The 288,358-nt window shown below is 40.6% G+C and overlaps 9 protein-coding genes across 16 annotated transcripts; 2 read left to right on the forward strand and 7 right to left on the reverse strand.

Annotated features, from left to right (window-relative positions):
- Nucleotides 1-825: 825 nt before the first annotated feature.
- lrit3a (info leucine-rich repeat, immunoglobulin-like and transmembrane domains 3a) lies at nucleotides 826-8,193 on the reverse strand. The gene is made up of 4 exons (XM_071922773.2): nucleotides 8,078-8,193; nucleotides 6,038-6,504; nucleotides 2,122-2,427; nucleotides 826-1,856 (listed from the first exon to the last, which is right to left on the reverse strand). Exons 1-4 carry the CDS (start codon nucleotides 8,191-8,193, stop codon nucleotides 826-828), a joined length of 1,920 nt encoding a protein of 639 aa, XP_071778874.1.
- A 3,760-nt stretch (nucleotides 8,194-11,953) lies between these two features.
- Nucleotides 11,954-31,444, reverse strand: gpm6aa (glycoprotein M6Aa). The gene is made up of 7 exons (XM_071922765.2): nucleotides 31,319-31,444; nucleotides 19,550-19,742; nucleotides 19,015-19,171; nucleotides 17,321-17,474; nucleotides 16,291-16,367; nucleotides 14,304-14,369; nucleotides 11,954-12,316 (listed from the first exon to the last, which is right to left on the reverse strand). The coding sequence occupies exons 1-7, from the start codon at nucleotides 31,353-31,355 to the stop codon at nucleotides 12,164-12,166; spliced, it is 837 nt and encodes a 278-aa protein (XP_071778866.1). The 5' UTR covers nucleotides 31,356-31,444; the 3' UTR covers nucleotides 11,954-12,163.
- Nucleotides 31,445-41,644: 10,200 nt separating this feature from the next.
- spata4 (spermatogenesis associated 4) lies at nucleotides 41,645-45,622 on the reverse strand. Its single transcript, XM_071922774.2, has 6 exons — nucleotides 45,522-45,622; nucleotides 45,109-45,238; nucleotides 44,604-44,722; nucleotides 43,289-43,509; nucleotides 42,610-42,708; nucleotides 41,645-41,868 (listed from the first exon to the last, which is right to left on the reverse strand). The coding sequence occupies exons 1-6, from the start codon at nucleotides 45,620-45,622 to the stop codon at nucleotides 41,774-41,776; spliced, it is 765 nt and encodes a 254-aa protein (XP_071778875.2). The 3' UTR covers nucleotides 41,645-41,773.
- A 684-nt stretch (nucleotides 45,623-46,306) lies between these two features.
- Nucleotides 46,307-52,742, reverse strand: asb5a (ankyrin repeat and SOCS box containing 5a). Its single transcript, XM_071922768.2, has 7 exons — nucleotides 52,538-52,742; nucleotides 50,540-50,619; nucleotides 50,093-50,200; nucleotides 49,600-49,750; nucleotides 48,467-48,601; nucleotides 47,370-47,561; nucleotides 46,307-46,904 (listed from the first exon to the last, which is right to left on the reverse strand). The coding sequence occupies exons 1-7, from the start codon at nucleotides 52,740-52,742 to the stop codon at nucleotides 46,777-46,779; spliced, it is 999 nt and encodes a 332-aa protein (XP_071778869.1). The 3' UTR covers nucleotides 46,307-46,776.
- An 835-nt stretch (nucleotides 52,743-53,577) lies between these two features.
- ctso (cathepsin O) lies at nucleotides 53,578-59,745 on the forward strand. Of its 2 annotated transcripts, XM_071922770.2 has the most exons (8): nucleotides 53,578-53,865; nucleotides 54,599-54,704; nucleotides 54,821-54,945; nucleotides 56,602-56,769; nucleotides 57,125-57,246; nucleotides 58,188-58,351; nucleotides 59,323-59,415; nucleotides 59,548-59,741. In XM_071922770.2, the coding sequence occupies exons 1-8, from the start codon at nucleotides 53,659-53,661 to the stop codon at nucleotides 59,580-59,582; spliced, it is 1,020 nt and encodes a 339-aa protein (XP_071778871.2). In that variant the 5' UTR covers nucleotides 53,578-53,658; the 3' UTR covers nucleotides 59,583-59,741. The 2 variants fall into 2 exon arrangements, with proteins under 2 accessions (XP_071778871.2, XP_071778872.2); XM_071922771.2 differs by lacking the exon at nucleotides 59,323-59,415 and having other exon boundaries at nucleotides 59,548-59,745.
- Nucleotides 59,746-60,851: 1,106 nt separating this feature from the next.
- On the reverse strand, nucleotides 60,852-66,251 carry tdo2a (tryptophan 2,3-dioxygenase a). 2 transcript variants are annotated; one of them, XM_071909245.2, is made up of 12 exons: nucleotides 66,217-66,251; nucleotides 65,888-65,993; nucleotides 65,663-65,753; nucleotides 65,229-65,299; nucleotides 64,362-64,489; nucleotides 63,982-64,168; nucleotides 63,595-63,702; nucleotides 63,360-63,471; nucleotides 63,080-63,137; nucleotides 62,593-62,672; nucleotides 62,273-62,363; nucleotides 60,852-61,005 (listed from the first exon to the last, which is right to left on the reverse strand). In XM_071909245.2, exons 1-12 carry the CDS (start codon nucleotides 66,249-66,251, stop codon nucleotides 60,852-60,854), a joined length of 1,221 nt encoding a protein of 406 aa, XP_071765346.1. The 2 variants fall into 2 exon arrangements, with proteins under 2 accessions (XP_071765346.1, XP_071765345.1); XM_071909244.2 differs by having other exon boundaries at nucleotides 65,888-65,961; nucleotides 66,182-66,251.
- Nucleotides 66,252-77,052: 10,801 nt separating this feature from the next.
- LOC139919471 (teneurin-3) lies at nucleotides 77,053-198,348 on the reverse strand. Of its 5 annotated transcripts, none has more exons than XM_071909241.2 (29): nucleotides 198,275-198,348; nucleotides 172,397-172,413; nucleotides 158,485-158,489; nucleotides 152,720-152,925; nucleotides 143,374-143,612; nucleotides 136,127-136,255; nucleotides 133,895-134,109; nucleotides 129,922-130,132; nucleotides 128,379-128,480; nucleotides 127,549-127,743; nucleotides 126,268-126,468; nucleotides 121,457-121,642; nucleotides 117,133-117,279; nucleotides 116,315-116,534; nucleotides 111,743-111,862; nucleotides 109,900-110,161; nucleotides 108,590-108,857; nucleotides 107,367-107,510; nucleotides 98,986-99,235; nucleotides 96,921-96,941; nucleotides 93,611-93,843; nucleotides 91,591-91,745; nucleotides 86,488-87,371; nucleotides 84,942-85,117; nucleotides 84,264-84,499; nucleotides 83,117-83,413; nucleotides 78,953-80,564; nucleotides 78,402-78,532; nucleotides 77,053-77,805 (listed from the first exon to the last, which is right to left on the reverse strand). In XM_071909241.2, the coding sequence occupies exons 1-29, from the start codon at nucleotides 198,331-198,333 to the stop codon at nucleotides 77,053-77,055; spliced, it is 7,674 nt and encodes a 2,557-aa protein (XP_071765342.1). In that variant the 5' UTR covers nucleotides 198,334-198,348. The 5 variants fall into 5 exon arrangements, with proteins under 5 accessions (XP_071765342.1, XP_071765337.2, XP_071765344.1 ...); XM_071909236.2 differs by lacking the exons at nucleotides 158,485-158,489; nucleotides 172,397-172,413 and adding exons at nucleotides 158,170-158,186; nucleotides 195,278-195,553 and having other exon boundaries at nucleotides 198,270-198,348; XM_071909243.2 differs by lacking the exon at nucleotides 96,921-96,941.
- Nucleotides 198,349-247,494: 49,146 nt separating this feature from the next.
- On the forward strand, nucleotides 247,495-260,797 carry aga (aspartylglucosaminidase). 2 transcript variants are annotated; one of them, XM_078289046.1, is made up of 9 exons: nucleotides 247,495-247,796; nucleotides 250,561-250,714; nucleotides 251,797-251,927; nucleotides 253,668-253,780; nucleotides 255,786-255,894; nucleotides 256,273-256,348; nucleotides 256,788-256,895; nucleotides 259,141-259,274; nucleotides 260,265-260,797. In XM_078289046.1, the coding sequence occupies exons 1-9, from the start codon at nucleotides 247,694-247,696 to the stop codon at nucleotides 260,363-260,365; spliced, it is 1,029 nt and encodes a 342-aa protein (XP_078145172.1). In that variant the 5' UTR covers nucleotides 247,495-247,693; the 3' UTR covers nucleotides 260,366-260,797. The 2 variants fall into 2 exon arrangements, with proteins under 2 accessions (XP_078145172.1, XP_071765329.2); XM_071909228.2 differs by having other exon boundaries at nucleotides 251,815-251,927.
- A 174-nt stretch (nucleotides 260,798-260,971) lies between these two features.
- neil3 (nei-like DNA glycosylase 3) lies at nucleotides 260,972-269,082 on the reverse strand. The gene is made up of 10 exons (XM_071909231.2): nucleotides 268,945-269,082; nucleotides 268,577-268,686; nucleotides 267,941-268,075; nucleotides 267,344-267,557; nucleotides 266,196-266,270; nucleotides 265,646-265,812; nucleotides 264,134-264,297; nucleotides 262,244-262,655; nucleotides 261,745-261,925; nucleotides 260,972-261,544 (listed from the first exon to the last, which is right to left on the reverse strand). The coding sequence occupies exons 1-10, from the start codon at nucleotides 269,050-269,052 to the stop codon at nucleotides 261,362-261,364; spliced, it is 1,749 nt and encodes a 582-aa protein (XP_071765332.1). The 5' UTR covers nucleotides 269,053-269,082; the 3' UTR covers nucleotides 260,972-261,361.
- Nucleotides 269,083-288,358: the final 19,276 nt, after the last annotated feature.

Below are 288,358 nucleotides of genomic sequence, written 5' to 3' on the forward strand. Positions count from 1 at the left end.
ATTTGTAGACAAATATATACATATAGAAACTGGCAATGTTTATTGGATGAGTCAAACATTCTATCAAACACGTTGACAGTACTTTTTTGTAGAGTAAGGCAACAATCAGCTTGAAGCTTGATGGTGTAAATGAGCAGTGAATGATGTAGTGATGTTATAGCATCATTCATAGACATTTCTTTTTTCCATTGGTTATTCTCTGACACCACCATATGGTATTTAAAGGTGAAATTTAAATCTGACATTTTGGCATTGAAGGTAATCTTGAACACCACACACAGTTACTGACAGGTTCCTTGGACGGTACTATTGAAAGGTTATGCAAAGTCCAACAAAAGTGCTGTGCTGCAATGACAACCATCTCAAAATTTCCATCAAATGTAAGGCTCCAGAATGGTTAAGTAAATACATAAAAGTATTAGTCAGTCATTATATCGACTGGGTTTTAACAAAACATCTTTTGGACAACCAAACAACAAGTGTTTTGAACATTTTATGTTCAAGATTTATATAATGATTTATACAAGGATACCTTTTATAAATCATTATAAAAATCTTTAGAAATGAATAGCTGATGGATAACTTATAATAAATGTATTAAACCATCAAATAATTATGATTAGATTATTACTAAACAGCTCCACAAATGTGCATAACCTTGCTACAGACTGGTTTTTAATGCATCATACCAAGTCATTGAGCCACTTTTAAAGATTTAAAAATGATTTGTTAATAGTTTACCGTTGTCATAGAAGGCATATAAAGTATATTTAATATGAATTGTTACTAGCATAGAGTCTGTCATACAGCTGTGGATTCCTGCTGTCAGCAGAGATACTCAGACCTACAACTGTCGCTCTTATAGGTCATCTGGGAGTCAATACTTGACCTGGAGCATAGGAGCATCCGCTCTGATTCATGAGTCTGTCTCCTGGCCCAAAGCTCAGTTGGGTGGGTCAAGGTCCTTTGTTTCATTGAAATTGTCTCAAACTTGACATAGCTGTCTTTTTCAAGCTCCTCTTCATCCAAAGGTGTACTGCTTCCCTTGCAGTACAGAGCGAGAATCTTATAGAGCAGAAGGGCAATGAGAGGCAAAGCCACAGCACAGGCTATGCCACTTATGATCATGAAAAGCTGGTTCTGCCCATCATCGTCTACAACGTCCAAGGTGTAGAAGTCAATGCAAGGGTCTTTTCCAGCAGGACTACCTTTTGCCACTAAGCAAACTGAGTATCTCAACCCAGATGCCAATCCCTCCAGCAGCACTTTCCCACTGCCAGCATTGGTCTCCACTGTCCTTTTGATGTCATCCTCACCATAACGTGAGTACACAACTGTGAGCGGGGCGTCGCTCAGTATCCCATCTGCGGTCCAGAGCAACACTGCGCTATCAGACGTTTCCTCCACAATCTTTAGGTCTTTGACAGATTTTGAAGCGTCATTCTTCTTGCTCTTTTCATCTGCCGCAAGCTTCCTTCCATTACTTCCTTGCTGGATCTTTGCAGGTTTGACTGAGGCTCTCTGTAGACCATCACTGGGGGTGGTTTTCCTCTTCACAGAGATGGTAGACTGTGTGGTCGATGCTCTCGGGAGGACAGTGGACACGACAGAGGGTGTATTTGGGGTGCTAGTCGAGGGACTAAGTGTTGTGGCTGGGGTGGCTGCTCCAGTCTCAACGTTGGGCCTCAGAGGAGGGATGGTGGTACTGATGGTGCTGGCAACTGAGAGAGAAATGGTGGCTTCTGCATTGCCTGCAACATTCTTAGCTTTGCAGCTGTAGTCCCCAGCATCTTTGTTCAATATCCCGTGCAAGCTCATGATGGACCACCGGATACCGTCCCCAGGAGACTCTTGGACTGTAGAGTGGAACAAGAACACAAAAGTCAGCATAAACCAAGTCTTACCAAGCCTTGCACGTCTTCATGTTTATGATAATGAGGAGGAACTTTTGAGACGAGGACACCTCAGACACCTTAATGTATGATGATCTACACATCAAATGCTGAAAAACTACACACTTGTAAATGGATACGAAAGATTCCAGGGAACGGTACATTTGACGTCATAGCATTGTTCATGCATTTCAAAATGCTAGAACATTCAAAACCTTTGGTATTGTACCTGTGTTGTTGACAGGTGAGCCATCTGATTTGGCCCAGACGAGGGTCGGTGTCGGGTGACCCGTGGCATCACAACGCAGTAGTACATTACTCCCCAAAGGAGATGTGATTTTGGTTGCAGAAGTCATGACTGATGGTTTTACACATTGGTCTAGTTCAGCTCGCTGGAAAAGGACGCTAGCCAGATTCTCAGGTGCGCTGCAGGACAGGAACAGGTCCATCAAAACCACTGGTGTTTCAGCCATTTTGGAAAGCTCAATAAGTTTGGAGATTCTGCAGTCACAGAACCAGGGATTATCTTGAAGGCCTGAAGATGAAAAGGTGAGAGATGTATTGTGAATATTGAGTGTTTCTGTTGTCACACCCGTCAAGCGTCAAAATCCATTCCTTTAAACGCTACAGCATTTTAAAGCATTTGTGTTAAACATATGGAACTGACAACCTGAAGCAGGACATTTACAACCTTTGTAGTGCTCAAATTTGTCAGTCTTTTGGTTGACATGCTGGTTTGTTACTGGCTGGTGTTGGTGGCCCGTGAGATCTTACAAATCTCCACATCTCTTACAAACACCAACAATTTACATTGTAACAACAATAATCCAAAATAAGGTATTAAACATTTGAAAAAAGCAAGTTGAGTCTATAGTTTACAACAAAATGACAACACTCTAACAGGCTGAATCCTCTACATTTTAGAGAAATAGTTAATGAACTTCAAGTGCTTTGGAAATAAACTTCTCACATATACTCCCTTACAAATGACGGTAAACGCATCTACTGTACACTGTGGGTAGATGTGTATTAGTGCCTACGAAAACCCCCCTAACTAGATTAGTTTGTCTTAACAGTGGCAAAGCGCTAAAGCTGGCTCTGGCCTTCCTCCAGTTTGTGGCAATCCTCCACTTCTTTCCATTAGCCTTGCTGTTAGCATAAACCTCAATAGATCACTAAAGTGTTACATTGTAAGCCATGTTTATAACACATGCTTAATATTTCAATTTGAAATTGCTGGAAGTGTTTATATGGTTTATTGTAGATTACTCAGCAGATTGGAAATGCATTTACTTGAGTGATTTTTTTTCAAGTTTGGTAAATCCAAGCCTTTAAATAGCTCTTTTTGTATATGAAAATTCATTTATTCTTAATTTAGTTTATGTTTACACTTGAAGTAATACAAGACAACTAGGGTGACCTAATAATCACAAAATATTAACAGAAAATGCCTTTATGGTACACTAAAGGAGCTGTAGTCTATTCTGTGCATGGGCTATGTTTTTTCCCTACAGTGTAATCCGCTTTCTCCTTCAAGTACACCAGTGCACACAGCCAGCTCTTTCTGCAGGGATTAGCTCACTTGGCCTTATACAGCCTATTAATACTATCCCTCCCTCCCCCCATGCAACGCAGATAAAGCGACCAGACATCCCCAGCCTCATCGGCCATTTGTGTATCTTCCATACATCATAAAATAAATAATCCTCAGAATGTCAAAACACAATAATTCAGTTATTGTTAACTTTTCTTTGATATAATCTATAAGCATTATTATTATTTATGGTGAAGTCAAAAATACTTCATACAAAAAAGACTAGTATGATTTAAAAAATAAATAAATACCACTGTGACAACTGATAAAAACGATTAAAAAAAACATAGATTCCAAAAATCTGAGTTTCACTCCACAATAACTTTCTATCTACATGTAAGGAGTATGAAAAATATGTTGACTTATAGAATGGGACACAAGTAAGGTTGTTACTGCTCCATACCACAAAATGACTGTAATATATCTATTTAGGCTTGACAGTGTTATTGATCAATACTACTGATTCAGCAGTTACTTACTGTAATTACAGTAACTCACTTTACGGCCCGTACTCTGTTTTGGAACTAAAACTCCCCACCCCTTGGCATTTCAAGACACTCCCAATCTCCTCCCCCCCACCTACTCGCATTTACAACTGCTTGATGATGGAGGACGGTGCAAGACATTTCATCTGCGAAAGCTAATAAGCCTCATTCTCAAGCCCAAAAAAACATATGACAAAGCAGTATTATTATTATTACTGTGTTCGCGATATGTCACCTCTTAACCAGAAAGTTCTGTTCGATCTCTGTGCTAATTAGCTAACTTACTCGTCTCTCTTGTGTGACTGATTGACTGACTGACTGTAAAACCTAGTGTCAATTACAGGCCACCATAGCTCAAAAGTACGGGAAGCAGTGTTGCCAACTCTTTTAGCTATTGACTACTTAAAAAGTTGTCAGATGATGTCATACCAAATTTGTATATCAATATATCTGCTTCATTCTCACTCCCAGTGGAGGGAGGGGGCTACACTCCATATGAGGAGCACTGTGATTGCTGTCAGACATCTTGACTGTGACAGACATCTTTGGATGCAAGTGTCGCAAATTGGCAACAGACAGATTTGTCGGCAAATGCTTTGGGAGTCAACACATTAACGTTCCCCATAGTCAGAAAAGTTGCTAGATTTGTCACTGGTCACTTGAGAAGTAAAGTTGTCAGAGGGGTCTGAAAAGTTGCTAAATCTAGCGACAAAGTCGCCAAGTTGGCAGCAGTGACGGAAGTGACGGGAGTGTGTGCCAGAGACCTGTATGGGAGGAGATAAGTTCTGACGATGTTATTGCAGTTCCTACTGTTTGCTTAGTACCCGTTTAATTACACATGTATGTTGACATGTATAATGACAATGACATGCCCGCTAATGATCATTGAAGCGTCAGGATATTTAGTAGTTCTTGTCACCTATGAACTCTCTCAGTACTACCTCAGTACTGTAACAAGCCCTACACATTATATGACAAAACATTTTTTTTTTTTTTAAAGCGTGTAACTAGTGTGGTACAACCACAAGCAAGTGGATATGTTGCTCAGTGGCCCATACTTTATGCCGTCTGATTGATGTGTTTATCCAAAGTGCCAAATGAGTGAACCTCTAACCCTGGCACTGTTTGTGCCTTGAGCTAGAGAGGACCACAACACCGGCTTTGAGAGTTTTGGGAGTTTCAAAATGTAAATGAAATAACCAAAAGTGGGCCCATAAAACCCAGTAATCATTTGATCACTGATCAGAGGAAAATATTGTATTTTAATAGTTACAAGTATCCTGTATCAAGATGGTTTCAAGAATGCACACCCATATTTCTTTTTTCATTGTGTAAGTGTACTGTGCTGTATGGGTACATGCAGGGCTATAGTCAAGACTACCGAGTCCAAATCAGGTCCAAGACAAGGTCTAATTGAGTTTGAGTCAAGACCAAATCTAAAAGGGGTTGAGACCAAGTCAAGACTGAGTCCTGAACAAATCGAGTCCTATTCAAGTCCATAACAAATAAGCAATGAACAGGGTATAGAATTGCAAAAATGAATTTCATTATTTTCTCTGGATGAACAGAGATGTAGTCTTGCCTGCAAAGGAGCTCTGTATTGTAACCTTAAAAATCAATTGTCAGGACAAAAAGTCTGCCCCCCCCCAAAAAAAGAAGAAATTGTCAACATCCAATAGTGGGCGAGACCAATTAAGACAAGTCCAAGTCACATTAGGCACGAGACTAAGATAAGTCTAAGTTCACAGAAAAGTGGACACAAGTCCGGACTCAAGCACTACAGCCATGGGTACATGGTATGTTTTTCTGTTCTATTCCACTGAATTTGAGCGCAGGCATGGGCAACCAAGAGCCTATGTGTTAAATATGCAACAATTAGATGTCACTCCTGCCACTACTTAGAATAGGCCAATCTGACTCTGTCCTGACAGTCACTGCCAGGGTAAGTTTATTAGTCAGTTCAAATTAACAGATGATGGAATGAAGTTTCTGATGTATTTATAAATAACCCCAAAGGTGTCCAGCCTTGGCCCTAACCTAAAGACACAACCCCTATTTATCCTTACCTAGCACAACTTTCTGGGAGGCATTAGAAGAGATGGGCATTCCATTGAAGGGGGGCCAGATGTCCATGAGATCAGAGGGCAGGGTGGTTAATTTGTTACTGGATAGATCCAGGTACGTAATATTGAGGAGGTAGGGAATTGCCTCTATGGGAACGTTAGTGAGCCTGTTGTTGTGTAGATCCAGGGTCCTCAGCCTGGGCATCTCCTTTAACGACTCCCAAGGGAACATGGAGATCAGGTTTCCGTCCAGCCTCAGCTCGTGGAGCACTTTGAGGTTGTAGAAACTTCCAGTATCCACGGAGCTGATGGAATTGTAAGTAATCCACAGGTACCGTAGGTCCACCAGGTAGTAGAAGGCTTCTGTTGGGATTCGGCGCACAGCGGTTTTCTCGACACGAAGTTTGACCGTGTCCACAGGGACGTTGACAGGGATATCAGACATGTCCGGGTCATTGCAGAGCACAGATCTGAGAGGAAAATATAAACTGGTTAATTGGTTTCCCCTACCTTACTATCCCCTCTTTTTGGCCAGGTCACAATACTATTCTACAGATGATAACTGTTATAATATTTTCACTCCTTTTACAATGAAGTGACAGCAGATTTTTTCTTGAACATTTGTAGTGAGTTAATGGCCAGTCTACAAGGTATGGTCAAAATAAAAATGAATGAAATAGACATTACTCTCAAATGACCTGACTGCATCTTTGTTTAGCAGTCACAATGAACATGCTTTGGCTAAACAGCCTTTAATTAATTCATTTGAGAATGTTGGATGTTTTAGTAGTTTTTCTTATTATTTAGAGTTGAGCATCTCCAGTTTCTACTTGTATGGTGAAAACAACAAAAATCCATACAGTACCACAGTGGAAGTGCTCAGGTGATACTGACCTGTACTGACATAATGTATGTTTCCTGGCATGGAATCAATCCAATAATCCCCAAGAATAAACACCTAATTACTACAAGCATGAGTCTGAGTAGCCACCTCTATCCCATGATGCATCTCTTTCTAGGTGGTTACGTTTAGGTGACATACTGGTTTAAAGGGGGGAAATGCTAAATTGCAGGATATACACATATACTGTTCCAGCACCCTTGCATGTTTTTTTTTGTTTGTATTAGTGAACATTCACTCCTGTCCAATAGCTAGACATGAGAGAAGAGTTTGATCTGTGATCTTATACACCAATTGTAAACCAGGGAAGAGGAGACTTTGACATAAGCCAGGATGAATAGATCTTCTGGTTCAGGACCATTAACACTATTATGGAACAATATAGTAATTAACTAATAACTAATTTAACCATCATAACATTTTATGAGTTGACAAAGTGAGTCTCCCATTTATAGTCAATGGAGCACCTTGATGACATCACAGCTTAGAGTCGTGATGCTGGTTTTCAGCTTTAGGAGAAAGTTGTTAATGTTTACAAAAACTGATTGGAGTGTCTTAAGCCGTGGCAATATCATAGTTAAATTCTTTGGTGCTTTGATGATTGCCATATAAGGCCTCATCAATGACTAGAATTGATCCCAAATATTCCACCACCTGCAAAGATGGTAGATCCAAATGATTGCTCATTATCTATGTGGTGGTAGTGATTAGCCATGACCTTGCCCTCTAGGAGGTGGGTGGGCTACAATCATGCTAAAAAAAGCATCCCATGAAATAGGAGCGCCACGATTGCTTGCTGTTTCCTTTGTTTTGAATCCCTTTTCACATTGCTGACCATCCAAATGGTCCAACATTACTAAATAAGCCTCTGGAAGAATCTATAATTTGTAAAACATTGTTTCATAAATCTAGTTTAAGTCTGTTTTGGGGTGAATGAGATTTGTTTAATGAATTCCATGGATGGATTGCATGGATTTGTTTTTCATGTTTTTTTTTTTTCTTTTTGTTTTGTGAAGCTAAACTCAGGCTGACCTCGTTACTAAACCTCTACCCAAGACATTAGAATTTTAATGAAATAACCATATCTGTAATATTACCAGAGATGCTAAGCGTGTGTGTTAGGAGAATTAAACTATAAATACCTGGATCCTGTTCCATCGCTGCGACCATGGAAGACACAAGTGCATTGGGACGGACAGAAGGAATGGGCCACGCTGAGGCAGCATAGGAATACATGGGCATAGAGAAGACACCGCATGATTTCACCCAGTGAACCCAAAATGTTCACATCGAGGAGAGGTCAGGAGATAAGACATCCAAATTCATTTAGAGAGCGTCCGAGTGGTAAAACCTCACCAAAAACAGGCAGAGAAGACTGAAAAGAGATAAAAAAAAAACAAAAGTCCCTAAGATGCAACAGTACACGGGCTCAGGATCTACTTACAGTACAGGTGACCTGTCGGCTTGCTGGGGAGGGGGGAGGGGAGAGCAAGGTGAGGCAAGGTTGGAGTGAGATTAGCAGAGGATTTCTTGGGACTGACTGGGCCATGCAAGCTGGAGGAGGGGCTGAATCTGCCTCTTGGACATGGCGCTAATCGGCCAGCACAGGAGAGGTTTCCCCTCACGTGATCTAGCCACGCCTCTTCAAATCTCTTCACAGTTGACAACCTCACTTGTTTTTTTGTTTTTTTTATTTCAACTTTATATATCTGAGTTTTGCCGAGCCCGTATGCTCTTTTTGAGCACCGCCCTGCCTCACATTCATACAGCTACACACATTAACATCCTCTTTAATATCACTGTCAGGATACCCAGGCCAGTTCAGCCCTACCCAGTCACGTTTCCTACACAGCACAGGGCGCTGTAGCTTTGACCCTTGTAGTCTTTAATGCCAGTTGCTTGAAATATCAGCAAATTAGGAATTTAAGCTTATTCTGCTGTTGCACTCTGACATTGTAAGTCTAAATGTATTGGTGAGCTGGAGGCCGCATGTCAGATGTGTTAGGGAATTCTGTCTGACACAAGGGTGCAAGCTGTAATCTTGGGTGTGATTTATTACCTGACTGGGTGGACTATGGGGGTGGAGTAGGGGCCCAAACTGTACACGTCTGGGACTGACAGGTCCACAATATGCTGTACCCATACTGCAATAGTATGGTATGTGTTTCAATCATTTTTGTGCACACTTAGATTCATATTTGGTGCTTGCTTATTTTCAAAGAGTGCTGGCAAGGTTACATCTGCACATTCCTCTTCTACACAAACTAAAGCGTGCTGATATTGTACGGTAACCATAGCAGGCACGCAGATACAGCACAGTACTTGTGCAAAGGAAAAATCTACATGCAAATTTGGATACATGAATGCAGAATGGGGTCCATGGTGTACATTGAAGGAATATTTCTTTACCTATCATTTCTCTCATGATCGTTAGAGGGACATACAAATATTTGTTACATCTGTTTTGATTCTGATTGCTGAACAATTCTGCAACTTGCTGTTACACCCAAAAACATAATTCCTATCACTTAAATTTTAAGTTAAATGGATTTCTTGACCCTGCAAACATACCCTTAGAATTTGGAATCAAGTCTTTATCTCCATTAATTTCATAGTTATGTCTAAAAAAAAGGCTAATGATATAATGGCGTAAATCACAAATCTGGATCGCCACCAAAATCTAATCAGTTGGCCCAAGGCATATCTGTCTACCAAATTTCATGGAAATCCTTTCATACGTTTTTGAGATATCCTGACAGACACAGAAACTAACAGAGGGGAAAACATAACCTCCTCGGCAGAGGTAAAAATGTAAAATGGTAGAACTTGTATGATCAAAATAAATATCTTTTAGATAATACAGTAATAATAATAATATGATAATGATGATATAATGATAATACAATCCTGTTTTAATCTCAATTGGTGTTGTGTTTATATTGACTTGTATTGACAATCATCACAAAGAAAGAATTTGACTCAATTGGGAACCTATCGTCTAAAACGTATGAAATGGATTCTCCACATAACCAAGCATGAACAAGAACAAAGGGAGACATCTACTGGTATGTACAAGTTGGTACATCACAGACCTGTGTACTTTTTCCTACAGAACATCTGTAACTGATTTGTGATATCTCTTGGCTCATATAGTAGCTACTACTACTAACACGACTACAACTCTCACCACTACATCTACTTATAAAAGTAATAATAATCTCAGCAACATCACAAAAAAGACACAAGAGACATCAAGTATTTATTAACAAGTACACAAGTGAATTTTATTTATGCAAGCAAATTTGATCATACAGGTCAAATAAGCCACTTCAAGCTGTTGGCACATGAATGTACAAAACAGATTCAATTTAAAGCCTGCTACTAAGCATTCTTAGTGAAAGTACAAAAGACTAATACGAGGAGGAAGCTGAAAGCATTTTTTCAGATCATTACTGAGTAAGCAACGTTGGTACAAGTATTAGTTTTAAGACATGGTTGAGAGCTCATCACAAACTAAATAGACACAACTCAAAGACTACAGTCTCTAATATCAGTAGCATAATGCGTTAAGCGTGGGAAGTTTAGTACTGCACATATAAACAAAGGGTTGATCCAGCAAGACAGTCAAAAGTGTAAAAATAAAGAAGTGAAATAAAATGACTTTTTGAGTCAATAATACTATACTTATTAATGCATGTCCATGCCACGAAAAACATCTAAATTCACAGTCTTTACCTAACAGTACAGTTATCCAACTCGGAGTTGAACACCAATGCGCTTACATCTAGAGAGAGCACAGAAATGGTCAAATAAGTGCATGAAACTAGCTTTTAGAAATACTGACAAAACAAATATTGCCAGGCAATGAAATGACAGGCCACCTTTGTAGTCTTATGGCATCAGGATGTGTAAGCAAGACAATCAGACTTTTACTGTCATGAACAAAATTACTGTGACACACACTTTTCTCACATCTGATAATTCCACCAAGAAGTGCCATTACACCAACAACTTTTTATTGTCAAGGTTTTTTTTTCATTGAGACTGATAGATGGAAAGTGGACTGACCCACAGTGATCTCTTCTTATTCTCACATGAATTGTCCTGAAATTGAAGTGCTTAACATATAGGTATGCTTTGATATATCAATATATACAGTGCAGAGTTCTGCAAAAACTGGATTCATACTACTATTTATAAAGTTCCACTTTTAAGAAATTAAAAAAGGGGTTATGAAAGTATGTTTGCATGTGCTTTTGTGGCTTGTGATTCAAAGACAATGGAATCATTCACAGTCCTAAAATACATTTAAACTGGCGAGATTCCCCGTTTATCATAAAATAACCCATAGTTTATCATTTAATTGACTATTCCCATCTTTGATACTGACCTAGGTCATTGTTTCCTGTTTAACAGGCTTGGCACAGCTAGCAAATAATATTTGTTTTTCTCTAATAATTTGGTATTTATTATTGTGTTGTCTTGCTGTTGTATAACATCAGATAGAAAAACAGATTGTAGCTAAGATTTGAATTACTTCCATTTGAAAGTGATTTTGATCCCTGGGAATAATTGTATTTCGAAGGCTTACAATGCTTCATAGTTGCCTTGTGAGATTTGAAATATTTTAGTTTTCAAAACGGACCATCCATTCACATACAGTACATAGTTCTTCAACATGAGATCTTCAGACACACGAACATGAGAAATGTGCTTGAAACCCTTTAAGCCCCAATTGACCCCCTCGGAAATCAGCAAAAAATAAATAATACATGAGAAAAAAATGACACTTTGAATCAAATAAAAATATCAGAAAAAAAACATATATGTAAATTATTCAACGTAAAATAAAAAAGCATTAAGCAGAAACACTACTGCTACTTCTGATTCTACAATCTATACTAAAACTACTATCAGCACTAAACAACTGGTATTCAATAATAATATAACTGCCATAATGATAATCATAACACCGTCCATGAGAGAGGTAAAGGGGCTTTTTCATCTGAAATGCTGTTTGTGGCTGGGGAGGGTTATGTGACGTTCCCCCCCCAGACCACTTTGTCATATGACGCACCAGTGACATCAGCAGTGGCGAGGGGCCCTAGGCGCCATCCGCCCCCCCTCTGGAGGGGATGGTAGAGAGAGACAGAAAGAAAGAAAGACAGAAAGAAAGGAAGAGAGAGGGAGGGGGGCCGGAGTGGCAGGGCCAGGCCTCACGCTGGTCTTTATGTGTAGGCGTTGAGACGCTCCTTGGAGCGAGTGGAGTGGATGTCGTGGAGCTCCTGCTCCTCCTTCGACTTGATGTCCTCATACTTCTGCATCCGGCAGGCGTCCTTCACGTAGGCCCAGTTGGCCGACAGCACCATCAGGTAGTGGATCTGTGAGATATGGAAAAAGATGAGGTGTTACCCATGCAAAAATGTTGCAGAAAAATCATATAAGGTCTACCTTCTATGATTTATATATGTTTTGTTTATACTGTATATTTGATAGCTATAAGTTTAATAGTATTAAAGTGGCCACTCTCATAGTATGAAAGTCCTAAATAACTTTCAAGATTCATAGTAGATTTTTCAAGTCTCACTTATTTGGGTGGTTTATAAGTTACTTCCTGAGTAATGTAAAAGGTAATTCATATACATGCATGCCTGCAACTGGGATTCACCCAGCTGAACTCTTGAAAGAATATCATTTTTTGCAGTACTCTATTGACCCAGAAGGGGAATTCCGTCTTCAGTTCAGGTTTTGTGATCCGGGTTTGAATTGCGGTTTGGGTGTCGATGGAATCATAGGAAATCTGGCCTGTACAAATCTGTCTAAGCCCTCCTACTTCAATCGTTTCCTGAAGTTTGCCAACCCACAGGCCTTTTCTCTGTTTTTGTGAATGTATTATTGAATCACATGTGGGATGAGCTATTTACACTGCATCACATCAGAATAAAGACTTAATAACCTTCATTCACTGATGCAAATTAATAACCTCCAAATGACTGACTATTCATTTAAAATGCACAGAGTAGACTTGTTAAGTTTGTTTGAGTGGGCTGGCCGTTTTAATTTTGAGCGACACCTCACCAGTAGACCAGCAGGTGGCAGTATAATGTAAAATGTGGGCTTGGACCTGCGTTACCATGGCAGCAAAGGCCATAGTGAATGCATTGTGTTTTAATGACTGTGGTTGTAACACAGCCACTCCTTTCACAAGGAATCACAGCCCTCCATAACTGTGCTGTTCATTGTTTCTGATATGTATTAAGACCATTTAGGTCACTGGGATTTGAGCAGAAGCTTCAGTCTAGCAGCCAACTTGTTTGGTGAATAAAAAAAGGACATGTCTTTGCTAATTATCAATCTTTCACATTAATCAAACGTTTGTTTTTATTGTCTAGTTTTTTGCTAGGTCAGCTGGTATTGATGCATCTTTGATGAATTTCTGAGCATGAATATGCACTGATTGTGTTCCTGGCTTTGAAGCTTTTTGAGGCCAACACTTTCTTGGCGAGCGTCTGTGTATCTGTTCCTCTGTTCTGCTGTTTAATTTTCCCAGCCATTAGCCGGACAAAAAAAAAGGGGCTTGGGGAGGGGTTTAGTATCTTACCACAATTTGCACCATCATCCCTGACTAACGCACACATTCTGTTTCTCAGAAAATGGCTCCTCACAAATTACTGAGTGATGTTTGCAACAAGCTCTGAGCCTTTCTTCTCCCTGTTTCCATGACAACGCTGTGACATGCCCGGCGCCTCCGAAAGAGGGAGGGAGAAAAACCCTGTCTTTTCACTGCGCCAAAATGCCTTCTCTCCCATCTACAGCTATTCTCACAGGCAAACACATCACACACTAAAACAGTCACACCAGAACACAACAATCCCTATTTCCCCAGCTATTTCCCCCCAGTTTTACCTTCATTTTCAAAAACAATCAAATCCCACAACTGTAGAAATCATTTGCTGTGGCCTTGGAGACCAAAGCGAAATCACATTTGTATTTACTCTTATGAAGAACATGGGATACTGCAGTAGTTCTTTAAAGAAGCTGTCTATTCAAACAGGTATACATGCAATCTGTGACCAACAGCATAACACTACTGCTGCGGGAAAAAACCCCCAACATATCATAGGATAATGATGGTGTTGTTTTTTGTACTTGATTTGAAAGATTTGCATGGTCATGGATTTGAGTGATTTTGATGACCCTTGAGCCTTTGAAAACACTGTATAATATCAGAATTACATGGACATCAATGAGAAAATAAGCATTCTTTTCCTCATTATTGCAAGACTTTTTGAAGATGCATGTTTCTTGGTGTGTTTTTTTGCTTTGCTTTGTCCGGTGAGAGTGATGATAGCTTTATTGGTGTCTCACCATAGCGATAACAGCGGCTCCTGCTCCGGCCAGGGCACAGATGAACAGGTGGAATGTCATGTCCAGCTGTAGTGAAAACAAATCACAGCACAAATTAGTCTTCAAGGTTTACAGGACCTTTGAAATCTCTTAAACAAAAGAACTGGCGTGCTCAACTCACAGTCTTTAGAGCGTAATGGGTGCCGACCCAAAAATCACAAAAATAACAAATGAAGTCGTCAGCACTCACAGATAAGTTTATATCACTTCTTTAATGATGCACAGCAGCAAAAAAAAAAAAAACGGACGTGTTTCAGCCCTAGGCTTTCCTCAACGCTGAGGAAAGCCTAGGGCTGAAACACGTCCGTTTTTTTTGCTGCTGTGCATCATTAAAGAAGTGTAATACACTTATCTGTGAGCGCTGACGACTTCATTTGTTACCTTTGAAATCTCTAACTTGTCTAATTCCCATTTGTAAACATCTTCTTGTTCTTTTGAATTTTTTCAGCAGGCGTAAACCTATATGACTATGAACAGTTGGCCACCAATAATAGGTATGTCAGTGTGTGTCAGTGTCTACTGTGATGTTACACATTTTTATTTTTGAAAAAAATATTAAGGACAATGTGTAATTGTAACATTTATATTCGTTCATTTTCAATACACTATGTCCATTTTGTGAAAAAACATTAATTGCCCTAATCATTCACTATCGGTAAAATATAGAGGATCCCGTCTCTAACATTGGCATCGTTTTGTCAACCAAGAACTTCATTTACCTTCTATGCCTCAAAAAGTACCATCATTTGTTTCAGTTTTGTGCCATCAATCATTTTCAAGACTAGGTGTCACTTTCATCAAATGATGGATATCTCAATTTGGAATAATCCTCCTGTGTTCAGTGTTATACTTTACAAGAGTCAGGAGGAAGGGTCTGAATGGAAGTCACGGCTATGGATTGCTGCGCTGCAAAGATTGTCTATTTTAACAAGTCGTGAGTCTTGCAATCTTATTTTTCTTTCCTCAAGTGACAAAAACAATCCAGTGGGGTGAGATGATTTCACTTGTTACTAACATAGCTTCACTTGTTTCAAGAATTTTCTGATGTTAGGTGGAATACCCTTTTTGAAGTACTCTTGCTTTTTAAGTGGCCGTATGTAAACACCATATCCAGTCTACAATACGATAAGATGAGCTCATGTCCTGGCTATGAGAAACGTTTCCTTTTGGTTTTTGCGGCTCGAGTACATTCTGTTTGCACAGTAATCTGAATGTTGATTTTATTCACACAGAGAGAGAATACATTCATATGTTAAGATAAGTAACCACACGATGTGTCAACACACTGTGAATTAAGAGGCAAACAGCCCTCCCAGATTAGCTTGTATCCTTTTTTTTTTTTTTTTTAGCCTTTATTCATCCAGGGAAAGTTGACTGAGCAGTAACACCTTGCTCCACATTCACACAGTTACACATATTCACACCTGGGAGCTGCCCACTGTTGGCCACTGAGCAGCTCCACTGCCTTGCTCAAGGGCTCCTTGGCAGCGGTTGTTGAGGAAGAGGAGAGTGTTACTCGTTCACTTTCCCCACTCATATTTTCCCAGCTGGTCCAGGGATTCAAACTGTCAATCTTCCAGTCATAATCCCGCTTCTTTTCTAAAAGGTCTTTGTGTTTTTCCCATTACATAAGTGTACAATGCTGCACCCATACTGGCACAGTGCAGTATGTTTATCCATTATGCCTTGTGCACAGAAGTACACTAAAAGGATATGTGCACTATTTTACAAATACACAACAGGTACAAGTGTGCTGTGCTGGTATTGTACCATACCACTAGCTGGCCCAGTATACACATAAAAATACTATGCATGTTGTTCATCCTGTATGTAAGTCAGCTCAACATTTCTTAATGGAGGGGGCAAAGGGATAATGTCAGAATTAGACAATAATTAGATGTTGCAAACCCATGGAACATGAATTTATAGTAATACTAATTTCACCTACCTCATTAGATTCACACATCTTGTAAAACTTCTCTGTACCAGAGCACACCTTTTTCACCTCAGCAATCGGTACGATACCTGAAATGAGAGTACAACGTAGATGATAGGGTGCTCAGTTTTTCACGTTGATCATCAGTTGAGGATCTCGGGGATATTCTTTGTTGTATGATCTTGTGTGATCCACACAAGAATGTTTTTCTCAACTTAAGAAATCAGTGTCTTCTCAAATCCAAAACCACCCATAAAAAAGTCCAGTAATGTAATGATAAACACTATATCAAACGATCTTATAGCTTGGCACATCGGCTCATGTTCAGTCTACTGTACTTAACCATGTGGACAACACCGTGCTAAAGAGAAAGAGAGGGGAAGGGAGAAAAAGCTGATCAGGATGTACAGCCTGTTTTAGATATACATTTTTATATACATCATTATTACTCACTGTATTGTTAAATATTTTGCCTTATCAATTGAATGTTGAATTATTTTGTTAGACTGACTAAATAACTTGATTAAATTGAATTGAATAAGATGATTCAGCTTTGTTTTTCATAATTATTATTATTATTATTATTATATTATATTCTTTTATGCTCTTTGTGCAAAGCAAATTCCCCGAGGGGCAATAAAGGTTTCATTCATATAATAATATACCTACTTCTGAAACAGGCTGTATTATTTTCAACCTTGGCACAGGTCCAATGGGTGGGGAAATTATCAGCCAGCAGCCAAATTATATTTTATTTATTTATTTTTGTGGATGTTAAGATGGTCGGCTCTACCAGCCACTTTGGCAGATAATAAGCCTTCATTCAGAGGTCTTTTTTTTTATTTTAAAGAAGCATAAAAGTGTTTGGTGGATTTGGGATTTACCAGCCACTGGGGCCTGCAGACATGCAAAGTTACGTTTCCCGTCCTGCAAGTCGATAGCTGTACAGTTGAATGAGCCCCCCAGTGCCCTGTAGATGCTATAAAAAATTGAGACCTGTGACTCGGAGAGACAGAGACAGAGAGACAGTAGCCTTCCTTACCATACTGGCGTGGGTCCAGGCAGAACGAGGCCCCCTCCAGCACGGTAGCATTTTGGCAAAGAGTCCAGATGTTGAAGTACATGAAGACGGGGAGGGAGGTGAAAGCGGTCACCCCGAGCCAAGCCAGCATGAAGATGTACGTCAGCATGATGAACTGAAAGAGCAACAGAGGACAACAGATCACATTTACGATTGGTGTTGGGCAAGGTAATTGAAGTTTATGGGATGGTTGTCCGTTTATGGACTAAGCCGACAGTGTAAAACATCCATCTTAACAAGTCATTTAATCTAGTTTTGAGTCTTAGAATCTTAATTTTTTCAAATCAAATGCTGCTGTTTTCTTTACCCAGCCTTACACTTGGTTATTAAGTCGACCAGATGCCTTCGGCAGTGCATTTCCTGCTCATCTTCCAGCCAACCAATCAGTCTCAATGAAGCTGAGTGTGTCATTTCCACTGAAATGCCTTTAGTAGTGAGGTGATTGCAGAGAATTCCACATGATAAAAATCCCGGAAAGGGGAAGATGGCAACTCTAAAAAAAATTAGACTCTAATGATGTTTTTTTCTTGTGAATAAATACTTCTCCTTTTATTGATTCAAAGTATTACGCTTTGATGCATTTTGACAGACAGCATGCCGAAACATGTCAAGTTTGTTTCTGAGTAGCTGTCTTTCGTTTTTCATTTGCGGCATTTAGCTGATGTCTTTATTCAGAGTGACTTCAATAAGACAGGAGGTACATGCAGTATGGGTTCAGTGTTTTGTTCCAGGTCATTTTGACAGGACACATTGTTGTTGATGGAAACAAATTGACTGCTGTGAAGAATGAACCTGTGATTTTTGGGTTATGAGTGTCTATCCAGTTGACCGCACTGCCACCCATTTGTGCATTTCTACCAGTCACATTGTGGTTTGGACGTTTCCATGGGCAAAGGATTAGCACCCACTAACTCAATGAACTCAATGACCACAAATACCACAGCACAACTCATTTCCTTTGCCTCCCTGTGGAGCTGCAGATTTGCTGAGCAATTATGTTGTAGAGATGATCTTGTTAGGATCGCTGCAGGCTCTGTGATATGGTCTGTATCAGAATGCTCCTAGTTGTTTATTGTTATTATGGAAATATAATAAATGTCTTTTGACTCTAATGTTTTTTATGAATTTTAGAGCACTTCAGTTGTCACATGCAGTGGAATTAGTAATTTGTCTCTTCAGATAACCCTCTGAAACACATATACACATATATACATGTAAAGACTGAATTTAAATAAATGTCCACTTTGTGGATAGTGATTCAACTTATACCCAGTAAATGAAAGCTTTTACATTTGCCGTTCTAAACACCTGGTGTCTAGTCGGTCTGTCCCGGGAAAAATCCCCTGCCGTACAGGAAGTGATGTATTCTACATTAGTGGCAGCAGCAACAACGGTTTATTTGGGAAGGAAAAGAAAAGCGTGGCACCTGCAGAAACTCAAACTTCATCAACAGAAAATCCAAGAAAAAAGACGTCGCAGACAGGTGATCTGTGACTGGAAGTGCAGTGCAGAAACACCACAGCAATAAGTGCTTGGCACCAAAGATGTCACCGAAAAACAAACACAAATCTTTGACTATCCCTTGACACTGGATCAACCAAACCAAAACCAAGTTACATTTAACAGAGTTTAATATGCACTCATATGTCTCCTACCCAAGCGCTGACGCAGCGTCCGCAGGTGGTGATCTTGAAGTCTCCATACAGGTCCTTAATGGCTCCACTGGTGAAGAAGCCCTCCACCATCAGCAGGATGCCGTAGACGAAGAAGGCCGAGGCGATGCCGTAGATCACATACTTGATAATGTCAATCCTGGGGAATGTATAGAGAACTGCTGAAAACTACTACAACATGACAGTGAATAATTTGCTTTGTTGCAGCTCAAAGAGTTTGCATATGAAGAATTAATTGCCAAAATGCTATGTATTATTGTTTTGGAAATACAAAAAATAACATGAAGTTAAACATTTTGAATTTTAGCTTGTAATTTATTTCACATTGGGGAAAAATAATTTTCTTTTGTCCTTAGAATTCCTCAAAAACCTCTTCAAGTTGATTTTGGTGTAATATTCCCTTTAATCAGCTCGCCAATGACCCTACTGGATGCCCATCTTTTTTAGGATTCTGCTTTCTTCAGTTACTATTCTTCCAAGCAACTTATAAGATCCAGTCTGATCCTCCTTTACTCACATGGTGAAGACGTCCAGCGAGTCCACGGGGCTCCGGACCACCTCAAAGTAGTTCTGGAGGATGGTGACGGTGCCAGACAGCGCCTCGTGCCCGCAGCCGCAGAACAGAGCCACGCCCGCGTACAGCAAGATGGTGGCAATAAGGGATGGGTATGGGATCCCACCCAGGCATTTGATGCAGCACTCAAGGCATCCTAGACACACACATACACACACACACACAGACAAAGAGATGAAAAGGTCAACCGTCAGTCAGAAAAGACTAAAAATGAAAGTTAATTGCGAAAGGAAATCTGGGGAGGGGCGGAAATTTCTTTGTGTCTTCGAATCACTGGCAGGCTGTGACAGAGACCAAGACAAGATTCTGACTTTTGCTGAATTTTGAATAATTCAGTATACATTGCCAATGGGCGAATGCATTTGCATGTCTTACATTGTAGTGCCATTTGCTTGTTGGGAATCTTCTAGATTCAAACCACGGCTGGGAGGCCTCCGTCCATTTACAGGGAGGAACTAAATACAAAAACTTGGCAAAGTAACAGGACTACTGTTGCATGAAACACAACTACAACATCCTCTCCCTGTGGTAATGGACAACTAATGTCTTTCTCCATCTAGTGAGACATCAGTTGTGTAGAGGTATTCAAAGCCACAAAATGGAGTAGGAAAATCATTTTCTCCTCTACAGCTTATTTACATTTTAGCCTATGCAATCTTCTGGCGTCACATTTTCCTTGTATTCTGGGTTTGTGCGTCATGTCTTTTCTTTTAGCTGTTTAGCCCTACAGAGCTTCCTGCTGACATTTTATTCAGTACTAAAAACTACACTCTGCCCCTGACCTTTAACCCCACTCTGCTTCGCCTGGCTTCCTGTCTCAGGGGACCCTTAAGGTGACTAATCGCTGCTCAGCTCCAACTTCAATCTCCTGTCACGCAGATTACTCCGAGAGGTGGTGAGTGTGTGTATATACTCATGCGTGTGTGTGTGATGTCTGTATGAATTGCCTAGATTGATGAGTCTTTCTCTCTCTGTCTCCCTCTCTTATGTTTGTATATTGTGTGTGTCTGTTTGTGGCTTCTGTGTGTGTGTGTGTATGGGCTCCTATTTTGGGGTGTGTGTGGGAGGGGGGGGTACTGAGTCAGTCATTCCCCTGAGTAACAGCAACATTAGTGTAGTTTATTTCCCGTTAGCAAGCATGGAACTAAAACCAGATCGTATCAAGTCTTGCAGTGCATTGCAGAATATTAACCACTCGGTTTACATGAAGCCGATTCCATTTTGAATCAATTGATAACCCCTCCCCATCTAGAGATGTACTAAAATGGAGAGCTGTTTCTGTAAGCATGCATTGCTTTCTGAAATATGGTCGCCCAAATCAATACGCTCAGCTAATGAAATGCACAAATGTAATTTCACGCTCACAGAATGAGAGAATTCCTCCAGAGCATTTACATCACCATTATAGCCCTTGATTAAATTCATCTGCATTCACACTGCTGTCCTCGTTTAGCAGAAGAATCTATGACTACGCAGCCAGTTTTCATTGTCAGTCGTAGAGATGCTGATAAATTGCAGGATCGCTCATCAAGGTTTTTTTCAGCACCATCTCCTTTATGGTTATCTTGCCGTCTTCACCTGTGATACAAGGCAAGAGCCAGAGCAATATCCCTCCCTCCTCATCCTCCTCCTCCTCAACTCTCTGCTTCTGTCTCTGATCCGAACCTGAGTGGAATACCAAGTAGCTGGTCCGCCTGCTGGGCTGTGGGAGCGCTCAGACTCTTGGTGCAGCTCCGATCGTCACCCAGGCTCGCCCAGATTATCTGCATCCTCGCAGATGTAATCCAATGCTAGACATCTCACCGACTGTGCTGTCGGTGAGATGTCTATTTGGCCTCCCTACTTTATTTTTAACCTTTTTTTTTTTTTATCCAGGAAAGGTTTGCTGAGCATGCATGCGCTTTTCCATCAATGACCTGCTTCGCTTTTCACACAGTTACACACGTTCACATCTGGGATCTGCCCAGTTCAACTGCAGTTTAAGAAAATAATATGAACAGCTCCACTGAAGTGATTGTGAGTTAAAGGAAAAATCCACCTTTGGATGCTGTCACGCTGTTAAAAATCACCAACTTGTCATGTTCAGTGCATTCCAGGAGTTATTTTGTGATGAAATGTAATTTACTTTTTTGGTGTTGCCACTTTCCCTCAACCTGCCTCGTCCACTTCTACTTCAATTAGTGATTTCCTACATTTCCCAGAATGACATCAAACAATGCCAATGGGCTTGAACTTGCTGCTTTCAATCAAAGCTGGGTGTATGGGCATATAAATGGCTTGGAAGTGTGATCATTCAGCTGTGGGTTTTACTTGTCTATGATCACCTCTTACTCAAAATACACACTGTCTTGTGGCTGCATTGCATTCTGGTCTACTGAGGCTGCTGCCAGTGAAGAAATTGGTCTCTCTGCCTCTTCTACCATGGATTTCTCCCTGCATGATTGTTAAATGTTGGTGCAAATTGGTGAGTCTAGCAAGAAGCCCTCGCTCTTTGATTCTGAGGGACTGACACCAAACCTGGCATTTACCTTAAATGTTTCAGATAGCTGAAACATTTTCTGCTATCACACTCCATTGTATCCGTGCTGAAAATGTCTCCACGAGACGCTGAGTTATCTATATTTGGTCAGTTATCTACAGGAATAAAAAAAAAAATGTGGATACACCACCAAAAAACTTTTTTTTTTTTAAAAGTATTTTAGGATGGATTTTTCATTCAGAGCCTTGCTGAAAGGCACCATCACATTAGTTGTTGAGGGAAGGGAGAAGGTAGCCTAATTCTTTCACTATCCCTGCCCAGATTGTTCCCTCAGACTCAATATCTCTAGTTACCTTATCGCATCGGGAAGCAGGCAGTGACAGGGCTTGTTGATGCCATGGTGTGTACAGACGGGCTGAGAGAGAGCAGCCACACCTACCCTTCGTGCTCAGGGTGTCAACATGTTTCAGCTAGCGTAAACGAGCCAAACGGCTGTCCAGTCATCTGAAGTAAACAGAGGTGATTGGCATATCCTAGTTATTTTTTGCCTGCAGGTCACACCTGAGGAATGCTGTTGGGGTTTCTTCCACACTTATGTGGCACCCTGAAGGGACATTTTCATACTTCACTATAGCACTATTTTTTTGTAATTTGCTCACTTCATTTCATAGACTCATTTGGGTATGAATGATTTTAATTTTTTTTTTTTTTTTTTTTTGCCAAATTCAAGCTCAAGTTTTCAAAGTAATGGGGGGAAATCAGAATCCCTCTCACAAATCACCAGAAATTGAAGCAGTTATTAAAACCGCTTACATTTTTAGAGACAGGCCTTGTTCTCTTTCTTTTCTCTGAGAGACTTTCAGTGTGAATCTGGTTTAATGTGCGTACAGTAGATGTGAGGAGTGGGTACTTTACATGAAGGGAGATGTGCGCTGATGTAAATGATTTATGTCATGTCCTCAATCAAGGTTTATTGCCTCTGCATTATTTACATTTTTTCACGAACCAGTGAAACCAGGTCTAGAGCAGACCTCTCATTGCACTGCATTTTGCAATTATTTTACTTTTCCAAAGATGATAATAAAGAAAAAAACAACAACAAACTCTCCTTCACTGTAACACTAATGCACATAGGCCCCATACTGTCACAGTGAATTGCATTTGATGAAATTCTGATTCTTGCAATAGAACAAAACCATACAAATAAATAAATAATACAAATAATATAACTGACTATTAGACACTAGTTTGCATTATGGCTCGCTAGCTACAATGAAATAATATGACATCCGTTTGGACTTGACTGAAAGGAAATGGAGTGTTGTTTCCATGGAAACAGTCGAGAATAAAGTTGCAGGGTAAGAAGGAAGCAACAGTGAGTGGATGTAAGGAGAGTGATGTTTTATTGATTGTCTGCTTCTAATTTTGCAGAGGGAAACTCCTGCGCCAGTCGCCCCCCCTGCTCCCTCCAGTATGCAGAGGTGTCTTAGCAAATGGCAAAATTAACTGGCCATGTTAAGTGCCGCTTAAAGTTAGAGTCTGACATATCTCTTACATCAAGATATAAGAAAGAAATGGATGCATGAGTCAGGGTGGATGTTAGGATGAGAGTGTAACATTCAGCCAAGGCTACAGTATGAGCTTCTGTTCAATCAACTGTTGTAAGTCTTATGTACTGTTTTCTAATGTGTCTTCTGCAAATTTTGGAAGGAAACATAAATGGACCATGCTGTAATTGCTTTATGGCAGGCATGATATAGTGGGGATGTTTGATTAGCAGTCATTTATTTCTACAACTCCGATATCAAGTGTCACATGTGCCATTGCATTAGGAAAAAAAAGTGCCTCCCATGCTAGCAGATTCATTCCCTTCCTCTCTGTCGCTCTGCATTGATCCTAACTCACTTTGCGAGATCGAGCTGGTGAAAAATGACAAGTGGTGGTGCGAACTGACTCAGAGAGCTACTGGATGCTTGATCCATAATTTAGCAGCAGCACAGCGCAGCAGAGCACAAGCCTCTTGCATTCATTATTTACGCTTTCTGCATTAGTCTAACATTACCTGCGATGAAGATAAAAGATGCCTGGTTGATGAGGAGTCGCAAGTATTTGAATTGATCTCGTTTGCAGTTGGAATATCACTGTAGTACCGAATGTATTTAAAAGTAGTGACTGACAGGTCAGTCAGGTTGGGAATTTGGCCTGATTGCCTTTGGGTAAGCTGATTTAAATGGACTAATAGAAGCAGTGATGCAGAGCGTCTGTGTGCCCTTACTCGTCAATGGTCAAACGGGAGACAAAATGTTAGTGTCTTGGGTTGAAAAATTGGATCTACTTGTTGTTTCAGCAAAGTCAGTGTAATGAAATTTTTGCCTTGTTGTTATTTTCATAGCAATACAGACAATATTTGATAGTTAACCCATTATTGACTTAAGATGCTTTAATTTGTTAAGGCTAGCCTCCAGACATTGTAGGTCCATCAGCTAAAAAGACTTAAAATGGACTCTTCTTTCAAAGCAAAACTCAGATTTAGAGGCTTTATGTTCCCTGTTTGTGTCTAAGCTGTGTATTATTTTCCTTGACTCTTAATCAAATAAATTTCACCTGCCAAAATTGAAAATCTGGCAACATGAGGATTAGATTTAATGAATTTTGAACAAAGAGACAGGATTTCAGGAGACAGTGGGGTTTTAAATATTTTATCCTCTACACAAAAAAGCTTCTGTTTAAAAAAAGTGAAGCCTGTAATTTGGCCATGACCCCAAACATACACTCTGGTCCAATCAACAGAAGGCGTCTCCCTAATACAAAGAGAAAGGACGACCCCCCTCCCAAGGCCCCTCCCACCTCCCACTTCTCCTCCATCTGTCAGTGTCATGTCCGACAGGCAAAAGGGACACACATGCACACACAAACACACACACACACACACTCAGACTCTCACTGACCCAGTCAACATTCACACAAAGGATGAGGTTATCGTTATATAATGCTCAGAGCTAAATGACGTCCTTCAAAGAAAACATGGCTATAACATCCTGGACACAGCAGGTCTACTCGGTACAAAACAATCAGTATGAGATGCACAAATTAGCACAATCACCTTAATCCTATTTAAAGAGCTAAAGTTCATTAGGGTCAACTCACCAGGCTAAAGGAGCGAGACAAACAGTATTTACACCAGTGAGATATGGCCTTTTACACCTGACTTCCAGGGGTGTGCTTGCTGAGAAAATATATTTTTACTGTTATGAACTGCCAGAATGTAGTTTTTCACCAATTCCTCCAAGTATAACTGGCAGACTGAAGTCAAAGCCAATTCAAAGCCAGACTTGTTTATACGCCAAACATTTATGTTCAGGTCCACCTTTTCTTTTTGAAGCCATGTAGGAAAGAGCAGCTTTGCTTTTGGTGCAGCTAGGGCCAGAGAGAGAGAGACAATAAGATGCAGTGCAAGAGATGGAAACGAATGAGAGACAATAAAGGAGATGAGAGAGAGAAGAAAACGATGATCTAATTTTACGTCTTAAGGCACATCAGCGGTGCATGTTGACTTACTTGCACATTAAAACCTCTAATCAGACCCAAATTTTGCACATATAATCCAAATTGCATTTATTAGGTCCTTGTTAACTGAGGACTTCCGTATGGGGGTTGGGTGGCAGCGCGCCTGGCCCTAGAGAGCGGGAGATGGCAGTGGGGGGATGGTGTGTCTGTGTGAGTCTGACAGCACTGGGCGTATACATGTCTCGTTGCTTCCCTATATTTAATACGCAGCCCCCCTTACCCTGAAGCGAGCAGGTTTTTTCAGCTCCCGCACGCCCCCGTCTCCTCTGCGCATGTTTAATCAACCAGTATGGTTGCCATGTCAACCGCAGCGCAAAATCTGAGAATAGACCGGGTACTTCAGAGCCGTGACCCACTTACTGTATGTCAACAAATTCAGTGGGACAATAGTGAATGAGACACATTACACAGATTACCCCTCTGGGCAAAAGGACGCTACAGGCCAGGTCTAAAAGCCCTGCCACTGATTTCCTCTTTTTTCTTTTTTTTAACTGAGAGATGGAAGACTCTGAACATGCCTGCGTGACTGCTGAGCAGGGACGTGTCTTTTGTCTGCGCCGAGTTCACTCAAGAGACCGAATGAGCAAATGTCAAAAACTCGAGAGAAGAAAGCGAGGGCTGTTCTTTCACACTTTACATTTTAAGCATGTAGCTGATGCTCTTCTCCAGGATGATATACTACAGTGAAATAATCTTAAATTCCTCGAACGCCAACATTTTAAGCAGCGAACAAGGAGTGCAAGGATCAAAGTCACAGCGCCTAGACAATAGATAGCCTGTTCTCAGTATATGATTGTATGTGACAGTGATCCGTACCATTGTATTCAATTTTTACATCATTACATCATTCCAAATACAGCTTACTCAAGATCAGCTACAATTTCTAACATATATTGTTGTTGGACAAAAGCACATATTTGCCAAAAATATGTCTTTCAGGAATGGAGAAAGCTTATTTTCTCATTGACAGCGTGGTATTTTTGAAATTGGTCAGTGAGGTACTTACAGTTTCAAGGGCTGAAGGGTCATAAAACTCACTCAGCATACAAATTAGCATGTAAATTTCAATCTAAGTAAGAACTCACTGTGTAGGAGAATCTAGTTTGGTTCTAGGTTAACCTATATAGGTTGAAGGCAGATACTGATATTTTGTATTGAAGCTGGATATTCAATATAAGTTTTCGGTCTAACCCTAGTGTCTACAGTCAAAGTGGCTTTTTTATGTATGTGATGATCTACTGTGCCCTAACCTCAATGCAAATTTGACATTTATTATGGGAGCTGTAAATTCAAAGTGCATGGGACTCAGTGAACCGTTGGTAAAATACAGCAAAACTCAAACAGCCTCTTCTTCAACCTTGTGCTTGCCTACTGTGTTCATGTCATGTTCCTTGGCAAATATTCTACAGTGTTTTGACATTATATATCATTACTTAACGTGCACTGACAGAAAATGTCAATGAAATTTTCATCACATTACAGCATGCCAAGTTAATACCCTGATCAAACTGATCAAACAGAAGGGCAAGCGATGCCTTGCAGAGTAGCTTCTTGGCTCAGGAAATGCTAACAGGTGTGCCTTTCTCAATTTTTCCATTCAGCGGTGATTAACAGAAACAGTGTTAACTATCTCCAGAATGCTTTATTTGCTTCCTTCTTAAATAGTGCTACGCAACCCATGATAATTTGCAGAAGGTCTCTGCAAAACTTCATTGCAATCCCATGTGTTCAGAGTTGTAGCTGAAATTCGCTTGTTCAACCATAGGGCGTTGGTTTGCTCCCTGCTGCTGATGGCCCCTTTGGTACATAGCGTGCAGTGCTACATTTGGCTAGCAGCTGAAGTGAGCAGTGCCCACCTGGTGCATCTGACTCATAATCTGAGATTTGCAGCCTCAGAGGAGGAAGACAGAAGGGCGTTAGCATGCTGAGTGCACTCATTGACACCTACACCTCTTTTGTGGCGGAAGCACCTATTTATTTATAATTTGCTATTTGCTTGAATGATGTAAACACTATTCTTCATCAAAAAAAATTATTAAATTGTCCTTTAACAATGGAAGTTTTTATAGTAGATAGTAGAAAGAGTACCTAGAGTCAATGATGCACAATTTGTCTGTTGGCAATAAAAGCCCCCTTTTCAGAGGTTCACAACATTGCATGACATTCATAAGCTTTTAAAATTGTAATGGCCAGACAGAAATGTTTTTATAGTGCTGGTGCTTTTTGAGTGCTTGTGCAGTGAGCAATGCTTAGTTGAATGTCCAGAATCACAGGATAATATTCCTCCCGATCCTCTGGCTAGTTCTTTCATGTACAGTAGCTTGCTGGGGACTGAAGTAACAAGAACCACAACAGAAACAAGGCTAGGGCTTTTTCACACGATCCTTGACAGTTCTTACTATGTTTCATGATTTTAGTTTTTTAAAGAAAGAAAGAAAGAAAAGTAAACTACCTCTTGGCATCCAGAGCAGCCCTCAGACAAATCAAAGCTTTGATCACCACATAAAGGCTGATCGGACCGTGGAAGAGGAAGTTGTTGGAGGGCTTTCCCAGCAAAAGGGCACCACACTTAAAGTAGCTCATTTATTTATTATCCCACGTTCTAAGGCTAGGGAACAGCGTGTCGGTTGCAGCAGAAAGCCAGCAATGATTTTGTACAAGTTTTGCAAAATGACAGGCACGAAATCAAAGGAACATGGAACCAAACCTGACAGGGCACACTAAAGTGTTCATCATGCTTCATCTGAGCAGTCAATGCAACCATCAATTGAATTCAAAACCCAGGAGGGGGATTGTCACCATTTTTCAAGTCATTAATTTACCAAAAGACCCTCTGTGCAAGGAGATCAATGAGCCCTGCCTCCATCCTAATTTGTTCTAAACTATTTATCTTCTGTTGCCTCATGCTCTATGAGATTAACCAATAAAACGCCTGAAATATTGTCTTGTATGAGCTTACAGCCAGTAAAGAAGATGGATGTGTCTTTAAATCTACTGATCGCATTGGTTTTTCAACCATAGGGAACCTGTCAAATCATGCAAGATTGATTTATAAAATGCTTTTAACAAACTGATTATCACAAAGCATTTTATGTGAGTATCTGTGTGTTTGTGTGTTTCTGTCTGTCTGTGAGTGCACACATGTATGTGAGTGGACTAGATATGAGAGCAGTGGGCAACACCCAGTGCAGCCAATAAGACATAACATATATTCTCACCATGCCAACCAGAGTGGCCTTAGCTTTTAGTCAGCCTTGATTAAACTTTGAACCGACCCCACCCTCATCCTCCATTAGGGTTTTTGGGATATTTTAGGTTCTTCAGTTTTCAATCAGGAAAAATGTCAGAATCTCGTCATCACTGGAGACATGCATTGTATTAAATCTCATTTCCCATGTTTCCTTGTTTGTGATAGGCAGAGGTAACAGAAGAAACATCATTTCTGTTGTGATTACATTGAAGAGAACTTTACTACTACTAAGCTACAGGTACAAAAGTTGCTAGTAGAGCGTTTAGGACGTTGCTAGAAGTAACAATCATTTTTTCTTACGTTTTGCAGCAACACCTGGGCTAAGACTATGTAGTGATTCACAAAGATGTGTCTCCCTGGTGGCTGCAGGGCCCTAAGTGGCTGCATAAATTGTTCAAAGGGCTGCTCCAGCTTGGGTGTCGCCTTCTGGGGTGACGGGTTAGTGGTGGGTCTTCACTTTTTCACAAACTTTTTTTGAATGGTGAGCATTTTCAACGTAAAATCGCACAGCACATCACACAGCATTTTAACATATTGTTGTGGGCAACATTCACAACACATTCACTATACTGTACTGCCTGGCATTTTTTTTCATGAACCTCTTCTCCCTGCCTGAGTTTTTGGGCTCCTTGGTCATCAACCCTTTTCAAACCATCAAAGTTTCACAAGTGACATAGAAAAACAATAACATCATCTGCAAAAAAAACATCATTATTTCATTGTCATGTTACTCTCTGGCATCACTAAAGAGGCTTGCATTTCAAGAATCCTTGTTTCTCGCGTGCCGACTCACTGTGAGTGCAATAAAGAGCAAAATGAATCTACTGCCCTCTGTTTGCATGTTTTATGATCATCCAGATATGCTGGAGTAAAGATTTGTCAGTGAGCCATATTTGGGCCAGCAGGAGCGAGAGCTTGCAGCGTTACGAGTGTTCAACTAAGTAATTATAGATAGTCTTTACAAGCCCACCCTTCACCCAAATGAATGGACATGGCATAGAGAAATGCATGCACAGCTTGCATGGTAGCCTCTTTCAGTTGGGTGAGCATTTGTGTTAGTGGCCAAGGCTGACAGATTTGCTTCCTGAACAGGGATGCCTGAGTACACACCTAGTAATGGCGGCCAAGAAGTATTCAATCAGAATCTGTTAGGATTTCTGTGGTTGACACTCCAAACGTTGTGAACTGTCATGTGGACTGTCATCCTCATAAATAATCCTCATTTTGTCAATATCTTCATCATTTAGTCAGAGAAAAAATAATCTTCTAATCTCTCCATATCCATAGGTGATACTAACCTATAGGGCAAGGATTATTCTCTCTCTCTCTCTCTCTCTCTCTCTGTCGCTGTCTCTTTCTCTATGCTAGATGGTTTTGCTTGTCATATTCGCCCAAGTCTCTCTCTCCTCTCTCTTTATCTCTCTCATTCCCTTTCTTTCGCTCTCCCTCATACACACACAGACAGAGTGAACTATTCCTGCGCTACTGAAATGTCATCAGCAGGAGTGGGTTGAGAGAGAGAATAGATAATGACTACACTTGGCCAGTGCCATGGCAACAGTTTCAGCTCATGCCTGTCTGTGAGAAGCATTGGTTTCCAGGGAGGAGGGAGAGAGAGGAGGGAAGAAGAGACACACAAACAAACATATGAAGCCATGCCTGTCGCATAAAATAAACCTGGGAGGGAGGGAGGGAGACAAGGAAGACAGAGACAAAGGTGTTTCTGCTCTGGTCTTTTCAGCATGGCTTTAGAAAGAATGCCTTTATTCAAAATGTTGCCATCCCCTAGTAAACAAAAATATATTCTCACACTACTTTTGTGACTCTCAACCATACACTCAATCATTCATGCGAAGGGAGTCGGTGAATTATAAATAGCAATCCCACTTTGCACAAAGCAAACAGTGCCCCTGCGTAAATGAACGAAAGAAACCCCTGCCCTGCGTCAAATCCTCACCGAGCGCCACAGACAATACAAAAGCATTGATGCAAGATACAACGTCTGGGAATTTGGATACAAAGGCTAGAACTGGAGAGCTGATGGATTAATGAGTGTAGCGGCTTGGTTTGGTTCTCCTCTGTCCATGTTTTCCTCTCAGCCATCGCGACAAGCATGAAAGCCTTATCAAGTGAACAAAGGCAGTCCAGCCCTTGCAGAAGCAGTTCACACCCCTCCGACTGCCTAAACAGCATATAGAGACTTGCACTCTTCAGTGGAGTGCTGACACTCAATGGACAAAGGAATTACCACAAACAGCTGCTCTTCTATTCAGAAAGGAAAAGGCTAACATTTGTGCGATGGTCTCTGCAAGCGCACCACTGACAGACAGACAAAGCACCCATGTCAGATTTGCTTAAGGGAATCCACCCAAATGTAAAAAAAATAAAAAAATAAAAAAAACTTTGTCTTTCTTACCTTTCTGGGTCTGCCCCTCATCCATGTCCTCTTCCATTGTGCCGATTCTAGGTTTAGAGCAACTAGAGATGGGGAAAAAAAAGCCTTTTTGGGTTGCCGGTTTAAAATCGTATTTCTCTTCGGGGTATCGGCTGATGGGTAGTCCACAAAGCACTCCCGCTGTCTTTCTTTCTTTCTGTCTTTCTTTTCCACTCTCTCTAGATCTCTCTACTGAACCCTGAGAGTGCTTGTCAGCTGTGATTTCTGTCAAGTGGCGGGGCTATGAGAAGGATCACTGAGTCTTCGCGCTGCTGCCCATTGCGAGCCGCTGTGGCAAGTGCTGAAAAACCTCCTTGGTCCCTGGTGGAGAAGCCAGAGAGGGAGGAGGAGGAGTGGGGGGGGGGGGGGGGGGGGGGGGGAGTCAGTGGGGGGTGGGGGATGGAGGGGGCAGAGGGTGGTCTCGATGGTAGTCAGGAAGGAGTGTGTGGGTGTATGAAAGGATGGGAGATGGGGGGGGGGGGATTCTAGACAAGGCAGGTGTGTGAAAAATGAAGGGAAAAAAAACATTTGAAGTGGTGCTTGGATACAGACTGAGCAGTGGATATAGACCTTCTGGCTGTGTCATGTTGGGAGAGAGGGGTGTTCAGAGGTGTCGGTCACCCTTCCCCACCCAGCCCACCCTGATCACCCCTGGCTCTCTGAGAGAATGGTTAAGCCCGTTGGCCCCCTTGGCGGTGGTTCTACTGCATTAACTCAACCTCTCCTTAAATAAGGGAGGGGGAACATCTGATTTCAAAATGGGATTCTCCTAATCTTATTAGTCATACAGATTCAATTATACAATCACCAAGGAGGTGTCATTGGATCCTTATCATGTAAATGCATGCTTTATGTGGGTAAGAAAGTAAGAATGGTAGACATATACACAATGCAGTGCATGTATAGACTTACACTGCACAAGTATTTGTCATTGTCATGTGAAAACCTCATAACTCCCAATTTTGGTGATTTTCATATTTTAACTTGAATTGAAGGATTAGATGCTCCTCTATGGGTTGAGAAAGTTCTACGAGCCTTGGGTTCATGGAACCTACTCAAAACATTGGATAAACTGAGGCTGTTTACCTTTCTGAAAAGTTGACATTTTGGAGATACAACGTTTTCACCCGACAACAGCGAGTATGGTGAATAAGTCTGTATTATATATGTATTTCTACACTGTGCAAGAAGGCTTTCTCACTGACTTGCAAATAATGCAAATAATGATACTGTCATAAATCTAAGATTGTTGTACAACAAACACATCTGTTCAGTAGCAATCCAGCACAGACAGCGTGACAGCTACTGTGTGCATAATTTGAAATGCAAAAATTGTCAACGTTTCACTGTCTGAAACCCATCAGTCTTAATATAGGTATGTAGACACAGCACTAATAACTCATGAGGTGATTCACGCCTCACACTGATATAGACACAGCCAAATCACAGAGAGAATGGATGGATGGACGGATAGAGGGATGGAGGCATAGAGGGATGGAGGATTGAGGGCTTCAAGTATGGGCAGATGGGTGGATGGATGGATGAACAGACAGGTGGATTAGATGAAACTTTAATGATCGCCGTGGGGAAATTGAGTTGCTGCAGCAGCAGAGAATTAGATATAGATGAGAATGAGACAAGAAGAGCGTTCTGAGGATAATACAAGAAGTAAACACACCAGCTGAAACATATTGAAAATAACACAGGGATGGATGGATGAATAGATGCATGGGCACGTGGATTTGTGGTCAGAAAGATGATCATTTGGCAGTAGAGTGAGGGAGATTAACCTATCTCAGAAGCAGTAAAATAGTGAAATCTGATAACGTACAGTGTAAGTTTAACTCTTACATAATGTGTTAAGGTTTAACAATGTAGGTGTTAAGACGTAATCTGCTGCTATAAAAAGAACTGTGGGCGATGAGTGATTTCAGAGAAGTCATACTTGAAGCATCAATGCTTAAGTAATTAAGATTACATAAAAGAAAGTGTGAAAGTAAGGTGGGAAATAAGTATGATTATTCATAGCTGTGATAACTGAAAATCAGTTATAATTTGTAATACTCTAGGTGATCCATGTTGTGGCTTTGTGATGATATATATTTTAAAAAATTATAATAATAATGAGGAGAAGATGAATGAATGTGCATCCAATACAATAAAAGTAAGCAATGGGAAGACACCTGGTGTGAAACAGAGCAGGGGGAAGAATCTAGTAATAACCAAACAACAGAAATGTTTCATCCATGTAAAGTTTCCATTTTCATTTCAGTGTACAATTAAACTACAAGGCATATTATCAATCTTTTGGAAGACACATATAAAATGTAACACTTTCTGGTGCAGACTCTGGTGCAAAACCATACTATCCTGTACAATTAGGTCATTATCGGAAATGCATTGCACTGTAGATACATTTTTCTGAGCTGTATTTTCTATTATTTGCATTATAATTGTAATATTCAAGTGGAAACACATAATGGCACATAAATGGAAAGACCTTCAGATACTCCTCATCATGACAACAAATAAACTTTTTTTCTCTCTAGGCCTCTGGTTTAAGGGGTAAATACTAAAATTGACCAGTCCCTTGCACTTTTATAAGTTGTAAAAAAAACAACTCTGAATCATTGTTGGTTACAGTGATATACTTAACAGTCACATTCAAAAATATAGCCGCAAGCGGCGATTGCGGGGTCCAAGCACAATTTGAAAAGACAGACAGACAAAACATTACAGAAAGTAAAAAAACACAAAAACTGACATGTGAAAATCGGACATGCAGTCTATTAGTTATGGCTTTACACCGGCTTTTGTGTTAGCCTGTGACTTCTGTCAAGTTAATTTTTTCATTGCAACCACATTGTTGGAGTTGTTCACAATGGCCAAACTTTCTATTACTTGTCCTTGATGACTAATGACTTCAGAAAGGACAAGCCTGGATTTGATCCCAAAACCTTCCTCATGAAAGACTGATGCTTTACCTACTGAGCCAAATGCCTGTTATAGGTTTAGTGAGGAAAAACTACCTAAAAGGAGAAGTAGTGTGATACTACAGCCTATGATTGAGAGACTGACAGTGCTAATCACTTTATAGAACATTGTAGTGCTCTCCATTAACGAATAAAACAATACTAAGTCACATGGGCCAGAAAACTGCTGCTGCACTGCTCTCTATGGGTTGAAAGGTCTGGCCACACCCCAGTCAGTGATGCCATTCAGGTATTTTGCCATTGACAGATGATGTCAAACACCTGCTTTGAGTTTTCTGCACTGTGTGATTTAGTGTTGATTTACTTTTTATGAAACTTCAAAATGGTCAAAGTTCAGCAGGGGCTTGAACTCACAACCTTGTGGGCCAAAGCCCTGAGCGTAACCACTCTGCCACCTTCCACTTCGTTGTACCACTGTGGGGAAACAAAACAAAGCATAGGGACAAGTGATACGTCACAGGCGCTAGTCCAAACCATATTGAAAGCCTCCGAAAGAATATTATAACTGTGCTAGCGCGCCACATTAATCAAGTTACACATGGCTTTACAGACATCATCTTGAGAGTCCAGACATCACTTGTATTTAGTTTGATGAAGATTGATCAAACTATCTTGAACATATCACATCGTCAATTTATCAAACTATTTGCAGCTGCACATTTCCATCTACCGTACGCTCAGTTTTCAAGATATCATTATAGTTTTCGGGCTGTTTACTAATTAAGGTATGGCGATTTCAAAAATCATGTTGTTTTTTTCCTGTAACGTACGGTTTAGGAGGACAACACTGTGGGATCACAGTCAGTTTTTGCTATAAACAGAGGGGGGCGACGTCAGAATCGGGGGTAGGTACCAGTGTACGAAAGATTTATCTCACTTCAGCTGACATGTTCTGAAAATGTCAGCTCTCTAGGACATATGGCTGATTTTTAATGAATTTTTGAAGTTGTGACTTTAATACCAATGAAGATTTGGTTATTATGCAATAAGCCACGCCCGCTTTCATCAATAATGACCAAATTTCATGGATCGACTTGGACATCATCCTAGAACATGTGTAAAAAATTTCCTAAAAATCTATGCAGTCAATTATGAGATATGAGCTTTTTGCATTTGTAGCGCCCACTAGTGGTAGAGCTGAAAATGCTTTTGTGGGTGTGTTCACGCAACACTTTATACAACTTTGAAAGAGGACAGTCCCAAGATTCTCCACACCAAGTTTCATGTGAATTGGATGAATGGCCTAGGAGGAGTTGCGAAAAAAGTGTTTCTTAAATAATTCAAAATGGCAGATAATGTAATATGGTTGACATTGAAAGTGGTATATGGGTTGGACTCGGCACATTCCAAAGAATCTAGGAACACAAGAATTTTCAGTCTACGACACACGGTTCAGAAGTTATTGGCCAAAACGTAAAGTTGCTTGTTATAGCGCCACCATCTGGCCAATGTGCATGGGCTGCCTTGCCTGAGTAGTGGTGGGCCATAGAAGCCCACCTGCTAAATATGTTTGCTGTAGGACTTACGGTTTCTGTGCTGCAGATACTTTTAGCGGAGAAAAAGAAAGAAAGAAAGAAAGAAAGAAAGAAAGAAGCAGAATAATTCCAGCAAATACAATAGGGTTCCAGCACTACATGCTTGCTAATTATCAACATTTGGCTGATAACACATCATGCATTCACACATACAAGATGGTGTTGTAGATAATGATGCTGATGTGATACAGACAGACTGGTCATTATTAAAGGTGCTACATCTAGCATTTTTAAACATCTATATATCATTGTCAAATTAATTGTGATGCCTTGTCATGATGAGACTGTAGTCGAGGCGGCTGGACTATCTCACACCAGTGGTATTGTTAGTGCCAGTAAATTAAGACCACAGGTCCCATAAACCCCATTAGTTTGTGACGCAAAGGGGATGTTGTTCCTTGACCCCCCACGCCCGCCCTGGCATCACTCCATATGTGTTTGTAGCTTTACTGAAGAGGATAAACATGTTGGAAGTGACTCTTCCATCGGCCTTTCACTTGTTCCACCATCTGCCATTGCCAGAAAGTCTGAAGGCTTTAGCTTCGTTTGTGCTTGAAGAACAGCGCCCTCTTCCTGTGTTGTGCCGTAAAGCATTATCACTTTGTGTCATAAAGCAATACAGAAGATTTTCCGACTCGGTGGTGCACGATGTAAAATGCAGTGTAGATGCTGGTAGAGGCTGCCAATCATCTTGATGATGATCTCTTTGTTTACAGTAATTATACTAATGTCTCCAAATTAATGTGGTAATGATTTATTGATGTTAAAATGCTACATGTAGCACCTTTGATTAATTATTCAGTCTAATATTCCATATTGTCCACATGGACTAATCCCCTGTGTCCACTGAGTACCTCTTTTTTACAGCAGTTGTGCTAAACAGATGCTTGGGGGAACTCCGTGTTGTAGTGCTTTTGCTATGAGATGAGATAAACCTGTTTAAATTGTAGAACTCTTTTGCCAAAAGCTTAAACATTTTTAACTTCTAGTGCTTGTTGTTCTACACGCTACAAAACACTCTCAGCACTGTTGGGAACATGTAAGATCACGTCCTTCCCATTGAAAATAACAAGAAGAAGAGTCCAGCAGTGTATAAGGAGGTTCTTGTGTGGGCATGCAGTGAAAAAGATTGGCTGTAAGTGTGCGATCACACCTACAGTTCACTGTCTTTGGTCTGAGCCATGTTGGGAAAGTTTACTTGAATTTTGTTCGTTTAGGTTCACACTGCGGAACTGCAAGCAAACCAGGGCTTGTACACAAAAGTCACATGGACTAACAAGTAGCTTGTTTATTGTACAGAGTCTTGGTAACCTGTAATCCCACAAGGTTAGAGATTTTAGCGGCGGTGGTGGTGGGGGGTCAAAACAAATCCCATTCCAATTGCTGTAAATTTAGCCAAGCATGGTGGACTCTGCTCTGTGCTCTAGGCAGTAATTTAGCTTCTAAGAAATAGCTGAATTTGAGCACCAGGATCAGCATCATTTCCCTCAGTTCATTTTGTCATGCTAGGCTTTCCAGACATGAGGAACCACTGCCTATCAGATGTCAACATGCGTCTCCTTATACCCATAAAACCTTGCGTCTTGGGGTCATTTCCTGTAGTTGGTCCGCATTGCGTTCTCAGTCCTAACGCTCTTGGGAGACAGAGACCCACATATTCAGGTGTCTCCAAACGCTCCAGAATTTCAATAAACTGCTCCAAACATGCTTGGTATGAACGTACCCTTAGAAGTACACAGAAACACATTTCTTTTCCCAGTGTTATGCTATATTTAACACCTTAGCTGTAGTGAAAATAAAAGGGGCCTCAAACACACTCTGCCTTGCTGTAACGTCTTTAACATGAGTTATGGGATTAACCATTGTAGCAATACTGATAAGGACATTTCTGACATGTTAACAGGCAATTTAATTTCCAGTTATCATTAATTACCAATTAGCAATTTAATTACCAGCCCACTGTGTTTTCTCAGTGCTGTCTATAAAATTTGGTTGAACATTTCAGTGCTAAATTCTTGATTTATACATAACAGTGAAGTCTTTAATTTTGAGCTTTATTTCCCTATTTGCCCTTTAAAATCATACATGCCTTACAAACGTTTTATGAAACACAGCATGGAGTCCAATCTAATTAATAACTTTTTCATATTTGTTTAAGTGGTATTGTTTGCATGTGGCACAGGAAAAAAAAAGATAAATTTGCAATTAATTTGCTTCAGTCTCCTGGGATTTAAAGAGTTTACATCAACAGAGGCTAGTGGCTTGTTACTAATGCATGTTCAACTAAATTGAAAATATGCAAATAAATAAAAGCAGTTCATTAGTGGTTACTGAATAAATAGACATCAGTATTAGAATCTGTTATGCACATGACTTTTCACACATTTGTGCGCGTGCACAAACACACATGCACATACACAAAGCGCCCCACCCTTGGCCTGGATAACATGGCCACACACTAGCTTACCATGGCTTTGTTAATGGGGGTGGGAGATTTGCTGTTAGCGATTGGGGGAGGGCTTTTTTTCTAGGGGAATCCTTAGCTTACAAAGCCTCACAATACCCCCCTGGCTAGTCGTGTTCCTGTCTGTGCTTCCAACAAGGCGTTGAAACCCCCCGCCCGCCTCCCCTCCCCACCAGAGCTCCCTTCACACTCTGGGTACCCATGATAGAGGGGAAAAAGCGGCAGATGGTGGAACACTCTCATAGGGCATCTAGGCATCGTGGGTTTCTAACATCAGTTGTCTGGCACCTCCCATCTTCATCAGAAATGATGCGTAAGAGTGTCTGTGTGTTTGGGGTGATTTTGGAGCGTGAATGTATATGCATAAACTAATATGTTCTGTGTATTTGTGTGTGTGGCTATGTCAGCTGCTGTCTGTGTTTTGTGCATGGATGTACGTGCGTGTGTGTGTGTGTGTGTGTCTGCACGTGAATGTGTGTGTGTGCGTCTGTGCGTGTGCATGCATGTGCAGCATGAAATCCTACAGCCAGCGCCTGTGCTCATGACCAACAGAAGGAGCCAAAGAAGCTCACAGTAAGCTTATTAATGTCTCCTGGTCGCTCTCCAGTATGGGCTCGCTAGTTGCCATAGCAACCAGCCCCCAGATACTGTTCGATAGGAGCGGCGAGTAGATATGGAATAAATAAAAACATCACCCCTGTAACCCTAGCCGGTTCTTTTTGTATTCCTAATGCACATAGGCATCGCACTTCATTGAAATCCACACACCCTTTTCATGTAAAATAGCCCAATTCGCTAATCATGATTATCATGTATAACACAGTGGGGAACATTCTTTAAAAAAGACTGAGAAGCCCTCCATGTTATTCCATATGACACATTTCCATGCATTTGCATGAACAACTTCCTGTTGACCGAAAAATCCCAAATTCCAATACTTATCACCCAGCGACTGCAAAAATCAGCAGGCGACAGTGCGCTTCGTCTTAAGTGCCGATGTGTGTCACGCCCAGTCAAGCTGAGGGAAATCAAGAGACACTGAAAGATTAAGGAGGTCACATTTTACAGCACCACTGAGGGAAGCAGGGACAGAGGCTTCACTAGCCGCTCACTACCATGGCAACAACATGGGTGGCTTTGAGAGAAACAAAGAAATATCTTTGTTTCTCTCTTCTTTTTAAGGGGGAGCTGTTTAGAAATCTGCTGGTCGGTTAAATAGTTTGGTTCAAATATTAAATATCCACTGACATCTACTCTAACAGAATGATTGGTTGCAAAAAAAATTAAACAATACTTTTAATAGAAATGTAAGCAACTCACATCTTTAGTTGACACTTTTGCAAAACTAGAACTGAGTACAGAGTAGAACTGGTACTTTTGTTTTTAATGAAGTTCCATGTTTTGAATATCATTACATCAACTTCTGAGAATAAATGAATAAAAAGTAAATAAATCTGCTCTATTAACATTCTCCTTGTGAGCTATTTTGAGGCTATACTGTTGCATGAATGCAATATGACATAAAAGCCATACCCTTCAAAATTCAACCTTTGCTTGCATACTTTTTAGGAATAGCTATTGCATTACATTTGATTCATTAACCATTTCATTCATTACATGGTTGACCCATATGCTGCTGTTCTGTAGGCCTATTGGACACACTCCAGAACACTTTAAGAGTCAAATTCCAGTGAAGCACTACAGTAGCAGTAATCTGAAGATCATCTTTGGCTAATACTCTATTGAGGCTTTGGAGATCATATCATTACAGCATTGTCCTATCTCTCTGTTGAAATCGCAGCCTCTTGGACCACATGAGAAGCTGGGCAGGCAGCCAGAAACACTTATCATCCTGTCATCCGTTTTTCACTAGGTTCACAGCTCAATTGTACATTGAGCGACCAGGGGTGCTGAAAGATTTAGGGCCGACAGAGCAGCCCTGATCTAAGTGAATGTGAATGGCCTTGTCACTGGAAAAATCTAACTAATGTATTCCAACTAGGTATGTAAAAATGAGGACATTATCATTTACTTTGCAAATTGCATAGATCTTCATCATCTACATTTGGTTAATTGGTAGTACAGAGAAAATGTTTAATATAGCACCTGCAGCATCCTGTCTTGATGACATAATGTAAATCATTTGCAGTATTTCCTTTTACATCGTCATCAGACAAGTGTATAAATGCTAAATGATGACAGTATCAGCTGAGTCAGTACCACAAAACGAGTAATATGTTTCTGCAGCTGTTAGACTGTAAGTTGGAGTGGTGAAGTTAATACAGCTGGTGTGTGTGTGTGTGTGTGTGTGTGTGTGTGTTTGTGCACACATGGCCCCTGTGCATCATCTTTTAGGAGAAAAGGCAACCAAGAAAATGGAATATCAGCACATTTGATTCATGTTCCCACAGGCAAAGTTTTATTGAGAACTTCACAGAAAAACAGAAAAAATATTTGTTCCTTTCTGTCATCAACAGCTATGAAAGACAAGACCAAGATGGAATTCAGATTGGAGGCTAGTGTGGGTAAATTAAAAGAGTGCATTCCCAAAACTGTACATTCATTTTGGAGATTCATCATTCAATATCTCTAAAATATAGAGGATCCAGGATCTACCAAGGACTACTAACTACTGTTAAGTTTGGTTTGGCTTTTATCATATAGTGGCTGTCTCATGTTGGAACGTAACAAGACATTTACCAAGAAATGGGACAGGAAATAACTTTAATGTTTGCACATCACAGTGACTGGTAATTCACAAAATCCAGCGGCCTAATTTACTACTTTACAAGCCAAATCTCAGAATCATAAATCAAATGATGGCTGGTTACCTGCCAAACTGGCTAATGGAGCAGGCAGCCTTATGAGCCACAGCATAGCTGGTGGTAATTTTTCACAATGCCAAGACCCTGTATGCAGATGGAGATAACAGTCTGACTATAGCCCCAGTGAGGCAAAGGAAGGTAGCCATGGATTCAGAAATGGGTGTAGTCATTCTGAATAGCAGCTGAAGCACTCAGCACAATGAACAATGCAAACATGATGAGAAAAGTCAGTCAATATTTGTATGCTGGGTATACAGGTCTAATTTCCCTTCCATTTGTCAAAGGTATAGCTACAATTTGGTGGATCTTTATCTCAGAAAACACTGAGCAGATCATCTTGATTCTCAGCCTGCTGTCCCTGTAATTGCAAATCAGATTCAATGCTGCCACCTCCTGGTGTAAACAGATACAACCCAAACATGAGTGCAAATGGTTGAGGCACTGAAACATGACCTAAGCCATAATAACAAATAGTAATGTCATCCCTTCTTTCAAAGCAAGTCATACTTCAAAGCATTTTATTTTTAAAAAAATGCTTTAATGCATGAAAGGCATTAAAGATTATAGACATAAAGTGACACACACCATACAACAGCAGAGGACAGGTCCCTTCAGTCTCTTTAATAGTTAACCAGGGAGCGTCTGGCAGGCTGGCGCACCTTGATCTCCTTAAAGGAAACAGTAGCTCCACTCTGTAAAGATGGCAGGCACGGCTCTAGAGTGGCAGACAATGGCAAATACAGCGGTAAGTGCAACTGCATTTACAAGTAAAGTGTAACACAGAAGAGACACCAAGGGTGGACACATTAACACATTACAATTACTCTTGTTACTAGAATTTAATAGCTTCTTTGTATTCTTGTCCTTTGAGTGTTTTTCGACATCAGAAATTTTTCTTAAAAGAAGTAAGACCCCCCCCCCCAAACACACACACACACACACACACTGCCTCACATAGGGCAGTACATCTAAGGACATGAGAAACTTTTTCTCACTTTATCTAACCTTTTCCCCTCCCACTAAACTAGATGTTTCTGTGGAAAATTTAAACAAGAGCATCAAGTTATTATTGAGTCATTACTTGTCAAAGGGAATTTCTCTGAAAGCCAGTATCTCCTGTTGAGCTCATTAGAAATATGACATATGGAGCTTACTTGATGTGCTGGCTACAGATGCACTGTGTTCACTAATGTTATTTGTCAGAACAGTTTCAAAGCAAGCAATGATGATTATCCACCATCAGACTATGTTCTCTAAAATTGATTCTTCAAAGAGAATATGACACACAGCACTTGCGCTACGTTTGCGCTACGTTTATTATTGCTATTTGGCAAAGCCATTTAAATTTCCATGGAAGTCTGCAGCACTCAAATGACGCATTTGAGCACACAGCAGCAACAGAATCAGTATTCCTTGTTGATCCTTGTTGAGAAAGAATCCGAGATACAGAACTTACTTGATGCGGTGCCTGCAGATGCAGGGCTCTCGGAGCACCAGGACACCAGGGGCCTTCTGGCTGCCAGCTGACCCAGGGGGGGCTTCACTTTGAAACGTCCTGTCACCCAACCAAAGAAACTGTCATTGGAAAGCTCCAAAAAATCAGCCAGATTCTGTCACATTCAAAGAAATGTGACTTATTGTGAATTGTTGAACAGGGTTCCCACGCTCTCTTGGACATCAAATTCAAGGGCTTTTCAATGACTTTCAAGGTCTTGTTTGGTGAAATTCAAGGGCTCAAAATGGGGAAGTTTTGGGGTAAGACAGATCACTGGTCAGAATTATACATCATACAGACTCATTTTTTACTTCCTGATCGTGTCAAGTTAAGAAATCCTGATGAAATCCTACATTTTAAAACTGCAAATCTCCATCACAGGGTTTTCTTCAGAATGGGAAGCATTGATCCAGAGAGCTGAGGCATACTCATGAATTTGGGTGTTACACTTTAATAAAAAAATCAAGTACTTTCAACCCCATCCATTCATTTTCGAATATGTTCCTCAAAGTCCACAAACTCTAATCAAAATATTAGCCCTGTGTTTATCAATGGGTAGAGCAGGGGTTCAACTGGATAGGTGCTTTAAATCTTCACCCCACAACAGGCTCTGCGTCTCTATCTCCCCTGGGTGACTCACCGGGGTTGTGAACCCTCTCTGCAGCCTTCTGCTCCAGGTGCCTGTGGATGATGGCTTCTGCCTTCCTCTGGTTGGTGCTGATGTTGGGCTCGGCCATGATCTCAGTTATCTTCAGGTTGTTCTTGATGGCCTTGGAGGCTGTGGAGCGCGCCACCGTGGGCAGCTGCTCCTGGTACTCCTGGTCAGTGAAGTCTAACTCTGGGCCCCGGACACCTTTCATGCTAAAAATGGAGACTCATAAGAGATCAGACCTATCTATTCTGATATGGTTTTTGCACTGTGAACCGTGTACCAATTAGGGCTGGGCAATAATTCAATATTATCATTGATCGTCTTTCAGTGGAATCATATCGTGGTGATTTTGTAATATTGTGACACACAATTCTGCTGTCTAAATTCATGATAACTAGCAAATTTGATTGAAAAACACCTGCAAATTTCAGTTTTGCTCCATTTGGTTCAATGGGATGAACATTAATTTGATTTAGGCTATTTAACATATGATTTTGCATACATGAGCCATATTGTGATATTAATATTGAAAAAAATCCTCATGATTATTGTGGTATTGATTTCAACCATATCACTCAACCATAGTACCAATACTGGCATGTTTTTCCATTGTGTTTGCACAGTCTAGTTTGGGTCAGGTGCACTAGAAGCATGTTGGCAGAGCACCGACAGGGTTTTTCCATCGTACAGGTCTTTACATGTCCTGTCTCTGCTATGGTTATGGCACAGTGTCAGCACCCTTGTATTTTCCATGGGAATACTGGGTGGTTATGTACATTGCGTGCAAGTCATCAATGTAATGACAACACCCCCCACAAGGACCCTTCAAAACAAACTCATCTGTCTTAATTCAACTCTGAGTGTAAAAATCAACACTATGCCAGTGTTTATATAAGCCCACACCCATCAGAGTTAATTTGAGACTATTGGGTAGTTTTGAACACTCGCCCCCACAGCCATATCAGCTCTATGACTAACAAGCAACTCTCCAAGCAACACCTGTCATCTCCAAATAATTGTAAGTGAAAGATTAACACTTAACACTGAAAAATTTGCTGTGTTTGAAAGTGAGGTAGTATCACACCTGCTTGTGCACCTTACTAGCACATTTCTACTGTGCCCATACCAAACTGAACTTTAAAAATAAACATAATGTAAAAACCCCAAAATACTGTGCAGGTAAGGAGGTCATATTCTATTCTAAACGTCAGATTTGTTTGGTAAAAGAGTGAAAGCAGCTGGTAGATTTTGTAATCTCCCTGCAACTGTGTTAGTTTCCTGCCCTGCTCCCAATCAACCTCACCTCTGCTTGGTTAAAATGGTATAAACCTCCTGCACCAGTAGCTCAGCTGCTCCTGGTTTACAGTGGATGGTTCCATCGATGGCCTCCTTCATCAGGTGAAGCTTCTGCTTCTGCAAAAACTGGGGAATTAACATTTTCAATAAATAGCTGACTCAAAAAAGGAAACAACCTCCTGCCTCGGATCCCAAAAGTAGGTCATAAAAATATTAAAATGGTTCCTGGATACCTAAATTATTGTGGAGAAACTGATATTTAAGCATTTATGCTGTTAAAGCTTTACCGTGTCCCTGCAGCATGCTGTAGGCTGAATGAACTAATCACAACATTTTGGTTCCAAAAACAGGCTCATTTTTGTGAGATGAGCAAACACGATAGTCTGCAACAGGCGATGAGACACTATTACCATGGAAATGTGGTGCCTTGAAAAAGCATTTAAACCACAGGCCAAATGAATAAAGTGGCATTTCTTACAGGCTCATTATATGTTTAGACCTTGGCCTCTTACCCGCTCTATCTGGCTCCAGTTCCCCTGCTTGGCAGACAGTGATGTCCCTCTGTCATATGAATGCATTGGAAAGTCTTCAGGATAACGCCGAGAAAACATCTCTGCCACGAGGTATCCGTTGGAAAAATCTCTGGAAATAAACAGTTGGGATAACTGATAGACTAAAACAGATTTTAGCGCTGTGAAATTCACTTTGAACAACTCCCTCTGTCTTGGCAGCATTGGAGAACTACCTCAGGATGATGGCTTAACTTAATACACTATTAGTTACCCTAGCAAGCAATATAATAACATGATGTCGAGAGTTTCTGTTCTAGGCCAATTATTTGTATTTTAGTGATCTAAGACCAAGTTTAAGTGTAAATGCCTAACGACTGAGGTCTGGGTGTTTTGACAGCACAACTGTTTTCTACCTGCGCGCATTCTTTGGAGGAAAAGACAAGTCGAGGCTCTGCAGCCACTTCACAACTTCTCTTGGCAGTCCTGTCTTTTTGGGAGGCTGTGCGTAAGCCATGCTGCTGCGAGCCTAGCGTCCCTACAAACCTGTGACGTTTCTACCGTCACATAACATTAGGTTGATTCGGTTGATTCCCAAAGCTACATAGGCCGAGTGAACCGTACCACTTTCGATTTCCAAAATATTTAAATCACTGGAAATGGAAGTTTTTGCAAATCTAATAATTTCAATAATAGTTTCCGAGCTGCGTTACCTAACTAACAACCACTATTTGACAGCTTTTTGTTTACAGTTCCATGGCAACCAACAGGTCGTCTTCTTCTTCTTCTTCCTGGTTTTGCGGTAGCATAAACACATCGATGGCCCGCTACTGCCCTCAACAGGTTGTAACAGTAATAGCGAGTTTTGTATAGGAAATTCAAGAAATTCATTTTAGTCGTACAATCACTTATTTCTAGTAGGTTTTTTGGGGGGAAATAAATTCTTGCTGCTCCCCACACTCACATTTCCCGTCTGGTTTTTCAACCCACTCTTCAATACTAGTAATCCAGGTTTAAATTTGTCACCTTACACCCTTTCCCAAAGCTTTGCTACTATATTCTATAAGAAAATCTCCCCTACACCAGCAGTTTAAGTCAGTAATTACCAATATAGCCCACAAGTATAAGTAATTTACAAAGGCAACATATTTTGAAATGCAATAGGTTTCAAAACTTTTATTAATCATCTATTAGTGTACAATTTAGAGTACATTAGGTATAAAATGCGAAACTATGAATAATTGTTAACATATATTGTGCAATTATGTCACATGTTTTATTTTGTGTAAGGTTTTCAAAGTGCATCACCCTCTGGTAGCTATTGCAACTGTGCAGGCATCATAAGTATTGCAAAACTAAATCACAAATATTTTTTTTTTTATTATTTATCCAGGGAAAGCTTACTAAGCATGCATGCTCTTTTTCAGCAGCACCCTGCTTCACATTCATCCAGGTACACACATTCACAGCCACAGTTTGGTGCGGTTGGCCACTGAGCCGCTCCTCTGTGACTAACTTCAATTAACCGCTTTTGCTGCTGTACTGACGGGTAGCTAAAAATAAATGGGAAATGGGAAGTTCACCGAGTTCAGGTGCCATTTGCGTTAAAGGCTTTTTTTTTTTTTTTTTCTGAAAGTCCCAGCTAGGCAGACGGTTCAGTTGTTCTGCTTGTCATCTGTACTGCAGGTAGTTCCTGAGCGCGTTGGGCAGAGGGAGGTGGGAGAGGAGGTGGAGCCTGTCACGGCCGACACAGCTCCTGATGCACTGCCGACACAGCTGGCTCAGCAGCCGGGGTGTCGCTGTGAAAACGAGGAGAGAGGGAAAAATTTGTATTATGTGGTCCCAGAGTCAATTAATTGACTGCTCCCAAAACAAAAGCCTTGACTTAGGGTGCAATCACACCTGCAGGTGGTTTTCTTTGGTGTGAATCACAGTGGAAAAGTTTACTTTGTTTACCGCTACATCATTACATACAAGATATTGCCTAAAAGAAGAAAAAAAAAAGCCTGAAAAAGTCTACCTTTACAGTAATGTAAGATACAATCATGTAGTAGGTTATAAAGGCACTCCTATACTATTTTTATTTGTTATAAGATAATTATTTAATATCTGTTGTGCAGAAATTTGCTTTGCATCTCAAAATCTAGCAATCATCCACACAAGACAGTAAAAACAGACGCAATAAAAAAAAATAAGTTAGTTAAAAAGAAGTGCAAACAAAGGTCCATTTGCATACAAAACACAAGTTACAGGTCAGCTTGTACCTTCATAGAGCAGTAGGAAGCCCTCTGTTAGACTGCTGGCTGGAGCCACCTCTACTGGCCTCTGAAACTCCAGGTTCCTGGCGTTAATGTCTGCACCAAAGTCCAGCAGCAGCTTCACTACAGCTGTGCAGTCTTTCTGCGCAGCTGCATGTAAGGGAGACTCCAGGGATTTGCCTTTCTGTACATTTGCCCCTGTATGCAGCACAGCTTGGTATTATTCATTATGGACGCGGTTCAGTCAGTCCTGGTTAGTAGGGTGTGGCTAGATGTGTTATTTTTCTCCATCTAGGGATCATTATGCATACCAGAGTTTCCACTACAATTGAGTAGGATTGGTGAATCCCTGTCGTATAGGGAAAAATACACTGTCTCTTCAATTTGTGATGTTCAGTGCATTCCAGGAGTTATTTTGTGATGAAGTGCCGTCATTTACTTTTTTGGTGTACCCAATTTTCCTTAACCTGCCTCATCTACTTCAGTTAGTGATTTCCTACATTTCCCAGAATGACTTTCAACAACGCCCAAAGAACAGACAAGAACAGACATGAATGCCTTCAATCAAAGGTGGCTGTTGTTACTGTTGATGTTTCAGATTGCTGAAACGTTTTCTGCTATCAAACTCCATTGTAGCTGCGCTCAAAATGTCTCAACATGATGTCACATCATCTACATTTTCATCTATGGGAATAAGAAAAATACACCACCAAATGGGCCCAGAAATGCAAGGTATATCGACAATAGCTGTTTTGTAACAGTGTTAAAGTGTTAGGGTGGATTCTGCCTTTAAATAACTGCTAACCCACCTAAAAGAATTGCATTAGTCTGGGTTTCAGTTTAGTGTCCCATGATGCTCTAAATGGTGCGTCAGAGGCATGACCACCCTGCCAAGAATACAATTCATGTGCTTGTGTGCATGCATATGTGGATTTGTTTGTGTGTGTGTGTGTGTGTGTGTGTGTGCTCATGTGGGTATATGTATACCTGTGTCTGTATATGCATGCTTGTGTGTGTGTGTGTGTGTGTGTGTGTGTGCATGTGTTCATTCGTGTTTGTGTCTGAATGGAGATGTAAAGATCCACACTGTGTTGTGAGCTCACCTTCCCTCAGGAGTTTCCTGGCACACTCCAGCTCTTGGCAGACGCAGGCCGTATAGAGCGCTGTGCCCAGGTGAGGAATGTCCATGTCCACATCGGCCCCCCACGTCACCAGAGCCTCCACACACCCGCTATGACCTGGGAGTAATGGAGGATGAAGACAGTTATCATTGTATGGCAGTGTTAATTAACTCAATAAGCTGCCGTCTAGTCAGGTCATGTCAGATTTATATTTAAAGCAGTTTTCACAATGCAGGTTTATCACAAAGTGCTTTACAGAGCAGCAACGGACACAAATACAGATAAAAAACAAGATAAAGTGTAAGCTGTAGGTAATTAACAGGGTTAGAGCGATATATTGGTTTGCTGATAAATTTGCCTTTTATTAAATATCAGATAGCGGTCAGTCACGTCGTCCACTGCCGATATAATGGAAGTTCCTCCCTGACCACAGTTACATAAAAACAGTCTGTTAAACCAGCAATGAAAATGTAACTCTTTAATAATGTTTTTTGTAAATTAATTCTTTATTTAAAGGCCTATTGTATCCCAGAATTAGTTTGGGTTTCAATGGAGAGTTTTAGCGTCCCATGATGGTCTAAATGCTGTTTCTATTTCTGTTTTTAGGCAGGAAAATGTTCAAATTTGAAGATATTGAATATGGGCACAGAATGCCAGCTATTGGCAACTTCAGTCTAAAAATATCAGTATTGCTTGAGCTCTAGTAATTAATTGTCTCGAGCCTGGACTTAAATACTCCGACAATGTCTGATTCTCTAACATTGTCAAGAAGCTTGTTCCAAAGTGAGGATGCATGCAGGATTGTTAGCTTCCGGCTGTTTGACTGTCTAGTCTCATTCAGCTGGAACAGATTAACAAGAGAACATTATTAAGTTTTAAGATTTTCTGTTGTGTTGCTTATTATTGTGCTTTGACAATTGCCTTCGAGTACTACCAGAACTCGCTGTCACATAACACTGTTTGGATGTAGAAATGTTATCAAATGTATTTCCCTCATTGTTTATCATACAGCTGGCCCATTGTTTTATGGTATACAAAATTCCAATTAAAAACTATTGGAGGTATCAGTGGATGCATTTTGCTATATATACACACAATATTTTGTGGAAATATACCTTTGCTGGTAGCTTCATGGATGGGTGAGGGGTGGTACATCAGGGTCTGGGGTTTGGCTCCATTTTCCAAAAGGACCTCTGTGCATGCCACACTGCCCACTGTGCAGGCGTTGAACAGGGGAGTGACCCCATCAATAGTAAAGGCATTGACCTGAACACAGACACATTTTTATTGTATTTTTTTAGCCCTTGTTTAACCAGGCAAGTTGACTAAGAATGCATTCTTATTTACAGCATCAGCCTGGGAGAATGGTTGCAGGGGCATAGTGTCTTGCTCATGGATATTTCGGCAGTAATTGCTGAAGGAGAGGAGAGTGTTACTTATTCACTAACTCTTCCCAGATTTTCCCAGCCTGTCTGAGGATTTAAATTTCAGTCACAAGCCTGTTTTTCTATCCTTCAGTGTAAACCCACATGCAAATCAGCTTTCCCCTCTACAATAGGGCAACAATATGAGTCAAAGATGAAAATAGGTGGCCAATATGTGACTTACATTTGCTCCTGCATCAATGAGAGCTCTGGCGCAGGTGACGTGGTTTCCCAGGCAGGCCTCATGGAGCGGGGTCACATGGTCTATGGTCAGAACATTCACATTGTGGCCCTAGAGACAGAAACAAACCAGACACGGGTAGTTTGATGTTTAGAGGAGCATGAAGTAATCAATACACTACTGTTTAGAGGGAGTTGGTTCTGGGATGCCAGAATTTAGTGTTGAGAACTTCTGGAGATGCAGTGTCTAATTCAGTGAAACATCTGTGATTGCCCATATGATACAAACCTGCTTTCACACAAACTCCCTTATCTCTAACATCCGAACCAGGATTCTACACAGGCACTCAACTTAGTTTTCTTGCACGAGGGACAGTTACATCAGACCCTGTGTTTTGGTAAATGTCACGGATAAGGTGATGGACATGACCCTCACAAAGGGAGTGTTCACCTGTAAAATGAGGTTCTTCAGGGCCAGGAGGCGGCCTTGACACGCTGCGTCATGGAGGGGTGAACGGTCCGCCCAGGAGCCTGCAGTGGAAATAACAATTCAGCACTTACTTCTTTTTACATTTACATTATTTTAGCCATTTAGCTGATGATCTTATCCACAGCAGCTTGCAATGAGTGCAACAGCAGAATGAGCTTTAATTCCTAGATTGCCAATATTACAAGCAGATAATGCTAAGGATTAGAGCTGCAGTGCACAGGCAATAGATACAACAAATACTTCTGTATCACTAGAATGACCATGGATGATAGAGAAGTTCTGGGTAAATAAATCTGAGCAGAAAAGGTTAATTGTTTTTTTTAACCTTACAGTGTAACAACAAACGTTTTTAACTGAGAATGGGTGCAGAATGTCAATCGCAGAATGAGTGTAAAGTAGTTATAACAGATAGTTAAAGTTACTTTTTTTAACTGTTAACCTTGCCAAACTGAGCATAATAGAACATAGCAGTTCAGCATGGTGTACCAGTGAAAACTTTTTGTGCTTTATCAAATCCTTTCACTTGCACTTTACTACTCCCAATTTATTGTTTATCCCTTATAATGTTTGACTCACATCAAGTACTTGTTTTGCCATTATAACTTTTGTCTTATCAAATCCCTACTTTACTGTTATAATTCTGTCAATTCTGAAAACAGCTCTCCCTCATGATTCTTGCGTGTTTTACCTTGTTTAGGGTTCCAGATGGGTGAAGTTTACCACATAGGTCAAGATTTTCACTTTTTCACGAGTCACTTTTTTTAATTGTCCTGCTTGAATTGTCCTGAGGCAGTACACTCCACCCATTTGACACTCCAAACAGGTTAAAACAAACTTGACAAATTTGTTACTGCCAACTGAGAGATAAGGTCTAATTAAATGTTATTAAATTTGTCATAAATCTCACAAAGCACACCTGAGTCAATGTCCAGAATGACGGCAGATGCGTTCCACACAGCATCATCATCATTTTCCACCATCTTAGTCATATAATTTATGAATAATCATCGACCTCATACTTTCTATTAAATTCATGCCATTTCATTCACGCAGCCCATTTTCCTTAATAATGACTGACATTAATTTGAGGTACGGGTATAAAAGACTCAGCTACAGACATCAAACAGATTTCTCAGAACAAGGAAGACCATATCTACAGGAGCGTGACTAATACCCTGAGCTTGGCTAATTAGTATTCCATGGAGTGAGTCCACTGTGAATTAAACATTCCCGTGAATGATAGCTACAGATTATGTTGTCGTCGTCGTATCTCTCTTTCTCCCCGTCTTCAAACTGCCTGGCCCTGAGAATGTGAAGAGTTGTTTTGGTTGTATGCTGTCTGTCTGTGTGTGAGGGGGGGCGGGGGGGGGGGGGGGGTGGACTGCATAGCTGAGAATGGAAACTAGGGCAGGATGGGGGTGGGGTTGGTGGGGGGGTAGATACCATGACCCTGTTCTATTAATACATAAGAGAAATAAAGCCGTCAGCCTACTGTGTCTTGCTTAATATTGCATTTACAGCCAGGATTTATATGCAGCTATTAGGCTAATTAAAGAAAACTAAGGAGTACAATTATTATCATTCAAATCTCTGTTCATCTGGAGCCAATGTGAATGCCATTAACGGCCTATACTCACTGGATAATAATACAGTATTTATAGCTAATTTGTTTACACTGGGCATGGGAGGGGGTGGGTACTTTAATTCAGTCTGATTTCACACTTGTTTTATATCAATATTTTCTATCTATGACCTTATGTGGCTTCTTGACAGACCTACATGAGGTCAGACACACTGAATTGCATTATTTGTAGTGACACTGTACACTGAATTAACTTTCACATACCAATGCGAATGCCCCAAATGATGCAATGTATAGCAACGGAGAAGCAACTGGGAGAGGAGTAATAATAACACAGCAGCTCACCAAGGCATTTCATGGTCTGTCAAAGTACTCACCGTGTTGTTGACCGTAATCATAGAACTCTGCTGATATCCTGGCAGCCTCTTTTCGGTTCCCACGGATAATGTAGAAGTATGTCAGCAAGTTGAGGGATATCTTGATAAAGAGCTTGAAGCAGAACAGTGCCAAGATGCTGAGGTAAACTTTGGACAACTGGGCCGCGAAGGGCTTGTTGGTGAGTTCCTCTGTTGGGTCTGACATTTCCCCCCAGCACGTTACAGAAGAAGGGCTTTGGTTGTGATGAAGACAGGATCAGATGCCACTGCAAAAGCAAAAGCAAAAGCACTGGTAGCCCACTTTTTCTCCCAGTGACTGACTGGTTGGCTGCTCCCGACAATGAACAGGCTGGAAAAAAAAATACACTGCAGCTGCTACTGTGCCTGTGAGAAACTACTGCACATTATTGGACAATGTGGAGAGTGTGTGTGTGTGTGTGCGTGTGTGTGTGTGTGTGTGTGTGTGTGTGTGTGTGTGTGTGTATACAGGTTATGCAATTTACATTTTATGAAAAAGCTGTATTACAAATGTGAAGGAAAATTATGCACTTTGGCATAATTTTTTAACTCATTTAATTCTGAATAAGTCTGAGGCACAAGAGCAACCAAACGTAAGGTATGCATTTGTCAAATCATTGGGTTCATGCCTATGATAATAAAATGTTTATGAAAACTTGAGGAAAAGATGTGTGGGGAAATAGGGAAAAAAATATATAGGCCTATGGTACTAATTAGAGACTAATGAGTAGGCCTTGATGGTATTTCAGGAGGATTTTGTTCAGGAAATCTACAATATAATAGTCCAACATATTTTGTGAGCTAATTTCAAAATGCTGTGTAGCAGGTTCACCGTTGCCAAATATAACTTAAAAAAGAATCACATTTATTTATTTTTTAAGTTCTACAGACAATACTCCTAAAGCCCTAGATCCTCCTCCGGTAAATTGTGATTATCTCACTTTCTCTTTCCAAGGAAGCGCCGCTCTTGATCGTCGCGCATGCGTACAAGACAATAATATTTCCTCATTTGTCCGCGAGCATGATCTGAACCATCCGAACCGAACCTTTGTACTATTTTCCTTTTCATCTGTACATATTTTTAACAGACCTCCGTTCGTCAAATGAGGGGCGGCGAACTGTTTGTAATAGCAACCGTTACCTTCGTCTTCCCTCCTCTGCGGTGTCAGAATGTGAGCCTGGAGGAGACTTTAACAAACTTTAATGGCTCTGCACTAACTGAAGTTGATTTCGACTCCTTCAGAGAGCAGTTTCGCCGCATCTATGAAGTCAGCAGCGAGGAATTTTATCGTCGTCATTTCTATTTTCAGGTAGGGAAGGAGAGAGAGAGAGAGAGGGGGGAGAGGGAGAGGGAGAGAGAGAGAGAAGTGTAAATTCCCTTCACACTCCAAAACACGCCATTAAAAGAAACGTCTGTCATTACAAACCACACCCCTAAAATAGCTGGAAAAAAAAAAAATATGATTATGATTATTATTCTTTTTTTGTGTGACCAAATTTGTATTTATTTCTTGGAAAGGGAAGTCCAGACAAGGTCAAGAATACAACCACACAACACAGCACACAAGGATAACAACACAAACGACACAAATGATAATAATACAAAAAACAACAAAATAGCAACAAAAATAAATAGTTTAAACAACACTAATATTATTTGGTATAAATGGTAGATTCATATGATAGCTTAATTAAATCTGTAATTTTTCACTTTTTAACTAGCCTACCTCTAGACACATAGTTTAGATTGTGAACAAACATATATTTGTACTTCAAACCCCCTGTTATTATTATGATAATTATGATTATTATTATTATTGTTAATATTAATGGTAGTAGTAGTATTATAGTTTTTCACCTTTTGCCATTTTAAAAAAAAACCCACATTTTTCTGCTTCAGACCCCCCTGTCTATTGTTTTTTTGTTATTGTTCTTGTATTATTATTATTATATGTAGTAGCTCTCTATGAGTGGAGTTGGCTGCATTTGGCTGCTCCAACAGTCAACATTAACACTAACATGCTGTCTACTGTGTTATTGCAGAATGCTATAAAAAGGCACGCATACCTGAACTCATTTTCGGCAGCCCCGCCGTCTGCCAAGTATGGCATCAACCAGTTCTCTGACCTATCGCTGGATGAATTCAGAGGTAGGACGGCCTGAAATATTTTCAACACGTATTGTTGTTGTTCTGCAGAATTGGATTAGGTATCTTTATATGTATGATTCTCATAACTGCATTTGAACTGTGTCCTCGTTCCACAGATTTCTACCTGCGAGCCAGCGCTGACAATGCTCCTCTTTACTCTGGACCGAAAAGAGAGGGGCTACCAGATAAATTTGACTGGAGGGACAAGACTGTGGTGGCCCCCGTCCAGAACCAACTAGCAGTAAGGATGGATGGATAGATAGATAGATATATAGATAGATGGGCACAAAGGACACAAAATATCTGACTACTCACGGCTCATAAATCCTTCTTGATCCCCCGTTCCCTTGTCTTGATTCTCCCTTTATGATTGAAGTGGATTTAATAAGTGAAATCATTAAGGGAAGAGTGGGTGGTCCTAATATTTTATACGCTTAATGCATACTTATCTCCAGTCTTGTGGCAATAGAGACCACTTTTAATATCAGTATTGATTTCTAAGGCCTTGAACCGAGAGACTGAGCTTGGTCTGATTCTGTTTAGAGAATGAGATGACTTGTGCAAATGTGACACTGAAAACAATTTAGTATTCTTTTACATAATGTAATGTGCTTTCATTCAAGAAAGAAAGGTATCGAAAAAGCAACATAGCCAGTATCAGATTTGAAATATCAGAACCAGTTTTGTTATTGAAAAATTCAAAACGATACCCAGCCCCAAAGACAGAGACAGTGTATTAAACACTGGAGCAGAGGTGAAGATCTTGCTCCAGGTGAACATGGTTCACCTTAAGTGTTTCTGTCAGTAGATGGCAGCAGAAAACAATTAGTCACAGTCCACTCACACTGGCTAAATCATCTCAACCCAATCACTATATTCAGTATCCGGCCTCAGTGTAGATACCTTGCTAAAAGGCCTTTAAAAATCCTAGATTTGGTTTTAAAATAAATTTATATAATCCATCAAAGTGTGTTGTATTTTGGGTTAGGGTTCAGACCTAAAATTCTAATAGAAGTCCTATATGTTTTTCCTACCATCCATAGCCATGTTGGACTTGTATCTAAATTGTAAAGTACTAGTTTTTTTTAAGATACATTAAATTATTGATTTGAGCAGCAGGGTGGAATGATCAGGGAGACTGTCCTTCAACTGAAAGGCCCAGGTTCAACCCCTGGGACAGTTTCCGCCCTGCTTAAAGGTCCAATGAGAATTGCATTTCTCACTTTCATGGTATAATTTAAGAAAGGGCCTGTGTTAATGTAATTCTACCCAAGTTATTATAACTGTCAGCACTGTGGAAATTTGAAAAACTCTCCCTCTGGTTGTCAACAGAATCAAACAGATTTAGAATTCCAATCGACTTCCTGGTGCATAATGATGTCACCTACACCCAGGTTTTAATGAATGCTCTGATTGGTCGACAGTATGCATAATTAATGAAGTGTCCCATAATAGCCAGCCAGCTACTGGCCAAACTAGCCAGAATCTCCATGCCTCAACTGTTGGTGGGTGCCGAAATTCCAACACTGGATATTTGTTCCGCAAAGATAGACATATTGGCTGCAGTGGAAGGTTTGGCTCTCACTCAGTCATACAAGCTTTGTATCATCTAACCTTCAAAAACTAAAAAATATTATGCTTGGTGTGTTAGAAAGCAACATCCAACTCTTCCTGACTGAGGTGAATCTGGATCTTAAAGTTTCCCAGAGTAAGACACTGACCTCTCTCCTCTCTGTGAAGGGCAGAAAGCCAAAATATTATTTCTCCCTCAGGGGATCAAAAGAGTATCACAAGATACCACTGGATTCTGTTGGATTTTGGATGTAGTCCTAAAGGATTTCTCCTACATCTTTACTTCCTTGCTTTTTTTCTAATAACTATCATTTCAACTTTGCAGTGTGGGAGTTGCTGGGCGTTCAGTGTGGTTGGGGCCATGCAGACTGTCCAGGCGATAGCCGGCCGGCGGCTGGAGCAGCTCAGTGTGCAGCAGGTTCTGGACTGCTCCTTCCAAAACCGGGGCTGCAATGGAGGCTCCACAACCCGGGCCTTGAGCTGGTTAAAGCAGGTCTTTTATTGACATTTTTACATTTACATTTTTGGGCATTTAGCAGGTGCTCCTATCCAGTATGACTTACAATGAGTGCAATGGTAGAATAAGTCTTACCTACTGAAGATAGATGTTACAAATATTTTTGTGTCCCTAAAATGGTCATGTATGATAGAAGAAGCCTGTTTTCAATGATAATGTCATGTATTTAAATTTGAGAGACGTTCAGTTGTAGTAAGCAAGAGAAAAAAATTGTTCACTGCGGTAAAACAAAATCAGGAAACTGCCCACGTCAGGGTCTTCCATAAATAAGATGAGTGGGTGTACTGTATTCAAATAAGACACTCGCTGAGATAAAGTCTTTTCCTTGCAGACCAGAGTGAAATTGGTGCCTCAGTCAGAATACTCCTACAAAGCCACGACAGGAATCTGCCATTTTTTCTCCCAGTCACATGCTGGTGTTGCTTTGAAGGACTTTGCTGCGCATGACTTCAGGTAACATACAAATTTCTGCAACTTCACTTTGAGTGATAATGGCTAAAAATTAACATTGAATAAATTCCGGGGGGGGGGGGGGGGGGGGGGGGGGGGAGTCATGTGGGATTTAATGTGTTTTTCATAGAGTATCAAGGACAAAGGAAGAGGGTGGAGGGGGCGTCTGTCCTGTGCTCCTGACAAACCCCTCTGTTTACTGTGTCAACAGAGACATGGATGGTTCAGTAGCACAGAGGTTCCTGACTCTGGGCCAGTCATTTAGGCCCAAAGGTTACCTTGAGTTGAAGTTAATCAGATCCTCTTGATTTAATATTCAACAGAACGGTGACTCACACATTTACTTTTTAAATTTATTATTTATTTATTATTATTATTTATTTTCTCATGTCTAGTCTCTGGACTGTCCTCTGACTGTTTGCAGTAATGCATCAGTACAAGGTGATATGGTTTTGGGGGTTGATGCTGAAAAAAATTGCTGAAATTACCAACCTGATGCTGAACTCTCTTGCTGCTCTGGTTTTTGGTACAGTTTTGTCTTTCCCTATGCATGACTTGTATGGGATGTACCCTTTATTTATTGAATATAACAATATAGTAGCACTCTTTAAATGGTCCTTGAATGGAACTTAGAAGTAATGGAAAATATCAAGATGCATCTGTATATGCAACATTACTACAACATATATTATTTTCAACATTAATCATAGCAAATATCGATGGCATGCTACCTTTTTAATACTCCATTGGTCTAGAAGGGAAATTTGTCTCTTGACCTGACCCTCTCAACAACAAGGTTAGTATTTTGCCCAAAGGTAATGGAGAAATGTAACCTGGGACCTTCTGGTTAAAGGGGACATAAGTGAGATTTGTACTGCCCCATAGCACAAAATGACCATAACATAGCTGGTGGGGGAATATCTCTACTGGTTGTTGTTCTCTAGTGGTCAGGAGGAGGTGATGATGGGCCAGCTGGTTAAGTGGGGACCTCTGGTTGTTACTGTGGATGCTGTCAGCTGGCAGGACTACCTGGGTGGGATCATCCAGCACCACTGCTCCAGTCAACAGGCTAACCATGCTGTCCTGGTCATTGGATATGACACCACTGGTACATATCACTGCTACACTGGCATGAAAAAGGCTCATAACTCCAGATTCAGTGATTTTTACTTGTGGCTTACATATGTGAAACTTGCTTTCACAAGTGGAGCAAGTTTCACAACCCTAGGACCTGTGAAACCAATTTAAAGCTGTACTAGGCAAGATTTTTAAATTTTTAAACCAGAGAAGAGAAGAACATCCCCACTAATTGAGACCCCTTAGATTTGCCCTATTTGCCCAAATGAAATTCTGGTGTTGGACATGTACACTTCTCCACCCACAGAAATTGATGAATCAAAACATTAACAGTGAAATACAAGCTTTCTCCTAAACAGCAGAGAGCAGCGCTCTGTTCAGAGAAAGCTGGACTTTGGTTTCCTTTGGTATAAAGCATCACAGGCCGGCTGGCTTGGTAAACATGAGCATGCTGTGTGCAGTTTACTGACATCACATTACAGGATTTTAGGGGATTGAAGTAAATATTTTTTCAAACAATTACCTCTCGCTGCCATTTGGAGCCACCAACGTAATTGCGTAGTACAGCTTTAAAACACGCTAAAATTTCAAAAATGCATAATTGTTAGTGTGAAAAGAAGGTTGTTCTAAGTACTTGAAAAGTTGCCTTTGTGAAGATACAAGGTTTTTATCCGACATCGGAGAGGTGTACTTACTGAACATAGCCAAGGCTTGGTTATTATTACATAAAATGAAAGATAATTAGGTAATTAGAATGGTTATCTCACTTGCCTCAGTGCTGATTTCTTCTTCTTATTATTATTATTTTGTATTTGTTAATTTACCTATTTTGTGTACACTTGCGTCTTGTGGGCATTATGCAACAGTGTGAGGGATTATGCAACAACAAAGTGAAGTAGTATACACATACACACACAGAGACACACACACACACACACACAAACCTAGTGCTCCTTTACCCTGTAAATAATTAAAACTTAGTGTGCGTGTGGTCTGTCTTAGGGGATATTCCATACTGGATAGTGCAGAACTCCTGGGGAACCACATGGGGGAACGAGGGTTATGCTTATGTAAAGATAGGTGGCAATGTTTGTGGTAAGTATGATTTTGCTCCTTTATATTTTTTTGTTATATTATTTTCCTGTAACATTGCTGTATCTGTATGTAGCTGTACCCAGAATCCCCCCGGAGATTAATACAATGTCGTCTCTTTTTGTCTCTTCCTAGGTATTGCAGATTCTGTGGCAGTTGTTTCTCTTTGACTACACTGTGTGTGTGTGTGTATGTCTCTGTGTGTGTATGTGCTTGTGCGTGTGTGTGTCTGCCTGTGTTTACTGCTGCCAAAAAAAAACAGTCATTTATTTGCCTTCAGTGTCACTTTAAATAATATTTTTATTGAAACATTACTATGTTACATTGGTATGATAAAATAAATCACTTTTTATGCTGATAAATGTTGATCATAAATGAATCATTAACAGCAATTTTCCCACACACACACGCACACACACACACACACGCACACACACACACACACACACACATAAACATACACATACACACACTGTCCAAAAACTCCAATAGCACCAATAGATGCACTGTACAAAAAAAAAAAAACGTCTCAGTAAATATATTGTATAAGGTAGAGACATGCTATAAGTGATTTTTTTACATACATTTACCTATACAGAGATCACATCAATCACTGCATAAATACATAACAAAATTAATTTAACACCATATAGTATACTTTACAAACAACAGCCTATAGTATATTATTATTATTATATTAACATTATTTACATATTTTATGGTTTTAGTTTTATGCTGTGCAAATTGTCTCATTTTAGATGTCGACATTGCGGAGACTATTGTTTATACAGAGGTTAATTGACAGTCTATCCACTGATACTCGCGCCTAAGACACATCTCAATAGTCTGAAGTGGCTTCCTCTCTTTGACACCTTCCCCATGCTGAAAAACAAACAACAAAAACATGAAAAACGATTGGATTGGTGAAAACAGGTAACTGGTGTTTCACTGCATGAATACTTTGATCAGCCACACTGCTTTCGCCAATCCATTTGCTTTCAGGTCCGTCACGGTGCACTTACATCATTTTAATGAGAAAATATCTAAAATAAATCTATCAAGGAGCCATCTGCTATACTTTCTCACTGGCAAAGCTTAGAGTAAAATAGTCTAAATTGGTCATTGATTTCTTGAGGGTCAGACACTACGTCACCAGTTTCTGTTTGAATCTGACTCTGAATGACTTTTTCACCTTGTTAACTAAAAATAAAAATGTTAAAATATATATTGTTGAATCAAAATCCTATTAGTTTTACTTCCTGGAAACAATGTATTTTTAGTACGAATTTTATTGAGAAAACATACAATGTTTTAATCTTCTGACCTTCCTCATGAATGTCACAAGACCCAAACACTGCATGTCTTCTCAATGTTATCTACTGTTCTGAGGTCAGTTACAGTGAACGAGAGGAAGCCACCTCAGGCGATTGAGACGCCCCCTAGTCTGAGTCCTCACTGCTGCAGTAGGAGCTGTCGCAGCACTCGGCCGTGTAGAGGAACGTGTGGACGTTGGGGTTCAGCTTGGGCACCCAGTGGCGAGGCACCAGGAACGTGGCCAGGTTGAACAGATCCACAAACACCTTGTAGCGGTCACTGGAGGGGAAAACAAATCGAATGAAAACTTTTGCTCCAAAATGAGATGCTCACAATTTGAAAAAAGTGACACGTACTCTTACAAAATCTAATACAAATTGTACTCTTTAAAAGATAAGGTAACTTAAGTCCTGGGTTGACAAACTGCAAACACTTTTGCAGACTGGATCCTCTATTTTTTACAGATACTGAATGAAGAGCTTCTTTCTAAAATGTGACCTGCTCTATCATTTTCAGTCACATTGACCCCTCAAAGCATTTTGAGTTTAATACACTGTTGGAAAGAGGTGAATTTAAGCTTTCTGGTGATATAAAAATTATCTTTGTACTCCAAAGATTGAGTGAGATGCACCCCTTGATGTCTTGACTGTTTCCAAACTATGTTTTTGATTTTATAAAGAAATCATTCAAACATAACATAACATACTAACATTACATTTGCAGTCTTGAGATGCCTGACAACTACGTTTTCCCGCGGATGAAACAATAATTTTGATTAGACAATAAAGTGAACGATGGTTCAACCTGTTACTATGCAGATATTCATTCATAATTTTAAGGGACACATAGTAAGGGAGAGAGGGACGGGGAGAAGTGTTGCCAGGTTCTTAGCGACAAAACCCTCCCAGTGCCAATTAAACCCAACCCATAAACAGCCCAATGATCAACGAAACTAGTCCAAAATAACAAACCAATAACAAAACTCCACAATACAACCCTGACAAACTTTATAAACAGCGTTTTAAGTCCTACAGCATTTATAACATTTCCAAGTAACGTTACATTGAAAACCGCGAACCTGGCAACATGAGGAATGCGAGCTTTGTTGACAAATTAAGCTAGTAGTTCTGCTTGTCACCCTACCTTTATAAGCTTCAAAACTATATTTAGCGTTTGAATTTCACAATAATCTTTATACAGAATGAAAGCCAAGGCTTTATTTTATTAAAATCCGATGAAACCCCAAAACAGCCAAAAATCGATCTTTTCTCATAAAATCACGTTTATCCACAAATGCGCCGTTGCGACTTCCGACTGAAAATGATAGAGCGGGTCACAAATGTATATGTATCATTGAAATGAACTCTTCAAATATACTCTCCATGTAAACATCAGTATGAAGTGACAATATGACAGGTTAATTTAGATAAGAGCAGAGCAGTTCTGTTCTGCCCTTATCTATATTAACTCTAAAGTGTTTAAGATACTTGCAGTATAGCATTGCAAAGTGTGTAATCAGTATGCTAAGGTGTGTAACATAGACTACCTGACAGTCGATCTCAGGTAGTGGTAGCCAGACGATCCCCCTGTGCCGGCTTTGCTGCCAATCATACGATGCACCATGCATACATGATTGTCTAAAACAAAAGACAGACAGAAACACCCAGTGTGTCATGACCAGTGTTTTGGCCCTGCATATTTTCATTTCAGCTATCAGTTGTTGCTTCAGCTTAAAAAGTGAGTGAGATATAGGTAAAAAAAAAAAAAAAAAACATCTGTTGACTTCATGGGAGTTTTTCTCGTCTTGTTCAGGGATGAGCAGAAGCAGCCGCTGACAAGGATATTCCTGTGACGGCAGTAACTTACATCTCCATTTTGTCATGAGGGTGTCAATATCCATGAGGGAGGTGAGCAGCTGGAAAGGAACCTGGAACCGTGGCTCCTCCCTAAAGGTAAGAGAAGGTTTTAGGATTTGAGGATATACTTTGAATGGCTGGTAAAGCAGTGTATGAAAAGCATCGTAGGTGGTGGTGGCAGCCTAAGGGTTAGAGAAGTGGGTTTGTGACTGGAATACCTAATAATACAGACAGGCTTGGGAAATGTGGGCCAGGAGATGAATGAGTAATGTTCTCTCCTGCCTCAGCAACTATGATCCTACAAAACCCCCCTGAGCAAGGCCTTTAAACCCCAACTGCTCAGTGGCCAGCAGTAGAAGACCGTTTGTACCGGGCAGCTCCCAGGTGTGAATGTGTACAACTATATGAATATGAAGCAAGCCGTTGCTAACAAAGATGCATGTCAGTCAAGTTTCCCTGGATGAATAAAGGTTAAGAAACAAACGAGGCCTTCATACCTGTAGAAGTAGATCATCAGAGCACCTTGGAGAGCCTTGTAAGAGAGCCGTCTCTCACCTAGTCAGACAAGGGGAAATAAATTACTTTCAAGGTAAAATCAGGGTGCTTGTAGAGCTAGAAACCTAACTGTTATCACGGTTCACAAAATTAATATGAAGCATGGACAATTTGTAAACACAAATATTTAAAGCCCTGACAAAGACTGGATTACAGCATCTGATGGATTGGTTTGTTTTAAGTCACCACTCAGTAGTTTACCCAGTGGTAGGAAGCACTCACCTTTGCTTAGGAGATGGTCATGACGTTTTTCGTCAAACAGGGAAGTGAAGAGCTCTCTCTGTTTGACCAGCTCAGCCATCAGCTCCTCCTTGTCTTCAGGATCTGTAATTTTCTTTCCAAAATAACCATAAATACAAATTGAAAAAATACAATCTTTGTCAGTCATCTCTGCACACAAAATTAAACTATGGACAGCAAAGAAAGTTTGTTTTGGAAGCTGAAAGTCATCTTATACCTCGATTTTCTCCTTCTCTTGATTCAGCCCGGCGAAAATGTTGATTTCCAGCCTCTCCCAGAAATTGAAGCTATCCTCCTCCAAGCCAGGAGTTCTCTCCAGCCACTCCTGTGAAGAACAACCCAAGGTTTTACTACATTTATACTCTATTCGCATTAGCAGATGCTCTTATCCAGAACAAGTTACCATAAGTAGAATGTTACACCTAGTTTATGCTCATGTATCACCAACATTGCAATCAGCCAAAAATAGGGAATGTGGGCGTCAAAACAACAGCGGCCAGACATTAGAATAAACACATTTATGTGTCACCTGTAAAATTCATACTGTATATCACCAGGGATTGAGAACTAAAATGTAGCAGTGGTTGGTGGTCTTCAGACGTACCTCGACTAGTTTTAAGAGTGGGGGTTCCTGTTCAGTGGCGAGCAGCAGCTCACTCTCATGGCCTTTGAAATTGTCCCTGTAATGGCGTCTGTTGTATGGGACCCTCAGGTTGTCTGGGACGCCTATCTTGTTTTCTAACAGCCGGAACTGGAGGCTTTGGAAGCCAGAGGCTGGAGCCAGATATTCCCTACACACACACACACACACACACACACACACACACACACACACACAGCACAGCACACAAATAAGCATAGATGCACATAGGTCAGACAGCAAACCAAAGGGCAATGAGTGCACAGTCATAAAGGGATGCATCTTATGTTTTTACTGCTAAAGCAAGGGTAAAGTTCAGAGTCAGAGGTTATTTATAAGCTCACCTGAAGTCAAAGAAGTCCAAGGCTGTCATTGTCTCCAAAACCGCAAACTGGTCGACCAACAGTCTGAAGATCATCACAATCCTGTGGATGCGAGTGTTGACTTTGAGCATGTTGCGTTCATCGCGGACCTGGAGAAACAGTAACATGTTCAGGAAAATAATAGCCGTATAATGATAGCTGTAGATGCATATCTTTCAAGTAGGGAAACTAGTGCTGTTTTAAATTTGCATGATGTATGTGTCGCCTTCATGGAGGCAAAATTTCATGAGAAATTTAAATCCTTGGTGTATGCATTTTATCTTATATTACAACTGTTGTGCTGAATTTGACTTATGTATCAATTCAGATTCTTTCATAACTGTTGTGGGGTGCAATATGTCAGTATGTGCCACTAGCTTCAGTTGGACTGTCTCATAAATGCAGTGATGTCTCCATCGACGGCCTTAACATCAAAGATAAACCAGACACCTTAGCCTGGATGGTGTACAAAACCGCTTACCTTCCCCTGACTGAACTACAAAGTCAAAATGACTAGATAGGACAAGGAAAGGTGTACTGCTACGGAATATAACTTGCGCTTTAACAGTAATACTGTGTGATGACTGTGTATAGTCTTTCCTTTTCTGAAAATGTCCGATCTCCTGATTTCATATCCTAAAAGGCTTTCAATCTTCAACACTATCAGCTCAGATTCAAATGATTTGAATTTAATGTCACTGAATTTACTAATTCTGATTTTATTCCAAAATTGAAAAAATAGAAAGATTATTCTGTATTTTGTTCATGTTCAATGTTTTTTCTTCACAAACATAAATAAATAATGAAATAAACATCAAATCATTCTTTCTGCCCAGAATCATGACTCACATGTCCACTGATGAAGATCTCTCGCACCGAATCAAGTTCCCACAGAATCTGTTTGAACCATAGTTCATAGGCTGAAATATAACACAGAATGATTCACCAGCTGTCATAAACCAGTCCATTGTAGTATTATGTTACAAGGTAAACAAGTAGCTGAATGCACAGTCAGCGATAATCAGAGTTGATTTGCATTTCAGTAGTCATTTTGTCTTGTATTCAGCCTTTTTTTGTTAAAACAAATCTGCATGTGGGGCGAAACAATTTCTTTTGTTGATGTGCCTTATTTTTAAATTTTTTTAAGAAAATTAATGAAAGAAAATTTAATTTTAAAGACTGAATACAAAATTAAATTAGCAATTTTATTCCAGTGACAAAACACAAGGAGCTGCAATTAGACAAGAATAAAAATACAGTTAAAACTACAAAGCTGGTTTTACCTTGATGGGTGACAATGAAGAGGTGCTCATCATGGATCTTATTACCCTTTAGTTCACTCTGCAGTACCTGGGCTGTGACTACTTTGTCAAGCTGAAAGTGGTGGCAAGAAATAAACAACTTAAATAACACAAAATTGACTAAAACGTAGGCCAATTCCAATCCGTATCAAACATAAAAAAGCCCAGTTCTGAAGATTGATATGCATGATAGGTGGTATTTTCTACCTGAAGGTAATCTCCATAGATGATACCTCCTTTACTGGCCTTGTTAACCCCTTCTTGAGAGGCATCCTCATCATCTTCTGTTTGGGGAGGCTTGTTTTTGAATAACCTGCAGTGTGGAGAAACAAGGCCTTGTGTTACTTAGTGTTTTTTCAACCGTTTCCGTCTGCACAACAATTAGATTATGTGGAGCACTTAAACTAATGCAAGTGTTACAAGGTTGTGGCAAATCAAGTTAGAGAAAACACATTTAAAAAAAAATGCAGCCATCGCTTAAAATGGGAAAAATCCTTGAACGTAGCATTTTAAGTGTAATGAGGATCCGAACGTACAAATGCCTCTTCTCAAAGTACGGACATCCACTCATGACTGTCCAAATGAGTTGCAGCAAAGTTGGGATCCTCTTCCTTGAATAATATTTACTAAACTTGTTGTAGACACAATTCAGACTTTTAAAGGCTCACCTCATCCAATCACACATGAGGATGAACTCACCATCCGGCCCGCCTTTATTTGCCCCATCCAAATAGCTGTTGTTTAACTTCTATTGGTGTCCCTGGTGTACTTTGCTTTACCTGCTAAAAGTACGGTCAAAGGACAATTTCCAAATAATATAATTACCGAAACAATAACTCAAATGTTATAGTTTTCTGCAGTTAGACATAATCAAACTAACATGAATAACAAATGTACTGTAAGTATGAGTAAGTATGAGACTTACTTCAGGTTGACATTGTTTTTAAAATGCACGATTAATCCTCATGGCTTTTATTTCTAATATAACATGTTGTTTTCAGGACACTTGTTTGTTCAGTGAGTGGATATCCTCAATGTTTACTCTAGGGCTTTGCTGTTGATATCTGAATGTATTCTTTCTATCAGATGTCACCACATTTAAGAGTGAAGTTAGTTGCGTGCATAATAAAAGACATTTTTTTTTTGTTTGTTTACATTTTTTAAAGCAACCTGTATGGCGCAGTGGGTAGAGCAGGGTCGGATTTGATTTCCACGTCGTCAATCAATACTAAAAATGCATTCCCTCATTATACTGTCACACACTTAAAGATAAATGCGTCCGCTAAATGGCATTATGTTAACTTTGTAGATGTTATTGCATTTTTTTTGCAGATAATGACGTAAATGAACATATTTCCCTGAACAGTCATAAACATTCCTCTTCTGTCCATGCTTATGCAATATAAGCTCTTCCCAGATATTGTGACCTGACCAAACCAAAGCACACTAACAGAAGTATCACTGACGTTAACTCTGTTGGTCACGAGGCTCCATCTGTAAATATTTGCTATTTGGTTAATACTTAATATACTCCCTGCAGTGAAAATCACTAGTGTTCTGTTGGAAGGGGTGTGTGTTTTCTTGGAATATGATTGCGCTATCCTCGATGCTGTTGCACCCTTCTCCCTGTACAGATTGTTTGGTCTCTGAATTGACTGTTGAAATAACATTATTGGCTCCTGACCTTAGTGTGTACCTTAGGCATATGGATAAGTGAGTATTCCAAGCCAGTGTTTGTGTTTCTTCCCTTGCGGTGGACAAATCTGAGAGATATGTGAGATTACTTACATACCTCTAGAGGGTGACAAAATCAAAGCCCATCCTGAGGTTGCCTTGAGCCCATAGCAGATCAACCCTATTTTCCACTCCATAATATTCCTGTTAGGCCTGTATTATCAGCTGTCATACATAGTTCATGGGAAATATTTGTTTGTTAGATTCACAATAGGCTAGACTGGTTGAAAATAATGATTAGTTCATCCCTCATGGGCCTACCAGCAGAGCCACATCATGACACACTGTCAATCCCAACAAGCAGAGCCTTTTGAAGAACAGTTAACCCAGTTTCATCAGTAAGACGCAGATCCCACAATCAACGTCACTCTAAATCTCTCCAAGATCATTAGCTCTCTTGTTTTTCACCCACTCTCTTTGTAGACTTTTCAAGCAGAGTCCCAAAAGCCTGCGCAACTGTCCTCAGAAGATCAGAGGGATGATAACAAGCAACTATTTCTGAATTGGGACATGGTACAAGCCTAGCACTGAGGCTGCAGACTGAGCAGTAGAGCAGAAGCAGCCCCAGAATGCTTTGTTCTTGTTCCCGTTTTGCCGGGATGAACGGGAGGGATAGCCGTGGAGGATGTTTGAGACGAGATGAGACGATCAGCGTAGATCTTCGAAAGGCCTTTTGATGGGTCGTCATGGACAGTCGCGGTGTTGCGGGTCACCTTCTCCCTGAACTTGGTCCATCTCACGGATTGGGCGCACATGCTATTACAACATTATCTCCAAGGTCTGAGTCAGTCACTGATTAAAAGAATGTGAGAATATAGCCTGTAAAACCACCATGAAATGTAAAAAAATGTCCTCTTTGCCTGACCTCGTCCTTGGACTCGGCACGTGTGTTTATATATTTATGTGTCCACTCTATCTATGGCTACCTTTGACTTCTTCATCCCTACAGCAATGTATTGAGACTGTTGTACACTAAAACCATAATAACTTCCACAACAGCTGACTCCTAAACCTGATGGATGTATTTATCACATGAAGCAAACGTACAAACATACAAATCAGAGGAAACAACACATGCCATTTCTGGTGGTGTTCTTGCTTCTTCTGGCCCCCCATATTAGCAATAATTAACACAAAACAAATGAACCAGAGTCGTTTGGTAAAAGATGTCTGTTTTGACTGTTGTTCTCACATGGTTACTGGGTTTGGGGAGAATTTCAGCACTGTTTGTTTCTGATTTCCTTCACCTGGATGCACATTGCAGGTTTTAGTGTCAAAAGGAAAATGTGACTTTCTTTTACAGTGAATCAAATTTGGTATTTCTGCAGCACATACCATATAATTCAACAAATGAATTAGAAGAAGTCAAGAGTTTTATTTAATGATTTGATTTAATCCTATGATATCTGGCCATTTCCATATATTCTTTTTTTCATTCATTGCATCCCAAAAGAGATCAGTCCAGAAACTTATGAGTGGAAAAAAGGACAGATTTCTTTGTATTTTTGAAAGTTGTATGCATGGCCTAGTCTCTTTAATTCATTTGTTTTATTGTCTGTTGGAATAAGAGTCAGACATAAATGGTGTTTTTCCCATTGGTTAATTCAAAGCTAAAATATCTCTCCCTCAGTTAAATACAGAAAGGTTATGGCCAGGAGAGCGAACAAATGACTCCTCATGATTCAGTTGTCCCCTTAGGAGTGTTAATAAATTTACTGAACTTAAAACAGAATCCTGAGGAGGGCACAAAGGACTGGCATCACACCAAAACCTAGCGCTGTAAGGTTCTTTTTTTTTTCATTTTACCTTGGACAATTAATTATTCTGCATGTAAGGCAAGGCAAGGCAAACTTTATTTATATAGCACATTTCATACACAAGGCAAATCCAATGTGCTTCACATAAAACAGAAAAAAAAAATAAAAATCCTCCTAAGCCAACTCAGGCTCAGGCTATTTAAAATGACATTAAAAAAAGTGAGAGATAAAGAAAGAGAGAGATAAAATAGGTAAAACATAAATAAAAGAAATAAATAATATAACTCTCACTCACTTCTCGAAAAAGTTGTTGCGGATCAGCTCCTCAAGCTGATCGACGACCACAATATCTCTGAGAAATTTCAATCGGGTTTCTGCCAGAAACACGGCACCGAAACTGCACTTCTAAGAGTGACAAATGATATTCTTATGCATGCTGATAAAGGTGGATGTTCTATTTTGGTGTTCCTCGATTTAACTGCTGCCTTTGATGTCATCGATCATGCAATTCTTATTGATAGGCTCTGTAACTGGGTTGGTATCTCCGGTACTGCCCTTTCTTGGTTCTCCTCCTACCTGTCAAGCAGACTGTTTAATGTTCATATTGACAATTGTGTGTCCTCTCCCGCTCCTCTACTGTGTGGAGTTCCACAGGGGTCAATACTTGGACCCATCTTATTCTCCCTATACATGTTACCTTTGGGTCAATTACTCGTCGTTTTGATGATATCTCATACCATTGTTATGCTGATGATACCCAGCTGTATGTATCTGTCAAGCCAAACAAACTACACAACCTTGTCTTTCTCCAGAACTGTTTGACTACCAATGAAAACTGGATGTGCCAAAACTTCCTCAAACTAAACCCTGATAAAACTGAGGTCCTTGTAATCGGTCCCGATCATTTCACAAAGGAAGTCAAACACTGCATTGGCCCCCTTGCCACTAACGTAAGGACCTCCTCTAAGAATCTTGGAGTTATCTTTGACCAACATTTGAACTTCGACCAACACGTTAACAAGCTTAGTCAATCCTGCTTCCTTCAACTAAGACAAATTGCCAAAATTAGATCCATCCTGTCAGCCAAAGATCTGGAACTTTTAATTCATAATTTTATTTTCTCACGTCTTGACTATCGTAATGCCCTTTTTACCTGCCTCAGTCAATCTGCTGTGTCTTGCCTTCAACTTGTCCAAAACACAGCGGCCAGGCTTTTAACAAAGTCCAGCCGTAGATCCCACATCACCCTAATATATGCCTCCCTCCACTGGTTACCAGTGAGATTCAGAATTTATTTCAAGATTCTCCTAATTACCTACAAGGCGCTTCATGGCCTAGCCCCGGTCTGCATAACTGAACTGCTAAGCCCATACACCACCACTGCACCACTCAGATCTTCCGACCAAGGCCTCTTATCCATTCCTCGCTCCAATCTTAAAACCAAACGTGATCGTGCTTTCGCCGTCTTGGCTCCTTCACTCTGGAACAGTCTCCCCCAAGCTATCAGATCAGCCAAATCTGTTGATTGCTTTAAGCAATGCCTTAAAACGTATTTTTATAGGTTAGCCTTTTTATAATTAGCCCTGCAGTAGATGATGTTTGGCTTTCTTTCTCTGATGTTTTGTTTGTATATTTGCTCTGATGTTTAGTTTGTATATTTGCTATATTGCTTGTATATTTGCTCCTTGTCTCACATTCACGTTTCTTGTGCATGTCGGCCTGTTTTTGCATTTATCTCGTTTTTATTATGTACAGCACTTTGGAACGTGTGTGTTTTAAAAAGTGCTGTATAAATAAAATGTTACTTACTAATAATAAAGATAATAACACCTGTTACATCTACATACAGATGATTTAGCAGAAGGCCACAGAGAAAAGGACTTTTAGACTTTTAAAAGAGCTGACAGTGGGAGTACATCTCAGTGCTTCTGGAAGTTTATTCCAGTAATTGGGAGCATAATTACTAAAAGCACCTTCACCAGATTTAGTTTTCACCCTGGGAACAACTAACAGACCGGTCCCAGATGACCTCAGAGGTCTGGGTGGCTCATATCCTAAGAGCAGGTCAGGAATGTATTTTGGAGCTAAGGAGCATTGGTGACATATGGCGTTCATAAAAGCTGCAGCAGTATTATCATAGAGTTTCTTTTTAACAATTTTTGGCCTAGCTTGTAGTTACAGATTTATAGACACATCAAAGAAAACACAGAAATGATCAGATATGGCAACATCAATAGCAGCAGTTTTAGTGATACTGAGACCCCTAGTGATAATCAAGTTCAAATTGTTAGACCGTTTAGGTGGTCTTTATACAATCAGAAATAAAACTGGAAGAGTACATTTCAAAGTAAAAGCAAGGTATTCAAAAGATGTAAAATCCCCAAATGACACCTGTTTGCACTGAAACACATCAGAGAATAGAGCTTATCAAATTTGATAAGTTTGCAGCATGGAGAGGGTACGTCTTGCTTATTCTACTGCTAATCAAAACAGGAATGGGGAAAGTAACAGGCACTGACCTAAAAACACTTGGTGGTGGTTGTGATGCAGCAATAAGTGTATTGATATGGGATACAGCTTGATATGGGAAAATCCATGAATACCAGCTACATTGCAGCAGGGACCCCAAGGCCATCAGTTGTTTGCTTCTCCGGTGTTGATATCAGGAAAGCTGGTGTGACACAGTGCGCTTGGCGCCTCCAGGATGGATGAAGGTCGAGGGGGGCAGGGAGGGAGAGGACGTCTGGGAGTTGAAGGGGGGAGGGGAATTGATGAGCGGGGCTTTGGGGGTGGTGGAGCCTGACGGCTGGCTAGGATGGGATGGGGAAGGGGTCGGGGGGTAAGTTTAACACCTGCATTCACCAGTCCTTCCATCTTATCTGTGAATCCTAACAGAGGGGAGGCGGGGGAGAGGGAGGGTGAGGGTGATCTGGAGGAATGGAGAGCTCCAAGCTGAGGCTGGAGACTGGGGCTGTGGTGAATGTGACTGGTCATCTATGGGTTGCTGTTGAAGTTGGGACTGTAGTGTGTCAGAGGCCGGGCGGGGGGCAGATGGGTGATGAAGGAAGTAGAGGACATTGTCCGTTAGTAGTTTCACTCCGGGCCCGTTTAGATGTGCGGCCATCTGCTCTGAAAAGGTGTCTATGCCCCCAGAAGAGGTTAAAGTTATCAATGAAGTTCAGTCCTTTTTTAAATTGCAGGTTTTGGACAGCCATGTATTCAATCCAAGTAGCCTGCTAAACTTATTGATTCCTTTGTCAACTGTTGGTAATAGCCCACTGATACAGGATTGGATCTCTAGTTTGCCAAGTCTGTTAAAAAGAGCTGGAGTATCCAACAAAAAAAGAGCCTCAATATAGAACAGGATAAGTTAGGAGTATGAGTATTTTGCTCTAACACTGTGTGTTAATCCCAACAAATTACTAAATAAAATCAAGAATCTTTTATTTTTGTCAAACATTGTAAAGAATGCAATAAATATTTCACCCACAATGCATATGCCAAGTGATCAGCTAAGACAAGAAATATGTACCATTTGTTTGCAATAAACGCATTAAAAACTGAGGTGAAGCAAGTCCACATGACTTGAGCCAAGCTACAGGATGAAGGCCGTTCGGTCCTTTCTTAGACACACTTTCTAGTCAAAGTACTGTTAGATTTTCAAAATCATGCAAGGAAATAGTAGTTATAATCATATTTACCCCCCTGAATTGATGGTGCTTTGGCCTTATCTTAACCCCCCAAATCCATTTTATCACTAGAAAGGCCAGTGGATTTTGCATCTAAGAGAAGGCCAACAAATTGCCATTGAGTGGGGGGAATATAATATGACTACTATTACCTTGTGTGATTTTGAAAATGTAACAATACTGTTTTACATAGAAAGTGGGTCTAGGAAAAGTCATGGAGGGACAATTTAAAATGTAAAAATTGATTCTAAAATTCAAAACAGCAGTCAATTGACAGTTGCTTAGCTCTTGGTCAGGTTTTGAAAAATAATGTGTGTTGGTTGAAGTATATACCATCAAAGGAGGCAGACTTGTGCTGTTAAATCTGAGTGTGTGCTGCCCTTGGAGAGGCAGTCAGCTACACACACTGTTATTTTATTTACTAGAAGCTCATTAGAGAGTTCAATCTGTTACTTATTTAATGTGTTCATAATTATCTAATCAGATTGGTTGATGCTCTTGATCGCACATTTCTTATATCACATTTGTGGAATCGCTAAGTTCAACTTCAATTTAAATTCTCTTTCCTCACTCTCAGCTCAAATTCAAATCATCTGAATTGAACTTGAGTAAGCTACGCTTAGAAATGGAGAAATTGATGCCAACCCTGGTTTCCCAAATCCCTAAGTGACATTTGGCTATTACATGTACCAGCTTTGAACCTGCATGCAGGATACAAAGTCTATGTTGACCCTCACTTCAAATATGTAGAATCTAATGTAAACTAGCTATTATGCAGTTATGTCACTGGGGTTATCAAGTGAGCACCTCCCATTATAGATTGTTTCTTTGAGTTTCTTTGAATTAGGCCCAAAATGCTAGCCTGGTAAGACCATCCTGATCACGTGACCTCACAAAATGCTTCTTGAATGCTCAACACTAAATTTCAGTGTCCTAGAACAACCCATATCTACAGTAGATGTGCTCTAAGTACTGATCAGCTGCTGTACATATCAATTTCCATATCAATAACAATAGCTTTGACATCAAAATCTAGAAACCACATTCTTTACTTTGAACGTGATATGATTTGTCTCAACATCAATTTCAAAAAATCAAAATCAACTATCAAAACAAACTCGGGCTCTGTGATGCGTAACCGAAGTATCATAAAGAATCTAGTGCTTCCTTTAAAATGCAAGAGTGTAATGATATTTGATTGTTGCTCAGTGATTGCACAAATATTTCAGCCTTGGAACTTTGAATTCTAAATGGCTACCTTTGTGTTGTATGCAATAAATGAGGCTCAATTGAATTATAGAACATGTTTTTTTTGTTTTTTTTTTCACTGCTCTGATGTGGTTATTGCGTGATGATGTTAGGCCTTTGATGTTCTTGCAAAGTCGTGCCATCTTTTTTATATAAGCCTTTGAAGTAGGCCTCGTTGCTCTGTGTTGTGCTATGCTGTGGTATCGCTTTGGCAGTGCCTAGTGCGGTCACAGTGTGATACTGCAGCAGTTCTACAGAGCGATGCTGCTGATCATTTTGATATCATTGCTTTAGCTATTCCATTTGATGTCTCTTTACATTAACCTAAAGTGTCCAGATGTGTTCAGCTGCTAGGGTTTGATGATTTTAGTCTGTTTTCCAACTCTGAATTGCCATCCACCAGAGTGCAACTGAATTATTTGATGTTAACTGCTCAAAAGCAACTATATATATATATATATATAAATATATTTTTTTACCTTTATGAAAGTGCAGCAATGATTCCTCGGTTTTATAACAAGTGTATTGCTACATGATGTAGACAGCTGAATGGTTGAACACTTTCTGAACTGTGCACTTTGTACCACTAGGGAGCATCAGAGGACTTTTAAGATAATGAAAGATTTAAGCGCTTCATATTTGGGATAGCTCACTTGGTATTTCAAGCTTTTTTCAGTACTGGTGGGGTTTGAAACTCTCTTTGTAGGGATATATCAAAACAAATGGAGGTTTGTATAAGTTCACTGTAATTTCATTGTTAAGGAACAATAGACAATAGCACACAGGGGAGCTTTCATAAGAGATTTCATAATGGGGTGGTGAAGGGGGGAAGTATACTCTATGATGGTCTGATGAGAACTCTGAAGGCCTGTTACTCAGATTTTGAGTTGAGAAACATTAAAAGAGACATAACCTTGTTGTTATATGTAATAAACCATTTTAAATATCTGAAACTAAGACTTTTAAGTTTAAGAGTCTGCGGGATGCTGGGGGAGCAGGTGGGGGGTAAAAAAACAACAGTATAAAACAGCCTTTGTGCAAAGAGCCTTCCACTCCGTTTGGTTACAAAAGCTGGTGCAAAAGAAATCACTATCATCAGAATGACTGTTCACTGCTTTGATTAATGGTAAGATGAGTGAGAGAAAGCTGGGGCATGATCACAACTCCAAGTGTAATTAAAATGGAGTTAGCAAATCTTCCTACAGAAGCTTATACCTAAAAACCTCTTGGATTATGATGCTGATTGAGATTCTGTTTTTAGGCAACTGTCTAAATTTCAGGTTAGTTACACTCCTAAATCTCTTCAGCCACAATTTACACAATTTAATTCAGAACAGCTTCAAACAGCTGACTTCAAAGCACTGCTGGATTTGTCTTCTTTAGCTTTGTAGTTGAGATGGTGTATTTTTAATCATTTATGTCATTTGTGTTTTTTTTATTTTTTTGAATAGTGAGGTCATGCAGAACTATTTCGAAAGACTTGTTAAAGCAGGCGTGATATCCACTTTGCCAACTTAGTGTCTGAGCAACCTGCCACTTTGAAAACGCATTTTCTCCTCTGACAAACAAAAAAAAAACGGTTGACCTATTTCATGAAAACGAATGGCAAAACATTGTCCAATTCTTAAAAAAAATAAAATAAAATAAAAAAAAGACAACCCCCTACCCCAAAAAGAACCCGAATGTCATTTTAATCCATGAGCGCATTTAACATTCAAAAACAAGTTATGATGATACCTACCGAGAACATGGATGTGATCTATATTTGGATCCACTGTAACCTTGTTTATGTGAGATGGGTTCATAAAATATTTGCGTTGATGAAATATTCATCGGACAGGAAGCCAGGTCATAAGGCATTATGCCCAATAAACGCTAAATTTAGTGGAAACAATATTTCACTGCATGCTATAGATACATCACCACTTGTCACTACATGTACAGGTTTCTGTTAATTAGTTCTCACTTCAACAGAGCTTTGTGAAGAAGCCCCAGATTTGCCATATTGAGAAGAAAAGTAACTTTAAATTGTAGTAAAAAACACTGCATGTCTGAAAAATGAAAGAAAAAATCAAAATCGGTTGGACTTTATTTGTAATGTATAAACACAACATAAATTACTGTTAATATGACTAGTACGGACATTTATTGAATTTCATTAAAAAACCCATAAAACTCTTGCATAATTTACAAAACATGGTGTCCCTGTGCTATCCAAGACACATCTGTGCCTTTCCCCACCCCAACATAGTTACTTCATACCTTTACTGTCCTTTGTTTCACAATGGATATTGGGTATTTAAACATGTTACATTTTTTTTTTCCTTTTTAAAGCAACTTAAGAAGAATGAGACATTTTGATGTTTTACAGTGCTAAATCTGGTATACATAGTGGTTGTTTGGTGAGAATATCTCTAACATCAGAAGTCTTTGATTTTAAAAACAAACATTTGCTCACGGTCACTGCCTGCTCTGCGAGTGTGAAGCTCATGAGCCACATACTTCTTCTTTCCGGAGAAGTGCAGATATGCATAATGTAAACATTTCCTTTCCTCTTTTAATACTTTCTGTTGAGCCAGACTTTTCTCGATCAAAACAAGAAACATAAAACACCTAAAACAGTTCACTGTTTCCCCAAAACACCACTATTCCTCTGCTCCTGTTGAAAGAGTCCAGAGTCCAAAAGGCTTGTGCTACAGAGGAACTGACCTGTAATTGCCATATTAAGGCTTGGTGTAGTTATACATTTACTCTGTAGTCCCTAAGTCACAATGCACAGCATTGCTTTTGACCCCGATTTTTTTTCTTTTTTTTTTTTTTTAACAAAAACACACCAACACATCTGTGTACATAGCCGCTTCTAACCTTCGATTACAGTCATTTTGCCCACTAGTGTTTGTCTACCGAAACAAAGTCTCTTTGGCAGAAGATTCACCTCAGTTTGTTACCTTTTCCCAATTTCACTTTGTCGAAGAAAATGGATGTTATTAGCACTGTCCGCTAATTCTGGGTACTGCTCAATGGAGAGCACGTAGTACCCGTCATACCCCAAAACTTTTCCACTGCTCAGGAGCTGCCTCTTCTCCCCCTCTGTCCAGGGGCGGACCCCCTCCTCCCCATCACGTACTCGCTGCTGTTCTGTTGCCCATGCACCAGCCAGGGCCCGCTGACGAGCGAGCTCAACAACCCGGGCTTTCTCTTCGTCCACAGTGGAACCATAGCGAATATGAAGAGCCAGAGCACCACGGCGAATCTCCACATCTGCGAAACGGCGAGTCCGACTATCCATGACTGTGGTGGACTGGGAAACAGTCACATTGACACCATTCTCCAGGGTCTTGTGTCCGCTAGTGAGGTGCAAAGCGGCGAGGTCGGCATCTGGAAGGCCCGGCTTAACAAAGTAGTGTGTGTCCCGACCTTCGATAGTAAAGTGAAGGTCTTCCAAATAGAAGGCGTTGTTGAGGATGGTTGCAACCTTGATACAGTCCTCACTGGCTACGTTGAGCGTGTGAGTGTGCACACTGCCCTTGTAGATGGCAAACATAACGGCTCTACCAATGGGAGACATCGCCGCTGAGAACCACAGCCAAGACTTTTCACCTCTGCGACCTCGGCTGAGATGGACCTCTGGCAGCCGCTCGAATGACAGGAGAGAGTGCGCTTGTCTGGTTACTTCCTGCTGGACCCCAGAGATAGACTGTAGGAAAAGTGCAGTGAAACGTTAACGCCTGAACATGGCAGAACCTGACTCTCCAGGCCATTTAGAAGCAGAGGCTGCTCTGCTTCAAAGAGTTTTTCATCTCCCTCTAAGATAATGGTGTTTTCAAGCTGTGTTCTCAAGCCAAAAGTAGATAAATCCCCCGTGACAATTTTGGGGCAACAATTTTTGTGTTAAAGCCTTATATTAAAGTAGCCCAACATAAATAGCTTCAAAAGATTGTTTTAACAGCAGCAATACTAAAATGTGAAGTTAGTGCTAAAATGTGTTCAGTGGATAACTAAGGCAGGACAGTGGAAAGTACACTTTGTGCTTGTTATTATGCAAATATGGCCCAATTAAAATTGATATGCTATGAACTATATGGCAATCCAATTAAAATGTGGCGACTTCAAAATATTTACTTAAGAGGAAAACATCATAGAAAAAAATAGTTATTTTGTTGTGTCTGATCCCCCACCCTATCAAAAGCATATTGTCTGTTGGTTGGAGCAGAATTATAAAACAGACTCAGCTTTTTTGCTATTCAATTCGTTTTATGTTAAACATGTATAAGAGATGTTAATTAAACCAACCGGCAGATCATCCCAGAGCTGACTCTTCCTCAGTTCATAGGATGGCATGCTTAAGTCAAACTTTGGGACCGGAAACCCAGGAATGGTGTTGTGTAGATGAAAGCCAAAGGTTACAAGCCAGCTATTCACATCTAAGAAAAAGAAAGACATTAAAGAGGCAGACAGTGAGATGGTTTACAGTTATATGAATACCATATATATCTTACTTAGATACTTTGTAAGGCAATGAGCTGTGGTACATTATACACAGAGTGTGTGTGTGTGTCTGCATTTAAGAAGTTCTCAGTGTGCAATGGATCATATTGCATTGTTGCATTTACTTCACTTGCATTCACTTAGCAATCAACTGACAAATTCAGTACCTGGTGAATAAACATTCAGTAATAAACCAAAATACATAAATATATATATCATTATTCACAACACTACTACTACTACTACTTCTACTACTACTACTACTACTACTACTAATAATAATAATATAGTAGTTGTCATCGTCATCATCATCATCATCAGCAGCAGCATTATAATATTTTCTGCACATTTCTTACCTGCAACATATTCTCTCACTTCATGCACTTTGCTGATGGGGTTGTTATTTCTGAACATGTATAAATTAAAAGGTGCTGGCTCTTTGCCAACTTTTTTCCAAGTGGTAACATCTGGGACAGTCCATCTCCCAGGCATTATGTCATAGTCCCTCTCCCCAAAATGCAACAGTTTGGTCAGGGGGTCGTACAGTCCTCCATGGAATCCAAGCACAAGCTGAAAGTCTGGGTTTGAGTCAAAGTAGACCTCACCGAAGGCTGTGTACTGGACCTGTTTGACCAGGAGGCCATTGCTGGTGAAGACAGCCAGGGGGGTGCCAGTGTTATCACAGGCAATGTAGAACTCCTCTCCGCTGCTTATCTCCATTGCAAACAGGTGACCTTGGAGGTCATAGTAGAGAGAGGTAATCTCCGAACTGGAGTGGTTGTATACATGTGTAATCCTGGCGGGGTAGCTCAGATCTGCGTAAAAGTACTGTAGGTGTTGGCCCAAGCTAGTCTTGGTAGACACTCTACGTCCGAGTCCGTCGTAACGATACTGAATTGTCCAACCATTGCCCTTGCTGTAGACCCGCACCAGGAGTCCCTTGGAGTTGTACTCAAAGATTTCTGCTCCCCTCTGACGGAGGAAGCCATCTTCGTCCATTCTATACTGGATGTCCCCCAGGCGGGTGATGCGGTCTCTCAAGTCGTAGCGCAATGGCAGAAGCCTGGCACTGTTTCCTGGGTTCAGCAGGTGGAGGTTTCCGTTAAGGTCATATGTATACCGCCACACCACTTTGTCGTTCAGGTATACAGTCTGTAGCTGGCCATCCACATCATACTCGTAGCCGTACTTGGTGGTGTTGGCAAAGGGGCCGATCTTGATCTCTCTCTTGGTGACCCGTCCCACATCGTCATACTGGAAAGTGATCCAGTACATGAGCGAGCGGAAGATCTCATACTGGATCTCCTTGATGCGTCCGTGCGCATCAAAGTGCTTGGTGTAGGTCATGACCGCTGTGGATATGATCTGATTTATATCATAGTAGATGACCCCAAACTTTCCAAACTGCTCCACTTTTCCGGAGATGTCATCAAACTGGTAGAGGTCGATGGGCAGTGGTGTTTCGTTGATGACGCCTTGCACACTGGTGACGCGCAGGCTGCTGTCGTAAGTGTAGTCAAAGCGTGCGTTGACCATGCCGTCCTCGCTGAATCTGAAAATCTGCCGGTCCACCAGGGGACCCACTTGGCGGTAACGGATGGAGCAGATGAAGCCTTCATTCTGCAGGTTGACAGTCTTCAGCACGCCTGCCATCTCGTCGTAGGTGAAGCTGACCCTTGTGCTGTCATACAGGATCTCTGACAGCTTGTTCTGCCGGCGGTACCTGTACAGGACCCTACGGCCTGTGCCCAGGTGAGATACCCTCAGTAGGAGGCCATCTTCACTGTAGTCCACGGCCACCGAGGCGTTGCTCTCTGGGGGATGATAAAGGTTCCTGTAGTAGCCCACTGAACGGATGGTCTGCATGGTGTAACGGGCTACGCTCGGCATGGTGACAGCAGAAAGCCGGTCCAGGGAGTCAAAGTCAAAGATGTACTGGCGTTGACTGTGCAGCAGGAGAACCATGGACTAGGGGAAGAGAGGAAAACAACACAAATGTTTGGAGTTACATAATTAACATAAGTTTTGTTAAATTATTGCACTGAATCTTAAGGTTTCTCCACTTGAAATTTGAAATATTGCAATATAAAGGTGCTACGTGCAGCATTTTTACATCAATAAATCCTTACTGCATTAATTTGAGACATTAGCATAAATACTGTAAACAAACAAGACCAACGCTGAGAAGATTGGCAGCCTCTTACACTACATTTTACAGTGTGTACCACTGGGTTGGATTTCAAAATCGGCTGGATTGCTTGACAGCACAAAGGGAGATGCTCTAAGGCACAAAACAGGGAGAGGGCTCTGTTTGCACTGTTCTTCCAGTGCAAACAGAGCTAAAACTTTTAGAGTTTCTCGCAATGGCAGATGGTAGAACAAGTGAAATCACTTGATCAATTATCGACTCTTACCCTTTGTCTTGTTCTTAAAAACCTAGGCATGCAGGGTGACACCAGAGAGTGTGAGTGGGGACAAGTAGAATCCTCTTTGAGACAGGAGGAAAGTGGGGTTTATGGGAAATGTGGTCTTAATTTTGAGAAACACTAGCACTACCTATAACACTGGCATGAGATAGGGGCTACTCGTCTAAGCCATGATCTAATTTGTTCACGGAGATTATACCAAGGTATCACAAGTAATTTGACAATGATCTATTGATGCTTAAAAATGATACACATAGCGCCTGTCAAAACTGAGAATGCTGCTGGAAAAGATGTTCCTTCGGATGTTTGCTAGACATGTTAACCTCTAATTATTGTCTAGTAAATTGAACATGCGCTTGTATCTGACAAAAAACAATGTTTATTTTTAATTCCTACAAGAGACTTATTTAATTAATTTGTATGCACTTTGGATTACAGTCTGTCTTCCAAAGGTTTACCACCCTTCCTGTTAAAATGTCATGCCCAGTCATCCGTTACCACACTGAGGTTCCCTGTGCTCCCTGAGCTCTCCGTGTTCCCTGTGTCAGAGTGTTGACATGGCCTCCCCAGGTCACGCAATGAAGGGATGATGCCAGGAGTGGCAAAGGAAATCTCTGCATGGTTTTATAGCTGAGCATCTCAGTGCAAAGTCAACTACACTCTTCAAAAGAACTCAAAAGAAAAATGCTCTAAGCTAAATTTGAAGAGTATTTATGTAACAGAGAGAGAGAGAGAGACACAGATTGTGTTACTTTATTACTCGGCTTTGTTGAATACGCTGGCCAATGAATGCATTCTGAGGTGTATTATTTCTGAATAGCAGACCACTGTTTCACATAGCAGACAGCTGTTTTACATCTAATTATATCACTCCATAGTCAAGAAATCTGGTCGATTTTGATCATTTCTAATCAATTTAACTAGCGATAAAAACACTTGGTAAAAACAAGTGGTGGTAAAAACACTTGGTTAACCTAGGTTAGAAACATGGAATATTTCCAGTATTACTTTTTATTTATTTGGAGAGCATAAAACTTTTGAGTTGAGGGTTAGGGCTGAATGGCTCGTTGCTATGGTTACAGTTCTGCTAGTGTAGCTCATGGATGCTAGCTACAGACGTTTCTGTGGATGCAGTCCTGCTGATTTTAGATATTAGAAACTCGCTTACAGTTGAGGCATCTTGGACATTTTTGAATGCAATGATTTTTTCTCATTTTTCTTACTGTGTGTCATGTTGGTCTCAGGCAAGTAAGACTGCTTTGAAGCCACTCAAGTCACTTCATAAGTAAGCCCTTAAAATCTTCAATAGGAAATGTCATATACTTTCTAGATATAATATGTTAAACTTTGACAACTTAATTATATATTCAGATGTTCGTTTGGTGTTTAAGATCATCCATAATGCTGCCCCTCCACCCTTGAAGAGCTTTGTCCAACTCCGTTCTGAACATATGAGCAGAGCTACAAGGTCAACCTCAAGGGGTGAATGCAGTATCCCTAAATGAGGCACTGCCACTGCACAGTCTGCTTTCTCGGTTAAAGCTATAAAGGAATGGAATAAGCTCACTACTGATCTGAAAATTTGTTAAGATTTTCATATTTTCTCCTGTAAAGTTAAAAACTGGACTTTAAGTAACCAATCATGTCTGCATTAATGTGTGTGTGTGTGTGTGTCTGTGTACAAGAGGAGTTTAGGGGTGGGGTAGGTTACTTTGCTCAGGGTTGGCAATGTGATTATGAATGTGATTGTGTGACTTTATTGTATTTATTTATTTTTTTGTGTGTTTTGCACTGTTTTTATGTCTACCTGCCTGAGGGACTACAGATGGAAATTAGCTAGTAGCTAAATCTGGTGCAAAGCAGCTCTTCTCATTAACTGAGATTCATGTTTTTGTACATGGTCCCTGACAAAACAATATAATAAGGCTAATGTACAGGGAGCCGGTCATTATTGCAAAATAAGCCCCTTAAGGCTGATCTTTGCTTTGTGTCAGGGTCTTAATTGACCCTGTCAGGGCTTATTTTGCAATAATGACCCGTGTCCTATACATTATCCCTTACATAACATTTCCTCAGATCATATTATTTTCTCACCTTCTCCAAGTAGGTGTAACTCCATGTCTTCCCATCAGCAAACACCCTGGACACCAGGCGGCCTTGGCTGTCATACTCGACTCTCTCGGTGGTGGGGCCTCTCTGCAGGGCACTGATCTGCCCACTGCTGCCGCGGCTCACGTTAACAGGCAGCAGCTTACTACTGGGCACCCAAAGCACTGGGTGGCCTGCTGTGTCGTATATAATCTTTAAGAGGAACTTCCTGTGGTCATCGTAAATCTTTTCCGTCCTCAAGGTGCGATCATAATCGACAGACAGAATGTTCCGTCCATTCACCTGTAGAGAGGGTTTGATTTCAGTAGGAGCAAGACAAAATACTACTAGTAAGCAACTACTACTACTAATAATAATAATAGTACTAATCTTCATTTATACAACACTTTTGAACAATGGCTACAAAGCACTTTACATAGATTAAACAACAGTACAAACTCAGATAGAACTGATTTGTTTTGATATTGGTGGAGTTCACATGTTCTTTGTCTGGTTGCCTTTTAAAACTGCATGAACTGAAATTGCTGCTACAGTAGTCACAGAGATTAACAGCCCCTTCACGAGCTTCATTAAACTGAGAGACACTCTGGCAATTGTTCAGGTACGCTTAAATCACAACCTCCTAAATTTACTGGAGAGACGAAAATTGCTGTGAGGCAAAGTAACCACCCAAGTTAAGTTCATAAAGTAAATCATAAATCTCAGTGTCAGATTCTGAGGAGGGGCAATAAGACGATGTGAACTTATATACAGTACTGGAATATTGATATCCCCTTTATCTGGAACTTTAAATGTTTATGTGACCCATAAAGCCCTAAGGACAGAGAGGCAGAAAAGCATTGCAGCAATTTTGCAAGATTGTATTAAAGACAGTGACATAGCTAAATACATAAAATAACATCTTAACAACCAAACTTAACAAAAATAACAACCTCTTTGTTGGATGGTTTCATTGATTTTGAGCATGGGTGACCCAGGTGGGAATTGAATCGTGAATGCTCACAGTGTCAGTGCTATGCTCTATGCTCAGAGCTATGCAAGACCACAGAAAACATTCCCTTTTATTGGCATAGGCTACTGATCATTTGCATGCAGCACAAAAAATTAAAAATAAATAAATAATCAGACTTACTCTAAGCTTGCGTCCAAACACGATCACTTTCCCCCTGGCTTGTTCTTTGCGGAAGCGCCACTCAACCAAGTTTTGCCCACTCTCCCCTGGCAAGCTCATGTTGCGTCTGGCTACAGTTGGGTTGGCAGCGCCTGCCAGGATGTGGGGCTCTGTCTGGTAGTGGGTGTCCATCCCGTTGGCATAGGTAATCCTCAGAGAGTTGTCAAAGCCCACTTGATAGCTGCTTCTACATTGGTCTGGTGATGGCAAAAAAAAAGCGCAATTTAAAACAACGGAATGGCTAATTATGTTCAAGACTTAGTGTTATTGACGATCCCCTGAGATCATTGGTTGCGCTCAATGATGCTAAAAGTACTTATTATTTCAAATTAGACCGTTTTCAGATCAAAAGGATGAAAATGAATAAGGCCTTAGAAATAGCTGGACCATCTGGCTCTACGCATAGTGGAAACCATTTAGCTACAAGGTTGATGCGTCTCCCTGACACCCAAACCCACACACTGAGAGAGGAATAATTTACACTGTAGTCTGTCAGACCCTCTGAGCTGTAATGATACACGACTTAAGCTTACTCAACATTGCCCTGGTGACCCCTGAAACAATGACAAATAACCACCTTCAAAATGGCTGCCTGAACTGCTGGTACCTGTATAAGGAAGGTGAGCAATGCTGCCTTACCCTGAGCCAGAGTGTAGAAGGCACGAATGGTTGAGGTATTCGTGGTGATACTTATTTCCTCCTCCGTCAGAGAACTCTCAATGTCCACAGTCAAAGCGCTGTATATGTCTGTGTACAAGTTATTCACCATTCCAGTGGGGAACGTCACATTCATTAGCCTCCCTTCACTGTCGTAGCTGTTTGACAAAAAGAACATTAAATGACAAAGCTTTGATATGTACAAGGGCTTTCTCTCATAACAGTGCATTCAATAATCAGAGCTCTTTCAACTTGTTGAATAAGACCATCTATTTTCTTGTAATTAAAATGTCACATTTTCATTATCAGTTTGTTAAAATGTTCCAGTTTTCAGAGCATGAGTGAAGGGGCTGCTGGATTGACCCAAAGTGCTAACCAAATATTGGATAGGGGTGAATGACACTCACATCTCATCAACTATAATTTTTAAATATTAAAAACACCAACTTGTAATGAATTAAATTATTTGGATGATTGATGTGCCATCTTAATGTCAATGGAATGCTTTAGCTATTTTAGTTAAACTGAGGATATCATTTATAACATAATAATAAAACATGACAGCATATTACACATGGGTGAAAAATTCAATCACCAAAGGCCACACTAACAACAAAATAAAAAAAATAAAAAATCTTGTGCTTCCAACACTGAGGCCTCATTAAGTTCAGCTGGCTCGAAAAGTGCATTATACTGAAGTCATTAGCTTAGTTGGTCATTATATTAACTTTCCTTTTTAAATTTATGCATATCAGCTCAACATGTTATTGTAAGATGCACTTATAATAATGCTACTCTTCTGCCACCTGGCCTCCAGAAAAATAATGAATACATGATACTCATGGTTTAGTCAATTGAAAAAAGAAAAAGTGGCATCCTTTATGGATATTGGGTTATTATAAGTCTAACTAGGCTATTTTACAGATCTGAGGCAAATTTTATAATTAGGTTTCAATTAACTGTGCACCCTAAAGCAGTTTGCAGGTAAGTTACCAATTATAGAGTAAACTGGTCCTGCGCTATGAGGGGAGCAAGAACACACACACACTCACACACACACACACACAGACCCCCACCCCCACCCCTCTCACACACACAGGCACACAGGCTCGCACATATGCACACACAGTATGAGTATGTTCAGGACGGTGTCTAAATCGGTTCAGTAGCAGATGACGAGCTAAAGCAAAAGTTGGTCAAATAAATCCTAGAACTGTAAGCCTGGTAATACTGGTTCCTCATCCAATAGTCCATGAAAATCAGGCCATGCATTTTTATTCCTAAACATAATGTCATCTGCCAGTAGGCGTACAACACAATGCAGGGGTACAGAATGTTGTGTGCATTTGGTTAAAAAGTGGAGAGTTTGCATCGGTGTGCAGAACGTGGGAGGTGTGTTCAATTTGTATTGTGGGCCAGTTCCATTGCAGAGATGCAGCGGGCCAAAATGAATTGCAACCTAAATCAGTCTGACTTTGACACATGAAGATTTGCACAGATTGATCTCTTCAATCTCCAATATACTCACTCATAGAATGTTGTCCAGCCAATCTCTGAGGTCTTTGTAGCCAGCAGACCGTTGTTACCGTGGTAAGTAAGAAGCACCAGCTCTTGGCCCTGAGCTGTAAGAGTTTTCAGTCCGCCATTGGTCCCCATGGTCAACCAGATCACCTGGTTGTCAGGGGCAACGATACGCACCGGCATGCGGTTGGGGTCTCTACGGATTCTCAGAGTGTTGCCGTTGCTGTCGGTAACAGCTGTGATGTCATTCTCCGTGCTGTAGCTGAAGGTATATTTGAAGTCGCCAGTGAGCAGGCTTGCAGTGTGTTGGTGGGTTCCGTTGATGTCAAACACGTACAGCTCCTGGGCATCGGGGGAAGCCACCTCATAGGCATTGGCACTGGAGGCCAAAGTTGGCCCATTTCTAGAGATTGCCCGGATGCGGATGTTGCCCAGGTCTGCCACGTAGAGTGTCCCATCTGGAGCTGCCACTAGAGAGGACGGGGCATTGAGCCTGGCATCTTTGGCATAGCCATCCCCTGTCTGGTAACAGTCACAGTTGGCATCATTCTTGCAGTCGCAGTCAGAGGGGGCCCCAGCCAAATGCGTTATCTCACCATCCACAGAAACCTTACGGATCCGGCTTTGCTTTCTCTCGTCTGTTTCAGCTATGTAGAAGGCCCCGTGGTAGGATATGGTGATGGAAACGGCAGATTCTAGGGGAGTCAGTTGTGCCCTTTGACCACCAGCCACGCCACGCTCCATCCCAGCCAACGGGCAATGGATAGGTCGACCCGCTGCAATACTCACTTGACCGTTCTCTGTGATGCGCAGCACTATATTGTTGTCCAGGACGTAGAGGGAGTTGTCCATAGGACTAACTGCTAGGTCGGTGGGCCACTCCAAGATCACCTACAATACAACACATCATTAGTCTATAATGAGGTATTTACATTAGATCAACATCATTATAACTTTGAATTAGAATTTGACAGCTGTTTACTTAAAGTAATAACCCATGACACTTTCATTAAAATAAATGTCTGTTTTGTTACTCTCTATCACAGATTCATTTAGCACAACCTATACCCAGTTCATGAAAGCTTTTACATTTGCTGTTCTAAACACCTAGTGTCTGGTAGGTCTTTACTGGGAAAAATCCTGTCACACAGCAAGTCATGCATTTTTAGGGTTTCACAAGCAGCAACAGCGGTTTGTATGAAATAAATAGAAGAACTGGGTGGTTAACGCCGATAGCCACCATGGCTGAACAAAGAAAAGAGCAGCACCTACAGAAACTCAAATTTCATCAACAGACTGTCACAGACTCCTTCAAGTAACAATATAAATTTCCCAAGAGGAACAAGCTGGTTTCCCAATGATACATTCTGACCTGAAATTTAAACTGACAAGTGCTAAACAGAGAAATGTACTCTAATTCACTACAACAATGCTGCACACTGGTAGAGGTATTAACAAACTTAAAGCTGTTCCTTGGATTTGTTGAGAAGGTTTCAGAGGTTTTGATCACCTCATGTACGTGCTAAATCTGAGTGTTCAAGTAGGCTAGATATGAATACATATTAACTAATTAATTCATTAATTTTATGCATGTAGCTGCTGCTCTTAACCAGAGCAACTTACAATGAGTGGGCAGGGAGGACGCTTCAGCAGGACACACGGTTGATGATAGAGACATTGGCTGCTGCACGAATCGAACCTGTGACCTTTTAGTTACAGGACAGTCTTTCTATCCATTATGTTGCCAGTAGAGGGGAAAGTAGAATCAATATTTAATGAAAGAACCTTTGGGTTATAAGATGAGCTCTTATCTTCACTGGTTGTTTTGACCGCCGCACTCCAACTTCAACTCCGACTTGTGATGCTGGTGATACGTGATTCTGACCACAGTGAATGCCACAGTGAATGTTAAGCCCAGTTTCCAGCGTGCCCTCTCTCCTTTCTAAAAATTCCTGTGAATTTTATGTGCTATTGTCAGAAAAACAGTTATCATATGACTTATTCCCCTACCTCTAGGTGCCATTGGCTTTCATTCAACTCCAACGGATATCAAAGCCAAATTCCAATTTCAAGTAATCCATAGAGGATTGTGTGTGTCTACAACATTTTTGTTAGGCCTTGCCTGATAAAGCATCAAAAAACATTGTTTTGTGAATGAAAAGTAGTTCCTATCCAGATACATTTGAAAATGTTTTAATTGATGTGCACATTCAGAAAGCTCTTATTGGATGAACGGAGCAAGAGTAGGTGTGTCTATGACGTTAGGTGAAAATGTAAACATTGGAACAAGGAAGTAACTAATACACCATAGCAGCATAGCTGTAGCACCAGAACAATGGTGGATTCTGGAAAAAATAATATAAAGTAAAAAATACCTCTCCATGAATGAACATGAATAGCTCGGCCAGTATCATCCAAAACTCTCACTACAATCTTTGCTTACGCTTATTTGTTTAAATTGGAAGACCCTCATTAGAAAGCATTTCTCACCAAATGCTAACATCCTCATGGTTACATCCCACTTCATTTCAAGAGTGTTTCTGCCTGAAAGTAGTTCCTATGAAATGGGTCCTAAGTAAACAAGTTTAATGTAGATGCACAAATCAGTGCTAATGACAATAAAAAATGTTTCTTACCCTCTATGAGACCTGTTTCAAAATGTAGAAAATATAGATAAAATGTAAGACATCTATGAAATCCCTCTAGCTACAGCTTTAAAAAAAAAAAACACACAGGAAGGGAGAGATGACACTCTGAAAAATGGGCTTAACATTCACCATGGCCAGTATTATCCTTTAAGCTTCCTCTACCGTTGCACTTATTCTAAGTTACTCTGGATAAGAGTGTCTGCTAAATGCCTAAAATGTAAATATAAATGGAGCGGCACGATGGCCTAGTAATTAGTGAGGTCGTCCCCACCCAACCGGAGAGCCAGGGTTTGATCCCCTGTGCGGCCAAAGTAACTTTGAGCAAGCACTTAACCCCCTCAGTTGTAGATGTGTCCACTGGCTGACCCTTTGCCCAAACCAGAAGGCTAAAAGACAATTTCTCCCTTGCGTCATCAATAAAGTATATAGCATCAAATGAAATTAAATTCTAAATATTTCACACATAAAAAAATACAGCCCCATTACCCACATCTTGGAAATGTGAGCATTAGATATTACAGTCCAAAGCTGTAATCCAGGCAAACTATTACAGTCTGCTTGGCACAAATGTGTCACTGAATAAAAAGCTTCATTGTAAAAGCACAAATGACTGGTCTGGCCTTCAAATGTGTAATTGTATCATTAAAACTGTCAAAATGCTCCTGAATGGTGCTTTTCCATCAGGTGAGTAATAATAAAACACACCGCCTTCAAGGCTGCCCACTAGTTTGCTCTGAGCCAACTCTCAGGCTTGGATGCCTCAGGATCATATGGTCTAGCCAAAAGCATGTCGTTACTGGCTCGTACCAAATGACTTGGTTAATTAGCAAAAAGTGACATGCCTAATCCTTTGTCTTCATGTTCTTTCCCTTTAATCTTCATGTTCACCCCTCCCCTCGCTCCCATCACATCCCTCTCTTCCTCTTGTATTTACACTAAACATGCACCTGTCTAAAAAAAAAAAAAACTTTACTTTTCTCCTTGGTTTTTATTTCTATTGCCCAGCAATGTGCTATCCTACATGGGATACAAGGATATTTGTGATATTTATTGTCAGGGTGATGTGGTTTTGACCCTTGTAATCCTTACTATTGATTTCTGTTGAGTGTTGATATTTTAAATGGACCCCAGGAAGACTAGTCTGTCGCTTGTGCATCGACTAATGGGGATCCACAATAAACAATAAATGATTGATTGTTTGTAGTGTTTCTCGTGTAGTGTTGGTGATCTAGCAGTTCAGGCTTACTCTACTGTTTCACTCATTGTAAACTGCTCTGGATTAGAATGGCAGCAATCTAATTAAAATGTAAATGGACAAATGAAAAAGCCCAATGTCATGTCTGATGGTGCACACAGGCAAGAGGTAGGAGAAAGTGATCCTGCGGCAATTTCCTTCTCAACGGCCAATCCACTCCAGAATTCACCTTCTGTAGAAACTAGATATACAGTATGTCATGAACACATTCATTTTAATACGATAAAAGCCTTTCTTGGTTTTTATTTTCTTCATTATTCATTTGCGCCAGGTCTGGAAACTCAGTGTTAATGGAAAGGAGTGGAATGAGGAAGGATATAAATGTTTGAGAGCAGAGAGCTACAGTTGTACTGTGGAAGAGGTTTCATGGCATTGTAGTGCTATAACCTATAATGCTGTGGCAGGGCACTAATTTTATACCACCTCATTCACAGGTAGATAGTAAATTTAACTGGACAAAACAGGGTGTTATCCTGCTGAAGAAAAGGTCTGATTTGTGGTGAACAACCAAGTGCGGCTTCCTTATCATGTGCCGTGCGACTGGCCTAAACCCAAAGAGTTCCTTGTAGAGCAATATAAATCAGCTCCAGCCACATCAAAACAAGCCCCCAAGACTAAGAGTAATTATTCTTCACTCCCTATCATCCGCCGTGACCTGAAAACTCATCTCTTCAATAAACACTTCATGTCTCCGTTTCCTGCCTAAATCACATCCTCCTCCTCCCATATTTTACCTCTTCACTTTCACTGAAAATGCTCCTGTCTATTTAGGGGGAAAAAAACAACTACATTTCCTCCCTGGCTCTTGTTTCTTCACCTAGCACCTTGTAATGTTGATGATCTAGGAATTTTACCTCATTCTACTATTGAAGTCATTGGATTTCTTTATGGATAAGAACATCACCTAAATGTCTAAAATGTAGATGTTGAGGTAAATTCTAAAACCAAAACAAAAATGCTCTCAGATGTCTTGCTCTCACTTGAAAACCACTTGCCCAAAAGCGTATTATTCATAAATGGATTAGTTCTAGTGTGAATGTAATGTATACGCCGTTATATAACACCGCATAAAGTCCATGATGAGTCATGGATGGGTGGGGTGGGGTGGGTGTGTGGGGAAGGAAGCCACCAGGTGGCGCTGTGACATGCCCTGTGAGAGCCTGTAGGCAGGGTTAACAGCTGTTTGGAGGTTCTGTGTGTAAATCACCTGATTGATGTCCATGCTGTTGTCACAGGTCAGAGGGCGGGCAGACGTGAGGTCGTTAGAACCCAGGAAAGTAGAGATGATGCCGTTTTGATCCACCTTCCGGATCGTGGTGCCATCCACAAAGTAAATCAAGCCGTTCTTGTCCACAGCGATGCCTGTTGAGATGAGAGTGGGGCAGCAGCATGAAAAAAAAAGGAAAAAAAAAAACTCAAGTGACAACAGGAAGACGTGGCAGACGTGCTGCATCTCTGCTTGCATGACTCAGTGGACGGAACACGACGGATACATGTGTCGAGCTTGCCTTCCCATTATTCAGGTCACTGCAAAAAGCACAGCCATCAATAATTCACGTGCTGCTTTTCTGGTATTAAATAATTTCTCAGGCAGAAGTGGGAAAGGCTGTATTCATACGGTATATGCGCACTTGCCGCATCTTCTAACCCTAAGCTCTAAAAAAGGACCTCGGAGGTGGGGGTGTCAATGAGTGGTGCGTTTGGGAAATTTTTGACATCAGCAATCATCAACAATCTGCACTCCATTTGAGAAATGGATGAGCGAGGGAGCGGAAATGACAGCTTTGGCCAATTTTAGATGAAAAGGGTGAAAGACAGGCAGTTGCCATGGTGACAACTGCGGACTAAATTGTCTGAATGATTGAGTGTCAGATCAGGGTTGCAAGTTGCAGCCGATCTAGTGTGGAGTTGCGGTAGCCATTTGTCCCACACAGGGAAAATACATTAGCAGGCCACGCCAGCCTCCACATCTCTCTGTGTCACTGTGCTGCTTAATAGAGACCAGCACCTATGGGAATTCAATTATACCTCACATGCAGTTAGACTATTTTTCACCCTCCACATTGAAAAGTGGTTTTAACACGCTGTGGTTTTGGATCTAATTCTAAAGAATGAAAACCGTTGATCTCAGGAAGATGCATGCATGGTGGAGGATCGTTCTTTTGTTTTTGGCACTTTTAAAAGGTTCTGAATCAGCTTTATCTCCAGTTTTATCTCCAGAGTATGATTTATTTTGAAATGAAGTCTTTAAAAGCTGCCATGGAAGGTGAGTGGTTTGGTTTGACCTGTGGCTAGGTCTGCACATGATTGCTTGCTGCTAAAACATTGACGAGCTGAGGGAGCCCACGGTGAATCCTTGGGAGCTGGCTATTTGACAGTCTGAGACTCTCAGACAGATGAAAAGTGTCACTTTTGAGCAGAGTTCAGCAAATGTCTGAGGGGAGGAAAAAAATGGAGCCATCTGCTGTTTCTTCTCTGGTCTCGGCTTCCACCCACTCCATCGTTAGAGTCGCTCCCTTAGATTGCCTTCACTCAAACCTTTAAAACCCAGCTGAAGCTGAGCCATTAGAGTTGGCATTCAGAGCAGGCGACGACCAGCAGAAAAAATATCATCTCAGCCTTGAGAAGAATTCACGGCAAAGTGAGCGATCGTACCACAAATGGCTAGGATGTGCTACCTGAACGCGACCAACAGGTTGGGGATAGTTTGTCCTAATCTAATAATAATAGCATGGAAGTCTCACCTACACAAGAGATGACAATAATCAGTTTGAAAGAACATCTAATGAATAGGAATAATGAAGTAATAAATAGAACTAAAATATTTTTTAAAACTATTATTTCTTTAAAAACTATTTTTTTATGGACTGGACATATGGAAAGGTGATCAGTGGAATACAGCAAAATTAAGTATGATGAAATCTGTCTGATTACTTATTGGGGTAAAAGAGCAAGAATTTTTTGAATTGCAGAAAATTACAAAGGCTTCATTAACCTGGCTTCCTGAGTCTCTTAAGAATAGCCTTGGTTTGATTCTCACTATTTTCACCTCAACACATGATCCAGAGCCAAAATTCCTCCATGAAAATCAATAGGCCCAGCGTTGGCACAGAACCCAATGTGCACATAAATCAAAATCTAGTAGTTGCCATTCATAACTGAGTAACTCATCACTGCGTTCCGCCCCTCCATTTGAGTACCACGTCTTCATTGGTTTTAAATGATACCTTTGGGTCCGGTGAGAGAGGCCTCTGGAGCTTTGCCTCCATCGCCACAGTGATTCTCATCAAAGGGCAGACAGTGCTCTCCGGTTCCTGCCACCACTTCTGCATTCGACTGCAGGTCCTTGGTCCCGGTTAAGGCCTTTGGTCGGTAGATCCTCCGGGAGTTGGTATCTGACACGTACAGCTGGCCCGTTACCGGATCAGTTGCCAGGTAATATCGGTGTGCCGGGTTGTTGCTGCGTTCGGAAGAAGAATTGAGTTATGTAATTGCAGGTGCTGTGTTTTGTTTTGTTTTCCCACTGATCATCCCTTAATATAACTAATTTACTCTTAAAATGTGATGAGTGAAATAATTTAAGTGAAATGCCTCAAACAGACTGTGTAACCCAACTGACACCTACCCAGATTAAATTTTGAATTTTCTGTCTGAATAAAACTTTCAGAGTCAAGAATTAATTCTACTAATACTAGGATTGTAAACACCTGGTGGCATTACACCTCTCCAAAGTGCCAACATTGTTTTTAGTATGCATTAGATTTTAAACAGCTCTGTGTAATCTGTGTGGCCAAGGTAAATTGCAAACACTTATTTCAAACTGCTTTACTTTAATCTATTCAACCTCTTAGATTGTTCTGATGGGAAGTGCTGCATACTATCTTATATTGTGTATGTGTAATGAGATTAGGTAACCTTTTTTCAGACTTGTGTATTTTCCATTTGCATTAAAGGGATAGCAGAAAGTTCATGCCCACATTCAATCAGGTTATGTACTCAACATGTCAGTTGTCAATTGTCATTCAGAATGTGATTTTCTCACACATAGACAGTAAACAGTTAATTCAGTGTAACTTTCTGACTGCTTCAATCCAGTGGCAGCCTAGATGTAAACCTTATTATCAACTTAAAATTAGCAACTAAATTGTCATGCAAATAATCAAACGAAGAGAGGAATGATATCTATTTTTAACATTGTGAAAACCTCATCAAGATTTGTGTGAATTTGGGTGTGTGATTTTCCACAGCAGAGGGGAAACGTGAAATGAAAAAATGTGAATGAGAAAGAGAGAGAGAGTGAGAAAGCGAGACAGAGAGAGTTGTGAAGATGGCAGTCAAAGAGAATTTAACAGGATACCACAAAAGTAGGGTTTCCAGATAACAAAGCACAGATGACAACTTTGGAGTGTGCCAGATCATTTCATTTGTTATCACTCCCCTGTGGGGAGAAGCCTTTGGAAATTACCAAAATGATTGGCTTGTGTTAACAACATGCAACAACTGGTGGCATTGCATCTGGTTCTGCTCATTTGCATTCATTTAAACAGTCTCAAAATGGATCTAACCCCTTCAGAATGAGTTAGCAAATGCGTCAAGGATTAGGAGTTAAAAGAACTAGTGTAGTGCCCGTTCAAAACATGCCTGTCCGGAACGGCCTCCGGTATTGCTGCTTGCAGCTTTCTCGAGAACCGCTCATCCAAACAACTTCACACTCGACACTGTGCTTCCAGTCGCTTGCTTTGAGCCCCGCTGCTGCACAGAGCGCTGTTCGCCCCGCCCCGCTGCTGCACAGAGCGCTGTTCGCTTGTTTATTCAAAGGTTATTAATATTGAACATGTCGCGTGTCCAATCTGACACTGCACGTCCTTGGGTCCCCAGCAATACACCCGCCAAGTGTGAAGTAGACCGGACGAACGGTTCTCGAGATATACGAAGGACACACATACAGACAGAGATTCCTTGCTTTATAGTATGATGATGCACAACACAGGATCGACTGAAATTTAGACTTTAAGAAAGCCAATTAAATTATAATTTTCTGTGGCAATCGCAATTATATAAACTCAAGGAATTGAGAAACTTGAATTAACCTTTTCTACTGAGGCAAAGTAATTCATACAAAGCAGGTGCTTAAGGATCATTAATGAGCTCAAAACACAGGCACTTAATGTGAAAAATAGCTTGCTTTACAGTAGAGTCATAAACATAGCTTCGCTGGGTGTACTCTAGTTTAATGGCACCTCAGTCAATACTGGTTGGCTTAGGAAGTGGATAATGTGATGGCAAAATAAATGTGGCAATGAAACATCTTTGGAAAATGATGAAGATGGAGTCATAAAACCTGACAGCTATTATGAGTCAAGCTAAATGCTCAAAAATAGTTGGCTGCCATCAAATTCCTATAAAAAATTCAACACAACATATATTGCTAACCCGTCCTTTTACAGTCACCCTGAGTACTAGATATGTACCTGGTAAGTAAAGTCAATTACCAAGTAATTACAGCTACAACTACATAGGTAAATACTTAGAAATCACAGCTACACATATTCCTATAACTTATCTTTTCTTACATATCAGTTCAACTGATTACTACAAATCAGTGCTTTCTCTGAATGTCCAGTTTTGCCTTCAGTTCCAAGGCAATTTAGAAGGTATTTCCTAGTAATATATTGATGCATACAGTACAATCATTCAGCAGAGATTGAATGAGAATACTTTGCTGACCTGTATGAATGTACCCAGTGTTTAAGAAAATGCACCATGAAATTAGAGGAAAAGTAAGTGTTCTATCAGACTGCAAGGTCATTATTGATATAATTGCCACTACTTACACAGAAACTGTTTCATAGTTGAATTGATGGGAAAAAGAGAAGGTGTTTCTGAGATAGTGTACTCTAATTCCCTCGCAATTATGTTAATCTCAGGCTGTTACCATTTCTAAACCTGAGACAATTACAATGTTGTAACTTCAACTGAATAACAACACGTGTTTAAGTAATTTGGCTGTGATTTCTAGGTATTTACCTACTAACTTACAGCTGTAAGGTCCCCGGTCCGTCTGTATGTCATGCACAATGTCTCGGACACCACCAATCGGACTTTGACAAAACATAGTCAAATGATGCATCTCATTGCTGTCTTCCCCATTTTTAAAATTGCACTAATTGGCCTAAGGGGGCACCGCAAACTTACATTGTCAGTACATCATGCACAATATCTTGGACGCCATATGGCACCTCGTCTTCCCCTTTCCCTGCCGCATAAAATCAAGAAATATGAGGCAAAATAATTTCTACTTAATGCCTCACTACAACTCTGCATCATTTGTGGGGGACGACATCTTTACTGTTTACATGTTAAGCTGTAATTACTTGGTAATTTTCTATTGTTACCTTGTATTTAACTGGTTAATACCTAGGACTTATGGTGACAGTAAAAGAAGGAGTTATATTTATAGAGATGCTGTCCACAAATGTGTCGACAGAAACAGTATGGAGAATAAAAAGAAAACATGCACTAAGTCAATGCACATACCTGTGTCTAAAGTCTTTATTTCTATAGCAAGGTACAGACGGAGCAGGAAAAGAGGGAGAAGAAATCAAGATTATGAAATTGTTAAATCTTAAAGGGATACTTTTACATTTTTAATTTCAGTTAGTTATTTGCCTCATCACACAGTTTTGCCACTGTACGAATAAGCTACTAGGTTTGCCTTGCTTTTTAGCTACAAGCCTTATCAGCATCATTAGCATTCCTCATTGAAACCATGGGGCACAGCTAATGAGTGCGGATAGGAAAGTAAAAGACAAATACAAAGCCTTTTTCTTACAGTATGACAAGTGTCTAGTGAGGAAAAATAAACAGCTGAAATTCAGAAGGTCAAAAATATCCTGTTAAAGAATCCAGACAACCACTATAAAAAGTAGCAGACAATGAAGATTTGTTTGGCAGAAAGTGGAGAGGGACTGTGGCTAAGAGTTACAACCCACAGAGAGGAAAATAAGTACTTCTCCCACCATAAAGTGTCATCCTGTATTACCACTGCTTTTCTCAATTTGACCACCTCATATTGAAATATTGATTCTGCTACTTGTTACCCAGGCCACTGAAGCCAGTATCTAAATACAGACTCTACATTGACAGCAGCAGCAGAAGTTGAAAGAGGTTCAGGGAATTCTATTTGTTTTGGTGGTTTTATAGTACAAGCATGCATTTTACGGATCTTACAAAAAAATGTTGCATACTTGGAAGAGACCATCTACAAATGCATATGTAAAATTCTGCAACCAATGAAGATAATACATTACGCAAAGTAATTTGCAATTTCTCCACTTCTACTGGTTTATGTCGAACAGTTGCCATCTAATGTGGGCTATGGTTGGTGTGTCTATTATGTCAGACTAAATTTAATATAACACAAGTGCACACTAGCGTTTTATATCTCTCTCCTTGTAACATGGTAAATGAGCTGCTTGGAGAAACAAACTATTTTTTAAACCATTATTTATCTAGGGAAGGGTTGCTGAGCATGCATGCTCCTTTTCAGCAGCATCCTGCTTCACAGTCACACAGTTACGCACATGAGAGCTGCCAGGTACAACCGCAGTGTTTTACTGCTGGTCACTGAGCAGCTGCATTGGAGCAATTGGGAGTGAGGCACCTTGCTCAAGGGCACCTCAGCGGTAGTTCTTGAGGGACGGGAGAGCGTTACTCATTCACATTCCCCTCCCGGATCTTCCTAGCTGGTCTGGGGATCTGGACCACCTACACACCCCGACTTGATGTACAACAAATCACCAAGGTTTTGGGAGACAGTCTCGTGATCATATGCTTCATATATTTGTCAAGTATGTGTCTCAGGGAGGATGATGGCGCAATGTACATTAAATCAACATCTGCCATTTTGAAATCAGCCAACTGGGCGAATGAGAGTCATTGGTAAGGGAAGCCAACTTGGCATGAGGGTGTAAATCATCTCAATTACACGCTGAAGACAGGATGTCTTTCCTAATTATGGAGATGGATAGGGAAAAGATTTCAAATTTGTATGGTTAGGGAAAGGATGTGTATGACTGAAATTCTGTCCTCCAAGCCCATTTTAAATTTCATTCTATTCTGGGTCAAGTTTATGAGCACCCTCTCCACACTGAAGACTAAGTGTAGAAATGTGAAGTGGGATCCAAAATGTCTATAAGTAAACTGATCTGAACTTTGGGTTTTTTAAACAATATTGTTTTTTACTATGTCTTAATGTTTTTAGTGGCTTAAAGGATGTGGCATAGGTTTTTGTCATGTCATGAGATGAAAAACAAATTTTAGATAATACTAATAAATAATGAAATTAAGTATCATCTTATGTCCTCTTATCTTAACCATTTCAGGTTACACTAACCTTTCCTATTTGATGAGGCTAAGAGTCAAAAAGATGCATAGACAGAGAAAACACTTCTTTAGATACCCTGCACAGGAACCCTGGAACCATATTTTCTTTTCATCAGAAGCGAAAAAGCCTATCTAAATCGTCCTGTTTTGTAAATCAAACAAATCCGATGTAACCTTCTGAAAACAATTCCCAACAACAAGAGCTGCTTGATCTTACCTGAGCTCCATGACACTGGTGACATTGCCAGAAGGGTAGATGCGGCGGATGTAGTTGAAATCTCCAACGTACAGACTTCCATCAATGCCCCATGCCAGGGCCACTGGCGCCAACAGCTTGTTGCCTTGAGCCTGCCCGTTGCAGCTGGGGCAGGAGATGCTTCTGCGCCGGCCGTTCCCCATGACAGTAGAGATCACAGGTGGCTGGAGAGAGATGAACTGGTTCTCTCCACTCCCTTTATAAAGAATGCCTGAAAAACAAAACACATTTCACTTATTGATTTGAAAGCACGGTGTACATTTGTCATTACTAGCAGGGATTGGACTAGACAATGAGGTGAAAACAAAAACAAAGCTTAAGTAATTTAGTGCAGCATTTCCCAGCTGCCCCTTGATTTAAGGACAAGGCAAATTTACCTTGCGACTTCTCCAGTAGACTTCACTAATCACTACAAAATGACTAAAGTAGAATCCATTTAAGCTTATTTAGCTTAATATGCAATTGAAGGATGATTTCAAAAGGGTTCTTAATAACCACAATGTCTAGGTGAAGCTAGTTTACACATTTGTCTGATGGCCATTTCACTACATGGAAAACCTCTTTAGAAAAGTCAGATACATCCTTATGCTTTGGAGCTAACTAGACACTCGTTAGTCATAAATAATGATACATGCTTACTTTGTTTATTAAATTTGAATCTAATTCATATTTATGCTCTCATAATAACTATTCCTTCCCTACCATAATCTAAAATTCTGTCCACAAATAACTTTAACATTGATAAACCTCTTGCAGCTTCAAAGTGCTTTAAATCCCCTGAACATCAGCCAATTAGCTGTATTTCTGGGGTGGCACCTGTGGCACCATCCAAGGCCACCCTCAGGATTTACGAGTCTTATGAATTTCATAAAGGTCCAGAAATTATGGTTCAAATCAGTTCATATTGTTTATATTACTGTAAATATAGATCAGACAGTGATCTGGGGACTGGCTTTAAATGCTGCAGGGACTGGATGCAGCACGCAGGCAACCAGCTGACCATCAATCCTATTGATGTATTCTAATGCTTCTGTACCATGTATTATTATAGAACCACTTCAATGGGTTTCTGAAAATCCTCAGTGAAATTGGAGCATATTTTATGTAAAGTAATGTTCTCTTAAACTTGACAGGGAGCTTGCTTTCCTCCAGTCACAGTGAGGGAGTAAACATAAATGCTGTGAATTACACCACCCCCACCAGTAGTGCATGCATTTCACTGAGGACTGGAGTCACTAAATTTGGTGAGTCACTACAGATTAATATTTTAACAAGTTGCAGATATAGCTGGCTTTTTAGGGGGTAGGGATATGGTGGGACTCTCTTCAAAGGAAAAAAAAAAAAACATCAAAGGAAAGAACTGCATGCTGGAAGCACTTAATTATTCACATCCAGCAACATGTTTGAATTCAGACTGCCTCTGTCCTAATTAGTGGATCGATGACACCACTGAATGCCCACATAATGTCGTTCTCCCACGACGTTATCCCGCCAGTCACCGTAACCCGCGATGTATGTGAAATCGAGCGTGCCGCCATGCTGTTTGTCCCTTCTCTGATTAGTTCCTTTCATTGATTTAATTGATTGAACGGCGAATTCAAATGAAGACACGGTCTGCCGAGACTCCTGACAGGACAATCCGACAATCCGTCTTTTGTAGCCGAGAGCATTATACATGCGCCGCTAACAAAGACGAATTGGTCCGGGGGACGGCTTTGTGCGTGACGCCATCAAACGCATGACCTTGGGACTTTAATTGAACTGTGATCCATGCGTCTGCTCACTGGCTGAAACACAGTGTGATGAAACTCCCGCTGAACTAAAAGGGTGACTCTGCACCTACAAATGGCGATAATCTTTTTAAAGTCTTAATGTCTGTTTGTGTAATAGCTGTTTAACATTCTTGGTCAAGACAAAGACATTTCTAATCTCCGGTGACCTAATGCAGTGTGTAGGACATGGATCAGTTGCAGCAATACAGCAATCTTAACAGTTTGGCTGGGCTTCAGCTAAAAAAAACATTTAATACTGAGGTCACTTTGGCAAGCTGCCGCGGTCCCCTCCATTTACACTTCAATCAGAGTACACAGTACACACAAGTCTTCCCATAGGCTATTAGACCGACTAATGGAATGCATTAAATACACTAATCAATCATCAGCTACCCCCCACTCTCTCTCCATACTTACCACATATGGATGATACTCTTTCACTTTGACTCTCTCACATACACAGCATTTCTAATTTAGGCATTTAGCTGTTGCTGTTATTCAGAGCAACTTACAATGGGTGAGCAGGTAGGAGGTTCAGTTTTTTCCTCAAGGACACATCATCATGACACTCGGCTATTGATGCATACTTTATTTTGAGTGGAAAATGCCTTTTGCGGTCCTCAAGTGTATATCTATAAATATTTTACAGTTTCATTTCACACTGCTTTGGTTTTGAAACAAGGTTTGTTTGAAATCTACAAAACCAAATGAAACTTTCTCAAAAATACGATACAGCAACTGTTGTGTTGTGTTAGCTGAGACAAACTGGAACAAGCACGGATACAATTTGGCTAGGTTTTTTCCTCAGCAGACTAAAACATAACTGTCCTCCCTAGACATATTCTAGCAGGGAACTACTGGTGAAAGAATGGTTATTACAGCCGATTAGCTCTATCAGGGTAGCGCCCAAAACCCATAATCCTAATTAGAGATGTGTCCAATAATTGATCAGTAAATGAATGTGTGGAGGTGCATTTTGGTTGTGGATGGGTAGACACAGATGTTTGTCATAGATGGAATAATGATGGTCTGGGGAAGGAAAGTGGAGCGAGGCCCAGAGTCCCCTCCTGTGCATATGGCCCATAATTCCTAGCTACGCTGCTATGGATGGTCTCTGTAACTACCGGGCCACCCTGCCACCCACGCTGAGTATGTGCATTCACTAATTGATGACCCTTTGTTCAAGTGTTTTTCTTTTTTTCTTAGAATCATTACATAAGTTAATAATCACTTTCATAAATCCCTAATTTGAGTCATGTAGCGGAAAAATTGCTTTAATGCCGACATCACAGCTTCCAAGGTGATTAATGGCACAAATGCCAAGCTGAGCCGCCGTACCTGATAAAAACCTAGCGCGCCCTGAGCAATGTCACCTTGGTGACTCATAGAGAGTACAGAGATTGGTAGGGGCGGAAAAGGAGTGTGTCTTAATTGCACCCTGTCCTTCTTTGCTCTCCTTTGCACTGTGTCATTCTCTAAGATACCACACAAACTCCCGCTGATCTGCCATGATAAGAGGCTAAAAGCGGACAGGAAACCACTCATGGGGCTTGAAATGCAGTACTGCACTGTGTGTGAGCTGTACAGTAAGTACAGTCTAAGATACTGGGCTGCTGAGCTCTGACTGCGTCCAATAAGAATCGGCTAGGTTACCCCAGATAGAGACAAGTTGTAGATCGAGGAGAAGGCATATCCATTTGTAATGGAGAGAGGAGGGGCGGGAGGACATGACTAACGCACAGACACCAGCAATTTGCCTTATCTAGTCCGACAGGCTCTGGAGAGGAGGGAGAGCGAGACGGCTTTTGCCAGAGTCTTTTGCCAGAGAGGATGAGAGAAAAACTCTTTACGGGAACACATCACAGTCAAGCCCTCAGATGTTCGAGGTGGCGAGAAAATGAAGCGGGAGTCACAAGAAAGAGTGATAGCAAACGTCTGGAGCTAGCCCACTGAGTAGCTGCAGTGGACCACCACTTGCTAACATGTTGGATGAGGACATTAGTCAAGGTTTGCAGCATTAAAGAATCAATACCGAGGCAGCAATGAAGGCAAACAGTGATATTTGGATTCATCTTCATGCCGTCTGAGGATATCGAACTGCATTCCTTGCCAAAAAACCCATGTGACTCATAAATCTGAAATGTCAAAAAATGGCTGAACTCGAGAGTGAATAATTCAGTTTGGATTGAGAAAATGCAGGGGATAAAGCAAGGTGCCTACACACAACCTCTGTAATAACCATTAATATGTGTGTGAGGGGAGAGGCAGATAAGACTGCAGATGGGTTATGATACTTTGATGTGAGCACTGTAAGAACCAGCACACCAAAATCCCTCACAAAAACATTTCACAGTCTTACAAAGCACATTGTCTTCGAGTTGAGCTAATGGGATTGTGGCATGAAGCCCTCTTGGCAAAGTGATTACGCTCCTGACAGACAGGGGCAGATGAGACGAGAAAACACAACTTTGCTTAACTTTTCCTGAATCTTTTAAATTTAGTCAGACTTCACAATCTATTTTAGGGGTGATGCTGTAATAGGACAAGTGAAAACTGTGAAAAAGCCTTGAGGGGCCTGTAGCATTTACTGCATAAAGAAAAAAAAAAAAACTAGACACCATCTGTGTGTTTTATTTCTGTCACTACTGTTTCTATGTACAACCTCGCCCATGACAATTTTCAACCGCAGTAACATCAAATTTTATGATAATCCCAGACACACAGCACAGCTCAATCTAATAAAGGATGCAACGTACTTTACATTAGCATATCACACGTGCTGCATCTATCTGTTGATCACGAACACTCACATCTCGCAACAACTATGCCTCCAACTGTGATGCTGCCACAGTGAAGGCTTTGGAGATGTGTGTGCTGTACTTTGAGACAGGTGGGATAAAACGCATCGCACCAGCAGCAGTCAAGCTGGAGACACATTTCAATATTTTCATATTCCTTTTTGCACACTCCACAAACTTTGTGCTCTAGATGGCTTGACAGATTGGGTTCGGCTATATGTCTGTTACTTTCGATGTTTAACAAAGGAGCAGGACAAAATCTGCATCATGGTTTTAACAAAATAAATGCAGATTGACTTTCATAAACCGGTTGCCTGACATGTTTTCCACACCCTTATGCGACAGAACACTGTTTTGCACAGTCTCTGAGATTTGTGTGGACCATTACACACACAAAATGTATGTATGCTGTGGAATGAATAGTGCGGCGCCAGCCAAGTGTAGGTGTGCACGAAGAGGCTATTACAAGAGTGCGCAGAATGGAGTGTTAGGTATAAAAACATTCCTCGGGGGTAGAGCTGCTCTGGAGGCAGAAATAATCTCAATGTTTGTCTTAAATTTCAGTGGGCGGAGCCAACCACAGTGTTTCTGGCTAAGCAACGTTAGACTGAAGCCCAGTGAAAAAGGCAAGAGAGGAGGAAGCTAATATTATGAAGCCTAGCGCTCTGCTACTAACTGAAAAAATGTAATCTAGCCATACTAAATTATCTAGATTAGCTAGTTAGCCTAGCTGAGCTTCTAAATTCAAACTAGCCTAGCTTATAGCTATTTAGGTAAGCTAATTAGCTAGCCTGCTGACCTTCAATGAATAAAAAAACGTCATTGACATTCATATTTTTAATTTACATTTTGACCACATAACTACACAAAGTTCCTTCTTTGCTATTCGAATTTGTGAGTTTGCTTGCACTCCAAAAATGGTTCTTTGGCTCCACCCATTGAGGTTTAACTCAAACTAACAATACGATTTCTGCCTCCACAGCAGGTTTGTGTGTGAGTAAGAAAAGTGGGCCATGCATAATTATATTAGATGATCTAGTAATAATAGATAAACAAAAAGGGATTGATTTGAAATAGAAGAGTCCTAAATATTGCCCTGTGAATTTTTTCACTGCGGGTTGGCAAGCACCCAGACACACACCCAGGAAATGAGACAGCTTCTTTCTGCTGCCCAAGGACAACTTTGAATGGAAAATGTCTGCTGATCACCATAAAGAACTTATAATTCTAAAATGAAGCCGTTTTAAATTATTTATTTCTCATAAAACACAGACAGTGAAGGTGATAAATCTGCACTTTCCTGCTGTACCTCATACATTAGAATGACTAGTCAAACTGAGACGTTTGTCTTCCTCAGAATGATGAAATATCAAGGGTAATATATCTTTTTGTTACTTTCAACCTCTCTATATTATGTTTTTGACCTGATGATGGTTTAAACATTTGGAAGAAGGTAATGGGTTACTATTTCTTCAACATGGAGATGTTTCAGGGACAGCTCGGCCTACATGGAAACAAGCCACACTGCACTTCCTAGTGCCTAACTGACCCACATGCTATAAACACACCGTGTGTTTCTCCCACTCACAATTGGATGTAAACCCCAAGAGGTCACTGTTACTCAGCCCAGTGAGCTAGACCTCCCATCCAGCTGTAGCTGTAAGGTGACGGTCTAGAAACCTGAGACCTGTAGCTGTACAATGTGCTGTAATCAGAATGCACTCAACCTTTGAGAGTGACGTTTTATTGTTTGCCTGATATGTCACTCAAACAGGGGCAGGCAGCATCATTAAGTTGCTAAACACCAGGAATTTACCTGATGTAGCCTACAGCAACATGGCAAACATAAATATTGATGCCCGTCGTTTGGACAAAGCAATGAAAGCAGCTGTAAGCCAGCTTGTCCTTGTTTTGAAAGCCGAGCAGGCCTTCTATGTTGTTTTTTTTAACTGTTGTTTTTTTTTTGTTTTTTTTTTAATTATCAAGATCTGCCAGCTGAGTCTACATAAACCTTTATAAATTGAATCAGCTACAGCATTCGCACCTGTTGACATTTTCTCTCTCTCAACAATGACAAGACAAATCAGAAAGAAAATGCCTTCTCAGTAGTGACACTATCACTGTAGGCAACATCAAACAGTCCCCAGAAAGAGTCAAAGAGTCTGGTCAGGCCCAGCTAACCTGTTACTACAGGTATAATCAACCGTTTCTTAGAAGCATTTGTTTTTCACATATGCTCTTACATATCCGTTCAGCTGCCAGTGAAATCCGATAATCTCCATCTATCTCTGTCGGTATGCACTGTGAAACTCTAATTTGTCGATATATCTCTGCACCAATGTTACCAAGACAAATTCGGGCGTATTTATTGTACTTGGTGATTAAGTGATTCTGATTCTTATTCTATCCTAAGATTGGAGACTTACAGTCTACATGACTGGCAAATGGAATAAGGATTACCATGTATAAGAAGATTTAAATGGGAAAGTATAAAAATGAAAAGTTTTGCTCCAAAATGAGATGTCCACCATTTGAAAAAAATTGACACCTATTCTTACAGAATTATTCGTAGCACACAATTAAAACAAATTATGGTATTTTATAAAAGGATAGAAGTTAACTGCTTGGTTGACAAATGTCATGTCATATATATATATATATATATATATATATATATACTGTATATATATATATACACAGTATATATATATATATATATATATATATATATATATATATATATATATATATACTGTGTATATATATATACATATATATATATACTGTTGGGATGACGATATATATATATATATATATATATATATATGTTGTATTAATAATCATAGATTAAAAAAAACATAAGAAGCCAACCGCAAACTCCAATCTGACAGTATGAGACAAGAAGTAAAGATCAGCTAGCTGTGACTGAACTATTTTCAAGATGAAAGAGACACAAATTATCTTAGACAACTGTAACAAAGATTGTGAGCTGGAGTGGGTTTAATGTCAAAACAAAGGCCTGGCATACTAACAATGCACACAAGCCCGAGGCTTACTTCTTACTAAATTCACTGATATTACTGCCTACACACAGTGGTAATGTGGCATTGTGTTCTCCAGCTTATAGTGCATGTGTTCTAGTACTGTAGCCTGATAGTGACTCAACACTACGTATATTTGATAGTGATAGATTGAGTGACAGCTATAGTCTTGTTTCTATTGTATATTGTACGCTTTCCTCTTGAATGTGAGGTCCTGTTGCCCTTGTACTGCACGTCAGTATGTGCTGTGTTACTAGTTGTTGACATGTCACAAAGACAAATCCTTGTACATTTATTGTGCTTGGCGATTAAAGTCATTCTGATTGATAGAGCAAGACGGTAATTTAGTTTACTGAATTAATGCAAGGGTTAAACATGGCACCATTCGTCAGCGGCGTAAGCCCCTCTTGAGCGGCAAAAGGCCGTCCTCTTCCTAAAATAGCTGAGTTGTGTGGAATCGTAGCGAGCCCTGCACCCCGGCGTCATCCCCACTGATTTATTCCGTCATTACCGTGAATGATTGGCCCTTCAAAACTCTCCTCTATTATCTGCAGATGGGATGACGAACCATATTTCATTTTGATTCAAGTATTTATTGCAGCGATTCAGGGTAAGGATCACCTGTCCATAACCCTAAGAGGCCACCTGTCTCTGCCCCACACACACACACAGACACACACATTTACATGCAGACAGTTCCGTTTTGCCCAGACAAAATTCTCATCTCTTACCGTTTTGAATGTCCAATATGTGGTGTTTGTCTAACATCCACCCCCCCATGTTGGAGGCATCCAGTTCGTAGCCTTGTAAAGCGGCTGTCCTCTTCTCCCAGAGCACCACATCAAGGCAGGACTCGTATTCATATCCCACTGACACTGAAAGTAATAATGGCACACACCTATGGTGAGCAAGGTTGCAACCTCCTTACCTGATGCCTATGAAAGTAATGAGGCTTGTAGTCTACAAGACATTCAGCGCACGTTGTGGTTGTTTCTGTATTTGTGGTTTGTGATGCTTCTCTATGATTGTGTAATTTTCTCAAGCTGGGATGTTTTAGAAGGCCCATGGGGTTTCTGTGTTTCACCTGCACAGTTTGTATTTTATTCCTCTGCTCTGGTTATTCTGTTTTATCATTCATAAATGCACAAAAAAAAAACTACAACACAAAGTAGTGTGTGAACAGTACTGATATGAATAATTTAAGCAATAAAAGCAGAGATCGAGTATATTATTGTAAATACCATAATGGCTGTGATTTGGTTGCAAGCACAAGCCATAAGTGAATCCTGTAGATTGTCTGAGCAGTGATGCTTTTCACTGTAAGATGTGACCTATAGTGTTCAAGCATGAAAGCACTACGCCTTCTTTAAAATAAATCATGAACAAAAAAAAAAATTAAGTGTAGGTGTGTTTATTCTAGCCTATCACTTCTGCAGAGATCTCCATAACTTCCTGTTGCCCAGCAACTAAGAAGCTAAGTAAGTGGTATGTAGTTTGTAATAAACAATACAACATAAAAAATGCACAGGATAACATTAGAACTATTCAATTATGTATTATCAAATAAAGTAATTTTTGAAGACTGTCATCAGTTTGTATTGCAATTGTAATTATTGACTTCCTCCTGGAATTTTTCAGGCCACTGCCTCACAGGCAATATTTTAGTCAGTGCACCGCTGCTGAAATATTATACATGCAAAACAAAGAAGTCAGCAAAAGAGCAGTGGCCTTCAAAAATGCAGCAGTCTGGGATTTCATGATTTCACACCACCTGCTAAATCTTTATTACATACGGTAACAAAAGATGTCCCTGGCTAAATAACCCTCAATTTAAAAATAAAATCAATCTTCAGAGTTCAAATAAGGTTCATCGCCTGAAGACAAAGCAAGGATCCGATACTGGAGCTACGCTTGCACGACATCTTCAGACAGCAGCTTCACAGCGGGAACTCACCCACAGCTTCTGCCAGGCCGAAGACCTTCTGGTTGTAGGCGTCTGTTTTATCCCAGATGAAGGTGTAGGAGAGGTCGGGGAAGGCAGGGAAAGACTTCTGGAACTGTCGGCCCATAACGGCCACCATCAGGTGGACCTTCATCAGGCCAAAGGGGAGACGGTCCTGGGTCAGGAGCACCTTGAGGATGGGCTTGTAGCCAGCTGCCCTGGAGCTCAGGTAGACCAGGTTGAGGTCGCTGCCTGGTATGGCCACTTGCTCATGAAGGACCTGTGATTTTAATTAGCAGTCAGACTGATGCCAAATACACGGAGTGGAGCAGGCACATGGAAATCAGGGATTTGATACATTTAAACTAAATGGATAGTCTTTAAATGTATGACTCCTACTAATTACACCATATTGCACATTTTTACATTGGGATGATCCTTTATCATTCAGTTCAATGCAATTCAGATCTAATCTTAAATTAAATGTCACGCATGGGAAATATGGTTTGTCGCTAGGGTTAGAGAACATAAAGTCATATAGTCATGAAAGGTGCCAATTGATAAGACCAAAGTGTTTGACAAAAACAAAATCACTCCTAAGTGTCATATGTGCAAAATATTATAAATAGGTTCTTACAAACAACAACAGGCTACATGATTGTGAAAATTAAGTAATCTAATTGCAGTGGGGATAATGAATTCCTCGTTCTTTCATTCTTTGCATAGAAATTCACTCATATTGGAATGTCACCGCTCTAACACTTGACATCTCTTACTCTCATTTCTCCACTACAATCCCAATTCTTGACCAGGTTTCACCTCGAACTAAGGCTGCATTCACACTGCAGCTGGAAGTGTCTGATTTTTCCCCTCACATGTGACACAGATCTGATTTTCTCTAATCAGTGTAAACAGCAAAATGCTGCATGGAGTCACATTCTGCAAGTCAGAATTTTGAATTCCAATTTGGACCACATGGATACAAAGTCGGATCCTGAGGCAGGCAACCTCCATGCAACTTGTATTTGAACCTTTGAGTCAGAATTTGTCAGCGTTGCTGTGAGACAATTTATGACTTTGTGGAGATGCCTCATTTCAGTCAAGGCACCTTCCATGAGTGAAATGGAAGTGGGGAAGTGAAGGTACAAAAAGATATGAAGAATTTTGTTACTGCACACGTGTTTTCGACATCGCTGCCAGTTCATACTGGTATCAGATATGTTATTTCTTAAATAGATATGAACAGTCATTCAGAAAAATCCGCTGTGGTGTGACAGCAGCCTAAAAGGTCACCCAGGTTTCCCCTGTGGCTCCTGTCTCACCTGGGTCTCAGGGATGATGGGACTGTCCTCTGGGGAGGTCTTGTAAAGGGTGGACAGGGGCGTGGCCAGGATGAGGGGGCTGGGCCTGATCAGGCCGGTCAGGTAGCAGCTGGGGATGTCGTTCTCCTCCCTCTTCATCACTACTGTGTCCATCACATGGAAAACGTTCCAGGGAACCCACACCGTGCGGCGCAGCGTGGGGAATGGAGCGCGCTCGTAATTTAGAGTCAAAGAAGCGCCGCCGTTGGCCAGCAGATCAAACCTTGAAACATCACCAGGAAATGGAAAGATGTGAGGTGACAGCCACTGGTAGGACAAAATGTGTCATTAGGCAAAAATGTATTCAGTACTATCTGCAGAACTTTTAAGTGCAAACTAAAATCCTTAACTTATCATATTCTAAAACTTCTCAAGTTGACCAAGCCTGATGATGTCTTTTCAATGGAAGAGAGAACTTTTCCCTATCAAGTGTCTTCTCTCTATGCAGCCCCCATATATTATTATCATTCACCGAATCTAATTTATTACTTTTGTTTAACAAGGCATGGTGTGAGGAGACACTTAACAGTTGAATTTGGTTTTGGGAGTCTTGGCTTAGTTTCTCTGGTGAACTGGTTTTAATTAGTACCACATTGCACAGGGAAAAGTTACTGGTTTGGAAATGAAGGGCGAGTCTTTGAAGTGCTGCTCTATATATTCGGCTAGCTCCACTACCCAGGGGGTAAAGCATCTGTGTGGTGACATTGCACGCATTCACATGCACAAAAGCATACACACTCATACACTTAAATGCATATGCACATCTCACACACACACGCGCGCACACACACGGACACACACACACGCACGCACGCCCACACACTCACATGCCAACAGTCAAGCTGTGCAGCTGACCTGAAACAGCTTCCTCCTCGAGCTCTCTCCTCTCCCCCATCCACTTTGGGCAGTGGGAAGCTCACAGCTGCAAGAGGCCAGGCTTTGATGCCCCCCCCCCCACACACCCCCCCCCCCTCCTTTCTTAACACCCTGAGCGGATCTGTTGGCTAACCAAGTGTGATTATCCCCTACCATTTATCATGCTCCTTGTCGGAAGAGTTACAGGGCGGAATATCTGAAGAAATCAGCTAATCCTCAGCTATCTGGGGACCCTACTGCCAAGGTTTGTGCTTCATAACAACAGCTGTACAATTCTCTGCCACTCATAAGCCTTTTATTCCATTCTGGCAACACATAAACACAGCTCCTTTCTGGTTAATTTGAATGAAGGCCCAGTCCAATATCTCCAACAACTATCTGCAAAATGAAGTTCCTAACCCAGGTTCCTTCTCCAAAATGTATGTGTGACATACATTTGTATTGTATGTGTTTGCACTCCATTATTAAGCACCGGTCTGCGGTAATAGCGGGAGAAGGTCAGACAGTAATCCCATGTTTTACTACACCGCGGGCAGATTGATTCTACCCTTGCTGATTCAATGCATTTTAAACAGCCTTGTTCAAAATGGCCTCCACCACTGTGACATTTGCATGAGGGATTGTTGTAGGGCACAATGTGCCGCTGTTTCGATTTGCGAGCACTTTTTGGATAACTGCCATGACGACTCTCCTACTGCTGGACAACTCTTTCTAATTTATTTTACATTCTTCGGCACCACTCTGGCCTCTGCACACCACACCGTAAATAAAGTCGGTGTGAGGGCAAAGGTTGAACAGCCTACGACAGAGTGCTCATGTTTATTCGGACATGTGTTTGTGTACATCAGTGTTGACAAATGTAGATAGATAGCTGTTTGTTCTTGCACAGTGTACCTGCTTATGTATGTGTGCACAGAGACTCACTTACATGCCATCTTGCCGTGTTATGGTGTAGCCGTACTCCGGGTAGTGCAGGAAAGACACGTTGACTCCAATCAGCGGCGTCCCGTCTCCCGTAAGGACCTGACCCCGGATGATTGACGCCAGGCTGCGTGGGTAAACAAACACAGAGAGGGCCAAGTAAACAAACAATGCCAGCCGGCATCAACAAGCAGCCACGACATCACTGCCGCTAACATCTGTCGTCCCTTCACCAAGGGTACGAGCGGAGGAGTCTGATTTACTGACCGTTAGAAACACACACATGTCGCCGGTTGTTACTCGTGAAACAGCCACCTGACGACAAAGACCCGCTCTCTCTCCTTTTAAAAGCACATAACTCAATCGGATGAGGGTTTTGTAGATATTGAGGGCCGTTAAGATTTAGCAGATCGCCTTGTGCAAGTATTGCAACATTGATATTCTACAAGGATCCCAGCTAGGATACAAATGATCTCATGCTTAATCCCTTTTTCTATTAAAGTGGTATTATGCAGAGACAATAACATGCAACATACAAAGCCTTGTATTGCTTTGAGGGCAATTCAGTTTGCAAGGCCAGCACATAAAACAGTGTGCATCACAGGCAACACTGGAAAACATACAACACATTATCTAGCCAACAAGATTCACAGTTAAATTATCAGTCTGCTAAGTAAAGCCGACTCAGTAAATGAAGTGTATAATATACACAGCAGCGGGCAGCATATCAAACTACATTTGTGTTAAACGGTATTCACAGTATTGTTATCAGTCTGACCTCGTGGAATTAAGAATTTCCTCCCAATTTTATTTTCAAGAAGGTGTGATATAAGTGTGATTATTCTAGCAAGAATTACTGCTTACAAAAACAACTTTTGTCAGTCTCATACCCAAGTCTTGTGCTTGCTAGTGTGATAAATGTCTGTGCTAACACTTATGATGAAAGCTAGTAAATCAGCCAGAGAATTGAGTTGAAGTGAACTCTTCAACTCTGTTATAGATAGGCTACCTTCTTGATGTGAGACGTTGCAAAGCTTGGTGGCTGACAAGTGTCAAGAGGCACTTTATAAGAATTCAAAACAGCGAATGCAATGCTCGAGGCAAACTGTCATGAAGAATAAAAAAAAAAGAACAGCGCTGAAAAAAAAAAAAATCAATACAAATGATTCGCCACAGCACTCTAGAGAGGTGAATTCGTAAACAGGGTACATGTGAAAACACAATCTGACCATAAAAGAACACTCTAGACATTATCCAGCAGTGAAACAGTCAAAATCGGAATGTTTTTTTGGTTTGAAAAGGTCTGGGGAGACAGTGATATGCCCCATTTTTAAACCTTTATTTATCTGGGAAAGGTTTGCTGAGCATACATCCTCCTTCCCACCGCACTCTGTTTCATTTGTACAGTTACACACATTCACACCCGGGAGCTGCCCAGTACAACCAGTCTCCTACTGCTGGCTGAACAGCAGCTCCACTGGAGTGGGTGGGGGGGGGGGGGTTAAATATTCGCCTTAGGGCACCTCGGTGGTAGTTGTGCCATGGGAGAGCATTACTCATTCACTTTCTCCACCCACATTTTCCCTGCTGGTCAATGGATTCGCTTCTGGTCAAAAGCCCCTCAGAGAACTGCTGCCCCCAATATCCCCATCCTCTGCCTGCGCCTAGAAACATTATTTTCTTTGGCGTTTTTGTTTTATAAATTATACACACGGAAGATTCATGCAGGATTAAAATCACAGATAGCCTCCGCGATAATTCAAAATGACTGCAGAGTCTCCAGGTAATGCTCGCCCGATACCAGTCAGCCTCTCCTGCCTCTCAATCGTGTATTCTTTAAGTGTGAAGTAATTTGGGAAGTCGGACAAGCCTTTGAAGGGAGGGCAAGACAATGCAATATTTCTCCATCAACATTTAATCAATCTCCACTTCCTCAACCGTGGTGCAGGATTTTGAAAGTGTTTCCTCTGCATTTGTCACTGGCGGCGACTGTAAGCAAAAGATGTCTCATTTCGCCACTTTATCTCCAGGTCATTACGGATATGAGACGGGGATGATCAACAGCTTTAGCCTCTCTTATTTCCTTCCCGCTACACGCCTAGCATAAGCATCTCCCATTCTTTATTTACCGTCTCGGGGAACAAGGCCACTTAAGAGCTCAGCGAAGGTTCACTCTTCTCTCCCTGTGTCTCTATTAATCTTTTGAGAGCCAGACTGATGCTACTAGAGCTGAACCCCAAACGAACGCCAAGTCAAACCACCTGCTGTAACCCCAGAAATGAATCATATAATTCATGCATTCTTATCTGTCATTGTCTCAAGGCGGCTGCAGAAAAACACCATTTGAAAACCCAGTGGGAGACTTCTGTGGGGACATGCGATATGGCTGAGGGAGTAAAAAAAAACAAAAAAAACCCACTAAACCACAACACATGTTTTATTCTCTGTGCCGTACTAGGGAAGAGTTTACCGCTGAGTTCTGAAACCTGACCATACAATGAAATCTGTTCTCTTTTTCTTGGCTTACACAATGGCTTCTTAACAAAGGAGGAAAGGAATGACCTCTAACTGTTTTCCCTTCTCTGTACCGTCAGACATGAGATGCTGTACGACTAGACAAAACAGTCACTGCTGCTGGAATACTTGATGCTCTCCTGGCATTATTCCAGCGCTTCAGAGAGTTTTTTTATAATGTATACTCTGGAAAGCCTGTCAATAAATTATTCACCCTATAACCTGTGGGAAAAATATCTACGGCTCTCCGAACAAATTACACTCTAGATTATTGTATGACTCTTCCAATTCAACCCTCTTAGCTACGTTATTTTGTTTCATGTAGGCAGGGGTTGTACTCACTTACTCACTAAAGTAGAAAGGTAATTAATTTTGTCAAACTGAGTGGTATGCATGTTTGTTGAGCTTCTAAAATGCACCGTGATGTTTTTGACTATAAAACTAACTTCTACAAGGAGATAAAAAGGCAAATGAATATTTTGAGCTACAGAGCTAATGCCTCTGCCAGACATGAAATCGACAGTAAGCTGAAGACAATGAGGATGAGGATTACTGAGAACCCGGCTGGGGGGGGAATTGCCTCATTCTATATTTTCAGTAAAGCATGCTATTTACATAAGGATTACTTTAAACTATTGGAGGAAATATTCCCAAAGCCTTCTGCACACAGTTGGCAATCATTTTCCTCTCCATCAGTCACAAAACAAACTCTACTCATGATTCTGAACAGATGTGAGAGTGCATTGAGGTTTCGGTGAAAAATACAATTCTGTCTGCTCCGTGTGCAAATTGATATAGCCTAGTGGTTTATTCATTGGGTGCAGTCTTCTTTTGCTTTTACATCAAATGAGGATGAAATTGGGTTATTTCTTCATCAGTGTTGAACACCTCGAAAATTTCATCCATGCAGAAAGCTGTAAAATGTTTGGGAACAGCGATACTAGGAGCGTCAGGGCGCAGTCGTGTATCGAGGAGGTTAGAGAATCTGTCCCAGGACTGGAAGGTCACAGGTTTGATCTCTGCATCGGCCCGTCCCTGTCCATCCATGTGGAAATGTCTCTGAGCAAGAGAGTGAAACCCTACCTGCCCCATGGGTGGCTGCTGTGCTGAAATGTGTTTATGGACGTGTGTCTCAGAAGGATATGCGAAGAAACAAAATCCGAATAAAAAACAAAATACTTTGTAGATCTGAGGTACATGCAGAGATACAGATAGTATCATGTGACGCACTGCACACGCCTCTAATCTGGCCTCAATACTGCCCTATAAAACAAACAGCAGTAACTTTGTAGTAACACTGAAAAAATAATTTCAAATGAATCTAACTGAAAGTATCTGCGGCACAGAAGTGGATAGTATACCAATTAATTGTTACTGTTGGTAGAATCTTTATTGATATATCTTAATCCTAGTCATGACCTTCGACCTGCAAAACACAAAAAGCTGTTACTGTTGTTTGACTTTGTAGTGCAGTGATCTCTTAACTCCTTACAGAATCTCTGTGATGGGCCTGATTTCACTGTGGTTGTCTATTGCAAAGACTGTTTCTAGGTAGAATAAAACTCTCACTGATGCGCCTTAACTTTTTAAGTGTGTAGGCCTGAACTGGTACAAGTACACTAAGTGATTGAAAAAATAATAATATCGAAAAATGAAGTGTGAAATGTGTGAGGTTTCAACTGCACATTTATCTGCAAAGAAGATAGTCTCTCAACTGAAAAGTTTGCGGCGCTTCTCTGCGCTCTGTCAGAAAAAGTGCCCCTGTATCTTGATCTAAGAAACTTAATCCTCATGATTTGATAGCATAAGGACTGTTTTTAGCGAAGAACAAACTCTTGCTTAAGATACTTAATCTCTGCCGGAAAAAATAACACCTGCTTGTGGCAACAACTCCATTGTAAACACACTTGTCACAGTGACGGCAAAGACAAAGAGATGTGAGATTCTTTGACGTTTCGGAGGAGTTGCACAAACACAGGTGTCGCTCCTGATTGGAAATGAGCCAGCACCAGCTAGCGTGATGCAAATAATTAAAGAGCTGTCAGTAACTCATTAAGCTGCTTACCTGCTGTTGAACGGGTTATCCCCGGGTATCACGTGACTGCCGCCGGGACCGATCAAAAAACTGACGCGATCATAAAAGCCCTTGGCGGTGGGCTGGGCAGCGGCCGACCCTTGGCCCTGGCCGGCGATGGCAGCGGGGTCGGGCGAGCCGCGACAGTAGGTCTGACCCTGGCAGGCGATTTGAGTGCAACAGTCTGGGTCCATGCAGTCGACCAGCCCATCTGGAACACAGGAGAGACAGTCAAGACAGGGAGGTAAAGCCGCGCTGACCTCGATGCATTAGGGGTTGACAAAAGCAATGTGTGAGCATCTCCCTTATCGTGTCGAGCTCCGGTGCACACAGACGACTTCTAACTTGAACCCAAGTTCATTCAAGCGACAGCAAAGATCCCGAGCTGACATCAAAGTATGAACTATTTAGAAAGTATGTCACCTAATATGAACTGCAACTCTGTCTTAGCAAAAGTTCTGCAAAGTTGTTGATTAGGGAGTTGAATTCATTAGAAATCAGTTTTAGGACTGCGAAGGACAAAGGTTACAGTCAGTGAAATAAAATATAGCACTGGGCTTGCAGCTGCAATCAACTGCTTTTTATAATTCATCTACTGTACATTTTAAGCTAAATTGTTTTACAATCTGCTCTGTGACAACATTTGCATATTGTGTCTCAGTGATGTTTTATGTATAATTGATTTGTTTTGTTTGTTTGCACGCTCACTGAGGAGCCACATCAAGGACAGTTTTCTGTCTCATGCAACAAGATAGAGACAAGTTTTGGGAAACTAAAGGCTGCTTGTATGAGGCTTTACTCGTCCTTACCTCCCTCGTTATCCTTGCCGTCTGAGCAGAGCGTTTCAGTGGCTACGTCGCACCCCAGCCCTCTCCATCCTGACTGGCAGATGCAGTGCCAGACGTTCTGATCCAGGACGCACCTCCCGTTGTTGTTGCAGAGACCGGGGCAGCCGTCTGTCGACACATTGTGTATCCGTCAAACACCCAGGCAAATCACAACAGGTCAAACAGTGGGGAGGGAGGGGACAAGAGCGGGTCATTTATACTGGACAGGGGCAAAGGAGGGACAAAAATGATAAAAGACAGTATCGGGTGAACATACAGTACAATACACCTCTGACAGGACTGGGGGATGGGGGGAAAAGGGGGGTGAGGAGTTATTGTCGTTTCACATGAGCTTCAGGAAGGTGCGCAGCTACTGCAGCCAATGGGAGGGCAAGAGGGAAACTGCTGAAATCTGTTTATTCACTGTTAATACCGCTGTGCCAATGGGATGCTGGGAAATCATACCGCTGCTTTCAGAAAAAATCCACATAACTCCAATTTTGGGGTTTTTCTTATTTCAAATGAAGGTTTGCGTGATTGTTTATGAGTTAAGTGACCACTGGTCGCATTAAATATGTTTGAAAACCTTGCATGATTTTAAAATCAATGTCTGTCTTTTTGGAGATACACGGCTTTCATCTGACAATAGCAAGATAGGAATGGCCCATATTGAGTTCAACACGGGTGTTTGAGGCACTCATGTGAAGTAACAGCAACATCAAAGGGAAAGGCAAGTATATATGTAAATAGGAGTGTGGGAGGGTTGGATCTAGAGTCTCCACATTTACAAAACAGAGCATTTGCTGCCAGATCGCATTCCTTTTAGTGAGGGTGAGACAGAGAGCCGAAACATAACTAACCACACCAGTGTTGGCATTTAATCTGGCAGACACAAGGAATTAAGACAAGGGAGAAGGGACCGTGGAGTTTGCGTGAGGCTGGTTAAGACGGACAGGGGATGAGGGGACATATCGGGGAGCAGGATCACAGCAGAAACATTATGATCGACTCGGACATAGAACAGGTGTATATACGCCGTGCTAGGAAAGACAGAGAGCAGGGAGGGATTGTTTGTGACAATCTCCCTTGGGGGGTAGTGGTTCAATTTACCTTTATATCCTATCTTGACTGCTCCTATTACACAACCGAGGAAAGGGAAACATTTGGAAAAGAAAATTACTTATCTCTGTGGTGGCAGAGAGCTAAGACTGACAAACACATTTACTGATTGTAACTTACAGGGAGCACACAAAGTGGAAAGGGTTCCTGGCATAAAGCTGATGTACCTGCCAACTTGGCTTAAATATCTGGAGGGAAGCCTCGCTGGTAGTTTTCCTGAGATTATCTTTGTCTTCGTCAATGGTGAAGGCAAATCACATTTGGCCTCTGCTCTAATTTCAATCTCTTCACTGTGCTTGTAAATCACAGTTGTTATGGTGATTGAGGTGAAAAGCTAATACTAAGCATGAGTGACAGGATTTGACTGATACTACTGGCAGAGAAGGTAAGCTGTGAGCTCACTCAATCTGAAGGGGAGTTCAAATGTTTTGAGTAACAGGCAAAAATAACTAGGTGTTCAGTTGGATCAGAGGACATTTTGCATGAAGAGTATAATTCTAGAGTGAAATGAAAACGTTAAGTGTTTTTTTTTACCTGATACTCTGGAATCCAGGGCTAGACAAGTAAGCCGAGAGGGAGTTGGAGAGAGAGACAGATAGGCAGGCAGGCAGACAGGCAGACAGACATAAAATACAAAAGAGAATGGATGTAAGTAGGAGTTAGGCAAAGACGTACAAACAGAGAAAAGACAAATAGAAAATAGAAAATAGAAAAAAAGAGAGAGATGCTGCAGACAAAGAATAGTTCAGTAGTTTAAGGGAAGAAAATCCAGTATTTGACAGTAAGTGAAGAGGTTAATTAAAGCAGCTAATGATTAATCATAATAATAAATGCTTCCATGGTCAAAGGCACTAGACTTAGTCTGTAGAAGCGCCTTGCATGGTGCCTATATGTCTGTACATATGAGGCAATACAAATGAATCTAACATCTTAAGCTCAGTAAAATATTCATTGTTAACACTCTCCATCTGCTTTGCTTTGCTAAAGCGAGACACTAACACAAAGATGAACATACTGTTTCTCTTCATTTCAAAGTCTTTGTTTTTGCTCTGCAGGATGACTTGGACTGTGGTGTGTGTGAGCCAGCTTCATCTGGTTCTGCTTCAAACACTTAACTGTCTGCTAGTCAGAAGTATGTACGCTCATTGTCATTCTGATATGAATACATCATGCAGCAGCATACTAAACTTTTTTTTTTTCAATTTTGCCATCATCTCCACTTCATTGATTCCAACAAAAAGCACAGCACTGAAGCCACAGTACACTAAGACGAATCAAAAACACCTTAATGGTAAACTGCAGCGCTGAGAAAGCAATGAGAATGGGTTAAGCCTTGCATATGAAAACAGGATCTGGATGCTTGCGACAATAGAATGGCCGAGGAAGTCCTCTATTCAAGTCCTGGCCATGTAATGTGATTAAAAGGCGCTTTGTGCAAATGGCAGTTATTCAGGGTTTGAAAGACGAAATAAGCTCCCAGTTCTCTAAGAAAAGGTAAAGTGCTGCCTATTCATCCCCAGTGCATCCAATGCAAGGAATTACTTTCCTGACGGGGGTCTTAAGCAGGAAGAAAGAAAGAGAAAAGGGATGGCGCGTAGTCGGCACTGAGGAGGGAAAGATTAATAAGATCAGGAATGTGACCCCGCCAACAACTCCCTCACTGCAATCTCTCCTCCCTCAGAGATGGATTTCTGCTCTGGATGGGGGATTGCTGATGAGAGAACTTGTAAATACATAATTAGGGTTCAATAGTTTGGAGAGCCGGATCTTTGTTTCACAGGGAAGATGCCGTCACGGAGCGGTCGGGGTTGACGCTTGGGGGAATGCTACTTGACGCGGCGTGTCAGGGTTTAACTACGGGACCTTTGACAGAGGGTGAGGTGTCGAGGAAGTTTGGGTTAAAGGTCAATAGGAAGTGACATCTCAGAACTCATTATCCTCATTAATGCCGGCTGAAGCATGGCCATTTCAGAAAAATGATATTCCAAGGAGGCCTAGTGCTGGCTTTTCTGCTCCCTGAATACCTGCCCTTGACTTGCTAATACAGCAGCATCACTTCAGCAGTCAAAAAGGTGGAATATCTAAATGGAGGACAGGAAAAAAGACACAAAGTGGATGTTAGGCGTTACAAAAAGAGAAAGATTCAAAAATTAGAGAAGAAAAGTGAAGGATAGCCAGCCAACATCTAGGAAACACCACATTTTCTTTCTGTTGTTTGGTTGGAAAGATATTCAACAGATTTAAGCAATAATCTGTGACATTTTCATACAAATAAATTTCCGTTCTGCTACTCTGTATCAAGATTGATATAATACAACAGCGGTTCACCCTATACCCAGTTTGCTTGTACATTTGTTATATTTGATGCTCTAAACAGCCGGTGGCAGTTGGTCTTCCCCGGGAAAAATCCTCTGGTGCCCAAGAAGTGATGCTTTTATGTTTTCAGAAGCAACAACAGCTGCTTTGCTGTTTGTTTGGAATAAACAGAAGAACTGGGTAGTTAGCATGGGCAGCGATAGACACCATGGCTGAACAGATAAAGAAAACAGCCCCACCTACAGAAAGTCAAACTTCATCAACAGAAAATCCAAGGAAAAAGACGTCACAGTACTGGACACACTGTTTGATTGACAGATGATCTCTGGGAAGAGCAGGGCAAAAACACCACAGCAATGAGCACACACCAAAGATGGAGACAAAAAAACACAAGAATGTCAAAAAAAAAATCATTTTTTTGTGACAGACAGTGTACTGCAAAGACTGTCCATCTCCGGAAGACATCTATTCTTGTATTCAGTCTTAAAACCTTTATTTTCCTAAAACAAATGAAAAATTTTGCCTATGGTGTATGATAATTTCACAAATTTTCAGTGCAAAATTACTTGTTTCAAGACGTATTGGATAGATGAAAAATCCTCTGCCGCATAAGAAGTGAAGTGTTTTAAGCTTCTGGCAGCAGCAACAGAATCCAGTGTTGTGATCTGCCTCTTTTCAACCTACACTTGAAACTGCACTGAAAAAAAAAGTGAAACTCATACTCAATTTTTCCAGCCGTTAAAAGCCGTTTATTTAAAAAAAAATACAACTTTAAGACTGGCCACAAAATGAAATTGCCTTTTTTTTTTTGCAGTGCATGTTGTTGTGTGTGTGAAGTGTGAGCAGACACATGTGGCACATCGTGGCTCACCGATGGTGCAGTGTTCTCCGGTCCAGCCTTGGTGGCAGTCACACTTGCCCTCTCTGCAGACGCCGTGGTCGATGCAGCGTGGGTGACAGTCCCTCTGCTCGCACTCCGGTCCCGTCCAGCCCTCCTCGCAGTGACACACCCCGCTGATGCACGAGCCGTGGGGACCACAGTCCACCACACACACCTCTGTTGCAAAGGAAAAGCCATCACACACTGACAACCGTGTAGAGATGCAGCTTTTGTACTGTAGAAAACCCTCTTTCTTACTGCAGGCTTGCTGAACTGCTACTCGGGATCGAGTTTTGCTGTCTTTTCAGGCAAGTTACAAGAAATGGTCTGGTAACAAGTTAGCTGAGGGATACTGGAGTTTTGTGTTACAATATATTAACTTGGATCTACTGTATAACATTCAAGAAACAATTGTGTGCTGTACTGATGCAGGGCAGATGCAGGATAAATGTGTAGAGGGGATTTCTACATTGGCTACATTGAACCAGAGTCTCTCCAGTGCTTGTATATTTATGCATTTTTATTTACTTTTGCATTGATTATGTTCTGTATTGATGCATCTGCAGCTACTGAATAAATTCTCTGATGGTTAGATAACCCTGTGCTACCCAGAAGTGTTGTTGCCCTTGGTTAAACTTAGCCAAAAAGTTTGTAAAAAGTAAACAACACATGCTATTATGACCTTTATTCTTAGCACAGGAGAGTCAGAAAATCCTGCCACTGAGAAGCAAATGTTTTTTAAATTTTAAATCTTTTTAATCTGCGATGTGTGATAATATTTAATCTAAAAAGAGAAACATAATTACTGTTGTAGCAAAGCTTAAGAGGCGGTATTGTTTTTTTTTTTTTACATGGGAAAATGTCAAGTCTTTACTGCTGCCTCTTGCTTTATGGATCTCAATAGACTTGTACACATGTTTTGTGTATAGTGTAGTTTGTGTTTTTGAGTGTAGAGTGCACTGCATAGTTAACTGGAGAGTTAAATGTCTTGAGACTTGGAGGGAGCAAAACCCCCAATCAACTTTTATTTTGCTTCCAGTTCGCCTAAAAATACACAAGGAGTACTTTAGAATGAGGCAAGAACCCTTACTCTAAAAAGTACCATATTAACCTGATGCATGTTAGTATTAGAGTTATGGTTTCAGGCTAATATAATCCCTCAAGTCTCCCTCAAGTCTCAAAATGTCAATCAATTGACATTTTATTTGTAAACCACATTATATACAATACACCACAGAGACACTACAATAAACCGAGAGCTACCAGAAAATGGCATTGAAACCCAACATGAATGCATGTTAGAATGCACAATCAAGACAAGAGATGAGGCTTTAAAATGAACATTACAAAGAAATACACTATGCATCCAGTTGTTGTGTAATATGATGGTAGACGGGTGATATTTTTAGCGATTTCAATCTACTGTAGGTGAAATTTAGTTTAATTAGCTTCTCAACAAAGGGCCCCAATAATTGTAGCAACCACTTCTTTCTATCAAATGGCATCAAAGGCTACACACTGAAATTAAAGTATTCCTTTGAATAATAATTATTGGTTTCTGAATACAGAACATAGGTTATTATTTGCCCATTTTTTTTCTATAGCCATTTTTAGCTCTTCTTTATCAAATGCTCCAGTAATTCCAGAAGCCACTTTATTTTCTATTTTATAGATGGAGAAGTTCTCAAAAGAAACAAGACCTGTCATCACTCTGTGGACAGCGAGAAATGGCAATGCAATTACTTTATATAACTAAAACTTTCAAAGTGACCAATTTTCAGGTTTTGGATACTCTGAATGCTCATTTGTGTGGCGTCTTGGCAGACTGAGGCCATAGGTACTGAAGCACGCTGCTTAAGTCTGGAGTCTGGAGGGAGTCGGGTCATCTCCTATTCTTCAGCTACGGAGCCTCAGAAAGAGCAGAACAGCTCTCATGAATTTGTGTTATTTCCTGGAAAATAAAAATGCTCAAATCACTGAATCCACGGGTGGTAAGAAAATCACTGGTGTCTACCAGAGTAAAGCTAACACTCCGCTAAAAGCTCCATTCTTTGGTGAGAATAAAAAATGTTCATTTACTGGAACCAAGAGCTGCCATCAAGGCTTTTGAGCGGCACAGCAATAAAGCTTTCCACTGTGACAATGGCTGTCACAGTGCTAGAGGAAAGTAGCTCTAAGTATGTCCTCAATTTTTAAGTGGCTAGATGTTCCAGGAAATCTATATAGTCCTATAACTGAAAAGTTGGTGACTTTTAGAAAACTTAGTATAGCCTGAAAGGAAAGCAAATTAGCCAAGAGACATCATTCTGCCTCCCAAAATGTGACAAGTCAAGGATAAAATAGCAACTCATTTTGTTCAAGTTTTTTTTGGCCAAAGCACCCCCACCCCTCTACACCCCATTCCCTTTACTGGGGCTCTTTTAACTGACTGTTTCCATCTCTCTGAATGGAGTTTTTCTTCGATTGAGAGACCTTGGATGGGTCTGATTAAGTCTAGACGACACTGTAGAATATTAAACATGCCTCTGGAGGGGACTCATTCGATTCCAAAGGGATACCTCCTTCCCATAGAATCTATGCAATCAATTTTTCATTAGTGCAAAAGTGTTTATCTGCTTTTAACATGCCCCTGACTCAAGCTGGATAGGGGTTGTGGGCGGTCGATCCATGCTACGCGCTTGTTAATTAAAGTTTATTTAATTGAGGACGAATTGCAGCATTAATTAAGAGAGAATCCTCCACCCACCCAGGTGGGTAAACTCCCCAGCTTTTGGACCTCACCGAGGCCAACCCCGTCCTTCACTGTTCAGTTCTGCTATCGACAGCTGTGAGATATCTTGCTGAGTGAGAGGATTGTGTCCCGAATTTCGAAAGCTTTAACAGAATAACAAATTACCTCTCTTTAAGATTGCGGTCTGAAAGAGAATCAAGTGAGACAAAAAAAATCCCTGTTCACCAAAACAATCATTCTTTCTTCCTGGGAACCGACTAAGCAGGCTGCATGCTGCTTTAGAGGTCTGCACACGCATCTATCATCTCAAACGCACCATCCAGCCTCCTTATGCTTTAATTTTCAATTGAGTTTCAGCCAAGAAAAATATATTTGACAGCCTTTTCTACAGACAGAAACACGCTGAAATTTCTATATTTAATTTTCAGACTTCATACGGGCTTTGTATTCGGCTCTGGGATTTACCACACACTGAATGAGTCTATTCTGAAGGGGGAAACAGCGCATAAATCACCTGGATCTTAGGTACAGATAACAGATGGGAGGGGCCAGCCTTTGAACTAACATGTCACCTACTTGTGTCGAAAGGCAAACCCTCTGAATACAAAGCTAAGTAACAAATGAGGAGGCTCTGTTCTCAGCAGATGGGAATAAAAGATTGGGTCCTCTCCTCAGAAAAGCTGCTATATACCTGCACTCTTACAAAGGATTCTCCCCCAATCCATGTGTCTAATTTGGAACGACGCAAATTTGTGTTACTTTTCAACAACACAAAAAAAATGTAATGAACAACGATGAGTTACGGAGCATTAACATATGTAGATATGTGTTACTATTAACGTACAGTATATTGTGTTGAAAACAAATGTGCTGCAAGTGTTGATTACAGATCTTTATGGGTGCTACAGTCTGACTGATACAGTTAGTCGTGTGGAAAAGTTTACTTCCGTCACATCTTTGTATTTAGTTTGTTTTGGTTCATACTGCCTAATTACAAGCAAAGCAGGGCTTGTAAACAGAAGTCACATGGACTCACAGGTAGCTTGTTTATTGGAGTTTTGGTAACCTTTCATCCAAAAGCTTAGAGATTTTGGCAGTGAAGGGAGTCAAAACAAATCCTTTACCAGTCCCTGTAACTTTGGCTAAGCATGATGGACTTGTCTGCACGCTCTGCGTTTATTTAACTTCGCTGGTGTTCATACCAGTCAACAAGACATGAAGAAATAGCTGAATTTTTCAGTTTGTCAGCATGTGTCTCCTTATATTCATAAAACTAAGCCTGTTTAGTGGTTGTTTCCAGTAGTTCAGATTAAATTCCCACTCCTAATGAACTGTACTGCAGTTTACTTGGAACAGGACAGAGGTGATGTGAGATATGAGGTGAGGGTTAGGGTTAGGGTTAGGGTTGATGCCACACAGACTCCACTAAGGGTGAATTAGAAAAGATGGAGTCTTTTTCTGGGGCTTACAGAACATGTGGCTCACAATACTGTAACTGTAATACTGTAATACTGTATATATCTCATTGACTGTAAAACTTCAGGCAAACAGTGTTTCAGACTACAAATCCTGCCTCATTCCTCATCTATGCAGCAGGTCCAGACTGCACATCAGTCTGACATCACAAATTATTAGTTTTGGTTCCTTGATTTTCTACCTTTGGGAGAAAGCTGACAAATATTGACTCGCCTGTCCTAAACGATGTTAATAATATATTAAGAGTTTCATTCCAAAATGCTACAGATCCATTCGGAAAACAAAAGGTTCCCTAATGTTCATTGTTCTGATATTTCAAAAATATAGATGATTCAATCCCCAATAATGTCACCTACAGAAACTCAAACTTTATCAATAGAAAATCCAAGGAAAAAGAGGTCACAGTATTAGACTGTTTGAATGACAGATGATCTCTGGGAAGTGCAGTGCATTAACACCACAGCAACGAGCGCTTAGCACCAAAGATGCCAAAATAAATAAAAACACAGCTCTCACAGATTAAGTAGCAGCTTGAAGTAAAATGTCCTTTGTTTCCACTAAGTAGTGAAAGGAAAGTCAAGCAGCATGTTCTGACCTACTGAGCAGTCGGCTCCGGTCCAGTTGGCCTCGCAGACGCAGGTTCCCGAGTCGGTGTTGAAGGTGCCGTGACTGGAGCACTGTTCAGGACAAGTGCTCTTCAGGATCTCACAGCTGATGCCTCCCCAGCCCGGGTTACAGTGGCACTCACCGTGATGACAGGCTCCGTGACCGGAGCACGCCGGGTCCATACAGTCCACTGAGGAGCACAGCGAGGACAGAGGACAGAAAAGTCAATTCAACACTTTAGACGGGGCATCAAACTTACTCACTCACTTAAACCCGCCAGCAAATACACACCAGCCACTTTCACTTTCACTGTGTTACCAATCAAATATGATTTTTATAATGAAAATGAACCTGTCAGACAGTTACAATTTAGCAGTCCTCGGTAGTAGCTGGTGGTAATTTTCCACCCTGCTTGTGACTTTCAGCCACTTCCCCTATTACAGGGTTGTTAGTGACAGCATAATTATGCACCATTATAAGTACTAGGAAAAAAAAAAGCCCAATTAGTGTCTAGACAGATCTAATCAATTACTATCATTTACAATTTGCAGATCAACTTGCTGATCTAGGTTAATAATTGGCAATTATGACCAACATTATCAACCCATTACCAATAAGGTCTAATTAACAACACTATTGTACTTCCTCTGAAGCTGATTGCTCTGTGTATTTACATATTTGCTTGGACACTGATATTGATTGTTAACCTGAACCGATTCATCAAACCAGAGACCTAATGATCAAGCTAGAACCTCAAAAGCAATATCCGGCCACCTTTGTTTCCTTCCCATATTGCTTCCCTCCAAAGAAAACCACAATATAATCATTCGGTGAACTCAATAGCATTTTACACATAAGGTCAGCGACCTGCAGATGTAAATCTGAGCTGATAATTGCCTTTAGACTGAATGAGGATCAATAAAGTTAAACGGATTGAAGGGGAGGGGGAGGTGGAAAAGGTTGACGAGAAAGAAGGAGCTCCCTTTTTCAATAACAGGAGAAGTAGATACCATTGACTGATTTTAACAGGTGTCTTCTACTGTACAAGAAGGTGATCGCATCAGTGGACAGAACACACACCGTTCCAGAGGGAGAGGGAGTTCATTTGTACACATGCTATCGATAACAACACCCAAAGAATTATCCGCTCGGTGGAGTTGAAAACACCAATTGTTTCACCAATGGGCTGTGTCGATCCCCCTGAGGTTCACACAGAGATATGCCGCACCTAGCTGCTCGAAATCCAATGGAAAGGAGCTTTTCCCTTTACCTTGCTCGCAATTGCTTCCCTTGTGGCCGCTGTTACACACACAGCTGCCCGCCACGCAGAGTCCGTGGCCGCCGCACTGAGGATCAATACACTGGGAGGTGGGAACGTCGCACTCTGTGCCCTTCCAGCCGCTGTAGCACTGACAGCGCCCCCTGGTGTACTGGCCGTTCCCGCTGCACAGGATCGGACAGGCAGCTGAGGAGAGGGGAGGAAGATAAAGATATCAAAGAGTTCATCTCCACAATGTTATAAATGTTAAAACATAAAAAAAACATGTTTAGCATTTAAAATCTTCAGTCAGTAAAGGTCTTTCCATTTTGTTAACCAATGACTTAAGTTAGTTACTATCCTTTAAGTTGAGGTATCATTTTGTAAGAGTAGATCTCACTTTTTTAAAATCTTATTTTGGAAGACAAATCTTCATATTAAAAGTACATGTAAATGTACACTACCAGTCAAAAGTTTGAACACATTTTTCTTTATTCTTTACTATTTTTCATATTTTAGAATAATAGTAAAGACATCAAAACTATGAAATAACACAAATGGAATTATGCAGTGACCAAAAAAGTGTTAAACAAATCAAAAATATCTTATATTTTAGATTCTTTAAAGTAGTCGCCCTTTGCCTTGATGGAAAGGCAAAGGCTTTGGAAAGAAATTCATACATAGGCATCAACTTCATTATTTATATTTCTCTAAAAAACTAATTTCCATGGATCATTGTATAATTGTGGACTATGTGGCAGCTACAACTACAGATTACAGTTCTCATAGCCAATCATGAGCTGAATGGTGAGGATAAGAGTTACTAAACGGTAAATAAATACCTCTGGAACAGTACGGCCCAATGAATCCTGGGAAACAGTGACAGGACCCCGCCACACACTCTCCGTTCCCGTAACAGTTGTGTGTGCACTCCGTGACCATTTCTGTAGGTACAACAGAGCAGTACTGAATCACTGTGGAAGTACACCTATCAGTAACTCATCACTTCATCATAATAGAGTTAAAGTGTAAAAAAATCATCCTTAATATAACATTTGACAATTGTACACTGTTTCTGAAATCTTTTGGAACAACCCAGTTACCAAATCAATAAAAATGCAATCTTGTACCGCCCTATTCAAAGTATATGAATCTTCCATTTTATACCATCTTGCTGTAGAGAAAAAAAAGTATCTGCAATTTTTTTTTTGTTAAGAAATGAAGAAAGTATTGGCTATTTTCACACTGATGTCCATGTGTTTTTTAAATTCCACAATAAGTTATTCTTCATAGAAAAAGTTTCAAGGGCTCGAGGGTCAAGACACCCATTCTACATCTAAATAACCACATAAACTTTCATAAGAAAAAACCCACCAAAACCACAGTTACATGTATTTTTTTTTCTTTTTCTGGAGGAATATACTATTGGCTTTCTAAGCATCTCTTATCTGCAGTACCCCGGGAAAAAAAAGCATGGCATACATTTACAGCTATTTGTCCACATCCCACTAAGGTCTAAGCCTCCATAACACGTCTGCTGCAGCCCGAGTATTCCCATCTAAGCCATTTTAAGTAAAAGCCACACGGGCATTTTAAATTACCCCAAATAATTCTATTTCCTTGACACATTTTCCTTCCTCCTGTCAAAAAATCCCCCCCCCCCACATCACCCCACCCCTCTCCCCCACTCTTGAATGACTGATCATGCCCACACAAGCAATGCAATCTCTTGAGTGTTTACAGCTCTGCAAATCCTCTCTGAGTTGAAGTTAATCTGACATATCCTACAGACAGATCTTGTGTTCATTCAACAGACCATCGCTCATAAAGGGCGTCCCCGAAAGACCAGGACCCTCATTTTGATCGGTGTTAAGAGGGCAAACTTTTTTGTTATTACTCTGGCCTGTATTGGATGTTCATTGAGCCGTCGACGGACCCAGGCAATTTTGACCTCTCACACGTCGATAGCTTCATATTTGCAGAGGTGGATCAATGGAACTCCCCAAAGGAAATAGAAAAAGAAAAACGTTAACTCAACCTTAGTGTTTTTCCTACCTCGAAACCCGCAAGGAAATTTCACAGACTTCAGAACACTGAAGAGGTTGTTAGGAGGGAAGGATCAATGCTGTGTATCGTTTAGTCTTATAGTGTTGAGCACAATAATCCACTGCCCTCCAATGGAAACCTAGACTCGCCTCCTAGATAGCTCAAAGTTTGAAAAGCTCAGCTTGTTTGTGTGGCAGCCCGACTTGCTAACAACCTAGCTGTATGCGCATGCAAGCACAGCTGTTTAAGGAAATTAAAATCTTCCAAACATGTCATTACACATCATTCCAATCACACTCATCAGCCGCTGCAGCAGATGTGTCTGTGTCTCCCTCGTACCCTGTATGATGGTGTTGTAGGACACTGCCTCCAGACTGCGGCCGTCATTATAAAACGCCAGGTGCCACACTCCCGAGTCCAGGTACTGGATGAATCCGGCTTGGTGGACGCTGACCGGGTGCTCCAGCCGGGCCCTGGTCTCCGGTTCGTTGGGAGTACGGCGCTCTTTGGCGATGAGTCGGCTGCCGTCCAATAGCTCTACGAAGTCATACTGCAAGAAACGACCCAGAAGACACATTCATTCATTCATTCATTCATTCATTAAACGCTTATTCCTATTTAGGGTCACGGGGTGCTGGAGCCTATCCCAGCATGCATTGCGCAGAAGGCAGGGAAGAAACACACACAAACCATGGGGAGAACATGCAAACTCCACACAGAAAGGAGTGGGGCTGGGGATCAAACCCAGATCCTCCTTGCTGTGTACAAGGAGCATCTACCATGCTGATACACATAGTTGTTATTTGATAGTCGGTCTAATTAGACTCTGCAGGAAAGGGACAAGTGAGTGTAAAAAGTTGTTTTAAAAATTTTTTTAGTGGATGTCTTTCTTGGAGCCCCCCACAGTGATCTCAACAACAATCTGAGAGAAACTCTTCAAACTCACACCGCAAGACACAACCAGAACAGGTTCATGTACACAGTCAATTTTCCAGTAATAATAAGTGTTGATTTTTTGTTGAGTGTTGTTTGGAGAGTTGTTTGTCCTATTATTGAGCTGATATGGCCTTGGGGCGGCTGTTGAAAATCTAAATATGTAAAATTAACTCTGATGGGTGTGGACTTGTACAAACACAGGCCTAGTGTTGATTTTTACACTCTCAGAGGTAAATTAACACTGACAATTTTGCTGTGTAGATGCAGATATTTAACATTCAGACTTATTAAGCACTGTTGTCCATGTATAAAATACACATAAAAAGAGATGCCGACTCAATGGCTGGACAGTGTATTGCTTTTAAAATCTACATCTTACTTAGGAAAATACTAATAAAATAGCATAGATATTTGCTGTTTTGTTAATTGGTATAATTAAATCCTGCAGCAAATAGACAGGCAAGCATGCAAAGCTTACTTTAACTAGACATGTTTTTTCCAATAATGCTGCATTAACGTCATATGGGAATAACCGCTGGAACGACTTGACAGTTAAAAGCAACAACTTGAAAGTGTTCACGCCTTCAAACTCGCACAGGGCAGGGCACAACGGTGGAAGTATTGTGTCGACTTTGTTTGCTCCTGATCGTCTTTTTCACATTTAACACACAAGTACTTAGTGACTGATAGTTTGGTTGAGTTCATGTTTTACAGCAAACCAAAAATTTCAATGTAAACCACAAATGAAAAAATTCAGAAAGCAGTGAAGTCCTGCCATGGCATTACAAGAGTCAGAAAATGACATATGTGATGAAAATCATTCATTTCGTTCACTATATTTAAAATGCATATATTATTCTCTACAATTGACAGCAGATATTTGCTTGTTACCTTGAGTCCCCAAGTATTATTTACCACCAGAAAGCTAATAAAAAGAGTACTTACAGGTAGAATACAGCATATAACTCATAAATAACATATACTGTAGCTCATATCTACTTTCCTGTATAACATGAACACAGCATAATCACATCAACAGTCAGATTTTTTTTATTTACAGCGTAAACTAGCAGTAACGATTCACTCCTGCCAGCTGAAAAGCGGTGCATCTGCTCTCGATCCCCTCTCACTGCACCTGCTCAAAACCTGAACCTCATTTTGACTGAGACCGTAGGGTGGAGAGGAGCGCAGCGCAGAGCAGCGCAACACACGCCGACAAGTCCCCGAGCTCAAACTGAAACTAAAACTAGTAGGCTGTGGGCTGCAGAGGAGTACAGCAAATACAGACAGACCCCCTGGATAAAGAAGAGTTATAGGCTACATAGATGTACAGCGCATACAGACAGGACTCCTGGCCAAAACACTCTGTAGGATACACGCTGCAACACATGCAGGCACTCTGGCTGGTTTTTAGAAGAGCTTGAATTTGAAAACAATGATGAGGCTGTTTGGGGAGGGCTTTAATGAACTGCGAAGGCGTTGATTTTGATTGCCACTCAACTGAGATGATGTCAGATTTTAATTTCAGGCGCACACAACCTATCAACTTTCCCGAACAATTACATTTTATTCTTTTTTTTTTATTGAATGTGTGAATAACATCCACCCACATAAAAACACAATTGATTTCAATATGGTTGAAAGAAGGGAGGGGGGAAGAAGAAACATTAAATAAGGATCTAGTGCTCGAGAATGTGACACACATGGACACCAACAACCTTTCAATTGACTTGCACACTGACAGGGAATAAAGTGTTAAGCAAGGGGCAGGAGAAGTGAACGCTGTGATTTAAACCCTTTTGAGTGGAGCAGAAGGGCAGGGGAGGGATATTAACCTGGCGGAAGTTGACTTCTTTGTGTTGTTGGCCGGAGGGGTAAGTAATAAAACAGTTCATCCCACAAGCCCACAACCTCCTGGCCAAGTGCATACATCTCGATTAGCCACTGTGAAAGCCCCCCGACTCATCTCAATCCAACAATACCAGTGAATAACAGGCAAGAGGCCAAGCGTGGAGAGACCGCCGGACGCCCCGTGGAGAGGAGGAACGCTCCGAGCCTGTAAATTCTTCGACCTTTAGATTGAGCAACTTTAGTCAGACACTCAATAACAAATGAGTGTAAATCCACCCGCCCCCCACAAAAAATCCAACTAGAAAAGTTTGTTTTTTCCAATTTAGGTTTGTACCAGAAGAGACAGACACTCAATAGCACACAGAGGAAGTCTATATCTGACAAAGGTGGAAAGGCTGATGCACTTAAAAGTTGGTCTTGTCTTCCAAGCTGTGAATACAACCAACAGTCAATATCTCTCATTGGGGTCTTTCATGCTCAGTTAAGTAAATGCATCGATTTATGCTCCTGGTACCTGAACAGAATGTAATCTAAAGGTGGCCACAGTGGACACAGTGTCCAGCATTGACAAGCTTGAGTGTCTGCGCAACAACCGCTCCAGACATAAAAGTAGTGTCTTGTTCATTAGTTCTCTTTGATTTTGTTAGTTTTCTGCCCTTTTTCACCTTGAAAGTGCAGTCCCGCTCTCCTGTTGTCACTCGCATCGGACTGTCTTCCATCAAATAGTGGCCCTAACTCTCTTCACTTGAGTGAAGCCCATCTTTGCTAAGAGAGAATGTCAAGAAGGTGAAGCTAAGAGCTTTTGCAGTCAAGTGTGGTGGAAAATAACCATTGTCTGAGTGCTTCCATCACCATCGCCAGACACTGGACATTCTGATGCCCGGAAATGCCATTCAAGAGACGCATCAGACATTTTTCAAAATACTTCAATTTGCAAATGACAGCCATTTCATGAAGGGAATACACACAGATGCACACAGACAGACAGACAGACAGCCACACAAACAGAGACGCATGTGTGCACACACGGGCCAAATAGAGAAGAAAACTAACAAACTAAGCTGGAACTCATAATCACATTTCTAAGAAATGCTGTATGTACACTACCAGTCAAAAGTTTGGACACACCTGATTGAATGTACTGTTTTTCATTATCTTAAAGCCATTTTGATCTAAAGGCTTATGCTTAAATGCTTGGAATTTGCTTCTTAGACAAATATAAATAGTAAAGTTGATCCTATGTATGAATTTCTTTCCAAAGCCTTTACCTTTCCATCAAGGCAAAGGGTGGCTACTTTACAGAATCTAAAATATAAGATAGTTTTGATTTGACACTTTTTTGGTCACTGCATGATTCCATTTGTGTTATTTCATAGTTGTGATGTCTTTACTATTATTCTAAAATGTGGAAAATAGTAAAAATAAAGAAAAATGTGGTGTGTCCAGACTTTTGACTGGTAATGTATATCCAAACTCAAGTAAGGAATCTCATAAAGACGGATATAGAAGCCCATTCAGCCTTTACCTGTGTGTGAGATGGTGCAAGTCCCTTCCGCCCATACACTCCTATCAGAGCGTTCTTCTGTACCGAGATGTTGAACTTGAGGAAGCGCGGCTGCTCCATGCTCAGTCGAGAGCGCCAGAACACGCCTGGAGGGACGCTCTGACCCACCCGCCGGCCTATCTCCACCTGCCCGGTGTCAATGGAGTTGTTCTCCTGGTGGAGCACGCTAGTCCTTCCTAGAAGACAGCAACACACCCACACCAAGATCATATAAAGCGTTACAGCATCAAAACATCACAGTTAAGGGGATAAAGCGTAAATATCTGTCAGAGACATCCATGCCATCAGTTCAAACCTTTACACTCCCATCTAAAATGTAATCTTGATTTTTATGTAAGTATTTGATCTCTGGGTATCAGTAAAAGCTGTATTCTGTCTTTTGCCTACTGTAATCTTACTCCTTTTATTCAAGCAGGGAGCCAACAATAAGATAGTCATCTCTTTTTCAAATGAGCGCCGGCCAAGCAAGACAGGATTAAAAGTAATGGTTCCCTCTGGTCCATGATGCACTGCTCGTTGAAAAAAAAAAATGACCAAATATAATTGGCTTTTTATAAGACTCTAACAGGCCACATCTCCCATCTTTTGTGTGGTCCTGGTGACTCATAGAGTAAGGCTTTATATCAGATAAGGTCTAAATGGAATCCGTCAGATATACTGAGCGCTACCTGGCCAGGGCAATAACAGCAAATCAAAACAATTTGGCGAATGATGTCCTTAAACTGTGTCCTTACAGCGCCAAAGATGGAGAAATGGCCGCTTTCAAAATGACTCATACTCACATGAAAAACCGTAGCCGGTACGGCGCTGTTACAAGAGCAGATTACATTGTTAAAGAGTGAAAAATCTGTAAAATGTTTTCAAATCTTCGCTGTCTAAAGCTCTATTAAAGTAAGAATGCGGCTTCGCTCTCTGAATTAACTGTGGCAATGACTTTTAGCTTGTTAGGCGGACGAGGTAGAGACATCCTGGAACCTAATAACAGTATTTAGCCTTCGCTCTTCCATCTTTTAAGATATATTTCAAAGCCTGTAAGGGATTGACACGTGTATAGTGTGTCTACGTGTTTATATGCGTGTGTGTGTGTGTGTGTGTGTGTGTACGTGTGTGTCTCTACTTCGGCCAGTCTTCCAGTGTTTGCATACCTCGGTGTTGAATGTGTAATGAGGCCATCGCCTGTCACTTTAGCTTCAGTCAGAGTGAGGACTGGAAGCCAAGTTTACCTCTGGGGAGAATAATAGCCGGCTATCGATTGCCTTTAAACAGTCCAAAACCTGCCTCATGCTATCTTAATTAGCAGTACTTATGAGGATTTAAATCTAGCCCAGTTTAAACAATTGAGCTTTTGCCTGGCCTCCTCAACTCAATTAATGCTTTCATGGCCGTGCATCCTAAATACCTTAGTGTGCTTGGAGATTAATTTGGTGGCTTTTGCTGTAAAGGTGAGCTAAGATGGCCTGTCTGCTTGGTGCTGAATACAGAATGGTCCAAGATTATGATTAGGCGGTACAAAGCTGTCTGGAATAAAGTCAATTAATATTCGTAAGGTGCAGGATCACACATAACTGTAAGACTGATTTGGGCATTGAGCACTAGAACACTTTCTGTCATTCATAAGGCCGAGCGCGTCACTGCTGTCAGAGAAAAAAACATGTAAATGCAATTTGCCTTTTTTCTTACTTTTTAGGTTTACATGTTAATTACATTTAATTAAATGGTTTTGTGCTGGTTTCATGAACCATGAAACCTGTTAAAAGAAGAGATTATTTTAAGATTATATTAAGATTATTTTTTGGGGCATTTTCACCTTTATTGGAGGGTTAGGGTTAGTGGAGAGAGTGGAGAGAGACAGAGGGGATGACATGCCGTAAAGGGCATGGGCCAGATTCGAACCCTGCTGCTGCTATTAGGCGATTAGGACTTTGCCTACATGTTACACGCTCTACCAGTTGAGTCACCGGGACGGCCAAAATAACACCGCATCATTTAAAAAACCATGGGACATCAATGACAAAGAGCTTTGCTGTCTTACTTCACGCAGATAACGCAAAAACATATTTCTAAATGATTCCTCCATAACCATATTAGTCTTTTGCATTACTACTCATTACTTCTCTAAAGGCTTATTTGATCGTCAATCAGTAATCTACTGTAAAGGTTTATTCAAGTGTCAGTTAATCGTCTTCTCCTCACCGCTGTCAGCAGACAGAGACGTCACTACGCTCGGCTGAGTGGGCCCCGTCTTCCCCACTCCTCCGTTTTCGAAAGCCGGTTGGTTGTCCAACTCTTGGAGCTGCCAATTGAGGCCGAAAAGGTGCATTGCTGTGAAATACACAAAAAAAGCTGTGTGGGCTTACAGAAATGGATGAAAAAACAAACAAGCAAAAAACACACAGAAAACGATCAAGCCATTTAAGCACAAAAGACCTGTGGGTGAGCACGATGCATAAATCCAGTGCAAAAAAAGAGTTTAACTTCAACATTTCAGTTCATATTTTAGTTTTTTGTTGAGGTTACACTACCATGGGTGGCCTTTATGCAAGCACGGCGCTGAAAGAGGCCAGACAAAGTCATTTCAATCAATACTTAGGAACCCTGTTGCTCTCGCATGTTTCCTTGGGGAACGCTGTTCATTAACGTGCCAGAGTGTCGGCACACAAAGCAGCTACTGTATCAAAGGCAGCAGCAGGCAGAATTTCTATTTTGACACAAAGCTTTCACTTCAGACAGCCAGACAACGAACAGGGAAAAAGTCTTAAACTCCCCAAGTCTAATACAAAGCCAGGAGGACACAGAGATACAACTACATGTATGTGCGGGAGAGAGTAAGAGAAAGATGGGGAGAAAAAAAGAGAGAGGGAGAAAGATTGTTAAGGAAGAGAGTAAGAGAGTGTATTGAGACAGACAGTCACAGCAGGAGGGGGAAGGGAGAGGGTAAGAAGCTGCTGGAAGCGGCAACACTCCTCTAGTTCTCTTACATAACTAAACTGTGTCTGGCTTTCATTCAGCCAACCTGCTTTATTGTCACAGTATCGGATGCAATCAAACTGTGTTCTTGTTGTTTTGGGAAACTGAGGTGCTTCTGTGAGCGCAGCGAGAGGGCCAATCTCCTTCAAAGTCACCAGCCAGGGAACATGCTGAGGAAGCATCTTGATTTCCGACCATTTGATCTGCGGGAGGAACTTTTTTCCAACACCCCTCCCTCGCTGGGAAGATGGATATTGACTGCAGCAAATAACTTGAGAGGTGGAGGTAGGGACAGAGAGGATATCAAATGTGCGGCGGGCCAAAAGCGAGATGGAAAACCTGTATGGATAACACACAGCGAATCAATCAGCAGCTTGTTAAGGAAACGGGGCGCGCGTTTTGTTTAAAGGCTGCCACTGATGAGCCAATACTTTGAGTTTCTGGCATCAATTAGCTTTCGTATGAATGCTGATGGCACTGTCTCCAGCAGTTCAAATAAACAGTCGCTGTGCATTTTCTGTCCGTTTGTGTGTTGCATACTTAAATAGCGAGTTCTTGCTTTTAGTAGTGACTCTGAGACAGTGTAGCTTTTCTTTTTGCACAGAAATCATTTTATTTTCTGTCAGTCTTAATAACGGCCTTAATAACATGGCTGGCATCTTTGGTCACCTCTTCTTGACTGACACTTGACTCTCAAAACTTCTCATTCTTCAACCAATCACAGAAAAGTAGCCAAACCTGACTCATTAACCTGACCTCACATCATTTGTTAACAGTTATCAGTCCACTCTCTCATGTGTCCTTACCATTAGTTTAAGATCAACACATATATTCTCATTGGCCGATTTGAACTGCAATACTCATTTTAAATTCTAATTCAAGTTTAAATTCTAACCTTCTTAACTTCAGTTCATCACATTTCGATGCACCACACTGTGTAAAGATTTTCTAACATGCTGGTGGCTGCTGAATATGAAACACTGTTAGCTGAGCTGCATCCCAAATTTCCAGGATCAACTCAGGAAATGAAGAGTTTCATTTCAAAATGAAATACCCACTTCCTCGGAAAAAAAAAAAAAAGTGACACCTGCTCTTACAAAATGATTGACAGCACAAAATGAAAACAAATTAGGGTATTTCTTAAAGGACACTGGAACCTCTACATATTTACTAAATTGGCATATAGCACTTTGGAAATTAACTCCTCAAACACTCCTACAGTGAGGAAAAACTGCTTCATCAAAGGAGACATGACAGACAGGTGAACTGACAACATGGCTCAACATGCACACAAACACTCCTGATGATTTTGCAAATTATTGTGATAATGATTATTGCTCACGATTACTTGTCTCAGTTTCAGAAAAAAAAAAAAAATGTATTGCACTATTGCACCTTAACACATATTTTCACTTGTTTCAGCGCAGTATTTCTCAAAGTTGCAGCAGCTTGTTTTCACTCTTACTGCCTTACTCTTATTGTGGTCCTTATTTACAAAATTCAAATAATAAATAATTCCTATTTTATTACCTTAGGGTGCAGCTACAACCCGAAGGCAAACTTTGCACAGAATCTGCACTCTGTCGTCATCTGGTTTAAAACCACAGTATCTCTATCTCCAAGTTTTGCAGACGCGTTGCACATTCAAAGGTTGTGATTGGTCACACATGATGGAAGCGCTTGATATTTACCACACCAGGACTTTCAGGGGAATTGAAACTATAACCAACACTTCAATATTGTTTTAATTGTGCAGCCCTAACACAAACGCACACACACACAAGCTGTGGCCCTATATCTTAAAATATGTGATGTGCTTGTTTTTATTTATTTTTTTAATATGTGTATTTGTGGTTTGTTCTCTGTAAAGCACTTTGTCACAAACCAGGTTGTTAAAACAGCTTTATAAACTAATTAGACTTGGCTTGACTTGAGTCTCACTGTGACTGGCTTGGCTCCTGTTTGTCAGACTCTACTTCACTGAACATGATCAGTCCAGAGAAGCTCCACGGCTAAACACTGAGCGCTCCACTGTCCCAGTCTCACCAACTGCCTACCAGACAGGACAAGCTGTGTGGAACTGGACTTTTCATGCATCAAACACACCACAACACCAATGTCTGCTCTTTCCTCTTCTCTACTCTTGGTGCACCGCAGCCTGAATCCCCAGTTAGCACACCAACAAATTGCTTCAAGGTGAATAGCCCTCAATTTATAAATTTGCATAAGTTATTCCTGCAGCCTAGGCCAGTTGAATGAATATTTATGGGGCATGAGCAATTCTCTTCCCGAGCAAGAAGCCGGAGAACCTAGGCTCTAATCTCTGATGTCATCAAAATGTGCCCTATGCAGCTCCTCCATTGACAATGAACGGGAGGTTGAATTAGTTTGAGATCTTAAACCCAAGTAGTCTTTAGTCTATAGAAGCACAAACAGTTCTGTACCAGAAAATGTAACCTGAGCCCCAGAAAATCCTCCTGGCTGCTCTCACAGTAAATTCCTCCATCTTTTTTCAAATGATTGTTAGTAATGGCTGCACATTGGTGGAGGCACTGCAGAATGGTGCAAAAGAAACGCTTCCCTTTTCTTTCTAGGTAAAATAAAACTGATATAACCTTACCCAATCTAGGGCATCAGAAAACTTAAATGAGAATTAAAAGCATCCGTAGAGTTCCCCATTTAAATATGCAGATGACACCATCCTGATGGGCACCAACACCAAAAATAATTAGTCCGTTTACCAGAGAGAGGTGTCCCATCTGGAGTCATGGTGTGCCAACAGCAACTTGGAGCTCGACAGCCTCAAAATGATTGAGATAAACATTGTTTTCTGCTGGAACCTGCCTGCACATCTCCTCAAAAATTCCCCCCGGGGACTTCTCGACAAGCCACTCGGCTCTGAGCAAGGCTAAGATGTTCGAGTTCCCAGGGATAAGTGTCTCCAGCAGCCTCAGATGGAATGACAACTTTTCTAACGAGATAACCCAACACAAGAGTGAAGCAGCTCAGTGTCTCCCTGAGTTAGGCCTACTGGGATTCTACAAATCTAGTACTATTACTAATCCTAGTATTAGTATTAATATTAGTAGTATTAGAATTAGTTAAATGTAAGTAACTTAAATGCCACTTCTTCCTGGTCTTAAAGGCTGTGTTACAGTAAAGTGATACAATTTTATGAACTTTATTAGCCTGTTCTGGCTGAGTAAAATGAACAATGATTGCCTTTACCTGCTCATCATATCCATATTACTTATTACTGATTACACATTACCGATTACTAATGATCATTACTAATTTTAAAAGTTTTCTTGTATGTAAATATCTTATGAAAGCACAAATACTCATTCCCAAAATACAATTCACATTATCGATATTGAGGTATTCGGTCTAAATTTGTGATATTTGATTTTGTCAATATCATCCAGCCCAATACAAAGTATGTCCATTGTATTCTGCTTTCACACCGCATCTACCCGTCGCTGGTCAGTGGAGCCGCCTGTACTATCTGCCTTCCTCCTGTAACTGGCGCAGCTCCATTAAAGCCAGAACTGCCCATCATGTCAACAGCTTGCCGACGGCTGTCACTTCGCTCAACTAACCCTCGTTGGAAAACACATCAATAATCTCAACAACCCTTTTCTCCATTTCTGAAAAGTTGCATTTTGTGATGCAAGGTTTCAGGAAGCTGGCCATACAAATAGTTTCATCCAAAGTGAGAAATCTGTGACATATGCACTTTTTAAAAGTGATTGTTAACACAAAATAAGAATTGATGCTACTTTTTAAAGAATAGTAGGTAGATTAAGTCCTTGGTTGACAAGATGATAACACTTTTAATGACTACATTTTTTATATTATATATAGAGATATTGAATGGCGAATGTCAGATAATGGTTTTGTTTTTCACATTGGAAATTAACTCTTCCTCTGCACTGTTTTGCCAAGTCTTGAATATCTTCTGTATACAAGTGCATCTTCTTCCGTGTGTCACAAGTATTTTGTCATATGAAACTCCTGTAAATCTTTTTATAGGTACTGTACATAAAGGCGAATCTTGTATTAATAGGAATTAATAATATCTTATTATAGGAATTACAATTTTCTTCAATTTATATACATATATGATCAAAGATGTTCAATGAAGACAGTTAAAATTAGATTTTATTTGAGAGTTTAAATGTAAAGTTAAGAAAATTACAAGCAGTTTCAGACAAACTCAACTGGACTTGGTCCTGATTGGCTCCCGTCACTAAACTATTGCTGAAATTCTTCCAATCCGGGCCAGTTTGCAGCTTTTGAACTGGAAATCCTCGACTCAGCAGATTTACCTCATTTGAATTAGAGGAGCTGCTGTTGTCGGCCAATTAGAGTCCAGTATTGTGACTGTTCTGCCTGTGAGGACTTAGTCTTCAAATTCAATCAATAAAAACCCTTTGAACTACAATACATTTCTTTGCAAAACATCATGAAAACTGAGTAACACAGGACCTGTAAGCTTTATATAGAAAGTTACATCTTTGCCATCGTAGAGCAAAGATGCAGGGTGGATCAATAGGTTTGCATTTGTATGTGTGTATGTGTTTGTCTGTGTGTTAATAGGACTGTCTGCCAGCTGACAGCGGAGAAGTGGTAAACCATGAGTGCACGTTCTATTTATCCATCTATCTATTTGAGACATTGCACCTGGCAGGTGAATTGGCGGCAGATGAAAGAGAGAGGAAGTGGTGGAAAAACTCTCCGACACCTGAGGCAAGTGGCAGAGGGCTGCATCTGCTTAACTCTGACACACACACCAAAGGAGCTCAAACACCAGACGCAGACTCAGGAACGAGGCCAAAACTGCAATTCCCTAACACCCGACAGGTCTACAATTAAACAAGCGAGCGATTGTTGGGATGAGATTGCTGTAAATGAATCCAATCCGCTCGAACTGTCGGTAACAACGACTGAACAAATGACTGATCCTGCGCTGAGCTTTTCCTTGTGTGAACCCAGATTTGTCGCGAATAGCACTACAAATAAAAATAGTAACTGATTCTCACACACACAGCTGAAGCAGCTGAGGTAAAAAAAAAAAGGAAAAGAAAACATCCATACTAATTTTATGAAATCAAATCACGAATAACAACAAGTAACAAAACAGTCAAGTCAATAAAGGGATTGTGAACATCGATATTGATATAGCACATTTACGACCTCTCCTTCCTGAAGAGAGCACTCCCCTCTCTATTCGCCAATAAAACATTGGTTATAGCATCTTCGCAACAAAGATGTATTTCTCCTTATACGACTGTGTCACATTTCCCCCCCTCTCCATGCTGCATGAATCCCTATATATCTGCTCAGGGGAAAGTCACAGTATAAGATTAAGGGCTTGGATGACAAGGGAGGGCATAAGGAGAGATGAATCTCTAACGGTTTTATTGCTGTGGTCAAGACTCTAAAGGTTAGCAAGAAGTCAGCTTTGACACATGCAGTAAAAAAAAAACACCCAAAGGCCTTCTCATAGGGAATAATGCCCAAAGGGGGGAGGGTGAGCGTTTGTTCCTCTTCCTGACCAAGATAAAAGCACTTCCTGTTTGACAGAATGAGAGAGGTTTGGTTCTACTACAAAAAAGACTTTATGGCCCAAGGTCTCCTTTAAAGTTGAAGTGTTTGGGACTGGTTTCCCCTTGTTTTGAGGGTTTTTCCTCAACTTATGTTTCGTTTTGACGTTGCCATCTGTGCTGGCCGATAGTCCCATCTCGACGTCCCTGACTGTATTTTAACAGGAGCTCCTGAGGATATGAATGGGCCATGTCGTTCTGTGAGCCGCGGATCAGAACTGCAGGGATGATGCACAGCCCGTTGTCAAAGGGAAACGCAGTCAGGAATGTCTCATCGGAAACTGTACCGGGGATATGTTGGCGTATCTGACTGATAGCTTAGTCAGACAGAGGCAACTGAATCATATCAGGACATCTGCAATTTCTGCAAAAGGAAAGGCACTGAAGAAGAAATACTCTTGGCAGAGATCAAACTTTATATAGATTAAGAGGCATGTCGGCTCCATTCACTCTCGTCGACTTGTCTATCATTTGTTACGTTTGACCGAATAGACTGTCTAACGGCTGTCTAATACCATCTGAGATACTGGAGTCATGTCTCCTCTCCAGGAAACTGAAAGAAATAAGTCTTTTCGGGCGCAAAATTTACAAATTTTGATATACGTGAGTGACAGCTTGTACCGCACCTATAAATCAGACAGTAACAAGTATTCAGTGACACTTTTCATGCCAAAGCCTGGGTGAACACTTGATTCTGATTGGCTAGAGGATTGATTTGTTTCTAAGCTATCGAGATGTAAACGCTCCATTAAGCCATCGGCTGATGCACTCGCCATCAAAAACTGTGTGGAACTTGCACTTGGACTCGGACTTGATTAAGTATTCACTAAGGCGATGTGTCATTTTCAACAAAACATGCACGCTTACCGATGCAGTAGCAGAGAATGATTGACAGCACGACAGCGACGCCCACCGCGATCAGGGCGGTGCATTTCCAGGAGCAGTGTTTGGGAGACTTCTTGAACTTGAACGCCCCTCTGGACAGGCTGTTTCTGGGCAGAGGGCGCGCCGGTGTGGAGTAAACCGTCCCTGTTGCCATGGTGTAACCTGGGGTCGCAGCGCCAAAGAAAGGCGTCGTTCCTGTGCCCGTTTTAAAAAGGAAGTGTCTGTGGAAACACAAACAAACACAGCAAAAGAATTAGAGGGAAAAACACAAACTGGTGTAAAATTAGTACTAATATAACATTTCTGTTTGCTCTTTAATATCCCCTGAATATCCACCTCAAAAATAATAATATTGATAATAATGATTGGTGGCAGGGTGGTTTGGTGGTTAGAGAGAACATCCCATAACTAGAAAGGTCACAGGCTCGATCCGATCCTTGTCAAAATTTTCTTCAGCAAGAAAATTAACCCCGATTTGCTCCTGACCCCTCTAGTTAAATGCGTTCACACACACTATGTGTGTCTCAAAGGGTTATGCAAAGAAATAAATTAAACTGTTTTCAGTGTGGAAATTCAAGTAGCCAAATTCCTGAGATTTCACCAACGTACTACATGCTGTACCCTACAATAACTCCCATGTTGAAGACATATTGCAAGAGGAACAGGGCTTTCATGTGATATCCAGTATAATCCTGACATTGGAAGAGGTGAACAAAAAGTACCTCATAAAAACAATCATCTCCCACTTGCCCTTTTACAACTGGGCTTTTGCTAATAGCCCATTATACCTGGGGTAATTAAGAGGGTTTAATCAAATGCACTACGGAGTGATTGTCCTATTAACTTTTAAACCCCATGTGAAAAGCTCTTAAGTAAATGAATTAAGCCTTGTTGCCACTCTTGCCACTACTTAGAGATTAATACCCAAATGCCTTTAGGCTTCAGAATACGGCCAGGGAAATTGGACAGATTGACCATGCATTGCGAATGCTCTTCCAATCCAGAGCTGAAGAATTTAATTAGAAACCACTATATGTCCATCTTGGGGAAAAAAAATCATTGCCTCATCTTTGCCATGTTTTTTAAAGTGCTACTATTTTGTGAACCAAGGATTTATCTGATAATCCTAAAAAAGTAGATACAGTCACTTTTTTGAAGTGGTGGTTAACTCATTTTAGAAAGAAATGTCAGGAGTTTATCAAATGCTTAATTGTCACACTTACTATACCTTTATGCTTAACAAATCATCTAAAAGTGTCATGTTTATGACAAGACAAATGGCTCATTAAGCACCCAATGTGCACACTTTATACCCCTCAGATAAGAGCACACCTCTCTCCACTAGTTCCTTCTCTCTCCGTTTCTTGCTCACATCTTTTATTTTCTGCTAAATGTCTTATACAGAGTTTTATACACAAGTCAATTAGTCTGAGTTTTATGCTTTCTATAGATCCCAGGAGGAGTGGTTGCCATGGTAGCCGCTAATTCAAATACACCAATAAACTGATAAAGCAGTATTTACTGATGAATTATTTGTGTGGCATCTGTGAAGTCTCTATCCAAGTTCTGTAAATGCTTTTTTAATCCTGATTGTAAAGATCAATAAAGCCTAATTGGATGCATAATCTAAAACCTAACAGTTAAGGACTACAAATCCGCATATAGTGACACTTACAAATCAGAGTTTCCCATACTATGGGATAGGTGCGGTGGGTCACCCTGCCTTAACGAGCTGCCAATCCACCTAAAACAATTTCATTAGTATGGGTTTGGAGAGTTTTGTTTTCGCATGATTGTCAAAATGCTGTTTTCAGAGGCTCTTTCACCCTGACAAGGATAAAACTCTGGGGGAAACACCGCTCCAAATACATGTTAAGTGAAGTGTAGTCAATCTGATTTGTTTATAATGGAGTTTTAACAAACTGGTTTGTTGCGACGTGCTTTACGGAGGAGGACACAAATCACAAACTTTAAAATACAATACATTGCTTGTATTTCCGCAGCACCGCTGAGACTTCAGCTACTTCATATCTCCAGAGAGCATGTCGCTGGGCTAAAAACTCCTCTGATCAATTCTTGACTGAGAGAACAAATGTCAGATTTAGATCGTCTGGCTCCTCTATGCCCTGATTGACACGTGCTGTCATGGACAGACAGGGATTCCTTTTAAAGGTTACGGCGTGTCACTGTTGGAATGACAATGCCGTGGCGTCTGGAACCTGGAGAAGGCAGATTCCTCTATCTGGAACAATCTGTACTGTAGCTGCAGCAGACTCTGTAATGTGCAGTGGAGAAGGAATTGAGGTCAAAACTTGCACAACGTCTGATGCAGGAGACGCGTAGTCAGACAGACAGACAAATAGACACCCCTATCTTGGGAGTTAAGTGTAAGTGGATGCAATCTGATGAGGTAGACAGAAAGGGATGTGGACGTGTGTGTGTGTGTGTGTGTGTGTGTGTGTGTGTGTGTGTATACGTGTGTGTGTTTGTGTTTGTGTGTATGCACTCTATTGTACGGAGGCAAATACATATTGCAAGTTGCACAGATGAGCTGGAGACTATCTCGCCCGGTCGAAGCTTCTGCATTCTCATTTTTGCCAAGATGTGAGTATGTAATGTTCTTATGGCATCCAATTCAAAGATAAATCAAGATAACTCAATTCAAATAGGGCTGAAACGATTCCTCGAGAAACTCGAGTAACTCGATTACTAAAAATCATCGATGCAAATTCTTTGCATCGAAGCTTCGTTTAATCCATATAACTATATACACACTCAGTGTTTCGCACGGATGATTATTACTGTTGCACAACGCGCTGGAGAAAGAAATAGCGAGGGGCGAAGAGAAGAGACAGGCCAGAGAAAACGACAGAAAGTGTCCAAAGTTTCGGATCCAGTGTTGCCAACTTGGCGACTTTGTCGCTAGACTTAGCGACTTTTCAGACCCCCCTGGCGACTTTATTTCGCAAAAGCGACTAGCGACAAATCTGCCGACTTTTTCTGACCATGGGAAGCAATGTTAATGTGTTGAATCTCAAAGCATTTGGCAATAAATTGGTTCGGCTGATGCCGATTTTCTCTACTTGCCTGTCTAATCCAGAGAGGTCTGACGGTCACAGCGCTTCCCACACACAGTGTAGCTCCTTCCCTCCGCTGAGAGCAGGGACTGTAGGATAGGGTCCACTTGTAATTGCTACCGGCGTACGCCGAAACTGGCCGGGTGGGCGGAGTCAGCACTTAATATTAAAACGGGATGAGATGAAGGCTAGTAAAGAATGCACGTTAATTATGGCTATATGTAATGGCTAGTTAAGAACGTAAATCAATATGGTGGCTAGTTATGATGTCCCTAAGTTAGCTAAGTTTTGCTCAAGAAAATAACCACAGAAAATAAAATGCTGCAGTCAATTTGTGAAAGCCTGAGCTTCATTCATGTTATTATTATGATAGTCACACACACATACACACACACACACACACACACACACACACACACACACACACACACACACACACACACACCTACTCCCCTCACAGTGATGCATAAAATACCCCAGAAAGCAAAATATCAGGTGGTGTAAGTAGCAATTGGAGCCTAAAATGCACCAGTCCAATACAGCAGGTATATTCAGTTTAGTTTGATTGCAGTGAGTAGGGTCAGCAGGTGTAGGGCAACCCTTCAACAGAGCAAATAAATGTACATTAGCCAGTCTTATGAACTTGTATGATATTTAGGCCTAGTAATAAATATCAATAATAATTATTATTTCACCTCGTTTTCAGTAAATCACAGTGTCGTATGGACAGCTTCGTGCGGACAGCTTTTCTCTTTTGTATATTTACTATTGCTCTTTAATAAAGCAAAAGTATTTCTTATCCGATTACTCGATTAATCGATGGAATAATCGGTAGAATACTCGATTACTAAAATAATCGATAGCTGCAGCCCTAAATTCAAAGATGACTAAAAGCATACTGTAGCCAGGGTACAACTGTGGAACACTTGGTAATATTGAAAACTGGTTACAGAAGTTATAATATTGTGAAATAACTATTACTATTGTGCAATGATAATAAAAACCCTGGGCCAGAAATTATTCAGAATAAAACAGATATTTTAACAAATGATGAAATGCTGTTTATTTTGCTGCTTGCCTGCTTTTGGTTGGATGAAACTGCATGAAACTCCAATAATGCAAGAAAATCCAATAATTACATGATGGAAGACTGAAAGCTATGAATCCACATAAAATTAATATTTAACATTTGGCACTCTGGGTGGTTTAAAACTCCAGTTCAGATATAAGAGAGCCGGTTTTATTTTATACGTATTTAGCAGTTAACATTGCTCATCAGTATGTACGGTGAAAGTTGTCAAAATGTTTTTGTACCAATGTCACCAAGACAAATTTCTGCGCTGAACATTTATTGTAGTCAGCGCGATTAAAGTAATTCTGAATGTGATGTTTTTCATGTCAGTCTTTTCTAGGCAGCAGACTGAACGGGTCCAAAGATGAAATGCTGTTGGACATGATTAACAAACAGAGGACCGGTGTAAATGTCTGCGGCTATACACACTGGATGACCGGCTGTAATTGATTACAGCCAGTGTGACGCAACAAAGCACATTACTATGCTAATCCAGCCAGCACTGTTGATAGCAATGTGGTGAGAGAGTGAGAGAGTGTGAGAGAGAGAGAGAGGAGAGACATAGAAAGAGAAAGGGATGAGAGAGACAATCAAAGAGAGTGTGAGAGACCAAGACAGAGGCAGTGAAAGAAAGAGATAGAGAGAAGGAGAGAAAGTGGACAGAGAGAGAGAGAGAGAGAGAGGGAGAGAGAGGCAGCAGATGAATGGTGGTGTGTCAGTGTGATCGCAGTGTGCTTGTGTGCCTGCCTGTCTGTCCCATTGAGAAGGCTGTAACACAAAGGCAGCAGCCAGCCTGGTCTCCTCTGCTCTCACAACATTGCTTGTCATCAGGATGACATTTGAAAACATCCTCACGGAGGACAAAAGACTAAACAGTGAGTGGGTGGATTTGTCTCCGGCTAAGCTCCAGCTGGAGGGGTGAAGGAGCACACTAGAAACAATGCGAATCGGCGCCCTCAGAATATGTAATCTGCCTATTAGCCGCTGTTTAGTGTTAGCATTAGCATTTCAAGGTGAGCGCAGGAATAATAAGGCCTCTTTAATCCGCGGCCGAGCAAGACTGCAGATGTGGCAGGCGTCGCGGTGACTCTTTACCACTTACACAAACTCTCTCTCTCTCTCTCTGTGGATGCCTCTCTCCCCCGTATCACCACCTGCCCTCTCGGCAGGGGGCCTGCTAGCAGGTGCTATTCTGGTACAGCTAGCGCCTCGCCTGTGTGATGGTATTTCAGTAGCACCGATGCTTCCCGTGCCGCTCTGCCCACGGAGATCAGTGTGGTGCCATCTTGAGACGCTCCCTCAGACTGTTTGCAGTACGAATTATTCTATTTAACGAGTTTGATTAGGTTTGGCGTATGAAGTGCTCAGCTTTTATGCATACAGATTCAAGACGGTCTTTGGTGTCCACCTCCAGGCCTTTGATGCCGACTGTATTCATGACAATCGTCATGGGGACATTTGCACCAGCCACTGCTAGCTGAATGGTGATGAATTTAAGCTGCAGGCAGGTTAAAGTTATAATCCACAACATTTCCTGTAAATAAATGTCCATTTGGACTGATATAACACAAATTCAACCTATATCCAGTTCATGAAAGCCTTTACATTTGCTGTTCTCAACGCAGGTGTCAGGTAGGTCTTACTGAAGTACTGGACACACTGTTTGATTGACAGGTGATCTCTGGGAAGTGCAGTGCATAAACACCACCAACCCTTAGCAATAAAGAATGACACAAAAAACAAAACAAAATAAAACGAAACAAAACAAAAGGAAAAAAATAAATGATCTTGAGGATTACCACTTTAAATTTTTCTACTCCACCAGCCCCTTTTCTACTCCAAAAGGCCAGTCAGCTGCTAAAATAGTGGTGGCTTGAAGCATGATAATTTCACTCAAGTTTTCACGTGTGTCAATGCCAACATCTCCACACACACACACAAAGAAAACCTGAGAGGTAAAACAAAATCCTATTGGGATTTATCTCCGCTATTCTTTTTCGCCCCTGAGAACAATTCTAACACATTTTCCGTCAGGAAAATGTACTGTCAGTGGGACACTGTACCACATGATGATTTTAGAGCCGAGAGATAATTTCATTTCACCCAAAGACTCCCTTGACACATGAATCCAATGAGGATTGACAGTACATTTATAACGGCAACGTGTGGCTGGGCAGGCCTTCAAAAGACTCATTTTGAAATGTCATAACGACTGTTCTAGCTGAATCTCATTGAATCTACGAGAAAATGCTGAAGTGGGTTCCAGGACATACATATGTAAGAGTCGACGCCTACCTGTATCTTATCCAGCAGAGCACTTATATACTCTATAGTGCATGCTATAGCCATTACAAATCAATCCCATACATATAGTCCACATTAAATAAAGGATTGAGGTAGTGCTCAAGAATAATTACTTCACAAGTGCATTGGGCTGTTTTACTCTCAAGGGACATGGCAATTCACATAATAATGGAATTCAATGGAACATTTATATAAAGCTAATTGGAAATATCAGTATTTCTATGGAGCCAAGTGGTAAAGAGGGGAACCTGAGGGGTTTATTAAAAGCACTCCAGACACTTTAAAGATCTGAATGTATTCTCAGCACTTGAGAATAGCACCGAAGTAGTAACAGAGCTCAGTTGCCAACTAATTGAGCCCTTTAAATAGAGTGGTCTTAGCATAAAAACAGAAGTGGAATAATCATTTCAGAATTTGTCTTCAGTGAAAAACCTGCATTTCTCACTTAGAGAACTGTTATTAGATTAGTTTCAGAAGATGACTCCAAATTCCAAGTCTGTCATGATTTCACTAATTGGCGTATCAATTCAGTCAATTAGTGATGTAATTGTTCTGAGAAACATCATTTGTGTTTATTTCAACAGTCTATTCAAGAGTCTTGTGTTTTTTCATTTGTTTTTGTCATATTAAATATTTTATCCTCTGTCACAAAGCACAGCTGGGTCCAAACTAGGGCTGAACGATTTTGAAAAAAAATCGAATTGTGATTATTTTGACTGATATTGCAATTGCGATATGATTTGCGATATTAGAGGGAATGATAATTTTTTACATCATTATTCTCATTTTCATTGAAAAACGTATTAAAATGATTATGGTGTGATTTTTGAGGGGATCTGTACCAAACAAAGATGTTTTCTTAAGTCTGTAGAATACGATGTGTAGGCCAGGACATCTCTGCAGCACGACAATATTTAATTTAAAATGGTACTTTGACACACATTTTGCCTTTAACAAATATTGTGCCTCCTGCGATTTGAAAATTGCAGTAGGCCATATTGCGATTTCGATAAAATTTCGATTAATTGTTCAGCCCTAGTCCAAACTACTTTTTTTCCCCTCGGAACTGAAAAAGAAAGAAACTGATGCACATATTTTTAGAAACACACAGCAGTTTCAATCCTTTTTAACCTCGAGCTGTATGAGTCTAAAGCAAACCTTGTGTCTTGATGCTGCTTTCACGGGATGCTAACATCAGTGACTTTATTCACTCTCACCACATAATAATAAGCACAACAGTTACTGAGTGCAGCTCTTCACTCAGTCGAAAGAACATTTAAAGCTACTCGCTTTGAAAGCTTGATGGTATTGAGTAAAATTAGCACACTCATGCGTTGAGGACCAACATTTTATGGGGGTAAAACACATAATTGATTACCGTTAATTACTGTAAAATTGGCTAATGACGTCGACAGTGTGATTTATTTTCTAAAAGGTCAAGTCAGGGAAAGCATACAAGGTAGCAAATATTAGATCATAATATTTTGATTTACATTTACATGTTAGGCAATCAGTTGACACTTTTTAGATGAATTGCCTTATCGAGAGCAACTTGAATGAAACTGAGTGAAACTGTAGACAAAGCTTGAATTCCTAGATATAGACACACTGTGGCAGACCCATATAAGGACTACGCTGCCCCAAAACCCTCCTGAAGGCAGCCTAATAAATGCTTTCTGGAGCTTCTGTTTACATTTCTCAACCTGGTAGTTTAGCTGACATCTGCAGTTACGTGGTGAACCGGGTCTTCCCTTTGGCCCCGCCGGTTTGCAGCGGCCCCCTGTCCCCTCCCACTGACAAGCACTTGATTTAGAGTCCAGCGTGGTGATAGTGATTTATGCCTTGGCTGATGATAGGTGTGCACATATTGTTTTGTCGATACTGCTAAGACAGCTCAAGGTCGCCGCGCGGTTAGTGTTCAATCACCGCATCTTCCCCCAGAACGGGAAACAGTCGCTACATATCCCGATTGATTCGGTCAGATCATAAGAGGTTGTTACTCCATCCTGCCACAGACAAAAATTCAAAGTTTAGATTCATCTAAGCCCTGGAAAGGGTACTCACCGGCAGCAAAATATCAGACTGGAATGCAATCATCTACTCAAGGGCATTTTTGAGTCAGAGCGCAATGTACCACACCTCATTAGCCGGGATATTTTGAACCCACTGATTAAGAGAGATGTAACTGATGTTTCAGGAGGAATGCTTGGCAGAGGCTCTCATGATAAAGTAGTACCTTGCACAGCAAATCTTGATATAAAACATAATCCACTTACAAAGTTCCTTGTTAAGTTATAGCCACTCTGATTTAAACTGGCAAGATCCTGGATATTCACATCGTTTAACCGTACACTCTGCTTCAGAGCGTATCAAATTTGGTAACACACCTCATTTTAGGTGCATACAAAAATACGTATATAAGACACAAAGCTTCTTGATTTCTCACAACAAATCAAAACCAGCTATATTAACCCTTGAAAAGCCGGTGGATTTGGGGGGTCTAAGATGAGGCAAACAAGCCTTCAACTGAAAGGGGTAAATATAGTTATAACTTCTATTTCCTTGCATAATTTTGAAAATCCTAACAACTCTGGTTTGTGCAGAAAGTGGATCTAGGAAAAGTTTTTGAAGGACACTTTGAAAGCTGAAATATTTCAATTCTAAAATTTTAAACAGCTGTCGAAGGCTGCAGCTTGGCCTTTCTAGTGTTAAAAGGCAATTATTCAGTTACTTTATATCACCTTCATTTTTGTGTCAATGAAAATGGCTTCCTGATAACACCTGGACCTGAAATTCCCAGGTTATGTGTACTGGGGTATTAAAGTCCCCATTGCTGAGCACATCCCTGAGCCCAAGTGCATTGTGGGTCACTCACCTGCTCTCCAGGGCCACATTGCTGCCCAGGACCCAGCTGTCCTGCAGCTGGACACATTCCGCCGTGCTCTGCAACTCGGCCGCCAGGCCGGCTGTGGGCGGCGGGCTTGGGCTTCTCTGATTGGCCAGTGAGCTGCGGCTCAGGGACGTGATGGATGGATGCTGCTTATGTGGGGGAGGAGCCGGTGGAAGAGGGGGCGGGCCTTGCTGACTGGATAGGTGGTCCCCTGAAATGAGAAAGAGAGAGAGAGAGAGAGAGAGAGAGAGAGAGAGAGAGAGAGAGAGAGAGAGAGGGAGAGAGAGAAGAAGAAGAAGAAGAATGTGAGTTTAAATATTCTATACGGTATTCTATACGGTGACAAGGTGTTTTGCTGATTAAAATTACGCCCTCGGTCAAGACACTGGATTGTTACAAGACAACAGATGGAGGAGAGCAGGCATCTGCCTTGCATGCAAGATATGAAAACATATAGCCACCTGACAGACCCAGAAAAGTAAATACAACCGAGAGCAAGACATTAAAATGAGATGCAACCGCTGCAAAAAAGAATGGAAATAAGAACCATTTTTATGGCGACACACATAATAATTGTCGCAAAACGCCACACGGCTGACAGTTGGGTTCTCTTAAACAGAAGGTCACTTACAGAGGCAGCTGTTCTTTTATGGCCGCTTAACGCGATGTTTCACGTTTGATTACAGCCAGAGAAGACTCTCAAATAACTAATGACCAGAACATCCATTAGAGCTCTGGGAGAACAGGTTTTCCAATTTCACACAAAGCTGTGTAATTGGCCCCCAGAATGGCATGTGGTGATTATCTATCCATCTTCCCTGTTTAAAAGGTAAAAACCCACACTGCTGACAATTCTGATTTGCTCCACTGAGCCCCAAATGGGTGCCGTCTTTTTTGCCTTACGGAGGCTTGGAGAAGATAGAGAGAAGCTGGCCGTTGTGTCTTTTAAGAGCTGTTGTTATTTTTGCATTGACAGCATGAATTTTTATAAAGCCTAAAGAAGTTAAATTTAGAGCATGTTGGAGGTCGGGCCTGGCGTATGATTTAAAGTTTGCTGAATCAAACAACAACAAAGACCCTGAAACCTTGTGATGACTTCTGGCCGAGGATCAGGATCTGAGCTGTGCTATGGCTGAACACCGGAACAACTTTATTTAAAAGGACACCGGGCACTGTTTTGAAGAGAACGTTTAGCGGCTATGCAAATGTGTCCTTGTCTATGTGCATTTGCTTTTTGCTGTGTCTTCCTATACACAAAGCTAGCCTCTCGATGCAGATAAACGAGCCCCACATCCTCTCCACAGCGCCAGGAGGAAACATGTGTATGCCATTCAGAGTTAGAGATACATTTCCGCTGCTTCAAGGTAGAACCCTTCAGGCTACATGTGGACTACTGGCACTCCTGCAGATTAATTCTCTCTCATATTCATGTGAAAGGGGGACAATGTGATAGAATCTGTGCAAGGCACATTGTGATAACGATGCTTACCAAGTGGAAAAATTCTTCTTAAGTGTTAATTGCAGAGACGGTGACAACTGCAGTAAAGTTTTAGCAGGGGCGGGTAGTATAAATAATTTTCGTTGCTGATTGCTTTCAGGATTTTATTGTTTTTACTGATTAATCCAGCAATAATTTTTAGAGCGTCTATTTCGTAAAGCACACACAGAGGTCTACCATCTGTAAATGCATACACACATTCACCAAGATAGATAAATATATAAAAAACATATAAATAGATAGATAGATAGATAGATAGATAGATAGATAGATAGATAGATATGCATGCATTGGGGATATATAAAGAAGAATGATGTGGTACACAATTGGGAGTGACATGAGTGCCAACCTAAGATTAATTAATTCCCGACTTCAATTACACAGCAGCAGCGCATGGCTATAAATTCCATAAGTGCAAAATCATCAGAAGCAAGGACAGCTCTCTATTTTTTTTTTCTTTTGTTGTTTTTTTGTGGACGGTGATTAGAGTCTGATCAAACCCAATCAGGCATGATCCCCTCATCACCTCGCACCACCTTGTTCAAAGTCAACTCTGAATCCTCACAGACGAATTACCAGAGATCAGCTGTGGTATTGGCATCTGAAAATATAAGTCCGCCATGACTTAGTGATAATGAACACAAGACATCCCACTCATCTCCCAGGCTAGGCTGTGAGCCCTATTAGAAAAGTGCTAAGTAGGCTAATAGCAATGTGGATTATCTACTAACTCTGGCTGTTTTACATCACCTCTGGGTGTTATTCCACTGTAAAACAAGTCTTCAGCCCACAGCGGACCAGAGTTCCACTTCATTTTCCATCCTAAGTATTTTTTATGTAATCACTCAAACACACTAGTGTTACAGTGCAATGTCAATGAGGGGGAAAATGAAGCAGAGGGTACAGTCAGAATGGAAACATGGTAAGATGAGCCTACATGTACGGAAGTGGTGATGCTGATGGTGGAGCCAGCAGGGATTATATTTAGAAGGTGAAAGTAGAGAGTAAGCCAATAAATGATCGTCACCTGTGGAAAAAAAAAGATCAAAAACCAGTGGAATGAAAGTTTACACTTAAAGTCCATTTCAAGCAATCAAAAGACTGATCCATTTATGTTTAAATCCTTTGTTGTTCCCCAATATTTACTTTATTTATCCCAGGGGAATTCACCTGTCATAACAGCAACACACACTTGAAAAACAATAAGCAACCCCCTATAATAAAGCTAATAAAAATGCTGCATTTGTCCCCTGGTACACACACCTGACCTATTATTATATGAACATATGAAATGGTGAATCACAGAAAACGTTGTGCCCGCCCAATAACAAATTGCAAATAAACATACAAGAAAGACACTGCACAAATCAGTATCCATATATCTTCATGTGCACATATTGACATATTGACAGACAGTGCAAGTCCACATCTTGATTGCCTTTGTTCAGTAAACATGTTGCCCCAATTGACACACTGCTCATACTGAGTTACATACTACCCATTAACATGTAAAAAACATATATGATACATGTAAAAATATATGCAGTGCAGTATATTCTTACAATATATTTGAAGAGAGGGGTGCCAGCACAGTTTCAACAAGCCCAAACACTCTCACTAACACAAAAGTTGAAGCTTAATGTTGCAAATTTTTCCGATGAACCGACGTGCTAAAAGGCATGCCTAAAATCTAACATGAAAGGAACTTTTTTTTTTTTTTTTAGGTGACAGACTGAACAGAACATGCTGAACACAACCGTCTGAAAACACAAAACCCAAAACCCTTCAAAGGGACGGGATTTGACATGCAGCAAATCTGACTGCATAATCCCACAATGGGCTATGGGAACATTAAAGCCCATGAGCTGAATTAAACCTATGCACGGTCTGGAAAAAAGTACACAAATCTTTTAGGTATAAATAAAACTGTGCTAGTAGAATAATACTCTTCTAAATGTCTTCCACTTGAAATTCTGTGTTTGGCTGAGTTATAGATGTATGAAATATAAAAGTGAATCAATTTTATTTGCTTTGGCACATGGTCAAGTAAGATAGATAAGTAGAAAGTAAGATAAAAGTACAAAATACTCAAATACAAGACTAAAATAGAGCAGGGACACTGTTTTAGTGTAGAGAATATACACAAGCTAGATGCTGTAGAAAAATGGGGAAACTTTGTGGCAAAACAAGAATAAAAAAAAATTCCAAGGTGATTCTGTCTTCTTTATTTTGCAAGGTTTTTTGCTTTATTCCAATAAAAGTGCCTTTAAAATATATCAATGTGCAGTAATTGAGAAAGCGACCTGGATTCTCATGTTCATATCTGTTTACCAAAGGAAGAAGCGACAGCCATAACAGTAATCCAAAATGGCCGCTCTCTCACCTTGATCCACCCCTCAGTTTAACAAATATACACCCAAAAACCTCTTTATACAAGTTTAAGGAGTAATGGCATCGGTCATTTAAGCCTTTGAGATATTACTGAGCACCAAGCTATGCCCTTTCAAATATTTATATTCGAATCTTAACTCCACTGGGATTTTGAAATGATTTATTATTCATTAATTTTCCTCAGTTACAGGAATTCCTCATCCCCTTAATTATTTAACTCTGTGGGATCAACATCAAACCTGGTAGTAGTTGCTTTAATGATTTTTTTTCATGGAAACTTGTTTACAATTTTGTAGCGCAAAAAACAGTCCAGTTACTTGAGTGATGACTTAAATATCAGAATTATAATATCAGAATCCATAAATGGCATGTTTCATTTCATATACAACTTCTCAATTCAAATAATTTTGAAAACTTGAACTGTGCTGTGTGGCGGGTCACGTAGTGTCCGAAATGTCTGGAACAATAGGGATAACTGGCATCATGTATTATTTTCTTGTACAGGACTTGCTTTCCCTGCACACAGCAGTTGTCAGGATGCCTGAGTGGTGTAAGGTGCCGTGGTTTCTGGTCTCCAAATTGAGGCGTGGGTTTGAATCCTATTTCTGACAAGCGGTTTTATGCTCGTTCGGTTGTCAGTTTCCCCTATGATGCCAGATATTTTTTCGGACAACCTGTACGGCCGAATGTGTTTCTGTGCAGCTCAATCAGCAGAGCGCGGCACTGCCAATGCCAGGGTTCAGGGTTTCGTTCCCTGTGTAGTTCACTGCACTAACACTGCCAGGGTTGGGGGTTTGATTCCCACTGGGGCGACCCATGCTAAAAATACTGTAAGGATAGCAGTTATCCGCCAACTGGCATATGTTATGTTGGATCGTGTGCTATTCAAAAATAAATAAATTAAAAAATCTACGCATATGTTAAACAATGAGCCTTGAAGACAGCTTGGCATTGTCTTCCATCAACACACACAGGGAATTAGGCTGGCCTTTAAAGTGCAGGCTCAGTGACTGGGAAGGCAGATGAAACAGCTGTGTGGTTTATGGGGCTTTGCTTTGAAATCAGATCAAGACGGATGCCTCCTTTTCATAATTCCTCAATGTCAACTTGTCATCATCTCCATCAGCAACATGCTTTAAAGGCCCTTTTTGATTAATACTGCATGCCAACGCTGAAATGACAGTCTCATTCCCTTCTTAATGGCGCTTGCGATATCTATCAAATGATGCTTTATGGAGCATTGGTGTTTTTACAGAAACGCCTCCATTTAGCTGCTCTTAATTCTCAGTTTTCAGAGGTTTGTGGTCTGAAAGCTGACTCTTTACACAGAGTCTTTACAAGTGATTGCTGTATCTCATGTGTCAGCAGTGGGTTGTATTATTGACCCAAGGACGTCCCGTAAGATACAGCAAAACGCTCCACACTGCAGTTTCATAATAAAGCATGTCGTTTTCTCTGATATGCTAAATGATATTCAAAATGGTTTGGGCTTGTCCATTCATAGTATCAGAAATGATTTAGTGCCAAAAGCCACCTATGAGTTCACATTTACAGCAGATTTTTCTTGATCATCGTCTTTGTGATGCTCCTTCTTGATACTCTGATGTTTTGACCTATTAGGTTTCTGTGATGTTCACTCTTTGAAAATATCTTTTTTTGATTAAGGCATTGAAAACCCTTGAATCGCGCATAATGTTCCAACACTGAGTCGAGACACAATTAAAAGCCGTTTTGCACTCACTAAGCTTGGCAAGCCTGGTGAAAGCCTTTTCATATTCATTGTGTAAGTACTGCAAAAGGTCTTATGCCACTTTACTCTCCATTAAGAGACTGACGCAACTGCTAATGGAATTGAAAGGACATTTGCTTTGACTGGCTTGCCCTTCACCAATAGGGAAATTGCAATATGTGTGCAGATCACTGCTTGTACAGATCAGACTTTCTATTAAAGTTTCCAATATAGTATGTATATGTTATTATTATTATATATTTTTTTACAAAATAATATCAACTATTACCTCCAATAATGCACTTACTTGTCGCTCCACTCAGCAAATTTCAGATTTCACAAATGTAAAACTGCTTCCAAGCAAAATAAAATAAATAAATAAAATAAAAATAGAAATAATAATAATAATAACAATAATAATAATAATAATAATAATAATGATAATTATAATAATTATAATAATATCTTTAATAACAAAATCCCATGTTTCATTTCAAATAAAAATGAATAATGGATGAATTGCCTGATAAAATGTGCCATTTAGACCAGATGATAAGATGTTTATATATGTCAAATCAATAAAGTCGTGCTCATCAAGGCTCCACATTCATTAGTCTTCCATTCACTTTCAAACAATTCTAGTGTCTAGTTGAAGGTTGAGGAGTGGCAGTATTCTTTAGTGGAAAAGGAGAAAATACCGGGATAATAATCATACTGGGAAGCCCTGGGTGGCGCGTGTGTGTGTGATAGGGGTGGGGTGGGGTGCGGTGGGGTGGAGGGGCGCAGAACCCTGGAGGAATTCAGGACCATTAGAACAACCTTGCCCTAGGTGAGTTTTGGGGATTTACTCTGCAAACAGAGGGAGTTGGCACTTTACAGAGGCTTGGGGTTTTGAAAAAAGCTGTTTGAATTCCATCATATTTCCTGGCAGAGTACCTTCACTCCTCACACACCCTTGCCCACTCTTCCCCTGGCTTTCTATCTGATCAAAGAACAAATTTTCTCTTAAGCTATTTCTCTGCAGGGGAACCAGAATGTAACCAATATTTCAAGGATTGCGTAATCGTTGCATTACAGAAGAAGACACCATTCCATATACAGTACACAATGCGCTTCACGTAGTCTTACAATATACATTAATCAAGACGCATTAAACACAAATTTCAGACTACAATTCATCTGAAATGGATGGGTTGTAACTAAACTTACAATGTTTTAATCTATTGAAGAAGCACTGCAAATGGGAGCAGCTTCACATCACCGTTTGTCCATCTGTCTGTTTGTCTCTCTCCCTCCCTCTCTCTCTCTCTGTCTCTCTCTCCCCACACATTGCTACAGATGGCAGATCATCGTACAGATGATGACTGCTTAGCAGTTCTTTCTGACAGCTCTCCGATTACATAGCAATTACACTCCTTCTCAAAGGCTGCTTTGACAATTAGCCTGCTGACAAAACACTTAGTTGTATTTATTCATGTGGACAGCTTTTGTTTCCTTGTTTGTCCAGAAAGATAGTGTGTACACACACAGGTAAAATACTACATTCTCTCACTTCAGCTCAATCGACACAGTTTATTTAATCCTGCAAATCTCCCAACATTTTTGAAAAGCAGAACAGCAGAGCCAAAACCTGCCACAGTCCACTGGAAAAATTGCCAATTCTCAAACACTTTTCTCAAACACACTCTTATCTGTTTTAAACAGGACAAAGTAAAAAAAAAAAAATCCTGTGTTATTGTGGAACCATTTAGCCAGTAAGTATTACAGGTTGGAAAAAGGTGGGCTACTTTAAGACTAGTCATTCCCTCCATCAGAATGGCTGGCTTGAATGGCTCATTCCTTCAGTAACAGCCAATAGTTGTCATGGTGATTGGTTGATGGAGCCAACATGAATTCTTGGTTAGGGTTGTCTGGCTACCTTAGGACATATTTTGAACATGCAGAGCTTTGTTGAACAAATTCTAAGCTTTAAATCACAGAATTTACTTCCAATGCACCAAGCCTGAATGCCAAGAATAACAACAACAAAACCCCATTATCCAATTGTATTGAACTGTGAATCATTTCTCTGACTAAAGCAATATAAATTTGAATCTGTAATTGCTCAAAAAATTGTTGCATACCTCATCTTAGCGACCATGGAAATGTGACACGTGTACTCGGAGAACTATTCATATGCCTCCCCATTCATTTACGTCCCGCTTCCCCAATCACTTGAGAAAATGGTTGCAGGAAAAAAACAGGCCACTCATGGTTGTAGTGGCACAGGCCTTCGCAATGGCTGCTATAATTGCATTTCCTGTGCAAATCACTCAGTTTGTGGGGAAACCAGAAAAAGAGAGCAGCCTCCATCTAAAAATGGGAAAGCCTATCTTTTCATGATTAATTGTTGGCATATTGTTTTCAACTGGAAGCGCTCCACTTGTACAGATGACTCATTTTCACATCGATTGTAAGGCAAATTTGACATGAAGGAGATGTATACAGTGTATACGTTTTGAATGTACACATACCAGGACACTTATATATGATAGGATCTGCTCTAAGTGTGTTTTTACATGAAGAGATCAAGTTTCAGCTGAGCTCTCCACAAACATCTTGGCGCTACGATTTATATTTCTTTTATATTATTTAACCTTTATATCCCCACATGGTCCCATTGAGATTAAAGGGAGACCCAGCCAAGAAAACAGCATCGACACAAACATAAAAGTTGCAGACAAATACGATAAAACAATGCCCATAAAGTAAGCCAAAATAAAAAAACAGCAAAAAAAAAAAGCTTAGTGTAAACTAAAAATTCACTATATGAGCACTCCAGCAGAGCATCAGGATCAGGGGCAAACCTGATACTGATTTCTTTTGTTTTAGTTTCAAAGTATGTCATGAATGCAGGACACATTTACCAGTCCCAGTGCAGCACTTATCCTCCCAGACTGTTACAGGGAGAGATGGACGACACATTGAAAATGAACCTGCTGTATCAGTGCACTTGATAACACACTGGTAGCACGGTAAAACCACATTATGAGCACATTATGAGTGTTATATATGGTATTACATGGTATACTACGCAATACACAAACTCTAAAAGCGGAGTACTATTTGGCGCAACTGTATAGGTAAGAACAACGATAGTTCCAGATTAATTATTTATTAATGCATTACAATGCGTGTCATTTTCTGATGTGAATACAATGCAGGAAAAATACATACATTATTATTCTGCCTCATAATTGACTTTAACCATCCCAGAGCCTGTACTCTATACCAGCAGTTCCTGCTATGTCTGTCTACTGCTGGAGCTATAGCACACTGGCTGAAAATCCCTCTGCTTTCCAAAGAGATTTCCTGAGGCCAAGGCTATGAATTGATACCCCACTGTTACATTACCCTTAGCCACAGAGCAGAGCACAGGAGAAGAATAATAACAGCCGGAATCATTGGTTTATTGTTATACTGCACACCTACTAGTGCATTATACTGGTGGGCAGGCTTGTGCTGGAGATGTCAATATCCTCAATGGGCATAAACGATACACTTTATGCGCGCAAGCACACATTCACATATACATGCGCCCGTACACACACACACACACACTCACACGCACACGCAGAGACACACACCTTAAGGCTCACTCAGAAAAGCCTTCCAGCACTACTGATGTTTTCGAATTTTCCATCAGAACACCCTCTGCTCCTCTCGGCAAGAAGAACTGAGATGCAACCTGCATATCCTCTAAGGCTCTGTGCATGCTCAATCAGCAACATGATATGGCCCAGGGCTCCATGAAGAGGCCACTGCTGGAGTCTTGAAAACTGAGCATGCATGAGGTAGTTACACAATGTTTTGCTGCTGATGTGCCAAGCTAGCCGAGCCGGTCCTAACTATTCAACAGCATGTACTGAGCTCCACCCTGAGGAAACACGGCTCTGCCTCAGACTCTGGGCTTTACGTACTGAAATCATTAAGGTTCAAAAATTTCAGCCAAGGCTGCTGAAATTATTAAAGGTTGAACTACATCTGAAATATTGTTACATGTCAAAGAGTATTTCACTCATGTTGTGAAATGCAGTCCCTGCTCAAATCTGAAGAACAATCCACTCAGATCAAGATGACTTTTCCGTGCAACCATAGTTAGAAGGACCGGTCCCTTGAGTGGCCTGGCATCACGGTTCATTAGTGAAACTGGCCGTTAAAGTTTAATCTGCCGTGCAGCCGGTCTTAATTTTGAACTACATCCCCTCCATTTCAGAGTGGCTCTCGCACATGTCTGCAGCATGTTACTCAATAATAAAAGTAGTCAGAGCAGTCAGATGCACTGTCCTTCAAAATGCCTCTAATGCCGCTTTACTTGACAACAGCAGACAGGACTGCCTATGTTCCAGCCTTCATTCACCTTAGAAAATACCACCCTAAGCCTCATCTGTCATGTATCGGCTGCAGCCTAACATTTCACTTTGTTTGGCAGACATTGATTTTTACCTCCAAGGTGTTGTCAAGGAGGCATCCAACTCATACATACCTCCTCTGCTGTCTCTCCAGAGGCTGCTTTAGAAGGAATTGCAGGAACAAACACGAGGAAGGGAAAGCTCCGAGAAATGACTACATTTTAAGGTAAGCCAGAATATTGCTAATTCTTTTCTGTTTGGATACGGACATAGGAGGAGAAGCTATGTGTGGGTGATAAGCCAGAGCTTATGGAAGCAGCATTTCTCAATGCCCATTCTTTTTGCCCACTGAGAGGTATATTTTTGATTTTGGAAAAAACTGCATATAAGCTTGGCAAGGCTTCTGGGTAAACAGTATTGCAATCAAGATTCCAATTTCATAGTTTTTAAGCATCTATTCTATACACAAGTATATCTACAAGATGACCTTATTTACACCATAGAGATACCAACTGACTGGATATCAGTGGCTATCAAAGGATATCAGATGTACAAATGAGGGCGCACTGTTCCACTGCAGTTACTCTCAGCTAAAGCAATCTCAAAACAGCAGACTTCTAAACACGTGGTCACTAAAAGGAGAATGCATTAGATCTGCTTCAACGGATTTAGCCAATCCTCCGTCCATATGTTAAGGGTATTTTCACAATTTATCAACCACTATACACCCCCCACCCCCCCCTTCCCATACACACACACACACACACACGCACTTCACTTCTAACCTAGTTGTGTAGCCCTGGAATTATATTCATTAACTGTCAACGTATTAAAACAAATAGCATGCTAAAAAGAGCAACCGCATACCTTGTTTAAAAATTACTTGGCACCAGAAAAGAAATGATCTATGAAGTGCTTTTGAAGGTAACATCTAGATTTGCTTAGTACTGTTCTTAACAAAGTTTCAAAGTTTTCTGAAGTACAAGGAACAAAACAAACATATCAACAAACCATCAGTGATAATAAAGGGAATTATCTGCCAATAACACGATATGGCCGACTTTACAAAACTCAGAAACCATATTAGACTCCCCACAACCAAATTAACAAATCTGCTGCAGCATAATGATATCAAAAACTACTTATAAGTTAGATGAAACTTTCTAAAATACGTTTTCAGCTGTATCTTGCAAAGAAGACACCAGAATGTCGGCAGAAGAAGATTTCTAAAACTGTTTTGGCACAGCGCATCCAGCCCCCATAGACCAAGGCCTACACATATAACAAGTTGTAAGAATAAACCTATCTAAATCTAAGTATAGGATATAGGAATGCCAATTATTATAGAGGAGAGTGGACATAAAAAGTGCAGAATAAGAACTCTTGCAGATTATTCTTACCTGTAGTGCGGTGGTGATTTGATGCAGTGAACCCAGCCTGCCCTCTTTCCTCTCCGGGTCCAATTGCAGCTCAGAGGTCCCACTACAATATCTGATCTTTCGTTAAAAAAATATGCCCTAATGTTGATACAGCGCAAACGTCTCTCTTTTCAAATTGGCTCCACAGAAGCGAGAACGGCGGGCTTTGGTTGTGTGAGTTTCAGCTTATTTAATTCTTCTTAAGAGCAAACATCATACACCTACCGTGTTTTCAAAAGTGCATGATAAATATCCTGGGGTGAGTTTCTCGATAGCGAGTGATCCTGAAGTTTCACGACCTACTTTAAGTGCTTTTTGAATATATGTTGTGGAAATTTGCCGACTGTTTTCCCAAAGCGTGACTTAAAGAGGGAGATTACACAACGCACTTGAAGATGTACTTAGAAGACTTAGAAGAAAGATAATGGAATGGAAATGAAAGGGAAATGCTTATAGTGTTTTGAATGTATAGAATGTTTATACAGTACATGACCATTATATGCACTGCTGCATAAAGACCTGTAAAGAGACACTTCAAAACTCATGAATAGTCTGAGGATGTCTTGAATTCACGAGAGATTTCACAAACTACATTGGTTACGACATGCTTTCTGGAAAGCGAGGATGTTCTTCAAGAGCTACGATACCTGTCAGGAAACCCACCCCTGAATATTTATGAATACAAAAGAGACCATGGGAAAACTACTTCATCAGGTGTAGACTGATAATTGTGTTTCCTAGATCCTGCAGGGTGGCCAGGTGATTAGAGTCCTGATACAAAACAAATTCTTATTCTTCTACTCATTATAAGTCACTCTGGACAAGAACATCAATTTAATGCATAAAATGTAAAAATGCATTTTTTCTTTTACCTGTATGCAGGCTCAATGGAGATGACTGCTGCTAGTAAGGAAATGTGAGATTGGTTTAATTAGAAGTATTATAATTTCCATCATTTAAGCTAGTGGTTGCAAATGCAATCATGGAGTAGATGCAATATAAATAAACTGTGTCTGCATAGTAGAACTGAATCTGGATCTGTCCTATACATAGTTGTATGTATAGGATTTGGGAATTTCATGTAGGTATTCTCTGATTATAAAAACAACAACTCGGATATATTTGCAATGTGTGTGTGACTGTGTGTGACACTGTCAAGAGTGAGTGTGGAAATGGTGTTAACAACATAGTGAGAGCAACAGAAAAAGCAGGCTGCAGGTAGCAGCTGTGAGCCCACAGGATCCATTATGCTTCTCTGTAAACTTTCTCAATTTACCCTCTTTATAGGACTAAACAGCGCTGCTCGTATCTGCAGTTCAGTTTCTAAACTTGTAAACTATGCAATTTGCCTTTCATGCCACAGCAGGCATCAATTAGCACCTCTCTCACGCCTGTACATCTGAACTGCATCAAATTTGGCTCTGTGCTGCTCAGAATGTGACGCGAAGTCGTCGTGACTCGACTGAAAAGAGGGAAATATTCAACAGCGGAGATCTCACACTGCTCCTCCTCACCTTGGGCTTTTAACTCAAGAATATCTCAATGATCTATAGTCCATGATTAGGGAATGAAATGGCATACAGTACGTTGCTGTTGCCGGGTGATCAGCAAAAGGTACAATGGCTTTTTGATTGGTTTTTGAAACTCACTTACCATTCACTTACACAACTGTGTAAACTTCAAGTAAGCCTTATTTGCACAGGACTAGTATTAAAATTAATAAAACACCCTTCATCCTTTGCATTTTGTGAAACACATTCACACAGGGCATTGAAATTTACTGAACTATCCAATGCCCCAGATACAATTGTATGAAGTCGAGATTTGTCCCTCCTGCCTCCATTTTTCATGACAGGAGGAAGATAGAAATCGCATGTCTAGAAGAAGAAAAGGAAACTGCGTGCCAAAAACAAATGCTGCAATCCTGCAGAGCTTGACTGGTACAGGATAAGTTTTATCAGGGATCTGTGTCTTCACCAAAGTACTCTAGGTTATTAAACGCTGAAATTTCTGTCTGTAATTTACAAAAAACAGACATAGCAGATTCACACGTGATTAAAATCGACAGTTATTTGAAATCTCTGGAACGTCCCCAGGTAATTTTAGCTCTGTGCGAATGGGGCTTAAGAAAAAAAGAAAAAAAAAAGAAAAAATACCCAGTTTGCAGTGTTTCTGTTGCGACAGCAGCAGTATATTGTCAACAAATTGTGCTGGTCTGCCTCTCAGCAGCGCACACAGCAGAACGTGTATGACTGTGAAACGTCTCTGCGGTGGAAGACACTGATCGTCCTTCAGATGGGGCCTAATCATGTTTGCTTTGCCCCAATTAGATAAGGGAGACACGTCGTCAACACACAAGCTATTTCAAGTCTCTTCTGATGCTCCCCGCGCTGTCCTCTCGCTCACCAAATGGCAGCAGTAGGAGGCAAAGGATGGTCCACATTCACACCCAACTGAGTCATTTCACACTGGAATCAGTCCATCTGAATTCAAATCATTAAAAGCCAAGGCAAGACTCACAATGGAAACTGAGGAGTGAAATCTGAGGGAAAAGGCGGCAGCAGGCAGCATATGGCTTAGTGAAACCATAAGTTGTCAGTTTTTAAAAGGCAGCAGCTGGGCAAGTTCCCTGGCTAAGATGAATATTGTATTACCATGCTGTATATTTCTTCAGTCTTGACCAGATGAAACGGTGCAAGGCGTATTGATACAGCAGCGATCCCACAGTTGGGATCTGGTCTGCAGTCACACTTGTTCCCAGTTACACGCTTCAGCCATAATGCACAATGGACTGAGATTATTTGCATAAGCTTTCCATGTGCCTCGATAACCTAGTTTTTTTTTTTTTTTTTTTTGTCCTCTGGAATCCCCATCCCAGTCGACGAGGACAGATAAAGACTAATGATAGGATACCCCATTTTAACTCAATCTGGCTCAGAAAATAATGGAGCTATTTGGAGAGGCAGGGGAGTTGATGCTGCAGTTTGGAACGTCGCAATGACAGAGACGATAACAAATCTGGATAAAGATGCAGTACAGACAGTCGATAGATTCGCTTCACAGCCAATCTGCAATGCTGGGCACGAGTGAATACCATTGGCAATTACACCACAGTATCCCTTCTCCCTGTCAGCGCTAAAATTAAATCAAGATTTGATGATTAAAATTGAATTATGAGAATTTCATCACATAAAAATAACTTATTCGACACAAGTGAGATGTTCTGCCTGCTGCACAACTTCAACATGCTTGGGATGCAGGGAAAATAACACTGAAAGACAATGGATTTTGACCTCTTCCTGATGTTTATTCAAGGTACTGTCAATGATATAATCCGGGTGATTTAGTTAGAAATCACATCTGCCACATTCAGGTGAAGGCCAATTTGTCTCCTACATATTCATAGGCAGCAATATTGATTAAATGTCTTGTCTGCCTAAGTATACATTGGGAAGTGTGAAACCGAGGATCAGTTGTAGTGGGAATATAAGCGGAACAGAAATGCATACAGGAGATCCTGGGATTACGTCTGAAAGCTAGTATGCCAACACTCCCGGGACGCTACTCAATCAGATCCGGACGCTGGCTGACGCCGAGGTCTTACTGTAGCCGGCGTTTGGCAGACTCGCTGATGCAGGTGCACGACTTTCCAAGGAGTTAGACTTGAAGTATTGCATGTTATCATTATCTAACTGTAAGTCGTGTTTGCGTACCACTTGCGCGCGAACTAACCCAAGGCTACAGTAGCACTCAGCAGCAGAGGTCAATAACGATGGCGAGGCGCGTCTACCGAGAGTCTTTGTGTTCCCAGAGTGACAATAGAATCTCATTGTCAGGTGTTTAGTCAGATAAGGTCGCACACCCGCAGGGATTAGCGTCTGCTTTTCATCAATGTAATGCTTTAAAAACAGGTTTAGCAAAACGCGTGGTGGATCAACCAATTTAAATGCTAAACCTCTTTCTCTCTCACAAGATTGAGGCCAGGGGCTAAACACATACAGATAAACAAATCAACGCAGCTGTAAGGACTTGGAGGAAGGGAGAATAAATGAATGACCCTCACACCTTTATTTGTACAGGCAGTGCTGGGGAAATGGCGATATAACTTACAAAATGTTAAGGTGAGAGGCTGATTCCTTTGTTTGTCATGATAATACTTCCAATGTCAACTTCCTCATTGAGAGAGTGAGTCATCCTGAGGCGCTGCGTTCACAGACAACACTAAATACGCAAACAGAGCTTTACAAATCTGTTATAATACGAGGGGGAATGATTCAGAAATGCCATTGGTCTCTGCTTAACGCAACACAGTTGTAGCCACTTATATAGGCAGTAACAAAATGCACCACCACTGCTCATACACCACCCATGGCAGTAGTTGAATTAGGAGCTGGCTAGCTCATGCTGGGAAGTGACGTTACTCTTTGAGAGCAGTATAATGATCGCTATCAATCTCTCCAGTGTCGAGTCGCATTAGAGAACTATCAGGGAGGAGTACTGGAAAGAAGAACCGCCGAGAGACATCCTCCACCACGCCGGCATGGCAGTGCATTAATCACAATGGTGGGACCCTCTCTGTGTCCAGGCTGAAAACTGTCAGGATAAACACTTGAGCCAACAGAGATGCGACTGTTATGCCGGGAGAGGAATCCTAGCTGGTGGCTCACCACATTGGCAATGAACGCCAGCTCTCTTTTTGCGAGACATAACTGTCACAGCTTTCTCATTTCGGATTCACATTTTTCTCTCAGGCCATTTCAAACCGTCGCTACTGACATCTTCACTCATCTTTTTAACAAATACTGAGCTATGCATGGAGACAAAACTGTCATCGTTGCATAATCAGCCGGGCCTCAACAAAGATCCTCTGCTGCAGACTCTCTGCTCGGTAGTTCTAAATGTAATAATGAGCAGGAAAGACACAGAATTTCAAACTCAGTTTACATAACACTATTAACAGTACTTCAATAGATGGATGAACTATTCATGTCTTGCTCAGTCTATATACAGTGCACTCCCATCCATCGAAATTCCAACAATTCCATCCATTAGCTCCATCAATCGGAGCTTGCTCCATCAGTTTGAGTTAGTGTTGACTATCTCAGCAGTCTGTGGCAGAGAGCTGCTACAAGTGCCCTCGCTAGGAGAAAAATTCCACAAGCGAAACTTTTTTTTTACTCTTTCCGTCTACTATAGCAGCACACATGTCATAGTCAAGTGGTTTATGAAACCGCCCGCTCCCCTACTCCACTACTGCCATCTAAATAATGAATACTCTGCCACTTGCAGTAATCCTCTAGCAGCCATCCCCAGAAATAGAACAGAGCCAGACAGAGCACTAGACTGCCCCCCTCCCTTCACCTTTCAAAACAAATAATGCTGATTCCTAAAAAATCCATGCAAATCGCTGACACCCCAGTCATATTGCATGTTAATGATGCGTTGCATGCATGTCTGCGAACAAAAATTTGAGTGGATTGTTGGGCGATTGCGGAAATTCAACATTCTTAGCCGCATCTAGGTCGTGACTTGAAAGTTTTGCTTAGTATCCATTTGAAGGCAACATCAAAGAACGGGTAAGCCAACTATTTCAAAAGGCATCAAGAGCTAACCGAAAAGGTACAGTAACTGCGAAGGGCACCTCTGGGCTTCATATGATAGATGATAAGACAGTGAAAAGAAAGACAGAGAGAGAGAGAGACAGGGAGAGAGGGAGAGACAGAGAGAGAGAGAGAGAGAGGTGAAAGAGAAGGGAGAAAAGAGAAATTAAGGGAGAGAGAGGTGAACTTATATGAAAGCTAGCCTTAATTCTTAATTAGATGGAATGTTTGCCCTCTTCCACAAATTCCTTCATGCTGAGCCAGAAAAAAGACCAAAGCAGATGAGTCTGGGGAGAACTATCTGCCTAAGTGGCCTTTTATTGAGGGATGAAAAGCTCCCCTCTGCCTCTCTTCCCATCCGCTGTCCCTGATTATGGAAAAAGTGAAGGCGGATGAAAGGAGGGGCCAAAGATTTCTGACGTGTCCTATTGTATGCAGATGTGATGACAGGCTTGGCATTTGAGGTGAAACCTAGGAACTGCCTTCCAAGATCTCAGCCAATTACATCAGGAAAAAACGAGGAAGAGATCACAAAGATCTGTTCCAATTTTCTATAAAAGCTGGCAAATGGCTATGGTTTAGTCACAGACATTTCAATTTTGTACTAAAGACTACTCACACAATATCAGTTTGTTGTAATCAAGGTTTTGGTAACTATTTTACTCTCAGAGGAAGCGTATCACTGACAGCATAAAAAAAATGTTTTATTTTGTATTTGCTTTGTCATATTGGATTTTGACTGTCACAGTTTTGTTGAAGGCTTCATGTAGTCTAGTATAAATGTAATTTATAAAAAAGTGTCACGATTACTACTTGAAATGTATCAACTGTCATAAGTTTCGTTTGATGTTAGTTTTCCTCTATTGCACTATGAAACTTTGTTTTGAAAAGTGCTTTACAAATTAACTATTATTATTATAGTCTCACAAGTGGGTGTCAATGTGATGCCAAATGTTACAGCCTGCTCATCTGAGCTAACACTAAATGTGAATTATAATAGAAGTGAAGAAAGAATGCGAGCAATAATGATGTGATCTAAACCTTGTGGTATTATGGTTATGTGCTTTCATCTAAAAACGTGTCAAATTCCAACACTTGCAGCAGTGTTGATTGATCAAGTGCTGCACTAATGGAAGCTGTGAGACTGAGGGAGATTAGATGGCCGCTAAGCTTTGACCCTGGATGTGAAAACAGCAAGGGCTGGGGATTGCTATCATAAAGCAGCTAAACGGCTTATTTCACCTCCAGCTCTGGTAGCCACCCGCTGGCATCACTGTTTGGATAATGATGCCCGTAAACGTCCCTGGTAAACAGGCGAGGCGCGGGGGCACGGACCCTTCCCTACCACCATTAAATAAGGTAGGCAGTGATCATTACCTTGTGAGTTCCAGTGACTAGCATGACAACGGCACGCACAGCCGCGCACTGTGATGGGGCAAAGACAATTCCAAGAGTGTCACTTAGGGTTTGCTGATTTATCGGGCTGATATTTGCCTTGTAATAAATATCATATATCAGCCTGTCAACGTCATCCGCTGTTGACATGATGGAGTTTCCTCTCTAACCACAGGGGCTGCACATAAACAGTCTAACAGTCACTAACCTACCCAAAAGACTTTCATTATCCTGGGTTTCAATGGAGAGTTTTAGTGTCCCAAGATGGTCTACATGCTGTTTCCACCCTGCAAAGACTAAAATTCTAGGGGAAACATTGAATACTTGGATTTGTTTGGCATGAAAAAGGTCAAATTTAAAGATATTGAATACCAGCACCCATACTGATCAAACCCTTCTGTCACTAACTATGGCATACAAGTAGGTACCTCAACACTGTTATCTTTTTAATCAAACCATCTGTCATCTTATATCATTATATCTATATGTTTATGTCATTTTTATATGCTCCAAAAGGCAATAATTCTGTGTGACTAATCCTAGAGCCTATAATAGCCTATAATAATAATAATAATAATAATAATAAGAATAATAATAATGATGATATATAATTCCATCTGCTGGTTCATTGTTGCATTTTCATATTTACTGTGTGCATTCAGCACCTACAGCTGCAATCTTTGTGCATTCAAACCTTGAAGTTACACATAAAGGAAAAACAGCCTCCAGCTTCAAATCAGTTAAATTTATATGTAAATCATTATCATATTCCATCTTTGACTTGGAAGCGATAAACAAAAAACCTCAGATGACAAATTTCCATTTTGGCTTAAAGGGGCATTTCACCACTAGTTCATATCAATACTATTTTGACAATATTCAGGGTATAACTGACTCCCCTATGAATATTTTCAGCTTCATAATGAATGTGCTTTGTTTGAGCTGAATTCCTATAGACCTCATAGAATCGCTGTTCTGATTACATAAAACCAGTCTGGAAATTATATTTTTCCAACAGTCTCTCACTGAGGCTTTTAGCCATGCCGACTTCTCATCCACATTATTTGAGTTTTAATTAACAACAAGGGTTCAGTGTCTCCCAGGTGACATCGCTCTGCAGACAATTTCACACTCAAACACTTTCAGCCATTACGTCAAACCAAGACTGTTTTTGAATTTGGATATAAGGAGGATAATGTATGAAAAAACTACCAGCATTATTTTTTGGAGAGGTGGGCACAAGCAGGCTGTTTTTGCCTTTCAATCAATCAACCAATCAATCTAATCAATCTATCAATATATCCAGGGACAAGGTTTTTCTGAAAAACTGAACACTAAAACACTTAATATGGGTCAAAACACAAACTGGTTTGCTAGACTGTCACTGATGCACCTGATGAAAACAAGTTTTTACATAATCTTCTTACTTAACAGCTTCTTTACATGATGGAATATCAAAAAACTAATTTTAAAATAAAACCTTTTGCATCATGGTTCCCTAATTTAAAAAATAAATAAATAAAAAATATAAAAATCAGATTGCTTTATGTTTCATCATGTTAGACTTGAGTGCACTTCATCTCAATCTTCATGTAGAGAAAATGAATTAGTAAGCTAATGGCATATTGCAGATAAAAAAAACAAAAAAAAAACATAAACAACTTCGGCTCATTTCAAAGTTCAGGAGATGCATTTATGCGCTTATTCTTGAGAATAAAAAGAGCCGATGTGGTTCGTTTCCAGACTTCAGTACTGCTGTTCCTTGAGCTCATGCCTCAGCTTGGGATCAGCAGTTTAGCCCCGTAATAGAATAGAATAGAAAAGAATAGAACATAATAGAATAGATATTCAATAGCACCAAGGGAAATTTGTCTCGCACATAAAGAGATCCAGCAATGCACAAAAAAACAGATACAGTGCTCATTCAATCATTCCATAAATTATACAACAATTCATCCATTCATTACATAAATGATATAGCAGTTCATCCAGAAACCACAACATAATGCACAAAAGCCTGAGTTGGCTAAGGCAGTAGCTGGCCTTAAAGTCCTGATGGGTCTTTGCCAGAGGGGATAAAACTGTAACGGAGCTGGATGGTGAAACACGTTGAGGTAAAAAATATTGCTCAGTCCTCACTATTAATGTGAATGTAGAGCAGCTTCGCACCACAGAGGAAAACCGGAATCGAAAGCAAACCTCTGCAGAGTACAGTCCAGCAGCCCATTATGATATATGATATTTAAGCAGTGATTGCTGCATGAATAAGACATAATGTTCCTGTTCTGATTGCTCCTGGGTCTCTATAGCCTTCTTAAAACTTTACCTCTCCCCTAGTACACAGCGGTTCAGCATGTATGCAGGTGTAAGAAATACACCCACCTCTTTCTCCTGGGATGTAAACCCACTTTTTCAGCGTAATTACCACTGACACATATAAAGATGGTGGGATCACAATATACCCACCTCCTCAGCAGTATGCCCACCCCCTCAATTACCCCTGCATCACTGCCGCGCAGGCAAACATGACCAAAACCCAGCAAGGCAAAATGAAAAACACTCTTGAAACTGCAGCTGTAAAATTACATAACTGATGGATGTTAAAATGAACAAATAAATCCACAATGCAATTAATCATATTCCACTCATTCAGGCAACTAAAAATATACGTGCCTTGCTTCACAGCTCACCTTATGGCCCAAACAATAATTCATTGTGCCACCTCATAAGATGCAATACGGGTCCGCGGAGGAAAGCTCATTGCATTTACCTGCTCATATTTACCTGTCACCTGTAAATGTATGTGGGACTGCCACTGTGTGACCCTTTGCAGCACTCAGACTTATTCTTCTGTTGATGCATCCGCTCTGCTTACATTGGCCACTACTCGCTACACACCAATTACTCTTTGTCTTTGTAGCTATTGGTCTGCTAAGCACTTCAATCTGTCACTGTCTCCGAGGCCATGACGTAAACCCAAAATGATTAATCAAAGGGAAGTCAAGACCCCGGAAGCAACACCTACGGTAGCCTCACCCACCCGGTTTGCATACATTACCCATAATCCTTCATGGATGTCATTTTAAATATGAACATGCAAGGAATACTAAAATGCAACAGCAATGTCTTGAGGAGGACATGCCACGTGATATACAAGCACAGTCTATTATCGTTGTGATACAGTTTGAAAAGCTTAAAGCATGCCTAATCATTTCATACAATATTAAATTCACTTGTTTTTTTTTTGTTTTTTTTTCCCATTTGCACCTTATAATCAAGCACTGCTTCTGATGATGTTAGAGAAAATATATTCACATTACCTTCTGTAGTTGTGTAAAACAGCGTTGAAATTTTGCACAAAACCATCACTAAAAATATTTCTGGGCAACCATACAGTAACTTGAGTCTGCTGAATTCCAAGATGCAATCTGCTTCCAATTACTCTCAATGTAAATATTTCCAGGCCTGTGGACATGGTTCTTGGCAAGTGCAAAATATTGTATTATCAATTTACACGTGTTAAGCTGCTGTCTGGTAACAAACATCCAACAAAGGAAAATATCATTTTAAACACCACATACACCGCCCCCTCATCAGCAGAAGAAGATCCACAAGGGGACTGAGAGGAATACAATAGACTGTAGCTTTCTTCAATAACAATAAGGCCCATGCTAATGGGAGAGCTGCTGGTGCCTGGCACTGGTCATACATAAAACATTATTTTGCCACATCCAAGTTGTTGGCAGCTGTTATTCATGCTCACTTGTCAGCACAAATGACCACCAACGGTAGAGACTAAATGACTAATAAGCAATGTAATGGAATTTGGGTTAATTTTTCACAATCATGAAAACAGGATTGCAAACAAGTTAGTGTGTTACCTTGAACAAAGCCTGTAGCAATTCCCTCAAGAGCCCTGATCAAGGTCCACTTCTCAGGCTGCGATGCTGCTTTGTAGTGGATTTACAAATGCTCCGGATCTCCTCCTCTTCCCACTGCCGGTACACAGCCTCGCACTGCACTACAACACCATCACACTGACACATGGATGGCACTCAAGCGATGCCAAAAGGGTTAAAACCTAGTGGACCGGAAAGTCACACCAGCATCGTTCTAGTTGCCAGCCACCGCTGCCGCACTCTCTCGCTCTCCTCCTCCTCCTCTTCCCTCTTCCTTTTTTTTTTTTTTTACTCAACCTATCTCGTGGGCTCGCTCCCCCTCCTTACGTGAGATGGTAGACGAGAGCGCTGGGCGATTTGCACCACTCTATCATGGATCGTGTTACGCTGTCTGGCTCTAGCGGCGGTCACAGATGATAGGCTGAGGAGCCTTGCGTGTGTGTGTTTACCCCCCAAAAGAAGTAGAGGGAGAAAAGAGAGGGAGAGGGAGAGGGAGAGGGGCTGCCACCCTAAAAGACCGAACCTGAATTGGTCCCCGAGATTATCGGGCTAGGTGACATGCTTTGACTCGAAACCTTGATGTGAATTCATGAGGGAGGCTGTCACCGAGTTACGCTGGCCTCAAAATGCCACATTTGGACAGCATACAAGCAGTTTCTCCACAGATTTCTCCTTCAGCTTGACAGTGTTTGATTAGCTACATGTTATAATGTAATCAGCGATTTATCTTTGTTTTGCCAACATGTATAATGAATGTCCTTTGTCTTTGATATTTTCCTAACCGAGTTCTTGAGTATATGTATATAGGCTGCACATACTGCTGCAGAAACACGCAATACACGAACAATACCGTGTCATTTGCGCTACTATTACCGCACCATCAAAAGCCTCCACTGCACATGCTCTGATAGTTTGATCACACGCGAGCTTGAGCCTCAGAAGAGAACGCCCAAAATAATTCATTAACACCTCACTTTCACAGCGTCTCTGTCAAGCCTAGGACAAAAACTAAAGCTATTTGATTCTTGTTTTTATCTTTTCTTGTTGGCTAGCTTGTCAGTGTTGTTTGTTTACTTTTGACAGCATTTTGAAAAGAAGGCAAAATATACGTCTGTTTATAAGACACACTTTTACAAGTGTGGATCCTAATCAAAAGAAAATTGTTTATTTCACATAGTCTTCTGTGAACTGGAAATGACTGCGTCCTCATTAGTTTCTCAAAAGAATTGCTGTTTTTTTTTCATCTAACCTAAGTAGAAGAGCAAATACTAGTAAACAGTATCAGTATGTATATGTGCCTCTGATAGATGCTACTCTATCCATCACTTGCTATTACCAAAATCTGAGCATTTTGTTTTTTTAAGACAATGAGAAAACTCTTTCAGATGCAGCCAACAGGGAAAACGTTTCAAATTGTACAGCTTTCATACATTTGATGCCATTACCTATTTCAACCAAAATTCATAAATGCATACAATGACCTGCAATATGTTGTGTGAATATTACTGAATGTCCAGTGCAGCCATGCCTTATGTCAAGTTATGCAATATTGATAAAGTAATCACATGATGCCTATGTAAAAAGTAAAACAGCTTTTCCAATACCCATGTTATACTTCGTCTGACCAACATAAACTTGGTCTTATCTCATGGTAAGTCTTAAGTAAGTAATACAGTGCAGTACATCATATCTTATTGCAAAATCAATTGGGCTTTTCATTTTTCAAAATCAACGTCTGGGTGCAGCAGCCTGTAATACTCTGCTTTCATTAATGACTAACAACTAAAACAGCATGGACTGATAAGACCTTTTTGAAGGTGGACATCAAAAGTGATGCCTCTGGGGTCGAGAACAAGGCGGCACTTCTTTGACATTTTCCAATGCTACCGCACATTGACTCAATGAGCTTGGCTACGCCTGTAGGTCCAAGTGGAGGAGATATGTTACGAGTCTGGCCCCCAGTGCTTGTAATCCAGGAGTGCCCCAGTTCTGTATGGCTTGAGTGAAATTCATATTGAGTGGCCCAAATTATTATATTCATCATCCATCCTGAAAAAAATGCGGGATCTAGTATAGGACAGGCTATTTTAAGATGGAAGCATATCTACATTAGTCACTTCAGAACACCTTAGAGAAGATGTCGATTTCTATTCTTTTAGGAATAACAGACGGCCTCATTATGATTCCCACAGGGTGTGTCTTAGCAAGGTGCTAGAATTAAAATTGGAGACGGTCACATGTATAAGTGAATGCCTTGTTCACCATAGCCTATTCCAATGTAAATGTTCTTTTATCCAATGTTCATTTACCACTGACCTAGATTGTGTTTTAAATTACCCCATATAGCCTCGAAGGATATCTATAATAGAGTCTAAATACAATATATTCGTGCATGTTTTGCCAAGTTGTCTGTAAGGGACAATAGGGTGCAATGGGAATATACGGCACAGCATGAATGTGTACAGAGGGCTTGGCTGGGAATAGAGTAATTGGAGTTGGTAGTGTAAGCAGTGGCACCAGAAGCGGTAGTGGGCTTGGGCCTGGTCTGCTTAGGGAATAAATATCAATCTGCTGAAATATCTGCCTTTTGACAGTCACCCGTCTACGTTTATCCATCCACTGTCAAAGCAGGATTACCCCGAAAGCCCCCTTGGATACAGAACCACCTACAGCCAAGTAGCTCATTTTCACTACAGCACCATGTGCAAACAGAGAGGGCGGGAGAAGAAAAAAAGTGTATCCGCACTGGCAAAGACGCTGCAGTAAATTTGAACCAAGTAAACAATATAGGAAACAGGCCAGGATTTTCTCCACTTAATATGCCTCATTCTCCAGCTAAAAGGAGAGGGGGAAAATGGGCTCTCGTTGCCGCTAAAGAGCTGTTGCTAAATGATGGCTATTCACTCCGGTTTCTGAGCATTTTGACATGCCGAAGCTGTCTGAGATGCTCGGTTATTGGGGAGTGGGACGTGGGCGGGGGTGGTAGGTCTCTTTGCTCTCCTTGTGCTCTATGGTCTCAGTCCAGCTGGCCTTTAGAATATGGATTATGTGGTGCCGCAGCCAGGCTCTCGCTCCATGGGGGGCAGGATTGGGTGCCCAGCTTCAGCGGACTCCCTGCCGAGACCCCTGGGTGAGAGGACGCCGAGAGCCCCCTCGGTTCTCAAGGCTGGATCATTCAGAACGCCGCGGATGCTTCCCACACTAGAACCATACGTCAGCGTGTGAAAGAAAGCTAGCAAATACAAAAAAAAAGGACAGTGAAAAGGGGGATGGCGGGTGGGGGGTGCTGCCACAGCGAGGAAGAAGCAGAAGCAAACAACCCTGATTGTGGTTGAAATTCGGCACTGCATCATGCCAATCACAACGCCTGCTCCGTCGAGAGAAAGAAATGGGAAAAAAATAAAAAGAGAATCTCGGGAGTGCAGCTGTGCAGCCGATTTACCTTTCAAAAAGTCTGGGGCGATAATAAGCATCGGGATGACAGCTCTGTGGCACTGCATCCCCGACTGAAGTTAACCAGAGGTCCTAATGTCGAGTGCCAGTACCAGACACAAAGGTCTGAACGGTGGGGCGCCCAGGCAGCTAGCGCAGCATGGCTAAATGGGGCAGGTGATTTCCCATCTCCTCCGCTGCCCTCAAGGCACAGCCAATCACTGCTGGGGAACCGTGGCGCCCCAGCCGGCAAGCCAGCCAGCAAGCCAGGCAGCCAGCGAGCGGAAGGTCTAGAGAGGGAGCTGGAGTCTATCTGGGACCATGCATTATTCACATGCACCGCTACGGCACTAAGACCTCCACAAAAGAAAGGCCTCAGGTTCCATCAGTGCCGACTTGTTTCCAATCTATTATTGATGGCAACACTACACCCTATACTTTTCCCTGATTTACTGGATTCTAACATTGTTTCTATAATAAAGGCTATTTCCAGTAAAGTCACAGCAAATGAGTGGAATATTTCCTAGCAGAATGCCTGTGGGTATTTCTTTCATTGGGATCTTTTGTAATTTGCTTTAGTTACACAAATTATGCACAGTATTATTTTGTTACCAACACGAACGTCATGTGCAGTGTAACAGCGCGACCGTGTATTCAGAATACAGTGTACATACACAGTAAAAGCGAGACCTTTGCGCAACTCATCGATCATGTCAAAGGTAGTTTCCCATGCAAAATTAATTTCAGCATGGAGACCTCCAGTTAGACCTAAGTGAAATAAATGAGCTATCCAATTACCACATTATGATCACACGTAGCCACTGAAAATGCACTGTGACAGAATTTTCCATCAGCAGCTCCCCTGTATCGTATGCCTCCAGTTGGCTAATGACAAAAGCCACGAATTTCTCAAGAAATATTGATAGCTTCCGTTATTGCTTGAAGTCAGCGGCTGCGTCTGTGCCTGCTTGCAGCACATGCCTGTCACCCACTGTTTGTTTTATGTTAGTGGGCCAGCGACACAATCTTAACCCTCAAAACACAGACAGAGAGCTATCGTGTGTCTTTTGATAATAACAGACCATTCATCATATAAATATGTGCATGGTACTGCAGTGTGAAATGGTGTAATTACTTTTTGAGGGGTACTATGCTGTAACGACTAGAGATTGAGGAAGGCTGGTCATCAGATGTGAAGTGGTACGCTATTAGCATGTTTTATAGTCTTCAGCTGTTCAACTATCCATTATCACAATCACCAACAATAAGCCAAATTATCCACTATATCAAGATTTTTATCAAAATGTCTTAAAAGCTCTAGCTTTTGAACTGGGAGGCAATTGCTTTGCATTTCATGGCCATGTCCACATTATTACCATGCACACATCAAAGATTTCCCCTAAATCTCCCCGGGAAACACAATCAATCTGCTCAGTATGCGTGGCTGGGACAGTGGGCCATCTCTTCCTTTGAGGATGTCGACGCATTTGACCGATGTGGAGTCGATCCCCCAGATTGTGGCTAATCATCATTACCGGCTGCTGAAACAATGACTTTCCTTCAGCTGTCTCGGCTTCAAGAAGGACACTAGGGATCTGCCGGTTTTCTTATGGTGGCTTAACGCTTGAGTCTGGATTTAAGGAATTAAGGCAGACTTGGACACAACAAAATGTGCACTCTGATCCATCCATCCAAGTCATCAACTATGGCCTAGCTTGCACTGTAAAACTGTCTCATGAATTGCAAAGATCTAGCCGTAGGTACTGTATATTCGAGAAAATGTGACAAAGCCTGGGGCTGGTTTCAGTTGTGGGAACCCCATTTTATACATGGCTTGAAAACAATTGATGACTGCTGCACATTCCTTAAAGGAAGCCGAAAATATAAGGAGGGAAGGGAAGGAGGGAAACAAGGACAGATGCATAGATGGACACTAGTTTGGGAATTCTCCAAAATGGACGGCGGATTATGAAAAATGACTTGTTCCATGCAGTGCTTAAAGGTTAGGTCTCTATTACACGGAGAGCCAAATGTCAGCAGTATCCCCTGAAAGAGTGGACTGTGATATTAATGGAGAGTCCAGGGAATGGGCTTCCCCTGACTGAGTTTCCCCTCCACCAGACACATTATTCATTTAGTTGTCAGCCGGCACCTGGTGCATGTAACACCAACATCTACAAACTAAATGATGGAGAGAATACGGCCCGCCCTGATAGCCAGGCGGTGGTGAAATGAATGTTGTTCATGAAGGATAATGGAGAGTAAAACTACTGCCACCACATAATCTAAGAGCTCCTCGCCTGCACAACTGAAGTTGTCGCCCAGGACATATTAGCATAATGCTCAATTTTCTAGCTAATATTGTACTTTCATTTGGCTCTTAGCTACCTCTGAGACTAAAGGAGTGGGGAAACTAAACGCAGGGACTGTGGCAGTGCTGCCATCAGGAACTGTGCTAAGATAGACTATTTTCCTCCTCCCTTTACAATGGTGTAAACAAAATGCTTTCATCTTACACTGAAAACGTGTTCCATCTCCAGTGTATCCTGCATTAGCAGAGGAAGTGATTCACTACCCAAGATGAACCGGTGTTAAAAACAAGTCAAAGGAAAGAAACAAGTAAGCTCATGTTGGGATTTTTGTTATATTACATACACTTTTTATATTTAATGTTGACCACAGAAAACCTTACGGAATTCCTCAAAGCAAACATCTAAGCATTTTCCCATGTAATTTAGGGATGCAACATCACTTAAAACATGAATGACAAAGAGTGTTCTGTTCTTTGGAAATATGATAGACTGGGACAGAATGACAAGATGATTTAATATATTATGGAGCTAGTCATCAGTCACACAGCCACCACTTTATCTAAAATGCAACATGGCTTCTGTGTGAGCCAGACTGTGGTGGTGGATTATTTGTGAGTAATATTCTTTTGCCGCGGTAAATATCTTGTGTCATGCAGCAGAGGGTGGAAGAAAAATTCTCTCTCAAGCTGTTTTAATGAAGTCCCAAATGTCATCCTCGTACTTCTTTCAAGAGCAAACTCCAAGAAACTACTCTAGAAACCCACTGTCCCTCGATGCATCTTCAAGTGATTTGAAAACAAGCAGCTTCTGTGAAAGGCAGGCTGAAAAGAAAACAAAAAAACTGTTCTAAGCAAGGGTTCAGAGGGGGGCAGTAAACAGGTGGTTTGCACCATTAAAGGCTATCTTCGTGATTGGAGAGATTTGATGAATTGCTGAGGCGATGGCGGGCTCTGATTAGGGTTGCCTGGGAATCTCTCTCAAATGGATATCTTCTGTCTCCCTTGGCATACAAGACAAACAGAAAGAATATTTTTTTGCCAAATCCATGCCAAAAATTACCTTAATCACCGCCATCTTATAATCCGTTTGCAATTGCCCCTTACTGCTACATCTCTGCAAAAAGGTTAATAGAAAAAGAGATTCCACAGTAACACCATTACGGTGAAAAATGTCAATGTAATTCAGTGTTTTTTGGTAAGTGCAGTGAAGAGAGTCAGAGACTGAGCTTAAATTAGAGCCAACACATTTTTCTCTCAACAATAGTGAGGACGGGAGGAGGGGGGATCATCCAATTACTGGAGAACTGTGTCTTTTTGTGTCATCTTGACATCACGTTTGAGTTTCCTCAACTCTGTATTAAAGATACGGGAGGTGAAGACGGCTCTGCAGTAATGATTGAAAGACTGAGACATGCTGTTGCAGCTATTATTGGGGGGAATCAGCAAGAAGTTCCACATAAACAACTCAATATAATGGCAAAATGTCTGACAAGTCATTTCATCATGCATTCTGTCACCTTATTATTATTATTTTTTACATTAAGTGGAAAAAAAAATCCACCAATGGGGTGAGATAATTTCCTTTATTTCCAACGCAACTCAACTTGTTTTTGCGTTGTGAACCAAGTGATCTCCCATATTTAAAGATGCGTTCTGTTGTTAAACTGTAAATTAAACTGCATTGGAAACAATTGATATTATGTTATGTTTTAAAGCTGCACTCGGGAACTTTCCGCATTGACGGCTCCAAATGGCAGCAAGAGGTAACTGTCTGAAAAAAAATTGAACTTTTATACCCAGAAATCATGTGACGTGATGTCAGTAAACTGCACACAGCACGCTCATGTTCACCAGCCCGGCCGGCCTGCTTTATACCAAAGGGACAAGGGAGGCAACAGATCTAACGTTGGTAAATCCAGCTTTCTCTGCAGAGCTCTCACTCGCTGCTGTTTATATTTCTCTCTTTGTATTTCGCTCTTTGATTCCTCATTTCCTGTGGGCAGAGGAGTGTCCATACCCCAAACAGAGTATCATTTGGGCAATTAGGGCAAATCTATGGGGTCTCAATTAGGGGTGATGAGATGGTCTTCTTATTGAAGCCACACTCTGTGAGTTAGGCTGATAAAATGAGTGCATTTGTACAATACAAATGCCTGGTGCAGCTTTATGATAAAAAGGTTTCAAGACTGAAAACAGGAGTAAATGAGATATTGACTATGACAACAGTCAGAATAGAAATTTCTTGCAGTATGCATCCCTATGTTCACATCAATTTCAAGGCCTTAAGAGAATCACCCAGCCTTTTCCCCAGTATGGTGATTCTCTCTCTCTCTAAACCTTGCAACCTTTCAAGCCTCCATGCAAAACTCTGCAGACAGCTCCTCCGGGTAATGTAGAAAAAGACAATAGGTGGAAACTGCTCTAACCTATTTGCCAAGTGGTCTGTCATCTAATGCCCTGGTGCTGCTCTATTGTCTAATCCTGCTGCTGAGGCCTCTAAAAGGATACATCAGCCTAACAAGATGAATGGGCTTTGACCTCAGAGCTGCTAAAAGCCAACCTGGCCAATTTATCTGAGTGACCTCTACTCTTGGCAGAGAGGGCCCTAACCTCTCCTGGAAGCCTTTAGGAAGGATCAATACACACAGGCAAAACAATCCAAAACAAGGGAGGGGATCTGGAAGTTGGGATTCAACAGTTCATTGCCTTTTCCGACCCCTGAATTATGTACTTAATATCAAAGGTGAGTGTTTGTTTCTTTGTTCTTGTATGTCTTTACTATGCTGTATTATCTTTCTGTTATGCTGCTGACAACACCCCAAACAATGTCTATCTATCTATCTATCTATCTATCTATCTATCTATGTATCTATATCTAATCTATGTAACTCTGAGAGGGGGACAACAAGTAATGTAAACACAATCTGATTTGCAATTACACCGTGTTATTTTTTACCTAAAAATATTTCAAATTACAGTTGGGCTAAAAAATGGCCCCTAATGCAATCATGTGTTCTCAAATCACAAGTGACTAATGTGAGAAGTAAGATGAGAAGAGTAAAAAACTCCATAACTCCATATACTGATTCATCAGTAATTTTATTATGTAAACTACAATCAAGGCTATTCATGGTAATAAGGCTTCCAGGGCCGGGTTTGTAATATTGAGAAGCACATTTTGAGGGGAAAATAAGACTCCTTCGACTAAATTAAGGATTCTGTTTCATGTTCTTTTTGTTGTGTTCTGTTCAAGTCAGATAAAAGGCACGGCTTCAGTAGGTCGCGGCAGGATACAAAGAAGAGACCCTTTGACAAGAGAATATGTTTTCTGTCTTTGAGCATGAATCACTTTACATGGTATACAATATCAATCGTTGGCCTCAAATCTATATCTGCAAAGTGCTTAGGTTTGCATTGGTGATTAGATGAATTGAACTGAGAACAGTCTGTTACTTGAGCATCCCCTCATAGCCCTGATACCTAATGCCTTTCCCTGCCTCTGAAGTGACCACAGTTTCAGGATGCTTCGCTCTGGGAACCTGGCCAGAATGCTTTATGTATTCTGATACCATTCATTTTTAATCAGGACCAGAATATTCTTCCAAAGCTCTTCCAAGCTGCCTTTGGCTACGCGACTTCTAGTTTGTTGTAATTTTAATTGATTTGGCAATTCTCCTCATTGTTGAGTGCATAAGTTGACTGTTAATATCGCTAATATTCTGACTGAGCACAGCCTGCAACGCTCATTTAAAAGATTTCAGGGTTTCGCATCTTCAGCTGCTCTTTTCTTGTCACAGAATTATGCATTTTTCCCACTATAGAATATAGACGAGCAACTGAAAATATTGTGTGTTCAGCATATTCCACCCAGTTTTTTCCCTGTCTATGTGGCCGACTCTGAGCTCGACTCAGTATGCAGTGGAAGGGTTTCTTCACATGACTGGTGGGGAGAAAGGACATGCGAGCAGCGGAGGGGGATCTTCTTCTGTGGTATAATGAGTTTGACAATGAAAGTGACACTGCGTCCTCCCTGGACCTTGTCATGTGATCAATCATAGCAATGGCTCACCATTTCCTCCTCTAGACGCTGACCTTTCTCCCTCATGTAAAGTAAGTGTGTGTGAGGTGTGTATGTGTGTGTTTCTCTAGATTTCATTGTTCCATTGCCATCTTCCCAATCAGCCATTTAATCCCTCTGTATAGCCATAAGACTGTCCTTTAGCACAGAGGCTTTTTTTTGGGAAAAGTAAAAATGGCCTATAAAAACGCCCTACTGAGGGAATACTGATCTATTTTATTCTGTCGTATAAACTATTTTCAGCATGGATAACACACTTAGAAATTTGTGGGAGTGACATGAGGCTTATATTTAAAATACCATCACCTGCACAGCTTACAAGGTGATTTGATACAGTTATTCCAGTGGGAAGAACTGCCAGGAATTTCATGCATATATCAGCAGTGAGATTATTTTAGGGCATTTCTCTTTTATTTCATCGCACGAAGTAGAGAGTGACAGAGGCAGCGATGACATGCAAAGGAGGGCCATGAGCTTGAACTGAAGGTACAAGGTTTCGAGATGAACACACACACACACACACACACACTCACACTCTCGCCCGATGAGCCACCAGGACGCCTCATCAGTAGCCTACTTATTTCCTGTGGTTTTGCATAGCTGGACTACTCACACAGAACATCAGAGGGTTAATCATAACAAAATATTCATGTCTTGTTACTATCAAACTCACCTTCACATGCTTCCATGCCTGAAATAAGACTCCTAGATCCCTTTTTACAGCTGATTTTATGGGTAAATTGCTGTTCTCTCTCTATCTACAAGGCATAGGTATACACTGCTCTATAATGGCTTTTTAACAATGTCAGTGTCTGATCAATATCTCGCCTCATTGGGCAAAATGTTGTACAGTAACTCAGATGCATAAACCAGTGGCCAAATCTTCAAGCTGCATTGCTGATTTTTAAGGGTTTGGCAAGAAAGTGATTTTAGGTCAATGGAGAGCTCCAGTATTGACAGTGAGTTAAATTGTGCCACATGAGGAAGGCTGAACTGAAATATTCTATAATATTGTGAATTTTATGTTTGTTATGAAGCTGCTTTCATGTCAGTCTCTATTGAAAAAGAGATTTTATTTTATGCTCAGTCTCAATTTGAAGTATTCTTGGCATTCGTCTACCTGGTTAAATTTAACTTAAATTAAAAAAAAATACAAATACGTAAATAAATAAGAAAAAAACTAAATAAGAAAAAAAATAGATAACCAAATAAATATTATACTACACTACCAGACTAACGCCATGTTTCCTATAAATAACAAGAAAGGACCCTAAGCCAGGTAGGTCGTATATTTGTGGAGAGCTCTTATCTGATACTGTGAGAATTAATTCTGAAACCCTTTGTAATAGTGTTGTTCGAGCTGGATGAAATGCTCACACGACGTAAACCCATTGAAATGTTAAGTCAAGTTCTTCTCATGAAACATTTATTCATGTGTATAAAAGATTGGCACACATTCCTAAAGCCAATGAAAAGATCCAATGGTATAATTTGCAGTTAAAATGTGCTTTTAATTGCTTGTGTCAAAGAGCAAATTAGAGCAGCTGAACATAATTAATACAATATATTTTTGCACACATTTTCATCATTATACTATAGTGGTTCATCAGCCTATTCAAATGTGTTAAGTATAGATCAGTGTGGTTTGACTGTACTACTATAGTAAATACATTTGTGAGATTTTTGGTTAACGCCATTGCAGCAGAGAAGCCTGCTCCATTACAAAATATTTACAATTTAGGTCTTTAGCTGACACTTATTCATAGTGACTTATATCAATTAAGCAGGTTGGGGTTAAGTGTCTTGCTCAAGGACACATTGGAAACATTGGTTATATGGATTGAACCTGCAACCTTCTAAAATCTTGTTAAAATCAGCTAATTCAAGGGTATGAGAAAGGCAAAGATCCTATCAGACGTGTGATATGATCCGACAGAGTATGAGTAAAAGCAAAGCAGAGAAGACTACATTTAGATTTTAGACATTCAGGTGAAACTCTCATCCTGAGCAACGTACAAAGAGTACAACGGCAGAACCACCTTAGATTCCAAAATGTTTGATTTCCACCATCCGAGGGTGAGGACCAAAAAGGTCAACGCCGCAGCACCATGGCAATAGATGTAACAAATATTCCTGTGTCCCTCGATAGGGAAGAGAAAGGAGATCACAAAAGAAAGAGGACATGAAACCAAATAGATTGGTGGGTTGGTGCTGGTCTGGGGAAAACGTCTGAACACCCAGTAGCGCTCCAGGAAAAGAGAGAAAATCTATTTCAACAAATATGAAACTAAAATAGACCTAGATACCACATCCTCACACGCCATAAGTTCTCTGTCTTTCCAAATAGAAGGGTTTTTTTTGTTACATTTACTTTTTACATTTTAGGTTTTTTATCTCACACACTTATCCCGTGTAGTTTACATTGAGTGCAACGGTAGATAAGCTTCAATTACTAGATTATCGACTTCACATGCAACCGATAGGAAGGACTGCAAGGGTCAAACTCAGAGTGCCTTACAAGAGATGTAACAAATATCCCTGCATGTCTTCTTATTTTTCACATCTCAGAATAGTAAAGGTGGAGCACTGAGGGTTGGCAAAACATTTTTAGTACCTGATCGCTGAGGGGACGAACCGGTCATACATGTAGTTATGAACAATACAACTGGGCCAAAGTGCTAATCCTTATTTCTTCCACTAATATCCACACACTACAATATAGCTCCCTGACTATTTCCATGTCCAATGGTAATACAATCACCCAATTAGGCTGCGTGATGAAATGAAATGAGCCATTTTCTCTTGAGTACAGTAAATAGTGGCTCTGGTAATTGACGATTACAGCGCAATTCCTAATCATAATAGCATGTCCTGCAGTCTGGGACACGCATGTGATTAGAAGAAGCAAACTACCGGCAGGTTGAGTCAGTGTTGTCAGCGATGCTTGGGAAAATTGGGTAACACTTTACTATCAAGTGACAGAAAGAAGATCTTCAACAAAGTGTCGCTTGCCTATTTGTTGCTTCTGTTATGACTTTGTAATCCTGACCTTAGCCTAACCCGAACTGTAGCCCTAAGATTAACCCTTACATGATAGTAAATTGAGTGTCAGCATTGGACTATCCATAGATAGTAAACTGATAGAGTGATAGAGTGACCGAAAATGCCAGGCATTTATTTGGAATGTAGCCCTATATGCAAATTCTGCTCTGTTAAAAATAATTTCTATAAAATAACAAATGGCACTTGAGCTGCCTAATGTCCCGCCATAATCACCATGATATATTAAACATAGCCAGTTATGCCAATGAGGTCGTTAATTAAGCTAATTAATCCATTAATTAGCAAATATTTCTATCGACATCCTTGTCTTCACGTAACACATGGGCGGTGTTAATATGAACTCTGTATCTTTAAGCAGGAGTTAAGAAATAATAGCAGTTTCAAGAAAAACTGTTTTTCTTCATTAATATGCAAATGTATGCAGCAAGGTACACAAATATCAAATTAGATCATCTGCTCTATAGGGGGAACATGTGGTGTATGTTTTGTTCTTGAGTGTTCATACACAGACAGACAGACAGACGTCACCATGACAACATAATGTCCATACTATGTACCGTGGTGGTGGGACATGTAACAAAATGTAAATGTATTGACAGTCAATTTGTCATTCGCTCTGATCAGGATTCAAATGGCATTGAACGGAGAATCGTCCCCTACCACGCTTTCCAAACCAAATAAAAATAGAAGCCAGCGTCTTTTCGCAAGACAGATGAGCACAACACCCGCCATAACACCTTGGCACGTCACCGCTGTGTCCCACATCCCTTGTCACCCTGAGATAGGTAGCGCCAACAATGTGAGCACTTAACAAGTGACAGCACCAGCAAGGAGGGAAATGATGACAATAAATGACGGCAATCAAAGCGCACCTCCTCTTTTGATGAGGCAAGAGATGAGCTCCACCTAAAGCTCAGAGACACATTCCCCAGCTCTTAACGAATGATGAAACTCTGAGTTTTCGTCAAAGGCATCACAGATGGTCAGCCCTTTTGACCAAAACAACTCTGATGTTATTTATTCCTTTTGAGGTCGGCGTGTGCCATGTGGAGTTATGAAAGTGGTGAGGGGGGGATTTTTGTCTGCGGCGATCAATAGGCTGATTCCACTGTCACAATACAAGGCGCAGATCTGAGACAGGAGTTTGACAGATGGCGTGTCACCTTTGTCAGTATGATGTCGCGTGTGCATGTGTGTGTGTGTGTGTGTGTGTGTGTGTGTGTGTGCGTGTGTGTGTGTGTGTCTGTGCTCTTCCTTGCATTTTCTAATCTTGGAGAGATAAAGTGTAAGAAACAACGTGAGATTTGTGTGCGTCTGTGTGAGACAGAGAGAGAGAGAGAGAGAGAGAGGGAGAGAGAGAGAGGGAGAGAGAGAGAGAGGGAAAGAACACAAGCATGCATGCATACAGAACAGCACGTTAAAGGGTGTCTGATATGCTTTCATACACCCACCCAAAACCTTTTGGTGCTTGCTGTGCTATAGCACACATTGCCGTGACTTCTCCACTGATTTAATTAACCTTTTACTAGCACGGTTCACACAATGGATCCGTGAGCTATACTTAACTGTAAAATGTGTACAACTGCTATGTACCCCAGTGACTTGGATAAATTGAAGTCGTTTTGTGACCCATGGACATGGCAGCACAGACATACCTTCACATGAGATACAAAGGACTGCACATCCACACTGGTCACCCTTAATGAATACATGAAATGGGGCATATTTTTTGCTCGAAAACGACGTTTGGACGGAAGGTGCAGGCCAGGCCAAGCGGTGCTTCTTTAACAAAGGATGACAGGCGTTGCAGCGAAAGTGGCTTCTCCTAACCAGGGGTCAGCAGGCATCTAGCCACTCCCACTGAGCAATAAAGCCCGTGTGTGATGTTTAATACAGCCTAGGAGAGCTGTCACAAGGTACTGCAGTGCTGTAGCTGCAGCACCTAACAAGTCAGTGCAAGCTTTTTCACACCCTATTAGGAATACAACTCAACTGGGCCATGCTATGTTTCTGTTTTGTGCAGTCATTCATGTTTTATGAGGGGTATTATATTGATTCTGAAGCCTGCACAGACAACCTAAGAGTAGAGAAAAATCTGTCTCTGTACATGGACTTAAAGGTCTAATAACTGAATATGTATATGATAACAATACTTGGACTTAAAGGTCTAATAACTGAATATGTATATGATAACAATACTTGGACTTAAAGGTCTAATAACCTAACATTTACATAATAGCAATACTTGGACTTAAAGGTCTGATCATTTCATATTAATATAATAACAATACTTGGACTTAAAGGCTAAGCCATTTAATATATTAACAATACTTGCAGTATGGCGACCCCTCTTGAAAGACAGTCGCCCCACAACTGGCTTTGTTTACAAAGTGATTTATTGGATTCTTGGACTTGAAGACATTTTCTGTCATGCTGAAATTTATTGTCTGAGCTTTTGATAGCAGAACTGGCAGTACGGGACAGCTACAGATGAGTTTTACATGTAGGTTGTATTGTTTGTAAATACTGGGGTAAAACAGATGTACATTTTGAATTATAATGAGGTAACAGTTTCAAAAAAATTATGTTCCATCTATACACATAACCAATTTGGATGGTCAAATACATTTTAGGAATTTAGAGAGTTCAATCACCATGTGATGCACAATATAATGTATTTTTTTGTTTTGTTTGTTCCTGTGTTTCTTTTGCATCCCTTTGAGACACACATGCATACATTTTGGAGGGTAAGAATGCATGTTCAGTCCTATTTTCTATTTTCCATTTTCCAAGATGGTGAAACAAATTCCAGACTGTATCTTTAACCGACCATGCTAGCCAAGGACAACTGCTTGTCTGTTAAGCCCTATTCACACGGGGCTAATATTACCATTGGACGCCCAATGACTTGTAATAATTGCAGCAACCGTCTGTGATTTTAATCTCATGCGAATCTGCCATGTCTGTAATTTTTAAAGTAAAAAATCCAGCACAAATGAACTACCATATTTTGGCGAAGACGGTCCCCTGATAATGCTAATCCTGTGCAAATCGAACTCTCAGTAATATCAGCCATAACTTGTTTTTGGAGAGCAATTGATTTTTTTCTTCTTCTTCTAGATGTACGATTTCTATCTTCCTCCTGTCATGAAAAATGGAGGCAGTAGTGGAATCCATTGAGGAGGGGTTTGAATGCATTTTCAGCACAAACTTCAAGTTTTGCTTTGCTAAATCATAATGTGATGAATTGTAAAATCTTGATCTTCTACAGCTCTATCCGGGGCACCAGTGATTTCATCAGATTTCATTATTCCATGTGAATGCCTTTCATGAAATGCAGAGGTTGGGGGTAATTCATTAATTACATGAGGTCCCCATAATACTACTCCCATGTGAAAAGGGCTTTAGTTGGATAACCTCTTCTTTCTCCTCAGAAGCCAAAAATCTGATGGTTTTATTGGTTGGAGTTTTTATTTACACCTCCTGGTACACGATGAAGTCACCACTAAAGATTTTCCATTTTCCATGAAGTAAACGTAATAAGATTCTTATGTAAAAATACAATATAATACATTTTTTGTTATTTGTTTGGGCAAAGTAATGAGATTCTTATATAAAAATACAATATAATACAATATTTGTCATTTTTTTGGTCAAATAGGTGTATGGTATGATAGTTAGAATGAGCTAAAAAGGAGCAAACTAAATTTTCATTTAAGTGTGACTAAACTCTTTCTCACTAGGACAAACAGATAGCTATTTTTTTTTTTTTTTTTTTAAGTGCATCACTGTAGGCAAGCGGATAATCAGTGGGAAAATGATCATTCATTATTTAAGGTAATATTTTCAATAGAGGAAGCGAGGGAGGGAACAGCGTTTGTTTTGCCTCTTTGGTCAAGGCAAGCTGGGTTGTGTAATGTTCATATAGTAGATGTGTGTGTGTGTGTGTGTGTGTGTGTATAGATTCACCAAGATGTTAAGAGCATAAGACAACACAGGATGATGTCATCTGTTGTGGAATTTGAGGATTGCTTATGACCACATGGTGTATGGCTGTTTTACAACTAGGAAACCAATGAAAAAATGTTTTTCATCAATCAATATCACGATGCTCTAATCAATCAATATCATAATGCTCTAATCAATCAATATCATGATGCTTTAATCATTCAGTATTGTTTTCAAGGAGTTCCAACGAAAGCATGGGATTATTATAACCATAGATTCAATACAAGCTACTCACCAGATACCAGTCCATAACAACCAATGAAAAATCTAAATTCTAATTTTCTCCAATAGTGTTTTAGTTTACTGTTTTTAATACACAAAATATCCAACATTTCACGTTCCATCATTCATAATCTGTCATGATTTTGAAATGTTGCTGCCATTTTTTTTTCTTTATTTAACCCATATTTAACCCATCTTTATGCAAAATAGAGTTAGTATTTTACACCAGTGTTCACAAACATTATGAAACGTAACTGCGGCTTTTTCAGCCTCAAAACACGTTCAGCTAATATTCAGCCATCACACACTGCCCACTCTTGTAGGAAAACCTCAGACAACAATTTCCAGAGTGAAAAGAATTTCTTCTAATCAATAAATCACGATGTAAACTAAGATCATAGAGGGGCAACAGTATTTTGACAGGCGGCACCACACTGCAATTAGGAAGTGGGCCTTTCCAAAATGAGATATCAAATGTTTAAAAAAGTTGACATGTACTCTTAAAAAATCTTCGACAGCCCAAAAATAGAACAACTTACAGTGATTTTTAAAGCCGAGTAGGTTACTTAAGTCTTTGGTTGACAAATTGACACTTTTACTGACTGGGTCCTCTATTTTTCAGAGATATTGAATGATATACTTCAGATAATGTCTCTTTTTCTGGCCAAATGCATCTACAGCATTTCAGAAAACAACCGTTCTAATCCTATCTGTGGCTGCATTCACCGGATCATTTCAAGCAGCAACACTACGAGATGATCGCTACCGCTTCCTCTTTAATCTTAGTCTTCCTACTCTTAGATCATGGAGGTTAACATTTGCAGAAGCTATGCTCTGTGAATGTGCTGAGACTTTGGTACTTGTCTGTGTCGAACAGTCTGTAGAACAGAGCGAATTAGAATGAAATATTGAGTTCATTTATGAATAAGTGGGGCTGAACGGCCCCTTGTCGGAGCTTCAGCATGCATATTCAGTTGATGGAAACCTTTGGATGGGTCATTTCTCTTGGCTGCTTCATTAAATAGTGAAAGTCAAAAGTGCAATGCCTCCTGACAAAAAAAAAGAGAGACCAAGATCTATAGAGGTGGAACAGTGGTGAGTTTTTTTTTCTTTTGCTCCAGCTCAAAATCTGGATAATGAAAAAAGACTTTAGGGTCCAAAAATAGTTTCACAAAAAACTGGTAGAATTTTAAATCACACCACAGACCCAAATCCTCCTATCTATGGAACAGTTTCAGGATATTTCAAGGGATGTGCAGTTAAAAAAAAAACACAAACAGTAAAAGTTAACCCTTGTTAAACTTAAACTATTTGGTAGATGCTTTTTGTAACCTCAACAGGTACAGTACTTGAGAAAAAGACCCAAAGCAGGTATTGTTTATTTTCCCTATAATTATAATAATAGAGGCAATGTTGGGTTAGATAAAAGTCTCAGCGGGACTTTGTACAAACTAGAGCTAATCAGCAACATCTCCCAAAGAAACTCCAGAGGAGGAACGCTGTGCGTATGTGTGTGTGTGTGTGTGTGTGTGTGTGTGTGTGTGTGTGTGTGTGTGATGGGGGTGGGTTTGGAAGCTCTAAGCTCAATAGAGGGCCTTTTGAAGCCAGACACTGCACTGCCTCTGAGAATGGAAATGATTGGTGATTCGGTTTCGCACTTGGCATGTACAGCAATAAATATGACTAGAGGTGAGCGCTAAGGAGGTTAGGGTTATGTTTACCGGCACCTCTGCGGTTAGGCTGAGCTTTTAGTGACTCATAAATGTATACAGTGTACTGGGCCAAAGCAGAGGCCAGACATTGGAACAAATACATCGGTTTGAATTTTGATGGCATTTTGAAAAGGTAAAAGACTTACTCAGTTCTCCCCCCCGGAGACAAGCTCACTGTGATGAATACTGCCATTAAGAAAATGACTTGTCTCAAATGTCAGACTGTAGCCAATGTTTTCAGAATAAAAATTGATAGCACACGAAAACAAGACATTTTCCTTTTTACCCTCTCCTTAATGTTCTGGCAATGAAAGTGTAATCAACCATAATTATCTTAACTGCCTGCCACTCTTTAAGATCATTGGCTTCTTAAAATAATTAGAGTTTTACATTGAATGTGTTATAATGGTGATGACTCACACTGTAGACCAATATTATGATGAATGATAAACAAAGTTTTCAGAGAATCAATATCAGAAGAGAAATTTCAAAGCTTTACACTACAACATGCAAAGCTACTCAACACTGAGAGGATAAATCCAACGATGGAAAAAGAAATCTATTGGCTTAGAGCAGAAACTAATAAGAGGCAATGCATTCACATCAAACACAATTTTACGTCGGAGGAAAAATAATGCTGCTAAAAATCAGCCTTGAATGCCAGTTTAAAGAGGATTGAAAGAATCTGCAGAGATCCAAATGCTTCTCCAAACTGTAAACTAGCCTCTCAAAAATGTAATGGTGAAAAAAAACACACAAACGAGAGAGCACAAAATATATTCAAACACTACTTGAATTACAAAAAACAATACAGATACACAGCGATCGTATATTCATTGCCTCCATTTGATACACCAAAGATCAGCCCTCTTCAAACGGAGAACCTCAATCCTCCATCTCAGGTTTCCAGTGTGATCAAATTTGCACTTCAAACCATTGAACCCATTTAATCAGCCATTGTGCATGCCCGGTCAACCGCTGCAGAATTTCTAAGCAAAATCTCAGACTGAGGCATACAAAGCTATCTTTGATTACACGCTAGCCCATGGGGAAACTTTATCAAACTCCTCTGCTTCCCCCGTGGAGAGGAGCAGGTGACTAGCAACCACTCAATCGGAAGACCAAATTCTTTTCCGCATGCGGTGAAGGATCACGCCTTTGATCCGCAGAAAGGCAGCTGCACATGCCTCCCCAAACACCGCTCCCACCAATCACGTTCCCACTCACCTCCACCAATCAGGGCCTTTCCTCCAGCATCAACCACAATGCAACCAACTGCTGCTTTTCAGCATAGTTTTTCTTCCCTTTGGAAGGGCGATGAAAGCGTGCGCCCCGCAAACAAATAAGCGTATTGTTTTTTTTTTAGATAAGGGAATGAAAAGTGTGGCCAACTCACCCATCTCATTGTCCGATTTATTGTCCATTTCCGTGTCGGTGAGGGTAAGTGCCGAGTTGGAGCGACTGGAGAGGCATGAATTTTGCCCAGACTTTGCCCCCCTTCCCCAAAGAGTCATGGTACGTTCCGGTGATACAGGTTCATGGTTTTCCGTGGCAACCGGTCCTCTAGAGTAGCTGCTGAGGGGGTGGGACAGGCCCGTCTCAGGGCAGAGAGCCAAGCCTCTGCGAGTCGACGGCTCGCAGATCCCGAGCTGCCTCAGCGAAAACGTCTGCCCTGTGAACGACACGAGTTGTAAAGTTAACAAACCAAGCAACAAACACAGTTAATGACCAAAATCGGGGCTAGTTTAAACCATTAAAACACTTAACCTGGAAGAGAAGGGGAAAGGGGGATTCTTGTTAAATTAAAGGCTTAACAAGAGACAGTTTCCTCCCAAGCTACTTAATACTCAACAACTCAACAAGATGCTCAAAAGCATTTCAAATAAATCACAGAGCAGCTCAAACTAGATCCTTGACGTCTATTGAGATGTTCCAGTTTAATTAGATATCTGAGCCCGAAACAATTCACCTGAAAACATTGCTCTTTTAAAAAGGTGGAGAAAATCCCATTCACAAAAATTGGCCAAGAGACGCTTTTCATTTATTGGATCATTTTCGTTCCTTTACTATTACTTTCCTTAACACGTACAAACTTTTGGCAGGCATGCCCTGCCTTTTAAGGCAACTGCTGTAAGAATCTGGCTCAGAGAAAGAAAGAGAAAGAAAGAGTGACAAAGAGAAAGAGAGAAAGGGACAGAGAGAGAAAAAGAGAGAGAGAGGAGAAAATGGGTACAACACTAAATCACCGATAGCTTGAATCTCAGAGATGATCTGAAGACAAAATTAAAATCTCCATTTTTATATATATATGAAAAATGAAAGAAAAATGCTGTCCATCTGGAATTATTATTAGTTTTCAGAAACTCTTTCAAACACAGCCTGTTTTGCAGTAAATCATTGTCATAATTTTGTGTTCTGTTCACTTTGAATTACTTGAGGCATTGGCATTCACTGCAAATAAAATAATACTCTGTCTTCAAAGTCTTAGCAACATCTAAAAATAACAAATAAATAAATAATAAAATACAAAAAAAAAACAACAACAAGAAACAGCATGTCAGCTTTATTAGGAGGCCCCTAAAGTAATAAGGAAATATTCTTATTAAATAATTAAATATAAATATTTCACTCACTATCATATCTGACATTTAAACCTTTTTTAACCAAATCTAGTCACCTAGATGTAATTTGTTCAGCCATCTTGTCATGATGACACCCACAGCCCATGTCAAACATGTTTATTAATGTGATCCACCTGAAACTGAAATTATTTTAGGTGAAATTATTCCATGCATACACCAAATCTTCCCTCTTCTTATTTTTCTTTAAATAAACCCATTAGAGCAGATGTAAGATAACATGATAAGTATAAAATAAACTAATCTCAGAATGTAATGAATTACCTTGAAAGAGTCAATTAAGATGAGTATCATTCTATTAAATTAATGGAAATCACTGTTCACTGCAATGTTATTAATCTCCACTTATTTTTCAAGATATCAAGATATCAGACCTGTAAACATTTGTACAACAAAAATGTTACACAATGTTTAAGATGCTCATGATGATCTGTGGATATTAATGTTTGTTTCAAGTCGAGTTTGAAGTTACAGAGCAAAGGGATTTTATTTTGTCCCTGTATATTTTTTTTCCTGTTCATCTAAGAGACCTTTTGTCAGAAATGGTGTTGAAAACCTCCAAACCTCCAAAGGGAAAGCAGAACTGTGATTCCAGAAGTGTTGAAGGTAAACATCAGTAACTATACTGAGCACATCTGAAAATGTTAACATATTCGTATAATATATATCACAGAAAAAAAGATTTCCCAATATCTAATTCCAAACCAATTTGAAAAGATCATTAGATGTAGTAATTATCACTTCGCATCAGTCTGAAAAACTCACAGCACAATGAGCAAACATCTATACCCAAAATATGCTCAGTTGTCTTCCACAAATAGATGAATAAAATAAAATCTGACATTTAATGTAATAACATTTGAAGCGCTCGTTAAGATTAAATGCCCCAATTTGAATAAGAAATGAAGAAAACTAGCATTCTTCTCACAACTTCTACATAATCCTATTAATTCTAAAGTGGGCACCAATTAGCACCAAAAAAATCTATGGAAGTTATGGATAGGTTTTCTAATTGCAATTTTACGAGCCAAGAGAGTGCCATAAAACAGAATAAACTGCCCAAACTTTTTAATTACGGAAATTAGAGTAGTTTCTAACAGCTAATTAAAGGGGAACATTATTTACTGAGCATTTTTCCTTATTATTTTAACATTATACAGGTATTAACATTTTATAATGTCAGAGTATTACACTGCATTGCGCTGTAATAGACCCCATATGAGTTCTACTTTTTCTCTGCAAGTTTAAAAAGATAAAACTGTAAGACGCGTATTTTTTAGACATTAGTAAATGAACATGGATACAGGGATTTTGTTGTTTGTTCAATTTACTAATGTCTGACAAATTGGCATCTTACAGTTCTATCTTTCCAAACTTGCAGAGGCAAAGTGGAAGATAAAACTGTAAGACGGCAATTTGTTAGAATTAGTTAGACATTCAGAAATGGATGTAGGGATTTTGTTGTTTGTTGTATTTACTAATGTCTAACAAATTGCCATTTTACAGATTATCTTCCACTTTTCCTCTGCAAGTTTGGAAAGAGTAAGATGCCAGTAAGTGAGATGTTGGAGATGAACATGGGATACAAAGAGTGTGTTGTTTGTTATCCACGCCTGCCTCAATAACTAACGCATTCGGCTATTACAGAGTTTAAAAAAAAAAAATAAAGAACTTCAATGAACTCAAAAAAGAAAAAAAAAAAGAAAATGCAAGATGGAAACGACCTGAACGACATTTGGTCCCACTAACCCGGCCTGCTGTAGTCTGGGCTCTCCTTGTGGACCATCTCCTTGACTCTGCCCCCAAACAGCATGCGCGACGGGTCATGGTCGAAGGCCGGGAGCGTCTCGCTGGAGCTGTAGGATTTCTGAGTGGGCACGCGGCAGGCTCCCTCCTCCCGGTCGGCCGAGGAGGCGGTGTAACGGCGCTCCCGTTCCCTCTCCCTCTCGCGCTCTCTCTCTCGGTCTCTCTGGCTCTTGGACAGCGAGCAGAAAGGCCGCTGCTCCTTCACCTGTTCCATGCTGCCTGCATGCTGGGTATCCAACCCCCCCCTCCCTCCGCCTCCTCCTACGCTCTCCTGAGACGCTCGCTGCTGGATTACTTCGCTCTTTTTCTTTCTTCCCCTCTGCCTCCTCTTCTGGTTGTGATTCTCCTCCTGTGCCGGTCCCCCTCCCCCCCCCCCCCGGCCTCGAAACCTCTTGTCGGTCTGTCGGTCAGTTCGTCGCTCCACTCAGCCCTCCGCCCACTCCACCTGGAGAGAGAGAGACAGAGAGAGAGGAAAGGAAGCAAGGAGCTCAGATAACACTAATCCATCTGCTTCATCTTCAAAAGCTCACACTTATCCCCTTCCTCGCTGCCCTGCCCCCACCACTGCCACCCCACCCTGAAACCTCACCCGTGAACTCTTACCATGCATGAGTTCCCCTTTTAAAAAGTAGATCATCTCCCTGTTTCCCTTGTTTTATCCTCCAAGACCAAGTTCAGCTGTGTTGGTTTTCAAACATCTCCTCCTCCTCCAGAGACTCACATTTTTATTTTTATTTTTTTCTGAAATGAAACTGATTTTGTGAACTAATGTGGAGACTTACTGAGCGAACTGTGGAGGCTCACTGAGTGAAATTAACCTTCTTTTTAAGCTATTACCCGCCTAGCCTAGAGCGTTTTATTTAAGTGTTTACATTGCATGGAGTTGTGAAGGCAATGGCAGCATTACATAACTAGTAGTAGCTCCACTGAAAACTACAATTTTCTGGTCAAAAATCATCAGATGTTTTTTCCAGGACAATTTGGGGGGGGGGCATTTTTATATTGCTATGACCAGGGTCCTGAAATTTACACCCGCCAAGTGCCACATGCTCGTAAAATGCATCTTTGACGGATAAATCAATAAGTCATCCATCATAGCATAGCATAATGCTTCAAAATGCTCTCTTGTAATTTGAGTCCTGCTGTACTTCATGCTGAATTATAAACTTGACCCACTGTGTCTGAGTAAGCAAGCAAAGTTAACCCAGTGTGTGTTTCTATACACAACATAGCACTGATAATGAGTAAGGTGACCTAATTCTTTGAAATTAATTATTTTGTTTGGTAAATTTATTCTTGACTGATCATTTTATTTTGTTTACCAGCCCTTGGCAGGTGAGCCAAGAAGATAATTTCAAACACCAGTGATCCAAGTATGGGTCCCGCTCTCTGAATCCACTGACCTACAGTATCGCATTAGGCAAAAATATAATTTTGCCCAATGCGGATTAGCTGTCTCTGTGCATTAGATATTAGTGCATTTTATATTAACTATCCTGGAATGTTAAAATCCATGTTGGAAATTCAAAGAATACGTCCTCAATGGTGGAGACATTTCTATAAAACGTGGACAAGGGGGATGAAGTGAGAATGTGACTAATCCGCAAAAACCCTCGGGTGGAATGTGGAAGGCAGCCCTGGTGTGTCGCTCAAGTGTTTATTACCAGCCATTTTCCTCTGGCTCCTGACACACACACACACACACACACACACACCCCACTTTCATTTCTCTCTTGGCTGAGCTGTAAGACTAGAGTATCAGACTCCTTCTTTCCCCAAATGAGATCTAGTCCGCTTCACATCAAGCATCAAAACCTTTCCAATGAAGCCAGGATAGCGTACTGTCGCCTTATAAGACAGTGCAGGCCCCAAAGAGACTTCCCAAAAACAGCAGCAGGAGCGGATGGAGTGGGGGATGAAAATTGTGTGCCGTTTCTAGGCTTCTTCAAGGGTTTTTTTTCCCCCCTCCGAATTGCTGGATATCATTCCATTCTATTCCCCGATGGGTTGAGATGCAATCAGTGACGCACTCTCTTGTAACCCTGATACTCAACTCCTTACACAACCACACACACACCCAAAACCCCCCCCCCCCCCCCCCCCCCCCCGCCCAAACACGCGCGCTTATTTTACGATACTACAGGACATAAAACAATCTGACTCACATGCCATCACTTTCAGCAAATTGTAAACACCCGTCCAGATTGGCAGATTAATGTGCGGGATGAGTGCAAGCAGACACGCCCAGAAGCCTCCCTGATTACAATCCCTTCTTCTTTATAGACTTGTAAAGAGATTCACAGTCTGATAACAGTTAATGCTACGAGTCGTATCCGCTGAGCCACTGGGCCACACTACAGGGGGAATTAGATTTGTGTCCTAATCATCTATAAGCCCTCCAGGGTCTGTAATAGGGAACTGATTCGGGGGGCCAGATTCTCTCAAAGCAAGGTGAATGGCCGGCCGTGTCCCTGTATAAACATCTCTTCTTTGCTCGGAGCACCCAAAGGCCCCGACCCAATCGTTTTCACAGCCCATCAAAGCGTCCTGCATGTAGACAGGCAAAGCACATGGGGACACTATTTGGATACAAGAGAGACATTCAGGGAAGTTTACATTATACAAACATCAGAGACATTCTTGGGGGAATTCAAGTGGATTTTTTCACGCTTTGAGTTGAGAAAGTATGAATTAGATCACTTTACACAGAGAAGAATTTGAGTGTGTGTCTTGCCTCGATTGCACAAAATTTCCCTCTGGTTATCCCTACTGAGATTTATGAGCTTCTACATACCAGCCAGCAAGTCGGATATAAGCACAGAAACCTGCAATGTTCAATGTGTTCATTTAATTTGGAAGAATCTATGAAGCGGAAGCATGCATTTTTTTAAGTAAATTCATGTTCCCGTGTTCATATTTTTTTTGGTGCCAGTCAGTTCTATATTCGCCGTTACCTTTGATCACGCTGGTGAATCAGGACAGTCAGTCACCCGTGACCGCTCGGAGGAAGAGTCGACACTGCAAAATTAGTGCCACACAGGGGTCCATTGGCGAGCCAGTGAGGCAGGAAAAAGACAGTTCATGATCTACGTAGCGTGGCTCTACACAAGTCCCAACGACTCCCATGCCAGTTAAGTACAGCACCCCCGACACTTGGTACTGTCCTACACCTCTGCACTTCTCTGAAGCATAAACCATAAACCATCTGTATAATATGGTGTGAAGAAATATGTCCAAGTCAATTCATGCTGGACTTCATTCTGGCTCTTCGGGGCAGCTGGAGAGATTTCAGGGATCTAAGTGAGCATTATTCGTTTAATTTCTGACATATCTTACTACTCAAAGATGAGAAAGGATATTTTTTGATGCTTCGAGCTTTGGATTTAAATGAGGTGACCAAAGGGGAGGGCAACCTTGCGAGATGTCTTGGAACCAGTAAGTCATTTAACGGAAAATTAACCAAGTAAATAAACAAGCAAGCTTAAAGCGAGCTGATCCATGTTCCTGTCGCCAGCACACAAAGCATTTTGCAAAACAGGAGTAGCAACCGCTGACCGGAATGCTGAAATGGCAACTCTCCCCCAAGCCTTTGTTCAGTAATTATATTTCCGTGGGGTTGCTCTACATATCTACTCGGATCTCCCAGTTGGTGACCTCTGTAAATAACGGTAATAAAGAGCGTGCTTGTCGGCGCTGGTGTGTCCCTCCAAGACAATCCACCTGTCACCGCGCGGCCTGGCCCCATCCTCCCTCCTCACCTTGTTGCTGGCCATTTGCCGACGCAGAGATCAGACGGCTCTCGGCCCTGGGGAGCGGTGAGAGTGGTTGATGGAGCTGGTGGAGATCAGGGCCGGCTCCCTTTAACACAGCCAGCACCTCCAACAATAGCCGGCTCTGACAGCTTTGCATAATTCATCTTGTCGAGTCTCTCTCCCTTTCCTCCTTGACGCTCCTCTCTCCCTCTCCTCTTTCAGTTTCTCTTCAGTTCTTTTTTTTCGTGCCTCCCGGCGCTCGGAGAAGGGGAGAGGGAGAACCGGGGCAGTGTTCCATCAGATGCTGCCTGTTTCCCCCTGACACCAGTGATTTTGGAGACACAGAAGTGTTTGTCTGCAGCACGTTGCCCAGCCTCTGTGAATCCTGGATGCCATCTGAACCAGATTGTGTTCGTTCTTTATCAAGGCTCAACGCCTAAATCCCACGCTGAAGCATGGAGCGTAGGCCTATTACCTACATCTACAAGGAACAGGGTGCAGATTATCAGTGTTCCTGATTAAATGGTCTTTGTATAGCTGAACTCTAAGGGGATCTGAGCAACTAATGCAAAAACTTTCTGATTTAAGTTATTTGGTGTTGTTTAATTGAGTTGTATGCCCCTGTGATATGGACTGAATGTTGAGATAACATTTCATTTTGAATGTTACCATCATTTCTAATTTCCACATCTACAAACATGTACAATCATTTGCCTTTTTAAGCGCGAGTCAGATAAAGAGAGGGAGAGAAATAAAAGCGAGGGAGGGAGAGTAAACAAAACCATGACAGCATTTACCAGCAATTAAATTTCAATGGCAGCTATATCCTTACCATGCTTGGTGACAGATGAGCAAATTAAACTCAGTGAGACTCTTAACTGAGGAAGGATGGTGAAATTGTGTTTAACGGCAAGTCTGAATATACAGATATGGAGCAAAGTGATGCAAATCTCTAATACAGACATTTCAGATTAGAGGTATATTCAGTGCACAATGTGAGCTTGAAGCTTCATCCCTCATTGTTACAGCACATTTAGAAGAAAAAAAAACACGCTATGAAGATAAATCACTCAAAAGCTAAGCTAACCCACTGTGGGGGTTTTTTTTTCTATTTTTTTCTTTTTTCTAGCTCTGGTTGTCTGTCACTGGTAAATCATAGCGGTCACCATCTAATCCTAACCATTTTAGTTGTTTGCGTTTTTGTCTGTGTGAATTAAATAATAAAAAAGACATCTGCCAGCACTGGGATACAACATAATAAGCTGAGCAGGGATGTTTACAAATCCCCCAAATAACCCTTCACCAGTGACAGTATGAGTTATATATTCATTGAATCTTTAGTAGGAAAAATGCAAGCACAGCCAAATTCGCTTTTTAAAGTGTAATTGCTAGGTGTGGACTCTTGAATATAAGGAAGCAGAATTTTATAATGTCCGTTTCTTCTGCAGTATCTCCCTCTATCTGAAATGGTAATAGCATGTTATTCAGTGCGTCCATACACATAGGCTCCACCATTTATCTGGATGAAAGGCTACCCGTACAGTATTGAACCCAAGTCTTATCAAAATAAGCACTCCCTCCCATATCACACACCCAATTATAGCAGATGGTCTAATTCCATGTCCCGCAGTTTGCTATTCTCTCAAACTGGTATCATCGCTCTGTTATTTCACATGGGGGATGTAAGGAAGTACTGATCACCATTTACGTTCAGTTAATTGAGAATCCTGCAAGATGGTGGAAACAATTGTCATCTAATGTACTTGCTTACTCATAATGAATTGACTCCATGGTGTGCAAAAATAAAATCAACTCTACAGACCTGTGGCAATTCATAGACAAATCCACGATCGACCCATCGTTACGGAAATAAATTAAATTGCGGTGATACGGCAGCGGCATTGTAATGAAGCTACAGAGCAATCAGAGCGCCAGGGAGGAAGATTGAAAGAATGAAATTCAAATCATATCTGCCTGCAACATATCTTGTAAACAAAAGAAAATAGGTTTGAGACCTCCAATGATCCTGCTGTGAAAATGAAACAAAACTAAATAAATAATTCTTATTTGTTTCAATCAACAGTGACGCTTTTTCTAATTACAAAATGCCAATCAAACATCTGTCTGCTTAATGGTCTAATCTGGACATCTTAACCAAGAAAAATTATCACAGTACCATTGTCCATCAACACAACACTCTGTGAGACTGGGTGAAATCATTACAACTATATTTGAAATGCTGTGTGCATGCAAACCTGGCCACCAGATAAAAATTCAAACCCTAAAGTGCTGACAATGGATGCCATTCAAATGCATCTCATGTGTTTATACAACAGACTAACCCTCCCCTTTTTACCGCGCACAAGAGATATGGAATATATATAGCAATCATATAATGGTTGCAGACAACTGAATGACAGGAGGGAAAGCTTGAACAAAGAATACTGCAATGGGAATGCAACACTCCTCTCTTCCTGTGAGCGCTCCAAAATGTCTGACCAAATGAAGACTTCGGCCTGCCGTCACGCATCTACGTGCGCATTTACGGGAATCAAAAATACACGCTAATAGAGTTAAGACAAATGCACGCAATTTTTGCACTTAACAGAGAATAATATAATGAGTGCGTTTTCTCTTTAGGGCATATGGTGCCACATCAACCACACAAAACATAAAGAAACTGGAGGGTTTTTATTCTCTGGTTGTCAGCGTTTTAAGGAGTATGTAGGTCATGATGGCACACTATCAGAATACTGAGAGACTGCAGGCCTTATTAAAGAAACATCAATCTGAAAATTCACCAACATCGTGCTGGTTTCTCTACTTCCAGGGGTGAAACTCTGAAAGTCTACCCCGTGGCGATTGGCCGAGAACAACTCCTGAATGCACACCACTCTCCACTGGAAGTCAACGATTGCTGACCTGTATACCATTACACGGACTCGGAGGCACCGGTTTTACACTCCTCAATGGTCTGATATTCAATATTTTCTCTCCTTCGCCCTGCTGACAATAAAAAGATGGAGGAAGTGTTGCTGACCGGGATCCCACATGAACCGGCGCCTCCGCCTTGTCCCCATCATCGCTCTTCGTCACCCGCCAGACCTGCGGCTTTCAGCATCACAGAGGTCGCGTCAACTGAATTATTGAGGCCGTCAAGCAGCTCCATCGACAAGCATAACTGACGCCCAACTTCCCACTGGGCTGTCCAAGGGCCACAAAAGACCTGACCTGAGGCCTCTGGCAGCTTGCAGCTATTCTGAGAAAGCTCCTCCAGGACTAATATTATTTTGAGTAAGTATAGCGAAATAGCAAAAATCTCTCCTTAGAATTCGACGAAGTTATTTCAAAGGCACCAGAAAGGGCACCGCTCTCTTTTTACACTGCAAAAATAAAACCACTTATTTCATCATTATCTTAATGCGAGTCGGTCGATACATAATGATGGGTAATGCAAAAGCCAATCGCAATGAAGTAAAAGTGTTTATGCGTAATAGTTCCTGACAGAAAGTCTTTGCTGTGTAATGTCCTTCAGATGAGGACTGCTAATCTGGGATGTGACGTCTGCATTTCCCAAATAGGTAGAAACACTGTGCAGGCGTTTTCCCTCAAAGCCGGTTTTACAAGCAGAGAACTCAATGCATTTCTGTTTGGTTTTCCCTGTGACAGAACTACACACATTTCCGTTTGGTTCTCCCTGTGACAGAACTACACACATTTCTGTTTGGTTCTCCCTACTAGGCATAGCCTGAAGCACACAGGGAGAGTTGTACTGTTACAAAGTCAGGCCCACTCCTCAATCTTACCACTTGGTCTTGACCCAAAAAGCCCACCAGAGCATGCTGAGCCATAAATGTTAATCTGTAGGTTACAACAGTGTGAGCAGTGCTGCTCCCAGAGCCTGGCCAGCAGGACAGCATCCTGTGGCTAATCGCAGGTGGCTTTCATCTCAGGCTGCTTGGGCAGAACAGCAGTAAACGGTAGAAACAAACCAAAGCTGCCATGCTCGTAGCTTAGCTTTTCATGCTTTTAAGTAAACTATACTGGGCAAAAACAAAAAACATACCTTCCATTTCATCACAAACAACTGCCGGACTGCTTCTCAAGCAAATGTGTCTAAACACCCACACACACGCGTGCAAAGACACATTTGCACAGTGAGATGCAGGAATCAATTCATGTTATGCACAACACATTAAGTCATGCAGTGAGTCTACGATAACCATGCGACGGGTACAGCAGCCGTTCCCCTGAGAACACTGCTTGGTTGCCTCTCCAATCAAAATGCAATGGCTGGGATCACATCATATAGAACAGATATTCGAGATGGAAAATACTGCATAAATGCAATGCTTTAAGCTGACACATAATTCTACTTATTTCCTTAGCAATTAATTTTGCCAAGTTCTTTGAGGCATCCACAGTTTAATTCAAGAAAACACGTTTATGACCTAGAAACTTAAAATGTACAAATCTGTTTTATATAATGTTCTATTTCGGACTGGCTTCAAAAACACGCCCAGCGGTAAGAGTAATACAGTACTAACGCAGCTAGTATCCTTACCATGGTGTTTTTTTCCATGGTTTTTTTTCTGCTCGTGCAGCATACGATGTAGTTAAGGACCACAGTGGTAATGCATCAAGTGCTGTCACTAAATATCCCTACCCTAAGCACATTTCAAGAGCATGCAATCACCCCCCCCAAATCCTAGGGTGACTTTCAGCAATAATTTGGCAGGTTGCAGGAAAAAACTTTTGCCAAAGAGTAAACTTTGCTGCAAGTGTCACATCGCGGCGCCGATCCCAAATAATCCTCCGGCTTGTTAAACTACACATTTCACTTTTGCCATTAAAAGACCGATCCATCAACAAATATGTCAATCTGTCCAGCGACGGAGGTTTCAAATGCCATCCCTTAAAGCCCAGTGAGTCACACACGGTTCCTTCAAATGCCCACGTCAAGACCTCAAATAAGGCATGCAAACCATATATCATGATGTCTGTCTATTATCATGGGGGGGGGTTTGGGGAAGGGGAAAACATACTGAGGGGAAAATAGGTGAGAGAGTACAGCAGACAATAGCCAGGCAGGCAGTGTGTTAATAGTAACAGATTAGAGGGCAGCAATTATGTAAAGTAAATATGACATGGAACCGATCCGCTGAGCCCAGGGAACTGTGGGTAGTTTGTCAGGCTGCATTAACCTTCACATGTTTGCTTTGATGTGTTGAAACAGGCAACTCGGCCATGCTGTTTGCCATATCAAATGTGATAATTCATAAGGTCATCTTTTTTGAGCCACTGTCGGCATCCGCAAGCAATAGGGCGAGATGTTAGGAGTATTAGGTCTGTGCACCTACTGACCACACACACCCTCTGATCTTCGAGGAGTAGGCGGTGTGAAGGGACATTTTTAACCAATCTATAAAAAAAAAAAACTGGTTAGGGCAAGCATTCAAAACCTGCATTATCCCTTAAGGAAGCTGCACTCATCACACAGAATATTAAATTCTCCTTAGGAATAATGAAAGAGGAAATTACTCAAGGATAGAAACAGAGTGGCGGTGTTGTGCGTTGTGTGTACAGTTCTTTTCTGATTTTCCGCAAGTAATGAAATGGTTTTAAGCTTCAAGCACAGTAAAAATCGCCTTGAGAATTGCCTGCTCTCGACATTATCAGAAAATGTAGTCACCTGCTTTGATGAAGGGGATTAAAAGGCAATAAAGTTTGAAGCGCAGGCATTAGGCTAAGGCCTCAATAAGGGTTCACAGCAGCAAGGCTAAATGTCTCAGTGCTAGATGTGTAGCGAGTGTAATACTCTGATACATTATGGCATACACCAGACAACTAGGTTATTGCTTTTCACTGTACGGCAACAAAAAGATTTCGACAGCCCAGTATTCACTGTTGCACTGATATGTAGTATTTCTCTCTCTTGGTGTGTTTTTGCAAAGGTGTAAACACAGGGAACTTGTGTGATTTTATTTACCGGGACGCTGTAGCAGTCAGTCACACCCATGCTATAACCAGAACAACAGATTACAAATAGCTATGTGTTTGTTTGATGATTGTCTCTCGTGAAAATGACTCATCCACTACTGTTACCATAAACACCAGGAACAATCAGGCGATGTCTGATTCTGGAAATTCAACCTAAATTATTATTGATATCTTGCGAAAAGATAATAATGCGAGTTGCACCCATGTCATGATGGGCGACCACACCACCCCATGCTCAATATCACCCAGTAATTGTCATTACAATGCCGTTATAGGCTGGCACACTGAAGACGGACTGTTGTTCTAGTAGTTTGGAAACCTTTTTTCATGTGGCCCACCGCACAGCCACAGGCGAGAGATTATGAGAATATTGATCACTTCAAAACATATTGAGGAATACGCCGTCCACTTTACACCTAACAAAACTCCAGCGTATTTTTTTCCATGATAATGGGCTATCCTATCAGTTTGCTTGAAGAAACTAAATGTTATGATTTGCACAGCGGCATCATGCCCTTGAGCTGGCATAATTTACCACTGAGACCCATAGCATCGAAAATGTTTATTATTTTACTATTCCAGCCAGCGCCAAAGGAGGAATACGAATTAGAAAACAGTCTCAACTGCTGTAGTTCCTCAACGGTACTCAGTACAATAGCCCTAAATCAATTTAGCAAGAGAGATATACTTATCCTTCTGGGCTATCATGTGGATTCAGAGGAGTATGTTTGCAGATGGCTTATTGCCTAAACCACGCAACAACATAACCAGATCAACATTGCTCTCTGACTCATGCCGACGCACAGAAACAAGTCACCAGGTTATGAAGCCCACAGACTAAAAAAAGGGGGCAATGAACCGAGCTGTAATCCAAAACATCTGGAGTAATTAGCAGCACTTTTTTTTAAGGTCCTGAAATAATCCTACTTCTCAAAACAAAATCAAAGCACAACAGAATCCCTGAAGTTACACTGTGCATATATTCATGATGCCAGTTGTCAGGCAACCGCCCCTTTCTCCTAATGTGCAACATTTTAAAGCCGTAAGAAGTTAATCTTCTGCAGGTATATGTCTGACCCAAGAGGCTATGAATCCTTGTACCAGCCACATCCAGCCTAGGCCTCTTGCAAATTCAGAGACTCTGATGCAGTTCCCCCACCTCCGCCACCTGAGGCTGAAACCACAGATTCGGTATAGTTTAGCATAAAGGGTGTGTGTAACCCCACCGGCACTTGAATTATTAGCAGGTAGTAGATTGAGCGGGTTACCTCTCTGTAAGTGATTTTGATTTACATCGTAGTGGGGCTCTCAGCCTTTTATATTGTATTTTATGTGCAGATGAATTAACTGATTGGACCAAAGCCATCCCACAGTGTCCATGGAGGAGGTGCAGCTCTTGGTCAGAGGTCTAGAGAGGATCCTGGAGTGAGAAGTGATGGAGACTGAGAGGGAGATTATGCTCTCATTGTCATTACTGAGAGAGATGGAGTTTAATGTAGCTTGGAGAAATCAAGGCAATACAATTTACACATGTCCAGTGCCAATTTCTTTCTAAAATTACATCTGAAAGAAGCAAAAACGTTTGATAGCACAAAATGGAAAACCAATTATAGTACTTCCTAACTTTTACAGACTGGATTTTAGAGATATTGAATGTTATTCCCAAAGTGGGATAGGCTACATAGATTTTTGTGAATTATCACTTCAACTCAGAAACGCATACATCCTCAGCTCAAAGCTTGCACTCACTGAGGCAGTATGTCTGCTAAAAAATCCACGGGGTATAAATCAAAGTGGGGTCTAATTCATTTTAACAAGATACAGGAGGGGAAAGGGGTTGGTGAGCCCGGCAGGCTGCTTCTCCACATCGTGTCAGGGGGACTGTGAATACTGTAACAGAGCCCATAAACCAAACCAGACACCATTACTGAAACGGCAACAGCGAACCTATAGCATTTATTCAAATTACGCGGGTGGCACTCAAAATACAGCCACGGCAGCGGGTAAAATACGGCTAAAACAACAGGCTGCCGTTGACACCTCACATCTTACCTGCCTGGGTTTGAGCCAGCCTGTCCGAGGAAGCGGCACACAAACTTCCAGCGGTGCGCTCCGGCCAAACTTGCGGGCAGAGCGCGTCGCGGTGTCCTTTCACAACGGCCGTGGCACAATTGAAATTCTTCGCGTAAACCTTGTGCAGTTCTTCTCAGAAAAAAACCCCTTTGCCTCGGTTACACCTGGAAACCAGCAGCACACGACTGCTTGGATGTTGTGTTTTGGTGTCAGGAGCAGAGAGCGAAACGGCTTCCAGCTTCGTTCTGAAACGTGGTGCCGTTAAGAAATCTTCCCGGTCATTCCGGTCGCTCGAGTCCTCCCAACACTTCCAACAATCCCGGTGTCCCCTTTTTCAGAAGGTAACACAGTTGTGTCTCCTGTCGCCCCGAATTACAGGGTGTTATGAACTCAAAGAGTGTCCGGTAGACCTTCAGCAGGGACGCTGTGGAGGCTCACCAGCCGTTCAGCTGCTCTTTTGTCCGGTCTGCACTTGTCAGCTGATAAAATGCGCATCCAGTCCCTTTCCTCAGCATCGCTTCCAGTCTGCCTATCAGCACGGATGTAAATAAAAGGAGGGTAAAAAAAAAAAAGAAAGGAAAAAAACTATGACCTCCAGTTGGTGACAATCATCCAAACAGCCACCAACATATATATATATATTAAAAAAAAAACAGTTAGCCTACATTTTCAGAAAAACATTTTGTTTTCCTTAAAAGACCCTTTCTTATTATAACTTAGACATCTTCATACTGTGATGCTTACTATGATGCATATTATAAATTTAAATTCATAGTAAAGCTTAGGATAGTACATTCTGTTCCATAATTGTATGGGTAAACTGAGTTGAGGTGTGTTTACCCTCCACTACATCCCTTCCTATAGCCAACCTGCCTGCTTTCTCTCCGCATATACACGCTCCCTTCTCTTTTGTATTGGGTTGCTGTTCATTAAGCTTTACCTATGTAGCACCCGCTGCGATATAATTGGCTAACTCTCAAATCTGCATTTTCTCACATTCACTTTGACAAAACACGAAATAAAGGAAGAGCAGGCTGACACTACATGTGTTATTTTTCTCGGAAGACTCGCGGCTGTAAGAGTTATTCAAGTTGTTAATTAAACTGTTAGATAAACAAATACATGACTTGTTCAAACTACAAACCTTGCTCAAGATGGGCTATCAAAAAGGCCTGGTTGGTATTGGTTTGCTCCATCCACCACCATCTGTAGTGAAAAGCATAAATTGCAGCAAGAATATGCAAAAGTGTGCCCATTTTGAGTGCTGTCAACCCAAACCATTAAAGATTATCATCATTCTCATAGTTTATAGCTCATTTTAAGATTTTGAGATTTACATTTACTCCTATGTCTGTAACATTAATTTACATTAGATTCATGGACATGCTTTGAGTGCTTATTACCCCAATTTGACTTGATAGGCCTCTAGCTCCTGATTTCATTGACAGAATTGAAGTAAAAAAAAAAAAAGAAAAAGACACTTGAACATTTTGGAAAAGAGTGAAAACTTCATCTTGATGAGCTCCAGTTGCAGAGATAAGTACACTTGCCCCCCAGCCACTTTCTACCCCGAGTTAAACCAAAACCACATTTACTTTGAATTAGCTTTGTGATTGAAGAAAACATATGAGCCCCCTATCTGATAGGCTTCAAATGATAGCATTTAAGGGATCGACCGGGGAAAGCAGAGTTTCATTAATTACAAAAGCAACAGCCAACTAATCCCACTAGAAAGGCATTTTGAGGCCAGGCCGTTTGGGGGCTGAGAGAGAGAAGAGAGAAAGACTAACAATACCAATGGTAGATCAGAGACCTTCAAGCTATGGTCTGCGGGCCCATGGCTCAACAGGGGGGCAACTGCTGCAGCTCTGACTGGGCAGTTTTTTTTAATCCCCTTCCTGAATTTCCCCCACGTCCGACCACATGCAGCGATGAAGTTATCACTGAGGACAGCTTTTCTCCAAGCAAAACCGGCCCTGGCCTCCGATTCTTGATTCTTCTATTATACCCGGAGCACATCAAAAAGTTGCCTCCATCAAATGGCATTATCTGCATGAAAGGCAACTGCCCAACAATCTATCTTCAACTCTGCCATTCAATCTTCAGTCAAGGGCATGCAGAAAAGAGAGGAAAGAAAGAAAGGACATGAAAAAGGAGAGAGAGGAATTCTTGTAAGGGCTGTTGAAGCCAATACCCCTCCTACTTCCACCCCCTCTTTCCTCTACTTCAAGTCAAACTACTTTTTTCCCTCCTCGCTCATATTCTTGGGGGCTTTCGAGAGAGAGAGAGAGAGAGAGAGACTGTATGTGAAAGTTAGTTACTTAGCAACATATTCACACATTTCACCCATATGAAGGTTCTTCTAAGTTTGGCACAGCAGAGAATGAAATGATAGATTAACAGTCCCACTTACTCGAACCAAAGAATATTCTGCTTCATAAAAAGTGTTCTCTTACTACACCTCGTCTGTCATTTCCATCTTTGTTGCAGATTAATTTTTTTGTGCAGCCTTCAGCAAGGCTTTAGTTTCTCCACTCACACTCAGAGTGCATGTCCATACAGTCTACTGTGCCCTCTATTGGAGGCCAGTCACTTCAGCATTCAAATTCAAAGGCTCACCACAGAGTGTGATGACTGCTGCTCCTACAGTAAACAACTGTGTTTTACATGATGAGAAGAAAATTACAAGAATTTGCTGAAACAAAAATAAGAGAATAGCCTTTTAATGGAAATGTAAAAAATCTATTGAAGTTGGTTTACATTCGATTTGTGGCAAACAAACAAGTGACAGAGTTCTAAAGAGTTTCTAAATAACCAGGCAACATTTTTTATCCATGTGAACACCAACGCCTGTACCATGCTTCCTGTAGTGCAGAGCCTTTTTTAGACTCGTAGTCATGGATAGCCACCAAAATGAAGTGCAGTAACGTATACCCTATTATTTGCTGCATTTGCTTCCCAGGCTACCTATGGCTTGCAGGGAGACTGCTTGAATACACAAAACATGAACCAGAAACTTCACCACTGAAGCCCAAGAGCATAGCATACATTAAAGAATAAAAGCCCATATCTCTCTTCAGCTCTGTATGTTTTACAGATGTACAGTATCACCAGAGAAAACAGATGGGCCACACCAGAGGGACAGAGAGAGCTGTGGACATTGTAAAAAAGCAACATTGACAAATTATGCATACACTCCCTTATACTCTTCCTATGCATGTGGAAATGTGTCCCCCTGGGTCAGACAGTGAGTCTGACGCTGTGTTCAAAACTGTGTCTCGTCTTGTCCGATGTCTGTTAAAGAGCAAAAGTAACAATGGCTATGCACTCTGTATATATACAGTGTATTATATTCACACTGTAAAGGCTATTGCTTTTCCTTGGCCTAGTATTGTGTTCTTCCAACTAAACGGACGTGTATAAAGGGATTGGACAGAACTTCTCTTTTCATGTGGAAATGAATCCCTTCCAAGGGGACAAAACAGCTTTCACCCTTGGTTATACAGTGAGGATTTTATGGAAGTAACTTGCTTTTTTTGGTTGTTTTTGTAATCTCTCTAAAGGAAAAAAACGAAAATTTAAGAACCAAATTAAAAGTTTGTGTCAGCCAATGTATATTACATCCATAATTTAGCCAGAATATAACACGATGACAGTATTTCTAGCAAAGAAAAAGCAACCGTTGGCTCTTGCAAAATAATCTCAAATTTATTCAGTTGGCCAAAACCTTTCACAGTCGCCTACCGTGAGGGCAGATGGAGATGGATGCCTTTCTTTCAGATCTCAGAGGACACTGCGAGGCGAGGTGGGAGGGGCTTGGTTTTCTTCCGAGGCCATTCTCCAAACATTTCTATTGGTTATGGTAGGTCGATATAGCCCCGCCCATTTGGAGCGAGGAACTAGGGAGGCAGAGAAACTCAAGCAGACACCTGATAAAAAATATTCATGCAAATGAAAGGGAAAAATATTTAAAATGTAGATCACGATTTTGATTTAGTATAATAATAATAATATTTTTGAATAATTTGAGATTACCTTGAAGATTATTATGTTTTTTTTATCTGTTGCTAGAAATACTCTTCTCTTTTTCCCCTGCAATCTTAGACTTTTGGATTACAAAAAAAAATAATTGAATCTCTCTTCTTTCATATTTCAATAAAAAAATAAAATCAGTCCATATTTGAATGTAGCCTGAGGTAACAGAATGTAACCCATCACATCAGTGTTCATTAAGGTGCACCACAACTTTTAAAACTTTAAGAGAAATGGAGTTGAGTTGGACTTTTCACAACGCGGCTAACAAATTAACATGAAATATCTTTTGATATATCAAACAGGTTCATTGTCATTCTTAATTTCTGAAAAGGATGGACAGCCTCAAAGAGAATAGGCCTGTGGTATATCAAAGCTCGTGGTATGAGGCCTCTTTAATTACATTCAGTTAATTTCAAACGCTTAACACGTACGCAAGTGGACAGTGTCCAGAGATAAACCCCTGGGCATGAGATACGAGGGACAGTAGCAAGTGGGATGCTCTTTACTTTATCAATATGCAGCTGGTCAGTATAAATACAATATTATATCAGTTCATATCTGTTAGTGTATTTATAGTGAAAAACACTGATCCCTCCTCAGCAGGCAGCATTCCACTTCATAACTTCATAACTCCAATTTTTGTGATTTTCAATGTTTTTTATTAATGTTTTTATGGTCTTCTGGGTAAAAGTGGGAGCCGTGGGTGAATGAAACCCATTCACAGCATGTAATAAAATTTGAAAAATGCACGATCATTAATCTGAAAATAAGGCTGTCTGTATCTGTTTTCCTCAAAATTTGACTCCTTGAAGATGCGAGCATTTTCTTTTCGCAGCAGTGATTTACTGATGAAGAAAAAGACAAAAGATGCAGATGGAAAAATGAACAATTTTTTGATGTAGAGATTTACTCATTGTTTTGTACACACTTGTTCAGTGAATGATTTGCCACATAAAGGTTCTGAGAAGTCATAGGTGTAATTAATTGTGAATATCTCCATCAACTGTGACATATTCCATAGTGGTACAGTTAGTCTAAATTACTGACATTACTTCAGTGCATTTGAACGTGACGTTTTTTCTTCTTACACCCTTCTTATCTCAGGTCAAATTAGCTGTAGTGCCCTGTAATCAATCTTTAACCACACCACTTAAAATTAAGTAGAAATGGCAGAATCATAGTGTGGCAAATAGCTGTGTGGCAAAGCATTAGCAGAAAAACCTTGAACACGGGTGGAGTGAATGGTTTTCTTTAGAAAATATATATACAGTATATGGGAAAGAAAAGGAGGCATTGACAGTCATGCAATCAATAACTTCTGGCTTTCTTCTCGCAGCAGTGTATTGGTTTATGCTGAACAGGTCAGATGTTATAAAGATGGCGGTTTCCTGGACTGTGGACATTTTTTCTTACTGTTCACTTGACATAAAGGATCAAAACAAAACATCGGCTCCAGTGTTTATCCTCCAATTCACCTCAGAATCAAAATCAGAAGTACAAGGCAAGTGGTAATCTGCAAGATCTTTTTATTTTATTTTATTATTTTGGTGGTTTGCACTGCACTTCCCAGAGATCACCTGTCAATCAAACAGTGTGTCCAGTACTTTGACGTCTTTTTCCTTGGATTTTCTGTCGGTGAAGTTTGAGTTTCTGTAGGTGGCGCTCTTTTCTTTGTCTGTTCAGCCATGGTGGCTATCGCTGCTCATGCTAACTACCCAGTTCTTCTTCTATTTATTCCAAACAAACCACTGATGCTGCTGCGGGAAACCTGTGCACCAGAGGATTTTTCCCAGGAAAGACTTACCTGCTACCAGGTGATTAGAGCAGCAAATGTAAAAGCTATGAATAGGTTGAATCACTATTGTGTTATATCAATTGGCAAAAAAAAAAAAAATATTTACATGAAAATATCAAAGATTATTCCTGAGATTTTTCTTGGAAGTTATTGGTGCAGAGACAACCATAGCTGCACAAATACTGAACATAATAACACATGGTACAAGGACAACTGGACCTCAGATACAGCACAAGAGGACCGTACATTGCATACAATAGACAGTAAACTAAACCCCCACAACGCCCCACCTGACTCTTTACTTGACGCTCTTCCCTAGCCAGTCACCTGGTCTGTCAGTTTACAGCCTTGGAAATGATATTTGTGTTCTTCATTAATGTGTGAAAACCAATTTTAAAACCAATTTTGCTATCCATTAAACTGTAGCCATAATTACACACCGAACTAACCGCACTGCATGTCGCACTAGAACTACTTCTCTACATTTGTTATAGAATTGGAATAACACTGATACTGAATCTTTAAATGAATAATGTCAGTGCAGTCTTCTGTCTTAGTGAACACTGTGTGCTGCCGAGTCTTGCACTGCCGCTGAGGTCCTCGACATCCTTGTGTGTAATGCAAGTGCCAGGAAGTATAGTTAAACTTTTCCCTCGTTGACTCAAGACCACTTCAGTCGAGTCCAGGTCAAATCCAAGACCAGCTCAGGTCGAGCTCGAGTCAAGACCAGGTCCAAAGGGGTTCGAGACCAAGTCAAGATCGACACCAGAGCAAATCGAGAGCAAGACCAAGAAAGAGCAAGACCAAAATAGTCAATAAACAATGTATACACGTCTTTCCAAATGTAAAAAATAAAGTTTAAAGACTTCCATAAGGATCAACAGAGATGTAGATCTATCTGCAGGTGCGCTGTGCTATACCGAATTAATATACCTAACTAATTAGTGCATATGTTTTTGACTAATCCATGCATAAAAGTTTGAGGACCATTATATACAATACACAGGTGTAATCCCCTGAATTGTTTGTAGCGCTGGGGAGAAAATAAATAAAGATGGGATTTACGTAGGCAGGAAAAAGACATCAACATCCAATAGAAGCCGAGGCCGAGGCGTCAGAAAAGGTACTACAGCCCTGCTTTTAACAGCAGCTGCACGAGTCACATTCCTTGCACTCTGCCAATAAAAGTGATTCTGATCTAATGTTGGCTAAGTAGACCATTATGTTGTCCCTAGTTGTGTGGCCTGGTGAAATAAGCAATAACGTTCATTCAGAGAGGTCTAAATGTAGGCAACTTTTGCGTGCTAAAAGTGCCAGGGTAACAAAACAGAGCCATGTTTATCATAGCCTGAATGAACCGTACTGTACTCCAACACAGGGCTAATGAAGAGATATGTCCTCCATTACGAGGCCATATTCCTGCTGCAGCGATTAGAAAACTCTCCAGAGGGGCTCTATCACAGGCTTTCATTGAGTCTAGACCTTTGCAAATCTTCATATCCTGCACAATTTTCATAAATTGAAGTCTAATGAGCGCAGTTGACATAACTATGATTTATTGTCTCACAGGCTTACCAATTTCACCACTGCACTGCAAATTATGAATGTCAAGGGTTTAATCATATTCATGTATATTCCCAACAAGGGGAATATGGTGGGTCACGTGAGTAAAATGGCCTAAATGTCTTTCTCTTTTTTATTGTAGGTGTTGTATGATAATACTTGCAAACATGCAGAGCACTAACAAGCTCCCTGAGGTGGCCAGATATTGTTAACGGCGAGCACTGAGCAATATCTTTCTAGGGATCTCTTTGGGACACACTTCAGTGTATAGAGGAATGCTGCTATATTGCAACCGCTCTGTCTTCAAAGACATAATTACAATTACAACATCATCAATGTTGCGTGTGTAATTTGTAGTTGTGTATTGGCGTTGTAATTTGTTGATTGATTTTAAATTTTTCCATATAGGTTTGGGCAGTTTATATTAATAGCCGGTGAAATTGTGAAATCATTGTGTAACCTCGCTTTTGCAGTAATTCAAAGCATTCAGCTGTATGTCTTTGTTCTGTAAGTATGTATCACTGAACAGAGGAGGTGGATAAATTCACATAATCACATCCTCCGACGAGGCTTAGTCCGAAATGATGATAAAATCGTTGCTGCAATTATTAGAGCTCCTTTAATCCGGTATTGACAGCAGTGAGTCTCTTGTACAAGTTGAAATCAACATGGATCCATTCATTCACAGCCTTACATCTTTTTTTTTTTTCCCAGTTCATTACGGTCTAAGGATAGTGACCAGTCAATTAGCTTCCCCTGATACCTTAAGAACCATCAAGGGCGTCCGCTGCTGAGCGCTGGATGGCGATGGATGGCGTACAACAGACCTACAGTGCTCGCCCATTGTGGAAGCAGAGCAAGCATTGATAACAGCCTGTAGAACTATTGACATGATAACATTTTAGTCTGCTGGGCAACAGTGGCACCGAGCTGCAATAAATTGAGACGAATGATCAGTCGATGACAATTTCCATAATCGTTATACCTTCCGTAATTCATCAAGGTAATGATACCCGCGTCCCTAATGTCACATTTATTCCATTTTGTGCAGAGCGGCAGGCGCAGAACGACCCCCCCCACCTCACCCCACCCCCCTCCAAAAGGATTGATTACACACCAACTGCTTTTTGCTCCTGCTTGTGAGTGGAAGAGCAATCTGTTATTCGACCAAAAATAACAATGAAGGGGATGGGAAATGCAATCTAATTCTACTCATTCAACTTCCTCTCTCTCCCTGTGACAGGCAAACAGGAGGCCATTACAGTTCAGCACTGGCACTGTTTGGGAGCCAGAGGGAAGGGATGGAATCTCTGCTTCTTGGCTCTCTGGAACATATTGAGATTCATCATTGCCGCATCACATCTCTCATCTTCTTCCTCTTTAATGACACAATTTCTCCTTGACAATTATTCGTCATTATTGGCAAACGATTGCAGCGTGAATGAGTGCTGTGATTACAGACACAGTCTCTCAAGATTAATTCCCCGGCCCCCTGTCTTGCATATCTCTGCAGACATGTGCAAACGCACCTACACAAAAAAACTCAATTTACGGTGGTGGTCTCCGAGCTGCGACCTTTTCTTAGTGTGAATGGTTTTATCCATTCAAGCCTCCACTACGCTCACCAAATCCTCTATGCTTTTCTACTTGGAGGCTGTCATTTAAAAAAAAAACATCACGGCATCTGACACCACAAAAATCATCGACTTTTGAAAACTTAAAGCGGCTCAAGGCTGAAAGCGCAAACAAGGACTCCACAGTAGGAATTCCTGAAAAAAGAGAATGCAGAATTACATATTCAACATCATTCTTCTGCTCCCTCTTTAGATTGAGCACCATGTTGTGTAGTGCAGCTATGTCAGCCCGCCGATAACAAAGAGTCTCGCCTTCATTCAAATGGTTTTCTAAGGCAGTAGAAGAAGCTGAACATCAATACTGACTCTGTTTTCAACATTTCTCTGTTCTACTTTGGTGAACACTGGTGTAATTACAAACAAATATGCCAGAGACCCAGTGATCAAATAGTTTTGATGCTTCTTTAGTTCAGTTTAATTTAGTTTACGTTTTCTATTAATTCACATGGACTACAGGGACTCTACTCAAGAATGATACAATAAAGACAAACATTTATTTTCACTGCGGTCCTTCATCTTAACAGTGGAACCAGACAGTGACTTTGTTTACATGCCTGGCTTACTCCAATATTAACCAGGTTACTGTAGCATGTAAACATTTTACTCCTTTCAGTTTTGGTTTACGCCGTCTGTGCAAACTCAAGACTCACACAGCATTATGGGTACTTTTTGATGCCAACAAAAAACATAGCAGCGAGCAGTAGCCTAGTTAGTATTTCTAATGGGATCATCATTTCTTTCCTCTACATTAGAAGTAACCTACTGCTCAGTCAAAGAGGGCAGCTGGCAGCCGCATCTTTTTCATATTTATTTGCTGGCAGATCTTCCTGTCTGTGGGCGGGACACAGGTGGACAGAAATACTCTGTTAACTGGTTTATTCATAGCTATCACGCTCAGCAATCACACTAAATCGCAGGGTATTAAAAGGTGTAACCTGAATAAGACTATAACTGGAGTATAGCCAGGTTGGGCCTGTTTTATACCTCTGTGTAGTTCTGGGGCCGGACTCTTAAGAAAAAAAAGAGCCATTTTTTTCTTAACTTCAGGGGAAAAAAAGGAAAAAATGATATTCTCAAAAACAATTCTTTATACATTTCCTTAACTTTCTTCTTATGTTTCTTCCTAAGAAAAAATTACAAACAAATGGTATTCTTGAAATTTGTTAACTTTAAGACAACCCTTTACCTGTATTAAAATTCCTACAGTGAAAAAGTAAGCCTAGTAATTTCATCCATTTAAATTTTTTTTTTCAAAAGTCTTCATAGGTTCCCCTACACCAAACATTAAGATTAACAGTTATTGTAAAGCTTTATTTGGTGTAGGCCCAAATAAAATAATGAAATAAAATAATAAAATAATGTCTCATGTCTATTGAAAAAAAGCTAGCAAATACTTACAGGCTTTAGCCAAATAGCAGCAACCAATGTTTAAATCTTTTCATATACTTACTTATTTAAGTAAACCATACGCTGTAGTTGCCCTAAATAGGTTTTTCCCCAATTGTTCCACACAAACAATGATTGGTTGACAGGGGAGTGAGGTGTAATTTCCGCCAAAATTCAGATAGCCGACCTCACTTCCTGTCATGACATCACAACAAACAAGCATGGAGCAGTTTGAAGAAAGACAAGCAGAGGAAGTCTACTATTCAATCTACTCCAAACTTCTTTATGGACTCATTCTCGTAGCGGTGAAGCTCAAGTAGACTACGATTTCCTCTGTGATTTAAATACAATGTATTGACCTTGTTCAGCACCGCTATCTAGAGTACTTATGATGCGCTCTGTGCAACCTGCTGCAGATGTATAAATGCCCGACACGTCTGCAAATGCTGCTCACAATGCAAGCGACACAGATGTCACACAGGTATAAAAAAGGCCTCACTCTTGTGCAAAACCTGAATCTTAAATATCAAAATCCCTTCACTAAACCATAACTGATACTATTTCTTCAGGAATCGCTATCCAGGAGCCTTTTTCCACTTTTGAGTGTGTGTGTGTGCATGTAATTTCTACCCCAAGGCGCAAGAATTCACACCGGCACTTGACTGACATGCTATTGGCTTATCTCTCCAAACCCCTAGACAAACTGTCAATACGAATGTCTGTAATGGCAAGCCCAGATCAGATGTGCGTTTTGGAGTGATGGACAGGAGTCTGGAAATGGCAGACGGTCCAGGAGCCGTTTCAGGGCAGCTGATGAATCAACATTCCCATTAAAACTCGCTGCGCGGTGGAGACTTAGAGGAAGTTAAGTTTACTATTAAGAAAAATAATTATTTCAACATCTTTCAAAGATGAGAGGAGCTTCCACAGCGGCTTGGTTGAGCACTACAGAGGGCATGAGCAGCGGGGAGTGGATTTAATTGAGCTGAAATTGGTCTCCCATGGCAATGAAACTTTGTTCAATCTCATGCTCTGCAGTGATTGGAAGATGAACTCTCTCATTCTTTTTTTTGAGTAGATTCCCATCTATTAGGTTATCTATCATCAAATGTCTGATAGCAGACATAATTCATATTTTTCTGAGATAACAAGATGTTTTTTTCTTTTACACACAGCGCCTTGATGCTTTGAATTACCTTGTGATATAGTTGTATATAGTTGTGTATTGTAACAATTCTTTACAGATGTATTAATTGAATTCCCGCTATTCGGCACAACCTTCACTTAATACACATTTTTTATTGACTTAGTAAAGAATACCAGTAAAAATGTGTGAGAGACTATCGAATGGATGGAATTTTTTTTATATTTATGCACAGATATGATTTCCATCAAAGAGCTTTAATAGTCATATGTCCTAATAATATGGAGCCCTATGTTTCTGTACTGTATAATGTATTACATTGATAGCATGCGTAATGTTCGTATGTGAAGCAGAAAATCAATCGTGTTTATATTTGCTGACCTGAACCCGTGTTTGAATAGACTAATCGATTCCTCATGCATCTCTTTTTGATCAATACTCGCATGTGGGAGAGCAGAAAGCGCAGCTTGCAGGGGGTCCGCTGGTGTCTCCAAAGATAGAGAAGCATTTAGAGGAGAGGAGGGATGAACTTTCTAAATAAAGAGGCCTTGATCTCATTCTGGTCTTTATTAAACTAATTTCTTAGGTTTGGCCAACAAACTATTAAACCCTGACGCTGAGATAAGCTCTTCCTCAGTATCAAATGTCTGAAGGCAAGTAGTTTGACTCTTATTCATCAAGACTGAAACCATTTTCACAGAACTGTATCTAATGCGATTAGAATTTGACCAAATTCAAAGGATAATTCTGCAGCTCCATGAGTAATTGAGGGTTAAATGCCCTGCTCAATGTTTCCTCAACGGAAGATTTTTTCACTTTTCAATAATCTAATAATGATAACAAAGCTATTTTCAGCCATTGTCCTATCAACACTATGGTAGATGTAGTAAGGTAAGTTTTATTTTAAGTGCATTTACTGTTGATGTTTTAGTTAATCAAACTCCATTTTGTTTTAGGGTGGATTTTTCCTTTAGTTATGTAATCTAAATTGAGGGTATATTTGCACATTATTGAAAGTCTATTACTTGGGAAAATAGTGCAACCTTCTCCAACCTTCTGCTAATATAAGACTCTTTTTTAAATTCAGTGTTTACAACCATTACTAATGCAAACAAACCTTTTACAGCTTCAAAATACATTCCATAACTCATGTTTACCTGTCACATACTGTCAGTCCTTGTATCAGGAGCTGTCAAACTGATTGACAGCTCCTGATACAAAGTCTTCACATCAGAAAGTCAGTAGTGGGGTGACAGTGTTTCATCCTGCAACTATACCTTTGTTGCAAGTGTCACTGTATATTTAAGTAAAAGCACAGATGGACTATTTGTCTTGTCAGAAATCTAGTCAGTCAGCTTTTTTGGGTTTATGTAATTATGCGGCAATGATTTGTGTTTTGAGTTTTGTGCTTTGTGTATGAGGTTTGACGCAATAGGGTTTTTTTTGTGCTCCAAGACAGCAAGGAGAGGGTAAAACACTCAGTAACAGTCGGTAAAAGAGGCCAACTGTGCTGTTGAGTCTGTCGGCGGACTGACTGACATTTCTCATGATAAATTCATAGCAGTGACAAGGCTGAGTGACTCTCGGGGCGTGGGTTAATTTGTCAAGAGGCCTACTGAGCTATGAGTGGTGGCACTATGACAAAGCAGAATGTCACCATTTCGTTGTGGGAGAGAAAGAAATAGGCCATGAAATGGCTGACGCTTTTGGACTAGCGTACATGATAGCAGAGATATGCTATGCTCACCTAGCCATGTCTTAAACAGTGGGAGCTCTAGTTCATCTAAATCTATTTTCAGCTAAACTCTATGTAGACCTCGTCTGATCGATGACCAGCCTTCTCAGGTTGAGTGTGTGTGTGTGTGTGTGTGTGTGTCTGCAGGGAAGGAAATGTTCTCGCTCACAGGCCGGTGTCTGCTGAAACTTAAAATTCAACAGCCACTTTCACTATTTTACCAAGCAGCTCCATTTTTCAAAACAGAATACGACCTCCAAATAATGGTGGGTTTTCTGCCAACATGGCTGAAAAAGTAGACAAACTTGCCGGCCGCAGCCAAATGTTTAGAGGCTTTTGACGGCTGGTTGGTGTTAATTTCCCACCCTGGTCCTATAAGGTCTGGATGAGCGAACTCCTGAGTGGGTTGTTATGCCGGTGTGTGTTGTGAGTACCTCATCAGACTACCGTGGAGGATTCCTTTAACCTTTTAAAAGGACATCCCTCTATCTATCCTAGACAAACAATTGTAGTTTTGTTTTCCTCAGCATTACCATTGGACTTCCTCTTCAGAGCTGCCATAGGAAACAAGAGGCACTTGAGCTGCTTAGCGTCCCGCCATAATAAGCATGATATATTAAACATAACCACTTATGCTAATGAGGTCCTAGTGTATTAATGAGCAAATATTTCTACGTCAACATGCTTCACATAACTTATGGGTGGTATTAATATGGACTCCATATCTTAAAGCATTAAGGAGTTATAGCAGTTTCAAGAAAATCAGTTTTTTTCCTCACTAATAAGCAAATTTATGATCATCTGCTCTATAAGGGGTAAAAGTGGTGTGAGTGTGAAGTTTCTATCATGTATTGTTCTTGAGTTTTTATGTTCACAAGAATATGTCTATACACCAAGGGTGGAAGCAACTAATTACATTTAGTGAAGTTACTGTAATTGAGTAGCTTTTTGTGTACTTGTGCTTTTTGTGTACTTAATACTTTCAAAGTATTTTTAAAAGTCAGTAATTTTACTTCTACTTAAGTAAATTTTTTACTTAAGTATTGTTTAGCTGCATTTTAAATCACATCCATTATAAAGTACAAATTTTGAAGGCTCTCCATAAGCAACACTGTACCATCGTAAACTGACAAATTGTGGAGTTCTTTGCAGTGAACAGTCACAGTGAAGAGTAATGTGACTTGACTTTGTGCACTTCATTTTGTAATTTCAAAATTTTAAAGGAATCAAGGTTGAACTCTGTCCTCTCATCCTTTTAGACTCACATAGATCACAAGGTAATATCTACCAAAATTCTCTTTTCGAAAAAATAACTCAGTAACTTTTACTCTGAGTTCATATTAAATGAGTTTTAACTTTTACCCAAGTAGATTTTTATACCAGTACTTTCCACCACACACACACACACACACACACACACACACACACACACACACACACACACACACCACCAATGACAACATATGGCCTCGATACCATGTGCCATGGTGGCGGGACATAAAAATAGCTTTTGAATCTGGACTTCAACAAGCACAGATCCTGTACAGACCCACGACGCGTGTGTTCAGTTATATGCACTGAAGCACTGCGACACGGTTAAATTACCTAATTCCACTAACGTTAGGCTACTTAAATACCTCAAGGTAACGTTAAAGGCACCTACCGTTTAAGTCTGTATGGCAGCGAAGACGAGTTACTGTCCGCAAATCCCCGTTACTGACTGTGGAATGTTAAGTTTCACTTTTGTTTTCAAAAGGCAAAAGAGATTGTGGATTGAGTTCAGTGCTGCTGATCTGCTGTCTGTACATCTCCAAATTACAGACATGACACGATGCGCGCATCAGGCGCATTATATATCGATTTAGATTCATTTCTATACAGTGAGCAACTTTTGATTTTGTGCTTCTGTATGGGAAACACTGCATCTCACAGGCAAAAACGCCCTCTAGAGGCCATCTGACGAACTGACTGACTGACTGACTGACTGACTGACCTGAACGTGCCTCGTGATGCCTTGATGTTTCTTGATGTCGCTACTCAGATGTCACTTTGCACAGAAAAGCAATCGTGTACTTACTTTACAGGCAAAAACCTGCATCTACACACGATGCACTAGAGGGAGCCCTCTACCCAAATTTGCACCAAAATCTGTTCAGTGTCAAATAGATTTGAAACTCACTTGCGGTTGTGACATTAGGGCAAGAAGTGGCACAGGCAAGTAATAATGTGAGTGATGATGGCAAGGAAAAATAAGGCATTAAATAGACATGAAAAGGTCGCAAGGCAAGGGAATAGTTTCTCAGAAAAAACAAGCACAGGTCCTGTACAGACCCACGGCGCATGTGTTCAATTCAGTTCAATGCACTGAAGCATCACAACATGGTTATCGGTTAAATAATTCCACTAACGTCACTAAGATACCACAGGTAACAACGTTACCTAACGTCAAAGTTTATAGGGCAACGAAAGACGTGGATGTAACAGCAGAGAGTGGGGCTCGGTTAGCCCCAAAGGGACGCTAGATGGCTCTGTCATGACTAGCGTCCCAAAGATCTTTATCCAACTGAGTTGCACAAAACCCACTTATCTCCCCCCTCAGGGAATATCCTTAGATAAATCTGCAGATAAGGAAAGATCCTTAAGTCATCCTTATATTATTGCTGATGGGTTGCACTTAAGGGAATTTCCTTTCCTTAAATGTTAAGGGGCCTCCCATGGTGGGCAGTGGTGGCCTAAAGGTTAGAGAAGCGAGCTTGTGACCGAAAGGTTGTCGGTTCAATCACCCGGACCGGCAGGATAAATCTGGGTGGGGAAAGTGAAAAGCAGCGCTTGCCCCTCCCTCATTACCACCACTGAGGTGCCCCTTAACCCCAACCGCTCCAGTGGAGCTGCTCAGTGGCCAGCAGATCAGACTGTGGTTGTACTGATCAGCTTCCAGGTGTGAATGTGTGTGAATGTGATCAGGGCGTTCCTGAAAAAGAGAGCATTGCTCTCAGTGAAACGCCTGAATAAATAAAGGTGAAAAAAAAAAAAAAAAAAAAAAGATCTCTGAAGTATTTGTGCCATTTTTATATTGCTATTATTTTGAAATTAATTAATATTACAGTCAAAGAAAATGATGTTTTATGTGTAGGAGGCTTCAGGCTGGCTAGCCAGATAGCCATATATGCTTCCAGCGTTCTTGTTGGCAAGAGTGAAATCCACCAAGCTAACAGCTTGTTCAATGCATTTTCCCACTAGCTAGCTTGCAGCTAGTCTGTTTCTAATACACAAAAATGATACATAGTCTGCATAAAATAAGTCTCTATAACATGGTTTGGTGTCACAAAAATGTAAACTTTGATGAAATTGCAAGGGGAGTTGTGAGTTTTGTAGATGTTTCCAAATAATAGCGATCTTTGCCGAGCCTCTGCAGATCGCGCAGAGCAGTTGCCACGGTAACAAGGGACTCAACTGCGTTGTTACAGCTGAAACTGTAAAACACTAAATACAAGTCCTTAGCTGAGGAGATCATTTAGGGGCATCATGCAACGCTCCTGAAGAAACCCCTGGCCTCAGGGAATTATTTGCCTAAAGCGACAAAGTTAAGTTTGACACCTAATGTTTTTCATGCAACTGGGCACTCAGATAATCGTCGTTTGATGCGTCTTTTAAATGTCAAAAGCTCCATGTCCTTGGTGGCTCAAACTTACATTGAGTGTCCTTGGGCTTAGTATCATGTACACGCCACCATAAAAGTCCTCCGCTTTCACAAAAGACAGCTTTTTGGAGCCGGAAGCTATAGCTACTGCTATAGCGCGTCAGCGTCATCAGCGTGGTGATGCGACATCTCACTAAGCGTTGACTGACTGACTGACTGACCTGAATTTGGCTCGTGATGCCCTCGGCTGCGCTGTGGGAAAAACTACTATTATCATACCCTTGAGCATGGCAGTTAGACTCATTCATTCCGGAGCGGTTGAGGGGTCAAGTGCCTCGCTCAAGGCCACATTGATGCTCAGCAAATCTTTCCTCATGCTCAAAAAACCTAAATAGTACAAGTCTTTGGTGTTGAAACGCCCACTGAGTAACCCATTTCACTGTTATTTTGTACTGATGAGAGAAGTAGAACATAGTCGCAGTCTGTTTCGTAGTCAACGGGAACTTAAAACTGAGCGCTGGAAGACGGAGTCTGTCTTATTAGTCCCCATCAAAGGAAGTCGTGACAGACTCAATCCTAGTAATCCATCTTCACAAGAGTTCAGTGGAGTTCTACAGCCATATGCAGGTCACTGTGCCCTCACCAGGGAATTAGAGTGGAGAGTGGATGTGTTGTGATTAGGATGTAGAGGAGACCGAGGCAGTAACAGCCTCCCCATCTGCTTCTATAGTTAGCCTTCCTTCCATATCACACAACTCATGTTCATCAGCTCTGCTCTTTGAAACCAGCGGTTATTTTAGGCTCGTAACCACTAAATATTTAGTGATTCCTATACGATGCCCCGACATGCATGTATAGAATAGTGAACTGTAATTCCAGTGATATGTATATATACATTTTTTTTTTTTCATTTTCAGGCTGTTTCACGTAATTACTTATCAGAGGAAGCCTAGAGCGGAATAATGTTCATTAGTTCAAAAGAAGAAAGAATTCATCATAACAGTTACACACAATAAAGTATTTCTAGATTAGATTACATGAGATTTCATGTTCCATAAATCATTTTGGGAAAACTGCAAATCATCATACAATCCCCTTGAGGGTCCCAACCGCAAACTTGAGATCTGCCCAGTCTGTTCACAGTGGGCTATTGTACCAGAAGAGCCACCTGTAAGATCTGTCGCATAGATACACATGGAGAGGAGGAAACACTTGTCTCCCACACACTTAGATTCTCATCCAAACAACTTATTTTTAGGTCGTTGGTAAATCAAATCTTGACATTTATTTAGAATGTTTCATCATGTCTGCTCTGTCAACACTTCCATGTTTATGTGTCACCACTGTCAAGGATGTAAAATGGTAAGAAATGATAAGTTACTAGCAAAAAAAAAAAAAAATACTAGCAAGACTAGCTTGGCAGATGTATCCTTCAAGTATTTCATCAGTCAGTTTCATCAATTATCACTCAAGTACGATAATTCCCTGCTGCTGGACAAGAGCGGGGTTGTGCTGAGGTTATTAAATAGTTTTAATGAGTGAGATGATATGAAGAAGAGGAATTTAATTATGGAGAGTATCAGAACCTGCAGAATTGGTTTTAAATAGATCTTATTGAATTGTGCAAATCTATCAAAATGCATGTTTATTTTTGCATAAATATCACCTTTTTTTCTGAGCTGGTGCAAATACATAAAAGGGAGGCTGCATTCCAAAAGCATTCAAATTCTAAAGCACACCTAATGTACCCGGAGCTCACATCCACTCTTTCAAGCCCGTAATCGACTTTGCATAGACATAATCACGTTATCGTGTGTTCTCTTTTACGGGATAAATTTACATGCAAGGCCGTTGTTGCATAGATACATCACATACGTGCAGCTCGTATTTATGATTGAACTTTGTGTTCAAAAAGGGAAAAAAAAAAACCCTGTAACACTTTCAGTCCACCCCGTATTTTACCCCCTCCTACACACGCACAGACATTGATTATGATTATATAGTGATTATGTATTCAGCATGCCAGCCACGGAGTGAAGAGTGGAGGGGAGCATTAAGGGGCTTGGCGACTGTGGGACCCCCTGCTGAGATGAGAGGGGAGGTAAGAGCCAAGGAAAGGGGATTGTGGGGAAGGCTAACCAATCGGCTGCGCGCTGGGAACGGGACCAATCATGGCTACTGCTCGGGGCTCTGTTGCTCTCTCTCTCCCTCTGTCTGTAATTCTCCCTTTCTTCTTACATCTCTGTCTTATTTACTTCTCTTCTCCTAATCGCTCTTTCTCTCTCTCTCCAACTCTTTCCCTTCTCTCTCACTGCAATCTCTTGCCGCGGTCTGCCTCATGAATCATGGGATTGCGCCTCGCCCACCTCCGTCAGGTCCTCCCACCCCCACCCTTACCCTTACCCCACCCCCCCCCCCACCCCACCCAGGGCTTCTCCCCACCTCCACCCTAACACTTTACCCCCTCTTTTCCTCCCCCACCAGCCGCCGCGCCTCCCACATTCCACTCCCCCTCGTCAGATTATTATTCTGTCTGCAGTCACTAAGGAGATGCGCACACCATCCATCACAATGTACAAATTCTCAGTGCGCGGATTCGGTCGGGTCCTAATTAAAAAGCCTTTCCACTCGTTTTCTTGAGAGATAATTAGACTTTCATCTCACCAGGACGCCACGTCCATAGATCCATTCTCTTCTTTCTGGAAAGCCTATAGGAAAAGAAATACAAGGGTCTTTAACCGCTCTCCTTCAGGGCAGGAGTCAATAATTAAAGATATCTTGGGATACAAAAAAAGTCAGCCTTGAGTAAAAAAAAAAAAGAAGTAGAAGTAATATGTTCAATTCTTTGAGAAAATTAGTTCAACTGGACGGAGACTACGAGAGACTTTTTCTTATAAAGGTTGAGATTTCACAGCACAGCAATAAGGCTTCGTATATGGCAGCCCTCCGACTTGAAGACATTGATTTTTAAGTAACAACTCTGCTGCGAGGGGTCCATTTATAGGAGGTCCACCGCAGTGCCTGAGTAAAACTCTGATGTGAGCTCGGAGGCCGTGGAGCTTTGGGCCTGATATGAGACAGCTGGAAGGGTTGAATAATTGAAGAGCGCGGACCGGCTCTGAAACACGGGCCATGTCCTCCCAGCTGCTCCGTGTGCTGAAGCCGACACTTCAGCAGTCGTCAGACGTGTGCAGTTAACAGGGTCCATCTGTTATTGAGGCGTAATGAACACAGTCAGAGCCATGGAGAAATGAATCACCGCCACTTTATTAGCGTATGACAATGGCAATGATTGTGCCATCCGTACAGTTGCAACAGTAATAATTATGATATTTCTGATTATAATGATGATTAGGATGCAGATGATGGCAGTGGAGATGATGATGATGATGATGATAATGAAGGTGATGATGTCTGTAATGGTGATGACAGTGCACGAAAAGAGGAGCTGGAAAAATCAACATTGGTGACAACGTTCGCATTTATGCTCATTATGCATGCAAGAAACAAAAATGATTTGCATATCTGCGCTGGACTGCAAGACCTGCAGGACTGCGGAAAATAACACAAAGCAACATTAAAATGATCATTGCTGTAATTGTTGACAGTTCCACGTAAACACCTGCCAAATTGAAAACTCATCATTCTAATGTAGAACAGGCCAGCGATGAAAGGCATGCAGAGTGTAACCTCCAAAATCAATAACCAGCCTGCCTTTCATTACATAAGTGAAATTTGTATTCATCTCAGAGATATATATTTATCCCACTTATACCCTTGGCCCAGGAGCAAATTCATTTAGTAATGATTACCTGACTCAGGTAAAACCAATTTCCATTCACTTGTTACCCCAAGTCGGTGACAAGGGCGCAGCCAGGGTCACTTTTCAGCAGTTTTTGGTTGCAGGCGCACCATCAGCACTTGATGTCATAGACATAGTGTGCGTGTATGGGGCGGTGTGTGTGTGTTTGTGTGCATCCAATTCCTATAAGACTGTCTAAGTAGGTACGTTGCAATGACACAAACACGGTGGTAATACTGCATCTTGACTTCACTGCTGTTGCAGGGTTTGAAGGCTGTCAGAGAGGCTGTGTGGGCGTTCAGCAGTCTCACTCCCCTTGAGATCTGCATTCAGATAAAAATACTCAAACCACTCACAGAACGCCGAAGGGGTTGTGGTGTATATACAGTATTTTTCTATGTGAAACTGTAGGAAAGTAGCTTTTCTTAAAGGGGAATAACACTCTAAGAATTTAAGAGTTCACATTACTTCCACAGCCGAGGAGAGCCCAATTTATACTTGTCGACTTGAAAAACGTTCGCCCCAAGCTTGATACCAAGACTCGAGTTTTTGATGTCATCAAGATGTGACAACTGGATCGACTCCATTGAGAGTGAATCGGATGCTAACCTTGTGGATTATCACAGGTGTGACAAATTAACTCCGGCCATTATATAAATACAAATGCTGTCGTTAGCTGATTGATTGATCAAAAGGTTAACTCGTATGCACATTAACACGCGTCCCTTTGTGTCAGAGGCCTGGCTGCGGGGCAGGCTTCAGTCCAGGGGGATGGGGAATGGATTTTTGCTTTGTTTTTCTGGTTTTGTGTTCAGGATTTTCTGTGGCCATGGTTCAGTTGGATGAATTTTGTTTGTTCAACCTGTGAAACTGCTCTGAAGAAAAGAATACGTTTACATTGACTTTTCTGTTAACATCACACGACTCTCTTGAGTAAATCAATTTTCAGTAATCCCAACAATTATGAAGCGTAATATGTATCATTATCAGTATATCTCCCTGAGTAGCTTATTGTCTCCATTGCCTGTTCGAGCATTTCCTATAAATTATCAATGGAACTGCATGGTGTGACATTACATTCACAATTAGAAACACGTTATTGCAAATGAAAGTAAACGCAGATGAATTTGCGTCTGGTTCATTGGTGCAGCTAACATAGTAACAGCTAACATAGTAACAAGTACAGTACGTACTGGCACACATGGCAGAGGGACAGCAGGACCTCACATTCTTTAGACAGACTATACATATCATTCCTAGGTAAACAACACAAATATTAACACAAAATCTGCACAAAAGACAAGGCCACCAAAGACTGTGGCTGCCAGGCACGACGCCAACTGGAAGGAACTGGAGGTGGGCTGTTTCATTCTCATTTCAGGCTATCTAAACAGAACTAGTGGGCCAAGGGGAAAACACATTTTAATACTGAATCAGTGGTATTTTCTTTTAACTAAGGCACTGATTTTATGGTAAGAAAGGGAGGAGATAAGAGAGTAACTTTCAGTGATGTTCAGCTCTAGTTGAAGAAAGAAGGCTTAATGAAGTTTATTTAACTCCTCAGGCTCATCGAGATAAAACAGTTACCAGCTGCACCCCACGAGGCTACATTTGGAATTTCACAGATCATAAGGTTCGCTCGCAGTTTCATTTACAAACCTATTCAATTTGTTTCTCTATTACAAACCATAGGGATAATTGCAGATGATGCCATCAGCAGTCATTTTGTCCATCGTCAGGCTGTATCTTTTTATGATGTGACTTGTATAACACAAGTTTGGTCTCCGTGCATGTAATTAATGTCTGAATTAATGGTTCCTAGGCCTGAGATCAGCACTTGCCACAATTAATAACAGTGGTTGAACTCCCCGTAGTGTCGAAATTAAACATCTTGTACTCTAGCAGTGAGGGCATATGCAGCGCTTCCTACATGACATCTTGTTCCCATACAATTACCAGAGATCCAATCCCTGATCATTCAGTTAGCCGAGTGTTTATGTGTAAACCGATCTTTCATCCTCCGAGATGCCGCTCCGAAGATGGGAGTTCTCATTAGCGCTGACATCACCAGAAGTGGCTCCGGTTACATCAGTATCATGCTTGATCTCTATCAATGTGCTTTTCCTTCATGAAGAGTTCTGTCGGATTCACTTTGACTCGGACATCAGTTGGTTTGTGTTTTTTTCCGGAAATGAATTGAAGTACATAGGCGACATATTGTTTACATGTCTCTGCGTTTCATTTTCCCTTGTTTTTTCTCATTAATCTACCTATAGCAAAAGTCCTCGTTCATTTCAGTTTTAGACCCTCTCTAATTAGTTACTGTGAGCATCTGACAGGAACAACAACATCTTTGTTGCTCTGTGGGGGGTAGCAGAGAGGGTCAAACAGCATGGCGCAGGAAACAGCACAACAGCAACACACTCCAACTAACACTTTCCAGATAAATTCATGCAAAACAATCTGGAGGATAGCTTCAGTATAGTGACATATGTTTACGATGATCTGAAAGTGAACATGCATCTCCCAGTTAGCACAGTCATGCGGAGCTGCCTGTTGCCGTGTCAGACATGCACCTAACCTAACAAGGATTTGTTATGAATAATGAACAGTTCGAGACAATTTTTGGAGAAGAAACACCGTGGCGCATCAGGCGTATTAGCCGTTGCTTTTGATTCCTGTCCTGCTTTAGGGAGAGACGTTCAAAGCTCTGCCTCGGCGAAATGCCGCCCCGCTTTCAAAGACCCCCTGCTGCTTGTGTCAGAGCACCAGTTCTCTCTGTACTCCATAAATTAAAGTTATCCCAAATGTCTTGTGGCATAAATGGGAGGCTTCAATCCTTCCCACACATTAATTAGTACTATAACACAACCTCACTGCATTCTCATAAACAGCAAATGGTTTTATAACAACGTCAGTGTCCAGGCCCAACCAAAATGCGTCAGCTTTAGTTGTTCTACATTACAATGCGAGGAATGAGAGCAATGTTCTACTTAGGAGCTTACAGCTATAGAGACAGACCTGAAAGCTATTATTTGAAGCAATACTGTCCATTATTATGGGCCGTATTATTATGATTATGATTATTATCTTGCTCGCAAGGTTAATAGTCATCAGGTTTAATCCAAGTAAGATACTGACAGATTTCCCACACTCTTGAGACAGCATTTCTATTTTGGTAATCTGTAGGATTGCTAAAACTCCACTGCCCATTTCTGTGATTTCAAATAAGGCTTTGTTATATGGAATATTGATGGAAATGCCATCTCAAGGGAATATACCTTATTGCATACTCTCACTATTGAAACCCCAGTGGTGAGAGGATTGATTACATTTTACAGTGTTCACTTGGCCTAATTAAAGATCTAAGGGATAGCTTCCTCATGGGAAAACCAACTCCTCTGTTTCAACTGAATGCCACAGCATCCGGGTCACATCATAACAGTAGACCTCCTCTCTTACCTATGGATGCACGCTTCTTAAGCAGATTGTTTATGGTGCTCAGTGCCCCAAGGAGTTTCTATATTTGGAGGGTTGATGGGTTCGCTGTGTGCAACTCTGAAGAACAACGCCCATCACTGAAAGCACACAGGGACGTTCAAACATCCATGTGATTTCCTGCGCTATCTCTCCGATATGACATTATGCATTATTTCATCCGTATGGAGAACTGAAAAGAATACTCACAGGAAATGACATATGCCTACATTGCAGAAGCTGCTTGTAGAGGCTCTTGAAAATGACAAAAAAAAACAACAACAGAGAGGAAGGGACTTATCATAGCTTCTTCACACTCATTCAGCATCCCATATTGCACAACAAGGGAACATATGGTGAGGCATAAAAAGATAGTCAGTTCCATTGATTCAGCGACAGATGCCAATCAAAGTGCCGTCGCTGATGACGTTGATGATGACAGAACGCAGAGTTAACACGCTTCATTATGCTTCCTCATTATCTGGAGTGACGCATGCCAGCGAGTTTCGACAAATGGACCTCTCGCCTCCCCCAACAGCTTCATTTGAATCCAAATCAATAATTCTCTCTCCAACCTGAAAGAAAACAAATGATCAAAACAGGGACTACAATACTCTCAGCGCTCCAGAGGACCTTTTCTTTTGCTTGCCAAGAAATTGGCCTTAAATTGAATTTGGAAATCAGCACGGGTAAAAAAAATCTTTACTAAACAAATGAGCGTACATTGTCTGTTGGTATCTGAAGTCAGCAGGGAGAGGAGAGGTGTCCAACCCTGATTGGGAGCTCTATTGCCAACAAAACAATTCAATTGCGGTGCACAGATTGGTTATTTGTCTCAATCGCCCAAATAATTCCTCCTACATTCATTCTAATTAACTTCAATTGAATTGGTTGTGTTCTAGGAAGCAGTGGTAACAGTGGTCAGTGCTCAGAAGACACTAACGCTGATTTGATTACTTTGCCTTAATTCTATTCAATTTCCTGTCCCAAGTGTATTGAAACACCCCATGAAGCGAAAAATGCATTTGAAACAAGACTTTTTTTTTTAACCATTATGTTATCCATGGAAATAATACAGGCCAAACATATCCCATAAAGAATGCATTTCAAGAAATTTGGGCTCAACACAGTAGAAAAAAAATGTCTCCATACTTCCACTCAGAAGTGTGTGACGAAGTGCATCATCCTGCGCTCGGGGCATGACTTTTTGATTGGCATTGATTAACAAACAGTCACCTATAATATAGAGAAGACTTGCACTGCTGACTCAATTAATGCTCACAGCTCGTTAAGCCCACTCAGCGCACTTCAGAAACCATATTGGACTACGAACAAATAAATTAACATGATGCGATTCAAAGCAAGCGCTGCTGAGCTTTTGAAGATACAGTGAAAAAATAAGATGAGTGCAAGGAGCTGGTGTTGAACACCCATCATGTGTATCAACAGGAATCTCCACACACTATTTGTTTTGGATAATTATCAGATATTTCATATAACTACTACGCTGCCACTCTATACCAGAATTTACTCCACTCTCACTTACTTTGTGTTCATCATTCCTGCCGTATAGCTCAGAATTCCACATCAGCAAGACCAATCCTTCAGGAAGGGTCAGAAATTCTTTCACTCTGTAGCCCCACATCTTATCGCATGTCTGCCTGTCTATTTAACAAAGGCTAGATTGACACTTACATTCCTCCATTGCAGAATTTCTAGTCTAAGTTGTCAAGATTCTTGACAAATTGCTTCATAAGCGGCTAGTCAAAGAGCAGCTGTTGTCATAGCTGTTAGGCATCAGCATGAATAGCAGCGCCAGAGCTTTACCTCCTGCCCAGTTCTGTCCACACACACACACACACACACACACTGCAGCTTGCGATATAGCTTTCCCATTAAATTGCTGTCACATGGCTTCCCTATATACGCTGTCACATGTTTATCAGGTTTAGAGCACGAAACTTCTCAACAACGCTTTTCTCACGGTTGCTACGCCTTTTTCACATTTCAAAATTCCATTGTTTTTCCAAACAAAATTTCTTGGCTGGATATAAAAATGCACCCAATGCATGCTGGGATTGGCTCCAGCCCCCTGTGACTCTGAATGGGAATAAGCTGGTATGGAAAATGAATGAATGTTATAAAAATGTTGGTCATGGTTCAATATGACACAAGCTGATAGTGGCTTGTCAAAACAATGAGGCTGGATCACTCTATAGCTGAATATTATTCACAACAGCAAATCACAATATGTGAAATGACAATGGGTATAAAATAATCAAAATATATAGTCATGTGTGCATTGGGACTGAGCAATAATATTTTTCCATACCCTTCCAGAGATTGTGTGCAGTTCAGAAATATTTCAAACCGTGAAAATTATAAATCATTTAAGACATCCAGAACTGGGTAGGAAACCTGCTTTTTCCTTTTTAATTTTTAAACACATTTAGAGCTAAAAGTGAACACTTGCTGTAACACTTTTCTGGTGATACCTTCCATGAAAGTCATCCATTGCAATGACACTTTTGTTTGGTCAATTTTTTCTGTTTTCAGGATAACATACATGTATCATTTGGTTGATGCATTTATCTAAAGTGCCTTACAGTAGCACGAGCACACAGATTTGTTAGAGACAAATGTTACAACCATTTAGCTATAAAGCACCAGGATTGTAGATCGTTTTATACTGCCGGTGCAAGTGTTGTTCTTGATAGTTTGCAAATGTTCCTGCACATTTTCCACTAAGTAGACTATTTACAAACCCAATGATGGCCGTTACTTGCACCGGCTAAATGAAGTGCAGATTTTATACGGTCAGATGGTGACTGATGCAGACTTATTACCTATAACTTGAAGGCTAAGAGTATTTTAGTATTTTTACACATCCAATATTCAGAGAAAATCCGAAAGAGCATTACTGTATTTTATACTGCCAATACATCCAGTCCAGAAATCTATAATCTAGTCCAGAAACATATTTAGTCCAGAAACATACATAGATACATACATACAAACATAGTTACAATAGGCATATTTGACATATTTAGTTTACCCATTAACTACAGTTTTGTTAGCGGACGTGATTTTCAGAAGAAACCTGAAGTCCTGACATTACATGTGTATTATTACATGAGTATTTGCCACCAAGCTCTAGTTGAACTGGCAACATGCAGGTCACTCTCTCTGAACTTGCAACACAGCCTGACTCATATTCACTTCAGGATTACTTTTCTGCCAACAAGTAAAAAAAAAAAAAAAAAAGTCCCAGGCTAATTTGATAAAGCTATTTTGGCTTTCCTGACAAGTGCGACTTTCCAAGCGATACCATCCTATCTCTCTGAACTAAGCCTTCCTAGTATACTTATACTGGAGATACATAAAAGCCCCCAAATTGCTGTGTACGTCAGTGAAGTTGATGGTAGCACAAACTCCTCATATTTGCAATGGAAGGTGGAATGGCCGCTCAGCAGTTCACAGTTAAGACAAGTAAATTGCCTGAGTTACAATTTGCCTGAGTTATCTTGCTCTGCCGCGCATGACAATTTCACCATGGGGATTGATAAAGTATCATATTTATCGCTGTACATATGTGAGTTTCTCCTCTGGGCATTATTACCAGTATAAAAATAATAGAATAAATTAGTATTCAGTAAAATTAATGAATTATTAGACCCGGTGGTCTGCAGTGTGAAATCTTTAAGAGAAGACAAGGTAAGGTAAAAGGAATAACAAAGAGCAACTTGAGGGGAGCCAAATGTAATTCATTTATCTGTCTGTACAACTTCTGGAAAGATATTTAAAATACTTTTCCAATTATTTGATAACAATCCTTGTCGCAAAGTCAAAAATTCAGAAAATCCTTAAGGAATCAAATCGGAATTTATCATATTTTGGAACCAATCCTCTAAGATTTATAGCCCAAAGAAGGATCTGTGGGCCAAATTCTGCTCTGCTCCAAATTCATTTTGACACTCCGAGGGTTCAAGAGTAATTCTGAGATAATTTGCCATATTAATAAAAGACATGATGACATAAGACCTAAGAAGCAATTATTTACTCATTAAATGGGTTAGCAGGTTGGCCTAAAGCTAGAGAGGCTAATTAATAAGGTGGTTGGCTCAATCCCCGACAGGAGGCTGTATTCCTCTGTGAGCCGGTGACTGAAGGGCGGCGGCTCTTACATCTACGCCGCTAAACAACACTGGCAAAGTGCCCTTGAGAAAGGCCCTTAACCCCAAACTGCTCCAGGGCTGCTGCACTCCAGCTCATGAAACTTCGGGAAAAGAGCACAATGTGTTAAAGTGCACATAATGAATAATGTGCTCCGACCATGAAAGGTGAAATAAAAGTCTCCCCGCCACGAAAGGATTACATGGAGGAAACATAACTAAAAACAGGCAGCAGTTTGACATTGAAATAGCACAGTGGGAAGTAAAACTGTGGAGGTCGGAGCGGCGGATGGGAGTAAACATTTGCCTTCAACTCCGGCAACCTAGGTTCAGTTTCCAACTTGTTAAGAATGATTATACCGTTAGTGAAGTTTTCCTTTTCAACGCTAAAGTTGTTTTCCTCGCCTGAACTGTTTTAAACCGTCGTCACCTCGAACATGCGAAAATGGCGAGTCCAATTCCTGCTATTGTCACACAAACATAAACATAAACCTTCACATTCACGACATGTAATCTGTGTTTCAGAGAGTTCATGCTCATTTGACAAAATGGTTTCGAGACTGTGTTGGTAAAAATGCATGTGCTGGGGGTTATGCATGTGAGAACACACAACAAAAAAAAACCACACAAATTCCAATTACTTTGAGTAAATTAGCTAAAAAAAAAAGAAGTAGTCTTAATCTTCCTCTAAATGAATCTAATTAAGAATGTTTAGTTTCTTATGACTATCACCCATGTTGTTTCCAGCCGTTGGCCATCCATGTCACAAAGTTTGGGCACGGCTGATTTACAGAGAGCTGTTGGACTCAGAAGGATTTTTTACAAGCTTAAAGGAGAAACGCAAGGGGAAATTTTCTTTGGCAAGGTTCAGAGAAAAGTCATATTTAATGCTTTTTGGTTGTGCCGGAATCTAAAGGAGTTTTTGACTGTGGCACTTCCACATGATTTTGAAATCAAATTCACACAGATTTGATCCAACAGCAAAAAAACTCACAATGCAGCTCTTTTGCATCACCCGAGGCCTTGAGAATGAGCCAAGTTGTTAAACATGCTGAGGAACAAATTACTTGTCTGCCAATAATACAATGGCAGGAATAATTTAATCTGAACCATCATACACGCAGTGGCTTGGCAAAAACTCTGGAGTCGCACCACCACCACTGCTTCAAGGCTAACGTCCTATAGCGACAGCAGAGAGTTTGAAAAAAACAGTTCATCAGTATCTCATCAAACGATTTGTATCCCACCTCAGCATGCGGAGGTTACTCCTCCCCAGATACTTGTGTGTCTTATCAGGGCTTCTCAGGCAGCAGGGAATAGAGAGGGGAAAAGAAAAGACAGACGTGCCACTGCCAATGTTGGAAAAAAGTGCCTCTGCTTGCTCTCTTATGCGTGAAGAGGAATTTAAATCTCCAGAGTAATACCTGAGGTTTTGTGATACATTTACTGAGACTTTCTTTTTTTTTTTTTTTTTTTGCTCTAAAGACATCTCAAAACTCCCTTAAAACACCTTTTGAAGATGTTTAGGGATCTGCTTTTTGTAGTAGTTGGATCCAGTGGAGTGGAAGAATCATGCATTTTACCACACGCTAACACTGCGTCTTCTCGAGAAAACAGTCCCATAATATGCACTTCATCTCTTTTTTTTTTTTTTTTATTGCAAATTTGTATTGTGCTTTCAGCTAGTGTATTGCTGAAACAGCTTAAACACATCAGCCGGCTGTCAACCAGACCTCAGCCACTTAGAAATCTGATTAAAGCATTGTGTGTTTTTTTTTATGTGCACAGCAATTCATTTTACAATCAGCTTCGTCATGTGAGTGCAAGGCTAAAGCTTTATCATTAGATGCACTGTGTCACAAACAGAATAGCAGAACGGTATTGTGTGGTTAATGCTTCAGCCCCATCCTCTGGATCAGAGGCACAATTACATTGTGATTGACTTGGTTGGATCACTAAAGCTACTGATGAACACTGTCCTGTCACTTCTCTTTGTCTAAACAGTGTTTTCCCCTCCCAACAGAGGGACTTTAATAGACCCACAGTGTGTGGAGGGCATCCAAATCCTTTACTGAGATGTTTACATTTATCAGCGGCGACAACAAAAAGAGGAGTTCAAGACTGATTTCAAGTAAATGGAAAGAACAGCGCCAAAATATACATAATAGAATTACAGAGCCTTGTCCCAACTGCAACTTTGCTCAAGACTTTTAATGTTTTTCTAAGTTAATCCCCAAGTCCAATTCCTTCCCTTGATGTCCTTGGGGTCTTTTTCATTCCACTTTATTCAAATTGATTTCTGGGAAATGTAGCACCTTTAAGTGAAATGAAAATGTGAAAAATGAGTAATGCATAAGTCCCTGCTGCCATTTTTCATATTTTCACAAAACAAGCTACACCTGATTGTATCATTTATCATATTGCAATTGCAGTGTACGAGAGAGTACATTATGCATTATTACACTGACTAGACTAAGCATCGGGTAAACTGTGCATGAACACTGGCTAGTGTGAATTTTATGAAAAATAAATGGTCAGTTGATACACTTTTCTTATACAAATGCATATCAGAGAAAGTGTCTCTCCAATTTCTCCAAGGACATGATGCTAACAATAAGGCAGTAAAGAGAGCTATCAATAAGTAAAACATCGATCATGTAAACAAGAAGGAGATCAAGGTTTGCGGCTAAGGAAATGCTGCATGATACTAATATACAGTCAGGAAAAACTAATACTTCATCCTACAATTACCTGAAATCAATCTTAGAATCAGATGTAGCCTAACAGAGTAGATTGTGCCACATTGTACGCAGAAACACAGAACGATTATTTGATTCCATAGGTGGACTTGAACAGTTTTTGTCCAAGAAGACAGACTGAACAGTGTTTGGTAAATTTCTGCTATGGATCTCATACACAATAAACACATTCACCCGCCCACAGTAAGGGACGGATCATGACAGCATCCCGTTATATGGTACACAGTATTCTCCGTTCTCAAACTTGTCTATTTTTCCCTGGGACTTCAACACAACGCATGACATCCAATTGGGCATTGTCTCGCTGTTAGTTAGAAGTCTCACTGTTAGTTAGGAGTGCATGCCTGGATTTGTCTTTAATCCGGCATGTCTGACAGTCTGCTCAGCAAGCTTTGACAAAAGGAAAAAGCAAACATTGAATGGCCTTGAATCCTAGTTTATAGGAGACTCAAACATTCAATCACAAATAATACAGCTGTATCTAAGCCGCTGAAGCCTCTGTAGATGGCTGACTGACTATTCAGATTTGCTAACATGATCTCAAGAGCTGACATGACTGGATGTTTCACAATATCGTCTTAGATCCCACACAATTATGGACTGGGCTGGCTCATTAGAAGGCATATTATTGTATGAAACTGACATTTCTTGGACATATATGCACTTTTATATGTAAAAATGTAAACAGGAGAGTGTATTTGTAAGGGATTTGATTTATTTTGCACTGTGGGCATTTGACTGGCTTAATTCAGTACATAAGAGCCAGGGGGCGCACTTTGTTTTTCACCATTTTTAAGTGGCCATTTCTCTAGGTGACTTAACTATGAAACTTGGAATTCACGGCCTTTTGAGTTTTGTTTTGGTTTCAGCCTTCAACTTCAACTTTAAGATTAGCTTTTTGACCATTACTGTTGCAAGAAATTATAATATATGAACAAAACATAGTTGCGCTCTGTTAAAAACAATGAATATATAACAATATATATATATTGTCTTTAGTGTAGTATTCTCCATCTGTATTACAATCAGATTTTTTTTTCATGTGATAAGAGTACAAAAAAGCTAAAAACAACAAAAAAAAAGTTATCAATAAGTTAAAAAAAGTTAACAATAGCATAAATGCTGAGGTTGCAATACATAATTAATTAGCGTATTGAGTCATTTATATAAACTAATAACTACTAATGTGTTTTAATAAAAAAAATGTCAAAGCTTTGTAATGGGTCAGTCATCCCAATAATTGTTTAATGCATAAGAATAGCACAGTTGGTCACTAAACCTGAGAGAAACAAGGTGTGTCACATAAATTAGCAATTAGCAAAGTAATTGGGGTTTTATTGGCTAGGTTTTAAAGGAATAAATTTGGAATATGGCTCCCATTTTTTCATTGTAACTTCATGAAAAAAAAAATCGGCAACTTCTCTGGTGGGAGTACTTTATTAACTGACGTTGTTTGATAGATTTGGGTTATGTTTTCTCTGAAGACAGATCTGTTCCGCGGCATACTTATTCCTGTGCCAGGCATTAAGTGAGATTTTTTCTTGTTCTTGTCCGACAGCTGCTATCGCTGCTTACCTAGCTGGCATTTTACCCCATATATTTCCTTTGAAACTCTGCATGTCTTTCAACAGACCTGTTAATGCTACCATCTGAACTTCTCCATTTGCAACTGTTTTACAAAGGCAGGTCTCTGGACAAATCTTCATACCATCTGTTTTCGACACCAAGGTAAAACGTAAAATAGAGCTAATTGACTTTGCTGGCGTTGAAAATAATTAGAAAACCTCCTGTGGTTTTTCTGTGCTAACTTTATTTTCTGTGTTCAGGGGATGAATTGAATTGCATTGACTTGCTAAGTTTCGGTAGAAATCTGACACTCCAAAAACTGGTTTGGCTGAGATTGTATTCCCATAAGTAATCTCATTAACTGTTCTTTCTAAGCATTTGCAACATCAACAGGCCCAGTGAAGCAGCTGTAGTTCAATATCATCATGAATAATAAATTGTAGAATTTTGTTTAGTGCTTGAAAAGAAATAAAGTCTCCAAAATCCCTGTTTCATGTTGAAATCATGTGCCCACATTGCTCATTTGTCTGTGATCCCTAAGTTCTCTCGATCAACAACAGTGTTTTCCTATCAGTTCAGCAGCTAAATGGTGTTTAATAGTCTAAAAAAAACCCCAATGTTTTTTGAGACTACTGTGACCAAAAGAGCTTCATTTTGCAGCAGGTTTTCTCAAAAATTCTGGTGCAATTTGCAGAGTTTTAGGTGTTTTCAGCAGTAATTGCAAGAATTGGTATCGCAAGTCAAGCAAAAAAAAGAGAAGATATGCCAAAAGAGATGCCAAAAATCTGATTTTTATAACTACTTCCCATGAAGAAAGAGTCATTCACAATCACTACCTGTGATAAGTATAGGCCTACTGCATATCACAGAAACTTTTGTGCTCATTCTTTTTTTAATTTTCTGAACAGAAAAAGACACTTACAAAGTTACAACAAAGGAAAACATTGCACTTGAATTCCAGTCTTTACTCAGGTCTTTAATATACCTTCAGCTTAACATCAGGAAGTACTAAATAAAATCAGTCTATTTGAATGTTTCATGATAATACAACTGTGTAGCTTAAGTTTTGGTTTCATTCAAAGTGCTCGTTTTTGTTTGAGGTAGACTTTTTGTTCTTCTGACTAGCTGTATGCAAAGTAAAGCCTTGTGATAAATGGAAACTATAGTAATGCAGCCTAAATGAAAAACAAAGTGTACTCAGCTTCTTACACCTGTAAGGTTGAATAAAACTAAAAAAAATGAAACTACCACTCGTCCTCTGAATTATCCTCTGTTTCCTCCCTCTCAAACGCTCCACTGTGGAATTGCTGGTTATAGCAGAAGACCAAGGTAGACATACTTTATTATTATGGATTGATTCGACCATTTTATGCAAACAAGTGTGATAATTGGCCAAAATTTACAAGCGCTCTGCTGATTTGGCCATTTCATGCGGATAAATTGCTGTAATTTAGCAAAATTGCAGGGATTGGTTGAATTTGCATTCATGCGATTGCACAACTGGAAAATCTTGGAAGGACTGTATAGCTGAGCATGATATTCTGTTGCAAAACAGTTACAAATACTGACACCAAGTGGTACACACTGGTACTGCAGTCACACAAAAGTGACCAAACACATTGAAAACCAAATAAAATCTCACAGAACCTTGGAAAACGGGACTTCAAAATTAGAATCTCTATTTTATTCCCTGTTTTCTGATAAAATACATTTAGCATAACAAACTAGGGATTAATGATGAGTTTGAGTGAGACAAAATTTTCCAATGTTGACAAAGTTTGCCATTTGTTGCTACAAACTGTCAGCAGCTATACGTTCGTCGAAATGTTGCCCAGCTGTAGCATTTGGTCAATCAGTAAGCAGGTATTGGCCAAAAAACATTATACTTCAATGTGGTCAGTGGGTTGAACATCGACACATCTACATGCTTCTTTTATGATGCCATATCTTACACACACAGTGACATTGTTTATACCCTCTGAGACAGCTATGAAGGACATTATGAAACAGCTTGAAAGGACATTGGTGATTGATGAAGTTATCATTAAAAAGCAATTCCTTTAGCTGGTGTTCTTTAATTTCGATCAATAACACAGGTGAAAGTAATAATACTCTCCGTCTCTCTCATCTGTTTTCTCTCCATCAGATGCCCCTGTCAAAATAACGCTAGGACTTCCCATTGTTTAAGGAAAAACCAATGAATAAAATATAAGTGAAAATTGTATTTTCCATATGAATAATGTAAAAGAGGGCACGCTGTTGGCGTTCACGTCTCAAGGTTAGACTATATTGTTAGTTTCCCCGCCTGGCCCATGCTTTGTTCTTGTTTGGTAGGAAATGAGAGGATCCAATTCTATCAACAGTTTTCTGTTCTGGGGGAAACTTTGCCTCCTCCCCTGAGCTATATTATTCCTGGAAATTGAAAGAAAAATTTCCAAACCCAGCATGAGGTATATAGTGTCAAGGCATTGCCATATGGTATGAGTCGGACAGTACGCCAGAACTTTTCACTACAGCTGTTTCCTTCGCTCCGTCACCGTGAACTGCTTCCTACCAGGAGGTAAATCGGAGGAGACAAGGAAAGGAAGGAAGAAGAGAGGAAGGGAGGAAGAGGATGTGAGGGGGAGACTGGGATAGGTTACTGTGCTTAATGATGACACACAAGATGTCTTCATGCCAATAATGTTCTTAAAAGGGAGCTTAGCAACACTCAGACCATTGAATCTAAAGGTTTGCATCAGTCATTGCTTTTCCTTCTTTGAAAGGCCAATAATTTCTCCTTTGAGCAGCGGGTGTATGAGTGAACTGCGCTAGACATTCATGCAATTGTATTCTTTATAAACAGAATCTATCAGGGAAAACAAGGAGGACAGTTTTGCACCGAACTAAAACTGAACTGTCAGTGTATGATGCATGCACAGGGAGAAATTTCAGTGAGCTCGTCCGCCTTTTTTCCATTGGAAGTTGCACATGTGTGAAACACTTCTTTCTGGGCTCCTGTATTGACACTGCCCACTCCTTATTTATAGCATACTCCTACATACAAATATAGTAAGCGATCGTGATAAATCTGGGCTATATTCCATCACAAAGGGGTCATCTCCTATATTCCCTGCATCCGTTCCTGGAAAGCAAAACCTCAGCTTCCTTCTGTACTCAATTCCGGTCCTCGAGGGCCGGTGTCCTGCAGGGTTTCGTTCCTCCCTGGTGGTGAATGAGCCACACCTGGCCTGCATCTACCTGACACCAGGTGTGGCTCATTAACTATCAGGGAGGAACAAAACCCTGCAGGACACCGGCCCTCGAGGACCGGAATTGAGTATCTAGAGACTCTAAGCTCACCAGCACAGTGGTTCTCAATCCTTGGGATCCAGAGTACTGCTGGTTTTCTATTCTACCAGGTAGTTAGTTAATTGCATTTACCTGGCATCCCAGGTGTGACTCAGCCACTGATTTGATGGCCAGAATGAAAACCAGCAGGGCTCTGGGTCTTGAGAACCACTGCACTTACAGGCCGCCATACATTGGTAACTGTGCTTGGCCTACATGGAGACACAATTAAAGATGCACTGAATAATGTTTTTACTGCCCCATGCTGAGATTTCTGGCTTTCAAAACTCTCTCTCTGGCCCGAACTCCCCTCTGTCCCTCTGTGTTCACCAGATGTTTCTGTTATTTCTCTGCTCTAATTAGCTAGGTTAGTCATTCTACTGTAAAAATGTGACTTTTATATTTCTTTACAGGTCACCATAAGCTGTGCCAGAGAGCTGTCGATGTTGCAATTCCTTGGTCACTGATAGAGGTTGATACAGCATTATTTAAAGTCCCAATGAAACGGCAACTTGCTTCCTTAATGTGATGTGTTCTTGTTGAAACAGGATATTGGGGTGGGACATAATACAGGGAGGAATAATTCAAAAGTGTGAACCAATGGGATATCAGTTAGGGAGAGAAACAGTTTTATTTGATGGTAGGGGTGGAGGGGTTGGTTGGAATTTTAATGTACGCCTCCTGGTACATGATGAAGTCACCACTAAATATAGTCTGTTTTCCAAGGAAAAAAAGTAACCAGATTTTGATATAAAAATATAATTAATTATTATATATATATATATATATATATATATATATATATATATATATATATATATATACACATAAAAAATGTGGTCTTTTCTTTGGCATAAATTGTCAAATAGGGATATTGTATAATAGTTAGAATGAGCTAAAAATGACTTTAAATGTGACTTTAACACCTATTTACTTACTTTATTATTTACTATTTACTTTACTGTTGATTACAAGACAGTATGACTTAACATGAATCAAACGTAATTCTCTTAGAAAGTTATAGCCTATTAGAAAATTGCCCGGCCACAGTTTGCACAAATGAACAGCTGCTGCTTTGATCCCAATAGCCACATGGACAAAAAATGGTGGAAATGCCTCCTATGTAACTTAGTAAATACACAGTTTGCATGCAGCTTTGCATTGGTTAAATTTAGCTATCAAAGATCCAGGTGCCATAATAAGAAACACAACAGATTTATTAGAAATGTCTCAGCGATTGGTATTTGACGTACTGTCCCTTTAATGAGGAGCCCGCCCACTGAGCATGTGACACAACCACAACAAGGAAGTTTGAATCGGCCTCAACGCTCATGAAACTACACAGTATTTCTCTACTGCGAATTATTTTGAGGAAACATTACATTTAATAGTCTACTCTGTATTAATTGGCAGACTTTGGGTGCTCAAGTGGCGTGAAAAACAGCAATGAATGCGACGCAACTATCCACAGCCGCACTGTAATGTTCCAGCAACTTAAGACAAAATGTTTACACCACTACTGATTTATATGTTGCTATTTCCCTTCGGGCATGCATCATTACCTCTCGTTATCAATACGTGGCCATTCAAGGATGCAACGGCTGCAGGTAGGCCCATAGTTAACAATGTATGTAACTATGAATCTAACTAGGTTTTCAATCATGTACCATCGTGAATCAAAGAGTCTGCAGGTTTTCATTCCAACCAGGCACAGATCAGATCAGCTGATTTCACTAGCTGGCTCCTCCTCTCTGGTTGAAGGTGAGCTAATTAGTGAACTCAGCTGGTGTAGTGATTGGTACACGACTGAAGGCCACTAATTTAGTGCATCTAATGTCAGATCACTACATGTTTACAAGAGGTTAATGCATTTAGTAGGCAGGCTGAGGCAGTGACTGATTTATTACAACGGTCATAACTTAAACATCTCATCGTCTGATTGATGGAGAAGCTTTCATTAATGAGATTTATATCACAGCTTTTCCCCCGAGGCAGGTATTAAAATTAAAAAGTAGCCTGTTATTTGTGGATAGCTATTTAAAAAAGTAGTGAGCTACCACTATTGATCAGTCTATGCAAATGGGTTTTCCCCTGGGGGCTTGTACAAGCAGCTGACAATAACAAGCTAATCTCTTGTGAAAACGAATTAATATTCCAAGTGAAAATGATAGAGATGCTGAAGTTGATTTCCAAGATTAAAGAACTGATTTATAGTTGAAGTGGATGTAGTCTTCAGTAGTTGTCTGCTGAAAATAGACTCTAATAGGGCTGCAACTAACAATTATTTTCATTTTCGTTTAATCTAGCTATTATTTTTTTAATTGATCGATTAATCATTTAGTCTATAAATGGCACAAATTATGACAAATGCTCATCACAAGTTACCAGAGCCCAAAATGATGTCTTAAAATTGCTTACTCAGTCTGACTAGCAGCCAAAAAAAAAAAACCCAAAGTATTAATTTTATAATGATCTGAAACAGAGAAAAAAGCAAGCAAATATTGGGATTTGTGAAGCTGTAACCAGCAAATGTTTGGTATTTTTTACTTGATAAATGCCTAAAACAATCAATCGCTTATCAAAACGATGTATGTATGGTGTGTAAAGCCCTTTGAGACTTGCTTGTGATAAAGGGCTATATAAATGAACAAGACTGGACCGGACTAGACAATTATAATCAATTTATATTCTGTTGATGGACTAATCAATTAATTGACTAACCGTCTCAGCACTAGACTCTAAAATAGATGTGAGAATGTGGTTGCAGGCTGGTGACAATGCCACCAGTTGGTAGTTTGATCCCTCTCCGCTCTGAGGGGATCTGTGACCAAATGTTAGTCGGCACACACTCCGTCTGTCAGAAATCCACTGCACTGGTCATCTTGTACATCAGCTGAACTTTTAACTCCTCTGCTCAAGTGGATATGTAGTTGGGCAAAGAGTTTTAATTTATTCACTGAGAAATCTCTTTTGATTGGCATGTGGCCTGTCTTAGTGTGTTGCAGTACAGTGTGTGATGTATTTCCATTACTTACACTACTTATTTAACAGAATTTAAAATAGATACTTTCCAGGAAATTACAGTATGAGATCACTTTGAAGTTGCTAGCATATATATTGCACAACACGCATTACTGTAATAAGCAATAAGCAGTTTACAGTATGTGTTTCTAATGTTCTCAAGGTTATGGGGGCAGCAGATAATTTGCTGTGGGAGATCTTTTGTGATTTCCGTGTGTTGTAATACAGGATGTTACAGTGTGTCTCCTACAATGTGTCATGAGTTTCTTACATTCAGGGCAGGGAACAAAGTTTTTGTCTGCAGGCTCAGTTCAACAGCTGCTTTCACTATTTTAACGAGTCAACTAGACATTTACAGTAAAGTATTTTAAAAAAATGGTTAGTTAGCTGCCACAAATATCTGGCAGAATATACATACATACAAACCATATAGCCAACATTTAGCATTTGGCTGGTGGTAATTTCCCCCCGGTGTGTACAGTGTCTGTTTCTTAGTGTTGTGGAAGAAAACTCAGGAGGAGAAAGTGGCAGTTTGACAGTTTATTCAGTTTGCAGTTTGGGAGCCAAGGAACTCAAAATCTGGATGATTAAACAGAGTTTTATAGTGTTGAATGTTCATGACCATGTCAATACAGATAGAATATAATAAAGCTATTGGTCAAAAGTATAAGGTCATATGAACAAGACTGAACAACCAAGAAGAAGACAAGTTAGACAGTTATTATTTTGTCAAGGCCACTTGGTCAGTGTTATCTATGAGATTTGGGCATTTGCACATTCCAGGCTCACAGTTGTGTGAGAAACACACAATATGTTACTTTAGAGTTTAATCTTATAATGGTGAAGCAGATTCAGTATTTTTGAGTTTTAGGAACTTAAGGTGTAAATATGGGTCAAAGGTTACATATTAAGTGAGCCAGTCAAAAGTTTGGACACACCTGATTGAACGTACTATGTTTTTCATTATCTTAAAGCTATTTTGATCTAAAGGCTTATTCTTACATTCTTGAAATTTGCTTCTTAGACAAATATAAATAGTGAAGTTGATGCCTTTTGTATGAATTTCTTTCCAAAGCCTTTGCCTTTCCATCAAGGCAAAGGGCGGCTACTTTAAAGTATCTAAAATATAAGATAGTTTTGATTTGTTTAACACTTTTTTTGGTCACTGCATAATTCCATTTGTGTTATTTCACAGTTTTGATGTCTTTACTATTATTCTACAATGTAGAAGAAAAATGTGGTTTGTCCAAACGTTTGACTGGTAGTTTAGGAATGTTGCTTGGTATTTTTCCATTTCTGCCTCATCAGTGTATGTACAGTATGTGTTTCAGTGTGTTTTCTTCTCCGCAGCATGGAGTGTCCTGCAGTCGGGCGGCTCGGTGTTGGATGCGGTGGAGAAAGGCTGCGCCCGCTGTCAGGCGGACCAGTGCGATGGCAGCGTGGGCTACGGCGGAAGCCCAGACGAGGCTGGAGAGACCACACTGGATGCCATGATCATGAACGGGTAAGCCTCATCCAAAATACAGATGTGCATGAGGTGGATGTCAGCCATCGAAATAAACTGGGTTGTTGCCACCAGCATAACAGGAAACATAGTAAAGATAAAGAATGTAATAATTCAAGAAATGCAGTATAAAGAAGCAGTAAAAAATAGGTAATAAGGAAAATTAATTGTTTCTTATACTGACATTTCACAGTCGTTACGTTTCCATCCAACTGTCAAGCCAATTTTAAGCAAACATTTGAAATGGGAAAAAAATAAAATGAGAATTTGGTGTGTTTCCATCAGCCGGGTTGAAGCCAATAACTAGGCTTCCTGAACGTAGCTATGTCAGAAAATACATCCAGAGGAAAAATGGAAATAATGGAAATGGTCTTTATGCTATGTCACTATGTAACACATTTCCATGGCTATTTATCAGAATTTCTTTATCACCAAAAAAAAAACATTCCCACCTCATGTGAGTGCATAAACTTCTGTTTTGATATTGAGGAAAATGTATTGAAATTAGATGTTTCCATTATGCTGATCTGATTCGATACCTCACAGTTCATTTAAATATACTTGATACTTGGATAGAAACCCAGCTAGTGACAACTCTGGACAACTGGCTAATTCACATATTGATGCTAAATCAGAGCTGGTCATAACACGTGCTGCACAGTGGTCAAATACATTTCTACACAGGTGCAAAGAATTTTTACATAATCTGTTGAATAGGATTCCAAAGTGTATTAGTCAAATCCTGTTATATTCTATGAAAATAAGCCATTAGACACACCTAAAGCCTACATGTTGATTGTTTTCATCTTTTTCCAGGAAGATTCACATTTATCTAAACTCCATTCCACATCAGTTATTCCGTCAAGTTGACTATAAATATAAAACTGTCACTGCTAGCCTACACAACTTAGATTTCTTGAGCTACAAAAGTGATGTACCAGAGACTTGTGTAGGAGGAGACAAGTTCTATTGATGTTATTGCTATTCCTGCCACAGATATAAAGCGTTAAAGGTCATAGTCATAGATTACTCACTTCCCCTTGCTAATAGTGTTTGGTAACTCAGCAGGGGAGTTTATTCAGTGTATTTTCTGTGAGCAGTGATAAGATGGAGGTGGGTGCGGTTGCAGACCTGAGAAGGATCAAGAACGCCATTGGAGTAGCGAGAGCTGTGATGGAGCGCACCGATCACACACTCCTAGTGGGAGAGTCGGGTACGGCAGGAATAATGTTTACAGTTGTGAAGGAGGAGGAAGGCTCTCATCCAGTATGCTTATGAGGTGCTGGCTGACAGGGATCAACTCATAAAAAGAGAACGGAAAGCCGCACACTCATCATCTGCTCCCAGGATACCATTTATTTTGAACCAACGTTTCGGCACAGTGTTTTCATCAGGGTTTGTCAGGTTTGTTAGTTCAAAATAAATGCTATCCTTGTAGCAGATGATGAGTGTGCGGCGTTCCATTCTCTTTTTAGGAATAATGTTCATGAAAATATTAATAAATGATTGTTACTATTGGAAGGGATACCTGTAGTTGCTAATTATTCTTCCAACACACATACATGAATTCAAAGTGCTGACCAACAGTGATCTTACAATTCTTTTTAGAGTTCTGTTTTAAATCCAGTTGGATAGAGCCGAATTATTCCAGTTTGAATGGAATGTAATGAAATAAGATTTTGAGTTGCGACCAGCAGCTAGAATAAGTCACTGTCAGTTGGTCTTGTCAGCTCTGTGCCTCTAAATGAATATATAGCCTAGAGTAGGCTAACCTTTTTATTGTGCCATGAGTTCAGTTTCCTGATTGAAGCCACAGCCTGAAACGAAAAAATTAGAGGGGAGAGACCAATTAAAATAATTACAATAAATCTGCATTCCGGTTGATGCATGGCTCACCTATAAATGAGGTAAATTACAAAACGCACTGAAGAAAAACACCTCAAACAATCTAAAGTCTGGCTGTGGCTGCTGCTGGTGGACTTTACATGGACGACCCCAGTGATGTGACCGCCACGCCACGGAGCCGGAACGCACGCACACACACACACACACACACACACACACACACACACACACACACACACACACACACACACACACACACACACACACACACACACCGCAGCCCGTGGACACCGGCCTTAATCCTTCTCAAAGCGCCAAGCTGGCCGCAGCTTATCACAAATTACACGCTTGTTAAAGGGATACTTTGACATTTGAATTTGAATTAGTTATTCTCTTCACCAGACACTCTTGTCACATTAGAGGAAAAAAATTGTAGGCACATATCTGCAAGAGCAGAATAAGCTTAAATTCCTAGATCTGACATTATAAGACACCAATAAGGGAGGAATGCATGTGTCAGAGCCATAGTGCTCTGATAATGACAGAATGATCATGTAAGAGACAAGTGCTTGGAAAGGAATCCGAATACAAGCTAAGGTGAGGAATAGAGGGGATTTTATTTTTTATTTTTTTTACATTTTCAATAGCTAAAAGTTGGAGTAAGAGGAAGATGAGAACACCTTGCTGCAAGCCATTTTTCGGAAACTGAAGGACAACGTAGAAACCTTTCTTTCCAGTATGAAAAGTGTCTTGTGAGGAAAATAACTTGAATTGAATGTTAAGGTATCCCAATGACAACTTCTTTTATTCCATTCCATTGAAACTGAAATCATTTGCCTCTCTTTCAGCCAAATTTAAAGCAGCACTATTGTGGCAATTTTTAAAGTCACTGTTATTCAGCAGTTTGCATTTATAGTATACATTTTGCATATGTGTGCACACATGCTGTATAAAGCAATAACAAAACACAAATACTAGCGATGTAAGGCTTGTCCTCCTTCACAAGCCTATATGAAATGAGACTGCCTCCTTTCCCACCTGTTTTCTGGAACAAGATGGACCTAGAATGTGTAAACTTGACCTGCTAGTATTATCTCTCTCTTTATAGCTTCTGTGTTTGCTGAAAACATGGGCTTCGTTGCAGAAGACCTGACTACCAACAAATCTATGAACATTTTCTCACAGTGGCTGAAGGGCAACTGCCAACCTAATTATCGAAAGGTGTGTTTTGGTTTTTTTTCCTCGCTTATTTTGTTCTGTGGCTACGGGCGTGCAACTTCTAAAAGATTAATATTAAGTGGGGAAATTGACAGGCATATTACAGTAGTTCATAAAAACTCAGCTTTTGTCTGAGAGGTGATGCCCTGCAGTGTTGGATGGTTGCTATTCTTGAAACCATTCCGTTCAGCTCCCAAATGATGTCTGAAAATTTACAGAATCAGATTGATTTTTTATTTTTTTTATTATAATTAAACCTTTATCTATCCAGGGAAGGTATGCATGTTTTTTCTTTTTTTTTTTCTTTTTTTATCACAGTTACACTATTACAGACATTCACGCCTGGGAGCTGTTGCAGACCTGAGAAGAATAAAACTAGAGTTAAGTAGTTGTGGATTTTCCCAGTTAGCACAGGGATTCAAGTTTGCAAACATCTGTTCACCAGTCCTCCTTGAGCCTTTAGTCCTACCTGTGCCACAGAATCACTTTATTTGTCAGGTACAATAAATGTACAGGAATTTGTCTAGATGGAGTTGGTGCAGAGAGGTATAGACACCTTTCAGTTTGACAGAAAAAACTGACACATGGTGCAAACCGTAACAGACATAATATAGATAATAGACTGTACAGTATCAGTCTCAATATATGGATTCAATATCTAAGTACTGTACATTTATACCAAAATGAGAGCAACAATCACCAGTCACGATCCTTAACAAGGTGTGCAACAATGGAATCAAGTGAGATTCACAGCTGTGCCCATTTAAATTGGCAGGAATATGTCATTATTCCCCTTTTACCTTGTAAAGCAATTATTCACCTGAAAGGCTTTGTTTTTTTTTTTATTGCAAATTGTTGCCGAGGTCACTGGAGAGCGATTTCACCCGTGTTCTTTATAATTAAAGGGAAAGTTTTCAAGGGTTTTACCTTCACCTTCATAAGATGGAATAACACAGGCATTGCTTTATGAATAATGCACCAACACTTTAATAAAACAGACTTGTTGATCCCAACTTGCTGTTATTGATGGCATGATGAAAGCCCTGTAGGAATGTAATGCAGACACAGCCTCAGCCAGTTTTGCTTGAAAAGGCTTTTATGTTTTAAGTTTAACTTTTAAGACTCCGAGTCCACATTTTAAATTAGTCTCGATATAACAATAACTTTTTTTTTTTTTTAAATCAATTTACTCGGAAAGTGGCCATATCTGAATTTTGTGTAAAGGGTTCAACAAAAATGCCAGGTTTCGTGACTGCTGTATTGGAACTCATAGTTTAAACTTTTCAACCTTAATTCCAGTTCCCTTTAACATCAAAGGAGCGGAAGGCGAGTGAATGAACTTTTCACATCTCCCAGCAGGTAGAGGTGGCACAGTCAGCCACACAGGAGCAGAGAAGAAGCCTTTGAGGTAGAGACAGGGAAACCTTTTTTTTTTTTATTTTTTCAATTACACTAAACTCATTTACATATACATCTTAGGCAGGTAGTGGAAGCGTTCTGTATCTTACTCAAGGATGCTTCGACAGGACGAATGGCTGCTAATAGACACACACAGGCTGTTGTAGGAATCAAATTTGTGACTTTTTGTTCACAAGATGGTTTCTCCAACTACTCGGCCACCACATTCACAACACTCATTGCATTTAACATCCATTGTTTTGGTTTTACTAGTCTGGAAACAGGATTTTGACTAGATTATACAAATATTAAGGTGCACTGCCCATCAAAATATCATCTAAATGGCATCTTTACTTTCCTATATACAGATTTGACATAATCCAAACTGCCACCGCCTCTGTAGTTTATTGTTGTGGTGTTTGCGTGGCGATGGCATTTAAATACCAAAGCACTTGGTGACAATAGTTTTGTTTCATCACATCGCGTCAAATTAAGGCAACTGTCTCTAGATCAACATTTGTCTTGGCTGGTGTGCTATGACATTAATTAAGTCCCAGGAGAATGGCACAAAGCAAACAATGATGCTGAAATTTTCTCTTGCTGTCAACAGAATGTGTTTCCAGATCCTTCCAAGTTCTGTGGACCCTACAAGCCCAGGGCGACACTGACACCGAGCCGGAGAGCACGACGCACTGATATACACTCCCATGACACCATAGGTAGGTTATAAATGAACGTAGAAGTATTGTACACAGTTTAGTATAAGATACAAACACATACAGCCCTAGTACAGGACTGATTCCCAGGCAGTTAGACGAATCTGCCCAACTGCCAGGTCGCTCCCTCCATAAATAAAATGCAATTACGAGGCCTTGCAACATGACTGGCAATAATGAAAATGCATTGCTGCCAAATAAATGACGAAAATGAATGTGAGCCTTAAATAATCCCCATAGGGAAGTTCTCTTTTCGCTTGCACAGGGTCATCGACAGAACAGAACAGCACCCATAGAGAAGACAGGGATTCAGTGTTTTGGTTTTGTTTTTTTTGTTTTTTTTATACTTTTGCATTAGTATGTCAATTGTCATTGCACCAGGAATGATTGCTATCGATGAAGATGGTCAGGTGGCAGCGGGTACGTCAACCAATGGAGCGAATCACAAAGTTCCAGGGTAAGTACGTCATGTCGATTTCACTTCCCAAAACAATCAGCTGTCACAATTTTATGACAACACTGTTTTTAATGAGTCAAAATACGGGAGCTTTGTAGGAAGCCTAATGGATAAGGGGACAGCAGTGTTTAAAGCACAAAAGATTTAGCTCTTTCAGAAACTTGGCTAACTGAAGAATCAGCATCTCTTCATTGTAACTTATTGTGTTTGTATTTTTTTGTTTAATTTTGTCTTAGTATAAGCCCATAGTTTTGTTTTGGGGGTGGGGGGGGGTTAATCTCACCTACACAATTTGTTTCTTGTCATTTTGTTTTTTTTCCTGTTTCATTACATTGTGCAAATAAACCTTAATTTAAAGCAAAAAATTGTTAGTACAAGCTGAAAGCCAATATGTGGCATTGATCTGTGTTTACTCCGTGGTTATGTTCCCGTCCTGCAGTCGTGTCGGGGATTCTCCTATTCCTGGAGCCGGGGCGTATGCAGACAGCTCAGCCGGCGGTGCCGCAGCTACTGGAAATGGAGACGTCATGATGCGCCTCCTGCCCAGGTACCAGGACCTCACCCACTGGGCCTCATGATGAAAGAGCTTAAAGCATAGTTTTAAGTTATTTTCAACCCGGGCCTTATTTTCTTTGTTTTTGCCATCATGACAATTGTGTTGAAAATGTCATCACTTAACTGTAGAGCGCTCATACCCCCAGGCTGCTGCTGTCCATTTCTTGTATTTACCCTACTATTATTGGACAAAAACCACGGATTTGCAAAAAGCTTGTTTTCAAGAACGTGGAAGAGTGCTTATTTTCTCACTGCTTCCCATGTATTTTGAAAATCATACACTGGGGCTTTAACAGATTCCAACAGCCCAAGGTCTTAACGGTAATGCAACACAAAACTAACAATATAAAATTTCAATTCAACTAACAAAAACACCAACATATTTTTTCGTCGTACCTCGACTATTGTAATTCCTTGTACACCTGCTTTATTCAGCAGAGTATATCCAGAATATTGTTAGTCCAAAAGTTTCTTCCACGCCTAAACAATGTGTGAAGATAGGTGTTGTAATAATATTTGTATAAGGATGGTTTCCTACCTTGGCTATTCATCAATCTGAACTTTTATAACAATGGTGCATTAAAAATTCCACAGCCAGATGCTTTGGCTGGGTAGTAAATTTATTCCTACCCCTCCCTGCACCCTAACCAGGGTTCATATCTCACCCCACACTTTGCCCCACCCTTAATAATAATAATAATACTAGGGCTTTTGCTTGACAGAGGCATTATGCTTAAAGCTGCAGAAAATATTGACATCTGTGACACCTGTGGTTTGAAACAGCCTATTTCTGGTGTGAGCCTCTAGATGCAAGTGCAACAGTGCCATTATGCTGAGAGGAGGTATGACTGTCGCCCCAAAAATGTCATTTGTACATTCCACAGAAGAGTTTAAATTTCACTAAAGCTTCTGTTTGTTTCCAGGCTGGGGAAAATGTGGCAGTCTCAAAAATTTATTTATCCAGGATAGTTTGCTGAGCACACACACTCTCCATTTTTTTTCCAGCAACACCCTGCTTCACATTCATACAATTACACACAATCACACCTGGGGGCTGCCTGTTACAACCGCGGTTTTCTGAATAGCTTCACTGGAGCAATTGGGAGTTCAGTTTTCTCAAGGGGACCTTGTTAGTAGTTGTTGACAGAGAAGAGTGTGTTCCTCGTTCACTCTCCCTGCTCAGAGTTTTCCCACCAATCCAGGGATTTGAACTAATGACCTCTGCCTCTGGAAGTGCTATTGTCACCCATGCTGTCACCCCATAGCAGCAACAGACTAACACTAGCGATGGGCCATTTCAGAAATACATGTGCCATGTTCGTTGGCATGACCAGTAGGGCTGAAAGATATTGGAAATTTGTTTTATAACTTAAAGAAAAGTGATTTTGTTAAAAAAAAAAAAAAAATAGATGTCACTATGCAGGATTTACTGAGTTTAAGTATGATGAAAAGTTTTCAAAAATATTGTACTTGCTTCTTGGACCAAAGATTACCTGGAGCTCTAAAACACCTTGTTTAGAAATCTGTTTTGGATGCCCCTCAGCAATTAATTGCAGCCTCTGCAGTTTGGAAATTATTCATATTGCAATTTCGATTTTATTTTCATTAATTGTTCAGCTCTAATGACCAGTTAGTGAGAAAACTTTATACTGCAGGTCCAAAAATCCCGAACCTTCCCTTTAAGGAGAGTCATGGGATGCATTCAAATTCAAACTAATTTGCTTGCTATCTTGTGTGGAAAAACCCACTTACATGGTACATCTCCTGTTAGAAGTATTAACCGAGGAACGGGGTTCCTACACATTTTCCATTTTTAAAATCCCATACTTTTCCAGAACTCAATTTTTAAACACTGCAGATTTGTCACTCATTGTTTCACGTTTGACCTTAGGCTAATGGAGTTAATGGCGCACACAGTGTCTGCGAGGAGCAAGCAATTTGCATTGTGGTGATGGTGAATTACTACAATTTCTCACCATTTCCTGACTTTGCATACTTGTCAAGACCTGGAAAGTGACAAAATCATCTTCCATACTTTCCGGACATGCTTGTGAACCCTGGAGTGAGGCTGTGGATACTGCCATGTTTTATCATATTTAATCAGTGCTTTATTGACATCATATTTATCTGCATATTTATCACATGCCATAAATGTAAGCACGTCCCCATCGTCTTTCTTAATCTTGGTTGGTGGCCTTTTAGTTTGCCTCATGTTCTGCATGTAATCCTGCCAACAGTTACTTGGCTGTGGAGCTGATGAGGGCCGGGGCAGATCCCTCGGCAGCCTGCAAGACGGCCATTTTCAGAATCAAGAGGCATTACCCAGAGTTCTTTGGAGCTGTCATCTGCGCAAACACAACAGGCCATTATGGTGAGTGTTTTGATTCACAAATACAAACTGTGCATTTTCTGCCAAAGATGCTAAGACACATGCCAGACTGGAATGATATATCATTCCAGTCTTGGTGTATGTATGTGTGTATGTATGTAAGTATGCATGTATGTGTATATGAAAAATTAAATAAAGGGTCTGGAGCCAGAGGGTCAAAGGTTTGAAGCCAGTAAAAACTAAACTTATCAACTTGATGTCCAAAATCTTAACCAGACTATTAGACCCCATTTACACCTGGTATTAAAATGTGATCTGTAGAAGTCTATCTGCATAAGGAAAAATGCATGTTATTGCAAGGTGTAAATGTAAACAACGCAGTGCCATCAGATCTGACAGGTATAGATGCAATCCCTACAGTGTATTTGCATTTGTGAGCAAGTACCACCCATGAGGAGAAACGTCATATCTCACTATTAAGTTTGTCATCTACTCAGCCTCACTGAAGCACTCTATCATGATCCACGCCCAGCAGTAATCGCTCATTTCCTTCATCCACAGTGAAGGAGTCACTGTAGTTTAATTCACAGCAGCTGCAAAGTCTGCAAACACTGTTGCAGCAAAAACGATCCTTCGCCGTTTCTGTTGCCTCAGATGAAAGAGTCGTAAAAAAAACAAAACCTCAAATGAAAAGTAAATTCAGGCTGTTCAGTATCATGTCTAATGATACTGAACACCCGCTGTTTGTTTTTGTTGACAATACCACCTCCCCACCTACTGCCTGCTTTGCATAGTGCATGCAAAAAATTAGATCCGATTACAATGCAGACAAAATCCACAAACACATAGGCTAAATACTAGTTGTAATGGAAGGAAGAGGTCATATTGATCATTATCCGGATACAGATCACATTTTCATACCAGGTGTAATTGGAGCTTTAATGAGAAGGGAATATGTATTTTGGTTCTCCAGCTGACTCCCAGGCGCTCATATAGGAGTCATATTTTATTTTTTTTCTTTAATCTCCCAAGGTGCGGCCTGTAACAAACTCCCTGGCTTTTCCCAGTTCCACTACATGGTGTCAGACTCCCAGTCGAACACGCCACTCCTGAAATCTGTGGACTGCTTTTAAATTGCTTTGTAGTATCGATTATGTTAATTGATACTATTGTGTGCTTCTCTATTGTATAAATGAATTATCAGTCTTTATACTGTATTTTTTTAATGCCTATTGTAGTGGAAATTATATTATACCATTCTGTTTCTCTATGCATGAAGCACTGTCTTATTTCTATGTTGTCTGCTCTCAGTACATTTCCACTGGCTTGAGACAATGGCTACTGTGTGAAGATGACCCTGGGAACGCTAGCCCGTTTATCTTTGTTTTGCACAGATGTACCCAAATCGTAGAATGTTTCAAGTATAAGAATGTGCCAGACTTCTCATGACTCAGCTGTTTCTACTACATGATTATAAGAAGGGTGGACAAAGCTCATTGCTTCGCTCTTTGTCTCACACACTTGCTGGGTGAGCATTGCGCCTTGCCTGCAGACAATAAAGATATCAGGACAACTTCTCATCTCCAAGTCTCTTTATTACAGAAAACTCCCACCACACCTATGATTTTGGTTCCAATTTCTTAATAAATTTTAATGATCAAGCCAAGATTACAATTTGAAATTTGAATTGACACTGCTCTCACTGACATGTTTAGATCCTTTAATACACATTTATTACACATTTCTCTCATGATAACATTGAAAAATGGAGGTACTTAGTTAAAATATTGTTTTCCACAGAGACAGATGAGACAACAAACATAAATTTAAATGTACACTTGGATGGGTACAAAACTGTATCAGTTTTCATCAGGGCAAATTAACAAGTACCTGGGCATTTCACATTCAAAATGTGTGACTTGGAGGTTGTAAATGCCTGAACTTGTTGAATAATTAGATAAGTCTGATAGATACTTGATAACCTTCTATAAGTATGTAGTTCTGTGCAAATCTGGGTATGTGTGGAAGATAATGAAAAATACTCAGTGTCTGTTTGTCCATATCTATCCTCACATGAACATGTAGGCATCAGGGTTTGATTTCAAAACGGTGCATTTTTAAAACAAATCTCAACAGCCAGGAAGGATGGACACCCCTGGCCCATTCTGTGCCCACTGGAAAAAGTCACACTGTTTACCCTTTGTAAAGCTGCAGACATAAAAATTGCGGCCGTTGTTCGGTCCCAGTTTTAGAACCGTCCTCATTAGACAGCGTTTCCCATGGTGACACACAGGGAAGTGCAAATCTGCCCACTGCCAACAGAAAAAAAAAAAAAGTCAGGATTTATCAATTTAGTTGTAAACTTTCATTTCAGTCGTTGGATTTTGATGCAAGTACATTACAGTGTATGAAATGTCTCCACTCAAGATATATTTTTGAAACGTTCATTACAGTTAATCATTTTCCAGACCACATAATGCCATAGAGATGTTGTGTAGCTTTCCATTTTCACCTCAAAGAAGTTGCACTTGGTCTCTCTGGGGAGGGAGCAGACGTAGAACTGCCGTCCCTTATTCTCCCCCTCCTTGTGGACCACTCTGAGGACAGCTGGACGACCATGGGACGCACAACAAGGGGCGCTGGGACTGGGAGAAGTGGAGGAGCCGCCGTTTGTCGGTTTGATTTGCCGTGAACTGACAGAATTGAAGAAACGGTCTCATTAGTTTGAAATAGATTGAAAATAAAAACACAGGAATGACTGTCATATCGACCCTTATTAACAAGCAAACAACCTTTCTTCAAAGTATGTGAAGATATGTGTTGGTAATAATCTTAGAGTATGTGGATGGTTTCCTACAATGGCTATTCATCAATCTGAGCTTTTCTAACAATGGTGCATTAAAAATTCCACAGCCAGATGCTTTTTCATCCCACTTATCTCCCTCAAGTTGCAAAAACTTCTCTTATTATAAACTTTTATTCATGAATCGCCAAGCGAGGAATCCACTCACCCGGAGTAGGGGGTTCCATTTTGAGCATTGTTACTGGGAAAGGGACTGTGATCAATTCTCATTTTCTTGGATGGGTGACTGTAGGAGGCCAGTGATTCCCCATTGGAGAGCTCGGCACTTTGCTTCTGCCAGCCACCAGAGGCATAATTGGGGCTTGTTGTCCCTTGGCAGACGCTGTATTTATATAAACCTCTCTCTGGCGCCAAGGAATTCAAATGACTGCCGACTGGGGAGAGTGGGAAGTTTACATGCCTTGGCTTCTTGCTCAAGTCGGAGAAAACAAGGGTGGAAGTCCCGAATGCAGACCTCCAGTTGACTTTGAGCTCCTCTTGTGGTTTGCTGAAGGCATTGCAGGGGTATTTAATCAAATCTGTGGTGAAGGGTGACGCTTCAGTAATGTCGTCTTTGTGGACTGTGGATAGGGAGGCACAATGAGACACTCAATTTCATATCCAGCAGCCCCAGCTTATTCTAATGCATTGCCTAGTCTCATAAAATCCAAGTTGTTGTTAGGTTTAAATGGTTAGCTTGCCATAAAACTCACCAATAAGCAGCAAACTGCTGTGCAGTGTAGTCAAATAAAATGTGTCACACAATCTGTTCTGCTGACGATGCCTTCATGCAAAATTCTGTGTGCCCACATAACACAACTTTGAAAGCAAGATGTTTTCATTTACGGTGAACTGCAATGCCCTACATCAGAGTCATACTAGGTGGGGATGTGAATGAATAAAACTCACCTCTCCCTCAACAACTACCAACAAACAAATACCACTGCTCTTGAATTTCCCCGGATAAATAAAGGCTGAAAATAAATAAATAAATATATATATAAATAAAAGACCATAGGTTAGTGGCCATTGTGCATTTGCAAATTAATTAAGCGAGTGTTCACACCAAGTATGTTTGCAGTGTATATTCCTTTAGTTAATTACCTCCGTCAAGGATGTTATGTTTTCAGTGCCGTTTGTTTGTTTGTCTGTTTTTCAGCAGGATTACGGAAAAACTACTGACCTGATTTTCATGAAACTTCATGGAAGGGTGTAGCATGGGCCAAGGAAGAACCCATTAAATTTTGGAGCGGATCCGTATATTGGTTGCGCTTGCACATTTGCATATCATAGAAGACTGGACTATTGGCCTTGGCGGAGGTCTGCACTCTCCGAGTGCCCTTCTAGTTTTGTTTTTGGCCAGGTGAGAACAAGGTCATTCAAACTCAGGTGTCACCAAATAACCGCACAGAGATGCCTGAAAATGCAGGTCTCAGTCTTCTTCCAAGAGAACTATGGTGTGGTTCGTTATTGAGTGAGAATATAATCTGAACCCACTGCAGGAAATGACCCCAAAATGCAAGGTTTTATGGGTATAAGGAGACATAGTATAACAAAATGAACCGAGGGCAAACTGCAGTTGAGTGATGCTCATATTCAGCCATTCATTCAGCTTTTGTTGACAAGCCCTGGTTAATTTGTAATTGGGTTGTGTGAACCCGGACAAACCAAATACAAAGTAAAGGTTTCCACTCTGGTTTGGACCCAAAGAAGACAAAATGTAGGTGTGATCAAACCCTAAACCCTTTCTCTCCAACATTAGAACACTGCTGCTATAATGCATCTCATGATAGTCAGAGGCAAAAGACCAACTGACAGACACACACTCGTTACTCTCTCACACACACATACAGAGAAGACAGAGTGCCAGATTGTAGTGTCACTCGGACAGTTTGTAGTTTAATGCCTTGCTCAGAAGTACTTTAGCAACAATGGCCGCTGTAGAAGCGTCACTCAGCCAACCAGCAATACTGCAGCCACTATCTTGTATCTCTAATCTCAAGGGCATACTGCCACCCCATTAAATCCACTGACTGTAAACGCAGAACATTTCACTCACCCTCAGGTCTTGGAGTGAGGCAGGCATCACAGGCTTTTGCTGCTGGCTGGTTGATGAGCGTGCAGAGTTGACAGGCCCATTCCTCTTCCTCCCTCTTAGCCACATGATCATTGGTTCCTTCCTTGTAGGCCCAGCCAATCAGACTGTTCCTGACTGGGAGCTTACTGGATGTAGGAAAACACGAGAGGACGACAACAGTGATTCACACGGTCATAATAAACCTTTGCCTCTAGAACAGGCGATGAGATGATGGAAGTGTAACCATGAAGCAGACATTATCTAAAATAAATATATGCAGTAGAGGAACCACATGCATTGCAGCAGGAATATTTTTACTATATAAAAACAAAATTCAAGCTCCCCTGAATTATGTTTAAACACACACACAGATTACTCTGACAACTTGACACATATACACTTATGATGTCGAATGTGGAAGTGCAACGCCAACTTACTCTTCATTTTAGATATTAGACTTTTGGAAAAGAGCAGACTCTCCCATATAATGGGAATTCAATTTACATTACATTAACATTTTAGGTATTTAGCTGAGGCTCTTCTCCACAGCTACTTACAATGAGTGCAAAAGTAAACTTCAATTCCTAGATCATCAACATTACAAGCAACTACTCATCGTAACTGCAAGTGTGAAAATTGGCAATAAATATAACAAATATTCGTGACTCCATAGAAAATATCAGGGCAAATAAATAAGCCAGGGAGAAACAAGGTTTTCTTAAACTACACAAGCATTTTCAGTGCAAGTAGAGGATAAAGATATGGGAGAAGGCACTGTGATTCATTCAGTTGCTCCAAGGCTACATGTTAGCATTATGACATGAAGCTAGACTATGTTTGACAAGGAGGCAAAGCTGAAGGGCCAATAGTCATGGAGGAGGAGAGTAGCATCGGATTTCAGGAAACTTTTCTCACAGATTGCTTTATCAGCTGTGTAACGCGCTGTAAGGGCTTTAGGCTCTAACCCCTCGCAAAGCTTTGCTCAAACACAACCCAGGAGGCGCTGAGCCCGTGCCCTGTCTGGCAAACACGGCCTTATATGCACATTATTTCCCCCCATAACACTTCCCACTCCCTGCCAAGCCCATCTGCCCACAAAGATGGCCTGTCTAATTTTGCACGGTTTGTTTAAAAGGCTTTAGAACTTTCCGCGAGGACTGGATTTTGAAAAACGATAGCTATCGTTACGGTGTTGACTTTTGGTATTTGGTAGTGTTGATATATCAAAATGTATTAAAAATTCTAGTCAACAAGCTGCAAAATGTTGTAGTGTTACAAATGGATCTCAGGTTTTCTACTATCAGTACTGAATAGTGAGATATGCATTAATTTTACCAACAAAAGGCATTGCTTTAGGCTCATATCTTACTTTAAGTACTGGTATCAAACAATTTCCAACAACACCCAGACCGACCTTCAGCGGACCAATGCTAACTAAGGAAGCAAGACGATACGGTTTCAGTCACAGTGCCAGAGATCCACGAGGGTTTGTACCTGAGGTCTACTTCAGCAGGGTCTCCCCTCTGACAGCGGTCGCAGAAGTAAGTCATCCTGCCGTTGTCTCCAAGGCGACAGACGGTGATGACGCCGGGGCACTGGCCGCACCGGGGACGCTTGTAGACTTTGTAATGTTTGTAGAGAGGAGAGCCGGATTTACGACACTGATGGAGAAGGAGAGGGTGGACAAGAGTGAATATAAAGATGAGGATAAAGACAACAGACAAAGAACTTGACCTTTTCTGCCGGGCTCTTACTTGTTTACCGTCTTGTCTATTATACATGGAGATGGAAAACAGGAATATTTGTTACATCTATTGTCGAGGCACTGGGGCTTTGACCTCTGTACTCCCTTCTACTGTTTGTTTTTAATGTTGGCAATCTTGGAAATTTAAGTTAATTCTACTGTTGTGAGTCAATCTGAATGAGGTTTCAGCTAAATAACTAAAATCTAAATGTGTATTTATCTTAATGCACACATACGGGTGTATAAGAGACTAGTTTTTAGCGCATAGATGTTGTTGCTACTGATGTACAAATGCCCAACCTTATAAAACAGGAGAGTGAAGTCACGCGTCATCTTCACCAAGTGGTGGATCTGCTCGTCTGTCAGCTGCTGAACCTGAAAATGAAGCGGCACAGTTAGTTACAGTTCAAGTAAACCTTATTTGTATAGCTCTTCTTTTTCAAAACAGAGTTAAAAAGTGCTTTACAGCCAGCAAATCAATAATACAAGTATATAAAAAATGCCAGACATGGATTAAAAACTGGATAAAAATAATCCAATAAAGAATATATATAAAAGCCACTTGAAGCCCAGACAGCAAAGGCCTGGGTGAAAAGATGCGAGACACACAAACACACACCACTTGTAGCTCTTCATGGTGATCCTAATATAACCTGCTGTAGTGACACCTAGGGGCTCGATAATGGAGAAAAAGCTTCAAGATTCAGTGGTCCCTGAAGAAGAGGGGGCCAGAAATCTTAGATTAATAGTGTTTTGGTATGGTGCTGTGGTTTCATATATACCCAATGTTCTGTGGCCTTGCACCCTGTCTAACACTTCGTCAAGAGGACCAGACATCCTAGCAGAGTCGCTGGAAATAGCGGATATGTCGGAATATTTGTGCTGGAAAGTGAGTGTCCCTCATTAGTAGTGGATAAGTCACTCTGTTGCGATGTAAATTATAGCAACTGTGTTAAAGAGCGCTGAATTCAATACTTGGATGCCTCAAGGACTGCAATATCAGCTCCAAAATGATTATTTTCTTCCATGCTTTTCTTTGCTGAAAAGGTAGAAAGGTATTTTCTGTGTAACGTTTGTGCATGCTATCTGATTTTCTAGATTAGAATTCATTCAACTGATATCCGCAATAAAAATGCTCATAAATCAGAGGAAAAAAACTTCTGAGTCTCAATAAAGACAATATATATATATATATATATATTTATAGAAATAACAGATAAAAGTCCTCATTGTATTGTCTGATGCACTGCATTAGTGCAAACTGCACCCAGAGAAATGCCCATTTGAGCCGCAATGCGCTTGTTTGTGTGTGTTTTCTTCCCTCTTTACTGTAATGCATCAGTCAATAAAATAGTCTTTAACTTTTCTATGAGAAGGTGTGCCTGGAATTTTTTTTACTCTTTTTTTTTTGTTCTCCTGCTGAACACAATCCATCATCTTTGCCGTACCTTCACGGCTGGGTGGAGGCCGGAGTCAAACAGGGCTTCGTTTTTAATGATGTTGCCGACTCCCGGCAGGACGGCCTGGTCGAGGAGGACGTCACAGAGCATCCTGCCACCTTGCCTCCTCGTCGCCTCCTCAGCGCGGGGGAAGCTGAACTTAGAGGAGCACACATCCAAACTCTCCATTGCCCTCACCCTCTGCTCACAGTCCTCCGTCAGCCTGCAAGCAAACATTTTTCAAGCACTGGGCGAAGCTAGGAAACATATGGCTGCTCTTCCTGCAAGTGTGCCACCAGGTCAACCGGTGCGTTAGTGCAGTTATATATTTTATGATTTATTTTTATATATTCCATTCCGTTTTTATGATGTGGGGCAGCATAGGTGAAATGCGTTCAGCCAGTAAAATAAATATCTGTCTGGACACGGAAGAATAGCCTACATCGGGACAAATGTCTCGCTAAAATGTTTCCTTTTCCATGCAACAATACCCGCTGCTTTCAGACACGAGCCCTAATGTAGGACACACTCAGTGAATGAGACTCATCCCCCAAGGTGAACTTGTGTCATTTCAATCTATCTAGGCTAGGCTAGCGTCCCCGTTACCTTATTTCCACAGCGCTGTCGAAGAAGCAGACAATGTCGTTAGTCAGGTGGATTTCCAGCGCTGGGACGGAGCCTTTCCTGTCCTTCCTCTCTGAAGGGTTTATACGCATTGATCCGTTCATGCCGAAGTGGACTCTGCAGGATGTAAGCATGAAAGACAGAAAGAAAGATTTAATTTGAAGACATTATTACTGTATTAGTAGAAGGCTTGTGGCCTGGTGGTTGGAGAGACCATCTTGTAACAGAAACGTCACAGGCTTCATCCATACAGTATCCAGTGAATCAGAATCAGATTTATTTTCGCCAGGTACATTTTCACATACTAGGAATTTGACTGCAGTGCAATATACAGGCATTTAGACAGACAAACAAGTAGCAATCAAGCTTTACAAATTGAATTTAAATATCAAATATCAGAGACAAAGAAGAAAAGAAAGAAGAGATTCCATCAACATCAACAGCCATGTGACCTGTCAAACAAACATCAAACTATCAGCTGAATGTCTAAAATGTAAACTTAACATGAAATGAGTTAACTTTAGCAGACAGATCTAACTATTTCCCAGGCTAATCAAAAACCTAGGTGACTTTTAGTTAGAAAATAAAGAGTGCCTGAGTGTAACTAACTTACTTTACCTTAAAGCTCTTGGACCAAAGTACATGAAGAGCTCCTTCCCCAGGGTTTCAACACCAGTGTATTGACATCCATGAAAAACACGGAATGTATTTCCCTCTGTGTTGTTTCTCTGTGAGCAGACAGACATTGGTTAGCATGCAGCTGGCTAGCATGCAGCTGGCTAGCATACAGCTGGTTAGCATGCAGCTGGCTAGCATGACAAGGATAGCAGTGTAGTTACTTTCTCTCTCACACACAATTTGTTGCATTAACAGAACGGTTGGCAGCTAATGTACGCTATATTGCGGGCGTTTATTGGCAATTTCGTGAGGTTAACGAACCAGCGAAGCTAATTTTCTTTAGTGTTAGTGAACATGTTACAACTTACTGTGTTCGACGTTGTCAAACTGCCCCTGATCTCTTTCAATTTCTGTCCTTTCTGGACTTTTGAACGGATTTTCTCTCCGTTTAACGTGCATCCCGGGCCTTCAACCATTTTCGTGTTCAATTAAAACAAATCCCAGTCGGTTAACCGGATTGTAGCTGTCCAGCAGTTTGCGTTAAACACTGTCTTGAAGTGAGCATGGGAGTAATATATAGGAAGAGAGAGGTTACCAAACAAACATTCCCCGCCACATGATTCAAAGCTGCGCAGGCGCGGTGCGATTTGTACCCGGAAGTAGGCGTCGAATGAAAATATTGGATTAACCTATTTATCTTATTTCTCTAGGCTCCTTACTGGAAAAATGCGGTCCAAAGACATCATTCAATCAACTCACATATAATAATGATATCATATCACAGATAGTTTGCAAGATATAAAAATAAATCAAGGTGGATCCATAGATACAATTTAAATTGGTGCTTAAAATAAAAAAAAACGTATTTTTTTTCTCAAATGTTATTTATTGAAAAATATAACACAAACATATGATACTCAACTCAGATGCTGTATTAATATCCCAATAAGATGTTCCCACAGCACCAAATAAAGCACAAGGGTCAGTCATGTCATTGTTTGGGAGCTTTATTTATTTATTTATTTATTTTTAGGTACGGTAGTTAGGTCTACTTAGTTATTCATTCATTCATTCATTCATTCATTTATTCTCCAAGTCGCTCTATTAAAAAAATGCAGTGCAGAAAATATGACACCATAATAAATTGCAGGGGATCAAAAGATATAATTTCAATTGTTGCCTTATTTACACTGCTACCTGTACATGCTGAGCAGACTTTCCCTAATCTGCACATCCATCAGCTCCTTCATCTCCTTCACCAAATGAAATAACATAATCATTACAGCCTGTGCAGTAATGACACAATAACCTTTAAAGCTAATTTCTGGGTGCCAGCTGCTCTCAACTCTATTGTCATCACTTTTGAGTACTCAAATCTCTGATATCATAAAATATCTGGCACACTGACTAATTATGGTGTATCATGTTGCAGGTTTATTTTGAAGCTCACTCCGAACTGTTGTGCGACAGTTCCCTCTACTGGAAGGCTTTGGCTTGTTACCAGAAAAAAATTGAAATGGCCCATCCAGGTTTTGTAGAGTGCCATAAAGTCCTAATGTGACCAATCACCATAAAACCAGGCTCAAGGAGAGTCTCACTTTTCAGGAGACTCATTTACAATAGAAAAAGTGTGATCAAAATGCCCTTTTAAGATTCCATAATTAATAATTCAAACAAAATAATATATTGACCCCTATTATGCAACATGCCATTTACAGCTCCATGTACAAACATCAATAATCAGAAAAAACAACAGCAAAAAAAGGCCCACAATGTACCCTTTTTTTCATGTTGGGTCAAAATATTGAGAGCCATTCGAAAAGTATTCGGTCTATCAGCATTGCAAAAATATATTATAGGGATTTTAGCCTTTTGTATGCAAAACGTTGATAAAGTGTAATACAGTTACTGTAGTCTTGGACTATGATTGTTGATTCTGTAATTCCAATATCTTATGCCAAGTTCATTTTTCATAGATTTGACAGATGCAGACATTATAATCTACAGCAATGGCTCTCAATGGGGAGGTCCGGGGGTTCCAGGGGGTCCCCAGCAAATTGATGAATTGTTAAACTTCACCATTATTTCATTTACAAGAAGTTATGCGGAAGAATGATTATTTTGATCGTAGTTTAACTGTTATCTCTCTACCTACAATACAGATAGTCATGGAATTCTGGACAAAATCATATCTAACAATAAAAATATTCTCAGATTTGGGTCAGACAGAAAAAATCTCATCAAATGAGGGTCTGTGGCTCTAATGTGGACTAAATTAGGGGTCCTTGATATGAAAAAGGTTAAGAATCACTGATCTACATCTATTACCCATGGGTGTTTGAGGTGAGTGGATTTTTTTTTACCTTCCACTTGAGGGCGCTGTAGCATCAGTTTTGGACCTGCAGCTCACACAGCTACATGTGTCTGTGATGCAACTGGATGTGTAATATTAGATGGATGTGGGCCATAATGATGTAGTGGCTAGAATACTGATTAAATTAGGATTTTTTTGTCACTGATCCACACATAATATCAAAATGTCATTTATTTACAAATTCTTATATTTCACAAAAATCTAAAGTATATTCAGTAAATAAGTATCTGATGCCAATTCAACACTCATTTAACATTGGTGCATCCAAATTCCTTTGAAGGGACAGGGGTTGCAAATTAGCCATTATTGTATTTTATATATGAGACAATGTTTTATGCATTTGTCCCTGTTAAATAAACGAGTAAATAAAATAAAATTAATGTCCTTGAGATGTCTCTACATCTCAATCCAGTATACCATCATCCCATGTTGAATTTTTAGCTGCTGTATGTGTGTCATTATGGTTTAATCATATTACCTCCCATAACCCTACCATGTTAATTTGAGGTGTTCCATCTATCTGAAGAAATGCAAAGGAATTATAATTTGCATTAATGTCAAAAGACTTTCTGCACGACTTGCTTGTGTAATTGCAACAATTTGTTTGCTCTGCAGTTTTACCATCCAGAAACCCTTCTGTGGGCCCAGATAAAAATAGATAGGCTACATGTTCTCCAGCCAAGTGTACAGCCATGCCCTCCTTCAGAAAAGGCAGCGCTCAGCAATAATGTGTATTAAAATCCGAAGCTGCTCTCTGATTGGCTGTTAGGGAAGTGGAGCACTTGAAGCTGGGTTTCTCCTAGGCAATTAAAATGTAATTCAATCCAAGTTGCCAAAAACTGCATCGTGCCCCCTTGCAGTCCTCTGTACTGCCTCAGGACCTACAGTATCACGGGATGAAAGCAAGAATTTCCCCTGTGTATCTCTGCAGCTCTGCTCCCTCGACAGAATGGAACGTACTGAAGATGAAAGGGCAACAAGTCCATATGATGTCTTCTTATCAGGGTCAAACGCTTCAGATCCAGTTTGAACAAAGTTGATGAAGTTCTTTTTTCAGTACAGCGTGTATCAAAGCTCAGCTCTACATTAGCATAAAGACTTCCACAGCACAACAACACCCCACATAACAAAATAACATCAAAAATAAAAGAGCATCCTCTATAAGATATTGCACATGGATTAACAGTGCAGGGAAGCAAGTGCATATCAATACACTGGCTTATATTCACTTAAACATGCAAAGTGGGCTAAATGTGCAGATTACATAACATTAATGCTGAGAAAAAAATCGAATACTTGCATAAATAAATAAACAAGCAAACCAATAAATAAATAAATACGTAACTTCTGTCATACTAATGTGTTGCAGCATTGGACCTCATCACTTACTAAGTTGCTGTGTATTCAATATAAGTTCTGAAAGGCTTACTGTATGGATTTTAATTGACTGAAAGAACATCAGCTAAGGATATAGAACTAATAATATCCATAAAATACATTACTTGAAACTTATTTCCTATACTCAGTTTAACTACCTCATGGCAAACTGCAACTACAACCATACTGTATGTTTCCCGAAAGTAAATAGTGACTGAATACTGATTTGTAGTGTGATATTTATATTCTACTGTCTAGTCCTTGTCCTTCACTGTCCCCTTGTGCTTTATGAATTCCTGTTTTCCCTGTTCTTTGTGTCAGTTTGTGCTGTGAAACTCTGTTGATTTCTCTCTATGCCAATGCCACAAAGAAAAATCATTGTATTGTATTCAGAATGAATAAAGAATAAAGTGATTCTGGTATTGACCGATTACGTACTCAGTGTCCATAACCTTCTAAAACTAGTTCTACCATTTCACTGATCCCACATGATCGAGATACTGACATCTGTTTTGACGATGTATAAGAAGCAGCAGTATGCTTAAAGGGAGTTTTACTCTGGGAAACCTCTCCGACTAAACTAAACCATAGACCCAATGGAGCGAATAACAAACGGCCTATACATAGACTGTGCGCTAAAAGATAAAGCGTGCAGCTACAGAACTACAGTATTCCAGGGCCCAGATGATCATCCAGGCGTGGCGAGCAAACAGATGAGCGCTGGGTGGGAAAGTGTCAAGATAAATGCACAGTGCGCTCAGGTGTGGCTCACAGAAAGCAGCCAAAGTGGATCCTCAGAATGTGGCTTTGGGCAACTTTGCCTTATGTATATGCAAATAGAGGTGTGTATGTGAGTGTGTGTGTGTGTGTGTGTGTGCATTTATGTGTGTCCGTGTGTGCGCGCTGAGTGCAATATAGTATGCTACATGTGGTATCATACTTTCATATTCCTCTCGTATTCTTTACATCTATATTTTATTTTTTGAAAGTCTTCAACTTCTTCATATCTTTGTACTGTTCTGCTGCTACTGCTGCTTTTTGCACATCCTATGAATGCTGGAACTTCCTAGCACATTTTCAAGCATACATTTCTACTAAATGTGTGTTGAAATTGTTGGTTGGGTATGTTTATATAATCCCCATTTGCTTTATTCTTATTTATATCCTATTTTTCTCTGATGTATCCCATACGTCTGCTGCAACAGCTCAATTTCCCCAAGGGGATTATTAAAGTTTCATCTAATTTTATTTGAACCAATCTAATTAATGTTAGCCACATTTAGGATCCAATTCATCACTGAATATACTATATTCAGCCCCAAACGTATAACAGACATGGATGTGCAGCTAGCGTCACATTGCTGTTTTCCATGATTGGATAATTTCACCCTCACTAACTGCTGCATGGAATCATAGGCAACTTGATGTCTTACTACTGTATTGATACTATATTCCTGATGCCTAAATGTAGAAATAACTATAATATACAGTTATTTTAAGATTATGGAAGTTGATGAAATTTGCTCATGAAGTCATTTCATATTCAGTGACAATATTAATCTTTAGTGACTTTGGATAGTCCCTTTGTGTCTGTGTCTGAGCCTGTTTGTGTGAGAGTGTGAAGTGGTTGGTTACACACAATCACATCTGGGAGACATTCAGAGCCACCAGTCTTCTACTGTTGGGAAAAATATCTTGATTTAAACATGAAATATCTGAATAATCGGTGCAGTTGGGGATTAAGAGTCTCGCTCAAGGAAGTAACAGGGAAAAACATTAATTACAGTACACTGACATTATCATTTAATGCCCCTTTAACCTTTCGCACACCACTGCAGTTACATGTACTGCAGTTAATAATGCATCATGTGTTCAAGTTCAAACAGAAACAATCATGCACACACATGCACACACACACACACACACACACACACACACACACACACACACACACACACACACACACACACACACACACACACACACACTTTATCCCTTATATGGTTCCTGAACATCCCAGCATAAATCTGACTCATTCAACAGCGGGCTGCATGGCTCCCCTCTGGATTACAGTAATAGTGTGTGTGTGTGTGTATGTGTGCATATGTGCTTGAGCACATCCACACATATTCTCAACCATGCATGTGCACATGAGAGCGAGTCTGCATGTGTGTGTGTGTGTTTGTGTTTATGGGCTATTTGTGTGTGTATGCATATCTATTAGCCAGAATGTGTCCAACATACTAAAACATAGATTCTAATGAAGGCCAATTCTGTCTGTCTAAGTGAAAGTTTGATGAATACTTCATGAGCTTTATAGTGAAGTAAGATTTCATTCACTGAACGAATGAGAATCAAGAACCTGTTCAACTGCTGGGAAGTGGAGCATAAAACAATGACCTGGCTATTGACTACATAATAAATTGGTTCAACACTGTAAAAAATGCTAACTTAAGCAAGTCTTTTATTCAGATATTTCAGGCTTACATCAAGGTATTTTCTGGAAAAATCAGCGTTTCCCTTTTGGGAGATAATTTTGCAGGTCTCAAAACAACGTCAAGACATTTATTTGGAATGCTTGTGAAATTACTTTGAAAATAAGGCAAAATTTCCCCCCTAGAATTCCTCCTTTTAATTAAATATCTAGAAATATATTCAAAACCTCTGAAGACAAGATTAAAAAGACTTTCTTAGTTGGAAAATGCCTGAGTCAGACCTCTGATTGGCCCTGGTCCCTTATTAATGCTGGTGTTTCCTTTTTTCTTGTTCTCATATTTAGTATAACCAGAGAATCCAGATGGGTGGCTGTTAGCATGCCAGCTGAAGCTGAGAGATTGTAAAAGAGAGAAAGTAAGAAACCTTGATATAGTGCCAATGTTATAAATATTAAAGATTATTAAGTGACATATTGTTCTTCAGCTATTAGCTTTGCTTAGACTGCTGTCATAGTATGCATATAGTTATATATATACACAACTAAATATTTTTATGGCCGTAAGACAACATACTGTAGGATTTTATAATAAAGCAGAAAGTCTCCAAACATTACAGTAATTCTCCATAGAAGAGATGAAGGCAGCTGATCAACTAGGGAGCCAGAAAGCTGAAATCACATTCAAAATAAACTGATAATTAGTTGTAGGCTATGTCATCACCACAAGTCTGCTGTGGGACTGTACAGAATCTGTGCTTGTTAACAAAACATACGCTGACGACAACAGAGACTGACAGTACATTTGACTGCTGTGTTGAGAAGTCACACGTGTCCCAAACTAGACATTTGGATGTGTTGAAAACGACTCATCCTTTTTAAGAGTGTAGAAACATCAACTGTCTCTCCAAACAGAATGATGTTGATGTTTTCCCTGGGAAAGTTTGATTGTATAAAACTACCTGTGAAGCAATAATGTCAGTTGTTTCTGCAGCAGAGAGGAGCTAAACTGCGGTTGGAGATGTGTTGCTATGCAACTGGGATTTCAAAAGTACATGCCGCGCCAGGGCCACATTTCAATGACTGTCTCCACCAGCTTGGCAGGAGCTGATGACTGCTAATAATACTATTTTTGAAGCGCCTCATTCGCCTCTCGAAATGTGAATATTCCATGGTGTACAATTTGGCATGATTCTTTACTGTTTCTGCATATTATTTATGGAAAAATAACTTTTCTACCTTTTCTCCCAGGTTCTTATTTCTTTATCTAGCACTTCTCCATCATACATGATCATTCAGGACAGTTACATTTATTACATCTCTTGTGAGGGGGCTGTGGCTTTATGCACTCCTTACTATAGCCAATATTGGTTGTTACTAACAATCTATGAATTTAAGCTTATTCTGATGCTGCACTTGCTGTAAGTCACTCAGGATAAGAGTTAAGGTAAACACCTAAACTGTAAAATGTAAAATGTGATGGAGATGTCAAAGGCTAATAAAATCCTGCACTACTAATGACGTTCTGCTTTTGAAACTCTTATTATCGACTTTGTCTGTTACCTTTAAAAATATTTCCTTCCTCAGCTACTTCTTACATTTTTCCCATGGACTGGTGAATATTGGGTTAAGGAGGCTGAGTTTATTCACTGATTCCCACATCCCAACACCCCCACCCAATCCCCAGTCCCTAATCTACAGGATGTATTAAGTGCACTCCATACACTATATAAAGTGTTCATTGTTTTATATTGCCCAGAGGATTTTATTATTGTTCCATCCTTACTTTCACTGCCCAAGGGTTGTGCCAGGCGGATGAATAGTAGCACACATTCATCACATTCATGGGTGAGGAAAAATGACTAGTCACCCCTCCTCCCCACTCTACTCTTAACACCCACCCACCCACTATTCACCCCCCAACCCCAGCACACACTCTCTCTCCCTCTCTTTCTCTCTCTCTCTCTCTCTCTCTCTCTCTCTCTCCCCCTACCTCCTTAAGAAAGTCCTTCTTGTTCGGCCCTCGGCTGGAAACATCCTGGAGAGCTCTGTTTCATCTCTGTAAACTGCAGAGGTCACGCTACTGCGCTGCAAGAAATGTCAACAATCATAACAAGGCTTTCAATCTCGTGCATTGTCTTAAAATCTTAAAACAAGTAAAAAAAACAAAACAATGGAATGGGATAACTTGACTTGTTTTCCATGCAACTTAATGTCACTTGATGCAACCTTCAGTCAAGTGAAATTGCCTTGAATCACAATCTTCCTTCTTTCAAAGCAGTGTAATTTATTTCAAGAGAATTCTTAAAACAAGCAAAACTGCACTGGAAACAAGAGAAGTCACCTCACCCCATAAGCAGATCATACTTTTTCCACATTTTTGTATTTTTATTTTTTGCAAAAATATGATTTTAAGACTGAATATTAGATTAAATGACTTGTTAAGACAGACATTTTTTGCAGTGAGCTATACTCGCTCAGGCCGCCACGGCCCGGTTCACCACATCAAGCCCCCCCCCAGCACTCCACACACACACACTGCACCTTTCAGACAGGAGGCCCTCTGGGAGAGAGGTCAGCCCAGCGGGGCGGGTTGGCTGCTGAGACACGGCGCGACCCTATGAAGTCATGCACTGTGTCGACCGAGGAATGACCAGGGGAAGAGGAAACAACTGACACTGTTTCTTTTTATGTGCTGTCATTCACTGCAATGAGAGAACACCCCCCCCACACACACAACACACACACACACACACACATACACACATGCTGGAGGCGATCAAAGGGGCAAAATGCTGACAAAACAACCCAAAACAGCAGATGCCCTTGAGCTATGTGAACAGCAAGGTACACATGCCAAGTTAGGGGCTGGCTTTTGACATGTAGGAGGGACGTATTGATTCAGAACAAAATGGCTGCAAGGAAACAACCACAGCTAGATGTTAACGGATCTCTCCTGTAGATGGCAGTGTTTCCTTCTTCATCAGTGACGCTCCCTCCCAGAGGAAAATCGGAGAAAAAGCAAAAGTTGCCTCCCCACAATCACCAGGTTGCACTTGTCACTGGGTGGACTGGTGGAACGTCAGGCATCGGAATAATTGGAGAAAATCAAGACATCCAGCGCTGTGAGCTCATCCACATGCTGTCAGAGAAAACACTTAATAGTCAGAGGGCATCGTCACTGTAATCTCTATTACCCCCACGTAGTTCATACTGTTAAACTAATTTGATAATGGCCCATTTAATTAGATGTAAATGATGACACTAGTAGTATTGGACATGTAGAGTGAATCTCACTATAATGTTGTCAGACAACTCTGAACATCAGCAGCTACGCCTCGACAAGAGAGACTGTCCTGCAGCTGGAGGAGCGGGGGTTCAAACCCCCGTGTCAGCAAACAGCCCGCCCTGCTGAAGTGTCCTTGAGCAAAACACACTGAATCTCTGCCAGCTCCAGGAGTGACCTCTGACCTCTGGAGAAGGCAAGCAAAAAGAGAGAATTTGCCTATAGGAAGCAATGAGGCATCACATTATCATTATTTATTATCAAATCCCACCCACTTGGAAGCAGTGACATCAGTATCACGTGATCTACACCAAATTCTGTATAGGGTGAATTAAAAAAAAAAAAAAAAATCTACTGTTCGGTTCCAGCACGGTTCCATTAATAATCCAGGATTAATTCAGGATAGCACAGACATGTATCTGGCTGCATTTGAGTGTTTTTGACTAAAGCAGGCATTTAACATAAAATATCTCTCCCAGTATTATTGTTACATTACCAATATGAAGGCTGGAAGATAAGATTATTATTTCTCCTTGGATGATCATACAGGTTGTGTGTGAACAGAAGAAAAACATTGGTTCCCTTTTTCATTTTCCCATGTTTTTTTCCACTGACCTCGTATTACATGGAGTAGTGAGGTCATGTCTTTGTGTCATGTGTGTCATCATGTACTGTGAAACTCTGTCATCAAGACAAATCCCTGTGCATTTATTATACTTGGCGATTGAAGTAATTCTGATTATGTGGGTTTGAGCAATGTTAAAGCATATCTACTGTATGTAGCCACAGATTAGACTGACCTTTTGCAGCTGTAAAACCCATTATGGGATTTTTTTTAGGCAGACTTCCCCAAAAAAGGGAAACTGCCAGAGACAAATTGTGGGGAGAAGCATGGATGTCATTTTCCTTGTAAGCAAAAATTATGAACATACCTCCCACTTGATTTGAGGGAAAATGCCATTCGTAATTACATCTTGTCTCAAAGAGAATTTTGCAGCGCTCCCTCTTTATCAATTCTAAACAAATCACCCCCTGCCAAAGGACACTGAATGATTAACTGAGCATTTCCTGTGAGACCATGTAGATGGCTTGAAGATTTCACGACCTCAATTATGACTGTTTTAGGCCATTTCTGTCTATCTAACTAACCCTATCTGAAATTTAGGAGGCTGCAAAAAATACTGTCCGCATCCCATGAGCCTTAAAAGGGCACATCAACAGATAACTAAATAACAACATGAAGCCAGCACAAGCTTTTACTTGGCCTCCGCCCAATGTCCTTAACATTTTTCATCGTAAATACTCAATAATACAACAGGCAGAGCTTATTAACAATTTATGTTTTCCATTATAATGTGACGGCAATTCACATTTTGCTTACAGAAATATTCCACAAACATAGAGCAGTGTAGAGGCTCACACACACCCAGTCAAATTTGTATTATGGAACAAAATATATTTTTTATGATGTAATAGACTTCAAAAATATAAATCAACACAACATAGTTAGGAATTATTTCAACTGAGCAGGGTTTTGTAAAATTGTGTAATTCCCTTAAAACTTTTGTTTCAGACACATTCCAGTTGTTACAAAACTAGTGTAACTGTTGTTATACAACATTTACTGCATTATAAAACAGTGTCATTTTACTAGAATATCTATATTACATTGTAAAGCAGTCTCATTTTACTGGTTTTAGCTGCTAACTGCAGTGCAATTTAGAAAACAATCCAGACAGGGCATCACCGTGGCAAAATATCCAAAACTGCTGGAAATGTGCTTAAAAAATGTGAACATGTTCTTGGGGGTGGCTCCCCAAATCTCCATGACAAATTTTGTTTCCTCATCAGTATCAGAATCAATTTATTTGCCAAGAAAAATAAATGTACGTGAATCTGTCTTGGCAATATTGGAGCAGGAATATATTTACAATTCCCTTAGCGACAGTACTGGCATGCAGAGACAACAGAACCTCACACTTGGTGCAGAGGGACACTGTAGGAGACACAGTACAATAGACAGCAGACAATACATATGAATCTATATATAGACAAAAAGTGAATTCAAGCAGCGCGGCATGCAGTAGTTTGCAGCCGGAGGTGAGATTGCATTGCAGTGGATGGAAATGCACAAAATACATTCTGAGCCTTGTGGAGCATGAAAATGGTTCCATCATGACAAACACTGTTGCGTCTTTTTTATTTACAGATATAGATCTTTGAACGTGGCACAAGTTTGAAAAAAAAAAAAAAAAGAGCTTGGGTCAGCGGTTTGGGGCAATTTGTAGATCGCTGGACTCAGTCTGAAGATTTGAACTATTCCTGCTTGAGGTTCAATCAAGCTAATCCTCAAAGAGAGAAACCGATGTTGCACTTGATATCAATTTAATCAAATGTGCATATTTGATGTTTTCCACAGTTAAGAGCGATGAGTGGTGCACTGGAGCATCACTTCGTGGAGTTTGAGGTACCCACGTACTCTTTGAATTACGGCTTTTGAAGCTGATACTACAAAGGAACGTTCCAGAGGAATTTGGTGCATATTTTCCAGGCACTTTCCCTCAACTCCACCTCCACTTTCAGTTTGGCTGACACTCATCCTGAATTAGCATTTTACTCTGCTTCATTATCCAGCCCCAACCTGCCATCATCAGAGCTGCTTTCCCGATGTTCCCACTGAGGTGTGTTACGCCAAAGGAATTCATCAGCAACAGGATCATCCCCAAGGACAATCATGTTTCAGTCCTCAACCCTGGATCATCTATAATTAATAACAACATGGCATTTGATGTAATCCACAAATGCTGTAGCACTTTATGCACACAAGTACATGTAAACAAATGCTAGTGTGTATTGTGCAGTAAATTCCAATCTCAAACTGATCACTCAGGCACTTGTGGCCACTTAGCTTGAATGTTTAGATCAATCACTGGCTTTGTGTTGAGGTTAATTGGAGATTTGAGATAGTAAAACATTACAGTCAATTTCAAGCTGTCATTTGGCAGCATTCCACAACCACATGGGACACCAGCTGAAAAACAGCCCATCCCATGCTCTGCTGGTCATGCTTCATTCATGTCACCCTATTGTTTTGTTCAGAACAAGGCCGACTCAGTGCAGCCCCTAACTTGGCAAGCCCGACTAGAAGGCTTGACACCTGTGAGATCAAACTCCCACTTCAGAGGGAGCCAGGCCAAACCCCTAAATGTATCACATTAGGACAGAGTGGGCATGGCCAAGAAAAAATTCAGGGGTTGGATCCAGGGACACTGTTAGTCTCACCCCTTCTGTCTTTTCCCTGTAGTCTTTTTTTTTTAACATAGAGCATGAAAACATATGCTTGGTTTCTGATCCTTCCAAGGTTGTACAAAGAACGTAATAAGAACTAAAACTTAGAACATAAGAACTAAACTCTCCATTGAAACCCGGATAATGAAAATGTCTTAAGGTTAGCAGCTCTTTAGGGCAGGATGACCAACCTCATTTATTCAATGGCAGGGAAACCCTAGCATAGATTGTTACCTTTAAATGAAAAATTAATTTATGTTAAACATTATTAAACAATTAAATTAGTAAATAAAACGTACAAAGTAAATATCATTTCATTGTTCATTTCAAGTTTTATGGATTATTTTTATGTAGCAGTGGTCAGGGATGAACCTCCATTGTATCGGCAGTGGACCACATGACTGGTTAATATCCAATATTTAATAAAAGGTCAATATTGACCCAATATATCGACAAACCGCTACATCAGTCTAACCCTACTCTCTATGCCTGTTAGCTTTAGTTATCTTACCAGTCTTACCAGAGGGGATAGCCAAAAATCTAGGGGTCAACATAGCTAACATTAAGAAAGGCTAACAGAAATTAAAACAGAAAATAACAGATTTTTATATGAGGTTCACCAACAATCTAAAAATTCTTGTGATGGATGGGAATCTGTGTGTGGAGGATATTAGCCCCACCTACCTTGAATCAAGTAACAGTTGTTTTCCTTGTCAGAGACATAACATTCATACTGGTCTGACTGAGTAACAGTGGTGTGAGAGGATGAGAAAACGAAGAAGAATGGCACTGGAAGTAACCACAGTCACGCTTGAATATTATCATCCTGCAACTCATTTAGGTGAAATGAGATTACGGGGAGAACATCGACAATGTACTGGAACCAGCCATGAGTCAATTAAAGTGTGACAGTCATACCTACCACTTCCCATTTTAATTCTGCGTCCTTACCTAATACAGTTCTGAGACATACACACACACACTCATTAGTTTGCCCGGTGCATAGATTTCCACAGCTAATCCTTTGATCTGGAGCCTTGATTTTTTGGGGAGCTGCTGTGTTCACGGTTGCCTGAGGCTGCATTTGAGTTCTATTATTTATCGCTGAGTGTCACGAGGCCCAGACAGGGAAGGGAAGACGAGGGAAAACAAGGCTCATCCTCCGCTGTTCTTTGATACGCCTCCACAGACAAAACAAGGCAGCGTGGCTCGTGTGCTCAGCGTTAGTGTGACTTAGAGTTGTAATTGGTCTATTTCAGCAAGTCGTCATAATTTAATGAGTAGTCTGCGCCTCATGGTCCGTGGTTTTAAGACCATGGACCAAAAAGAGTTTTGAGATGCCAGTTTCAACGTATGCTTCAACAAAACACAGTCTTCTTCACGAGGGTAATGTTGCAGTGTAGTTAGGCCAGATCTGGTCTACTAAAATATACTCGAAGTACTGATTAATGAACACATACATTTGAACAGTCATATTTAAAGTGATACACTCACTGTAGCCAACTTGATGACTTTGTCACTAGATTTAGTGACTTTTCAGACCCCTCTGGCAACTTTATTTCTCAAAAAGCAACTGGTGACAAATCTAGTGACTTTAAATATGACATGTTTTTATTAATCAGTACTTTGATACAGTATATTTTTGCAGCACAGACAGTAACTGGCCTAACTGGAACCCATTAGCTATTTTTGACCCCTCATACATTTTCATGTCCCTCCAAATTATCCAGAAATATATGTTACATATAAACATATTGTATGTTGATGCAATGTAATTATATCTGAGCCAGGATTTTTTTTTTCATTAATGCATATGTCATGATGATGACAACAACAATAATTGTATTGATTATAATATTGACAACAACAACAACAACAACAATAAAAAATAAAAATGATAATAATACTAATAATAATACATTATAATTCAAAACATTGGTACTTTATAAACAATAACATTTAAATTCAACGATGAGATGACTTAGTACACAGGCTAATTTACAGGAATAAGATTTTATGCGTGCATTTATGAGCACTAGATCCCAACTACTGTAAAACATCAGTAATTAAGAACGAGCCTGTAAGTGAACTTAAAGGAACAGGGAGTTTAGTTCCACAAATAGCCCGTTTTTTGGTGCGCTGTAATCCAGATGTGTCTGGACATAATTATTCTCTGCAGTCTGCAGCACTAATGACCTGGGTTAAGAGAGTAAACAAGTCCTGCGGTGCGCTGACCAAGACAAATGACACATTCCTCTTCCTCCTTAGCCCTCACGCACTTTGCCGTGCATCCAGCTGGGCTTCCACCAGGGACTGCTGCACGTTTTTATGGTCAGGCTTAAATTTTCTGTCTCGTAAAAAGAACGAAAGAATGAGAAGGAGGAGCAGAAGGGATGCTCTAATTATCTAATTGGCCACTTGTGTGTCTTTCCTCTGTGGAAATGGCCTTGTAACGTCTCCATAATGGGTTCGGTCTGACACAGGTGCTTTCCCAGTGCGACTCCGGCCACCAACGCAGACGGAGGAAGGAGAGGTGCTTCATCTTAGTCTTCCTCCCACAGTCACTTACCATTATATAGGCCTACATTTATGGATTGCTTGTTTATTTCTTTTCATTTATCTGTCTTTACAATGCCGCACACCACTATTCTACTGATGTTTTATAATGTTTTTGTTATGATCTATCTATCTATCTATCTATCTATCTATCTATCTATCTATCTATCACCACACTTTTCCATCTCTTTTCTCCATCCACTGGGATTCACAGATTGAAATAATTGCCCCTCATCTGTTCTCTCTTTGCATTTGAATTTAGGTTTTAAAATGGCACCTACTCGTCTCAAGGTTTTCATTTTCTTTGAAGGAAAGAGCTTTAATCATTGATACCGCCTTGTCCTTCAAATTCCACATGTTCTTGTGTGACGGTGATATAGGCCAGGGTGGGAATCTTTACACTCTAAGTTACAGGTTTTTTTTTAATTGCCTAGCAACCAGGTTGGTGGAGTTTGTTTCAGCACAGATGACAAATGACTACCGGTAAGGGAGAAGCAGATGAATAGCGATGCAGCCAGGCTGATGTAGCTAACATCGTGACAGGCGGCCAACAAAAATAAACAAAAGATGTTTAGATTTGGTCGCCCGACAATCTAAAAATACACGAGTGGGAGTCTATAAGTGGGGAATGAGTGTGTAAGACGTTAGCATGTTTTGCTTGATTAGCCCTGCCTCTCTATGTGGATGTGTGCTGTCAAAGCAGATGACAGATGTTTTTTGTGAATCTGGTCCATTGCCATACAATGTATGGACCGATACATTTAGTCAGAGAGAAAGAGGATGTAGACAGAAGAAAGGGAGAGATAAATGGAAAGAGGGGGGGGACGGGGGACAAAGAGAGAGAGACAGTGAAAGAGAGAGAGGAAGGAATAACAAAGCGAGAGAGAGGGAAATAAAGACGGAGGAAGGTGTAGGCGGGTGGAACTCAGCTCCTGACCAGACAGCAGGTCTTTAACGAGGCCTGAAAATATCTCCAGGCGCTTTAATGGGCAGATTTTCCAGGTCTCACAACTCACCCACAGGCACAGTAGTGTAATGTCGGAGCCAAGTGCAGGAGAAAAAAAAAATCCCCTCATATTATAAACTAAATTTGAAGCATGATGTCATTATCTCTGAGCTATGGCCTCATATCAAAGAAAAAGTACTTTGATAAATTACAGGAAAATTGCAAGTCAGAGATTGCCGGGACCAAATTCAGTCGGGGTCGTCAGTCATAGTGGAACTTTAAAATAGACTGTTTTGTGTGACCAGTCGCTGACAAAGAGAGAAGCAGAAATATATATGCACAGCTGATATATTGCTTTTCAGAAGACATGGCACTGGCATCAAACATTTATGCCTCTCCTTGACCAGTCATTTGAAATTCATTACAAAGATATTTTATGTCTAATGCAAAAACGGTGCAATCACTGAAATTTGACCTCGAGCGGGAAAAAAAGAAAACATCACACTGTAGGAAGAATATCCTTATGAGTGATTCTTTTTAGACCAAAATGATTGGTATTGCTGTCATAAGCAGTATATGTATTGGTCAGTACTGTGTCCTGGGCTACTCTCATACTCTCACTCTATGTTTCTCTAATTAAGAAAGTTCAAGACCGCTTATGTGATCTTCTGGCTACTGAACCAGCTCACTGGCTGAAAACGGCTACTGATTCCCAGCCAGAGCGCTTAATGCCGCTGGCCAAGAAAATGATAGAAATCATAATTTATTTTAGAAGTCTAAAATCCCAGCTGTGCAATACATCTCCATGTTTGTCAGCAGCTGGATCTAGTAAGTATTACCATTTCTCAAAGGGGAGAACATAAAGGAGTTACATTAGAGTTGGCACTTATTTTCTTAGTGAAAACAGTATAATTGATTAGATCCATATACCAGGGGATGGTCAACCTCTACCTAGCAAGCTGGGTGAGGTGATAAACAGAGTATGATCACTTATCCAGACAGGAGAGCATTTGGCGCTATAGTGAAATGTGTTTTCCCCACATGCTGTGAAGCAGGATGTAATCATCGTTCACCAGATAAGAATATTTCTAATTCTGTTTCTGTTCAACAACATGAAAGTCATGACAATTCTGCCAACACTTAAGATCTACTGTAATATTTCATAGTACTTATTTTTCTTTGTATCTGGCCTTTATACCCATATTTTTTGATTATTCTGGTGGCAGTATGACATTATTACTAACAATACTATTTCTGAAGTGTTTTATTCACCCCTTGAAACTTGGTATGGTTTAATTTACTTTTTCTGAATGTTGCTTATGAAAAATACCTTCTCTACCTTTTCACCCTAACTCTTTTTTAACCAAGCATCTCTAGCATAAATTACCATTCCAGTAATATGGGTGTATTTGTAAAAGTCTATTGTCATGGCTCTGTGGCTCTGACCCTTCCTCTCTTTACTTTTGGTTACGTATAATATTGCTGCTCTGTGATTTTAAGCTTATTCTACCGTCTCACTTTAGACAAGACACTCTGGGTAACACCATCATCTAAATCCCTAAAATGTTAATGTAACGAAAGCACCAATGTATCTTCTCTTAATTGCTTTGTGAAAATCCAAACTGACACTGTGGTCGTCTGAGTTGTTTAAATGAAACGTCTGACTCGTGTTGCAAGGCTTCCTGTTGAAACCCACTGTGCAGCATGGTTTAGCTAAAGAGACTCCAGTGCCAGCAGCTCGCAGTGCGGTTGCCCGGCAACCAGTCGTATAGTCTCAAATAGTTCAGACAAGAGCTGCAGCCTAGAAAATATAAACCCCCTCTCTTTATATCACCAGGCTGGGAGTTTCCTCGCTGCCCAGTTTTGCCTTCAAAACTGGATTAGTTCATGTCACTTGCTCCCATATATCATGTGAAATCCATAAACGCAGCACTCTGCAATGGATGTAATCACAATGTTAAATCAAATAATTCTGCACTTTCAGCTGCGCAACATTGTTTCATTGTGTTTTTGTATGTTTGTATTTGTTTGTGTGTGCATGTTAAAGTCAAAGGACTCATTAAACCACCGACAGGCTGACCCGGTTGACTCGTCTCCCCTGCCTGTGGTCTTGAATATAGAAATTTAGACAAGTGAGCCTATGTAAGGTTCGGCATCCGTTTGCTAACACGAATATCCCATTCAACACCTGGCAAGATAAACAAAAGTCAGGAAGCGGATATGTTCCGCTTTCTTCATGCGTCACTCCATGCTCGCGCTGCCGCTAGCACGACAGTCCGAGAGCTAGCCAGGGGATTTAACATACCACATAACATTTGGTGGACACTTTCATCCAAAGCGGCTCACAGTACCCACTGAACTCTACGTGACAGGGTTTCGTGGACCGGTTGAGAAGGAGGCCTCCTCTAACCACAGATGGACGGGGGCAACTTCCTGCGCTTCAAGAGGAAAGCCTCTGGAAAGCTGCAGGCCAAGAAGAAGTCTGGTAGAAGGCTGTTTGTTCGCCTTGGATATCTGTGCAGGTTACTGTTGAGTACTGTTAAGTATTTTCATCTTGTAATTCACGCTAGTTTTGTTAAACCAAGTGAAAAAATCTACAGATGGGTAAACATTATGTCACTTGTTTCTAATGCAATTCCACTTGTTTCACGAATTCCTCATTTGTGTGTGTGTGTGTGTGTATCTGATGCAAGAATTTTCTGTTGGATACTGTCAGCTTACCTTGCATCCAAGTGAATATACAGAATCCCGCCACGTATGACGGCAGTTTGACCCTCTTTCTACCCGTGTGCCCTCCGGCAGCCTCATTCATGTGTTGCTTGAGGGAGATGTTTGCATACGGTAACTCTCCTCACAGAGACCGTCTCCCCCGTGTGCCAGTCAGGATGCTTATTTCCATAGCAACCCTATCTCAGAGACAGCTTGAGTGGGGCTTTGAACAGGCAAGCAGGCTGTTGCACCGTCTCTGCCAGTCGCTCTCAACTACGCCTGTTTGATCAAAGGCAAAGAGAGCGCTTTATTAATTAGAACCGCACTTAAATAAAGGCATGATATCTATAATGTCTGAGGATAGTGCAATAAACGTTCAATGCATCTGAAAATGACTGTAGCCCCAGTATATTTCACTCAGTTGTTTTAATGCTTAAAACTGATAAGAGTTGATGCTTTGGTGCCGTGTGTGAGCTCTTTTTTGATTGATTTCCACATCTGAGTTTTGCATGGCGGTAAATTCTCAGACATCTAATGTAGTTAGCTGTGAGATAGACTGTCTAGACAAGTGGATGAGGCGGGTACTGATAGTGTACACAAGGGGGCTGCACACTGCAAAAAATGTCCATCCTAACAAGCCATTTAATCTCATATTCAGTGCTCAAAATCTTATTTTTCTCAAAATAAGTGAGAAAATGTGCGAGATAATTCCACTTGTTTCCAATGCAGTTCTACTAGTTTCAATATCTTGTTAATATCTTGAAAAAAGGCAGAATGAGGTAGATCACTCCACAAGTATCACTAAAATGTCACTT

The sequence above is a fragment of the Centroberyx gerrardi genome, chromosome 16, assembly GCF_048128805.1.
Source record: "Centroberyx gerrardi isolate f3 chromosome 16, fCenGer3.hap1.cur.20231027, whole genome shotgun sequence".
In the NCBI taxonomy this organism is placed as follows: domain Eukaryota; kingdom Metazoa; phylum Chordata; class Actinopteri; order Beryciformes; family Berycidae; genus Centroberyx; species Centroberyx gerrardi.

Coding starts and splice junctions, on each gene's coding strand:
- lrit3a (XM_071922773.2), bottom strand. CDS start 8,193: ATGCGGTGTCTTCTCTATGCCCATGTATTCCTATGCTGCCTCAGCGTG. Junction 6,505..8,077: donor AGCGATGGAACAGGATCCAG/GTATTTATAGTT, acceptor TTTTCCTCTCAG/ATCTGTGCTCTGCAATGACC. Junction 2,428..6,037: donor CTCCCAGAAAGTTGTGCTAG/GTAAGGATAAAT, acceptor TTTCATCTTCAG/GCCTTCAAGATAATCCCTGG.
- gpm6aa (XM_071922765.2), bottom strand. CDS start 31,355: ATGGAAGAGGACATGGATGAGGGGCAGACCCAGAAAG. Junction 14,370..16,290: donor AGATGTGTGAATCTAATGAG/GTAGGTGAAATT, acceptor TTTTCACTACAG/CTGGACATGACATTCCACCT. Junction 12,317..14,303: donor GAGCCGCTGTTATCGCTATG/GTGAGACACCAA, acceptor CATATCTCACAG/ATCCACTACCTGATGGTGCT.
- spata4 (XM_071922774.2), bottom strand. CDS start 45,622: ATGGCTTACGCACAGCCTCCCAAAAAGACAGGACTGCCAAGAGAAGTT. Junction 43,510..44,603: donor ACCATTTTAACCAAGCAGAG/GTGAGGTTGATT, acceptor CTCCATTTTTAG/CATGAAAGGTGTCCGGGGCC. Junction 42,709..43,288: donor AGAGAGGGTTCACAACCCCG/GTGAGTCACCCA, acceptor GTTGGGTGACAG/GACGTTTCAAAGTGAAGCCC.
- asb5a (XM_071922768.2), bottom strand. CDS start 52,742: ATGTCAGACCCAACAGAGGAACTCACCAACAAGCCCTTCGCGGCCCAG. Junction 47,562..48,466: donor CAGGAAACTCCTGAGGGAAG/GTGAGCTCACAA, acceptor TGCTGCATACAG/GGGCAAATGTACAGAAAGGC. Junction 46,905..47,369: donor CTTCCTACTGCTCTATGAAG/GTACAAGCTGAC, acceptor TCGTTTTCACAG/CGACACCCCGGCTGCTGAGC.
- ctso (XM_071922770.2), top strand. CDS start 53,659: ATGAGGGGCGGCGAACTGTTTGTAATAGCAACCGTTACCTTCGTCTTC. Junction 56,770..57,124: donor CCTTGAGCTGGTTAAAGCAG/GTCTTTTATTGA, acceptor TTTTCCTTGCAG/ACCAGAGTGAAATTGGTGCC. Junction 57,247..58,187: donor TTTGCTGCGCATGACTTCAG/GTAACATACAAA, acceptor GTTGTTCTCTAG/TGGTCAGGAGGAGGTGATGA.
- tdo2a (XM_071909244.2), bottom strand. CDS start 66,251: ATGAGTGGATGTCCGTACTTTGAGAAGAGGCATTTGTACGTTCGGATC. Junction 64,490..65,228: donor AGATCTTCATCAGTGGACAT/GTGAGTCATGAT, acceptor CTGTTTCTCCAG/GTCCGCGATGAACGCAACAT. Junction 64,169..64,361: donor TTGGACTTCTTTGACTTCAG/GTGAGCTTATAA, acceptor GTGTGTGTGTAG/GGAATATCTGGCTCCAGCCT.
- LOC139919471 (XM_071909232.2), bottom strand. CDS start 198,333: ATGCTGTTTGGGGGCAGAGTCAAGGAGATGGTCCACAAGGAGAGCCCA. Junction 127,744..128,378: donor TGGGCCGTACTGTTCCAGAG/GTATTTATTTAC, acceptor CCCTCTCCTCAG/CTGCCTGTCCGATCCTGTGC. Junction 77,806..78,401: donor AGCTCTGGGATGATCTGCCG/GTTGGTTTAATT, acceptor CTTTTCCTACAG/TCTATCTCTGGGGTCCAGCA.
- aga (XM_078289046.1), top strand. CDS start 247,694: ATGTTTACACCACTACTGATTTATATGTTGCTATTTCCCTTCGGGCAT. Junction 247,797..250,560: donor CAAGGATGCAACGGCTGCAG/GTAGGCCCATAG, acceptor TCTTCTCCGCAG/CATGGAGTGTCCTGCAGTCG. Junction 251,928..253,667: donor ACTCCTAGTGGGAGAGTCGG/GTACGGCAGGAA, acceptor CTCTCTTTATAG/CTTCTGTGTTTGCTGAAAAC.
- neil3 (XM_071909231.2), bottom strand. CDS start 269,052: ATGGTTGAAGGCCCGGGATGCACGTTAAACGGAGAGAAAATCCGTTCA. Junction 268,687..268,944: donor GTTTGACAACGTCGAACACA/GTAAGTTGTAAC, acceptor GTCTGCTCACAG/AGAAACAACACAGAGGGAAA. Junction 266,271..267,343: donor GCCTCCACCCAGCCGTGAAG/GTACGGCAAAGA, acceptor CTTCATTTTCAG/GTTCAGCAGCTGACAGACGA.